Consider the following 252,821-nt stretch of genomic DNA (forward strand, 5'->3'; position numbering starts at 1 on the left):
ATGTTGGGCACCCAAGAAGGATCACGTAAGGAGGATAGAGGCCGCAGAAATGAGAATGCTTCGATGGACATGTGGTAGGACTCTGTGGGATATGACGACAAACTCTGCTATTAGGATGTCCTTAGGGGTGGTGTCTGTTTCCGAAAAATTGAGGGAGGGAAGACTACGGTGGTTTGGGCACGTCCTTAGGCGACTACCGTCGGATGCGGTCAGGAGGGTAGAGTCGATTACAGTCGACGATGCCAGAAGGAAAGGACGACCAAGGCGGGAAGTGGGATGACTGCTTGAGATCTGATTTGATGGATTTAGGCCTTACCGAAGACATGACCTATGATAGGAAATTATGGAGGCTTAAGACTAGGGTAGTCGAGTAGTGTGGGTCACATCTATAGGGTGTATCATCTTTGTCTTCTTTTAAAGGCATTTGTAGTAATTTCCATGACTTTTACTTTTTATACTTTTCTGTTATTGGTATTTATGAAAGATTAGAACTGGGCTTGATATCGTTGTCTTCTGTGTATCATTCTCGTCATGTTTCCTCTGTATAAATTTAGCCGGGTCTTATGTTTCTGTCTATATGCAGAGATTCTTTCGCAGGGATTATTTTGCAGGGATTACTCCCCATTACAGAAGCACATATGGTATTAATGACTGCATATGAATACTGTTTAGCTATGTATTTATGTAATTATTTATACATGCATTGCATTTTATCTATATTTTTAATTTTCTGACTGCCGGAGGTCTTTCACGGAAGCTATTCTCAACCTGGCGTTGGGGGCAGCCTACTACCCTACCTCCCCCCTTACCCCATACATATGGGAATTGGGTTTTGTTGTTGTTTGTCTCTCCCCCGTCACTTCTTTCCATCTCTTTTAAATTTGTTTTTCTAATATCATATTAACATCATATTTTCTTTTACTTAAATAAGCTTTTTATATTAAATATAATAAGAATACAAGACACGAACACATTATATGAAAAAGTAATTAAGATATCAGTATAAATTATAATTATGATCAAAACAATGAGAACATAAATTTCGTCAGTAAAATTATTTATTTCATAACTATTAAATTTAATTACTAATTAATCACCAAACATTAAAATAATAATTAAATCTAATTTAATTATCAATTATAATTTTAAGTAAATATGCACTAGTGTTTTTGTGATTTATCGATCATTAATGCATTCTTTGTTGCTTCATCCTGTATTATGTATTTTCTTGCTTTCTATATTGGTGTTGCTATCAGGTAGGATGAAAACGAACAAATAGACAGTGTTGCTTTGGTGTTGTATCCTCGACTATTCTCCCCAGAACACTTTTTGCAACAGTGAACAGGAAAATTTCGGCCATGATTGAACACTAGAGCAAAGAAACAAGAAAGACAATGAAGCGTTCAAAAATGGATTTCTTGTTCATCTCTTGAGTAATATAGCGAAGCTGCGCTTGTTGTTATGGATCTGTATTTGATAATTGAGTGTTTGTTAAAAATCGAAATTAGTATCTTTCTGGGACAAGAAAAATGTCAGAAACAGTATTATGGTACAAGCTTCTTGGAAGTCGGTTATGCACTTGGTTATAGTTTACTTGCTGTTATAAACAAATTTACGATAACCAAATTCAATTATCCAGGCTTATTAACTGCATTACAATACTTAACTTCTGCTTTAGGGGTCTGGGTTTTGGGCAAGTTTAGAGTTTTACATCATGGTCCTTCCGAATTCGATATATCATGCTGTGAAATGTCAAAACTAACAACTACTGATTAAAATAGAAACAAAACAGAATATAGCAAGCAGCGAAGATTGTAAAAAGAGCTCTAATGACGACAAATGTCATAAAACGATAAATGGTGAAAATTTTCGTCAACCGTTTCTATTTGGGAATCCACTGTTGTGTGACACCTCTAATGACCATAATTCATTCAAATACAGATTGCCGACATCCTCCAACTCTTGCTTTTGCTTTGGATGCTCAAGCAATCCATTTGCTATCCAAAGAAAGACGACTTCATCACTACGATGCGAAAAAAATACAAAACACCGTTGCAAATGAGATAGTAAATAATTGTAACTCAGCTTCAACACCGGCAAAATGTCATTTTCACCTTGCTCAACTGTACACAGTTCATTATTCCTTACAGTGACCCACTCAGATTCATCAGTTCCCAATGTTCTCACTGCCCATGGAACCCCTTTGCATTTTCTTACAATTTCCTCCCTGATTGTCATGAGATTGGATGTTGTCTCCCATCGCCATCATCAAAAGCCCATTTCTCAAACAAAGTCAAACAGTCTTCATGAGGGAGACCTTTCAATTCATAAGGGCAAATCGAACTCATTATGGATGCAAGCTTCAAAGCACGAGGTTTGCTTTCGGACAAGCCATCCATTGACCCCAGTAAATCTCTTAACTCAACCCATGCTGCTCGATTTTCATTCCACGTGTCGTCTAGAACCAGTAAAACTTCTTATTATTCAAAAGACTTCGCAAACAAAGTTGTAAGGCATTGATTGTTAAATCATTACAACATTCTCCCTTGTTTATAGATTGGATAATCAGCTTGAGCAATCTACGAAGATTAAATTCATCCGACACAGATCCACATCTTCAATGGAAAAAGTGTAGAAACACGAACATCATGTATACCAATTGAGCGAGCATAGTTTTTACTAACCTCCAAATCCAAGGATGAGAATCACAGGGATACCTCCATCTTCACTTGGTCTCCAAAAGATCAATAATATTCTCTTTATCCTCATCTCTACCAAGAACATCTGAAGACTTCACAAAAGAGTGAGTATCTCTGTGAAAAACATGTCGGTTATCGCTACACTGTCCTAGATTAAAGCTGTTCCACTCGGTGGCAAATTCGTCTAACCTAGGATTGATCTTTGATGTTGCGAGCCATTTTTAAAGAGAACAAAAGAGGGAAAGAGCAGGAGGATAAAAATCGTACTTGTCAGCTGAGTTTGGGATGATTGACAGCCTGTTTGCGGAGAGCTTCACATCTGAAATCATCAATAACATCTTCAGCATCGTAAAATATATCTCTAAGCTTCCAAATACAGAGGCCAGCTTCTCATTGTGGTGCTGTTATCGCTCGGCATCCAACAGCACAGCTTTAACGCTGTTCATGGTCCCTTCAGCTCTCTCAAATCGATTTTGACATTAAAGCCCAAATAAACTTGTTCAATAGAGAGATCGACTATTTTCCCCAGAACCTTCTATGCAATAGCGTTCTATGCAATAGCGAAAAGGAACATTTCCGCCATGATTGAACTCTAAGAGCTACGAAAGAAGAAAGTCAATGTAGCATTCACAAATGATTTTTTTTCGTGTTTTGAGCAATATATCGTACTTGCCTTTGTGTGAACAAGTATTTATACTTTTCTTGTGTTTTGCTGAAACCTTTGTTCTTTCTATACATAACTTCATGGGCTATAAGCAAGGAATTCGATTCTTCTTTTTGTAGTTTTTCTTACATAAATCTATGCGACAAGCAGCTTGATAGTGGGTTATATGTGTTGATGTCCGACCGCTAAGGGATGACAACATTTCCTCTATTTTCATTTTACCACAAATCTGACAAGTACATAGATATAACCCTCCAAAGACCATATTTGAAACAAAACAAAACAAAAAAATATTAAAATTTGAACATATCCATACTGGATTCGTACTATCCGAATCCGAATAACATAACTTCGGAATCTTTCATCTCTGTGCCTATAAAATCATTTTTCTTCACAGACCTGGCCAAATTCAAGAAGCAACATCCTTGGCTGCAATCAAAGCAGCTAGAAATGTATATATGCAGATTTCCTTTCCTTTCACGGACAAATTAACCCCGGTGGTTAACAGGCAACAGCGCATGCAGCCGGTTCTGCAGAAGCGACGATGTTCGCAGCTGCAGGTTTGACACCGGCAGCTATTTCCAGGCATTCCCATGTTAGTTTCCTCTTCTCGGCAGCCTCGTTTGATTGGGAGTTCTCTTCCTCCAACTTACACTCGCAAGCAAGCACGAGCTCTTCGTCCATCTCGACCAACATCTTTCTCGTGTTTTTTGTTAGGTTAAGCACTGTTTGGTTCCAATGATTCAGGGAATTCCGTTCAAGGACTGGAAAGATGAGAGGGAAAATCACCAGACGGTTATGCCTGATAAGATTAAGGATGCGCTCATTGCTCCATATCATGTGGGCTCGTTCAGCCACCTGAAATGCATATCCATGAGAATAGGAATATGACCTCCAAAGAACCTTTTAGGTACATGGAAAAAAAACCTTCAAAAAATTAAAACATGCTTGTATCGAACACTCATGACTCCCGAGTAACATGGTAAATCACCATTTAATTAATTTATCTAGCCATTAAACATTCTTTATCGAGTATGTAGGAGAATAATCAATAGGCTAATAGCAATGCTAACACCACCAAAATGAACCAGGTTTCAGCAAAATCGTACTAACATACAGTTTCCCCGTATGGAAATTTTGTCCCAAAACTAACTTGCTTTTTCCCTGAAGTGCCATGAACATACATGACAGGAAGTTCTCAATCAACGGAAAAACAAAACCGATAAAGATTATATTTGACGTAGGCGTCTATCAAAGTAATTTGAAGAGGACGATTACCTGGTAATGAAAGCTGTTTAAGCAGCACGCAATACGCCGGAACAGTGGAATCGCGATCTTTTGGAAGTCAGCCATGCCAGTCATCTCCAAAATCTCTTCTAATTCGCTTATAAACATCAATTCCTTTTGGCTATTCCTAACCGGCCAGTACTTTAACAGTCCTGTAATCACGGTATTAGCTAACTTCGGATCCTTATCTACAAACTGTACAATACAGTAAGTTAATTGCTGATGATAAGCACCCATATATTTCGGTTTGTGTAGAGGAATGAGGGCTCGACATAGAAACATCTTGTGCTCCTCCTTCAATGGTAAAGCAAATCCGCTGATAATACTTCCGAAAATCTCCAAGAGCTCAGCAATACCGTTATGCCTTTCGGTTTCACATACGAAAACGCTATGCCTTTCGGTTTCGCATACGAAACTATAGATGATATTGCTAACAGCTTTTCGTACAAATGGTCTGTGTACCGTGAATTTCCCATAAATCCCATGCAGAATTGTTTTCAAACAGTCTCTTTCTCGGGGATCCTCGGACTCAAATAGGTCAAGTAGTCTCAAAATAAAAGAATGATCTAAGTACTTCTTTGCCACCTTTGCATCAAGAGAACTACAACCGATAAACCGAAGAAGTAGATCATATACAAGTTGCAAATTGGACCAGCCAGGATCAAACATTGGCTCTTCATCGTCTGCTTCACCACTAGCGGTATTAGAGCGATATTTAGGTGGAAAAACTCTGAACAGGTTAAGGGCACACATTTTACACACTGCAGCAATTGCTGACTCGTTGAACTTTGCGGACCCCGAAGAAACGAAATCGACAAGCTCTATCAATGTTTGGCGTTTAAGATCTTGCTCGACGGCAGTTTTATCGGGATCACTGGAATTGCTAACCTCACAGCAGAGGTTCAATTTACTGATAAACAGGTACGGTTTCTGAGGATTTGAAACATCGTTGAAAGCCAGATTCGGCTCCACTGCCTCTGATCCAGCCACAATGCTAGCAGGAAAAACGACTGAGGACACCCGTTTAACAACACGTAGCCGACTTGATATTTTATTCCCGAAATTCATACATTGAACTCCATCGTCTGTGTTGGAGGTGCGTTCACTAGATTCAGTCCCAGCTGAATCTAAAGAGTTGGATCTTTGCGACTTCCGAGGGAGTTTTCTTAGAACTTGTTTGAGCATGATGCCAATAAAATTAACTTCCAGTAACACTAAGTTCCTGAATTGATAATATGAAGTTACAAACTGTAAACGAATTAAAGGGATGGCATTGATATGGTAGGGAAAGAAAAAAGATCAAGAACACCGATAATGAATGCATACAGTAATGGTAATTTAGCATGTAAATGGATTCACTTGCAATATTTTCAACCATGCTAAAATCTTAACATGCTTTGTTTCTGGTTAACAGATATATTCATGGGATCAAATTGAAAAAACCAACAATAATAATATTCAATGCAGCAAAAAACAAATTGGGGAAATCTCAAAAAATTGCCATGATTCTCAAAAGTGAAGAACAGCTGGTTTTGGGTATTTTCTTTAGCTTAATTTTCCATTGAAACTGCAGAAAACTTCAGAAAATATAAAGAAAATTCAGTAAAGAAAATACCCAAAACTAGCTGTTCTTCACAAATTAAGCTAAAGCCCTCACTTTGATACTATCAAGCATGAAAAGTAAATTCCCGGTAAACAAACAACGGCCTAGTAGCAGCAATATTGTGTTAAACTGCAAAAGAAAATATGGAAATTTGGTTTCATGATTGGAAAATCTCATGTAAACTCCAGATCTGATAAACAAAGTGAAGAAGAGAGTAAATCACCAAAGATCTAGCACCAAATCACAGTATTAAAACAAATGGAAAGAAACCCAGATCTCATTTAGCAAAAGAATAGCTACTTTTTTAACGAACAAAACTTTGAGCTATACCACAAGGAAGAAAGAACCGGGACAAAACATTTCGAACCAAAAAATAAGCCAATCATGCAATTAAGCCAAGATTAAAGGTGGAAACAAACCTGTGCTTGTTGGGCTGTAAAAAAGGTTTTCAAAGAAAGAAGCAGGTGAGAAAGAAATGGTCTCAAAAAGGTTTGGACTTTAAACAAAAGGAACAGCATTCAGATTTCTCATTAGTTTCAGGGTCAGGGAAGAAGTGGTATTGGTTCTCCATGAAAAATCGACAGTCTGAGCTCCTTGATTGAAGAGAATGATCAGTTTGTGGCATTGTCCCAGAAGGACATATGTTAAATTTCCATTTTTTTTTCTTTTTAAATTTTTTTCTTTAATAATTATCATTATTAATGATTAAGTTGGGGACCAGTTGTTTAGTATCACAATTATAGTCAGGTCTTTGAGTATTTGAACAAAATCATGTTCATGTAAAGAGAATCTTTAGCTCGCATTTTGTTCATATAAATGAATTTATCCTTCATTAATTTAAGCATTAAATTCATTCCCTCTTTATTTTCTAAATATTTTTATAATTTTTATTTTAAATTAGGTAAATCCTTATTTTAAATATTTCATTTTATTTAATCACAAGTGTACTAAAATTTAACAACAAATTAATACTATAATCACTTGAAAAAATCCTAATTATCATGATATGAAATCCTAAACGAGAGTATATATTTATATTTGAGATATTGTTACTGTATTTTTAATATTAATGAGTTTATCAATCCATTTTATTCATAATAAAATATAAATAAATAATATATCAAAAAATATAATATTTTTATAAAAAAATAATATTTTAAATTCGATTTAAAACAGAAGAAATACAAATACAATTATATGCGTATACATGGATTCGTTTGATCCATAATACAGTAACATAGTAGAGTACAGAAAGTAATAAAAGGGGAAAGAATGTCAAATCGACGATAAAAACGGGACCAATATGTCACAAACTTTTAAGTCAACGCAAGAAACGAATCCCCGACACGCAGGTGCCAAATGCTTGATGTCGGCACGTGTCCCATTTTGTATTCGTCAAATGAGTATCCTTTTCTTTCCTTTTTTTATTAAAGAAATCTTAAGTCCCGATTGGCGCCGGCGGCGGAAGCTTTCACCGTGTAATGTTTTGGGCTGAGGCCCAAGGACGATTTTTCTTACAAAGTTGCAATATTTTAAGCAACAAATAAATAAAGTGTTCTTTTTCCTATATTGTCTTGTGTTCGTACTTCTAATTTTTATAATTTTATAAATATTTTCATTTTATGAATATAATTATAAATAATGGATATTAAGATAAGTATAATTATAACTAAATTATTATAAAAGATAACTATTATCAACATTAACATAATAATAAAACATGACAATATCTTGATAATTGATTTTATCATAGTTTAAGAACGATATATTTGAATAATTACAAGAACCTATCAATTAAGAGAATCAATTAGAAAATCTAAAGCATAATAAAATAGAAAGATAACTAAATAACAATCAATTTACGAGACGACGATAAGTACAACTATGGAAAAAGATCAAGAAAGCCTATGGAAAAAGATCATTGTCACTAAATACAACTATGCTTCGGATGCGATTATGTCAAAAGGGGTTTAGTCCACGGTATTCGGCAGGGGTGTGGCACAATATAGTGAAACAAGCTACGATGGATGCTGAAGATTTTTTTTCGGAGGTGAGGTGCGTTATGGGGCTGGTCACAGAATTGACTTCTGGAATGATCATTGGACAGATTTACAGTTCTTAAAAGTAGCTTTTCCTAGAATTTATGGGATTGCAATGAAAAAATTTGGCTCTATTAGTGAGTTTCGGAGTTGGGCGAATGGAGAGTGGGTTTGGAATATTGAGTTGAGGCGTGGATTGTTTGAATGGGAAAATGTTATTTGGAATAATTTTTGTCAAGTTCTAGAAAGTGATGTTAGTTCAAATCCAGGTGATGATAGATTGAAGTGGATAGGTTCTCCCAATGGAATTTATTCTACTAAAGATTTCTGCATTAAATTAGCAACGGTAGGTAAGATTGAAGACCCAATCTGAAAAAAGGTTTGGAATAAGTATGTCCCTTCTAAAGTGGTTGCGTTTGTATGGAAAGTTGTATATCAAAGGCTGCCAGTTGCGACGGAATTGGTTAAGAGAGGCATCAATTGTAATGTCCAACTCTTGTGCTTGTTTTGCAAAAGTCACCCGGAAGATGTCAATCATGTGTTATGTCATTGTAATTTCGTATGGCAAGTATGGCAACGGTGGTGTTTTCTTTGGAAAGCCCGGTTTATTATACCTAAGAATATCAAAGACTTATTAACAATATGGGATTCTCATAAAATTAGAAGAAAAGCAAGGAATCTTTGACAGATTGGGTTTTTCGGTTTGATTTGGCAGATCTAATTGTGTAGAAACAAGTTAAGGTTCAGTAATGTGTCTTATAATGTGGATCAAATATATTCCAATGTTTTACTGCAGACAGGGCTTTGGGCTAATATATTATGGCCATCGCTAGTTCCAAATGTTGAAGACTTTGTTCGAAGTCCAGAATCTATCATCTTTATTGAACATTGAATTATTGTAAAGACCAAGGGGAGTGTATTTCAATGGAATTTTTTTTATTTGAGTCATGATCCAGGTAGGGGTGTGGGCAAACTCTTTATGGTAGACGTTGTGCCGGTTGATCAAGAGCTTGAGGGATGTACTCACTACATCATTCTGGGAGCGTGCTGATAGTAATTTTTTTGGAGTTTTGCATTAATTCAATGATGAGGTATAATTGTTCATTCAACCCGGACACTTGTGTTGATCTGATGCATTCCAGCGTTCTTCTGCATGAGTTAGATCATTATTACTGTCCATTCTTAATGAATTATTAGCAGTTGTTTTGATTGTTCTGGTTATTGCTTTTCTGTTATACTCCATTGCTAGTGTGCTTGGGGTTGTGGATTGATGAAGGATTGGGATACAGATTGGTGATATTTTATTATGTTGTGCAGTGTTATATGATGTGTTAGCAGGTTTGGCGAATCTGGTTTTGCTGTTGTGTTGATGCTTCCCATTGAAGATGTGCTTGTGTTAGTTCAGTTCTGCCTTCTCTTTTCTGGTTTTGTCGACTAGATGCTTGGTCTGGATTGGGGTTACAATGAGTTTGGGTTGTGGTTTTCGGTGTTTAGTAAAATGTAATAGCATTAACTGTTTGAGATTCTTTCCACCTCAAGATACACTCTTTTTCCTCTATTTAGGATTATGGAGGTTTTTTAATGAGGTCATTGAGGTGGTGTACTTTGTATCCTTTAATAATACAAAGTACCCTCTTTCAACAAAAAAAAACGAGACGACGATAAATCTCAACCTAAAAATGAAAAGAAAAATTTATAAAAACCAGACAACTTATTATAGGAATAAACAAAAACTAACTACAATAATATATAAAAACATTCATCATATTTTATAATGGACATTATATAAAAAATATGTAATATAAAATGTTAATCATTGGTTTTGAATCATTAACAAATCCCTATACGACTTTTTAATTGTAATCGTACCTTGTACAAAATTATTAAGTCATCAATGCTGATCTGTAACAGTTATTTAGGCTTTTACTTCTGCTATTAATCAAAGAAATCTTAAAATTCACATCACATGTATTCCAATAACACTTTCTTATAATACATTACAATAATAACACTTTATAAGAATAACTAAAGACGCTTCTCAGGCATTTGCTCTTTCCTATTTTCCTTGGACACTTCTTGATTCAATTAAGACCAAAGTAGAGAGATAAGAACTAACTACAGAGAAGCTTATATACATATATATTGGAACAACACGAGATATATTCTACATGGCAATGTGGATCACAGTAATGAGACCTACTGCAAATCCAGAAATGATTCAGAAACTTGGATTCCTATGGCACTTTCTGGTGGAATTCGAGCCTCATTACCAGAACTTTCGGAATTCTTAGGCCTCCACTGGGTCCTTCCTCTTACGACCTCAGACCCGTCTTCCAGACGGAGCAAGTGCCTGCACTCGACTTCACCAATATTCACCGAGTTCCCCGCACCATGGTCGGAGACGGCAGTTAGTGACTGCAGCACGCAGTCCCTCCCACACTCCCTCCTGTACTCCAATGTCATTGAGGATAGCTCGTGAGACTCCAAGATTGGCAATGGAGCACTCTGCAAACAGTATTAGTTTCCGACTTAAATCAGATTCGGAGCATCAAGTTACTAAATCGCGGTTTCTTTTTATATCATCCACTACATCGAAGCTATTGATTCCGAGGAAAACCATCCACTACGTCGATGAATGCAACTTAAACAAGTCTAATGGATGTGCATAAAATAACATTGTGCTTTTAGGTTGGAACATAAACGGGAAGGATGTGAGTCTACCTCAAGGATCCAGCCAATGTACTTGACATTATTGACATGCTGGTTCACATCCAAGTCACTCCATCTGGGCTGCAAATTAGAAATAAAGTTCGAATAAGAATGCAACAATGGAATAGAAATACCATAATTATTTACAAGCGGCCATAGATGCTGAAGAAGAGCGATAAAGCAGTGGGGGACTTACAGTTAAACCTTTACGAACGTATTCTGCGCTGCTGTCATCAAGTTTCACTAATTTCCGGCTATCCTCAGCAACAACAGGTTCAGAATTCATAAAAAAAGGTTCTATTTCCCCTCGAACCTCTTCTGGAATTTTCGATAACCTTCTAGTCACTTTATTCATCATCACCCAAATACTGCACATTACCACAATCAAAATAGAGGGAACCCAGATAAGTCACGCCTGAAACACCATTCAATAATGTACAAGCACATGGATGAAAAGAGCAATCACTCTATGTTACCCGGGAAACCAAAATATCAATCATCTATTGTGATGAACAAAGACCAGCCAACAAAGCCTTACCTTGAAGCTCTTGTTAAAATTTCACCAGTTTTACCATCGCGGATAACCCAATCCCTTCGCATGCAATTCTTTCCTGATGCACTGACCCAAGTATCTACTTGAACAACATCACCCCTGCAAGAAAAACACAAATAAGTCCAGTGTAAGAGTTAAACTTGACCATAGTAGTTCCCGTATCATCCAAGCAAGAAACACGTCTTAGTAACATCATACTGGGTACTGTATCCACATAACATCATGATGATACACACATATAATTCCCAACCACACAGGAAAGCACAAGTGGCTTATCATGAATTGTGGTTACAAGAGCAACCCAATAGCAAGAAAGTGCATCTTACCAAGTAGGATAACGATCAACCACAACTTGCATCCGAGTGACTACCCATATTAGATTCCTCTTGCACATCTCAGGGGTTGAACCAAAACCATCTCCTAGCATTCCAGCACTTCTAACATGATTAAGTGCTGTTTCCTGCCAAGAAAGAGATCTATTAGCTAAAGATCAGTCTTATCCAAACCCCAACACAAAAATCGATAAATATAAATTTTAATTCCTTAACACAAATTGTTTGAACATCATAGACAAATAACAATAACCCGAACCTGTAAATGATTCATTACTGTCTCTATGGATGCTGTACGATCAGCACCTATCTCATAAGATCTAATTGAGAAGTTCTGTCTGAAAACAAGACCATCCTGAACAATTCTTCCTATACCAAACGGATCAATGAGCATGTCAGGTCTCTTCGGCTTCCAATCAAGCATCGTCCATTGCTTCTCAGCAGCCAAGAAAACGGTTGTGATAGCAGCAAGAAGCATGCTCCAATCAGGTAACTGATTGATAAACGTCCTCGGAGGAGGGGAACTGACACCATCTTCATTCTTGAAAACTTCCACTGGAGGTGTAACAACCTTGGTTCCATTTATTTTTGGAGGGGCTTGTGCATTTGCCTTGACTTGCAAGCTTCCGGAAGAAGATGATTTCGTCGTGATACCTCCAAGATTAATGGATCCATTTCCATGCTGCTTCTTTTTCGAGCCGGAGGAGTCCGGCGATGAACTTACCGGAAAGAATGCGGACGTAGCAGCAGTGGCAACCATGTTTTATAAATTAAAAAGAAATATTATCTGCTAAAAAATCCCCTCGTTTGCTAAGTGCAAGCTTTTCAGAAAAGCATCTGGTGCATTCTCCAACTGTATCACATATTGTTATAATAATAAATAATCAGAACATTTCCAAAAGACGTGTTAAAAGATTCAGATAATCACAAAAGCATCAAATTATGGCTAAAATGCAGTTTACATATTCAATAATTCAACGCAACATCCCGATTTAGTTTTCTCCATAATCTAATCAACAAACATGTATTTTGAAACATCAAATAAGCTGTTCATTTCTACAAATAAACTATCGTCATGTTTAACCATCTAAACGACACGGTAATTTAACAGAGCAACTGTAAATAAGCCAGTAAAGAAAATAAAACAGAGAGGCAGATCTAAGCTGTAAAAATGTTTAAAAATAGAAGGATGGAGAAAAATAGCAAACAATTCATAAGCGCATAACAGCCTCCGTATCCGTTATAATACAGACCAGTGCATTCCTTTTCATAAGAACAAGGACGGGAAAAATATACGTCCCAAAAATAGATTGGTTGATCCGAGACTTTGCCACTCTGCCTTTTTAGGCCCGAGAGTCTGCCTTCCGACCCTTAAGAAGGTATCGTGAGCTCCTTGGAGAGGTCTGCTACAACCCGAGATCCCGGTGTCGTTCACCCGGCTGATTTAGTGGAAAGTCACGATGACCAAATTGAAGAACTTGGCGAATTGGAGGACCGAATTGGCGAAATTGGTAACTTAAAGCAAGTTTTCCAATTCGGTCCTCGTGGCTTGGAAGCGCTCTCGGTGTCGGATGGCAAAACACCGGGCTAAACGACACACAGAAACCCGGTAAAACAAAATCTTCCCCGTTGATGCCCCTACCATCACTCAAAAGTCAAAACATTTTTTTAAAAGCAACACCCAGAATCTTCCTTTCGTTTCTTGCCAACCAAAGTTCCAAACAGATCAACAACATTTCAACCAGCAAACACAGATCAAACCAAAACAAAAATAACAAAAAAAGATAACTAAAATCTTCACGTGCATACCTCGACGGAAAAAAACCAATCAATCGAGTGGAGGTTTTCTCGAGAAAAAAGGCAAAGACGAGAAAGAAAAGAAACTATTGTATGAGTTAGAATCTTCAAACTCTTGTCGATAGCTATAGTGCGTGCAGTCTAGCACCAATCTCTCTTTCTTCCTTCTTCGCTAATCCCTCTCCCCTTATTTCCTTCTCCTAGATTTTCAATTATTTTTTAGAAATTCCGTTTCAGAGTTACCGAAAGCAAACAGATATATTTGGAAATAAGAGTTTTTTTAAAAGAGAGAGAGAGAGAATATTCAAAGCCAGCTCCCAGCTGTTTAGTTCGTGGTGGGGAAAAGGCGTCCAACGACTTTATTTATAGCTTACACCCTGTCCTTCCCGCCTAATACATTTTCCCTCTCCTTTAACTTCCCAATTTTGTAACACTACTTTCTCTTATTTACCATCTTACCCTTACCCCTTCATTTATGTTTCTTTTAAAAAAATTATTAAGTGGATAGGTAATTACATTTTTAAAGTAAATATCATTATAATACTATTAAATTCTCAGTTTTCAATAAATAGTTTATAATCAGTATAATATAAAACACAATGGCATTTGAAGTGAAAACGAATAGAATAAATAACTTGGTGGGGAAGGTTTTATAAAATCAAGTAAGCAAGCTGAAGTCAAATATATATAACTTGCGGGCATAATTTCTTCTCATGTTGGAGAATAAATAAAATTTAAAATATATATTTTTGGGGTTTATTCACCATAGATTTCCAAACTAAATTTCATATTCTAAATTAATATTCAAAATTCAAAATGTTATAATTAAGTACTTAAATTACTGATATTGCATCATTCACGTCATCTCATCGTTCTAACCATTAAATTTAGACAATAAAAAGGTTTATTCAAACAGGACATGAAGCATACTCAAAAGACATCGATCAAATCTTTAACAAGTTCAAATACAGGATAACATTAATCTCATATGTTATAACAAAAGAAATAGTGTTCGTCCATTTTACTTTACATGTTTTTTATTATTAATAATCTAGGGTGAGTGCAAGATGACTCTCAATCATTTGACATTGAACGCTCGCACTTTTGGTCCTAATATTCATGGTGCTTGAACACGGGACATCAAAGAATAACAATAATTTATTTACCATCGATGTCATTTAATTAATGTGGTTTAAATACATATTATATTAGATTTAATTTGACATTTGATACTTAAATTAGAATTCAATATATGAAAAGACATGATAATATTTTTAGAACTCAAACAAAATATTTAAAATTTTGGTCATAATTTTAAGATATTTACTGAATTTTTTTTTCATGAGACGTTGGCCATTAGGAGGAAGTTAGGAAAGCAAATGCATAAACCAAAAATGGAAGTTTGTTTATCGTTCTCTCATTGCAATGGATTTGGCTTTTGTATGTCACATTTGACTTGGAAAAGTAATTTTAGAATAATATGTAAATTGGGAGAGGGGTAGTGCAACCGATGCGTCAAATCCCTCGGCGAATGGGGTTTGACTACTTGGGGTCAAATTCTTCGTCTGCGGTCTTTTTTTTTTTTATATAAACAGATATTGGCAATTTTATTTATTTTTATTAATCTTTATTTTGATTCGCCGAAACAGCCGATTTTGGAGGTTAAATTCGAAACCGGATTCCTCCTATGAAATAATTAAAGTATAGAAAGAAATGTGATTTGAAACTCACATGGGCTTTTCATTCGACCACCTCATTGGGTCATTAATATGCCATGCCTAGCTGCCAGCATTATTATTATTATTTCCCCAAACAGATGGTTACATGTGCGACTCAATGATTGATTAATCCTAACTTATTATTGTTACCAGGAATAATTATTTCATTCTAACTTATTTTATATTAAATAAGAATAGTTTTGATTTTGTTGCCCAAATAATGTAGGCATGAAAAAAATTTGGGAAATATAAGGATTGAAAATTAATTTAGATATAAGTAATTTGTTATAGTATGTTTGAAATTTGTCGTGTGAAAATGACGAATTTATAAAATATAATAAACATTTGAAATTGGTAATGACGAGTTATATTTTTGTCATCTTCTCTCTACGTAGTATTCAAATTATATTTAGAATTTATCATAAAAGAAATATTAACTTCGTTGGCTAAATAATTCATGCAGAACAAAATTTGGAGATGTAGATGTTAGAAAATTAATTTGGGATATATGTTATTTATTACAGTGTGTTTGAAATTCGGGCGTGAAAATGATGAGTTTAATAAAATATAATAATAGAACTCGTCACGCAGACACGAAGAGTTATATGCAATATTTGTCCAATCCACATGATGAGTTATATATTTTTTAATATATTTTATGAAACTTATCGTGCAGACATGATGAATTTCGGTCTAGATTATAAAATATTTTTTAACATTTATATTTTTCAGAAAAAATCACCTATAATATTCCTAAATTTTATTGAATAAAATTATAAATTTTATATTAAATAAAATATTAGTTGTGTATATAACAAGTAAAAACAAAGTGTGTCATGTATATAGTTATATAAGATATTAAATTTTAATTATATAGATTTGATCAATCTTCATACATAATTTTTTTTATCTAGAAAAATTCATCCATATTTTTGGACTGTATTTCCCTAACATGATTTGCATTTATTCTAATTTATCTCAGTTTAATTTATAAGCTTTAAGCCTTTTTTTCGCTTGTTTTTTCTTATTAATTTTATTGACTATTGACCATATCAATTTTAATATTGGTCGTCAATTATTAATACTTCTTATTTTTCTTTCATCGTATCTTTATTTTTTTTCTTTGTTTTTTTAGTTTTTAATAATTATATATTTTGACAAGTTTTTCGTTCTCTTTATCAATCGTTTAGCTGCTTAATTTTCTCAAAGTTATATTTGATATCAATTTGACTGATTAAGTAGGTATTTATTTGTATTAATGCTGATCTTCCTTGCTTTAGACCCTTATATTAAATTTGGATATGCGATTTGTGTTCGAAGATAGTTTTTCTAGCGATGCTCGACTTTGATTTGCGATGGTCGATGATCTTTCAATAGTTTAATCTATTGTTGTGATTTGTTTGTTGATGAAATCATATTTGTTCTTATCTATATTTTGTTCAAGTTTTTTGATGAACTTTTAACATTTTCCTTATATGATTTCATGTGACTAGTCTCTTATATTAATGGTTATAGAAAATGTCCTAATTATATGATTTATTTACGTTTATATCGTAAACATTCACTCTAATTTTGAATTTTTTTAATAAGATTAATTATTTATATTCTTATAAAAAAATATAGGCTTTTAATTTTACTTTTTAAATGACATAATTTCTTTAAATGACCTCTTAATATTTAGACACATTTTATTTGGTGATTTTAAATATGTTAGTGACGAGGACCAACTTATTAGCAAGAGGTTGTCAGGCTAGCCCTTTGTGTACTCTTTGTAGTAATAGAATGGAAACAATGAGACATTTATTTATTACAGTTGCGCATTTAAAAATATTTTTAAAGATATATATATATATATATATAATAGATATTTTTCGTATAGGGTAGATATAACTTTTTTTTTTAAATGGACACTAATAATTAATGAATAACAAATATATGTTCACATATAATAACGAATATTTTTAGCTAATATCAAATTTTAAAATAAAAATAACATTAATATTGACATCACTTTTTTAAAAAATTAGAACTCTTTGAAAAAATTGACACTCATAATTTTCTCATACCCTTTAAACAATATTTTTGTAAAAGACTTTTGAATTTCGATATCGTAATTATTTTATCTCTACTTTGCTCGTGATTCTAAGTACTATATTTGACAAAAGAGAAATATGTGAGAATATGATAAAAATTTAAGACAGACAGAGATATGTTTTATGGAGATTACCATGGTGTTATGACTAGTCTTTTGAATTACAGTAAATTTTTATTTATTTTCTGAATAAAGAATAACTTATCGATAATAATAACTCGGTATTTATAATTTCATGAGAATTCATTTGTCATTTAACATATATAATCTATTTTTCAGCACGAACAAAATAATTTTAGTGATTAAAGCGATAATTGTTATATTTAGAGGTCTCATATTCAAGCATTAGACACTGCAATGATATTTGAGCTTTTTTTTAATCAAACGATTATGAATCTTCAGAACATATATTATTTTGTAATTATCTTAAATAATTAAAAAATTACTAACAGGGGTTGATTCAAGTGATAAGCAGCTTAATATTACTTAATTAAGGTCTTGAGTTCGAGTCTTTGTATATGTAGAAAATCTCTCCTGGGAAACTCACCCACCAAAGCAGGTTTGCAACACGAATCGGTCTGAATTAGTCAAGACGAAGTTTTGGAACCGATGGCAACAAAAAATAATAATAAAATAAATAACATCTATTTTGTAAAGACGTTATAAATTTTTATTTTTTAATATATATATATTTTTTCATACAAAATAAAAAGAACTCAAATTTGCGATATGAAATTTGAGGCTTGCAATCGGGCCCATCGCTTTATAGGATAATATCTCAGGAGTTTGTTTTCTCGAAAGACATTAATAAAGTGTACAAAGGTTTGGTACCGATTACAGTTTTGTGAAAGAGAAAGATAACCATATTGAAAACTACTCATTTTGACGTTTATTGATTATGCATTTACACAGCATAGACTAATAAAATTTTGAAACAAAATAAGAAATACTTGTATACGACATATTTAGAATTTTACGAAGAAGTTTTTTTACTGATTGACACACCATCAAAAATAAATATAAAGGTAAATTACTGATAAAAAAAATTTTAAGTTTCTCAAATAAATTGGCAGCTACAAACCTCCTTTCTTATGTATCATCACTGTTAAATATTATTGTGATCATCGTCGCTTTTAAATAAAACACCCGTACTGAAAAACTTTATTCTTTATTGAATCAATTCATCACCAACCTATATAAAATAATCCTAATAATATATGCTTGTGAAAGTAAAGCAAGAAATGAATAATTTATGGGAATTAAATCACCATTGTGATTACTTCATATTATTGTACTACCTTTTATAAATAAAAGTATTGTAGCTTGTAATCGTTGGGATGGATCCACAACAGCCAACTATTCGCAAGCAACAAAGACAGCACCGGTTCATGCACCCTAAACAGAGTTTAGTTTGGTTAAAAAATCAAGCGAGTCTTATATATCAGTTGATAATATATCATATATGATATTGAATTCGATTTTACAAGACAATATCATTAAAGCCATATGTGTCATCCAATTATATAAATATGCAACATACACTTTCATGCCGGAAAATGAGGCACTTGGACTGGTAAATGTCGACTTTTATTTATTTTCCTTGAGCTTCAAAGTTCCGACATCTTCATATCATAAGCGAAAACAACAAAAGCGAACTTGATATGTGAAGGTGTGAACCTTAAACGTTCAACTCTTCCGTTCCAGGACCTAAAGCTTCAAAAACTGCCTCTGCTTCCTTTTGGTCAACTTGGTCCAAGCCTGGAGGGTTCCACTCGGATTCTGCAAACATACACGAGTCGCCACTATGAACCACAAAGGTGCAACGATGAATGTGCGCGCGCTATATACTCGGTACTTAATACAGTTGATTTTCGTAACCACAAAGGTGCAACGATAAATATCTCCTATATTAGAGAGAAAAGAAGCAAGAAGAGCGAACCTGATCCTTGTCAATCAAGATTGCACGGACACCTTCAGCAAAAGCATTCCGCAGAGAAGACCGTATGGCAACGCGGTATTCAGTCTTCATGACACCTTTTAGCTGGACAATCAAATGCAATGTAAATGCAGGTGTTATTGAGAAGTATTGTCGAGAAGAAATTTACTTAGTAAGGAAACAAGAGAGAAATGCATGAGGAAGGCAGTCGAATCGAACATCTCCAAACTCACCGTCGTAAATTCATTGTTCTGTTTACCATATCCGGATGCAACTCTAGAGAAATAATTGTGTTAAGCAAATAGAAAAGGGAGCGCCCTTCCCAAGACGCCCTGCAGAGCTTCATTTGTCCACTTGATCACTGCAGAATGAAATGATGTTTAACATATCTACATTGATAGTGTCAGTGTCATTCAACCACACCCACAAGAAAAGAAAAATAAGGGCTTCCTTTAGTGAACCTAGATTCCCAGATGGTACATAGTGTGTTCCAAGACCAACAAACAATGCATCTGAAGGCGTTGATATCCTTTTCCCAGTCATTCCAAGATAAGCACCTCAGAACTATGAAAATGTGAATGAAACAGATAAATACAACATAGAGAGCAGAAGAGAGCAATAGAATTAACTGGTATTTGTGCAAATAGGCACTGACCGTGTGCATATATAAATTTATCTTTATATAGCAACAGTATAGCAACAACAAAAAGTTCCTAAAGCAATTACAAGATTAGAAATAACCCTCCCACTTCAAAGCCAGTGCTTTTGGTTTAATTATTTGCATCCTATTACCAATCGTTTTTGCAACTCTTGGAGATTCGTTTAGAGTAAAAAAACATACCAACAGAACTCCTGGGTTTGTGCTGCTATATATGAAAAGCCAACGTCGGGAAATAATCCAATTCCATTTTCTGGCATTGCAAGAACAGTCCTCTGACCCAACTATGTACCAAAGTAAAATGTTAGATAAAGAAATTGAGAAAGATATTATAATTTAAAATGCCAGACAATATTTCTCTGCACAGCAAGGGGATCAGTTTGCACCTCAGTTATCACTCTGTAGCGACCATGGCCAGATAGGCCAATTCCAAAGCCCATTGTTATGCCATCCATGAATGATATATAAGGTTTCTTGTACTCTGAAATTTTGCATATTAGAGAATACTCTGCCGCGTAGACCTGAAAAATAATAACAATGTTATTAACTTCGAATGACTCGGCATATGCAAGACGCGGAGTGATGGAGCAGTAATGAGAACAACATAGCATAAACAGATGACTCCATACTAAGGAATGATATAAAAATAACATTATGCACATATGATGAATCATCCAAACTATAAGCTGGTCATGGCTGGCTAGAACAAAACAACATATAGCTTGCAACCGTGGATATAATAAAACCTAACATGAACAAATACAGCAAAGTTTGCAGGAAACGTGCAGATGAAAGGAAAGCAAAACCTTGGGAACAAGAGGTGTGTTTCTGTCCTTTTGGATTTCAGCAACAACGCCTTTAATATACATTCCTCCAATAACCGTGAATGGTTAGACCCAAAGAATTCACATAACACTTGAAATGTTAAAAATAGCCAACAAGGATATTTCTCCAAGTATCTTTGTCCAGCAAAAGAAGAATTAATATTTCTCCAAGTACCTGCACAAAAGGCACGCGGTGAGCTGCCCTCAACCAGCACAAATTTGACCTTAGGATCCAATTCCCATTCTTCAAGAATTTGTTTGTACTTGATATCCATATCTGTATTTATCAAAATATACACATCTTATCAACAAAACAGAGCCACAAACTACTGATTCGTATCTAGAATGCAAGACAATGTCACAAAAAAATCACACTAACAAATTTGTCCATTAGTTCTTAAAAAGGGCTAAATCTTGCGGATATCAAAAAGATTCTTCTTTTACCAGGATATCTTGTAGATCACTTACAAGCTTCCTTTTTTTTTTTTTTGAGTAATCTAGGGTAAGTAAACAATACATGTTCAAAGATAACTCTAATCTATTTTACATTGAATTACACACCTGGCATTCATAGTGCTCAAACCCAGGACCTCAAGGAATAACAACAATTCCTTTACCGCCGAGTTCGTTTAGTTCATGCCACTTACAAGCTTCCTTCAATATATACTCATATCAAAACCATATGTTCTCTTCATCCGCTTACTTTCCTTATTTTTACCCTGACTAATTTTGACAGCTTTAACCCTACATAAATTTCATCTTTACAAATCAAGGACAATTTTCGTAATTTCAAAATCGAGCTCATAAATCAGTCTTCCTCGCACAATAATAGCTGAGACATAAGTTATTCAATTCGAACTCACTTTCATATCAAGCAATTTAACTCATACAATAATGAAAAAATAGAGGAAAATTTAAACGGATATGAAGGAGAAAAAACGGAAGAACCTAAATTCATGGTGTTAAGTGCTTTGGGACGATCGAGGGTAATGATTGCGACGCCGTTGGGATAAACAGTTCCCTTAACAAACTCTTCAGCTTCAGCCATGGTGGATAGCTTTCGAATTCGATCACTGCAAGCAAAGAACCGGCGGGAACGACGAGCTGCGGGATAGCCACCGATAAAGCAGGGTTGTTTGGTAACAAGAATAGTGTAATCTTTAATTGACGATACGGTGGCAGAGTGTAACACTGAAAGGACGAATACTTTTCCAAGCTGAACTGTATCTGTTAGCGTCCGGCTCGGCAATTGGGTTGGTTGATAATTATTTATCCACTTTTCTTGTGTAATTGGGCCGGGCCGGCTCTGGTTTAGGTTGAAACCCTCTTGATGTATTGAAGTAAAGTTGGGTTCGAAGATTGACCATTTGTGCTGCACAACATAATTTGTTCAAAGAGCATCTAAAAGCCGGTTCATAGTATCTTTCCTTCCATGAACATTTATTTATTCGTTTTCGTTGTCTAGATATAAAACATAACCAGATTCTAGGCATTCAGCAGTACTAAGTACTCGGGAGGAATGTAATGAATAAAACCATTCTAGTTTTGATCTGATGAGATCCCATCAAACTCACACTAAAGAATAATAAAACAAATATACATTCATGCTTGTCAGCCTTGATTCAGACCGTCTCGTTGTGTTAAAAGACGAATGCCTGCTTCGATATCTTCTAAGGTTATGTTACGCAGTTCGTACAGTAGAAATCGAGCCTAAGATCAAGGTTCTCCCTGTCATTAACTAGCACAGGGACGACTAAACTGCAAGAACTATGCAACTTGAATACATAGAATAAACTTGATATGATCTTGGCGAGGTCTTCTGAGTTGGAGTTGCAAAAATGGAAATATTTCGTAACTCTTCTGCAGAACCCTTCATTAGAAGCGATCACACGCTTCATCGGTTCGCTATACCTGGCAAATATGACTAAAATTTTTCCACTGTCCATTACGGACTTGATCTCTTCCAAAGCCTCCAAACATAGTCTTTATTGTCTGATTTTTGCATCGGTATTAACCGATATGCTTCATCGACGAAAAGGGTTCCTCCCTTTGCTTCTTGGATCTGCATGAACAGTCATAGATCAAGGAGAGGCACGAGGAAACACCTTTCTCCTCGATTTTAACCCGGTGTGTCCTCGATGACGAAATCAGTCCTTTGCACTTTTGTTACCTTGTCGGTAGGTAGAATTCCAACATATGAAGTAATTTCCCAAGAATCGAGCTACCATGGTCTTACCTGTGGAACATAATATTGTCATTCATACTAACCAAGATCAAAACAAGTATAAACCAACATGTTTTCGGTAATCTAGATCACCAAAAGACAAGTAATCCATTTCAAGACATAATACGATCCAATAGCTTTTCCGGTTCCGGGATTGCCAAGGAATGCCATATGAGGAGTCTCTAGCACCGACTTTCAATCCAAGCACCCAGCTTCTTCATCCAAGAGCATCCCCTTTGCCCATTTCCAAAATTACTTTGAGCTCATGCAAGCCCACAATATTTAGCAGTTCATCCATCTTAGCCTTTGTTTCACCACATGCATCAAGTTCATTTTTTATGGATAAATTACATTATTCATCACTCAACTATCTTCTCCTTCTTATTTTGGTCATTGAAGTTAAATTTTTTAAAATTTAATTACTTAACTTTCAAATTACTCCTAGTTTAAACACTCTAGCTTTCAAATTTAGTTTTAATTATATATTAATTAAATAATAATAAATAATGTCATGTCACAAATTATTAATAAAATAAATTAGAGTGAATAAAACAAGAGCAATTTGAAAGTGTTAATTGAAATTTTTTAAACTTTAGTGACCAAAATAGGATGAAGATAAATAAAGATGAATAATGAATTTACCAATAAAATGCCACGTACAATAGTTCATTTAAGTTTTTAAATATCAAAATAAAACTTAAACTAAACATTAAGTATGATTTTAAAATAAAATAAAGTTTAGGTACCAAAATAAAACAACAGTAATAATTTAAGTACTAAATATGTAGTTTACCCATATTATAATTATATATGTATAGATTTTATTCAGATATATATTTTGGTATACAATTTAATTAGATACTGTAATGCATAAATGTACTGTTTCGTTACTGTATTCGTAGAAAACAATGAACTAAAATTCCTGAAAATTATTTAGTTTAATTAACAATATACTTAACAGTTGACTGATCGGGAACAACGAAACCACCATCAGATGGAGTTGGTTATTTTAAACTCTGAAGGAGCTGTGAAAAAGTTTACGAAACCAGCAAGGTACGTGGATACAACTTACAAGACTTTCTGCTGAGGATTGCAACGACATGTAGCATTCGGGCTGATTTATGAAGATGCTATTTTAAATTCAATCATTTGATGAGTCTACAAGCACAAATAATTGAAGAAAAAAAAAACAGATACATTCATAATTAGGTCTACAATTATGGGTCACAGTCACAGGTGAAAAACATTTTATGAAGCATTGTGCTAGGCTTTGAAAACATTTTCAATTAAGATTAAAATAATACATGGTAATCTAACTAGATAAGCATCAAGCTAGATTCAGTTTAGTCAACCACATCAAATATAGTTATTATCAAAATATGCATCGATTATTAATTTACAAGTATATCAAAATTATATTTAATTACAATTTGAATATAATTAAAAGCATACTGATAGTTTAAAAAAGAAATTAACAAAATGAAAAAGCATTAGTGAACGGAAAAGAGGTCATCAGATAGGAGCGAAAGACTAAAACAGTTTCATAATCACGGAGATTATCAGCTGAACTATGCATTTTTCAATCATCGCTTGACCTCTCCATTCGAAAAATTATGATGACAGCAAATAATCATTTTAAATTAAAAAATGAGAAAAACCTCAGAAGGAAGGCAGTAGAGGTATATGTAATCACTAGTTGTCATAAATTACAATAATACCAATTTCTTCATCACCGGCAACTACCGAAAACTTTAAACATTTTTACGAAAAAAGAAAATAAATCAAAATTGAATCAATCGGCCTCATAGAGAAGATTAGACGTTTCAACACGAAATTTTCAGACATATGCTTGTCATTGAAAATATTTAATCATCGGCCGATCTTGAACCAAAATCAATAGCTAAAACTATTCAAAACATGAATAAAATTGAAATAAAAAAGAGGGGGCTCGGAATATGGGTGGTGATATATCAGGATGGTCGGCAAAGGCTATTGAAACAGCCATTTACGACGAACGAGACCTTTCTGATAGAATCGTCACCGCCCCCATGATCATTTGCTTTGAAAAAAATTGGATAAAATATTAGAAAACAAAAGCGGCGACTAAAGTTTGTAGAGAACAGACGAGAGGAAAACATAAACCCTAGAAGAAGAATAACGCAGCTCAGATCTATAAGTATAGAGGCGAAGCCTATACCGTTGTTGTTTATGAGCGACCAAAGAGTACTTTATATAGAGACTTGAATCAATCGAGCTAGGGTTTTGCAGGAATTGCGAAACAGAATGCTACTTTAAATGGACCTGAAGTCATTTTGTGTTTCAATGGGCCTGAACCAGGAAAGAAAAGACAGGGTAAGTAAATCAAATTTTTTCTTAGATACCTCTAAACATCTAGAGTAGTATAAGAAAATATAATCATTTAAACAATTACATTTCTTGTAATTATGATAAATTATAATTAATTTTATATGAAACTCATTGAACGATTCAGTGATAAAAAGAGGTATTGTTTTTTAGAGGTCTCGGATTCAAATAATTGTGTGTGCATGATATATGTACATTATCAATAATTAAAAAAGAATTTGAAAAGATACTAGCTTAAAATCGTTCCATTTTTAAAAAAAATAATTTTATATGTTGGTTGGTAAAAGTATAATTGTACATAAAATAAAAATTAAGAAGGAAAAAAAACTGAATTACAAGGCTGATGAATCATTCAAGTCAACTATAAAAGTATTAAATTCGATTAATTTGCTAAGCCAAGTTATTTGTACTCAATTTGATAATATGATTGAACCAAATTCAAGTCTTTCTCTTTAACCGAACGGAGTAATTTACAAACACAAATGTATTGTTTAAGAACCCTAGTTGGAATTTTGTAATAACGGTGTTGTTCTAACAGTTGGAAGAAGAACAGACTACAACATCAAACACCAACCAGGCATCTGGCTAGTATTTTCGACCAAACTTCATTTGAAGAGCAAATGTTTTACATTCTACGTGAACATGCAACGTTACATGTGCCACCAGAATCAGGCACACAACTAACAAATCTAAAATCTGATCCTGTATTACCAACACGTCCATTGTGCGGGTTCTCCGATGATTTGAATCCGAGATCAGAGAAAATAAAACCCTACAACTGCTACGTTAAACTTAGCTTCTGTCGGATCTACTTCTTTCAAGAGGCAAACGTGTGTCGAGTGTTGACAGGATCTGGGGCATGGACATCCCTCCCGACACGACGATTTCTGCAATGGAAGAATATGAATGAGACGTAAGCCTAAACTGTACAGAACACCACCAGTGAAGACTTTATTTTTAAAAAAAAAGTACTCGTCGTGTCCAACACATCTAAACATGAGTGGTGACGTAACCGTGCAAATAGATATCCATATCGGATATTCACACCCGAGCTCAGTAACATAGATTACCACTTCACAACAAGAGAAACCATCCTCAGGTGAAGTGGCAATTTCAAATCCCTCCCCCGTTTAATTATTTGCATATGTAAGTAATAACAAAAGAAGCTGATCTCTCACCGATTCCTTCACGGACTGATAGATTCGGTCTGAAAACATCCTCAGTATTGATAAGGAATATATCACCAATGTAAAGATGATTCGTAGGAACATAGACACAACATAGCTTTTCTTCACCGGAGTAGCTCTGCATTTCAAAATCAGAAGAATAAAAACAGCACTCTCGATATAATAGAGTCTGCTATGAAAGTGAAACAGTAGTCGAGATACCAAATTCCAGTGCTAACTATTTATAGAAAAGAAAAGTAGATAATTAGAAGCAATATATTTGATGCGGTATGCAAATCCTGTTGAGTTTCAGTTGGGACGATATGAAATTGAATGTACTCAATAAGGTTGGGATAAAAACAGAGAATCAGTAGCTACATGTCGGGGAAAAAACCCCCCCCTCAAATTTGGCGAGCTCGAGCTATCAAACGAACCAAACTCAAGTATCCTATTTTTTAATTTGTAATTAAGTATTGAAAAATCTCAATTTGAACTCAAGCTTGAGCACAGGTAGTCAAGTTTGAAACATGGAATACTTTTTTGATGCATGGGAATTGAGCTCTTCGTTTACCATGTAAATGAGCTTAACAAGCCTAATCAAGCAAACTAATGTATATTGAATCGAGATCAATCATTAAAGTATAACTCAATCAAGCTAAGCTTGTAACAAGTTGAGTTTGACTCAGCTAGATTACACCCTAGTGTGCATTCATTTCCTACAAGAATTTCATGGGAGAAAGAATCAAACGACTGGGCAACAAGCAAGCAGTACCAAAAGTTTGGTCCGGAAAAAAGGTCATGTGGAACATGCATGCCAGTAAATAACAAAAACATGGGAAGCCAAAGTGATAGTGTTGCAACAAAAGCTTGATTTGCCCACCTGCAGAGTAACAGATGAAGTGATGAACCCAAACGCGTATTCACCAACACGTGGATGCCTTATGATGGCTACTTCCTTGAAGGCCTGTGTGTTCTGATCTGAAACATAATAAATATGAAGGTCATAAAAAGTGATGTAGCAATATAGTGTCATCACATGAACCAATTTCAATAACAGGATCAGCTAAGTTAATTTATTTCATGTGGAAGAAGATAAAAACCTGGAGATATGGCGGAACTAATTTGCTTGGAAGCATTGTAGATATGTCGAACAAATGGCATCCGCTTGATAAACCACTCACCAAGGTTCAGGACAGATGCTCCCAACCAAGATGACATGAACACCCCAATCAAGAAGATGAATGTTAAAGAAGTTATAAATCCAAGACCTATCAGGGAAGCAGACATCAATAAACCTGTTAGTTAACCAGATGGGATATACTCAGGAAGGAGAACTTTTAGTAACAATGGACAGATATTAAGATACATCCGTTAAACTGGTAAATCATTTGCAAGGGCCTTCAGGAAAAACCATTCTAGCTTTTTTGCCATACATATCGTGTTCAGCAAGATAACCTTTAAAGATAGTAGATGCCTAAAAGTGAAATCTCAAACAAGCACTTTGTCCTACACTAAAATCCCTTGAACAAAGATAAGTATTTATTTGTTTCCATACCATGAAAATATGGTTCTATGGAAATTTCATGTGAACAATAACATAATAATTAAGCTAGTGCCAGCACAAGAAAAGTTTATGCAAAGAGCCAAAGATGATTGACAATAAAAATGATTCCTCCCGTCCAGAATATCATCCAGGCTCTCACAATAAACACTGCTATTGGCTACAATCTCTAAAAGTTGCAGACACTACAATCCTCATCATTCATAAACCTTCAAGAAAGAGAGAAAAATGTTTACAAATTCATAGATCAAGGCGGGAGGGGGAATAAAAGCTTTGAAACAATGAAAGAAATTCACATGTTTAGATGGAAAGAGTAAAGAGGTTTTTAGCTACTTACTAATGAGATGCTTACCGAATATATCAATTCCAAGTTGAACATAAATTGGAGAGAAAAAGCCATCCACAAAGTGAATAAACCACCATGTTATGTAGACTGTGACAGCTATAGGAAACAGAATGACGCTGCAAAAAACTAAGAATCAACAACTGCTATAACAGCAACGCAAATGACTATCAAAACTCTATAAGATATGATGCTATAAATATGTATATCCACTACCGGAACCATAAATTTGAAATTTCAAGTTAAACTAATAAAATGTCAAAAAGTCATGATGGAAAGAATCCCATTTTGTAAGATCATATATAAGTAGCAGTCACAAACCAAGCAACTTCGGTAGTTAGAGAAATGTTATTATTCCTTGAAGTCCCGGGTCCGAGCACCAGGAATGCAAGGGGTGTGAGCAGAGTTATCTTTGAATAGATACTACCTTATATTTACCCTAGATTAATCAAATATATAGCAGAGGAATTTCAAGACAGCCAGCAATTTTAGAAGATAAATAGCATATGGTATTAATAGGCTAATAGCTCCCAATTTTCTTCATCAAAATTAAAATCCTAATTTATCCTTTAACAAAGAAATTTAAATATTTGGATCCCATATATGTAAGGAAAAACTGTTTTGCTTATGAGAATTCATTTTGTTGGCAACGGTAATTATTTAGCTAACAACTCTTATCTGAAACTCTGATTTTACTTAGCTATTCATGATACAACCAATTAATGATAATTTAGGAATAATCTTAAGCATGTTAAAATGACGTGATATGTCTCAACTATAGCCTGCCGCGAACCATGGAGATGTTTAGGTTTGATGTATTAGTGAAAGTATTTTCAACCATGATCAATGGTACAAGACAAGAAGCTAAATTGGAACATATCAATTTTTCCACAAGGAAATATCGTACAGGTTATAGTTACACAAATATCCACGAAGAGACCATAAATGTAGAGTATAGAGATGAAAGAATGGCACTTACCATCCTGTCACGAACTTCTTAGAAGCCCAACTCCTAAAAACTTTGTAAAAGGTCTGCATAAAACAAGGCTCGTCAAGCATATTTAAAAGCAATGCACGCACGTCATTACAGTGAGTTGATAGACAAGAACAAGCATATAGTTCCTATATAGGCAACAAACTGAAAACATTTAGGAGCCATGACTATTTTCTTCAGGACTTCACCCAATCCATCAATTCAGAAATATAATGTCATCAAGTCCCATAAGCAGAAGGGTTACTTCAAAACTATTCAAGTGCATTAGCAGAAGGGGTTCAATCATTTAATGCATCTATACAAGTTACCGAACACTCAATGTTATGGGCTTTAACATGCTTTCCACATCATTTTAAGCTTGAAAAAACAAACCAGATACATATGGTCCTATGGAAACCTGCAAGAGGAAAGGCGATCACTATCGCAAATGCAGGACCAATCTCTGTCAAGCATCAGTTGAGGTTTACCCCTCAAATGGTCTCATATTTTGATAACAATTTTCCAAAAAGAATATGAAATGAAGTATCCTTTCCTTAATTTTAACAGCTCCAGTAAATTATGCTCGACCCTCAAACCAAAAATTATGTCAAACATAAATAAATGGTTCAGTTTCCATAACTCTTCCAGAATCAATATTTCTCAATTAAAACCCGATCTGAAATATCCAACTACTCTACGTTAGCAACAAATTTATCCAAACAAAACCTCGTTAAGCTCCATTAGTTTAAAAAATTGTGATTGCAATCTTAAAATTAGCATCATGAACAGCTCAAGACCAAGTCAAACGAATTAAATAAGAGTTGAAGGAGTAATTTTAAAAACAAAAGGAAATGAAAACGAAAGAGACCTCTTGACCGGCTTGACGCGGGGAAGAGGAAGAAGACGGTTTAGAGGAATCATCATGGACGGAATCGGCGACCGGGATTAGAAGCTCAATATCTCTACTTGCCATTAGGATCGTCGATTTTTCATCTTCCATTACCACACACACACACACACACACAAAAACTGCCACTAATCCCTTTCTCAAAGATCAAAAAATCCCTTAGCTCGCTTTCAATCTTTCTTCTCTCAAAGTCACTTTTTTATAGGAAAAATAAAGAAAACGAGATTTACGAGCAGTTTAATCTCAGCATTTAACTTCTTTAAGATGGTGGAGAAACACTGGAGATGACTCCTTGAAATTTGCTCCCTTGGTTTTGGCTGCTTATTGCATTTCTTATTAAATTATTTTATTTTTTACATTTTAATTTTAAAGTTATTTATAAGGGCGAGTGTTAGTCTGTTTCAACGGCTTTTTAATTGTGCAACCTATCAGAATTAGTTGGTTCGGTTTGATATTGGGTTTAAATTAATTAGTTTTAAGAATGGAATTATTCTATTAGTTCGATAGGTTGCCAATTTATTTTAAATTTGATAATCGAGTAGATAGATTGGTTTGATCGTTTTTTGTACATTTATTTGTTTTAATCAAATTTTAAATTAATCGTTTAATTATTTTCATATTTTTTTATTATTACTATTGATACGTATTTAAATATTTAAAATAATATAATATTGAATTAATGTACGATCTGTATTACCAACTTATAGCCGTGCTCTCGGTCAATTGAACCGTCGTCTAGGAGGTCAAATTTGAATCAAAGACCAAGTCAAATTATAGTTGTAGGCGTGTGGGGGATTTTTCGAGGAAACCGTGGTGTTTTTTAGTGTTAATCGGAGGACGGATTGATCAAAGCCTAACATTTATTATTTTAAGGAATTTAAAGCTGATTAAAGTATATATATATATATGGGAAAATTTCTGGGTTGGTTTGAATCTGGCAGAATAATTGTAAGAGGTGTAATTATTATATAGGACGAACTACAGGGTCATTCAAGTATGGGTAAAATTATATATATTTTTTAATAATTTATGCTAAATATATGGGATTTTTTTAATGAATGTTGAACTCTTAATTTAAGAGAGATGTAAATTTAAAACTTTTAATCACTTGATTGATAAGTTGTTAAAAAATTTAAAAATGAAATAATTATTAACATTATTGTTTTTAAATAAATTAATAATTCAACCGTTAAAAATCGTAATAACAATTAAAGAATTTTGATGTGACTTGTTTGAGTTGACATTATTTGATCACTTTAGTATCCGGTGAAATTCTTGAAAAATTACCAGTGATTATTATATTTATCGATCTAACACTGATCAGATTATATTTTTAAATTTAACACTAGTAAGATTATATTTTTAGATTTAACACTAGTAGCAGTAAAGCGCACCCTCTGCCCCGCGCTATATGTTGATTTGGCGTCATGTAGGGTATAGCGCATCCCCTGCCCTGCGCTATACGCTGACATGGGTTACACGTGAGTATAGCGCAGCCCCTGATCCGCGCTATACGCCACATAGGGGTATAGCGCGGATCAAGGGCCGCACTATACCTGGTTATCTGAGACGTGAGGTATAGCTTGGTACAGGGGGCACGCTATACCTTTAATTACCACCCGTCCATACCCCAATCCTCCCTATAAATACCCCCATCCTCAATCACTTTCATCACACCAAATTCTCTCAATTTATCTCAAATACTCTCTCTGTTTAAGGTATATTTTATAATATTTTTAATATTATATATTTAATTTATTTAAGTATTTTACTTTATTTAATATTTTACTAATATAATTCTTTTGCAGATATATAATGGAAGGCAATCTATTTCGCTTTGATGGAAATCATATATCTCGACATTTTGCTGATACAATAACATTTTAACGTTTTCATTTAATTTAAATTATTAGTAATAATTATTTATTTATTTAATGCATGATTATTAGATTAAGAATTAATTTTTGTAATTATTTATTTTTAGGAGAAGGACCGTGTATTATATCCTTTTATTGGGAATCTTAAGTTAGTGATACCTAGATGTGTCTTGTCGTATTTAGTAGAGGCTAGATTTGGTTACATAGGTAGATATCAGGGTCATTGTAAGATAGAACCAGACCTTATTTCTGCCTTAGTAGAGCGGTGGAGGCCGGATACCCATACATTTCATCTTCCGTACGGAGAGTGCACGATCACGCTTGAGGATGTTTTTATGCACCTGGGGCTTCCGGTGGATGGAGATGTGATATCAGGGATAGCTTCCGGTTCTTGGACTACTTTGTGTCGGGATAATCTAGGACGTGTCCCGGAAAGTTTTATCGGAGGTAGGATACCGTTAAATTGGTTAGATGCCAATTTTCGGGAGTTGAGCGCAGACGCCTCTGAGGATGAGGTTAAGATGTATGCACGGGCATGCATATTGCAGTTGATAGGAGGGTTGCTGATGCCGAACAAATCGCGCAACCTAGTTTACTGCATGTGGTTGCAACATCTTAGCGACTTTCGTCTCGCCGGATCATTCAGTTGGGGCTCGACAGTTTTGGCTTTGTTGTACAGGGAGATGTGTAAAGCCACTGACTACAGGCGTAATGCTATCGGCGGATGTCTCCTACTGCTGTAGTCTTGGGCATGGTATCGATTGCCCTTTTTATGTCCCGTTGTGAAGAACTCATTCGTATTTACACTACTTTTGAGGTAATTATAAAACTGATTTTGTATATTAATAATTTTATACAACGTATAATAAATTTTTTTCCTTGAATATGTGGTCTAATGATAGGAAAAATCATCAGGAGCTACCTGATGATTTAGAAAAAATTAGGGTGCTAATGATCAGAAGGTTGGCACACAGGTATGAATTTTAATGTTTAAAAATCGATTTTAGATTATAGTTATATAATTATATTATTATTTTGATAAAAATTATATATTATTTGTTTTAGTTTGAGTGGGTGTCATATTCTACTGATGATGTGAGGGCGGTGATCCCACCTGAGTTGAGGGGTCTATAAGATGTTTGGATGGCGATGGTCCTTCTGATCTGTTATGCGACCGTCGAGTGGCACTCCACTGATCGCGTGCTCCGGCAGTTTGGTTGTTTTCAACCAATTCCGGAAGTACCTCGCAATATGGACGAGTTGCATAGCTTAGATAGACGCGGCAAGACAGATACAGATTGGCTGGTGAGGCATCATGAGTGGGTCGTGTTGTGGGAGGATCGACATCAACGCCTTCCACGTAGAGAGCCCATTTTTACTAACTTCTTGATGTATGTTGAGGATTATTATGAGTGGTTCAACAGTAACGGGAAACCGTTTCTACTTCTCGAGGATGCATGAGGGCAGACCTTTCCACGACGTCGATGGAGACATTCACCGACACAACACCATCGTCCCCCGACTCGTAGACGGAGATCAGCTGCTTCCGGTTCATCCTCAGCTGCACCAGCAGGACCTTCACAGCAGCCACCGCAGCCATTTATAATGCTGCAGCCATATATGATGTCGCCATCGCCTTTCCATTACCAAATACCGACGCCTTCACCTGGTTTTATGACCCCGCCGCCGCCATCGTCATAGATGACCCCTCCTGGAGGCTATTATGGGTCTATGTTTGCAGATCTGACTTGGGGTTCATATACTAGATATTTGCGGGTTCAGCCTCATCACTCATGGCCGCAGCACATACACCTCTTGTACAGTTTTCACACTCAGCGATGTCTGGGTTTTTTCAGTTTTCGCAAGCCGATGGGATAGTCAGTCATACACCTCCAGGGTCCTTATTCTATGGAGGTGATTCATCGTCATCAGCTCCTCATCAACCTAATGTACCTGCTCAGGACGACGACGACGATGACGACGACGACGATGATGACAGCGAGAGTCAGAACCAGTGATACGAATAAATCTTCCTCGAGATCGACAGCCACCGCCCTGCGGAACACATTCGCGTCGCAGACATCGATAGATTTTTTTATTATATTTATATTTACTTTATTTTGTTTAATTGTAATTTTTTATTATTTCTCATTTAATACTTACTTTATTTTGTTAAATTTGTTAGACTTTTTTTAACATATTTTAGTTAATTTTGTTTATTACCATTTAATATCAGTTATTATAATTTGGTTATCATTTACCATTTAATTCTTATTGTAATTTTGTTGTATTTAGATACCAAATTGTTATTAGTTTGATAAAATTTAATGATTGTGTTCATTTTTTTAATCTTCATCAGCGATTATCGAATGACATTAACTTGAAGTAAATGCAAATTAAAATACAAGAATTATTATTTGATAAACAAATACATCATTTCCTCATCATTTGTTACTTGATGACAATAGAAGTGGACATGTTTTTCTAGTGTATCCTGGGTTTCTACAATGGTCACATCTTATGTCTTGTCTAGATCTTTCTCGAATATCCATATCACAATGAATTCGATTGGATTTTGGATGACCACGCTCCCTCAATAAACTCGAATTTGGTATAATCGGAAGCCAATCTTGAACCTCATCAGGGTCTTTGTCATTACCTATGGGGGGAAACTCAAATTCGTATACCTTAAAAACTTCAGATAGTAGGTATGCGGGATCCACAAAATGGTTGTAGTCTTGACGTGTATGCGAGCAAGCTGCTATCACATGAGAGCATGGATACTTCAGAGCTTGAAAAACCCACAGTTGTACGTTCTGTCCCTTAGATTTACTCTTAACGACACAGCTTCAATCCCTTGAAGAGGTTGCGGTAACTCTGTGACACGAAACATTTCATGCCTTCTAGAGAAGCTTGTTACAGACATTTCATTTGATGCATCAATTTTTTTCTGTAGATCTGCAACTAATCTAGGGTAATAGACATGACCGCCTTGCATCCAGGTTTGAGCTTGTCCCCCGAGCTTCGCAAAAAACACCCCAAACGAAAATATGTAGTTTTTACCAAAGCCATTACAGGTAAGTGACATGCACCCTTTAAGGTTGAATTGATTGCCTCGGCCAAGTTGGTCGTCATGTGTCCATATTGATATCCACCATCATATGCGTTCGTCCACATTTCTTTATCGATGAGGCTGATGTAATCGTATCCTTCCTCGTCCTTCACCCGTAAATCTTGAAGCATTGATTCAAACGTTCGAGGAAGTAGTTCGTAACCTGATCAAAAAATGTATAACTTACTAACTTGCTTTCTTTGCAAAAATAAAACGATTGAAAGAAAACAAACTACATCAGTTTCATACCCAAGCGCACAATTAATTGACGCTCATCATTCTTCTTGTACCTTCCATGATAGTTCGCAGCAATGTGTCAGAGACAATACCTATGTTGGACAAAGGGTGGTTGCCACATTGGACCCAAAGACTCCATTGCTGCTTTGATCCCAGCTTCGCGATATGAAATGACACAGATGTTTTCCCTCGTGATAACATGTGCACGTAAATTTCGAAGGAAAAAAACCCAAGAATATGTATCTTCTCCTTCGACAAGAGAAAAAACAACTGGAAGAATGTTGCGATTGCCATCTTGAACAACTGCCAATAATAAAACTTGCTTGTATTTTCCATATAAGAAAGTCTCGTCGATCTGGACCACATGCTTGCAATATTTGGCAGCATTAATGCACTGTGGGTAACTCTAAAAAAACCTGGTATAATTGGCTTCGATCGCGAAGAACTCGATCATTATGTTATGCATAGGAGCTTTCAAAGTCCACAATTATCCCAGGATTCAACGTCCGCACCAGCCTAAACCAACCTGGAAGTTCGTTGTAAGATGCATCCCATTCACCATGAAGTTTGACAATGGCATTTTATTTTGCCAACCAAGCTTTTTTATAGGAGACAGTGTACCCATACTGCGATTGTATAGCTGAAATCAACACAGCAACAACTATATGAGAGCTTGCTTTTACCATGGGCATGATGGCTTGGCATATCATTTCAGAGTCCAAGTTGGGATGATCTTGGTTGACCCCTCCAACACAACATGTGTGAGGACCGTTGTATACTGTTAGTTCCCATATGTTGTTTTCCCTCTTCATTTTCGATACGTGAACAATCCAATTGCATCCGTTTTCGCGTCGGGCACAATAGTATACATATTTTTCGATCGTCGATCGATTGACTATGGACTGAACATAATTACGGATATTGTAATTTTTTATAGCCATCACCGTTTCTTCTTTGCTTGAAAACTCCATGCCTAAATATAACTCACCATTATTTATTGATGAGTAATATCCATGGTCACCGAGATGAGGCATATCCGCAAATTCTGGCCCGTACATTGCACTATAATCAGCTTCATACATGTGTGCATGAGGGTCAGTTTGTGCCACATTTCCTGGAACTTCATCTTCATCGGAGTTGAATTATGGTGATTCTGGGTGAATGAATAGTCCAGTCTCAGCACTATCCGCACTAGGCTCACGAAGCGGTTCTTCTGGTAAAGATGATGGTTCCTCCATGCTCTCCACATTTAGGTCAAAGAACCTACTACTTGCACGCTTTTCCCTTGAACTGTAAGGCATATCGACATTGACATCGAAAAAGCTCGTAGTCGAATGCCTCCCCCTGGAGCTTGAAGCCATCGTGTCAAATAAAAACTACACAGATGGTTGCATCGATGGCATCTCCATATGGTCAAAGAAATTTGCAGATGAATGCATTCCCCTTGAACTGGATGCGGTGTTGCCATACGGATTATTTGTGGACCTACCTTGGTACATATAATAAGGAGTTGCAGATGAATGTCTCCCCATTATGGAATTAAAATCATTACACATTACTGTAGTCGGGCTATCAACTTGATCAACTTGTTCAGCCAACCCATAGTGGGAGCTTAATGATTGACCCCGAACAGCACGCAATTGAACAAAATGTGCATACATATCAATAGCGGCGTCTAAATAATTACTTTGAGCTTCAACCATCATTTGAACATCATCATTGTTCGAAAGTTCGAACGCTGTATAAGTTAATGGCAACAATGATGTTGGAAATCTGTACTGCAATGACGACATTCTTCTACTACTTCCAACATGAATCTTCCTCGAAATCTTCGTTATCAGCTCCTCAAGAGTTATGTTTCTCTTGAATGATATTTTAACACGCTCATTTGATACAAAAACAACGCCGGTTTCATCTTCTCGAATTTCACCATCATAATAAACAATAGCTGAAAGTTGCGTCATTCTTTGAGTTTAAAAGTGCGGCAATATTATATTTGCAAAAAAAAATAACAAAACAAACCTGATTAAATAAATTATATATGAACGAAAATATAACACAATAATTTTTTACACATCAACGTAAATAATTTAAATAATATAATTTTATATTATTACATGCACTGTAAAACTATTTTGACGTATGCTCATGCTTTTTAAAAATTAATTGAAAATAATTAGTATAATATTTTTCAAATAATCATAATAAACAATAAGTATAATAAAAAAATTATAACGAAATTATAACGAAAAATCGCACGAACTTCTAAATCAAATATGAAAAATTACTAGAATTATTACCCGTTGATGGAATTGTTGTATTAATTTATAAGTTTAGAGGAGATATGTGAGGAGATGTGAGAAACTTAAGCGGGAAGGAAGGGTATTTATAACCATATAATGCGCGGTACCTGCACCGCGCTATATGTAATTATTCAGATAAAAGGTATAGCGCGGACCAGTGTCCGCGCTAAATATAATTCTTACCATGTATAGCGCTGAGCAGGGGCGGCGCTATACCGCTATACCCCTACGTGGCGTATAGCGCAGAACAGAGGGCGCGCTATACCCACGTGTAAGCCATGTCAGCGTATAGTGCGGTACAAGGGCACGCTATACCCCACATGGCATCAAATCAACATATAGTGCGAGGCAGGGAGCGCGCTTTACTGTTACGGGTGTTAGATCGGGAAATATAATCTGACCGGTGTTAGATCGGAAATATAATCAGACTGGTGTTAGATCGAGAAATATAATCTGACCGGTGTTAGATCAGGAAATATATCGGTCACCGGTGATTTTTCGGGAAAAACGCCGTAACGGTACAGTGTGCTATTTTTTAAAAAACTATTGAAATAAAAGTTGAGACGGTTTATTTCAGAAATTCAAAGTGCATTGTTACAGATCATTTGGCTTCATTTTAGCAAACATACACGAATTGCATAAACCTGGCTTGTTTAACAAAGACTTGAAGAATATGTCGATGGCTTTCCAAGAATTTCCCTCATTTGACTTCAAAGTTGTAGCCTCTGCAATTTGTATTTTTATATCGTGTATAATGTTATGTAATGATTGTGTTAATTAATATACAAAAATATGTTTTTTTATGGTATTAATATTTTAATTATTTTTTATATACTAAAATTGGGCGAGTGTTATTCTATATAATATTATCCGCCAAATTTAGTGTTTTTGTCTAAATGCAAACCCCTTGACTATTTTACAATTAGATTCCAAGTTCCCAACTAAGATATTGATAGATATTCCCTTTCGCCTGGCTATTTATATATGAAGGATAAACCCTATTTATCTGTGTTAAAAAACAGCTTTTGCTATTAGATTTTTAGTTGACAACAATCCAAAATTTCTCTTGAATAATTCCTTTTTAAGTACATATAATAATTATTAATCTATTGATTAAAATTTAGTACAAATCCTTATATTATATCAAAGTCTTTTAATTATAAAATATATATTTTTCTGTTCAAAATATTTTTTTATATTTTTAAAAATCAATACGTTAATTTTAAGAATAAATTATAAATTTCATAATTAAATTTCTATTTATTCTTATTTTTGTCTCTCCATCTTTACATTCTTAATGGTGTTATGATTGGATTTTAACAGACTTCATTGTCATGTCACATTTTCATTTACTATAACACTCAAGTGACTATAATAGAAACAAATCAAAATTTAAATCATAGTGATCAAAATACGAGTAAAAATTTGAAAGAAAAAATTCATTCAAATTTAAAATATTAAGATTATAATTAATTTTTTGACAAATTCTAAATCTAAACTTAATTATATTTCGAGGGGAGGAGACTTTAAGAAAAGAAAGAAGAGTGTTCCTTTGAGTCCAAAATTCATGAACTAACTAAATATAAAGAAATAAAAATGAATAGTTGGCCAATCAACTAAATATATTTATTCAATTTAAATAATTTTTAAGTCGCTGAGAATTCTGAAATTGAATTTTATAATTAGTAAGCATATGTTCAAACAAAACAAGCAGACTAGGTGGAGAGACAAATTCTATATTCAATCAAAATTCAAAATCTTCTCCACCATGTTACCACTTCTGAATTTATTTAAATTTATAAACCTGCATTTTAATATAATATCATGCCTTAGAAAACCTGCATCGTCAATTTGCAACATGCAAAGTAGAAAATGTGGTCAGCTAAGAGCAGCCTCAAACTACCCCCCACATTCGCCTATAAAAATTAAAATCTGTAATGCTTCTTCCATATGAAAACGCCTGTAGGAAAGCAATAAAATTCTGGGAAATTTGTGGGATACGATGAATCGATTAACGTTAATCACTTTAGTTCTTTTCTCCCTGTTTTTCCTCGTCCATGCACAATCTATCTCTAATCACCACGATGATGCAAGTTCCAGAGATGCTGTCTCTAATTTCCAACCAAGCCTCGCCATTGTCATCGGCATTCTCTGTGGCATGTTCGCATTAACTCTTTCCCTGGTTGCCTGTACCAGATTCTGCCGCCTACGTGGAACCACCGTACATGGTAGCGATCATCTCCCTACAAGTCTCCGTCGAACAAAATCTGGGTTCTCAGGTATTGACAAGAGAGTCATAGAATCACTTCCTTTCTTTAGATTCTCTTCGCTTAAAGGGTCAAAACAAGGGATTGAATGTTCGGTTTGCCTCTCGAGATTCGAAGATATCGAGGTTTTAAGATTGTTGCCTGAATGCAAACATGCTTTCCACGTTGAGTGTATCGATGAATGGCTCGAAAAACACTCGAGCTGCCCTCTTTGCCGGCGGAAGATCAACGCCAACGATCCCAAGACCTTAACGTACTCGAACAGCTTCCGGGACTTGAGGAATGGCTCGAATTCAAATATGGAGCCCAAAGAGGATCATCGTAGGTCATCAAGGTTCAGCATAGCAGCCAGTTTTCGAAAAATTTTAGAAACGGCGGCCGATACGACAGACAATGATCGCGACGATGACGACGATGGGAGGGTGTTTCATAAACTCAACGTCTTTTTTAAGAATCGGTGGAGCAATTTGAGTTCTTCAGACATTATCTTGTTGAACTCCGAGATGATTAGTGATATGTCGAGCGACATATTAGGCGAGTTTAAGGAAACAAAAGCGATTAAAAACAAGGAAGCTAACGGGGACTTCGAGATCAAAATCGAAACAGATTCAGCTCCTGTTGTTCCTTCAACATCGAGGGTTGTTAATCAAGGCGGCATTACTGTCTTAACGAGGTTTCGAGATGTTGTTACGAGAAATAGAACAAGTGAGTCGTCTTCATTGTCTGATAATTATACAAACGAGGAAACCATAAGGCAGCAATGGTTGGCGATTGCTAGAAGAACAATCCAATTGTTTTCCAGAAGATAAACAAGGTCTCAGAATTCTCAAATTCAGCCAATTTAATGCTGTTTCTGTTGGCAATTACGTTAATTTGCAGTAGTAATTATTGATTTATTTTTAAGACATTTATTGATTTAATGTGATAACACATCGAAACCACAATAACTGTCCTTTAAAATTTAGACACCGACACTGCAATTATTCATCCACCTAGCCCCTAGGTGTTTTGTTTTTCAAAACTTAGGTTGTACTTTGCCTTGATTTTCCAGGCTTCTCGCAGACAGTTGAGTTGAATTCAAGGCATAGATTTTTACTTTCGAATCTACTCGAGGAGTGATAATAATAAAAACTTTAATGATTGTATTACAAATTTTAAAAGTTTAGTAATCAAAATATCAGCATTTTAAAAGTTTAATAACCATTCATATAATGTATCCTAAAATATCAGCACCCTAAAACGCTCAGTAACCATTTATTAGTTACAAAAATTCTTGCTTTCCACTATTTATGTTTTTTTTCTTTTACCCTGAATCTAATATAAATCGTTCACTAAAAGCTTAATTTATATTTGAAATTTCATTTTAAAAAATATTTGATATTTTCCTTTTATTTTTTATCGATAACTACTCACATAATATGTGTCACGGACTAATATTTGATATTTTTTTAAAAATCATTCGTTATTTTTCACGTAATATGTGTCATGGGACTAATATATAATAGTTCTTTTAACTAATAATTAAAATATCAATTACTACATTTAATATCTTGTTATTATAAATAATTACTTTTTTAAAAGAATCCTAAGAAATACGTTGAAATATTTGTTTCTGGCTTGCTAAATTTGGTCCTTGGTTCTATCATAGGCTAATATTAGTTGAAGACGATGCCTTAAACCAAACTATAAACCAAATTTATAGGCCAACTCTTTTCTTATAAGATAATGTGTATAGTTTGGATGCCTTCATTACCTACCCTCCATTTCCTAAAACAATACTTTTTCAAAAAGGAGAAGAAAAACATCCCAACTCTCATTATATTATCACGTGTATTAATATTTTTGTTTTAATTCATTAAAATTTCGAATTTGAATTTCATTATATGTAAATATCACATGCCATTTTAATTCATATTTTATCTTGATTTAGTGTCATCATATAATTGTGTTTTATTTGACTCTTGTGACTGTTTATTATGTGTCATATGGGTCGTAACACTCCAAGTGATATCTTTATGGAGTGTCACATGATCTTTTTGTTGAAAATTGACACACCAAATTGCATCAAGTGTCAACATTATGGGTGACAATTTGGTGGCATTAATGAGGTGACAAAATTGGTCAAATTTGGCCATCAAATTGTTGAAAATTTTGGATGGTAAAACTATGCAATTAGTCATTGTAATTTAGGGTATTTACAAATTAGTCCTTAAACCTTCAACTATAAATACCCTAGCTCATTTAGTTTCAAAATCATCCTAAAGCATTCTAGCTTTCTTACAATACTAGAGAGAATTTAGAGAGTTTCTTGAGAGTTGTTTTCTCCTTTTTATCAAGAGAGAATTATCATTGTTTTCTCCTTGGTAGATCGAGAGAGGTTGTAATTCCTATTTTCTCATAGTGAAATTCTTCTACCGTTGCCCGTGTTTTTACCCTAAATTTTTTAGGGGTTTTCCACGTAAATTTTGTGTCTTTTTATCTTCATTTTTATTTTCTCAAATTATCAGTTGTGATTTTGCTCTATCCGATAGCCGTCTTTCGCAATAATTGGTATCAGAGCTAGATTAGAGTGTGTAATATCTGCTTATTGTCTTTGTGGTTGCCACCAAAAGGTGGATCCTCTAACATAAGAAAATAAGAAGTTATTACCCATTCTTTGAAGGTTCTAGAGAACTATTTACGATAGTGAAATAGTGAGAGCTATCCGTAGAAGAAGCTATGGCAACGAAATTTGATATTGAAAAATTCAATGGGAGAAATTTCTCATTGTGGAAATTGAAAATGAAGGCCATCCTAAGGAAAGACGGGTGTCTAGCGGCTATTAATGAAAGGCCGGTGGATTTCACTGATGACATCAAATGGAACGAGATGGACGGGAATGCTATGGCAAACTTTCATCTAGCATAGCAGATGAAATATTGTCAAGCATCGAGGAGAAGAAGACAGCTAAGGAGATATGGGATCATCTCATCAAATTGTACGAGGCCACATCGCTGCACAATAAAATTTTCCTTAAGAGGAAATTATACACTCTCGTATGCCAGAATCTACTTCAGTGACGGAGCACTTAAATACACTGAACACCTTATTTTCTCAGCTTACATCCTTAAGCTGTAAAATAGGAGAACAAGAATGTGCTGAACTTCTACTTCAAAGTCTACCGGATTCGTACGATCAACTCATCATCAACTTGACAAACAATAATGTCACCAGTCTAGTCTTCGATGACGTTACAGCTGCTGTTCTACAAGAAGAAAATCGGTGCAAAAACAAGGAAGACAGACAAGTAAATCTGCAACAAGCAGAAGCGTTGACAACGATGAGAGGGAGATCAACAGAACGTGGCCAAAGCAACAGTCATAAACATGGTAGATCGAAGTCGAGGAGCAAGAAGAATTTAAAGTGCTACCACTGTGGAAAGAAGGGTCACTTGAAGAAGGATTGTTGGAGTCTAAATAAAAACTCCAATCCACAAGGCAATACCGCAAACACTTCAGATGATGGAGATGCTCTATGCTGTGAAGCGTCAACCACCGTGGAAGGCAGAAAAAGATTTACAGATATATGACTCATTGATTCGGGAGCGACATATCACATGACTTCAAGAAGAGAATGTTCCATCAGGAGGATCTGTGTATAGTTGTAATGATCATGCCTTAGAGATCGTTGGTGTGGGAACCATCAAATTGAAGATGTATGATGGAACAATTAAAGTTGTTCGAGATGTGCGGCACGTGAAAGGTCTGAAGAAAAATTTATTATCCTACGGATTGTTGGATAATAATGCTAGCAAGATTGAAACACGGAAATGAATCATGAAGGTGTTCCTTGGAGCGCTTGTGGTGCTGAAAGGTGAAAAGATAGCTGCAAACTTGTACATGCTGAAGGGAGAGACACTGCTAGAAGCAGAAGCCTCTGTTGCCTCATGTAGTTCAGATTCTACAATGCTGTGGCATAAGAAACTTGGACACATGTCAGAACAAGGAATGAAAGTCCTTGTGGAGCAAAAGCTATTTTCAGGCTTAACAAAGGTATCACTTACTTTATGTGAGCATTGCATAACAAGTAAGCAGCATCGGTTGAAATTCAACACATCAAATTCTAGAGGCAAAAGTGTTCTAGAACTGGTTCACTCTGACGTATGGCAAGCACCAGTTACATCCCTAGGCGGAGCAAAATATTTTGTCTCATTTATTGATGACTACTCCAGGAGATGTTGGGTGTACCATATTAAGAAGAAGTTCGATGTGTTTTCAACTTTCAAAAACTTCAAAGCACGGGTGGAACTTGATTCTGGAAATAAAATCAAGTGTTTCAGAACAATAATGGAGGAGAATACACAAGCGAAGAATTTGATGACTTTTGCACGAAAGAAGGCATCAAAAGACAGTTCACAGTGGCGAACACTCCTCAACAAAATGGAGTGGTAGAGCGGATGAACAGAACCTTGTTAGAAAGAACAAGAGCAATGTTGAGGGACGCAAGCCTAGAAAAATCATTCTGGGCAGAAGTAGTCAATACCACCTGTTATTTGGTGAATCGAGCTCCATCAACTGCAATAGAGCTGAAGACACCAATGGAGATGTGGACTGGTAAACCAGTTGATTATTCAAACCTCCATGTATTTGGAAATATTGTGTATGTGATGTACAACGCCCAAGAAATTTCAAAGCTGGATCCAAAATCCAGGAAATGCAAATTCTTCTGAAAAAAGATAAACTACAAAGAAAAGAAGACGATGATAGCGCTGAAAAGTCAGAGACTACTCAGATACATGTGAAAAAAGAGTTTGAAGAAGGATATTCTTCTGAAGCAGAACCATCACATGATGAACAAGAACCAGAGAGTTCTGAAGCTCCAATAACTCGTCAATCAGATCGTGTGAGAAGACATCCCAATTGGCACTCAGATTATGTTATAGAAGGTAATATTGCATACTGCCTTTTAACAGAGGACGGTGAGCCATCAACATACCAGGAGGCAATAAACAGCTCAGATGCTTCACTGTGGATGATGGCGATGCAAGAAGAAATCGAAGCTCTTCATAAAAATAATACATGGGACCTTGTGCCACTACTACAAGGAAGGAAGCCAATTGGTAACAAATGGGTTTTCAAAATCAAGAGAAATGGTGACGATCAAGTGGAGAGGTATCGTGCAAGACTGGTGGTCAAATGATATGCTCAGAAAGAAGGTATTGATTTCAATGAAATTTTTTCTCCTGTGGTTCGACTAACAACAGTTCGAGTAGTCTTGGCAATGTGTGCTACATTGAATTTACATTTGTAACAGCTAGATGTTAAAACATCTTTTCTTCATGGAAATCTTGAAGAAGAGATTTATATGCTCCAGCCTGAAGGTTTTGAAGAAGACGAAAAGAAGAACTTGGTTTGCAGGTTGAACAAATCTCTGTACAGTCTAAAGCAGGCGCCGAGGTGTTGGTATAAGAGATTTGATTCCTTCATTATGTGCCTTGGATATAACAGACTTAATGCAGACCCTTGTGCTTATTTCAAGAGGTCTGGTGATAACGATTTTGTTATATTGTTGTTGTATGTGGATGACATGTTGGTTGCAGGACCCAACAAAGATCATATTGAAGAATTGAAGGCACAACTGGCTATGGAATTTGAAATGAAGGACTTGGGATCAGCAAACAAGATCTAGGGATGCAAATTCACCGAGACAGAAGTAATAGGAAGATTTGGCTTTCACAAAAGAATTACTTGAAGAAAATCTTGTCACGATTTAGCATGCAAGATTGTAAGCCAATTTCTACCCCTCTTCCTATTAACTTCAAATTATCCTCCAGTATGAGTCCTAGCAGTGAAGAAGAGAGGATGAAGATGTCTCGAGTACCGTATGCATCAGTAGTGGGAAGTTTAATGTTCGCTATGATATGCACAAGACCAGACATTGCACAAGCAGTGGGAGTGGTTAGTCGGTACATGGCGAATCCAGGCAAAGAGCATTGGAATATTGTAAAGAGGATGCTAAGATACATCAAAGGGACCTCAAATGTTGCATTATTTTACGGAGGATCAAACTTACTAATCAATGGGTATGTAGATTCTGACTATGCAGGGGATTTGGATAAAAGCAAATCTACTACAGGATATGTGTTCAAAGTTGCTGGTGGAGCTGTAAGCTGGGTTTCAAAATTGCAGTCAGTTGTGGCTACGTCCACAACAGAGGCAGAATATGTAGCAGCTACACAAGCCAGTAAAGAAGCAATTTGGTTGAAGATGCTATTGGAGGAGCTTGGGCACAATCAAGAGTATGTCTCTGTTTTGTGACAGTCAAAGCGCCTTGCATCTAGCAAGGAATCCAGCATTTCATTCAAGGACTAAGCACATACGAGTTCAGTACCATTTCATTCGTGAAAAGGTGGAAGAAGGAACGGTAGATATGCAGAAGATCCATACCAAAGACAACATAGCAGATTTCATGGCGAAGGCAATCAATGCTGATAAATTTACCTGGTGTCGATCCTCCTGTGGCCTGTCAGAAACGTAAGCAACATGAAAGGTACAAGGTAGAAAGAATGGTGTGAAGATATGATTGTTCCAATCAAATCTTCAAGTGGGAGATTGTTGAAAATTGGCACACCAAATTGCATCAATTGTCAACATTATGGGTGGCAATTTGGTGGCATTAATGGGGTGGCAAAATGGTCAAATTTGGCCACCAAATTGTTGAAAATTTTGGATGGTAAAACTATGCAATTAGTCATTATAATTTAGGGTATTTACAAATTAGTCCTTAAAGCTTCAACTATAAATACCCTAGCTCATTTAGCTTCAAAATCATCCCAAAGCATTCTAGCTTTCTTACAGTACTAGAGAGAATTTAGAGAGTTTCTTGAGAGTTGTTTTCTCATTTTTATCAAGAGAGAATTATCATTGTTTTCTCCTTGGTAGATCGAGAGAGGTTGTAATTCCTATTTTCTCATAGTGAAATTCTTCTACCGTTGCTCGTGGTTTTTACCCTAAATTTTTTAGGGGTTTTCCACGAAAATTTTGTGTCTCTTTTATCTTCATTTTTATTTTCTCAAATTATCAGTTACGATTTTGCTCTATCTGATAGCCGTCTTTCGCAACACTTTTGCAATGAAAAAAATATAATGAGATAATATTTTCGTTGAATTACTCTTGGAATGATCTGTTTCTTTTAAACGGTTCAATTGATTGCATAAAGATGGCCCATTCATTGATTGCAGAAGCACTTTTTTAGAAAAAAATGTAGGAACATTTGATTCATGATTGGCAGTTAACTAAATTACAATAAGATGCTTTGGAAATAAATGTTTTTTCTATTTTAATTAAGACGGTAGATCTTATAATTTTCATAATATTTTATATTAAATTATTTTTTATGGAATTGGATCAAATATATATTATAGAAGTTTATCAGATTAAAAATTGTGATAAAATCTATTTAAAAAATATTTATAAGATTAAAAATGGTATGTTTTTAAATTCTTATAATTAAGAAATATAATTTAAAAATAAGAAATAGTTATGAAGCTCTTTTGTTGTTGTTGTTGTTGTTATATGGCTTTATTTCTTATCTAATTGTTCAATCGTATGAACTTTATGCTTGATTTATTCTTCCTTTGAAGTGGATGATTTATCAGTTAAGCTTGTGGAAAAACTATTTTTTACATCGATTCTAATTTACCTGGTCCACTTTTGGCTTTCATTTCATAAACAATTAATGTTTTAACATGTTACACACTGTATATAGCTTAGCTACATTTATTGCTTTTCATGTATATTCCCATCTTTGTTACTCGGATTTTGACATGAAACACGGATACAGATATTTGCCTGGAAGGGGTATATTCCCTTCTATGTGAAAGAATTTGTTTTAAGAGGATGATCAGTATATTCCGCTTTAGAATGAACTTTTGCTTTAGATTATCATATTGTAAACCATTTTTATAAACATTCAACTGAAAAGAGGTGGTAATTTTAATAATTGATAACCTTAAAACATAATTCTCGACTGTCTTTGCAGGGTTGCCATAGATTCTAGTTTTCTAAATTCTTACTTTGGTAGAAAGCTCAACTAATAGCTTTCATTTCTTTTTTTGTGTTTAACTTTCCAGTGATGAGAAAGGGCTGTTTTATGCTCTTGATCTTGGTGGCACGAAGTTCCGTGTGCTACGTGTACACTTGGGTGGTAAAGAACACCATGTTGTTAAGCAGGTATTTGAGGAAGTTTCAATTCCTCCACATTTGATGACAGGATCTTCTGATGTGAGACCCTTCTCCATCTGACTTGGCAATATTTTATCCGGTCTATGATACTTCGTCTCTCTAAAACTCTCTATGATGTAATTGCAGGCATTGTTCGATTTTATTGCTTCAGCTCTTGCAAAGTTTGTTGCTACAGTGAATGAAGGTTTACATTTTCACCTGATAGACAGAGGGAGCCGGGGTTTGCTTACTCGTTTCCTGTTCGGCAGACATCAATATCGTCTGGGACTCTTATAAAATGGACAAAGGGCTTCTCAATAGATGATACAGTTAGTTCTAGTGACCTTGACTCCAATTCTTCAGCATTTTAGTAGTTTGTATATGAGGTTGCTAATTTTCTTTATCTTCTTTTGTCCACATTTCATGGAATTTGAACCTCGTCCTTGCCGTTATTATTGTAATTTTTTCTTTCGCAAGTCAAAGGCATGATGATCTTAATTTTCCACTTTTCCTCCTTAAAATCTTAATATTTTGTGCTACTAGTCAATGTTTGTGCAACTAAGATGTTCCATATTTGTACGGACAGATAAATTTATAGACATTTAACGTTTTAGTGAACAACCTGACCGAGGACAAGTTCTTCTCATAGATGGTCTGGAAGGCATACAAGTGATATTCAGAATTTTGTATTTCAATGACTTTTTTCTATATATTATCTCTTGGGGTGTGTATCGTATGATCTTAATGTTCCTCCTGGACGGTACTTGTAGGTTGGTCAGGATGTTGTTGGAGAATTGACCAAAGCCATAGAAAGGATTGGCCTCGATATGCGTGTGACAGCTTTGGTTAGCCTAATTTGCTTCCACCGTTGGCTGTGCTTTTCTGGTTCTTCATAGAGGGATGTGACTGGTTCTTTCGGATGATGGTTTTAGTTTATGTTCCAAATTCTCTTGTGGAATATGTAGGTAAATGATACGATTGGCACACTGGCTGGAGGAAGATACAACAACCCAGATGTTGTTGCTGCTGTGATATTGGGTACGGGCACAAATGCAGCTTATGTAGAGCGTGCCCATGCAATTCCCAAGTGGCACGGTCTTCTACCTAAATCAGGAGACATGGTAAGCGGTGTTAAGATATATGTTCACTTCTGTCAAAATCTGATACACACTTGAATCTTAATCAAGAACCTAACTATTACCTTGTGTTGAGTTCTGAAACCTTTTCTTCGTTTCTGCTGGTAATCAACATGGAGTGGGGTAACTTTCGGTCTTCACACCTTCCAGTAACGGAATACGACCAAACACTTGATGCTGAGTCTCTAAACCGTGGAGAACAGGTCACTTTTTTCAGCCCAAGTTTCTAGTTCCGACTTCTTATATTTTTATACGCTAGATGTGACTTTATTAACACTGTTTCCAGATCTTTGAAAAAATTGTTTCTGGTATGTATTTGGGAGAGATTGTACGTAGAGTTCTATGCAAGATGGACGAAGAAGCTGCATTTTTTGGTGATACTGCTCCAGAAAAACTAAAAATTCCATTCATACTAAGGTATGTCTTTATTACTTTAGCCGGTTAGAATTCACTAGGTGTGCAGTATGGTACTGTAATTTTTCCATGTGTTGTATTTTGCAATGGAACTTAGATTCGTGTAGCTTACAATCTCATCTTTTCTCAAATGTGAGCTTTGGTCGCAAACGCATCATTGGCTGACTGGTAAACCATCATGCTTGGAAGATAATAACAAGTTGAGCTGTAACCTGGCCCAATCTTATCCTGATCTAATCCAGTTTGGTTTATTGATTTGTGTGGTTACTGAATTTTAGGCAGCTTATATGTATTGGACCATGGTACTTGTTTAAGTGTGTTCAATTTGAATCCGTAATATAATCGTTTTGCAATTTTTAGTACAGCAATCTTTGACTTTTGGATGTGATGAGAACTGAGATTAGTTAACATTTATCTGTTGATTCCGCAGAACTCCACACATGTCTGCAATGCATCACGACGCATCTCCGGATCTGAAAATTGTCGCAGCAAAACTAAAGGATATCTTGGAGGTATAATACAGTAGATGTTTTACAAATATATAACGTTCTATAAATCATTTCGGTCGCTTTGCTTCTAGTTTCTTTGAAGGATAGAGGTTTTACATGAGATTTTATCATGTTAATTAACGGATTTAACAGATTTTTCTTGTGTTTTTGTTATCTTTACTTTGTTCTAATTTCAGATATCAAATACGTCCCTGAAAATGAGGAAAGTAATTGTTTAGCTATGCGACATTGTTGCTTCTCTTGGTGCCCGCCTCTCTGCTGCAGGCAGAAGTCAGTGGTATCCCTAGATGGTGGTTTGTATGAACACTACACTAAATTCCGGACCTGCATGGAGGACACCCTCGCGGAGTTGCTAGGTGAAAAGTCTCCAACAACATTGTCATCGAGCTTTCCAATGATGGCTCCGGTATTGGAGCAGCACTCCTGGCAGCCTCTCACTCGCAATACACCGAGGCCGATGAATCTTAAAGACGGACTAACAAAGTATATCAAAGAATCTAACTGTTGTGATTTTGTATATTTTCAGCTTTTGCAAACTAATTGCTATTTGCATCTACCGATCCTAAGTTATGCTCATTCGGAGTGTATAATCGGGTAATGGATCAAATGTAATGGGTGTCTGGTTGTAGCCGGAAGCTTAATGGCTCCAGCTTGTCACTCTACCCGATCCACTCACGGTGTTGGAGGATCAATATCGTTTTGTATAAGTACTGCCCCCCCCCAAGATAAGAAGGTAGTATGATAAGGGAACGCAAATTCCTCTTTCGAGTTTTTGAGCATCGAGAATAAGAAGTAACCTTACATTTAAATGGCCATTTTTTTTGTTGCGTTGGAGCTGAGTTTGGTGGGTGTTGAAATGGTAAACAAGATGTTACAATGCACAAATGTTTGAAAATCAAAATATATACAGACAGATGGACATTAATTTTTTTATATATAATATTAATTTCATTTTGAAGGACTTATATATACCAGTACCATCAAAATCAAAATATCTAATAATAATACTTATCCAAAATGTCAATTCGGCTTGTGAAGTTGAAAGCTATCAATATACCAAAAACGTTACCGATTTCACTGATTCAAAACGTAACATTTCATGCCATAAACATATCTTACAATGAAAACGTGGGAAATGGAAGCATTCTGCTGAGAAAATAAAGGAATATGACTTTACGGTTATATAAAGCAAAATATCCGAAATTACGTGGAAGTGGATGTTAATGTATAAAAGAAACTCCAAAATGATCGAACCTTTTCACAGATTGTCAAATTTGGCCCCCTCGAACCATTTATATTTAACATTGATTCTTTGATTGCTTTGCTTGTCTCAACCTTATCTCTAACAGTAGTCTTCGTTTTTGCCATTTCCATGGACGGCGGATCAGCAAAATACCATGTTGTCGTTTTTAGCAACCATATTTCTGTTCCTTTCGTTCTCCAATTCGATCTCGATGACGTTATGACAATGCCGGAAAAAGTTCTAACCAGGCATCAAACGATTGTTCGTTTGGTCTCTGACATGCCGGCGGCTGATCATGCGGCCGGTAGTTGCTCAATCTGCATGGAAAGTTTGTGGAAGTCCGAAGGAGCTCCATTGAGGCGAGTTGCGTGTGGCCATGTTTTCACAATGATTGTATTACCGATTGGCTCTTGAACGGCAATAGCGATTCGAAATTGCCGGCTAATGATACTTTTGAAGCATCTTCACTCAATATTTTGTTTGTTTGTTTGTTTTTGTTTTTATATATTGAGATTAATGCAATATGTTGAGAGTAAATTCAATAAAAGGGGCGGCACCACACAACGAGAATTCAAAAAGGGCCAAAGATTCAAAAAGTCAGGAAAGTCTGTTATTTTTCGGTGATTAATTGCACCGATTTCGATGGTTGTGTTTTGTTGATTTTTTGGAGATGGGTAAATTACACTTTAGTCATTGCTCTTTAGGGTATTTTCAAAGATTAGTCCTTAAGCTTCAACTATAAATACCTTATCTCATTTAGCTTCAAAATCATCCCAAAATCTCAAATCATTTCTTTCTCCTAATACTAGAGAGTTTTCTTGTGAGTAATGAGTGTTTTGTAAACACCTGTAAATTTTCTCTCTTAGTAAAAGATCTGCAGCAGTCCGGAGACGTAAGCAAATTGGCTGAACTCCGTTATCAATTTCGGGTATTATTTTTCCGCTTTTATTTCGCATTCTCACTAATCTGGTTATAGGGAAATTACTCATACTCGGTTTATTTCCCAACAACTGGTAATCAGAGCTTTTGGTTGTGAATTTTGTCAATTTTTTGCGAGGTTACTATTCATTCATTACTGTTCACGTGAATAGTGAAATTTTTCGGCGATACGAATTTGTCGACGGAGGTGTTCTAATACACGGTGGTTCGCAAGAATTATCGAAAACGATCCAAACGAATCCAGATTCGAGTGGGAGCGATGGCTGCAGACGAAGGGAAGGTGAAAATTGAAAAGTTTGATGGTGCGGACTTTGGCTTTTGGAAGATGCAGATTGAAGATATTTTGTACCAAAAAAAATCTATATCAACCCTCTCAGGAAAGCAACCAGAGGGCATGAAGAATGAAGATTGGGCCCTTATCGACAGACAAGCCCTCGGAGTCATCCGACTGACTTTGTCCCGAAATGTTGCTTTCAACATAGAAAAGGAAAAGACCACGGCGGGTCTTATGGTGGCTCTCTCCAATATGTATGAGAAGCCATCGGCCTCAAACAAAGTTCACTTGATGAAACGATTATTCAATTTGCGGATGGCAGAAGGGGCATCAGTGGCTCAACACCTAAATGAACTCAACACTATCACAACCCAATTGAGTTCCGTGGAAATTGAGTTTGATGATGAAGTTCAAGCTTTAATTCTCTTATCATCTCTACCAGACAGTTGGAATGCTACTGTTACATCAGTCAGCAGCTCGTCGGGAAACAACAAATTAAAATTAGACGATGTACGAGATCTGGTATTGAGTGAATAAATTCGACGGAGAGAATCAGGTGAAGCATCAACTTCCTCAGCCTTGCACACGGAGTCCAGAGGTAGAACTTCAAAAGAAATTCAAATCGTGAAAGATCGAAATCCAGACGAGGAAAATCAAGAATGGGAAAGAAAGATTTTACCTGTTATAATTGTGGCAAGAAGGGTCACTTTAAAAGGGATTGTCGAGCACTGAAGAAAGATACAGGCGAACAAGAATATGCCAACGTAACAGAGGAGACAGATGATGCCATGATTTTAAGCGTAAACAGTCCGATTGATGATGAAACCTTGAAGATCGTCGGAAAAGGAGACATCCGATTAAAGTTGCCAAACCAGACCACCTGGACGCTAAAAGGAGTGAGACATATTCCTGGCCTCAAAAGAAATTTGATTTCTGTAGGACAACTTGATGGAGAAGGATATAACACAACCTTTTCAGGCTGTGAATGGAAGATTACCAAAGGAGCACTCGTCATTGCTCGTGGTAAGAAGACTGGTACTCTCTATGTAACCTCAAATTTAGAGAATATCATTGCTGCAGCAGATGCTGATGGAAAATCAAACCTATGGCACCAAAGGCTTGGCCATATGAGCGAGAAAGGGATGAAGACACTTTTGTCAAAAGGGAAGCTGCCGGATCTAAAGAATGTAGATGTCGGACTATGCGAGGATTGCATCTTTGGCAAACAAAAGAAAGTCAGCTTTGCAAAGATTGTTAAGACACCCAAGGCTGAAAAGTTAGAGTTGGTTCATACTGATGTATGGGGACCATCTCCAGTTCCATCTCTTGCAGGCTCATTATATTATGTCACCTTCATCGATGATTCTACAAGGAAGGTATGGGTTTATTTTCTGAAGAAGAAATCAGAAGTCTTTGATACCTTCAGAAAATGGAAGGCCATGGTGGAAAATGAGACTGGTCTGAAAGTCAAGCGGTTGAGGTCTGACAATGGAGGAGAGTACATAAATCGTAGATTCAGAGATTTCTACGCAAACAATGGGATCAAGATGAAGACAACAGTTCCCATGACACCGCAGTAGAATGGCGTAGCAGAGCGCATGAACAGAACTCTGAATGAACGTGCCAGAAGCATGATGATACATGCCGGATTACCCAAATTTCTATGGGCTGAAGCTATCAACACTGCTGCTTACCTGATCAACCGTGGGCCCTTAGTTCCTTTGGATGGCAGAATACCAGAGGAAATTTGGAGCAAGAAAGAAATAAACCTTTCACACTTAAGAGTGTGTTGAACTATGTTTTGATATAACAATTTAAGGCAAAATGTTTTTGGACTTGAATTGAATTTGCAAAATGTTTTTGGATTTGAATTGAATTTATTCAAAGTTTTCAAAAGGTTTCAAAAATAATTCAAAGTCCATTAAATTCGGATTTGAGCAAAAATGCTAAAGGGTGTCAAAGTGCATCCATGCATCCCTACAGTGCATCCATGCATCCCTGCTGTGCATCAATGCATCTGCACTAATGCATCGATGCATCAGGCAATGCATCCATGCATCCAAACATCGAATGCAATTAGTGCATCGATGCATCCTTGCCATGCATCGATGCATCATGCCATGCATCCATGCATCCTGTCATGCATCCATGCATCAAGGCTGCAACGGCTAGCTTATTTGAATTTAATGAAGGGGTATCGATGCACCTTGATCATGCATCGATGCATCATGTTATGGGCAGCCTTTTTGAGTAGAAAAATCATCCCCAAACGACTCCAAAACATCCCCAACGGCTATATACAACATCAAACACATTACAAGCTATAAATACAAGCTGAGGACACTTGAAGAAGTAAGAGAACAACTATCCAAGCAATCAAACACAAGAGAAGAGTTTTTCATTCTTATTTCATCTTTCTCTTGTAAATATTTTGTTCTTGAGAGCTCAATCTTGTAAACACCTACCTTAGAGGGGTTTTCTTGTTTACTTATTTTATCCTTTTGTAAAGGGGAAAGGTTCTAGCTTAGCCCGTGTAAAAGCTAGGGAAAGGTTCTAGTTTAACCCGTGAAAAACTAGGGAGTTGTAAGGTTATCTCTTTGTCCTCAAAAGAAAGAACAAATTAGTGAATTTGTTGGAAAATCCTTAGTGAGGAGCTAAGGTAGTGGATGTAGACTTTGGTTGAGAAAGTCGAACCACTATAAATCATTGTGCAATTCTTTATCTTTCAATCTCCTTACTCCTTAAACAAAAACCGTTCCGACCCCTCTTTACAAATCGTTTCGATTATCGATTCGAGCGTCCGAAAATCCCAATAATTGGCATCAGAGCCTAACTCGTTAAAAAGGTTTAACCACCTTGAGACAGTCCTAGAAGACGCTCTACCAATTCCCGACACAACCGAGAAGATGGCTTCCACCTCCGGCTCGTTCCACATGGAAGACTCCCTACCAACGGACAAGCCTCCATACTTCAATGGAGTCAACTATAGTCATTGGAAGAAATTAATGAAGGTATTCATCCAATCCAATGATCTTGATGCATGGGAGATGATCGAGAACGGCTACTCTTCTCCAAAGAAGAAGGAGAAGAAGAAGAGTGACAAAGAACGGAAGAAAGCTCAACTTAAAGCCAAGGCCATGCACATGCTGTTTTGTGCATTTGGTCATGAAATCTATGAAGGGGTTTCTTCTTGTTCAAGTGCCAATGAGCTTTGGAATAAGCTTGAGGAAATCCATGGAAACAAGAAAGAAGAACCAACAAAGGTGGTGTCTCTAATGGCTTGTGAAGAGCCCGAGGTATCTTCTAACTCAAATGAATTTAATTCATATACGTTTGATGAGTTACAAGATGTTTTTAATAGGTTATATTCGGAGTTTGAGACCATGAACTCCAAATATAAGAAAATGATTTCAAAATTTAAAATCGAAAACGATTTTCTTTGAAAACAAAAATAGATTTTGAAAGCCAAAATGAAATTTGAAAAAGGATTTAGAGCTTTCAAAAATAAAAATTGAAAGTTTTGAAAAAGAAAAACTTGATTTAAAAGTTAAGCTTGAATGCTTAACAAAAGAAAAAGAAATCATTTTAAATAATTCATTTAGTTCAATAATGACAATATGCTCACATTGTCATTATCATGGTCATAAGGAACATACTTGTCCTTTGAAGAAAGGAAATCGTTTTAAAATTAGACAAGTATGGGTTCCGAAAGGAACAAGGGGCATTGAACCTAACGTCCAAGGATCCAAAGCAATTTGGATACCACAATCAAAATAAATGTCTCTTTTAGGTGTGGGAGCAATGGTGATGAAAGTGATGATATTCAAGATGCTCTAGCCACACATGAAAAAGGAATGGGTAACCTCTAAACTTAATGCTTTTAATTTTGGTTATTTGGTTGCTCATTTGATTTTAAGCATGCATGAGTTTTGGTTTTAAATGATTATGCATCATTGTTTTAATCTCATGTATGTTGAAAAGATTATTATGATGAACATTTTAAAGTTATATTAATTTTTGAGAATTTTTAGTTCATCATAATGAATTTTGGTCAAAATTGGTTTTAAATGCAAATGATATCTCTCTAACAATTGATATCAAATTTCAAAATACTTTGATTTTATAAATTTTAATTTTTGGCCTAAATTTGAATGTTTATGCATGTGGTATAAATGAAAATGATATCTCTCTAGCAATTGATATCAAAATTTTCAAAATGCATAACATTTTTGGAAAACTTTATGCAAATGCACTTAATTTTAACAATTGGTATTAATATCAAATTTTAATAATTGGTATTGCATAAAGTATTTTAGACTTGGATATATTGAATTTCATGTGCTCTAACATGTTTGTTATTCTTTGTAGAAATTCAATATTTTCTTTAAGTGTCATGAACTTAAAAGCGAAATTTTGTTTGGAATGCATTTATTGAGGGGGGGCTTTGATTTTTCAAATGATTTTTAAATGTCAAATTTACTACTTATTCTCCAAAGTTATTTTGAACTTCAAAGATTGAATTATTTTTTTATATAACAAAAAGGGGGAGAAGTTTGGTTTGAAAATTTTAATTCTAATGAAAAAATTGGAGCTTAACATTTTCATATATTTTCCAACAATTGGTAACAATTAATATCTTTTTCATTAAACAATTTATTAAGGGGGAGTTTTGCAAAAAACAATTTTTCAAATGTTTTGTTATATCAAAAAGGGAGAGATTGTTGAACTACGTTTTGATATAACAATTTAAGGGAAAATGTTTTTGGATTTGAATTGAATTTATTCAAAGTTTTCAAAAGGTTTCAAAAATAATTCAAATTCCATTAAATCGGATTTGAGCAAAAATGCTAAAGGGTGTCAAAGTGCATCCATGCATCCCTGCAGTGCATCCATGCATCTGCACTAATGCATCGATGCATCAAGCAATGCATCCATGCATCCAAACATCGAATGCAATTAGTGCATCGATGCATCATGCCATGCATCCATGCATCTTGTCATGCATCCATGTATCAAGGCTGCAACGGCTAGTTTATTTGAATTTAATGAAGGGGTATCGATGCGCCTTGATCATGCATCGATGCATCATGTTATGGGCAGCCTTTTTGAGTAGAAAAATCATCCCCAAACGAATCCAAAACATCCCCAAGCTATATACAACATCAAACACATTACAAGCTATAAATACAAGCTGAGGACACTTGAAGAAGTAAGAGAACAACTATCCAAGCAATCAAACACAAGGGAAGAGTTTTTCATTCTTATTTCATCTTTCTCTTGTAAATATTTTGTTCTTGAGAGCTCAATCTTGTAAACACCTACCTTAGAGAGGTTTTCTTGTTTACTTATTTTATCCTTTTGTAAAGGGGAAAGGTTTAGCTTAGCCCGTGTAAAAGCTAGGGAAAGGTTCTAGTTTAACCCGTGAAAAACTAGGGAGTTGTAAGGTTATCTCTTTGTCCTAAAAGAAAGAACAAATTAGTGAATTTGTTGGAAAATCCTTAGTGAGGAGCTAAGGTAGTGGATGTAGACTTTGGTTGAGAAAGTTGAACCACTATAAATCATTGTGCAATTCTTTATCTTTCAATCTCCTTACTCCTTAAACAAAAACCGTTCCGACCCCTCTTTGCAAATCATTTCGGTTGTCGATTCAAGCGTCCGAAAATCCCAACAATTGGCATCAGAGCCTAACTCGTTAAAAAGGTTTAACCACCTTGAGACGGTCCTAGAAGACGCTCTACCAATTCCCGGCACAACCGAGAAGATGGCTTCCACCTCCGGCTCGTTCCACATGGAAGAGTCCCTACCAACGGACAAGCCTCCATACTTCAATAGAGTCAACTATAGTCATTGGAAGAAATTAATGAAGGTATTCATCCAATCCAATGATCTTGATGCATGGGAGATAATCGAGAACGGCTACTCTTCTTCAAAGAAGAAGGAGAAGAAGAAGAGTGACAAAGAACGGAAGAAAGCTCAACTTAATGCCAAGGCCATGCACATGCTGTTTTGTGCATTTGGTCATGAAATCTATGAAGGGGTTTCTTCATGTTCAAGTGCCAAGGAGCTTTGGAATAAGCTTGAGGAAATCCATGGAAACAAGAAAGAAGAACCAACAAAGGTGGTGTCTCTAATGGCTTGTGAAGAGCCCGATGTATCTTCTAACTCAAATGAATTTAATTCATATACGTTTGATGAGTTACAAGATGCTTTTAATAGGTTATATTCGGAGTTTGAGACCATGAACTCCAAATATAAGAAAATGATTTCAAAATTTAAAATCGAAAACGATTTTCTTTTGAAAACAAAAATAGATTTTGAAAGCCAAAATAGAAATTTTGAAAAAGGATTTAGAGCTTTCAAAAATAAAAACTGAAAGTTTTGAAAAAGAAAATCTTGATTTAAAAGTTAAGCTTGAATGCTTAACAAAAGAAAAAGAAATTATTTTAAATAATTCATTTAGTTCAATAATGACAATATGCTCATATTGTCATTATCATGGTCATAAGGAACATACTTGTCATTTGAAGAAAGGAAATCGTTTTAAAATTAGACAAGTATGGGTTCCGAAAGGAACAAGGGGCATTGAACCTAACGTCCAAGGATCCAAAGCAATTTGGATACCACAATCAAAATAAATGTCTCTTTTAGGTGTGTGGGAGCAATGGTGATGAAAGTGATGATATTCAATATGCTCTAGCCACACATGAAAAAGGAATGGGTAACCTCTAAACTTAATGCTTTTAATTTTGGTTATTTGGTTGCTCATTTGATTTTAAGCATGCATGAGTTTTGGTTTTAAATGATTATGCATCATTGTTTTAATCTCATGTATGTTGAAAAGATTATTATGATGAACATTTTAAAGTTATATTAATTTTTGAGAATTTTTAGTTCATCATAATGAATTTTGGTCAAAATTGGTTTTAAATGCAAATGATATCTCTCTAACAATTGATATCAAATTTCAAAATACTTTGATTTTATAAATTTTAATTTTTGGCCTAAATTTGAATGTTTATGCATGTGGTATAAATGAAAATGATATCTCTCTAGCAATTGATATCAAAATTTTCAAAATGCATAACATTTTTGGAAAACTTTATGCAAATGCACTTAATTTTAACAATTGGTATTAATATCAAATTTTAATAATTGGTATTGCATAAAGTATTTTAGACTTGGATATATTGAATTTCATGTGCTCTAACATGTTTGTTATTCTTTGTAGAAATTCAATATTTTGTTTAAGCGTCATGAACATAAAAGCGAAATTTTGTTTGGAATACATTTATTGAGGGGGAGCTTTGATTTTTCAAATAATTTTTAAATGTCAAATTTACTACTTACTCTCTAAAGTTATTTTGAACTTCAAAGATTGAATTATTTTTTATATAACAAAAAGGGGAAGAAGTTTGGTTTGAAAATTTTAATTCTTAATGAAAAAAGGGGAGCTTAACATTTTCATATATTTTCCAACAATTGGAAACAATTAATATCTTTTTCATTAAACAATTTATTAAGGGGGAGTTTTGCAAAAAACAATTTTTCAAATGTTTTGTTATATCAAAAAGGGGGAGATTGTTGAACTATGTTTTGATATAACAATTTAAGGCAAAATGTTTTTGGACTTGAATTGAATTTGCAAAATGTTTTTGGATTTGAATTGAATTTATTCAAAGTTTTCAAAAGGTTTCAAAAATAATTCAAATTCCATTAAATCCGGATTTGAGCAAAAATGCTAAAGGGTGTCAAAGTGCATCCATGCATCCCTGCAGTGCATCCATGCATCTGCACTAATGCATTGATGCATCAGACAATGCATCCAAACATCGAATGCAATTAGTGCATCGATGCATCCTTGCCATGCATCGATGCATCATGCCATGCATCCTGTCATGCATCCATGCATCAAGGCTGCAACGGCTAGTTTATTTGAATTTAATGAAGGGGTATCGATGCACCTTGATCATGCATCGATGCATCATGTTATGGGCAGCCTTTTTGAGTAGAAAAATCATACCCAAACGACTCCAAAACATCCCCAATGGCTATATACAACATCAAACACATTACAAGCTATAAATACAAGCTGAGGACACTTGAAGAAGTAAGAGAACAACTATCCAAGCAATCAAACACAAGGGAAGAGTTTTTCATTCTTATTTCATCTTTCTCTTGTAAATATTTTGTTCTTGAGAGCTCAATCTTGTAAACACCTACCTTAGAGAGGTTTTCTTGTTTACTTATTTTATCCTTTTGTAAAGGGGAAAGGTTCTAGCTTAGCCCGTGTAAAAGCTAGGGAAAGGTTCTAGTTTAACCCGTGAAAAACTAGGGAGTTGTAAGGTTATCTCTTTGTCCTCAAAAGAAAGAACAAATTAGTGAATTTGTTGGAAAATCCTTAGTGAGAAGCTAAGGTAGTGGATGTAGACTTTGGTTGAGAAAGTCGAACCACTATAAATCATTGTGCAATTCTTTATCTTTCAATCTCCTTACTCCTTAAACAAAAACCGTTCCGACCCCTCTTTGCAAATCGTTTCGGTTGTCAATTCGAGCGTCCGAAAATCCCAACAATTGGCATCAGAGCCTAACTCGTTAAAAAGGTTTAACCACCTTGAGACGGTCCTAGAAGACGCTCTACCAATTCCCGACACAACCGAGAATATGGCTTCCACCTCCGGCTCGTTCCACATGGAAGACTCCCTACTAACGGACAAGCCTCCATACTTCAATGGAGTCAACTATAGTCATTGGAAGAAATTAATGAAGGTATTCATCCAATCCAATGATCTTGATGCATGGGAGATAATTGAGAACGGCTACTCTTCTCCAAAGAAGAAGAAGAAGAAGAAAAGTGACAAAGAACGGAAGAAAGCTCAAACTTAATGCCAAGGCCATGCACATGCTGTTTTGTGCATTTGGTCATGAAATCTATGAAGGGGTTTCTTCATGTTCAAGTGCCAAGGAGCTTTGGAATAAGCTTGAGGAAATCCATGGAAACAAGAAAGAAGAACCAACAAAGGTGGTGTCTCTAATGGCTTGTGAAGAGCCCGAGGTATCTTCTAACTCAAATGAATTTAATTCATATACGTTTGATGAGTTACAAGATGCTTTTAATAGGTTATATTCGGAGTTTGAGACCATGAACTCCAAATATAAGAAAATGATTTCAAAATTTAAAATCGAAAACGATTTTCTTTTGAAAACAAAAATAGATTTTGAAAGCCAAAATGAAATTTTGAAAAAGGATTTAGAGCTTTCAAAAATAAAAACTGAAAGTTTTGAAAAAGAAAATATTGATTTAAAAGTTAAGCTTGAATGCTTAACAAAAGAAAAAGAAATCATTTTAAATAATTCATTTAGTTCAATAATGACAATATGCTCACATTGTCATTATCATGGTCATAAGGAACATACTTGTCATTTGAAGAAAGGAAATCGTTTTAAAATTAGACAAGTATGGGTTCCGAAAGGAACAAGGGGCATTGAACCTAACGTCCAAGGATCCAAAGCAATTTGGATACCACAATCAAAATAAATGTCTCTTTTAGGTGTGTGGGAGCAATGGTGATGAAAGTGATGATATTCAAGATGCTCTAGCCACACATGAAAAAGAATGGGTAACCTCTAAACTTAATGCTTTTAATTTTGGTTATTTGGTTGCTCATTTGATTTTAAGCATGCATGAGTTTTGGTTTTAAATGATTATGCATCATTGTTTTAATCTCATGTATGTTGAAAAGATTATTATGATGAACATTTTAAAGTTATATTAATTTTTGAGAATTTTTAGTTCATCATAATGAATTTTGGTCAAAATTGGTTTTAAATGCAAATGATATCTCTCTAACAATTGATATCAAATTTCAAAATACTTTGATTTTATAAATTTTAATTTTTGGCCTAAATTTGAATGTTTATGCATGTGGTATAAATGAAAATGATATCTCTCTAGTAATTGATATCAAAATTTTCAAAATGCATAACATTTTTGGAAAACTTTATGCAAATGCACTTAATTTTAACAATTGGTATTAATATCAAATTTTAATAATTGGTATTGCATAAAGTATTTTAGACTTGGATATATTGAATTTCATGTACTCTAACATGTTTGTTATTCTTTGTAGAAATTCAATATTTTGTTTAAGTGTCATGAACTTAAAAGCGAAATTTTGTTTGGAATGCATTTATTGAGGGGGAGCTTTGATTTTTCAAATGATTTTTAAATTTCAAATTTACTACTTACTCTCCAAAGTTATTTTGAACTTCAAAGATTGAATTATTTTTTATATAACAAAAAGGGGGAGAAGTTTGGTTTGAAAATTTTAATTCTTAATGAAAAAAGGGGAGCTTAACATTTTCATATATTTTCCAACAATTGGTAACAATTAATATCTTTTTCATTAAACAATTTATTAAGGGGGAGTTTTGCAAAAAACAATTTTTCAAATGTTTTGTTATATCAAAAAGGGGGAGATTGTTGAACTATGTTTTGATATAACAATTTAAGGCAAAATGTTTTTGGACTTGAATTGAATTTGCAAAATGTTTTTGGATTTGAATTGAATTTATTCAAAGTTTTCAAAAGGTTTCAAAAATAATTCAAATTCCATTAAATTCGGATTTGAGCAAAAATGCTAAAGGGTGTCAAAGTGCATCCATGCATCTGCACTAATGCATCGATGCATCAGGCAATGCATCCATGCATCCAAACATCGAATGCAATTAGTGCATCGATGCATCCTTGCCATGCATCGATGCATGCCATGCATCCATGCATCCTGCCATGCATCCATGCATCAAGGCTGCAACGGCTAGTTTATTTGAATTTAATGAAGGGGTATCGATGCACCTTGATCATGATCGATGCATCATGTTATGGGCATCCTTTTTTAGTAGAAAAATCATCCAGAAACGACTCCAAAACATCCCCAACGGCTATATACAACATCAAACACATTCCAAGCTATAAATACAAGCTGAGGACACTTGAAGAAGTAAGAGAACAACTATCCAAGCAATCAAACATAAGAGAAGAGTTTTTCATTCTTATTTCATCTTTCTCTTGTAAATATTTTGTTCTTGAGAGCTCAATCTTGTAAACACCTACCTTAGAGAGGTTTTCTTGTTTACTTATTTTATCTTTTTGTAAAGGGGAAAGGTTCTAGCTTAGCCCATGTAAAAGCTAGGGAAAGGTTCTAGTTTAACCCGTGAAAAACTAGGGAGTTGTAAGGTTATCTCTTTTTCCTCAAAAGAAAGAACAAATTAGTGAATTTGTTGGAAAATCCTTAGTGAGGAGCTAAGGTAGTGGATGTAGACTTTGGTTGAGAAAGTCGAACCCTATAAATCGTTGTGCAATTCTTTATCTTTCAATCTCATTACTCCCTAAACAAAAACCGTTCTGACCCCTCTTTGTAAATCGTTTCGGTTGTCGATTCGAGCGACCGAAAATCCCAACAGAGTGTTTGGTTGTATTTCTTATGTACACATAGACTCTGCTAAAAGAAGTAAACTTGATGCTAAGTCCAACAAATGTGCCTTTGTTGGTTATGGCGATGATGAGTTCGGTTACCGTATTTGGGACTATGAAAATCGGAAGATCATCCGAAGCAGAGATGTCATTTTCAATGAGAATGTGATGTACAAATAGGTCAACTGTAGATCAAGCAGCTCCATACCAAAGCTGAAACAAAGGAATTTGTTGAGTTCGAGGAGATTTCTGGAAATGATGTTCAGATCAATCCTGAAACAGTTCAAGAAGAACCAGGCACACCAGAACTGAGACGCTCCTCCATAATTCCTAAACCAACCCAACGGTATTCTCCTTCTTTGCACTACTTATTGCTGACTGACAATGGTGAACCAAAGTCCTATGATGAAGCTATGCAAGTGGAGGATTCAGTCAAGTGGGAGTCTTCCATGAAAGATTAGATGGACTCGCTTATGACAAATCAGACATGGGAATTAGCTGAATTACCACCAGGTAAGAAAGCGCTCCATAACAAGTGGATCTACAGGATCAAAGAAGAGCACGATGGGAGCAAACGCAACAAAGCAAGATTGGTTGTCAAAGGTTTTCAGCAAAAGGAAGGTATTGACTACAATGAAATTTTCTCTCCAGTTGTAAAACTGTCTACAATCAGACTGGTGTTGAAAATTGTAGCTGCAGAAAATTTACATCTTGAGCAGTTAGATGTAAAGACAGCTTTCCTTCATGGTGATTTGGAGGAAGAAATCTATATGAGGCCAGAAGGCTTCATAAGAGCAGGCAAGAAAAACCTGGTATGTAGGTTGAAGAAGAGCTTGTATGGTTTAAAACAAGCTCCTAGACAGTGGTACAAGAAGTTCGATAGCTTCATGAGTAGCAGTGATTTTACCAGATGCCAAGCAGATCATTTTTGCTACATCAAGAGGTTCGACAACAACTTCATTATTTTATTGTTGTATGTTGATGACATGCTCATTGCAGGCTCAGACATGCAAGAGATTATAAACTTAAAGCAAAATTATCGAAGCAGTTTGCTATGAAGGATCTGGGTGCTGCAAAGCAGATTCTGGGATGAGGATCAAGAGACAAAGTCGGGGACTTTGATGTTATCATAGGCTGAGTACACAACAAAGTACTCTCCAGTTCAATGCAAGATGCTAAACCAGTAAGTACACCTTTAGGTGTTCATTTCAGATCTCCAAAGAACAGTCACCAAAGACGGAGGAAGAACTGCACACATGGTGAAGGTGTCGTACGCCTCAGTAATTGGAAGTCTGATGTATGTCATGGTTTGTACCAGACCAGATATTGCTCATGCAGTGGAGCTGTTAGGTACATAATATCCGGGCAAAGTACACTGGGAAGCAGTCAAATGGATCCTCAGATATCTGCGGGGTACTACAAACAAAGCACTTTGTTTCAAAAGGTGGAGATACGATACTGACAAGCTATGTAGATGCTGGACTTAGCCGGAAATATTGACATCAGAAGGAGCACTACAGGGTATCTATACTAATTGAATTTATTCAAAGTTTTCAAAAGGTTTTCAAAAATAATTCAAATTCCATAAAATTCGGATTTGAGCAAAAATGCTAAAGGGTGTCAAAATGCATCTATGCATCCCTTCAGTGCATCCATGCATCTGCACTAATGCATCGATGCATCAGGCAATGCATCCATGCATCCAAACATCGAATGCAATTAGTGCATCGAGCATCCTTGCCATGCATAGATGCAATCCTGCCATGCATCATGCATCCTGCCATGCATCCATGCATCAAGGCTGCAACGGCTAGTAACGGCTAGTTTATTGAATTTAATGAAGGGGTATCGATGCACCTTGATCATGAATCGATGCCATCATGTTTTGAGGCATCCAGAAACATTTAAACAACATTCCAAGCTATAAATACAAGCTGAGGACACTTGAAGAAGTAAGAGAACAACTATCCAAGCAATCAAACACAAGAGAAGAGTTTTTCATTCTTATTTCATCTTTCTCTTGTAAATATTTTGTTCTTGAGAGCTCAATCTTGTAAACACCTACCTTAGAGAGGTTTTCTTGTTTACTTATTTTATCTTTTTGTAAAGGGGAAAGGTTCTAGCTTAGCCCATGTAAAAGCTAGGGAAAGGTTCTAGTTTAACCCGTGAAAAACTAGGGAGTTGTAAGGTTATCTCTTTGTCCTCAAAAGAAAGAACAAATTAGTGAATTTGTTGGAAAATCCTTAGTGAGGAGCTAAGGTAGTGGATGTAGACTTTGGTTGAGAAAGTCGAACCACTATAAATCGTTGTGCAATTCTTTATCTTTCAATCTTCTTACTCCCTAAACAAAAACCGTTCTGACCCCTCTTTGTAAATCGTTTCGGTTGTCGATTCGAGCGTCCGAAAATCCCAACAGAGTGTTTGGTTGTATTTCTTATGTACACATAGACTCTGCTGAAAGAAGTAAACTTGATGCTAAGTCCAACAAATGTGCCTTTGTTGGTTATGGCGATGATGAGTTCGGTTACCGTATTTGGGACTATGAAAATCGGAAGATCATCCGAAGCAGAGATGTCATTTTCAATGAGAATGTGATGTACAAAGATAGGTCAACTGTAGAATCAAGCAGCTCCAATACCAAAGCTGAAACAAAGGAATTTGTTGAGTTCGAGGAGACACATAGACTCTGCTGAAAGAAGTAAACTTGATGCTAAGTCCAACAAATGTGCCTTTGTTGGTTATGGCGATGATGAGTTCGGTTACCGTATTTGGGACTATGAAAATCGGAAGATCATCCGAAACAAAGGAATTTGTTGAGTTCGAGGAGATTTCTGGAAATGATGTTCAGATCATCCTGAAACAGTTCAAGAAGAACCAGGACACCAGAACTGAGACGCTCCTCCATAATTCCTAAACCAACCCAACGGTATTCTCCTTCTTTGCACTACTTTTGTGACTACAATGGTGAACCAAGTCCTATGATGAAGCTATGCAAGTGGAGGATTCAGTCAAGTGGGAGTCTTCCATGAAAGATTAGATGGACTCGCTTATGTCAAATCAGACATGGGAATTAGCTGAATTACCACCAGGTAAAAAGCGCTCCATAACAAGTGGATCTACAGGATCAAAGAAGAGCACGATGGGAGCAAACGCAACAAAGCAAGATTGGTGTCAAAGGTTTTCAGCAAAGGAAGGTATTGACTACAATGAAATTTTCTCTCCAGTTGTAAAACTGTCTACAATCAGACTGGTTGAAAATTGTAGCTGCAGAAAATTTACATCTTGAGCAGTTAGATGTAAAGACAGCTTTCCTTCATGGTGATTTGGAGGAAGAAATCTATATGAGGCCGAAGGCTTCATAAGAGCAGGCAAGAAAAACTGGTATGTAGGTTGAAGAAGATCTTGTATGGTTTAAAACAAGCTCCTAGACAGTGGTACAAGAAGTTCGATAGCTTCATGAGTAGCAGTGATTTTACCAGATGCCAAGCAGATCATTTTTGCTACATCAAGAGGTTCGACAACAACTTCATTATTTTATTGTTGTATGTTGATGACATGCTCATTGCAGGCTCAGACATGCAAGAGATTATAAACTTAAAGCAAAAATTATCGAAGCAGTTTGCTATGAAGGATCTGGGTGCTGCAAAGCAGATTCTTGGGATGAGGATCAAGAGAGACAAAGTCGGGGACTTTGATGTTATCATAGGCTGAGTACACAACAAAGTACTCTCCAGGTTCAACATGCAAGATGCTAAACCAGTAAGTACACCTTTAGGTGTTCATTTCAGACTCTCCAAAGAACAGTCACCAAAGACGGAGGAAGAACGTGCACACATGGTGAAGTTGTCGTACGCCTCAGCAATTGGAAGTCCGATGTATGTCATGGTTTGTACCAGACCAGATATTGCTCATGCAGTGGGAGCTGTTAGCAGGTACATGAATAATCCGGGCAAAGTACACTTGGAAGCAGTCAAATGGATCCTCAGATATCTGCGGGGTACTACAAACAAAGCACTTTGTTTCAAAGGTGGAGATACGATACTGACAAGCTATGTAGATGCTGACTTAGCCGGAAATATTGACATCAGAAGGAGCACTACAGGGTATATCTATACTCTAGGAGGTACTACAGTGAGTTGGGTTTCTCAACTACAGAAGATAGTTGCTCTCTCCACAACTGAAGCAGAATATGTCGCTGTTACAGATGCCAGCAAGGAGATGGTTTGGCTCCAAAGTTTCTTGGAAGAGTTAGGCAAGAAACAAGAGAACAATGTCTTGTACTGCAATAGTCAAAGTGTTATACATCTAGCAAAGAATTCGTCTTTTCATTCCAGAACGAAGCACATACAATTGAGATATCATTTTATCCGGTCTCTTCTGGAAGATGGGATTTTGAAACTTGAAAAGATTAGTGGAGCTCAAAATCCAGCAGACATGTTAACAAAGACGGTGACTACGGACAAACTGAAGTTATGTTCAGCTTCAGTTGGCATGCTAGAGTAACAAGACCAGAAATGTTGTTGCATTGATCGAGGTGTGAAGAAAGATTAAAATCAGTCTTCAAGTGGGAGATTGTTGAGAGTAAAGTCAATAAAAGGGGCGTCACCACACAATGGGAATTCAACAAAGGGCCAAAGATTCAAAAAGTCAGGAAAGTCTGCTATTTTTCGGTGATTAATTGCACCGATTTCGGTGGCTGTGTTTTGTTGATTTTTTGGAGATGTGTAAATTACACTTTAACCATTGCTCTTTAGGGTATTTTCAAAGATTAGTCCTTAAGCTTCAACTATAAATACCCTAGCTCATTTAGCTTCAAAATCATCCCAAAATCTCAAATCATTTCTTTCTCCCAATACTAGAGAGTTTTCTTGTGAGTAGTGAGTGTTTTGTAAACACCTGTAAATTTTCTCTCTTAGTAAAAGATCCGCAGCAGTCCGGAGACGTAAGCAAATTGGCTGAACTCCGTTATCAATTTTTGGGTATTATTTTTTCGCTTTTATTTCGAATTCTCACTAATCTGGTTATAGGGAAATTACTCGTACTCGGTTTATTTCCTAACACAATATACTATTTATATCTTTTATGTTTTAAACTATTTGTATTTGATACACATGTTTAATTATATATACGAAAATGATCTAAGTCGATACGTGGTCTTTGATATATAAATTTTAATTATTTGATTTGATAATATATCAATCAATAGGTTAATATTTAGTTCAGACGACCGCTATTTTTTTTTTAAAAAATGATGAGTTTAGAATATATAAATAGTTATATGATCATTTTATAACTTTTAATAATTATATACTCAACAAAACAACGTGATCGACCATTTTATAACATTTTATAACTTTTAATGTGATAAGCCAGGAATTAACGGATGAAGTATTTGCTCAAAGCAAGAACCTCTTTCATTTGCCATTAAATGAGAAAATGGAACTTTTGAGGAACGAGAAACACAGAGGATACACTCCAGTGCTTGATGAGCTTCTTGACCCTGATAATCAAGTTCATGGTCAGCAAACCCTTTCTTCTTAGTGATTACATTATTTTGGAACTGTAATTTTTGCTTTACCTTTCATATTTGATCATTTCTGAAATGGTTTAACTGAAGTATTGAGCTTCTTCTTTTTTTCACTGCTGGAGCAGTAGGTGACTACAAAGAGGGGTATTACATAGGCGTGGAAGTACCCGAAGATGATCCCGACGCGGAGAAGCCGTTTTACGGGCCAAATGTTTGGCCTGAAGATGGTAAGCGATATCGGACTTTGTAGATTGCTTATCTTGCAAGATCTGGTTTAAAGAAATTTTCGTCAATGTTTTTGAAACCTTTGGCTTTGGTTAGGTGTTTTGCCTGGATGGAGGCAGACTATGGAAAAAATTCCATCATGAGACATTGTAAGTTACATAGCTAGTATGTGATAAAGTCGTGTGAAGAATATAGGCCAATGAGATTTTGTTTTTGTTCATCATGTGCAATTAGGGAGGTGGCTAAAGCTGTTGCAAGGATCATAGCGCTTGCACTCGGCTGCCTCGAGGTTGAATTTTTTAATAAGCCTGAGATGTTTGGGAAGCCTATTGCCACCTTACAGTTACTACACTACGAAGGTGGAGCAACGTGAAATGTCGTTACTTTCATTTCGGTGTCTATGCACTGTCCTTGTAACTATGGTCCAAACTGCATTTAGTTACGATGAGAGCAATTGATGAATGATGAGTTTTAAGGGACATTCCGTGTTCAGCATTTGCCGAAGAACTTTAGACTCGTTTTCAGTTCTTTGATTTGTTTCTTGTAACCATGTTTCTTCTCCTTCATGACTAATTACTTGGTTTTCGGATGTGCCCAGGTCCACTTTGCACCGAGTTTTGGGGAATGGTCAGGAGCGATACTCTGTAAGTCATCGTCTCTTTCCGTATCCAATCTTTGTCATCCAAGTTTTAAGACCCTTAGCTTCCATTTCGATGATTCATAATTAAAATAAATGTCCTACGATGCCTTCATGTCATTATATCGGTTGCTACTAACTCTCGTTACTCTATCATGTTGATTCGGTATTATATTTTTCTATCGTGTTGATTCAATCGTTGATATATGTCTTATATTGATGTGGTTCTTCATTCTTAAAATACCTGAATCCAATGTATATTTGAAAACATTGATGTAATAACCTCCTATACATATCCGTGTCGGGCACATAATAACTTTAGAAGAAAACGAAGGTTTAAGCCTGTTGTTTCTGATTACAGATTGCGTACTTTGTCGAACCAAGTCACAACTGTCTCGTCGAATGCCTGCCTACTTGCAAATCAGAAGACAATCCTCCAAAGTAAGTGTACAGGATTGAAGTCCATCTTTTAACTTTCTAGACTACTCTGAGTCTTGAACTTTCTTGTTTTGTCTAAAGTGCTCTAAGATTCCTTATCTTGTTTTGCCTGACGACCAACTCTAATTGATTAGAAATGTTGCATGTATTTCTTACCCAGGTTTCCATCGATTCGTTGCGCGACGTACCTGAGCCGACGATACAAGGACACTCATGCCGAGTTAAGTGTATACGACAACCATCAAACTTGAAGTCATCTCCGATTACTTTTAGGTAATATAGGCTCATTATCAATTTCATTCTGCTAATTTCAAACATCAGAATATCCATTTTACTCGAATGATAGATACATTGTGCTTATAAATGTTATTAAATACAAATGCCATCACTCAACTTTGAATATATTCCTGTTTTGGTTACTAAACCTTAAATCTTTTTAATTTAATCACTCAGCTTTGACATAGATTTAACAACGTTTTCTTTAAATTTGAAAAATATCCCTGAATTTTTCTTTCTAAATTTTAACTTAACTTTTCAGATGACCTTGAGTTTTCAATGCTGAAGCATTTTATTCTAAATTTTAATGTTGGGAAGGGGAAGGGGAAGAGGAGAAGATGAGTAATATATTTTAATTCCACTACAAATGATAACGATTGTAGATCAAAGTTGTTTTCTTGAGTTTTCAATTGAACTTTACGAGTTTTAATTAGAAAAATCTAAACTAATAGAGTGATGGGGGATAATAAGATAAGTTTGTTAATATCTGGAGTGATGAGAAGACATTAGAAATGACAGTGTCAAAATGGAACTTTAAAAAATTGAAAGCTGTTTAGGAAGAAGATGATGAAATGAAGGGAAAAAAAGACTTCAAACAAAATATATTGAAATGACAAAAATCAGAGCGCTTTCAACTAGAGTGAAAATGGTGTAATAAGCCAACACTAACTTTTATGTTGCCTCAAATGTAACGGTGAAACAAACGAAGAGTACGAAACAAGTACAAAGTAAGCGCTTACAACTATTGGGATACATGTATATCAGTAATTTTGTTAATCAAGTCTTGCGATTGTGAATCACCCACAAAAACTGAGATCATTTTCACAAGATACGCCCCATTAGATCTACCTGCACAAATAAATGGACATTGTTACTGTTTTATTCGGCACGAACCGAGAGCGCAAGCAGTACCAACTTCTGAAGATACGTATTTGTAAACCATGAAGATTTATAGGTTAGTCTTGTAATTCGTCTGGTACATGTAACTTCTCCATGGCAGCCTGTTTAAAAAGATAAAGATCAAAAGGTGGCATGGGTGTAAAGAGCAGTGTTTCATTTCTCCTTAGGACGTAGCAATACCAAAATGAAGAAAGGAAAGATCGAATGTATGTCGATACCTTGATCGTAGCAACATCAGTTGCGGATGGTTTTAAATCCAAAGCGATTCCGAAATGAAGCATGGCTTTTTCGTGCAAGTTACGCCGCTTGTAGATTTTACCCATCAAGGCAAACACACTGCTTTCACGAGGGGCACACTCTTTCAGTTCCTCGAGAACTTCAAGAGCATCATCAAATTTCTCCAAGCTCATTAGTATATTAGCCTTTTGATACATGGGAAACGGGTTTTTTCTGTCTGCCAAAATCGCACGATCCATTATCTTCAGGGCATCCTCACTTCTCTGAAAAATGATTGCAAGAAAAATTCAAAGAACTCCCCAAGACAATACTGTTCCAGTTAAGATACAATAAACAGTACAGAAAATAGCTTGACCTTTAAGGCATGGAGAGCGGTTCCAAGAAAAGACATTATAACAGAAGATCGTGGGTTTATGTGGAAAGCTGTTCTAAAGTGATGCTCAGAAAACTCAAACTTCTCTTGACGAAGAAAGATCATTCCTAGACCATACCAGGCATTATAATGCCTTGAATCGATCTGGAGGGCATGCTGGTAGCTCTTGATTCCATTCTCAAAATCCTCTAACGCAACATACCTTGCGAATGAAGATGTAATGGCGGAACTTTTAATGAATAATGAAGTTTATAAAGAAACAAGTGTATTATTAACAAGTTCAAAATTGAGGGAAATATATCCATGGGAACATACTCATGACCACAAAGGGTGTGGACGTATGCAAATCTTGTATTCAGTTGTACAGCTCGTTGGAAAAATTTCAAAGCAGTTTCGTGGTCTTTCTGCAAGCTGTAGCAGTTTCCCATGGCACACCTGCAAGTTAATTCAAATATTAAAAACGGAACAACGATAATGGAGATAATAGAACTCTCACAATGGCAGCTTTCTAAACCCTCGACAAAACTGAAATTAAACAAGCGGGTAGGTAGAAATTAACCCCATGAAAATAACAGCTTTGAGAAACCTTGGATAGTAAAATTTATAAATTATTCAAGAAAGAGAAGGAGATTGCACTACTCAACAAGAAGTTGGATAAATCTACCATGATTGAGGAGCCAAGCGGTCAGTTGATATCAGTTCACGAGCTAGGTAACTTAACTTCATATCTTCTTTTAAATGCTGCAAGAAAATAATGACAGCATGAGGAGAAAAACATTACAAGTTTGAATGAGAACTTCAAGCAAATAATATTTCAAGCAATGTGACTTGACTCTTCAGGGATCAAGGGAACTCACATATAGAACAGTGGAGTAAACATCCATTCCTTCTAAACTGTAAGGAGACACCCGAAGGGAAAGACTAAATACCCGATCAGCTTCTAAGTAATCAACCAATTCGAAATGTGCTTTTCCAACCTGCATCAAAATTTTTTGAAATATACTTCATAGTCAATGGGATGATAACTCAGCATTAATTATCTGACACTCACGTAACACACTGCGTGTGTCTTCCGAGCATGCTCAAGTCCTTCGGTTAAGGACAATCATATTAAGAAAAACAGTATTTTAAATCAACCTACATAAAATGTGTAAAATTACAACTGCTAAAATACTGAATGCATGCTTCTATGACCTCATCAATAAAAAGACTTTAAATCACAAGTCAATGCAGCTTGATCAATCTGGTATGAGATGATCTGACATCTAGAGAGGAAGAACGAGAATCTTGCAGCAGAAGCATTACCTGGGACAGGACCCAGCTTGTATTATAATGCCTAAGTGGAAGTGTTAGAAAGGTATCTAATGCATCCTGTAGACCGAAGAATTACCAAAAGCATTAAACATCATCCCAGATGTATGAATTCAACTTCTATTTCTTCAATATAACCAAATAATTACCTGACACCTGTGCAGACATGAAAATCTGTAGCCTTCACCGAGGGTTGTTAAAAGGCTTAAAACTTCTGAAGCAGCACTTACAAGTTTTGAGCAGCTAATAAAAACCCCGCCAACTGGAACAGTTGGCTCGTCTTGGTCAAGGGATCTAACATCAACAGAAGAAGACGAACTAGAAGTTGCTGACGCCGCATTTGCACGAAAATCATCAAATGTCTCATTCCTTATTCCTAAACAACAACAGAATTGAAGTTTCTTAAAAGTAGTTAAATGGAAGAAGGGTTTATGTTTCCATTCATCAGTAGAACGATTAGCATTTTTGTTCAGTTCAATCAAAAGAAAGTCACAATAAGTTCCCAGAATGAACACACGAAACAACTTAACTTCCTTTTCATCATGCCCATAAATCATAAATCAGCAAATTACATATTCAAATTGGAATTTATTAAAGAAATAAAAAATTGAAGTGGCAGAATTCGTAGAATTAGTGATGAATAAGGAGATTTATGACCTTCTTCAATATTTCCGTTCGCCCAAGATTGAGACTTTCGAACTGTCACAGTACGAAGAGCAATAGAACTCAACTTGGCTCCAAGGTATTTAGAAGAGTTAGTTCCATTTCCAGCTACTGCCGTGGTATTTGCATTTGTGTTGGTCCCAGCGTCTCCAGCCAATCTTGTACTTCTACGGGAACCAGAATCAAAGAATAGCCTCCCAGAAATCTAAATAAAAAATATTAACAAACTAGTTGAGGTGTAGTACAAGGAAGTTTCATATTGTATACCATGCAAGTACACGGATAATAAAAAAGCACTGGTTCTGCAAACTGGAAATTGGCATGTCAAACTATCAAAAGAGAACCAAAAACTGTTTGAATGGCTCCTTGTATCGATCTTTTATTGAAAAGATTATTGCATCGTACCCAAAAACCTCTGAAGAAAATCATGTTAAAGCCCCAACTAGCAAGATTCTGTTGATTACAAAAACAACAAACGACATGGCTAGTGAATGTGCTACATGACTGAAACTAAATGGGTGGTCCTCTTTCTGGTTAAAAAAATTTAAAGCAGGTATATCTATTTGATTAACTATTATTTTATATTAGAGGGTCAAGTGTGAAATAAATGGCATGCAAATTATGATTTCAGTATTTCACCAAAGCTATAAATTCCAAGGCGTTAAAAAGAAGTATTGAATTTACAAACAATTTTACCTTTCGTAATTTTCCTTCATCGACAAACTTTCTTCGAGGGGCTTGAAAGGCAGAGTTCACAACTGACTTGGGAGAACCATCAGTATTAACCGTGTTGTGATTGGAACCATTTGGCTGCATATTTCTACACAAAAGTGGCGGTACAACTCCTGAAAACTACAGAATACATAGAAATTCATGTTGGTTGCTCCTAAATAGACATGAAAAAATAAAACAAACCAAATAACCTCACAGCGTCCACCCAAGTTAACTAACTAATCAAAACATTTAACTCTGCATACTATGTGATTCAGTAAGTTGCATCTCACATCTTACCTGTGAAGCCACTGGTGAAGGAGTATTATAAAATGATATATTTGAAGGACCACTATTTTGGGGCTGAGACACGGATATAGTTGCTCCATGATGATTACCAGGAATATCTCTGAGGTTACTGCCTTGTATGTGTTTCAGTTGTCTAGGAATGACATCTTCGGAACCAAGTTTTTGGGAAGAAACCAAACTATAATCCTCACTAGCTGCATGCAAATTTGGGGAAGCTAACCCATGATGCAAGTACTGCTTTTGAATGCAAAGAGCAGCTGCTTCCCCAAAAACCACAGTTGCTTCTTCAGCAGCACCTAATATAACCATACAAAAAGCGAAGAGAAATACTGAGTAAATACAATATCAAGTCAATCAAAAACAAAAAACAGAGAGCCATTTAAGTGGTATATTATCTATAAATCCAGTGGAACTAGAAGACAAAAATTGAAGTTAACCAATGCTTGGTTTAAAAAAGCGCGCATCAGGCGCGCCTGATGCGTGATGCGACTGTTGCGATGGTCAAAGCGCATCGGGCAGCCTGATGCGGTAGGGGGTACATAATGCGGTCTGATGCGATCCGATGCGGTATAATGCGGGCCGATGCGTTTAATAAGATTTTTTTAGGCTTTTAGTTGGACTAGTTTATGTTTCTAACTTAATTGCTGGAATGGGCTTAAAAAGCCCATATTCAATTGACCTAAATCTCTAATAAAATGTCACCTGGTTGCTGCTTTCCTCCATCGAGCTTTCCCCCCTGCTATTGAAAGATCTGTCTGCTGAGTGCTGCCATTGAAGAAACTTGAAGGTAAGTCTCAATTTTTTTTTTACATTTATCCTCGATTTTACTGTTTCTTTTCATCCCTGCCACTCGCAATAGACTTGACAAGAGGCTGCTGCTATTTTTTTCATCCCTAAGTTCTTATGTGTACTAAAACAAGTTGTTTTTTGTTGCTTAAATGAATGAACTGTTTTTACGTCCTATAGATAAGTTCTTTTTGTTGCAATAGCTTTTAGAAACATAAACAAGTTGTTTTTTGTTGCTTAAATGAATGAACTGTTTTTACGTCCTATAGATAAGTTCTTTTTGTTGCAATAGCTTTTAGTTGCAATAGCTTTTAGTTGCAAAAGCTTTTAGCTTTTAGAAACATAAACAAGTTGTTTTTTTGTTGCTTAAATGAATGAACTGTTTTTACGTCGTATGATTTTACTAAAAAAACTAAATCAAGAAGCTTTAATGCCGCAATAGCTTTAAATTGATTTTACTGAAGGTTTAGCGAAGAACTGTTTCTTTTTGTTGCTGGGGTGTGTGATTGTTTTGCTACTTGCTACTTGTTTAAGCTTTTATATGTACTAAAACAAGTTGTTTTTTGTGATTTTTAGTATGGAACCAACTCCTAGTGCTACCTCAACGGGTTCAAATACAAACACAACCAACAAATTAACTGATCCAGCTAGGAAATATTCTACGCAAGAGCCTAGCAATAGAAACAATTTTCGTTGCCATTTTTGTTCTAAAGTAGTGAAGGGTGGTGTGTATCGAATGAAATGGCATTTCATTGGTGGTTTTCCGGATGTTACTAGTTGCCGAAACTGTCCAGAGCATGTAAAGGAAGAGGTGAGGTCTTTCATGCAACAAAAAAGGTCCTATGATGGAGTCTCAAAGAAGATTCGACTATAGTGACTATGATCTTGATGAAGATGATGATTATGTTGAAGTGCAAGGGGTAGTAGCAAAATGTCTCAAAGAAAAAAGCCAAGACAAAAAGGTCCTATAGATAAGTTCTTCGCTCCTAATCCCGAAGATGTTGTCAAAGGAGGAAAAGTTGGAAAAGGAGGGAAGCAACAAACTATCAATGTCACGGTTCAAAAAGAGTTGAGGGAAAAAGTTTGTAAATATATAGCACGGTGGTTCTATGATGGAGTCGACCCGTCAAGAAATGATAAAGGAAAAAGACCCGCTCTTGTTGATGAAGATGAGATGGAGGAAGACATTGGAGTGACATGATGATGAGGGAGATGGAGACGTGCTCGGGTTTGATGATGGGGATCTTGGAGACATTTAGTTTGTGACTAGAGAAAGTTTGGAGAACTCTGTGGGGGAAGGGAAGTGGGAGCTATTGTTGATTTGTCTTTTGGTTGTTTTGATTTTCCTACGCGTACTTGTCTATTATGTTATTTAACATTTATGAAGTATTATTAAACTACTTTTGGTATTAATTGATGTATTTTTTATATATAAGTATTTACAGGGTATAAAATTAGTTCAAAAGTTTTTTTTTTGTGAAAATTAGCGCATCGGGTTCGTGATGCTAGCGCATCACGCATCACGCATCGGCTCTCGGGACACTAAACGCATCAGAGCGCATCTCGCATTTTAAAACCAAGAACCAATGAAGTATATCAGTTCACCAATATTAACTAAAAAATTAAAGAAATCAAGGATCTGGTTGACAAAATAGCATAGCACAAAAAAGAATATAGAACCACAGAGTAGTTTTAGACACACCTAATATACACAACTCCTCGTATGCAGCCCAAAATAAAGGATCTATAGACAAAGCCAGCCTAAAATGATGAATGGCGCTTTTCTTTCTATCTGTGTACCTGAAAAAGGGATGTTTCTCAATTACAGAACATGAAGATCAAAACTGTTTGACAATTGAAATATAGTCCCACCACCCAAGTAGTTAACCGAAGGAAAAGTCAATGCATAGAGGATTGAATTCGTTCATTATAGGGGAAGATTGCCCACCTCCACCCAGCCAGTAATGATATTAAGTAGAATTATATAAAAGCAAAAAAGATGGATGGACGTCAACACAAAACCATAACCATCCCTTGCATTCTATCAAGCCATCTTTGGAGAATAGTTTCTCGACAATATCAATGCAAATTTCAGAAACCCAGAGTACATTGTCTGTCCCTAAATTTTGTATAATATCTCCCAGAGTTTAAGGTGAAATAACTCAGATACCTGCAAATAAGGCCAAGAAGATAATGACTAGGTGCACCATCTGGAATCTGCAAAAATGACAAGTAACTATCAAGATATTCCCATCACAAGGTTCATGTGAAAGTCACGGACAACTAATTTGTTCAATAGGACATCAGCAATACCTCTCCACCGGGCTCATTAGCAGAACATAAAGCCGTTTCAGCTTCATTAAGTAGATCCATCTGAAAGCATGACATCGCAAACAAGTAGCGGGACTGAGTTGTTTGCATTCCTTCATATAAAGAAAAACTTCACTAATGAGCAACAAGATAAGATATTATAATTGCGGGGGAGGCTATGACTTGATATATTAAAACACCTTCAAACAATTAAAACAAGACAATGCACATACCATTTAGAATATGATATGCCGAGTAAGCTTGATTGTTCTGCAAGTAGCAAGCAGCTAGCAACTGCAAATTCACCTACATTTAAAACAAAAGTCCATAATATAGTTTGCTATTTGCAGTAAAGAACCCCACAAGCAAATTACAAGAAAATCGAATTTAGAAATTTATCAAGTTCCAATAACAAAATCTACTCTCCAGAAAACTTAAAGAACGTTCGACGCCAATTTAAGGGTAACGTGATCCTTTTTGTAGTTTACAAATTACAATAGAAATTGAAATTTGTTAAACAACCATAATCAGAAACTAGAAGCTAATGACATGAATTTAACACAGAAACCAATATTTTGGGGGGGGGGGTTAAATAAAATTAAGAAATAAATTAACCACAAAAAAAATGATTGAACCAAGCATTGGCCACAGTGGATCTTGAAAAAACCAACGAACATTTTTTCAATTTCACTCATAAACGATTGAAGAACTTAAAATTTCTTACTAAAAAGACCAGAAAAGATTTTCTTTCACCAACCAAAACAGAACAAATTCGAAAATAAAAAAAAGAGTTAAAAAATGGTTTTCTTTTCTTTTCTTTTCGAGGGTGAACGGGTGAGTTACCTCGGAAGGGAACTCGGCGCAAAGACGTTCGCAGAGGAAGATGGCATTTTTTAACATGAAATGGCGGAGACTGTTTTGAACACAGTCTGTGAGTATCGCTTCCATGGCGCTCTTTCCCCTTATTGGTTCGATTGAGAAAATTAAAATAAAGCAGAAACAACCGGAAAATGTTGAAAGAGAAATATTTTCTTGGTTTCCTTTAGGTTTCAAAATAAGATTGGCACGTGCTTTCTACTCTTCAATTTTATTTTATTTTTCAAATTCGGTTCTCAGGGATATTGTTGTGGGTTGGGTTAGCAATTCGCTTATACCGTAAACCGCCAATAATTTTCTTTTTTTTTTTTCCTCTTTGTAAGTTATAACCTTCTACCGTGTACCAAAATGATAAAAAAAATAATTAATTATTTGATCTATTGATTGAAATCCAGATCGGATACTGAAGAGGCGAAGGCACCTCCCAACCCAGTTTGCTCCATTCACAAACATCAAGATTCGAACCACTGACCTAGTATCTCATCCTACTAGACTAATCGGTTGTTGGTAAAATGACAAAATTATTAATATTACATTCAGGATTAATTTTCCAAATTAAATTAAAGAGTTTATTGATAATCTATATAAATGATATTTAAGTTGAAGTTTTGAATTTAGTTTTAGATTTTATTATTTTTTTTAAATTAAATTTTAATAACCAATTGTAGAATTAATCGTTGGAAGATTACGTTAAAGAAAAAAGAATTTGTGCTTTAAAGAGTGAATGTATGCTTTCAAACTCATTTTCATGTGTCGAATCATAAGTACGTCGCAAATATTTTATACTTTCAACTAATCTTTTCTTCAAGTTCCCTCGTAGATGAATATTGAAACTTTTGCGCAAGTTAAAGGATTCAAGTTGAGGCCTGGCCAACCATTGAGAATGGCATGAACACCATTGTCCGTGGACTTATTCTCAAAGAGTTGATGCATGAGTGTTAAGTTTAAATTAGTTTAAGAGAGGGTAAAGATATGATATAGGGATAGAGTTAGAATTAAATATCTGAAGTAATTTATTTAATTTCAAAATAACATGTATTCAGTAAAGATTTAAATCTAAAAGTTGACTAGTAAAACTTAATTTGCTCAATAATTGAAGTAAGAAGGATCAACAATTAATTAGTCTAGTAGGATGAGATATTAGATTCTTTAAGTAAAGTCAAGAATTCGAATATTGGTATTTGCAAATGGAGCAAACTAAGTTGAGAATGTTGTCTTCACCTCTGTAATATCCGTCTAGATTAATCAATTAATAGATCGAATAATAATGATTATACCAATAAAAAATTAATAATAATAATTTAAAGCGTCATTTGACAAAAAAAATATATTAAAGGAGCAAGAGTCCCTCTCAAACACTACATAGTTCTGTCCATGTCCCCATGATTTTCAGATCATATTTTGGGATGAAACAATACAAAATTTCAAGGTCCTTTGAGAATAGAAATTTCAAAACTAATACGCTTAATATTTTATTTCAAATATTATGATAGATACGAATAAGAAACATTTAAAGATTAAATTTGTGACAAAATAAGGATCTTGAATCATGCTAAATATCAAGATTTATTGAAAAGACGTTTGAGATATTCTATGTAAAAATTTAAATTTGGGCAGAAGATTGATACATGCGTTGTCATCAATCGTATTATCCGTACAACTGTAAGAAGATGCTTAATAGGAGTTTTTCTTACGTGTGATTTGATATTTTAGTCTATTGTCATGCAGACATAAGACACTTATGACAAAATACACTTTTTTAAATGTGCTTTTATCTTACCTCAAAATATACTATTTAAAAAATAATCTAACATAATTGTTAAAATAAAAAATAATTTTTAAATAAATGATATTTAGATAAAAAAAAGTCAACCAGCGTTTTTTTTAAAGGAAAACAATACTCATTAATCAACCCAAGGTATTAAGCCTACGAGTGAAAAAAGTGTCCAATTATATAAATTTGTACATCGTTCACCTCTGAATAAATAATATTAGGACAAACTAAGTTAAAAAATAGTGAAAACAAGGATATACAAGCCTATTTGGCCAAAACATCTACTACAAATTTACAAGATCGTTAAATAAGAGAAACATGAAATCTAGGACAAATTTAGAAACGTTCTTTCGCTATTCAAAGATGACAAACCAAGATAGATAAATCTCCATCATCACGGAGTAGCTCGTTCACCAAAAGAGCACAATCGAATTCAAAATGTACATTCTCCCGTCCGCCATCAAAAGTCAATGATAAAGCAGCATTAAAAAAATGAATCTCAGCTAAGCCTGTATTACAAACACCGTGCATAGCCTGTGTTAAACCACTCAAAACTCTCCCTGGTCGTCGTGAGCCACAACTCCGACAACAATATAACTAGAACTCGATTAATGGAGCCGTCCAAATTGTTTTTTACCATATCGGGAATAGGAAGACACCAATAAAAAGAGGATACAGCAGGCACCAATTCATCCAAACTAAAAACACCACCAGCACCATAAATACGACATGCGTACGAGAAGCCTTCAAAAAATCTCTATGGATAAACTAAGCATTAACAACAAAAATGCAAGTAAGTTGTAATATGTTTTTATCAATAAACGAATTACGCCTATTCCACAGGCTCTAAAGAAGTGTAGTCAAACTAGCAAATTGTTGAATGAAAGGTAACCAACGTTATTTCCTAAGAGACGGGCAATTTCGTAGTTCACTCACCCCCTGTTACAAATAGTCAAATACAAAGCTTCTCTTTGCTCAGTCTGCTCGAAATCACTCACAAACAACGGCCAAATCCTCCGGTATTATTAATCTCTCTCTCTCTCTGTCACTTCGCATTGGACTTTTTTTATCCATTATACAGATTCCTGAACTTGTTAGGGCTTGCATTTTGTATTACATTCAGTTTTAACCTTCACTCTTGTCTCTTTGTTTAGAAGCTCATTTTACAAATAAAGGTATTAGTCTTCTCACTAAATGCTGGTGGTATGTTTAAATAACGTATCTTTATTTTTCCTTGAATGGAGGACATATATCTTTCTGGAGATATCTACTTGGACTTCATTACAATTTTATTTGCAACTGTTTGCTGCAGGTTGTTTTGGGAACATTACTAGCTGCTTTGGTACCAGTAGTTGGGTTTAATGCCGTGATGACATCAGAACATTTTGCATCATTTTTGGTAAGTTTTTTCCTTCATTGTTTCCCTGAGTAGTTGGCTAGTTTTGTTATTTTCTTGTGATTGCTGCAGTTCATTTGTCTTGCAATCTCAGGTTGTCATAGCCTTTCCATTTTAAGGTATAGGAAACTATCAAGAGTCATTTATTATTGCTATCATTCATGTCATTGACTGTTCCACTTCCACTTGAGGAGCTGTTGCTGTATGACGAACTATTGTGTTTAAAATGTCGATGATATACCTGATTCGTGGAAGTGTTTGTATGCTCTAGAACAAGAGATAAATAGAAGAAATATTTTAATGTTTGAAATCTTGATAACTTAAGCAGTATTCAGATTTCCGAAATGCTACATTCCCTTTTTGCAATTCTTGGTTCATATGATGCATTTCCTTGCTACTTAATCCAATTTTGTTTTCCCATCTGCAGGTTTTCATTATTGTCCATGTTGTGGCTTTTGTGTACTATATCAAGGGGGTTCTTTCCCCCAAAATGTTTGAAGTTGCTGTGACACTAGTTGTATCTGTTGGCCTGTAAGCTTCCCTTCCCTTCTGTTTCCGTAACTTTTTCATGAAAACATGAATTGATATACTAATAGCCACTAGGAACAAACTATAATGAATATTTTGTGATTTGAACTTTCTTATTAATCAATTCAGCATACAATGTTATTATATTCCATGTGGATTTGCTTCGTAAGTTTACAGATAACAAATACAACCAAGATGCAGGACTAAATGACATCACATTGTTTCTGTTCTCAGTGCTGTGTGTTGTGCTGTGATAGCTGTTCTTATAGCATTAGTTGCTTCCAGCCCAACAAAGGGATGGAGTGGACGAAGCTTAAGTCTGCTTGACCCGTAAGTACCTAATTAATTTTAGTATATTATATGTGACTCTTTTCTGCATTATACTGCAAATTAAGTCAAGTGGCTGGAATTCTAATCAATGATTGTGCAGTTTGATACATATTACAACTGAAAATATCTTGACATATTAGTTTGGCATCGATCTAGCTTTGAGGGCCTTTTTATACTCTGCAAATTCTTAAACCCTAATTCATAGATAAGTGCCAGAAAACTATTTGATCTGTTTTGTACTTAAGTGGGTTGCCATGCAAACAGCGTATTAGTTGTTTGAGATTAGAAGTTTAATTTCTTTCAGTTTTCTTACTGCATTCCGACAGAACTTATGCAAGCAAATATATACCGATCATTGCTAGTGTCAGTGAACATCAACTACCTACTTGGCCATCTTATTTCATGGACATTAATGTTTTGTCATTCTTGGTTCCAGCTGGTACCATTGTAAATCTATAGCTTTCACAAGTATTAGCTTTTACTAGTAATTTAGAAGTTCATGTAGTATAATCAATAACTTGTCTTTCCCTTGTTTGAAGGCCTGCTTTTTGCCTTTAACGGATGCAAGCTCATTTGTCATCCTCTATATTGCAACCTCTGTATATTTATCTGGAGTAATGGTAAGAGGAATGAACACATGCAATTTCAAGTCATTATTCTGCAAGTATTAGTTCCTTTTTTATAATAGTGTAGAATCACTTGTCTACTTATAAAGGTACGGTTAATGCTTTTGCTTGCTCCAGCTGCATGCATCACATCTGGAATTTCTCTCTCCGAAGCTTTTGATGTTTTAACCGGATCAATAAAGTTTCAGCTACCTGGAGTATCAAGTGATGCTGAAGTTGATGTAAGCATGTTCTATTTATCCATACTAAGACAAGCATTTGATGAAGTCATTTAGCTACATGACTAATTTATTTGCTGCTGCCTCTGATCTTTAAGGCAGGGGAAACTAGTTCTGATACTACTGTAGCACGGAATGATGTAGTAAAGACAGAGAAACCTGAGGAGACATCAAAGGATCGACCCTCGAAGAAGATCGAGAAGAAGGAAAGGGAGCATGTGGAGAAGCCTTCTGCTAAATGCAAAGTCAAAACCAAAGCTGAGAAGAAGAGGCCTCTTGCTTTACCTTTGGAGGCATCTGCGGTTTCACTTCTCTTACTCATCATGCTGGGCGCCTTCTATGTGGTACACTGATTTTCCCTCTAATTGCTTGTGTTTACCCGTTTTCTCATTATAGAAGTTTATGTGTCACAAATAGACGGTTAAGGCTATGATATGATGTTGATCACTAACTTTTCAGTGATTGTTCTGGTTGTAGAGAAGGATTTGTTTAGTTAACTTTTTCTCTTAACTTCTGGGTGGATATATGTTTCTATGAGCGGGGTTTAGATCCTTGCACTATGTATATAAGCTCACATTGGAAGGAAGGGATAAATTGTCAGAACTAATAAAGAGACTGTTTATGCTTTTAAGTTATCTCGCTAGGTTTTAAATGCTACTGCATTCATTAAGTTCAGATTTGGTAGTGGAATTAAATAGGTTGCCAAATGCCAATGGGAGAGTTGTAAGAAATAAGAAACTGCCAATGAATGATGCAAAAAGTAAAGGTTGCTCTGTTTGAAATATATACATATATTATTTTTGTCTCAGGGGAGTGAAAACTTAGTTACCAATTCTTTCTTCTTCTTTTTTATATGAAATTTCCTTGCATGCCGGTTTCTTGCTCATTTCTTTTTTGTTTTAATTGAAAAAAGCGTAAAACGCTGTTGCATTTTTCTTTGCAGTTTCATTGTGTTTGGGCTGCAGCAGAAGCTTACTCAGCCCCCTCAATAGTTTTAACATCTCCTTTACATGATGTTCTACGTGTTTTTGATGATTTTAGATAGGCTTATGCATGGTTGCGCCACAATACAGATGTTGATGATAAAGTAAGTTCTCTACTTGGTAGCTTTTCTGGATTTCAAACATATTTTGTTTACCAGTCTATTGCGCCAGAAGTTTTAAGGATATGTTTTTGTAGAATAAATATTAATTAATGGAAAAATAATATTTCAAGCTGCGTGATCAATGTTGATATTTTGAGCATGCCATGGGTTGTCTCTGATTCCCAATTGGTGATTTTTTTGCTGTTTTATGTGTCTTTCTTATTATTACTTGAACGGGCTTGTTTTCCATGTAGCAGCTCTCTGTTGTGTAAAACGGTCTGGTTTAACAGTGTAAGTCAAATTTATGGCAGGTTGCATCATGGTGGGACTATGGTTACCAAACCACTGCTATGGTTAATCGTACTGTTATCGTTGATAATAACATAGCAACTGTTGGTACTGCGATGTCTTCTCCTGAAAAGGCAGCTTGGGAAATATTCCACTCCTTGGATGTCAAATATGTTCTTGTCGTCTTTGGAGGTATAATTCCTTTTTTGTTTACAAGAAAATACGACGCCTTAATATATTATCTTTCTGACAATTTACTTCACTTATTAGGTCTCATTGGCTACCCCAGTGATGATATTAATAAGTTCCTGTGGATGGTTCGAATCGGAGGTGGTGTTTTCCCTCATATCAAGGAACCGGATTATCTGGTAAGTTCTTTGAGCTGAAAGTGATTAAAACATTCACCCTCATTCGATCTATTCGGTCTTTCTTCCTTTTTCAAAGGATTGACACTATAACCGAAAGTTGAACAATAAAGATCCTATTTTCTCCAGGAAAATATATATATATATATATATCCTTCTTATCAAGTATGGCGAAAAACTTCCGTCCTGATTTCTTTATTTCACTCATTGTCTACAGAGAGATGGTCAATATAGAATTGATTCCCAGGCCACTCCTACCGTGCTAAATTGTCTAATGTATAAACTCTCATATTACAGGTCTGTTGGTTTACGAGTTGAGTATTCATGTGTGGTTTTTTTTTTGGTCAGTTTTGTTTCGAGCAGAAGAACTTCATCCCTTAATTTACATATCTGCAGGTTTGTTGAAACTGATGGCAAAGCCTTTGATAGAGTTAGACAGACAGAGATCGGAAAGAAATATTTTTAACGAGGAGGTTAGATGATCCTAATTTTTTTCTCTTTTTATTTAAATAGCAACTGCAGGTCATGAAACGTTTCCAAAAATATATTTTTTTAAATAACTCCACCTCGATTAATGCAATTTTTTGAGCCTAAATTCAAAATTCTTGACATGGTCTTGAAATATTCGGACAAAAATGACATTATTTTGAGTCCAGGTAGCATAGCATGATGAATGAGAATGATTAATTTCGTTCTGTTCTAGTGTTTTCCTCATAAGGTTTCTTTTTTATTTTGTTCAATTTAGGTATTCACAACGCATCATTGGACGGTTCGGATATATAAACTGAAGCCTCCAAAGAACATTATTCGAGGAAAGACGAAGAAATCAAAATCGGTACATATAATCTATAGATTATCGCAATGATCTACGATTCCACACATACAAATTATAGATTCATTTGTGTGCCGAAAGATGTGGTCCGATGTTTACCTATACCTTGTTTTATGTTTTGGCAGAAAACTAGGTCAACGAGGAGTTCAAAAAGAAGTGGAACAAAGAAGAGTCCATGGCACTAGGAAACACAATATTTATAACAATGGAGGAAAATATCTGCAATTCTATTAGAATTGTTTGTTTGCCGAAGAAGACCTTTGAGGTTTTGCTTGGTAACAAGAATGAAAAGAGCAAAGGACCAGCAGTTGATTATTCTTACCCTTCTTCATCTTTCCTGCAAAGCAAACCTGACACCGAGTTTGACTATTCCGGCAAGCTTAGGTGATTTCTCTTCGAGAAATACAAACAATACAAGTCGAAACGATTTTGCAGGCTTTACTTGATCTTTGTAGTTTGTAGCGTACCATATCAACGCATCAGTTTTCAGGGAAAGAAAAGTACAAATCAAATCTTGCATTTGCTGGTTTAGACTGCAAGTGGTAGAGTTGTTTTTGGTTGCAATCGGGTTCAAGTCAAGTTCAGGTAGAGTACGAATACCATTTGTAATAGTTTAAAACTGGCTTATTTAGATAATTTGGATTTCAAATTGTCCAAAATAAAAGTTATAATGATCATTTTATTTTAAAAGATAACAAGTTGATCCTTCAATTATGTAAGATAATGTAAAATAACAAATATAGTTCTTAATCTTTACATAATGTTATAATTTGATCTTACTAAAAAATTGTCTTTAACGTTTAAATATTACCCCATGTTCATTTTCCCCCTAAAAATTTAACCCTCGGCGATGTTATAATATGAAACCTTGATATGATTTAAGAGCATAAAATGATAAACATGTAGCTTTGACTTGATATATTCTGACAGAAATTTCATCAAATACATGAGAAACTAAGAGGGGAAATTGTTATATCCGTAAGGACATATTCATGTCTGATACACACTTGAATTCAAGTAACATCAATGTTACAAACTTCATATAAGGGTTTAAAAGAAGGTAGAAAGAGAGAGATGACTAAAACAATTCTACATTCCAGAAGCAAATTATCTTGGGTAATTCACAGGAGGTTCCAAGCTACCTACCAAAATCCCAAGGTCGATGTCTTTGTCTTCGAACTTTTTGATGAAGGGGTGACCCTGCATTAACAAAAGAAGTGGCAATCAATATAATTCCTGACAAGTTGATACTGTGATGAACTTTGACATGTTTATGTTTCTTTTTCGCAACACAATAACAATGTTCTCTAACATTACCAAATCTATTAAAAGACTTGAATTAATGGGATATCAAAATTTTAATACACAAATCGCCACGTTAAACTTACCAAGAGGTCCAAAGATGATGATCTTTCTCTGGGGTCCTTCTTTATGCTAAAAAGGGGAAGGAAACGGTCAAAAATTAGAACGCTGTTTATATGGAAAATAGCAATGTAAAGAGAGAATGGGTATCTAAATGTATCGAGGAAAAGATTGAACATGAATTGGAGAAAAAATAATATAAAAGTATGAAGTAAACAAAGAAATGAAATTAATGTAGAAGCATTTTTCATCTTCAAGAACCAGAATAAGCTTGCACATGAATGTAAAATGAAGTCCAAATATGTTGTCTCCAAAGAAAATTGTAGTATATTACTGTATACACCACTTTTTAGACAACATAAAATGAGCCTCCGAGGATAAAAATATTGGATCAATATTGGATAAACATGGAAGAGGTTGCAAGCTATGGCAACAGAATTCCATGAAACGGGCATTTACTTGATAAATGAATTTGATGAGATGATATAATATGTAGTAAGCGTTTACGTATTTACCAGGCTGATACAAATGAACAGAACTCTGGAGAGAATTGATCTGATGGAGCAGTTGGTGGAGGCTTCTCCACAATGGCCTGCAAGAGCTCATAAAAGCTAGGCCAACTTTGCTGATCTTCAGATTGCGTATACGGGAAACGTCCAATAGCACATTCAAGCACTACCATCCCCAAACTCCATATGTCACTGCTATAGTCATAAGTGCTCCCACTGATTCTCTCAGGCTACAATTAGAAACAAGATGATTAAGATTAAAATTTTATATAAAATCTTAAAGAAAATAGACAAGTTCAAAGTGAATCACAAGATGAATGACAGATCAAAGTTTTATAGAGTAATTTAAACAGCGTGGGCACTTCACATACCGACATATAGTTGTAAGTTCCAACAAATGTATCTCTCTGGCCCATCGAGCTAGCTAGCATTGCACTGACACCAAAATCAGTGATCTTCACTTCCCCTTTATGGTTTACCAATAGATTGGATGGTTTTATGTCCCTGTGTATTACATGCCTTTCGTGATGCAAATACACAAGTCCCTGTAGAACCTGAAACACAAAAAGTATATGAGTAGAAAGAACTCACATGTTTGGCTGTTGCTATAAATCTGTTTAGGTCATTCATAGAATTTCAGTTCAAAAAAAGGAAGAATACCTGCTTACACACAACTGCAAGATATGGTTCAAGAATCGTGTTAACTTGTTTGATCACATCAGCCAGAGATCCACGGTCCATGTATTCTAGCACCAGGGATATGGCCCCATTGTGGTAGAAAGAATGGTAGCAAATGACAACATGTGAACATTGTGATGCTTGGTTTATTTTTAGTTCCTGCACAATTTGTTTGCGAATTTCCTCTTGTATGTTCATTTGGATGACCTGCAGTTAATAGCAATAAATTTCTAGGAATCTGTTTTCCTTCATTTATGACCACCGTGTTGCAAGCATTTCAAAGGAAAAATTACTACCACATAATATTTAGGTCAATATTCAAGCAGATATAGTGCAGAAATAGTGAAGATGTTACCGTTTAGTAAAAATCAAACACTCATGAAGAAATGGAACATGGCTTCTACTATATGTAGATCTTCAACAAAATAAGACTACGTTTATGGTATGTCAGTCTTGAACAATTACCTTCAAGGCAAACAATCTTCCTACCCATTTGTGCCGAACAAGTTGTACTACACCACCACTTCCCTTCCCGATAACTTTAATGGTCTCGAGGTCTTCCAATGAGAATTCAAAATCAAGCTCCTTTCCATCAGAAGGCTGCTCAAAGTAACCACAAAAAAAAAATATCTTGAACCCCCAGAAAGTTGATACCAAAGGCTATAGAATAAATAACTCTATGTGAACTTGAACATGCACTGCTGTATCATAAGTAGCTACCAACATGTTGGGAGATGGGGATAACATGGATTTTTGAAGAGCTAAAGAAGGGAAAATAATTTGAAGTGTTTTACTAATCAACTGAAGAAGCAGGAAGATCTTGAACAACTAATTTTGTCCAACAATCCAAAGCTTGATGATTATTTTCGATAACATTTCTTGCCAAATACAGCAGCGCACCCTTTCAAACGTAGGTGCATTTGCAACACAATACTAAAGTACTAATACAAGAAAAAAACAATTGAGTTACAGTTTCCCATATGGGCATACCAGAAGTGAATTCCAAGAACAAAGTAATAAGAATTAAGAACCCCCTAGATTATTTAAAGAAACTTACTCGATTTTCTTTCTCCTCGGAAATAAGACGCAACCCTTTCTGATTTAGAAGCAAATCCCCATCATGAAATGTCCCACTCGCCGTCCTGAACACATTACAGTAAAGGAAAATTCAAATTCAAAATATTTCCACCGACATTTACCGGCAGAGAAAATGAGACGGAAACCACGATCATCAAGCCATAACCTTTTATTCAAAGAATCGATTTCTAGTAAATTCAAAAGCGAAACTTTGATCCAAAATCGAAGCCGGCTTGAAATATGCTTAATAAGAAACGAACTTACAAAAAAGAAGAAATCGGGGTTTCTTGAGCTGGAACAGAGAGCTTCAGTTGCTTCAATGGCTTCTTGCTCTTCATTTTCTTTCTTTTTTCTGAAAGATTTTGTTTAACTGTTCAGTTAGGGTTTTTACAGAAATAAAGAAGATAGTGTTTTCTTCTTCCTTTTTATAATGTTTTATTGAGAAAGTGAGGATGGACTCGTTATAAATTCAAACGGGCAAGACCGCGTAAAATAGTTCAATCTTTTTACGTAGTTAAATCTTAATTCAAATTTTATTATAGGTAAAATAACTATTTCGTCCCTGCTATTTATTATTTTCTGTCAGATCGATCCCTAAAGAATAAAAAACTTATATTAAATTCAGTCAATAAAGTTGTCTAAATGTATCAAATACATAAATAAAGTTGTTTAAAGGTCACATTATACGTAACTCGAATTATCGGGTCTAGACTTTATTTTTTTTAATTCGAATTAGTTTGGTCTTGAAACTCCTCCCATCACAAGTTGTAGATTATTTCCATTAAGTTTGTAATTCAAGGTAAAATATTCTTTAGACGCTGGTTTTTAGCACATATCTGGTGAGATGACAGGTAAAAATGTGCTTTGTTTTAAAAGAAATGGCTAAAACCGGTGAGTTTGATCGCGAACAATTCCCGATCGAAAAGAGAAAACGCTACCTGCATAGCGATTTATGTAAGTACAGTACAAACCACCAAGAACACTTCATTTAACCACCCAAACCAAAGTCCAACATGAGCAGAAAATACATTGTAGTATCACCATTACAAACACCGAGCATTTTGTTTCGGAAATAGGCTCCCAGCGAATATAATACTATTATTCAACTGCATCCAACCATGACACCGGGAAGTGGAGGATACAAGTTTGTATAGAAATAAAGAAGAATTGAACAAATAAGGAACACCAGCACGGATCAAAGCCCCTGATCAATGAGATAATCACCAAGCCTTTCGACAACCATGTTGCACTGGCCGGGAGTCATTGGTTCATCGTAGATTCCGATAAGCAAAGCCATATTGGACTTTTTAATAGTTATACCTCCAGGTCCCTGAAATTAAAATGGTAAAAGGATCAGAATACAGCCATGACAATAAAACTACTCTACGAGACAATGGCTGCAAAGATATGCAGTAATGGCCTCCTCCCTTCTTTCCCGGCAGTGTCTTTGTCTGAACAAATACACTCCCTACGGATCTCAGTGAATGGAGGCATAAGACAACGGCTGCATGAAAAAAAAAACCAACAACAAAAGCCAAGTGCATGCAAAAATCAACAAGAGACACAGCATCAATGTACCCATTTTTAAGTAATTAATTGGGTATTAATATCATTTGATATGCTGAAGTGCTGCATAAGTTTGAAAATGATGTTTCAGGGTTCTTCAAATAAAATTGTTACGAATGTATGGAAAAATGGCAATAAAATCACAAAATAGGAACACTCAGATTTACGTCTAAAACCCAAAACGGAAACAATCATGGGCAGGGGAGGAAATTCACTAAATGTCAAAAATAACTGTGAACCTTTCGGGCGGATAAAAACGGAATTTGGGTCATAGAGCTAGAAATTGCACTTAGAACAAAATTTTAGAATATCAAATCTACTTTGAGTACTAATAATGTAAGATGGACAGGATAGAACTAAAAACAGATGAAGAATATCACCTTCTTCCCTCGAATAACGGCTCCCTGTTCACCTTGGATTACCATGTATTTTGTGCCACCAAGGTACAATCCAGTTGGAGCAAGTGATCCAGGTTCAGCAAAGTCATTCATGATTGCATTGATTTCTTCTTGCTTGAACTGAAATTAACAAAATAAAAATATAGAAGCAATATGCATTAAATTTTACTCTTAGAAGCCATCTAAAATGAACTTTAAACTCGAAAATCTAAATAAACAGGATTAGTAGTATTCCAAACATTTCACGCTCTAATAACTTCTATCATCATTGTTAAAATCATGGTCATTTCCAGAGATCCCTTAGCATCTAAAACTACGAAAAATAAGCAAAGCCAGATATCAATACAAATTCCCAATCCATAAAAGGATAAATCAGCCAATAACTCATGCAACATGAAGTAATAAATCATAGCAAAAAGATCCCAAGTTAGAACGCCAGATTTATAATCGGCAATGAGTGAATAAATATCGATGCTTTTGGAGCAAATCAGATCAGCAAATGGAATTCAAGCTTATAGCAAACAAATCAACTTATTCATGGCATCAACCTTTTGTTTTCAGATAACTATCCCCGCAACTGGCAAGGGGTTGACGAAAACCCAAAGAGTAGGAAAAGGGTGAAGAAATAAAAGGAGAAGAAAACCTGAGGGAAATTGGAGCTCTGGGCCCAAATGCTGCCGTCGTGGCCGACGATGGCAGCGGCAGAGAGATGGTTTCCTTCAATATCGCACATCAAGAGATCATCTACATATGATTGCCACGACATCTTCTTCTTCTTCTTCGTAAACTTCTCCGGATTTTTCTCTTTTTTGAGTTTTAAAGTTAAAGAAAAAGGCTCGAAAATGTTCGACTGTAAAGACGCGAAGCTGAGCTGTGGGAGTCTGGGAGAGACACGGAGATATAGCGCTGGAACTACGGGATCTGTCGGCCTTCTATTTTTAGTCAAATCCCTATACAATGTAAAAATTATATATATATAATCCTTATACTTCAATTTTTATTATATTTAGTTTATTCACCTTTCAAATTTTGAAATTATGAATTTTTTATATAAAAACTAGGATTTTGACTTAAATAATGACAGTGAAATCTATTTAATCAAACTTCATTATTAATCCAATAGATTGTATATTTAGTTACTGTTCTCCAAAGTGTTTTCGTATCTATTGATTTTATTTAAACACAAATTTTAATCTAAAATATAAATATTATCAGTTTTCAGGGTTAGATGCGAGAAGAATTTTGACAAGATTTGAAGTTTTAGTTTTTTTTCAAATAGTCTGATGTAATTATAAAGTAGTATGTGTTTAGAATATTTTTAATTAATTGTTAATATATACATCATGCAAGCACGACTACTAAAATCCAAAACATTTATGAACAAACGACATACTCTTTTTTATACTAGTTTATGCATTAGAATAATTTTCTAGTGTTGTTTCATTCTCATTCAAAAAATAATTCTCTTTTATTATAAAAATTTGAAAACTACCCGATAAATTCAAGTTTGAATCCTAAGTTTTATGTCCATCTAACAATCAGACCAATCCCATTAGGACACATATCATCACAATATATTAATACGTGTCACTAACGGAATTTATGATGAGGGACCAAATGATTATTCTACAATTTTCTGAATTTAAGTGACTAAAGTAAAACTATTTGATAGTTAGATGATAGTTTACCGTTTATTTTATATTTGTTATATTTGAACCGTATCCATTGGGCCGAATTGTGGTCAAAGGTGTCTTTGCTCCACAATGGACACCAAGTCCATAACGAGTTCAAACCACTTTGAATACTTAACAATCTTGCCACGTCATGGGACTCCACTATATATATTTTGGGATTCTGTTACTCTATTGGTTTCAAGGATTTGTCTTGATTAATTTAAATTTAAATCGACCTGTATTGTACATATAGTTTTGATGGGTGAATCCTTCAGCAATGATTTTCTGCATACACAAGGTCTCTAACTCGAGACATAGCTTAAACAAAATCAAACTGCTTCCACTTGAACTATCTCTATTTTTTATACTAATTTATCTATTTTATCGAGTTTAAAAATATTTATATAAGAATATATTATATTGAGATTAATTTTTATCTTAAAATCCAAATTAAGCTTATATTGAATCGAAAATTATTAAATGTCGAATCCAATTAAAATCGGATATAGTTTTTTGAAGTTTTAAATTAAATTTCAATTTTATGTATTGATCTATATCCATCCCTAGATATGATCTCTTACCCTCTCTAAATACTACAGTTCACCATTTCCTTTTCACTTATCAAGCTTTTTACTTAAGTGAGCATCTCAACCCACAAATTTCGGCGTCTCTTAACTCAAATTTTCTCGTATCGTACCTCTTGAGTAAAGTTAACCAATATACTATGTACATTAAACAATATAAAGATTCACAGCTATTTCAACTTCCAAAGTGCTTTTGGGGAACAAATCATGAAATTATTGTTTTATTTAAGGGCAAATCATGAAATTATGATGGATCAGAAGGGGACAATCTCCAAGTTGGGCACTAGATATTTATTACAGTGATATGCAATCCACTGTCTGGTTAATTTCTACAATTTAAAGATGACCCATCAGGCCATCTCCATCGTTTACATCATGCAATAATAAATATATTTTTCTTCTATATTGAATGCATGACAGATGAATGAGATTAATTATAATTTTCAGATTCATTGTAAAAGCTTATTGAAAAAAATATATATTTTTTGGATGAATTGGGACATAAACCTTAAAGTTATCAGGCCAGGCAGATTCTTGGACATTGCAGCCAGTTGTTGATTGTCGCAATCAGATGGGATTTGTTAAACACGGGAATTCTTTCAAACAGGTTGAGTGCAATGAGACGAGGGAAACTTTAACGTTTATTCGTCACGGGTTTGATAATAAAATGACCACCTCGTATGAGACTAATCTCGAAACTCGAACCTTGTATCAACACTGCCAATCATGGAAATAAAAGTAAATAAAAAATTGCAAAAGAAAAGGCCATAGAAGCTAGCTGCCATCCAATATGGAAATGGAAGTTATTGCATTGTTTTGCTTTACTCATTGATTCACATGGAATTCTCCATTTCTGTTTTCTTGTAATGATTATGGGCATTGTTTGTACAACACTTACACGCCCACCAGACAGAGAAAAGAAGCATTGCACGTTAACCCACTTACAGATGAATCGTGCGTGTGCAGTTGTACTGGTTGGCCCTTAAAGCTTGAAATCTGGTGAACAGGTTGCTGTGATCTATAGTGGAAATGCTTAAACGAGAAAAAGGTTAAACAGGGGCCCCATTTTCAATCATAAAATGATGATCAGATTTGGATATTCAATTCCACCAGGATTTGCTGTAAAATAAATTTGATCTCATGTGACAGCTGTTGTGACCCCGCCATATATTGTACTACTCGGGTTTGGGTTGAGATTAATCCGAAATGTATTATCTCCCTAAATATGCTTTATTACCATTTTATTTTACATACTTGACTTAGAAGTTAGATTATCATAATTAATATAAAAGTATAAATAGGAAGAAATTGAATTGGTACCAATTAGGGATTTAAGTAATAGTATGTTATCGTAATAGTGTTTGTTATATTTGTTATCACGATAAACTCAAAGCAACTAAAAACGTGACCTCGACTGCAATTTAAATCTTTGGTATCAATAATTTTTTATATTATTAAATCAAAATTTTAAAATATTTTAATATAGAAAAAATATATGAGGCTCGTGTACTTTTTCAGAAAAAACAATGTAATCCTTGAATTATTTTCACACTCGATATGGCCTTTAATCTTTTAAAAAATAAAAAAACTAACGTGGCTCTTTGACTAACGATTTATGTCGTTGATTGTTACGGTGCTAACATTGCATTTCATAATTTTAACATGGCGATTTACTATGCCGACATGGTAATCTACGATAGCTTGTGACGTGGCAAATGATATGACAAATGAGATAAATTGATTTTAATTGAGTTCGAAGGCTAAATTGTTTTTTAAAAAAATCAAGAGCTTATTTTATGTTTAGAAAAAGTTAAAATATTTTAAATTTTAAAAAATTAAATATAAATATGATTTCAATCTCAATTTTTTTTATTCTTACCTCGAATTTAACCTGATTTTATTTATATAAACATGAACTTGTTTATCCTGCACAAATTTTATTTTATGGTAATCATATTTTTTTATTTCTAAATTTTTTAAATTTTAAATTAAATAAATATTATAAAATCGTATGAAAATAAAATTAAAAAGTTATAAAATTAAAAATTAAAATTTAAATAACATGACACTATGTAATTAAAAAAATAAGTATACAATTAAAAAGAACATTTTAGTGAATATAACATGAAATAGAGAAGTACACTTCACCTAAACATGATATCAAAAAAATTAATAGGAAAATTGCTACCCTCCCAACTTTTATTAGATACAACTCTAAAAAGTGAAGGTAGATACAAACTTCATGTGTTTGAGGTTTTTTTGTTATCATTCCTAGTATTTATTTATTTTTTAGTTTTCAAGGAATAGCAATTTTACCTATACGAAATAAAAATAAAATAAAATTCACATTAGAATCCATATCTAAATTCAATGAATCACTTAACAATAACATTTTCAATCATTATGGTTAATATATATATTTTTAATTTTTTAGTAATTTAATTTTTAATTTTAGTATTTTTATATTTATATTTTAATATTTTATATTTTAGATATTTTTTTCATAAAAATCAATTAAATTCTTAAATTTCTAAAATAATCAATTTAGTTAATCTATCACGTCATCAACCACGCCACCAATCATCATTGACTGTCACATTAGTACAATAAAATATCACATCAGTATCATAACGACCACAGACAAAAATAATTTATCAAATGATCACATTAAATTCTTTTTTTAAATTTAAAGACTACATTAAATAAAAATAATTCAAAGCTCACGTTATTATTTTTAAGGGTAAAGTATAGTAATGGTCACTGAACATTTTTGAAGCTTGCATTTAGGTCCCCCAACTTTTAAAACTTGCAATACAGTCCCCCAACATTTATTCCGTTAGTAATATGGTCCCCAACTTAAACCACCGTTAGAAATTAGGGTAAATTATATAAAAGGTTATTGAACTTTTTAGACACTTGAATTTAGGTCCCCCAACTTTTAAAACTTGCAAAATAGTCCTCAATTTCATTCTAAACCCCAATTTCCAAAGTAATTCAATTTCATTCTAAACCCTAAATTCTAAAATAATTCAATTAAATTCAATTATGTCAGATTTATTATTATTTAATTTCATCTTATTTCATGTGATACGTATTTTTTATATAAATATAATAGTATAATTCTTATCTGTTGAAGAAATTTTTTAATTAAAAAAAGTAGTTAGGATATAGAAGAGGTTGAAAATAATTCGAATTTTAAATTTATAAAATGTTATTTTGACGTATAAATAAAAGTGTAAACTACTAGGTTGACAACTTAACTATCTAGCCCTTTTTACTTTTGTCATCGATCTTTTAAATTTATCAATCATACAACATAATTATTTAACTGTTTCAACTAAGGCACTAGTCGTTAGTAATTGATACAAATGATGAAGTGGCAGTTAAAAGGAATTGACATTATTATACATTCAGTCTTTATTATTTATATAATCAATTTGGTCCTAAATTAAATAGAATTTAATAAATTAATCATTTAATTAGGATATGACATGTGTTAGCACATGATCATGACATGTGTCATTGGTGACACATGTCACCACCTAATTATTTATATATGCTATCAATTTGGTCCTAAATTAAACAAAATTTAATAAATTAATCATTTAACCATGATCTGACATATGTTAACACATGATCATGATATATGTTATTGGTGACACATGTCACCACCTAATTAGAAGAAAATAAGTTACAAAGAAGTAAAATTTGGGTCTTGGGCAAACTCAAACCTGAGTCACGCAAATGAAAGATACAGGGTGGAGCCACTAAGCTAACACCATCGTTTGTATTAAGAGATATACAATAATACATATACTAATAGTATGACCAATGCCAGAAAAAAAAGAATATAATGGAAAATGGAAATAATGAGATTTGAACTTCGGCAAAAAATTTGAAAGCAATAAATGATGGGAACATATTATATTTTTTTACAATAAAAAATATTATATTTGATAAATTGTTTGATAGATTTAATATATTTTTTAAATATTAGTTGATATAATATTTTAAAAGAATAAATTTAAGATTTATATATTTTTAAACTAAATTTAATAATTATATTTTTCATATTTATAATTCATGATTATATATATAATCTTAAGTTGAGTATTTCTAATATAATTAATAATTTTAATTTCTCATTAAAAATAAAATATTCAAAAAATATAAATGATTCATACATTAATATATGAATATATTTTTTTATTTATACATCTAAATATAAATATACATTTATATAAATATATTTTTATTCGTATATTGAAATATTTTGATTAAAATATAAACATATTTTAAATACTAGTTTATACAAGAAAAATAAAATATATCAAAAATATAAATGATTCATACATTTAAATATAAATTGAATCATTTATATTTTCTATACATCTATATTTAATAAGAAAATAAAATTATTGGGGGACTGTTTTGCAAGTTTTAAAAGTTGGGGACCTAAATTCAAGTGTTTGAAAAGTTTAATGACCGTTTATATAATTTACCCTAATTTTCTAACAGTGATTTAAGTTGGGGGACTATATTGCAAACAGAATAAATGTTGGGGACTGTATTGCAAGTTTTAAAAGTTGGGGGACCTAAATGCAAGCTTCAGAAATATTCAGTGACCATTACTATACTTTACCCTATTTTTAAACACAATAGCCTCGTAAAACTTTTTGCTTTAATGTATTATTAATTTGGGTAAACTACACGGGATATTATTAAACTATGGTCGAAAATCAATATGACTACATAACTTTCAATTGAATCAATCAGACCACCAAACTATTTAATTGATTCAATCAAACCACCGACCATTAATTTTTAACATAGGTGGTGACGTGTCAGTTAAGCTTAATTGGTATAAGTATATATTCGGTCCTTAATATTTACATATTCTATCAATTTAGTCACTGTTTTAATTCAATTAAATAAATTTAACTATCAAATTAGAACGTGAAACGTGTCAATATATGATTGGAAGGTTTTTATTTATGAATTTTAAATTATTTAATTAAATATTTTTCTATCAATTAGGTGGTGACACGTGTTACCAACCAATGGAAGTTGAAATTAAAGGGACAAAGTTGCACTCCAAGGAATTTAAACCAAGGTCACATGGGGAGATAGAGTAGGCGCCCAAACAATTGGACCAAAGGTCTCCAATAGTTTAAAGTTACAACTATTTGTATTTGTCTTTTAAAGATTTGTTAAGGATAAAAAATTAAACAAATTATTTGTTTAAACAAATTATCATTTAAATTAATTGTAAACTATTTTTTGAATTTAAAATATTCAATTTTTATATAAATTAGAAATTTTTTTAAAAAAATCGTTAATTCAAAAATTGACCGAATTTTGTTCGGTTCAGTTAATAATTTTCAAATAAATTTTGGTTAATTTGGTTCGGTTAATAATTTTCAAATTAACCGAACCAAACTAACTGAATTTTTTCTTCGATTAATTCGGTTAATAATTTTTTTAAAAAATAGATTAATTCAGTTTGGTTAATAAATTTTAAATTAATTCAGTTTGGTTAATAATTTTCAAATAAATTTTGGTTCGATTAACCGAACAAAATTAACTGAATTTTTGTTTCAATTAATTTGGTTAATAATTTTCAAAAAAAATCGGTTAATTTGGTTCGGTTAATAATTTTCAAATTAATTTGGTTCGGTTAATGATTTTCAAATAAATTTTGGTTCGATTAACCGAACCAATTTTTTTCTTTAAACGTTAATCGAACCAAAATTTATTTGAAAATTATTAGTCATGAATAATTTATTTAATTTTTTAATATTTTATTTAAACAAATAATTTATTTAATTTTTTATCTTTAACAAACCTTTAAAAGAAAATTATATATTGTTGTAACTTTAAACTATTGGGACATTTGGCCCAAAGGTTTGGCGTCTGTTCTATCCCCTGCGTGACCCTAGTTTGAATCCTTTGGAGTGTAACTTGTCCCTTTAATTTTTACTTCCATTGGATGGTGGCAGAAAAATTATTTAATTAAATAATTTAAAATTCATAAATAAAACCTTCCAATCATATATTGACATGTGTCACGTTCTAATTTGATAGTTAAATTTATTTAATTAAATTAGAATAATGACTAAATTGATAGAATATGTAAATATTAAGGACCAAATATATAATTATGCCAATTAAACTTAACGGACACATCACCATATCTGTTAAAAATTAACGGTCGGTTGTTTGATTGAATCAATTAAATAGTTTGATGGTCTGATTGATTTAATTAAATAGTTTGGTGGTCTGATTGATTCAATTAAAAGTTTGGTGGTTACATTAATTTTTTACCATAGTTTAGTGGTCTCTCGTGTAGTTTACCCTACTAATTTTATACAATCATCAAAGTAAGCTAAGCTATGAATTCTCAAGTCAAACATTCACACATGGAAAGTTACTCGTACAACTCAACAATAAAAGCTCAAAACTTTATAAGAAAGCTTTCAACAACAAACGATCAACCAATCCCCACTCTGCCCTCTCTCATCAATACCAGCAGTAACATTTTGTACAACCTGACAAGCAAACTACCAATCACTGTAACCATTCTTGGTGTCATCAAGAAAAGAAAAAAAATGGGGTGGAGTTGGCTCCTGGTTTTTATCCTTTGGCAGATGATGACTCCATCAGAATCGGCGGCCATTGCTGTGGGTGGTGGTGTTGGCATTAATATTGGCGGTGGCGGCGGTGTTTGGGTTGGTGGAGGAATCAACAACAACCCGACTCCATCTGGCCCTTCAGCGTCAAAGCTCACCAGTGCTTACACTGCTCTCCAAGCTTGGAAATCTGCCATCACTGATGATCCATTGGGTGTTTTGAAGACTTGGGATGGCTTAGATGTGTGTTCTTATAAAGGGATTTTTTGCTCAGATCAACAAGGTGGAATGGATTCATCAAATGGACCGCCCGTGGTAGCCATAGATCTCAACCATGCAAATCTTCAAGGTACTCTAGTGAAGGAACTCTCAGTCTTTTCAGATATGTCAATCTTCCATCTCAACAGCAACAGGTTTTCAGGCACAATCCCCGATACTTTTAAAGACCTTTCATCACTTCAAGAGTTAGATCTCAGTGGCAACTATTTCTCTGGTCCTTTTCCTATGGTCACTTTAAATATGCCAAATCTTGTTTATTTGGACCTTAGGTTCAACACTTTCTCAGGATCAATCCCTGAAGGTCTTTTTAACAAGGGTCTTGATGCCATCTTCCTCAACAACAACCAGTTTGAAGGTGAACTTCCTTCAAACCTGGGGAACTCACCAGCCTCCGTGATAAACTTGGCTAACAACAAATTCAATGGGAACATACCATCTAGTTTTGGGTTCATGAGTTCTAAATTGAAGGAGATTTTGCTTTTGAATAACCAGTTAACAGGCTGCATCCCTCAAGATGTTGGGATGTTCTCAGAGATGCAAGTATTTGATGTGAGCCGTAACTCACTCATGGGTCATTTGCCTGACTCCATATCTTGCTTGGGTGACATTGAGGTTCTCAATTTGGCACACAATAAACTCTCTGGAGTGCTGCCTGACATAGTTTGTTCTCTAAGGAGTCTTATGAATTTGACCGTTGCCTACAATTTCTTCTCTGGGTTTGGCCAAGAATGTTCCAAGTCTTTCTTTAGGGATGTGGGTTTCGATTACTCCGTGAATTGCATTCCAGGGAGAGACATGCAGAGACCCCAACCTGAGTGCAGTTTTATCCCTGGAAGTGGGTTGAGTTGCCTGAGAATTCCTTCTCCACAGCCTCTGGTGTGTGGAGCATTGAGTGGGAACTTGAAGCCTAATCAAACCTCTTCATCATCATCACCATGATTGTATGTTGTTGGTGCCTGTCAATTCTCCCATTCATTAATAGCAATTCATTTGTTCATGGAATCAGTTGCATCTTTCTATTACTATATTGGTGTAGGAAGTAGGAACTAAATCGAACCGATGTCACGCATGCCAGAAAGGTCCTTGTCCAGGGTCCAAATCCCTTACTTAATGCGCCAATAATGTATGGTCCAACCAGATAGTGCACACCCTCCTGACAGGAAGTCCTTGTTAGTATTTAATTATAACTGGGTAAATCCATGTTGAAAGTTTGCCAGGTTTCGAACTTCGTTCCTTTGCTCAATTCATCTGGGTTTTTTAGTTCGAGCAAATCTAATGAGAAATTCTTATTCTCTGTAAGATACCCCAACCGGGTTCCGTGAAAGGAAATTGGCGTTGAAGCCTCATTGCTATCATGCTACGGGTTTCATTTGTATCAAATCACCCCTTCGCCGTGTTGGATTCAAGATTTTTCATATTTGCATGGCGATTCTTCTATATTACTCGAGAGCACAATTGTATCTTTTATACCTTAAGGTAGAGAATTCATCCCTGTATTCTTGACAAGGTCCTCCTAATTTTTATTTTTATTTTACGTCGAGGGACACGTCAATGCAGCAGCTAAATCGAATCCCGAAATAATTAGTACAAAACAAAACTTCAAATTTGTACATCAAAACTTTTACGGTCGAAATGTATGCTAGAGTAAAGAACAGTTATTGAATTTGCTTATTATCCAAAAAAAACCTTGAATTTCTTTAGGGAAATTGATAAACAAAAGAGAATAAAAAATAAAAATGCGGGGACATTTTCCCTAATCATGATCAAAATAATGGAATTCAGCATAAAAACATACCAGTATCCCATCTTCTGCAGAAGCTATTTCAATAATCGATTGTTTGCTGGGAATGAAACAATTTTATTGTTAAAAAATGGGCACATCTTCTTGTAAAATAACTCAAAGGTATTCAGATGCATTACACTATAAAACCGGTCGGATACTCATCAAGTTCGACCCCAGAAAGCAATTTCATTATTTTCACTTGAACTTGCGGCTAACTGAGTCGTAGCTAGGGACACTAATGACTGCAAAATACAAGGGGGGAAAAGCAACAAGTTAATATCTACTATGCATTGCGGTAAGAGAACTAATTCAGGGGTTTAGTTTCGAATAAACTCCGAACTACCATTTCCATATGATGCCATTGTGAGAGGAGACGATAGAAGCTTTTGGGCCACTGAAGAAATATCCTTCAGTGTAATTTTATCGATAACCTTCAAGAAATACTCCACGGGTTTCCTGATAAGTTCAAAACAATTTTATTACAGAGAAAACAAATTATCATAGTTTTCTCATTACATATATATACCATATAAAGAAAAGGCAAATATTAATAGGCCAAAAGCTATGGTTCTCCGGCTTGGGCATGAGTGATATATAAAAGTGCATGTCCAACAAGAGCATCTTCATTTATTTTAAGGGCCTTTGTAAACCATATAGTCCCATATATTAATATACATCAATCACGGGTATCAAACACAGATACTTTATGAAAAATAAAGGGTTGAAGTAACATCACTCATCACAGCGAAGGACAATGGCTAAGAACGAAATAAGTCATACCTCTCCCCATATGTCAAGACTTGTTTCCCAATATCTTCTGAAGCAACCATCTGCAGAAACGGATTGTAAGTAAACACTAAACAATGTTTGGCGCGGAAATATGAATCCTTGATCAGCATCATTAAATTCATCTACAATCAAGAAATTAAACAGAATAGTTTACATACTCTAGATTCCAAATTCATCAAAATTGCGGATTTGGTTGACTGTTTAGCACGGTCTAGCTGTATTTGGTCAACTGTAAAGAAAACAGGAAAAGCATTTCAGAAACAATCCACTGAATAAAAATTGCAGGAAAAATACTAGTTGCGGAGTTCAAGAGCAGCCAACCTTGTCCAGGTGTTGCGACAGCAATAAGCTCCTTAACAGCTACATCAACAGCAGTTGGTGCAAAATCATAACCCTGAATTCAAAAACATCAGCAACATCCTATGGAAAAGATATAATCAGCAGAACATGTCTATACAATTTGCAAATCTGGAATAAATTCAGTGAAAGGCCGAGAAAGGGGAAAAAGAAACAGTCAAGGGAAACTGTAAGTATCAAATATACAACAGTGGTTACACTAAGAGAACATTCAAATGCAAATTACAAGCACTGACAAAATAGAAGTCTAGCATGAAAAACAGCAATAAAAGACTTGGATGTGAGATTACCACCCAAACAGAACACTGTAACAATTAAATGTAGCCATAAGGAGAAAGCTCCAGCATGAAAAAGTTCAGCAGAATCATGACTAATTGTAAAAAGGCAAAACACTTGAGAAAAACTTGTTAGAACTTAAACCGATTCCATAAAAAATCCTTGGCTACATGACCCTCCCTTGGCAATCATGAGACCTTTACTATCCAAGAACTTTCCTAATTAAATTTGATTCCATCAAAATAAAAATGAACACCAAAACCACACTGTCCAATAATACAATCAAACCTGATCTAAAGACATAATTTTCCAATGATTTTGACCAAAGCTTGCGTCTTGAACATCTCTAATGCCAAAGAAGAGCAAGAAAAAGAAAATAAAAAAAGATAAGAGAACAGTAGATGTTGGGAACAAAACCTTTCCAACAGATAAAAAGCTCCAATAAATCAGTGAACATTGCGAAAACCAATAAAATAACGTTATAATGATGTCAACTTGAGCTTTTGCTATTGGAAAATATAAAGGGCACGGAAGATAGAGGAAAGAATAGAGAACTGTAATGGAATTAATAATGGAAGATTTAAGAGCAGGCTTACAGTGGTGGCTTGTATTCCAAATATACTGGTATGATTATAAATGCTGTTGAATGCTGAAAAAGACTGAACCTGTGGACACTCGCTCAAGACACAGACATCTGCTCATAACATAACCAAAATATTTTCATGCCAGCACAAACAAATTGACGACTAAAATAAAAGAAACCAAGTGTCTCATAGGAGGAAGGGAAAAAAACAAAAAAACTAAATTTTATCTATGGTACTCTATTAAAACCAAAAGATAACAGTGTGTGTCACTAAAGATAAACTTACATAGTCTTGAATACATTCCTTTCCCAGGGCCACCAGCTGAAAATGATCCACCCCCTCCCATCAGAATCTATAGAATAATTAGATCAATCATTTTACTATCTTGAGATTATGATAGCAAGTAGGGAGAACTAAAAAGATACAATGAAAAAATAATTGTGCAAGATAGGATAATCCCAGAAAGAAGTTAATAGACTATATTTAAAATTAAAAGGTGGAACAAGAACATTGAGAAGACAGATAAATTCAATGTTGAATACCTGAAGAACAGTCAAAATTATAGCTTCCTTCGCCTTGTGCCAACCACCAGGTAGTTCAAATGCAAGAGCAAAATGAGTTTGATCCTACAGTTGAAAACCATTAGCAACTCAAGACGGGAGACTAAAATGTCAATTTATGCAGTTATGATACATACCCCTAAATCAGCCTGACAGCGATAATCACCTCCAGTGTACACAGTTTTTGGCTCTTGGGGACGAGGAATATTGGAAAGGTCTGATAGAAGTGGTTCAGCAACGGATAACAGTTCCTCATGTTCAACACCAGATGCTGCCAGAACCATCCGGGGAGCAGTGAAGTTTTCCTAATATTTTCATCAGAAACCAAATTTTTCAGTGAGAAGGTCATACAAAGATCAGCTGCAATCTCAACTACAATGATACAATTAGCAGTGACAAGTGAAAGCATACTAAACAAAGTTTTCTTCATAACTATAATGATACAGTTAGCACTGAAAGCATAGTAAATAAATTCATTGACTCACCAGAACAAAATCCTCTAAAATTGTACTATCCAATGCATTTATTGCAGACTCAGGGGCTAAACGGGGATTTGCCAATGCACCAGAATAACCAGCCGAGTGAATGGCCTCCAAAAGCATGCCATGAGGATTCTTCGCAGCTTCAGCAATTTCCTCTTTCATTTTTTGAAGCTGCAGACCGTGAAATATTGAATTATCATCTCACAAGGGATTCAACCTAAAATAGTTAAGAACTATTTGGCCTAAAAACACCAAGCTTAAGACATCTACCTGTTCATTCACCTCCCAATCCAAGAAAGCTGGGTTTCTCACACAGTCAATAAGCAGCTCTACCATTCAGGAACATAAGTCTTCAAGCATCAAAGGTATATCCAATCTGCTCCCGAGAAACTGCAGCTTGCACATTGCCACCAATTGCCTCTACTTCCCGGACAATCCGCAAATGGCTACGGTTTGTTGTGCTTTTGAAGGCCATACGCTCAAGCAGGTGTGAGACCCCAAATGAGGCAGGTGACTCATAAATTGACCCACAGTCGACATATAATCCTATTGATGCAGCAGGATTCTGCTTGGCAACGATGAGCTATAAAATTAATCTTCTAAAAGAAAATACCTTATATAAGAAAATATTCTTCATAAGAAGCATCTCCATACATACCTCAGAGGTTTCTGAAGCAATTTTAAGGCCATTTGGGAGAGTTGTAATCTTAGTTTTACCAGGTTCAACAAAGTCAGGCAATGAAGATGGTAGTGCAACACCTGTAGAGGAAATCTAGTGGTGGTATGGACTTGGACTGACCCCCGGTGAACCAATTACGGAGGCCACCTGAGGAGGAGGATGTTGTAGCAGCAGCAATTGAACTTGAAAACCTTGCAGGTACTCCGCGGCATGTGCGACCCTACATTCACATTTTCAATAAAAACATATCACATTTCCAGGAATAAGATTGTCGATATTTGAAAATATTACTGGATAAATCACAGCTTAAGTGTCATTTTTCTAAGAAGGCACGTGAAACAGCTTAACATCAATGTCAATGCCCAATTAAAAAATAGGTACCCGAGATAAATACAATGAATAAAGAAATGAGAGAAACAAGCCAGCACCAGTAGTTGATAAAAAGAAAAGATCAATTGACTATAACGAAAATGATCGCAGAAAGCATAAGCGAACGAATTAGCCTTGTTATATTCGAGATTGAAGACCGATTGTTATAGTGAGATCGAGTCATTGGAAATCATAGATCAGGGTTTGAGGATTCACGGGACTGACCTTGAGAGCCCGGAGGCGAGAGGCCGCGGTTCGGTACATTGTGAATCGGCGATCTCAAAGAAGCCCTAGAGATTAGAATGTACGGACGTTGTGAGGCTAGTTTGGTTTGGATGCCTTTTGGATGGGAGAAACTCGTTTGAGTCGTTGATGGTTTTAACTTTTCTTTTTGTCTCTGCTTCAGGAAGGGTTGATTGGCCGATTAGGTATCCCACACGTGAACAAATAAATAGCTTGCAATCTGAACCGTCTAAATATTATGTGTATGTTTTTAATTCGGATTTTATTTCATCTTAAGTTTCGCCATATATGGCCTAATTTAAATATATTTAAATTAACTATCAATTATAATTCATAGTGGATAGTTCTTGTGGTAGTTATTCTGATATATATCATTTGCATATACAATTGTGATTAGAATTATTTTTTTCGGTGAACAGTGAAAAACCAAAGCTACGTTCTTAAGTTAGACATCTTCATGCAAGAGGGAAAGAATTTCATCAGCAGAAAACGGGAGAAAAACGAGTTTCAACTTCTTCAAATCATGTGTTATTTGATAAGATGTCAGTAACCCTGTTACCAGCTCGATTAACATGTTGAAATCAAACTTCCACAATCAACGAAGCAACCCATATATTGCGATAATATGATAAGCGATCCATGACCAATGACATATCTAGAAAACTTTTTAAAGGTGGATATATATATATATATATATATATATATATAATATAAATTTTTTGTATATAAATAATTAATTACGATAAAATTTCAAGATAAACACATATATATTAATAGAAAAAATCAAGTTTTAAAAGAAAATTCAAATTTCAGGATGGGCATACATGACTTTGAACAATCGCTGAGCATTCAAACTATTCACTTCGACTATAGTTATCTCTCAAGTGCAGAGTAGACCAACATACCTCGTCACAATTCAACCCCAAAATTTTTTGAATAAATTTATGGAGACTAGAATCAGAAGAGTTAATTCTGCTAGAGTTTTTTCTACTTTTTCTGCTAATTGCCATTGTTGTGCCAATTATGATCTCATGATGGGGTTGTTTATGGATTTTGTGGAACAAGTATTGGTCTTTTTCTGTTTTGAAGTAGTGATCAAGCTCTTTCTATTGTGGGAAATGTTGTTGGCACAGGACAATGATTACTGCTGTCTATGAAAGCAATAGTTGCCTGGTCAGAAAAGGGCTTTGGGATCACTTGAAGAATCTGAGGGTGAGGTTGGCTCTCCTCTTTGTTGATTGGGGGAGATTTAATGTTATTGCAGAGTTGATGAAGTTCTGATTTTGATGCAATGGGTTTACATAATACTTCTTCTGATATGGAGGATTTTCAGGGTTGTTTAGAGGATTTGGAACTTATGGATCATCATTTCCTTGGACCTCTTTTTTACTTGGTCTAGGCATGAGGGCTTTTTTTTTTGGCTCGAAAGCTTGATATAATTATGAGGTATGAAATAATGCACTAGCAATTGACTAGTTTAATGCATTTGCAGGGAGGATATAAGGGATTTTATGTTAAAATACAGTTAGATCTCAAGGTTGTTCAAGTTCACACAAAAAAATCATTTAATTTTAATTAAATGAACAAGAACACTCATAATATGAAATATTTGAACTTGTATTAAATTTAAAAATATTTAATGAACTCAAATCAATCGCAAATTAAAACACAAATGATAAACAAAAACTATTGTTCAAAAAGCAATTAACACGTCTAATAACACTTGCAGGAGATACAGGGATTTTATGCTAAAATACGATGTATCTCAATCCTAAGGTTGTCAATGATATTCACAAATGTGGTGGAACAGTCCTTGGGACATCACGAGGAGGCATGATACATCAAAGATTGTTGACAGCATTCAGGATCGTGGAATTAATCAGGTATGTGAAAGAAGAAAATTATTGTGATATTTGTGATTATTGACCTTAGTTTAAGGTGAAGTGCAATTAGTTATTACTATATATTCAAGAAGGTCAACCGGTTGACATTTGATCATATGTGTAATTCAGGTTTACATTATTGGAGGAGATATGTGAAAAGAAAGAAAATTATTGTGATATTTGTGATTATTGACCTTAGTTTAAGGTGAAGTGCAATTAGTTATTACTATATATTCAAGAAGGTCAACCTGGTTGACATTTGATCATATGTGGTAATTCAGGTTTACATTATTGGAGGAGATGGAACTCAGAGAGGTGCAGCTCTTATATTTGAGGTGATTTCTTTCATCTTATTCAAATTAAGGGTTGTTTGTTTACTTCAGAATGATTAAGCGTCGAATAATTTAAATGATGAATGATTCAGAGGCTCTGTAGAATTAGCTCTGAATGTGACATTTGTTTGATAATGGCTCTGAATCATTCAGAATGTACTTATGTGCTGAATCATTCAACACTGTATTGCTGAATCAGTCAGCACTGTATTGCTGAATCAGTCAGCACTGAATCATTCAGAAGTGCGAAACAAACGCGCTGAATGCTAAACGTTCAGCATTCAAACCTAAATGATTCCATTAAGAGGCAAACAACAGCCCCTAAGTTTGAGTATTGTATCAAGAAATATCTTTTATAGAATATAGAACATTGATTTGCTACGAGAATCAGTGCTTATTAATAAAACAATGTTTTAAACTTTACAGGAAATTAGAAGGCGTGGTCTTAAAGTTTCAGTCGCCGGAATCCCTAAAACCATTGACAATGACATTCCGGTAATCCTATGGCTTGGACTTTGGAGACATTGTTTTAACCACAAGCCTCTCACGCATTACAACCTGGTTTACTTGGTTGCCAAACAATGTTGAAACTTTGTTTCATTTTTCGCACATTACAGGTTATTGACAGTCTTTGGCTTCGACACTGCTGTGAGGAGGCTCAATATGCCATTAATGCTGCTCATGTTGAAGCCGAAAGTTTTGAAAACTGTATCGGTCTTGTGAAGGTGATGGGCCGCTACAGTGGTAGTTACCATCTCTGTTGTCCTAAAATCTATGTTATTCATATTCAGGTATGAGCGTTAGATATAGGTACGTGTCTTACACGAGTATGTTCCATTTTTTATTCTTTTTTTGTATATTTATACGATCCTTAAAAGGTTACATCGCAATACCTATGTCTGAAAATGTGAAACCCCAAATCCCCAATACCTATGTCTGAAACTGTGATGCATTTAAGTGCAACTTATGGACAGGTTTATTGCAATGTATGCAACTCTAGCGAGCCGAGACGTGGATTGTTGCTTGATCCCAGTCCCCATTTATCTTGAAGGACCTGGAGGGCTTTTTGAATACATCGATAAACGACTTAAAAGAATGGCCATAAGGTTTTTATGATTGCAGAAGGTGCAGGCCAGGAGCTACTTTCCGAAAGCATTCAACTATGGCTATCACAGAGGATTACTGGATTCAACTTGGGAACTAGTATCAACATATTAACATTTAAGAATTTTAGTAATGTGGAAGTGCATTCATTGGCTTTTTCCTGTTTTTTTTTCAGGATTACTTCTCAAAACAAAGGAAGATGCCCATAAACCTCAAATATAGGTTAGTAGAATAAATAGTGGAGATGCTTTTAGATTTCGTTTTGCCATAAAAAAGGAACAGTAATGGGTGGTTTTGGTATAATTCTTTTTCAGAACATAAATTTATTGTGGCAGATCCTACTTATATGATTCGTGCTGTTCCAAGCAATGCATCTGACAATGTTTACTGTACTCTTCTCGCTCAAAGTGCTGTCCATGGAGCGATGGCGGGATACACCGGCTTCACAAGCGGTCTTGTCGACGGCAGGCACACATACATCCCATTCAACGTGAGTTCATCCTAACTTTGCTGTTCCAGTTTCTTTTTTAGTAGATACAATCCAAACACGGAACAGAACAATGTTTTTATAAAACTCCTTTTAAATATAAACAAAAACAAAAACAAAATATTATTAATTATTAACAGTTAATTATTAAGAAATAGTTTTTTACGTTTTCTCTTATTTATTAATGATGGTTATTACGTTTTAGAATAAAGTATCGTATTGTAGTTTTTAAATTAATTATAAATAGACAAATAATGCATGATATATTCAAAACGACATTATTCATATTGATAAAATTGAGATGTTGTACGGCATAAGAGAAAAATGTGCTTTTTCAATCTTAACATACTATAGTATATATATTCTTTTAAACTTGCAACTTTCTACTATATATGGTTACAATTATAAGGAATATATATCAGATTCAATGATTAAACAAATATTAAGTGAATAATTATAGTGTAACAACTAATATACATTAAAAAATTTCTACTATATAGCGTTGAGAAATAATTCTTCTTATTCTTTTTTTTTCCTTTTTGATTAATTGAAAAATATTCTTTAACAAGCACAACTTAAAAATTTTCAACGCTTCTATATAAAACGAAATTTGTAACTTATTAATTTGACAAATTATATATTTTCATAAATTTTAATTTGAATATTTTTAACTTTGGTATTTAGTTATACACTTTGATAAATATTAAAAATTATAATATTAGATACACATTCTAATAATTTTTTTATTAGATACACATTCTAATAAAAAAATATCTTATTTGACCTATCAATTATAGTTAAAATTTCATTTTTGATATTTTTCAATACTATTAAGTAATAATTACAAAAGAAATAAAAAATTTATAAAAGATATATGAAACAATTTTTTAAATTAAAAATTATAATATTTTGAATTTTTTCATTCATCAAATTATTTTATTACTATTATTAATCGTGATTGTACTTGTAAAATTAAAAAATTATAATTTTCAAGATCTAAAAAATTGGATTATCGAACAACGTAATTTTTATTAGACGGTGTGATTCAAACACCTGATTTTTTTAAAGAAGTTTAAACACAATTTTAAAAAATACATTCTAAAATAGTATCACATTAATAAGAAAATTACTTCTAAACTTAAAAAAATAATCAAAATAATCCTTAAATTTTAATAATATATAAAATAATTTATGATGATAAAATCCAATATTTATAATATGATACTAAAAAATATTTACTTTTTATATCCATTTTGTTTTCAATTCAATGAACATGATAAAACTATTTATAATTAAAGGGCCAATGAAATTTTTCTATTAATTTAGAATGTCACATCACATTTTTTATTATAGACAATGGTGTTGTGCCCATTTTTCAAAATTATAGTATTATAACTTTTAAAAGTTTGATATCTAAAAAGATCATTTGATATAATTTAATGTCTAGAATTTTATCTTATAAAGTTTGTGGTGGATAGCAATGCTTGACATTCATTCTAAAATTTTCCGTGTTTATAATCGTTTTGCGGATTCTTATACACCGTTGGATCGTTTTGTCACCGACCTTGATTCTTTTTTTCTCGGACGTGTATTACAAAGTCGAATCATGCTTTATTTAGATAATAGCATTTTAAAATGAATAGTTTTAAATATTTTAATAATGTCTGGATTTTGAAAGCTATTTTTTTATTATTCTAAATAGTTACATTCTAAAAAACAATTATTAAATGAATCAAACGATTTTGATGATCTCGAATTTAAATATGATTTCTACAGAGATATTAAATTATTTATTATCAAATGATTTGTGATATTTCCAAAAATTATCCGTTATAATTATCCCAAATTAATAACAAAATAACATTATTAAATATTTTAACATTTAACTTTTTAGAATCCATATTTATTTTAAATATTAAGATTTTAAAAGTCTACAAAACAATGACCGTTAATGTTTGTGATTAACTTATGGATTCAATCATGAAACAACCCGAATCGAGCTTATTAAAGCAAAGTAGGTAGAAGACAGGATTTGGCATTTTGTATTTTATTGGATAACTACGAGGTTGTACAATTTTTTTCATTATCTAAATTTAAATTCAATTTTACGGATTCCAATTCGTACATAAATTTAAATTCAATTTTACGGATTCCAATTCGTACATAACTTATGGCCAAATCTATTGTTTGAACTCAAAATGAATTGAATGACAATTCCCTTATTATAGCCAATAGGCCGAATATCAAAGTTGAACGCGCGCGCACGCACACATCTTAAATAGACACAAGAAGAAGAAACAATACTATTATATCACCGTTAAGGGCTTGTCCCCTCTCCCCGTGGCTACCCTTGTAGTTGTATCAAGGCGTTGGTTTTTCTGGGTAAAGGTCCCTGCTCTGGGCCTTACTGTCCTTGGTGCTTTCTTGGAATAAAATTCCCTCCTCGCCCCACGGACACAATGTATACATGTTATTTTTAGTGAAAAAACAATCGAACTAAAACCCGATTGGCTATAGCATACGAGCCTACAGTACCCTAGTTAGTGATGAAGCAGAAACGAAAACCCATAATAAGCAAATAATTAAAGCTAAATAATACCAAAATCACAATCTTTAGCTAACAAATTGATGTTTAACTCGATCCCGTGAACATAAATAAGTAGCATAAAACGTTGCCAAAAAAGAATGAAAATAGACTTAATCCCTTGAAGCTTCAAACGGGGCTTCTTGCCTTCTTCAGCTGCATAGCTCTTACTTCTCAGATGAGTTAGGTCCCCTCTTTTTGCCAAATCCTACCACTGCAAAACCCAGAAATTAAGACAAATTACTCGTCAATATCAATACATACACAAACGAATCCCGATTCTAAAAGAAATGACAAATACCAACAGAAATCAACCACAAGCAAAAACTGAGCTTCCTTTTAGCCACAGAAAGAACTTCAATAAAATCATATTCCTACCATCTAATCCAATTTGAGTATATAAATATGTATAACACCACAAAGAAAATGTAATGAAATGAGAGAAAGAAAGAATAATGACCTGCGGTGACGAAACGGCGGTTGTATTGCATCCGCTTGTAAGCTCGGCCACGGGGCTTCTTCTTCTTGTCTTGCTTCGCCACTTTAGGAGTTTGGCCTCTCACCTTACCCGCACGAGCTAGGGATCCGTGAACCTTACCTGAAATAATCAATGTGATCCCAAAATAATCAGTGGGAAACAGCAGTAGGGGTAAAAACCAAGCAATAACAGAAAGAAGGCTAAGTAAGGTAGCTTCGGAGATTTGCCCATGGCGGAATCGTCAAAAGATTGCCCTCGTTGCTGAACTGCTAGTTTTTTATCCCAGCGAATAAAAGAGACTAGGGTTAGTGTTTTGGTGACCGTATATAATGTTTGATCAATTTGGGCCGGGTTAAGACCCAAAGTTCCAATGCTTTATTTGAAAAAATTTAAAGTTTTATATTATTATAACTTTGAAATTTCCAAATATTTTACCTTTTTTTCCCTCGCAATAGTACACACTTTTTTTTTTCATAATAGAAACTTGTTTAATTATAACATTACATATGTGATAAATGTTACGTTTTAACTTAATGAAAAACTTTAATGCTTAGAAACTTGGAAAATCTCGGATTTAAACTTAATAAATACTATGGTGTATAATTAATTCTAACTTTATATTAGTTTAAAATTTAATATTTATTTAATACATTCTGATTATTAGTTTAATATTTAAATACATTAAATTATTATTCCATCTATAATTACTATGATTTATCAATTGTAATTGTTCTTATTACATTTACACTTTAACTTGTAACACTTAAAAATACATATGTAACAAATTAATTTCTGAGACTGTTATATCATCAGAACTTAAAATAGACCAAAAAATTAAATTTAAGGATAGGAGTATATCAAAAGAAGTTTAGAGAATAAGTTCCAAGGACAAAACTTGCTTTGTCTCTAATGCAGAACTTCCATTATTTAAGGCCTTCGACCTGGCATCCGTTAAGACCTTCAAAAATTGAGAACATGTTGCCACAGAGAAACCACTCTACCTGTTAGACAATCTGCGCATGTCTTAATTCCAAGTTATTGATAAATCTAGCTACTTTCTCAAATCTACACGCACCCAACAATATTTGTAATAATCGACGGAAAATTCCAATCGTACCATGTCTTAATTCAATTGTTGAAATATAAATTGCACTGAGCATAGAAGTCTAAACAACGATAAACCAAATATCCGATGAAAACAATGTCTCACAATTTAAAATCGAAAACTAAACAAAACTATGAAACTTGGATGTGAAATTGTTGATGAACAAAATGCATTTTTTTTAATTTGAGATCAAGGATCACTCATTGTCATCGATGACCTTGGTCCCAAACTTTTGAGTCCTTCAGCTGGGATTTCAGCAACCGTTACGAGAGTGTAAAGCTCTTCTTTTGCATCTTCGTCGTCATTTCTCTTTCGAGCAATGCGGACCCTAATCCTTCGGGACACTCCGGATCCCTCTGCTCCAGATGTGCTTGTTTAGTTTGACATCAACTCTTACGTCCTTTGTCCCCATGGCTTTTTCTGCAAACCTCCTCATCTCCTTTATCGCTGGGAGCTTTCTTCTTGAACGTTCTGTTTCCAAGATTACCAAGTGGATTATTAAAACATATATCACTCAGCTATACTTGCTACCTACACTGATTGGATTAGGAAAATATTAAATCCTACTTGGTCAGTTTATCACTGTTAATTCGAGATAAAATTCATGCATATGATTGGGCTTGAAGTCAAGCATAAGAATAAAAATTCTAGTCTATTGGATAAATGAGCTTAACCAAACACTATGTGAGCTTGAGCAATTTTTATCTCAAATTAACACTCAACCTATATTAAGTCTACTTCCAAACAAAGTGATACTCTGTTGAATAAATAACTTCTTATGCCGTCGAACTTAAAAGCACATGTAGATAAGACTAATTCATGAATCTATAGCTTTTAACAGATGAAAAATACCATGAATCTAAACCTTAAAACCCCCACTTCTTATTCCCATGAAAGAACATTACTAGACGGTTAAATTCATTATCATAAAACAAGATAAATACGCAAAAGAACAAGGTCTATTTAACAAAAGGAACTGAAACAAATCATCAAAAATTGAAGGGAAACAAGTAATAAACCAAGCAAAAGTCTAATTTAGAACCAAAACAACAATGATCCAAAAAGAAAATAACAGAATACTAGGAATAGAAACGAGGAGCAATCAATGCAAGAAGTGAAAAATCTGTAGAAATAAGTGAACGAATTAAAATTACCAGCCATGGAGACGCTTGTGAAGGTTGATAGTGTATTCCTGGTCACTACCTTCCTTCCTTCCCCTTGTTTTCTCAACCATTTTAATGCACAAAAGCAACGCAGATAACTACAACGGAGAAGACGAGAGGCAACAAAAGGAGGACGGAAGCTTTCCAAAATATATTGATCCCTGAATCTAGGGTTTTCGGAGTTCGGCTGCTGGGTTTTGGGTTTAAAATCTAACCCAAACCATCTCCTTAAGCCCAAATCTCTTCTTTTACACGGACGTAGATTTAGAAGCCTTTTTACAACCCACGGTATTGTATATATTTATTTGTTTAATATAAAAAATTATTTTATTATTATTATATAAATATATTTTATTAGTTATATAAAATCATAACAATTTTTTGATTGCCTTATTCCATGTCAAGGTTTAAATGGATGGAGTAAATACGATAGATAATCGTGATGATGACTGGTACAAAGTTGTCATTAAATTGAGTAAGAGAAAATATCACACTTTGAAATAATGAAGAATATTAATCTCACATTATAAATAAAAAGGAAAGTCATAAAGTTTACAAACGGTGACACTGCATATCTTAATGTATATATATATTTGAATAGTTTGAGGTGCTTAAAGCTATGTTTTTATATCTTGCAGATACAATTATTCAAATTTAAAATCTAACTTTCGTCATAGTATCTACTACCGTCTCAATTGGTCATTTCCAAGAAAAACAACTTTCCCAGATTCTTATACTTTCTTCATACAATTCTTGAAATCTTCATGGTATTTTACGTCAATTATACCTTTAAGGAAAAAGAAGAAGATATTCATAATCGAACAAATTACTTAATGTAAAATATATATATAAAAATATGAATGAGAGAATGAATCGACTTTTTTCCTCAACGCATTCGTCGTGGATCTTGCAACAAGCTTCCAGATCGTCGCACGGTTTTTCTCCAAGATAGTCGGACCACCCTACACCGCAATATTTCCCGTATCGGATCCCAATCGCTGCATTAATTCAGTAATCAGTCACCAAAAACAAAACAAAATCAATTGAAGTGATTGGAGATAAGAAAATGGAGATTACCATTACAATTTTCATCTACTTAGGATCTGCTACATTTTATTTTTGTAATTTAAGAAAAAAATATTGTCACGACTATTATTTTTTTAGGAGTATAAATAATAAAAAATTGGGATTGATAATTGAAATTATTCTCAAATAAATTGGGAAAAGATAGAGATGGATTTTTGAGGATAATATTATACCTGGGAATCATTATTGGTAACAGACACGGCGGAGACTGAGAAGAGGACGGCGACGGGAAATGTTTTGCCGAAACGCACTGCATTGGGAAGCATTCTATCGCCGATTGCTCGTCCCATATAATTAGCCTTTTCTTCTTCTTTCCTCGGATTGCCCATTGTGTTGCTCGTTTTCGTAAAAATAGTTACTTTTAAGTGAGCGTTTCGAAATTACTTCAACAACCATCCTAAACAATTGGGAGCTCCGTTCGTTCGCGCCTATATAATATTGGGTAAAGTGCACCACCGGTCATTGAATTATAATCAACTATCTTTTTTACTTCAAATTTTTTGTTACATGATCATTCAATTTTTTAAATAAACTATATATAATTATTAGACTTATTAAATTATTATAAAATAGTCATTATAATGTTATAGTAAGAATAAAATTTTAATAAATTTAATAATCATTTTGTAACAATAAGATAAATTTCAATGAATATTTATAAAAGATAAAAAAAATTAATGATAATTTCATTATTTTAAAAATGTAATGACTAAAATAATCATTTTAACATAATTAAGAAATTTGTTATTTTCTAACAAATTCTAAATTTAATCTTAATCTTACTTAGGGGAGGAGAAAGGAAGAACTTTAATAAAGGAAGGGGAATACTCTTAATGGTTCTAAAACTCTCGACTTAAGTGGATATGAGGAAACAAAGATAAGCAACTTGGCCAACTAATCAAATGTACTTCATAAAAAAAAATATGATGTCCAATTTACTATTTATGCATCCAAATTACGATTACAAAAACAATGTAATAAGATATAATTAATGATATTTCAAAATATAAAATAAATTCAATCATATTTTAAAGTCTGTACAAATTTAATAATTTATATTATATTAATACAACTTTTATATTCATACTACCATGTTGCATTTTGACAACTTTTATATTAATACCATGTTGGTCCACCAAAGGTTAACGTGAAAGGTGTAGTTAACGCAGAACAAGTTTATAATGAAATTCTTGATTGTTTTTCAAAGACTTGCAAAGGGTCAGGGATCAGAGGTCAAAATCGCGGTGTCGGTATGTGTTTTGACACTAGTGATGCTGCATTTTAACTCGTGTTTTGGTGGTTCGATTCTTGTTGGGATTTTCGTATTGATATGTGGGATTCTTTTTGCAGCGCCATCGCTTTACGGGATCTTTCCTTATGCGGGGTTGAAGTTTTACTTCTATGAGGAGATGAAACGCCATGTCCCAGATGATCAGAAGAAAAATATAATGGTGAATTTAGTGTGTGGATCTGTAGCTGGGTTGTTGGGAAACTTTCACATATCCTCTTGATGTTGCGAGGAGGCAAATGCAGGTATTAAACTCTTTTGAATCGAAATTCATAATGAGAAATTATCAAGCCTGTAATTTTAATGTAGTGATAATAACGAGTATTGTTGGTCTTTAGGTCCAGAGGCTTGGCGTCCAACAGTCCTGAGTTGAAAGGAACAATGGAAACACTTACAATGATTGCAAAAAATCAAGGGTGGAAGCACTTATTTTCAGGGGCTGAGCATCAACTACCTCAAGGTAGGAAAATTACATTTCCCATCTATGTTCTCGGACTTATGTGTTGGATACGAGTATATGTCCGACACGGATATGTTCATTTTTACTGAGTTTTGTGTATTTGACGAGTTCTTGACGGTCGTATTCTCATACCCATAATCAGAAACATGAATGTTAGATATGAATAATTCAAGAAAAATGATGAGTTAGAATAAGTTAATTTTCGGTTTACGAGCTTTTTATTGATAATTCTGTGTCTTCTACAGGTTGTACCATCCGTGGCAATTGGTTTTACAGTTATGACATGATGAAATCAAGCCTGAGAGTTCCATCCCATGATGAGGCTGTGATAGAAGTGGTAAACAAATAAAAGAAATACCCAAACATCTTCTCTTCACACACGATGATGAATAATTTCGATCATCATTGTTTCTTGTATTGTCCAGCAAGGACATTTGCTTCACCTTTATAATTCTTATGTTATAACTGACCATATCAGGCTATCTAACCTGTACAATTCAATTCATTTACGCTGGAAATTAGGGCTTCTATAGGTTCCATTCCCACCAGATAAATTTTGCAAGAGGTGGAGCTTGCATATGGGGTAATAAAGATTTCAAGATTAGATTTATTAACAGTGTACATAATTTGTGGGTATCAATTCAATAAAGGATATTACTGCTGCTCTCTATCTTCTATTCAGAAACCAATATCAGCGCCCTGTGCTTGTCTCAGTTTACTGAAGCAAATGTTCATGTATGGATTTATGTAAACTAGTTTGTCTGGGTTCAACATGCATTCATGATTCATTTATGACTATGTACAATAGTACTGAGGACCTAGGTTTTGATGGACTGAAATATATATTTTTATATCAGAGCCCTGTTCATGTCTCAGTTTATTGAAGCAAACGCCATGTATATATGTATGCATGCATGTATGCATACTAGTCGCCATGGGTTCAACAATTGTATTAATTGAGACATTAGAAGCAAAAACTTGTTTGATGAGAACAAATATTTCAATGACAAAAGGTTGCTACTGAATTTAGATTTCATTGAATGGATGTTTAGATGTTAACAATAAATACAAAATCGATTCAAGGGTTTACTACAGTTTTACCAGTAATCACCACAAGAGCATTTACCATCCTTGTAATGATGAAATCGTTTGTTGTCCCTCACAATCAACTCTCTTCCAACAATCTTTGACATGATTTTGATTGCATTGTGGCAGTCTCCACAAATTCTCGATTCTTAATGATCCTAAGAGGTGTCCTTGCCGGATTACTAATAAGACCATAGGCAATCGCCAATCGCTCACTATGGTACTGCAAGGCCTGTTCCTTTGCCTCTTCATCGATTTCATGAAGCACATACCTTGTATCAGGCACATACCCGGCTTCCCTCATCTGCCCATTCAAGCCTTTGAACTTCTCGTTTGCTTCTCCTTTGAAGGGGTTCATACACCTATATTCAGTCACCCTATTCTTCTCCTCAATCATGTTAATCATAGAAAGTTTTTCTTCTGTGCTCTGAGTTTCTCACTGCTTATGGAAGGCAACAACTCCTCAACATGATCTTCAAGGTCGATATCTCCATGATTTCGCGCAAAACCCCTAATTGCCTGCCAAATCTCTGTTGTCGGCTCAATCAGAATGTTCTCAATAAACTTCACAGCCTCATTCAAATACCCAGCTCTCCCGAAAACATCGATAATCCCAATATAATGTTCAATCCCCAGGGCAACCTTATATTCATTCTTCATCAATTCAAAGTACTTTACTCCCTCCTCGGTATTGCCTACACTAGCACAGGCTGATAAAACAGCCAGAAAAGTCTCGTTGTCGGGCTGGAAACCACTTTCTCATTTCTTCAAACAACAGTCCATCACCTCCACTTCCATTCACCGCATACCCATTTATCATCAGCTTCCAAGAGGCCAAATTCCGCTCTCGCATTTTATTGAACACCCTGCATGTCGCATCCTAATTTAGGGGCTAAATTTTAATAAATATAAGTATAGAATTAAAGTTGTATCAAGGGAGAAATTTAGGATTAAATTGTAAATCATGAAGCTGACATACCATTTTAGGAAGTTGCAGAAAATTCAAGGATTTGAACCCCAATTTACTCATTTTATTACCCAGTGAAAATTTTAACCCGAGCAATATGAATTTCCCCAATTCAAAAACCCTAAATTCTCAACCCCATCGACCCCTTTTTGTCACCTTGATTCTCTATCATCTGGCCACCATTCGTCGCTCCGACACCACCAATAGATTGTCGAACAGTGAACAAAACATGACTTCTATCCCGTCGTGAATCGACACCATTCGCTGTAAACTCAACGGGAAGCTTCGTCGTTTTAAACCTGACTGTCGCTTGTTTTCCGTCGATTTCGGTCAATTAACCTGGCCGTTCACTCACAGTCACCTTGTGCTCAAAACCGACTGAAATCATCGCACCGTTGTTGCTTCATCATCGTCACTCGCTCGTCGACCATCGTTGGAGAAGTTCGTACGTTTTAAAATTCTGTAATCTGTTATATTTCGTTGAAAAATAACACATGCACGAGAATCTCGAGGTCTCGGTCTAATAATCTGGAAATTTTCGTGCCGCACGCGTCGCCCCTACTCATGGCATCGTCTGCCAGCCTAGGGACCGGTCTGGACCGAGCTGCTTGGGTGAGCCGTTGACCGTTAATTAGGCATTGACTGTTGACCGCCGTTGATCGGTCGTTGACTTTTTTCGGGTACACATATTCCGATGTTTTTAGAACATCATGAGTCCGTTTTGTAAAATTCGAACCCATTAAGCTATTTTTCACTGATTAAGTACCCAATTCGATCCGTTTTTCGCAATTAAGCTCCTTTTCTGATGAAATTTATGTTGTTGTGTATCTGAGAAATTATTGGACATTGAATTAAAGATCGAGGGCGATCAAATGGAGTTTAAATATTCGATCGATGGGGTACAAAAATCGAGGAATACTTTACTATCTTTTTGCATGCTTTATGGACATGTTGATAATTGATAAATGCATAGATGTATAAGATTGGTCTATTATGCATGTTTGATTATGGATGGACTCGAACCGATTACGGTTTAAGTGATAAATTGGTTAAGACTATTAAATTAAATAAAGGAATTAGAAGACTGGTAAGAAATGATTTTTAGTAAAGTGATTAATATGAAGAGCAAATGACCTCAGATTTTTTAAATTCTAATTATTTTCGTTAAAAGGTTAATACCATAATCATCTGATTATAAAATTATGAAATTACCCCTATGGGGTAAAAATGGTCTGGACTAACCCTCATAGTAAAGGTACCCTGAGAATTCATATTTTAATCCGATAAATTGCTGATTCACCTGTTAAATTTGATATGTTCGGAAAGTCACTGATAATTAGATTATTACATCTGAGAAGGTACAATTCCTAGAATTATCGTTTATCAGCAATACCTAAAGGCTAAATCACGAGAGTATTATTTATGTTTGCATTGTTCATATAAATTTTTAAATGGAAAGACCTGACTGAAGGAAAGAACTGAAATACCCTTAAACTGCAAAATGACCAAAATACCCTGAAGAGTAATAATCCAAAATATCTCTAAGCCCCGGAATGACTAAATTATATGACCTAGTTGAACTGAATGAAAGAATTGTATGTATTAAATTTCAGAAACGACTGAATTACTCTGGAAACTCCGAAGTAACTGAGATAGACTTGACTATTAAATGACCTAAGTACCTCGATGACCTTGAATTAAGTGAATAACTTGGATAAGTCTTGAGTCACTGATGATATATGTTGTATGTTCGTCTCCCTAAGATTCATTCCACGATGATTCTGAAGATGATCAATTTGACAAGAGTTGTCGGCATTAAAGAGTGAATACTCTTGAAGTGCAACGATTTGACTGGTTGACATGTATCATTGATGGGACTTGTACAGTTCGGGATAACTCGATATTCCGATAGATCGACAAAAATCATAAATGCCTCTGATTTTCGGGATAATGGAATCACTCATGTCATATATGAAAACACAGTAACTCAGATGCAAAGGATTCTAAATACCTTTCTGAGTTCATAATGCTTCCGAAAAATGTCTGAATACTATATGATTCTATTAAATCACATTTTGAATAATTGATGATCCAGTCAGTTAATGAACTCTTTTGATAGTGATACTAATTTACAACATTATATTGGTATACTGAAGATCCGTATTTTCCTACCCGATAAGATTATCTTATACCACCGAATAATATATGGAAATCTAGTGTGTTCCCTCATATGAATGTTTTCTCTTATTTTTGTTCTGATCTCTACTCTGATTTCTGATATCTCTGGTTACTGACTGAAAATGTTTTATTTGGGGTACTCTAGGATATAGTATGAAGACTCATGCAGGTTCAGTCGCTGCTGGTAATTCCTTGTATATGTTCAACACCGACTGGTAATTCCTATCTCTGGCAGGTTCAATCGCTGTTGGTAATTCCTTGTATAGGTTCAACACAGACTGTTAATTCCTTATGGACCTAAGGCGACCATTGGATAGGCCCTGAGAATCTTTCTTGGGTAGGCTCTTAGGCCCCAAGGTGCTCCCTTAGATTATGCAGTTCTAGGGAACTGCATATGGCGTTCGGTTGGAGGGATTACTATGGTTTTTGAAAATACGTTTTAAACTGCTACTGTTTTAAAAAGATTTATACATTTTACTAGATATGTGGGAACACTAAACACACTATTCTGGTCTCCTGAACCCAGTCATCCGAAACATTTTCTCTGAACTAATAGCTTACTGTCTTTTACTATCTGAGATATCGGTGGGACCTTAGCTCAACATAAAAGTCTGTAGATGTCTGAACTAATAAGGAAACATATGCTTATATGTTATATGTATCTTCTTCAGCATCATCTAGTAGTTCTGCATTACTAAACTTCCCAAAGTTCACTCTCTTTTACTCACCATTTTTCAGTGCAATTATCGACTTCAGTAAGGAGTTCTTCCGGCGTTGCTTGCGGAGTATGGTGCATGTGATTAGGGGGCATGTAGCTTGTATTTTGTTTTATATCCGAGTCTGGAATCTGTTTTATTTTTTAATAATGTTAAATTTTACTGTTATGTATATAAATTGTTTTATGATTTTACATGTTTTAACAAAAAAAAAAAAAAAATCTGAGATTTTTATGGTGGGTCGCTCCAGTGACCTTAATATGACATTCCGGATCGGATCACCGCATCGGTATGAGGGTTACACTGCGAGCATCTCTCATAATAAGCATTTCCCGTAAGCTCCTATCAATTTATTGTTCAATTCGATATCACCCGCAAACCTCGATCTTCTCAAGAAGTCATCAACTCTTTTGGATAATTCAAGCGAACCCATATCCGCACAAGCATCCAGTAAAGCCCCGAAATCATTATAATCCGCCGAAACGCCTTGACCCATATAATCTAAAGATTCCTTAACCTTCTTTGCATAACTTCATCAAATTCACGGGAATACTTTGAAATGTCGGATTTTCAGGAGGCGGGTGGTTTCGTTTCGATTTTCAGTGCTGAATTTACGAGGGTTGGGCCGTTTGGTTGTTTGGCGGGGAGTAGTGACACCATGGCGGCGATAAGTCCTGGACGAGCCGTTGCTTCTGGTGTTATCGTAAGCAGCGTAGGTGGATTGAGGGCCGAGTTTGATTGGATTTTGAGAAAAACAAAACTTTATTTTGCTGTTGAGAGCGAAAGAGTGCTTGGTAGCGATTGAAGACTTCAAGTGGGACGAGAAGCTAATGGAATTTCCCGTGTTTGAAGGGACACCAATGACGCCATTATTGTTTTCCTTGCTGAGGAGTTTCGGATGTTGTATAAATTTATGATATTTTATCAAACAGTATTCCACCTAAACGACAGCGTTTATCCCAAGTTTATTCATCGTGCAAATTTATCAATGAAATTCATAAATTCAGTAAACATATTTAAAATAACAATTGATTGATTAACTCGATTAATATCGTTGTCGGTAATTACATTGAAAGTGAGATCAATATAATTAAACGCTCAATATAATTAAACATAGGGCTAAGTAAATGAATAACAGACTGCAATTTTAACAGCTTAAACACCATAGCATGCGAAAACAGAACAGCTTCAAAGTACTAATAACAAACAAAACTAAATCTAATTATTCAAATGATGTAATCTGACCACTGAGAGATGAATGAAGTGTTATCCATGGATTCTCCAGGGCATTCTTCATGCCTCAACGGTTTCTCCTTCCCTCCGACAAGTCTTGCAGGGTTGCCTACAGCCGTGGTCTGTGGTGGCACATCGTCAGCACCACTGACCCTGCTCCAATCTTTGCTCCCTCCAATCTTCACATTTCCTAGTATGGTAGCACCGGCCCGATCAAAACTCCGGCACCAATCTTCGGATGCCTATCTCCTCAGGCCTTCCCAGTGCATGAGAGGGTAACATGATGCAAAACTGACACTTTGTTGCCGACAACCGCGGTTTCTCCTATCACCACACCGGTGGCATGATCGAACAAAATCCCATTCCCGATCTTCGCCGCGGGATGTATATCAACAGCGAAAAGATCAGAGATTCGAGAGTGTAATGCCAATGCTAGTGGCCTGCGTGAGTGAGTCCACAGCTTGTGTGCTATTCTGACGAATAAAATTCAATGCTTTATACAAATTCCATTCACAACATTCTATTAAAAATAAGAAAAATCAGTTTTACTGTTCAAGTCAATCGGGAATATTTCGATCTAAATTAAACGTGTAATAATTTTAATGGCCGACAAAGAAAACTTAAAACTGGAAACAAATAACCGAATGAAGTTCAAAATTCTTTTCATGAAATTCGAATTTAATAGGAGGAAATTAAGAAAATGGATTCACCTGGCACGCCAAGAATCCTTTATAATTGAGTAGGCAATGAGAGAACGAAATGCAAGCGGGATCCCTAACGCGAGCCGCACGGAGATCGGCGACGGCGGCGTCTCGAAGCGAAGGATCGGAGGAGAAAGTGTTGAGAAAAAGGTCGTACAAATGTGTAGATAGGAGCGTGGAGGAGCAGAGCTTGTTGCCGAGATGGAAGGAGAACGAGCGCTCCAGAGAAGAGTGAGAGAGGATAGTCGAGTAGAGGTAGCTGGCCAAAGCCAGATCCAACTCGGCGTTGCGGCGTGCCTCGGCTTTTATCTGAGCCACACCCACGCCTCGTCTTCTTCCATGGGAGTTCCGTCGCTTGAGAAATCAACGGACAAGAGATCGGGGAAGAGTACTGGAGTTCTCCGGCCGGCAATTTTGGCGGTGAAGAACGAAGGACGGAGATGTTACAGTGATGATAGGGTCATAACAGCCCAACGCATTTGGAAGTCGCTCGCTCTATGTATTGCCTCTTTTTCCTTCTTTTGGAGTTACTGGACCGGCAAGTAGATGATTCAGTTCAATCGGGTTTGGATATGATTGTTTTTAAGAATAATTAAAATAAAGAATTTTGCCAACATTCTATGTTTATTATACTTATTTGACCAAAAAAATCCAAAATTAAATAATATTTATCAATAATATTTTATGTGAATTAATTATAAAATAATATTCTGACGGAGGAAATTAAGTGGAGTAGAGGTAAGATCTATGGCATTCACCTATACTTTGTTTTACTTAGCTGCTACAATGGTGGCTGAGTTGGTGAAGGGTCATTTTCTATTTAGCTGCATTTGGAGTTTCAGTGACCATATATATATTTAAAAAAAAACATTTTAAAAATATGCGAACTTTTCAAAATCTTAAGTTCTATACTTTTGTTGTTGACTAAATCTTATTTCAGTAAATAAGAGACATAGGTCTAAGTTTATTTAAATGCATAATATACTCATTTATGAATAAAGAGTGATCTAAATAATTTAAACATCTTGTATAAAAAATAAATGGATGAGATCAAACAAATAAACCGAGCAAAGGAAGTGAAGGGGCGAACATGAAAAAGACTGAAATGAATTACATTACAAAATGGAAGCTATTTACAAAAAAGTCATCTGTTTAGTGTGATGACCCTGAACAGGGTAACATCATACATATAGTGCTGTTCATCTGTCCGGGGCTGGCCTTTTCTTCTCTTTTCTTTCCTTTTACAACAGGCTTTGGTTTGTCAGAAATTGGCATTGTAAATGGGCAAAAGCATATGAAGGGGTTTGCACTAGAAAAGAACCTGTTTTGTTCACTCATATAACTTCCGTTTGCACATCTAACCACTCGTCCTCCATAGTACAAGAACCCCATCAAGAGAATGCTGAAATTGCATTTCTTTGTTTTCTGGTTCCTTTCTTTTTTATATATATATTACTATCATGAGTCGCGAGAGCTTTGGACCAGCAAAGTAAAACGCTTAGCACTGTCCGAGCGGAAACTATTTGAGCGGTGAATGTTACCTTGCTTACCAAGGTCTGAGCGGAGGCTATCTCCTTTAAACCTATCTGAGAGGACAAATCATATAACCTCAAAACACTTGTTCCAACAAGAATTTAGGGAAAGTTTAAAAGAATTACAACCCTATTTCAGTTCTATCTTATCGAAAGTTAAATATCAAAAGGCAAATTACCTCGCTTTGACTATCAGGGGGGAACCACCGCAAGAGCACGCCAAGATGAACAACAGCTGGAATGAGCTTGAAAAGCAATGGTGTAGTCACCTGCACGTTTATATTATAAGACGTTTTGAATCTCGGTAGAAAAACAATTCAGCGCCATTTTAACAACGAAAGAACTTTGTGAAATAATGACTAATGTGAAAGCAAGGCAATAACAGTTGACATACCAACTGAGAGCTGTTGTGCCTAAAAGTAGCAGGTAAAGTTTACCCTGCAGCAATGACAAAAAAGTAGGCAATATTACCAGGAAGGACCCATAGAACAAGGAAAATAAAATAAAAGAACTGGGCTAGTTGTTTCGAGAAAAAAATTGTATAGTCTAAATAACAGTACTTAACATCAATTAGATGATGAATAAAGTAATGTCATACAAACCTCAACTAGATGAAGATTAGAAGCACGACTGAGAAGAACAAAAGCAAATTCCCCAATTTGGGCCAAAGACATTCCAACCTACACATTAAGTTGAAATAACTAAGAAAACTTTACAAGATGAATATAAATACCTAAGTAGAAGGCTCACAGCTCGTACAAGAAGTGAAGTTTTGTTGCTGTATCTAAATCCTTTGACAACTGCAGCAATACCATTGTTTTAATAACAATCACCAATATTACAGCTGCTAGCAATATGTCGATGTGATTCCAAAGGAAATGTACATGAATCAACATCCCAATACTGGCAAGGAAAAAAAGCAGCAAAGAAATTGCGAATGGGCTCCACCTGCATGCAAGATATAGAGAATCAAGGCGAATCTTGCAAGTCAGAGGTATTAACAAGGTACGGCATTGTGATGATGCAGTTTCTTAGTTCACAGTACAATCAACAAAACTGAATGAGAAAGTTCTTAAATTCGTAATTTGGTAGTCATATTGGCAATAATGTTCTCAAACATGCATCACAAAACCAAATTAGAGCAAGGGAAAATAAGTTCAGGTAAACAGAAATATCAACTAAATTATTTGAAGGCACACCAAGATGTATAGAATAGTGCCTCAGTCCTGATAGACACAAGTTTGCTAACTGCACTAGTGTGCTAGTATCGTGAATTACCTTTCCACAGGAACCATTCATCTTACACCATCAGCTATTGCTTTAGCTGATTCAATCACATTAAGACTGATAACTTGCTCTTTAAAGCGATTGCAATGTTAACTGTGCATAGAGATGGTCAATGAGCTATCACTAAAGTTAACTGAGTAGGAATTAACATATTTTTAGATCACAAACAAACAGCAAAGCGATTGAAAACACTTTATGTGACCATTACAAGAAAAGCATTACAAAGTAACAGCATTGGAAGTTCAGGAAGGGTACAAAGAACTAGAAGTCTTACTTGTTCAAGTGTATGCTGGCCCAATCAGTGGTTGATATCATCACTCGCAGCAAACGAGCCCAGTTCAAGACTTAGACCCATTTATCACTACACTGGAATGCAAAAGTAGTTATACACACACACACACGTTCACAGTAAGTAGAGTGCTAAGTGTGAAAAGAAAACACGATCTTATTGGTTGGAAAACGAAGTTGTAAGAATGTGCAAGCACAAAAAAGTACAGCAACTAATGCAACAAAATGAGACAGATCTGGACAGGTTAATTATAATGCACGAAAAGGAAATGAACAACCCAAGCAACAAGCAAGAAAAACGCCACGGATGCCAACTGATAGAGCTCATTAGTCTGTGAAAAGATACGGTTAATAAATGTCTACATATATTAAAAATTGAACCAAATATATATTACCCGTGATAAGCTAATCATAAGCCTAAGAAACCATGGCAAACAAGTCTGAAAAATACACTCAAACGGCCAGAAATGTAATTAAAATCACCAACCTGAAAATTGAGAGAAAAGTAAACCTACAAAAATGGATGACCTTTTCCACAATTACATCAAGAGAGCAGATCCTACAGATTTTTTTTGCCCACTTATGATTTGGTCATGGATAATACTCCTTGAAGAATGCCAGTAAAGTCCGCAAAACCCACGGTAGTCCTGCAAAAACACCATGCTTACTAAGATTCTATGCTCCAGTCGAGGTAAATACTTTCAACTGATGTGGTGACCAAGAAATAAATACCTGGAGGATAAGAGTACCAATTGTCACCTGACCATGAAGTGCACTTAAACTATTCCTTTCCATTAAAAATTTCAAAACCTGAATCATAAACAAACCAGTGATCACAAGTGTGAAAAAAAAAACTAGATATGGAACACAAATATTTGCAAACAATATGGGAAATATCAGCCGCAGCTTCTAAGTTAAATGTTGTTCGAAAGACCGACACCTCCATTTTTTGTTCACATGCTACTGATATGATGTATAACAACCATGAAGACAAAAACTAGTGACACCAATAACTCAAAAGCCAAAGCCAACTCCACAGGGGTATACATTTTCTTTTGCATACAGGGCTAGGTGAATACAGAACCTGTGGTGTCCGTGTTCCTGACACCCACTAAATTTAATTAGCATGCACATATTCAAACATTTATGAGGAACACCGGGAAGTAGAAAATTTAGCCTTCAGATGCATTTTCAAATGAGATAGACTGACAGAGAACACTATCATGCAGCATGCAGCATGCAGCATGCAACATGCAACAGTAGAATGAAAGCAAAACTTAAAACTGAAAGAAGAGATATAAAAGATAAAGAGTTATGCCCATTAATTGTCAATTTACGCATAAGAAATAACAAATGGATGATGCTCACTTATGCCAGATATTTTAGAAGTCCAGTACGTGAATGATAAATCACAATATGGGAAATATATCAGCCGCAGCTTCTAAGTTAAATGTTGTTCGAAAGACCGACACCTCCATTTTTTGTTCACATGCTACTGATATGAGTGTATAACAACCATGAAGACAAAAACTAGTGACACCAATAACTCAAAAGCCAAAGCCAACTCCACAGGGGTATACATTTTCTTTTGCATACAGGGCTAGGTGAATACAGAACCTGTGGTGTCCGTGTTCCTGACACCCACTAAATTTAATTAGCATGCAACATATTCAAACATTTATGAGGAACACCGGGGAAGTAGAAAATTTAGCCTTCAGATTGCATTTTCAAATGAGATAGACTGACAGAGAACACTATCATGCAGCATGCAGCATGCAGCATGCAACATGCAACAGTAGAATGAAAAGCAAAACTTAAAACTGAAAGAGAAGAGATATAAAAAGATAAAGAGTTATGCCCATTAATTGTCAATTTACGCATAAGAAATATTCAGCAGCTGAATAGCCTCTCGAGAATATATTTAAAAAAGCTCAGTTTTGTTGGGTAAATATAAAACTCAAGTAAAAAGACTCGGAATGAAAGAAAGCAAAGGTTGATAAAGACTTTATATACCATACTTACAAAATACTTCAAAAATGATAGACATACCGTGACTGTTATACCACGCAAACACATGAATAGAAAAATTTGGAGAAGGCCTCCAAGGATAGCAACTGCTCGAACAACACGGAGCTGCAAGAAGCGTTACAAGGTTAATATTATTGAATATAGGAATGAACATAATAGGGAAGGAAAAGCCAATGAGAAAATTGTTGTTGAAAACTCCAAGCCTAAAGCAAAAAGAAGAAAGATTACACCGAATTGAGCCACTGTTTCAACCTGAATCATGTGCAAACAAGAACATTTGTCTTGATATCTAGCCCACCAATAAATAAAACTAGAGATATTAGAACAATGACTTTACTGAAGCTAAAGATAAACTCCCAGAACATTGAAGCAAAAGCAACATACTTGCACCATTTCACCAACAAAGCTAAAACCACCAGGCCCAATAATAGATCCTGCAAGTAGATATCCAGCAATAACCTGAAAATTCAAAATGCAAGGGTGAGACTCTCCTTCAGGGGTAGCCAATCACTGTGAATCAAAAACAAGTCTTACAAAGATTTTAATAAGAAATCGTGAATGAATCTAACAAGCCTCACCAAATTGAAAAAGGGTGAAAACATAAGAATAAAGAATATAAAAAGTACAGCAACAGTACCGGTTGTCCAGCACAAGCAAAAGCAATGCCACCACATGTTGCAGAGACAATGACAACTACCAAATCTGATATTAATCTGCACAAGGCAATCTTTGAAACAATAAGACTTGCTTGCATAATAATTGTAACAGTATCAAAACTAAATACAAAATATATATAACAAAAGTGCAACCTTAAGTCTATTTGTAGAACAGGATACTTTGACTTTGGGTTGGAAATTATAAAGACATTATCCTGAGGAGAGAAATCTTAACATGATCAATAAACAATATACTTCAAATATAACTACAAAAAAGTCCAATTGCTTGAAGCAGCATGACTGTAATTCAATATAAACACCGAGGCACATTATTAATTGACAAAGTTTCCTGAGACTTTATTTGAATGTACATTTCGATCTATCAGTGTTGGTGCATCATCTGCTCGATTTTCATTATCCAAATAGAAAACATCATGGAGATGATGACATAAGGCTCAGAAAAAAAAAACAAGTTGTCCATTAATGTGGGTTAATAAAGCGAAATGCCTACAATTAATCCTATACTGATAACTACTCTTATGATTTTTTTTACTGAAGAAGTAATACTTACTTCTCTTCCTTGGTCTCATTTTTCTTGGACTTAACTCTAGCAACAGTTTCCAAGACAGCCTAACAAAAACAAACCAATTATGTTACCACCACCCAAGAGAAAAAGAACTTCTTTAATACTTGATAGATGATATCAAAAACAGATAAGTAATATATAGTTCAATTCGATAAACAAAACAAATTTCCGTTTGCCATTACCAGAAAATAAAACCCTCATCTTTATTGCAAGAGTAACATGGTTATGAGTTCTGATCTCAAAGGTTTTTCCACTGAAAAACAGAACAATGTTTTCTTTTCCATGTTAATATCCTCTAAACAGTCAAACGAGTATTGCAATTTAAAACCAGCCAACTGACTTAAAGTTTTCTTTCAATTCCAAAGTGGATGATGAACACCATGCAATGCAACAACAAAAAATTCTTCAGTGCTTTGGATGAGCAAATAATCACTTTCAAAACTAAAGGGTAACTGCAAATGAACAACAAAATTGAACAATTCTACTGCCCTACTACCAACCTGCTTCCCCGCAACACTATTGTTGAAACTTCCAGGATCAGTGGCTGCAAAGGAGAAACATTAGTAAGAATTTCCAATAATATGGAACTAAAGAAAGTAGAGGAATCCAATGAAGCTGCGTGATCTTTTATCATATGACTTAAAACCAAAAAATATGAATCTTATTTTCTCTGCATCATTTTACGGCAAACTCACAAGTTCTTTATGAAATCCTTGCAAATTCCAAATAAAATATTGCGAGCTACTTCTCCAAACATACATATATTGCGGAAAACAAAATAAATATTAAATTAAACAATGCACTTGCAAATACAAAATTAAGCGAAATTGCAGCTGATCTGCAGGCTTAAGAACCTCGGCTCAAACACCATTGATATAAAAACAAATGCAGATGCAAAGAAGATACGTTGAGTGTCAGCTCAGATCTAGAACGGACCTTCATTTTGGTCGGTGTCATTAAACTCCTTCTCAAGTGCGCGATCGATCATGTCGGCGAAACTATCCTCTTTGGATCTCGGATCCGACACATTGGACTGTGCAGCGGTGACATTGATATCCGCCGCCGTTAGGGATTCGGTGGCGAAACAGAATATCAAGAAGAAATCGCAAATGAAGAAGAGAGCCGCGAGTCTCCTCTCATGCGGAGGTCTTACTGAGAGCGACAAAAAGGAAAATCTAGACAGAGAAAAAGGAAAAGGAGAACATAATAGCAGAAGCGTCAGTTAGCAAAGCAAATAATGAGGGTGTTGGATTTGCGCCTTTTTGTGTTTTCTTCTTCCAATTCTCTTTCTAGTGCAGAACGAGAGGGGAACAAGTTTGTTTAGTTAGCTTGGAAATGGAGGTTGAGTGAAAATTACAAAAAGGTCCTTCAACTTAAGATATATACTACATGAATCAGATGCTGATCCTACTACAACGATCCAAACGATGCCGCGTGTTAGGAACGCTGTATTTTGAAGATTTGTCGTTAACCATATCCATAAAATTTGAACCCATAAAGGTAATTGCACTAACGAAGTGGTTGCACTGTGATTTCACGCACCCGGAAGAAAAGCTGGGATTTATTGCGAACCTGGAATATTTTTTGAACAGCCACAAATTCAAACCATACAATAGAATCATAAAATTAATAATATATAATTTTTTTAGAATATTTTAAATTAATTATAAAATAATATTTGTTCATAATTTTTTTAGTTATTCATAATGTGTATATCCTGTAGATGTAGTTGTTTGATTTCGAAACAACATTCTTCTGAAATCGTTTGATGAGTTCATAAATGTTAAGAAGTTAAGACTGTTATTTTTGTTTTTCATTGTAATTAATTATTAGTTAGTTAGATTAGAAATGTATATATTTGTAATATTTCATTCAATATACATGAGGTATTATGCAGTATACATTTACGTTTTAACATGGATCAGTCTCCATACTATCTTTGCTTGGGTTACCTGCTTGGCCCATATCTCGCTAAGCTTTTTGTGGCCATTCTCTTGCAGCAGCTTCAGGTTCTGGTTTTTCTCCCCAAATTGACTTCTCTTAGGGATTCATGGCTCTTTCGATTGATTCGAACCACCCTATCTTTCTGCATCCCTCGGATACGTCGGGCGTTCAGCTAGTCTCGCAATAGTTCACCGGTGTCGAGAACTATAGTTTATAGAGTCGGTCCATGTGCATCGCCCTCCTGGCCAAGAACAAGCTCGATTTTGTAGATGGAAGCTGTCGAAGGGACGCCTTTGACGGTCTCCTGCAATCTCAATGGGAGCGTTGCAATGCTCTCGTTCTCTCATGGATTCTGAACTCGGTAAGTCAGGATCTTTCCGCTGGAATAGTCTTTGTTTCAAATGTTGAAGCCGTTTGGAAGCACCTTAAGGAGCGATTCGATAAAATTGATGGCTCTAGGGTTTTTTTTCTCCATCGCTCGATTGTAACTCTCGTTCAGGGCGATTATTCTGTTTCTGTCTATTTCACTCGTCTCAAACTTTTGTGGGACGAATACACTGCGCTGGTTTCTTTCTCCATTTGTGACTACGACGCTACCCAGCAGAACTCGGTTCATGTGGCTCAACAACGCTTGTTTCAATTTCTGACGGGCCTCAATGAAATCTATTCTGCCATCCATAGTCAAATTCTCATCATGAAGCCCCTTCCCACTGTCAATCAGACCTACTCCATGATCATTTAGGAGGAGTTGCATCGAGCTCAACTGTCTGTCTCGCCCATTGAAACCTCTGTGATGTTCACAACTGCTTTCAAAGGAAATGACAGAAGACATTTTAATAGAACGTGTGACTACTGTAAAATTAAGGGCCACAGCCGCGACCGATGTTACAGACTTATTGGGTTTCCACTGGATTTTAAATTCAACAGGAAGAAGGCTCTCAGGCTGCCACGACAGTTAACTGTGCTGCTGTTGATGGAGAAACTGAGAATGGCTTGCTGGTTTCTTCTACTGTTTCAACAGTACCCTCTTTCACCTCTGAATTGTATCATCAAATCTTGAATTTACTAAGCAAAAGTTCGCCCTTAGATTCAAATGCGAATTTTGCAGGTACTGTTGCTTGTAATTTACATGCTTCTAGTAATTCCTGTGTTCGTTGGATAATTGACACTGGTGCAACTGATCACATTTTATCTGTTTTCAAGGGCTTGCAATTTCATGTTTATGTTCTACTCATCGTTTGTTCATCTACCTAATGGTCATACTGAAATTGTACTCATATAAGATCGCATAGGTTAATTCTGAAATTGTTCTCTCCAATGTCTTGTTGTTCCAAGCTTTTCATAATTTGATTTCTGTTCTCGGCTTGCTAAGATCATGCCAGCATTATTTCCTTTCATCCTGACATTTGTATCTTGCAGGATCTTTGCATGGCTGATCAAGGGATCGGTAGAAGGTTTAATGGCCTTTACATTTTTAGTCTAAATGAGCTCTGGTTGAATTCTGATTCTTTGACTAGTACCGGGGATATTTCTTCTGCTCATTCTGTACATGATATTTCTGTTCATAAAAAACTATATTTGGCATGCTAGGTTAGGCATGCTTTGACTCTACTATGAAAAAAACTAGTATTTGATGAAAATTTTGTTCATACTTGCAATGTTTGTCCTTTAGAAAAACAAACTAGGTTGACATTTCCTCTTAGTTCTACTAGATCCTCAGCATTTTTTTAACTAATTCATATAGATTTATGGGGTCCTTATAGAATATCTACTCATAGTGGTCATAGGTATTTCTTGATTGTGGTTGATGATTGCACAGAATGACTTGGGTTTATCTCTTGAGGGTTAAAACTGATGATGTTGTTTTCTAAACAGTTTCTTTCATTTACTCTACTCATTTTCTTCGTCACTAAATTATTAGAAGTGACAATGGTACAAAAAAATGTAATTCTCATTGTTCTCCATTTTTTCTTCTTGCCATTTTGCACCAAAGTTTCTGTGTTCAGACTCCACAGCAAAATGGAGTTGTAGAAAGAAAACATAGACATCTCTTAAAGGTAGCTAGGGCTTTACGTTTTCAGTCAAAAGTACCTATTAAATTATGGGGTGAATATGTCTTAACCGCTTATTTCATTATAAACAAACTCCATTCTTGTTTTACAATGGAAAGTCCTTAGAACTTCTTATCACAAGCCCTGACATGTCTATTCTGAAAGTTTTTTGGTTTGAGCTATACTACTGTTCCTAAACCAGTTGACAAATTTGCCCCTAGAGCCTTTCCTTCTGTTCCATGGGTTATCAAACACTCAAAAAGGTTATCTCTTATTTGATCTTACTTCTAAGAAGTTCTTTGTCAATAGAGATGTTATTTTTCATGAACAAGTGTTTCCTTTTCACTTTCCTGTTCAAAACAGATTCCTTTTTTCCTTCTACACCTTTTGTTTCCTGATTCTGAGTTTTTAGACCTTTCTTTTGGGCAGCAACATGTTCCTATTATACCACATGTTCTCTTTCTAGTGCTATACTTGGTCTCATCACAACAGTGGAAGCTCCTGTGGCTCCAGTAGCTCCAGTCTTGGTCAGAAAAACTACTAGGGTTCCTAAGCACCTCAATGGTTAACTGAGTTTATTTGCAATTTTTCCACTTCCACCTATCCCATTTTAGATTTCATTTCTTATACTCAAATTCCTTGTGGTAAACAATCCTTTGTTTCTTTTATTTTGAATTTTGTTGAACCTAAGTCATATCATGAGGTCATTCAATGTCCTGAATGGGTACAGGCCATGAATGATGAAATTCTTGCTCTTGAAACAAATAAAACCTGGTCAGTTGTTTCTTTACCTTCTGGAAAAATTCCTACTGTTCGTTTTTCTTGACATTGCTTCTGTTTTTTTTATTGGCCTCTGCTCCAGCTGGATGTATATATGCTTTTTTACAAGGTGATTTGTTTGAGGAAGAATATAGAGCTTCCTCCTGGTTTTTACAATCAGGGGAGAATATGGTGTGTAGACTGCAAAAATCCCTTTATGGCTTGAAACAATCTTCTAGGCAATGGAATTTAAAGCTGACTGAGGCTCTTTTAGGAGCTGGTTATGAACAGAGTAAATTTGATTATTCTTTGTTCACAATGAGAAATGATAAGAAGATTATAGTTTTTTGATTTATGTTGATGACTTGTTGATTACTAGCAATGATAGTTGTCTAATTAATGACTTGAAGAGTCTTTTGAGCAAAAGTTTAAGATGAAAGATGGGTGAGTTGAAATATTTTTGGGGCTTGAAGTTATGAGATCAAAAGAAGGAATCTTAGTTAACCAGCGCAAATATGCTCTTGAATTGATTGAGGAAACATGAATGAGTGGTTCAAAACCTGCAAGAACTCCTCTTGAGCAAAATGTTAAGCTCACTACAGCAGAGTATGATGAGCTGTGTAAAAAGGGAGTAATGAAAATGATGAGTTGTTGGTTGATAAGAGTGTCTTTCAAATGCTCATTGGAAGACTTATTTACCTCACATATACCAGTCCTGATATAACCTTTGTTGTGCATTACTTGAGCCAATTTATGCAACAACCTAAGGAGTCTCATTTACATTCTTGAGGATAGTGAGGTATATTAAAAAGAATCCTGGCCAAGGGATTTTGATGGACTCAAAAAGTAGCTGTGAACTTAAAGCATACTGTGACTCAGATTGGGTTACATGTCCTATTTCAAGAAAGTCTATTTCTAGCTTTTGCATTAAGCTTGGAAGTTCGTTGATTTCGTGAAATCTAAGAAGCAGAATGTTATAGCAAGATCATCTGCTGAAGCATAATACAGAAGCATGGCAGTTACAACAGCAGAATTGACATGGTTAAATGGTTTAGCCAATGAACTTAGACTAGAAAGAAAATATCCAGTCAGATTGTATTGTGATATAAGGCTGCCCTTCAGATTGCTACAAATCCAATATATCATGAGCGCACGAAGCACATAGAAATGATTGTCACTTTGTAAGGGAGAAAATACAAGAAGGGATCATCAAGACGGAGTTTGTGCCTTCTTCAGAACAATTAGCAGACATTTTCACTAAAGCTTTGGGAATACAACAACATGAATATCTTGTATCCAAGTTGGGGGTAAAAGATATCTTCTACCACCAACTTGAGGGGAGTGTTAAGAAGTTAAGACTGTTATTTCTGTTTTTCAGTTGTAACTAATTATTAGTTAGTTAGATTAGAAATGTATATATATTTGTAATATTTTTATTCAATAATACATGAGGTATTATGCAGTATACCGTTTACGTTTTTAACAAAAATAAATAATTAAATAAAAATAAATACATTTAAAATTAAAATAATAGTATATATAACATGACATTAATAATTAATTTTATTATAATTGAAGTAAGACTACCAACAATTAATAATCTAATAAGATAGAAAGTTAATCCTTAAAATAATATTTAAAATTTGAATTACATCATTACAAATAAACAAATTAGATTTATTCTTATATCCATCAACAAGAGAAATATTCTTATATGCACTTGAAGGTGAAAGATACATGAAATCTATAGCACCATTTGAATGTATGTGGGGATGATTTAATGGATAAAAGCGTGAGATAAGAAATTTTAAGGTAAGATAATTTTAGTGCAATGAAACAAGTGCAAGGTCATTAACATTCATATTTGAACTTGGGGCCACCATGGCCGTGTACAATTTTAGTGCCAAAGAAGAGCCTAATATATCTTTAATCGAAATAGGCATTTTGAGTAGAGAATAAAAGCAAATGCTTGCAGCAACTACGATAAACAAAGAACTCCCCGGGGTCAGCATCAATTGGGTAAATAATAAACATACATGCGGTTGTTTTACATAACAAAGATAATCATACATGTGGTGAAAGGTCTCATTTTCCATCACGGAATCGTGCAAATTTTAGTGGTCAACATGTCCCTCAAAATGACCCAATAGCTCCCCTCGAAAAGACATGTACGAGCCTACATTTCTTTTTTATCTCCAAACATTAATGACACAGATTTGATATAGTTGGGTATATATATGTGTGTAATCTGTTTTGGTTGAAAATAGTGTAAAATTGATATAGTTGGGTATAATTTGATGGAATATGGAAATTGATAAAAATGGAAACCCTGAAATAAAGTACTAAATACGTTATGAACATTGTATTTCGTGCAACAGATCGTACATCTTAATTCATATAAATCGAACAATATCAACCGAAGCATTTAAGAGAGAACGTTAGGATAAAGAGTAGTGGCGGAGACCGCGTTCTTTAACGGCACCGGCTTGATTCTTCCACAAAGCGTGCCGAAGCCGATGCCAGCGGTAGAGTTGCTTCTTCTTCGTCTTCTAAGAACAAATCATCCGTACTTCTCAACAAGCCATGTCCTAAAACAGCAGCCGTTCCAACCGAAAGGCCGACGATGATATTATTTGTCACGCCCGTTAACATAGGCGATGGTGATCCCCAACAGGCCCGTCATCACGATACGATCATCGATGATGAACCCTTCAATTGATACCGGGTCGTCTCGTAGGAAATAAAGGAACAGCCATGCAGCCATCATGATGATAAAGACTATGAGCGATACGGGTTGCCAAAGCAAGGTGATGAAGAGAAGAAACAATACGACAATCACGTAATTCACATGGAAATGCGCTGCATTGGTTCGAAATCTTTGTATGGCCTCGTTTAGATTTGTGGGGAGCTTTATGGATTCGGTCTTCACCATCTCCTTCCATTCTCTTCGGATGCCGAGGCCAAATCGAATCTGCTCTCTTGCTTGGGAAATGAAGTTCGACGATGGCGGCAACTCGGCCGGAATAGTTCCATATCTTGTCATTATGTAATAATAATTAGGTTCGCAAGAGAGAAAAAATTCGAGTTTATGCGATAGAGATAGGGGAGAGACGAACCTGAATTATATGTTTGCTAAATTTAGTGGGAATTATGATAAAATGTAACTAAATATAGCTTCTAGGTTGGTTTCGTTATTTCATTTTTGATGGAGATGTGAGTTGGTTGGATATTTATCATTTTCGTAATATTCGAATTTATATGTATAATAAACATAAGAAAGGTTTTATGTCTTTGCTCTAAATCCACTTCAGATACTAACGAAAATTAAATTACAAAATTAAATATTAATTTGCTTGTTAAAGATCTTATTATCGGATATTTATTCTAATCATTTTTTTCTCTTATATATTATTTATCTACTAATTTCTTTTGTATCTTTTATCGATAGTGGTGACGTTAATCCTAAACTCGTTATCAATGGATTCTTTTGTAGATTAGAGATTTATATGTATACCTGAATTTATTTATTTTTCAAAATGTTAAACAATCTGCTTCAAAACAAAGAATCCCAAATTCAAGCATGTACTTATAAAAGATCAGTTGAGCGACATCAAAGTGTTATTAAAGAAGCAATATTGGTCTGATAAACGCATGAAAATCAGACACCAATCTTTCTTAGCAAAACTTTGTAAATGGTTCAATAATTATCGAAATCAGACATAAGTATGAACGAAAAGCTACGTAAATCCCGGCCATAGCAATTACAATAAGTTATACCAGGAACAATGATGCCACTCCTCCAGTGATTAGCTCCTTGACGACACATCGGTTTCGCTTCGTACAAGTTGCTTCGTAGCTGTATGTGTTTGGGAAGAAATTTATTATAAAATTTCCCAAATTCATAAAGCAAAATTGCAGATTTCTCATAAACACAAATCAAGTTAAAACAAGTTCGAAAATTGAAAAGTAACTTAGCATTGCGATAGTTTAATGAAAGGAGGCATCAAAGTTCTAGCTATGAGATGAAGGATTCAATGCATGTGAAGAAATTCAATATTTTCTAAAGCAAAACCAAACGCAAGTAGATTTGAAGGTACAAGAAAACTCTTAGTTAAAGATGCACCCATCGTACAAAATCAGAAAAATGAAGTGCTGAAATTAGCAAATTCAACTAAACATAAACAATTTAACTCGTGCAGAAACTAGATCACTCCCTTCTTAAAATCTGCTTCATGTCTTATGCCATGAAATTAATATGAGTATTCGGTCCAGTAGAGCACGAAGAAAATTCAAGTTAGTCAGTCTAGTTTACGAGTATCATTTCATCATTTAAACTTTATTTGAATTATTTTCAAGTCATGCCAAATCAAATATACAAATATTGTTGAGAATATGAAGGGGTTAAAGGGAATTGATAGAAAATGGATTTGAAAAGAATTGCATTAAAAGAATCAAGTTGAATAAATCAAAAAGATGAGCGATTAAATTCTAAAAAACAGAAAAATTGTTGTTGAGAGAGGAATTGAAATTATATAGGCATTCTAATGCAGTTTAGTAGCATGTGATTCCAATTGAATTTTGCTCACAACTAGAGTTAAGAAATAAAATTTCAAAATTCAAAACACGAAAATCGAGTCAGAAAAAAAAATATTAAAACAAATAACATTTTGGAACGCAGAAATGACTCTAGTATGGTACACAACACAAGCACAAAGTGGAACCGTCAACTTCAAATTCGCACTGGTATTCAGCACTGAACCAAATTGGCTAATAAAAGAATTTCTTTCCAAATCTATAGAAGGTACGTTTTAAATAAAGTATCAAGTTTGCACTATGCTATTTTTTTCCCAATTGTATAACCAATCAACAACAACTACAAATTTCACAATTGCCTACGAAAACGAATCGAATAAGAACGGTAAGAAAATAGAAAATTTAATGGAAGAGATATTTACATGAAGAAGGAAGCGGTGACAACAAGACCAATGGAGAGCATTACGACGGCTAGGGTTGGGTACCATTCAATTGGCACAGGACTACTAATTGCTTTTGCAGCAGAAGCCTGAAACAAAATCATTCAATCAAATTTATAGAAACGTAATATAAAATAACCCTAGATATGCTCTGAACTCAATTGAGATTGATTTACCATCGATCTTTGCCTCTTCGCTTCGGATTATGAAATGATGATCGAAGAGAGTGGAAGATAACGAACGAGTATCAGTGAGAAAATATTTAGTTTTATACGAGACTCGGAAAATCCCACTGTATTCGCTAGTATAATGTAACGTGGGATTCGCTGCAGCATGGCGTACGATAATATTTGTGTTCTCTGGCCTGGGCCATTTTTGGGATTTTCTGAGGCTTAGGCCCAGAGAAGGTTTAGTCTAGGCGTCAATAGCTTATTAGTGTCGGGCTTTCTCAACCTTTCAGACATCAAAATATGATTGTAGAATCTAAATTTTATATCGATAATAAATTAAATATTACTTTTTTAAATATGTGTGGATAATTTATTTATCTTAATAAATAAATTCAAATATGTTATTATGATAATATCAGTGATTTCCAAGGCAACTAACATAGTTAAATCTTTCATGGTAAATTGAATAATCTGTCTAGTTGGACAGTCATTGTTTTTTTTTCATTCAAAAAATGTAGATATAGAATCATGAGTGGTTGGCTACTATATCTGGGTAATTTCGTCATAGAAATCTAGTAAATTGTTCACTTCGATTGATCATCTCATTAAGAATCGTTGCATTATGGTCTGTATCCGAATCCTACCTAATAATCTTTGAATCCAATATATTTTCACGATATGAAAAGAAAAAGATAAATGTTATAAGAAATATGCATACCTTTTAAATTTTATATAAATAAATTATTATCATATGAATTTATATAAATATAAGATATTTTATATATATTTTTCGTATAATCATCGATATTCGATCCATTGAAATCGATCCCCTAACCTTCTAGTGTCTCCTATTTTATATATTCTAATAACATGATAAAATATTCGAAAACAATGAAGGTACTTTGATCTAGTTGGTACACTATAGCTTTCTTTTGCTTGGCTACTTCTCATGATTTCCAGATATCATTTCGAAAAATGATTTGTTTTCTTTTTTTGAAAAAAACAAAGCTGATTGATGTAATGTGGGGTTAACAATCTCTTCATCACTTCATGTAATAAGGTGTGACTAAAATTTGAAATCCGATTCTTCTAAACTTTTTGTTTTATTATTATACTTTTTGACCGACCATAAGATTACTTTTAAAGTAATTATACTAGTGGTCATTTTTGTTTATTCTTTTGTTATTTTGATCCTTCAATTTTTAGAAGTTATATTTTAACTATTTACATCATTGGTTCATAATAAAATAACACTTGAACATTAATTCTAAAAATCTATTGAAATTCAGTCAAAATATCAATTTAACCTTTTTTAAACTAAAAATCCTTATTTTAATTAAACTTCTTTCTCTTTATAAAAAAACAAAAATTTGAAAGACTATCGTTTGTTGTCACCGTTTGTTAAATCATCGTCTAATAATTATTTCTTACCACATTTTATAACTTATTGTCAATATAAACATACTTTACATTCATATTTCAAATAAATAATTTTAGATATGTTGTGTAAAAACAGAAAGCATACACATGACTCACATTTTCAACATTAAATCTTTCTTCATCGTGGAATTTGATTACATTTCTTCCTGTCCCATCCGTGGCAACTTGCAATCACATTGAAGAATCTTTCGAAATTGATTTCATTTGAATTTTTCCACACATATATGCCTCAGCTATATGTCAAGAATTAAGGGCTCATCCTCATCCATATTATCCCATAAAGGGAATATGATGCTTTATTTGTAGCATTATTATTATTATTTATTTGTCATGCAACATGTGGTAAAATATAATTTACTTGTTGGAAAAAGAATAGTATTGGGAATACGTTTTTAGGACAGTCCTTGTAATGAGAATATTTGTTGGGTCATACCCTAACATATATATTTTCCCTGCGAATCAGATTAGATTTGTTTTTTGTATGAGGCCAAAAATGACAGCACTGTCAGAGATTGCAATATTCCCTGTTGGATACAAGGTTCATGAGTGAAACAGTATAAATTATTCTGATATATATATATATATATATATATATATTCCCGTCCTATAATTTGTCTCTTGCGGACTATACACATAGTTTTAGGATATATATTTGACTAAGGAAAATAACAAAATTATCTCTAAAATGTAATTGATAATTTTGATAGATTCATTTTGATAAATATAAAAGAGTGAGACATACAAAGGTAACAAAGAAAATATAAATGTTATTGTTTGTTAATTTTTTCTAATAAGAGATTTTGAATGAAACAATTTTAAAAACTGAAAGAGACATATTTAGTGAGACGAAATAAGTAATTTATATATATCGATTGATAGATAGATAATTCACTTCTTCTAATTTAGTGTGATTTAGAAAAGAATTACGTTTGATGGAGATAATACTGAACTTGATGATCATGGAGAAAAAAAGAAAAGATTTCAAGAAAGAATAAGATTGAGAAAAAATCCTTAGCTTTGTTCATAGATACTCCGAAAAAATTTCCTACCGATTATATATGGAGAAACGTCTCAACAATTATGGGGTTGTGATGAAACAATGACTTGGCAATGGTCACAAAAGAACAAGAAGCAAGTACATTGTCACGCAAACACTCAGGAAAGAAACTAAAAATCTGAATAAATCTGCAACTCATCAGGTTCACAGATTCTGCTTGAAAATAAAGCACCCATCTATGGAGTACGGTAGCATGATTGAGTGAGGTAATAAAGGGACGATGCTCAGAGTATCCAAATCTTTTGGTACCAACTTGGACTGGGACCCAAATTCTGAAGAACAACTTCGTTGCTTTGTTACTGAACTAAATCATCGTTCAAAGATCCGATATTTCAGATACGTACTGCGAAACCAAGATTGATTCTTTGCAGAGCACTACCAAATTTTACCACAGAATGCCAGATCACATGTAACAATTTAGTATATATTTATATCCAAAATAAATTCAATTCGGAAGTTAAAAACAAATTCACCTAACCTCTAAAATTGACAACTAATATTGTAGGATGTATCTTCTGGAACTCTGTCTGTAAGACACCATCTTAGACAGAGCCAAAGCACCAAGCAAGTTGCAGTTGTAAGTGGGACCGTTTGGTCAAAACTTTTTTCTTTTTCTTTTACCTTCGGTGCCCAGCCACGAGCATGACAGCAAAGCTTTCCGACCTAATCCTCGTTGTTTCAACTCCTCCTGTTGCTTGATGGTATTTATATTCAATACATATACATATTGATTAGTCTTAGGTAATTATAAAACAATATATTCAAAATATTCTCAATCATTTGATGATTTACACTCAAACATCCACGTATATACAGAGTAAAACTAAGAATGATATCCTATGTGAATTTTTCCGTAGTGATGATTACAGTTGGATCACCTACGTAAATATATATATAGATTGAAAAATACGTATGCTTGTTAGCTTTAATCAGTAGAAAGACTTTCAGCTCTCATCCTATACTGCTCACGATGGTGAAGGAATATATGTAACTTTAGCCACAATTGAGCTCTGACAAAGAGCAATTTATGCTGCGTAATTAATAAACCACATAGTATTTAAGAAAGTGCTTTGTTGTTTGTACCTTTTTCCATGCACGTATGGGTCAGAAATGATTGCTGCATGTGACCCATCACACCAGTCACCGGACATAGATTTTGGCAGTGTAAAAGGGTGGATTTCGGATTTGTTCAATGGATACAATCACAGTTTTCAAAAACTAGTAATAGAAAATAAAATTGAATTAAATTTAATAAAATTATGTAAATTAAAATTAGATTTATTGGTGATCAATGGGTGAAGTAGTAATCAAAGCGTTTCGATGAATTAATCAACTAGTTGTATTTAAATATAATTAAACTTAATATTTTCATCATTAATTTCGAAGAGGAGAGTAACAAGACTTGGATCTAATTTTGTATTTTTTTTTAAGACCACGTGAAGAATCAGCTTCAATCCCCAAAAAGATATAAAGTATCTCACAATATTCCCCCGATCCCTATGATGTCCCTGCCCATGTTTTTCTGCACGGGGAGACGGGTCTGTGTGTTGTTTCGGTATCACTGACTAAGAAAAAGCTCATTCTCTCGCTACCTATGTACAGTGTTCACGGTGAAGCGTGTAGTGACATTTTCTGAACATTCATTGTGGTGGCCATTTTCCACGACACATCTAAAAAGAACAATATCCAATCTCTGTTTTGTGTCATTTTTACAATGTTTTCACATTGTCACTGCTTAATCATATATTTGTATTGAATTTTCCACATACATGTTTTGAAAAAATAACACTTTTTATTTTCCACATTTATATTGTTTTAACATATTATTTATCTTATTTTTTTCATACTCATACATGATTTTTTTATTAGTATGAGATGATTACAAAATAGTATATGTTCGAAAGACTCTCAACCATTTAACAATGAATACTCGAACATCCAAACATCTCTACATATATTGTACTCGAACTTGAAACCTCTAAAATAACAATTATCCCTTAATAATTGAAGTCATCTGATTCGTATTAATTATTATTTAGAACTTTCAAGTTATATGTGGGGACATGATTACCCACTTTTCCATTTTCTTAATCACGGTCTTCTGTTAGGTATAAAAACCTATCACAGCTTTGACATGTGGGAATGGGCATGCCTAGTTGTTTTCAACAGTTTATTAATGTTTTATATCAGTTTAAAACAAACCAACAACTACTCCAGAGGACATTGATATTTCTTGCATTTGAATTGTCACTTTTTATATAAGACAATTGCATGTTGCAGATGAGTGTTAACATTACATAGTATAAATAGAAGCCATATATATGTATGAATGTTGTTGGAGGGTCTTGTGTCTGACAGGTCTTGGTACCCATCAGATCTTTAGGTCAAAGATTTTCTTTTGAATATTTATGTTTTTAGTCCAAACACTTTAATTCCAACCGTATCTAGGACCTAAATTATATCATTATGGTATCAACACGGTTTTGCTGCTTGCATTATTATTTTTAATATTCTTATTTGATTAATTGAATCAAATATTAAATGTTTCATGATTAAATGTCAGTTTTTTTCTTTGAAAGTGCATAAAACCACAAACTTTCGAAAAAATAATTAAACTTCTGTATTTATTTATCTGATTGAATCCTTAAATAAATAAATAAAACTAAATCAATGAAGCCTTTAAATCAATAAATTGTATTAATTAGATCTTAATAATTTTTTGAGATATTGTTGTCACGTTGCACATTGTAGATTTACTATATGGAATTGGTAGATTTTTAAAGAAAATTTTAAAGAAATTTATTAAAATTTTAAAGTAATTATAATAAATTATTAAAACATAATAAACTTCTGAAAATATCACTTGACAACACTTTAATATTACATTTGCACTAACTGATTAAAAAATTATTAATTAAACGACTAACCTTGATTAAAAGAATGAATTGATGAAATTTTAAAACATAAGATCTTAATCAAATGTATATTTTTTAAACTTAGTTGAATTTATTCAAAGGTATAAAGACTTTATGTACCCTTAAATCTATTTTTTAAGATATCATGAAATCCTTAAATATTATAATTTTATTATTCCAAGATACCATATAAGAGGAAGTTTTTTTTTAACTATTAATATGTGATAAGTACAAGACAATATTTATTCAATGATATGTAAACGCTTACACTCCTGACATTTATGGTTCTCAAACTCAAAATGCATGTCAATAAATAACAACAATTCTTTTACCATTGAGATCGCTTATTTTGTACCCACACGAAAGGAAGAAAGTTATATTTTTTTTAAAAAAAGTTAGTATAACATAAAAGCGATAATCCTAGTTAATTACAAGTATATTTGACCTAAATTTTATTTGATAATTCAAATTTAACTAACCTTAATTTTATTATATCATCTTATATTTTAAACTAACCTTTTATTATGATGATTAATAATAAATATTATATATATATTATGTACAAAAAATTAACCATTTTAATGATATTATTATTATTATATTAAGAAGATAGAGTCAATTTCTTGTGTTTGATTTCCCATTATATATCCTTCCTTGTGCATGGCATGATATTTGTTCTCTAGTTATATTTTATTGTTATCATGCATGTGGGTCGCCTTTTCATATTCCCTTACAATTATTGATTTATGGTGATTTTTTCTTTTCCCCAACAAAAAAAATAATTTTGTACCTTATCAAGGTATCAATAAACCAGCGTACTAAAATTGAAATTATTTGTAATTATTTTTAAAGATATTCGATGAGGTATATAGGCTCTATAATTAAACTTAATTAATCTGTTTCTCCAAGACTTTTGCAAGTTCAAAAGAAAATCAATTAACTCGATATGTTTTGAATAATTAATTTATTTGAATTTATTAAAAATGATAAATTTATTGTTAATTAATTAATTTTTAATATAAGGGATCATTTTGCCCATGTAATAAACATAAAATATTTTTTCTATTTTTAGTTGCATCAATTTATCATCGAATTCAGTAATTTACATTAATTTTGTCATTCGAACGATGTTGATTGTCACAATATTGACATAAAAATTAATGGTGTTAACATGGTGATATATTGTGTTGACGTAAGACGTCTATCGATAAATATTGTCGTCGTAGATAAATTTAATTAATTTGAAATTTATTCCTGTGATATAATATTTTGATTTTAGTTAATTCTATATATATTTGAAACTTAAAAAATAGTTTTAAAAATCTATTTAAAACAACACCTTTCCTAATACGACCTCATTTTCCTCTTTAGCAGCCCTCATATTGTTCACATCACATGCAAGATTACATGTATGTATTATGTATATCCATATTTATATATATATATATATAAACAACTCAAACCAGAAAAGGAGCTAAGAACTAGCTTCTCTCTCCATCTTTCTTCAACCCTTTTGCTTACACTTTTTCTTCGTTAATTTTCAGTCTTTTTTATTCACTAAAAGGGAAACCAAAAATGGTAACGAGTTTTCAAATTCCAGCATATTTCACAGCTATATTCATTATAACCCGTTTGATGTCCATGATCAAGATATCATCAAAGCCGTTTGATGTCCATCACAAGGACATCAAAGCGCTCGACATCGGAGACAAACTCTCCGTCGAACCTTCCGCCATCGGAGCAGCCTCTCTGGATTTTGGCCACATTGTAAAAGCAGTTCCCCTAGCGGTTCTTCACCCTTCAACGCCACAAGACATTGCTGCACTCATAAAACTCGGCTACTATAGTTCAGTTCCTTTGGGCATAGCAGCCAAAGGGCACGGTCATTCGCTCAGGGGTCAGGCAATGGCGAATAACGGCGTCGTGGTCGACATGAAATCGATGAAGAAAAATCGGAACGGAACCGGAATACGAGTCTCGTCCGATGGGCTATACGCTGATGTCGGCGGCGAACAGCTTTGGATCGATGTGTTGAATAAAACATTGGAACATGGACTTACACCCGTTTCTTGGACCGATTATTTGTACTTAACCGTCGGTGGAACGCTCTCCAATGCTGGGATTAGTGGACAAACCTTTCGATATGGTCCTCAGATCAGTAATGTTCTTGAAATGGATGTTATAACAGGTATATACTATTATTGTTCGAAACCCAAATCTTATTTATTTTTATTTTTATTCACAACATTGCATGGTTCGCTCTGTTGAAGAAAACCCTGAACAGACAATTAAGCTAGCTGGTGTCTGGTGGTTAATCACTTGTGCATTTAATTTTGAAATGGCGGTCCATTCCATGCCAACCTGTTAAATATTTTCTAGGGTCCACACAGTTAGGAAGCCATTGGACACAAGTTCAAACGGTGATGATCATCATTATCGATCCCAACCCAAACCCAGATATTTCAATGTTTTCCAGTCTGTTTTTATTATTAATAATACAAAATGTACACAAATATTTCATGAAAAGCTGTATGTTGCATGCATGCAGTTAGACTTACGAGCTACGTTTATATATATCTCAAATTCAGGAAAAGCTGATTTTATGACTTGCTCGCCAAAGAAGAATTCAGAGCTCTTTTATGCTGTTCTTGGTGGTTTAGGCCAGTTCGGAATAATAACAAGAGCTCGAATTCCACTCCAACCGGCACCGATACGGGTATATATTATTTAAAATTCGATTATCGTCCCCACACGATCCATGGCTATTCATAATAGTACATGATGATGTCTTCATCTTTGTGTTCATAGGTTAAGTGGGTACGAGTATTATACAGTGATTTCTCCGCATTTACCAGAGATCAAGAGCTTTTAATCTCGAGAAATGGACGAGAAGATAAAAATGCATTAGATTATTTAGAAGGTTCACTGCTTATGGATCAAGGCTCTCCGGATAACTGGCGATCTTCGTTTTTCCCACACTCGGATCACCCCAAAATAATCTCATTGATAACCAAGCATCGAATCATATATTGTCTCGAAGTTGTTAAGCATTACGACGACCAAACGAAAAACACAGTCGACAAGGTAAAAAACAAAAACAAAATTAATGATCAAATTTGAGGACATGTTACATGATATTGATTTGCCAGTGTGTGTGTGTTTTTATTGCAGGAGATGAAAATGATTTTGCAAGGCTTGAGTTACATGCCTGGATTCATGTTTCAGAAAGATGTTGGCTATGGAGAATTCTTGAATCGAGTTCGTGCTGGGGAACTGAAGCTTGAGTCACAGGGATTATGGGAAGTTCCACATCCATGGTTGAACCTTTTTATACCCAAATCCCAGATATCAGATTTCAACAACGGTGTTTTCAGAGGCATTGTCCTCGAACGAAACATTACTACAGGACCTGTTCTTGTTTATCCCATGAACAGACAAAAGTAAGTGCTGTTTTCTTTTTCGATTTAAATAAGTTCTACGTCAAATTTGAACCGACATTTAACATTCGATTATCTTTAATCATGTATGTATTTATATGCCTTAAAATAATGTAATGTTTTTCATATTGTTGATTAACGGCAGATGGGATGATAGGATGTCAGCTGTTACACCAGATGAAGAAATTTTCTACGCGGTGGGCTTTTTGCATTCAAGTGGATTCAATGATTGGAAGCTTTTGAAGATCAAAACATGGAAATAATGAAGTTTTGTAAGAAAGCTGGTGTTATGGTTAAGCAATATCTTCCTCATTACAGTACTAAGGATGAATGGGTTCATCATTTTGGCTCAAAATGGAAGAGTTTCCAACAGAGGAAACACCAGTTTGATCCAAGAATGTTGTTGTCACCGGGACAAAGAATTTTCAATAATAATTAATATTTTTGTTATTTTAGGGATATTAATTAGGAGAAGATTAATTGATACTAGAATTTGTAGTCCTTTCAAGGTTTTTTAGAGAGAAAAATAAGAGTTTAAGCATATAATTCGTTTTCTTTTAAGATCTTTTGATATCTGATAATCACATAAAGTCCAAAACTATATTCAAAATCAAATAACGTGAAATAAACTTTGTTTTCTTTCTTTCACAAAATCTAGACTAATTATTAATGTTTAAAAAAGGTAAAATATATTGTAAAATGATCAGGAAACTTTAAATCTTATAAAATAATCAGTAAACTTTCCAAACGGTTATAAAATGATTATTAATAATTATCGAACTATTATAAGTTGATCATTAAATTTACCAAACAATTAAAATGATCCTTAATTTTTTGAATTTATTACTATTTTATTATATATATGGATATTTTATAACAATTTAATAAATTTAATGATTATTTTATAATATTTAAAAGTTTACCGACTAGGTAAATCATTTTTGACAGAATACATTGACATCTGGTATGCTATACCCTAAAAAAGGACATGCAATTCCCATGCATTCATGTAAACTAATAAGAGAATCCTATTATTAGAGGCCTATTTATTCTTAAAATAACCAACCACCCTTATTAATTATTTGGGTTGGATTTATGTTGATCTAATGTCCCTTTTAGTATTAATAATATTCCCTAACTTTTTCTAATCAAGTTCTTCTTAGAAAGTAAACCACTCACAACCTCTAATCATATTGATGTTATTGGACTATTGCATTTATATATTAACTAATCGGATCTAATCGAAGATTGCCAACTACCTAAATTTGGAATGATTAGGTGGGCCGGCATTATATAATATAAGTGTAACTACACTTAAAACACAATACAATTCGTATAATTATAATTAAACTCAATCACTCTAACATATAATAAAATTGATAATTTGAATATATTTTAATAATATATAATAATAATATTTTTTAATAGTTTAAGGTGATTATAGGCCCGTTTATAAGATTTTAATAGTATGGTCTGAAAATAGACATTAGGCTTATGATAATAAGTATAAAAAAATTTGAATTATAAGAACAATCAAAACTAAATAAATTTGCTTGCAAATTTTTTTGTATTACGTTTAATAAACCATATAATAAATACATCAAATTTTAAACAAAAAATTAAGAAATTTTATTAAACACTCAACTACTTGCACAAAATAAGCATGATCTTGTTTAGGAGGGAACATGTTAGATTTTAACCTTCTCCATCTTGTCAAAAAATAATAAAAGAATTATTAAGTAGAAAGTGAAAAAAAAATACCATATCAACATCGGTGTTAATTTTTTTAATGGTGGGTAAAAAAATGTAACTTTAAGTATGATTTGACAAAAATAATAATAATTTGATGACCAAAACAAAAATAAAATAATAGGTGAGTGACTAAATAGATAATTAATCATTTTTTAATTATATGCGAATTTATAATTTTGGCCCTAGATAAGAGGGGACCATGTATATGTACAAAACTTTCTTGACCAATTATAATGCACATACCCAGTAGACATAGCTATTCAAATCCAAAACTTTTAGGAAGAACAATATTTTATTGTACTACTGAAGTCACTTGATAAATTTTATATAGATTAATATTTAAATTAACATAATATTGGCTTGTGCAGATCTTATCCAATCCTCACATGAATGGAAGAATTTTATGCTTAAAAAATGGCAAGAAAGAATCAGAATTCAGTTCATACCACACTAAGAAGGAAAAAGAAAAAGAAAAAAAATGGTATCAAATGCTTAAAGAATTTAACATCTCTTATATTTATGTAAGGACCACAAGAATAATAATATAACAAATTTAAGGGTATGGATGATTGGTGTGCATGGTAGGCAAGCCATGTGGAACTAAGAAAATACCTGTGGAGACTATAGTTACCCAAAAACATTAAAATTTTAGGTTGAGATAATGGTAAAATTATTCATTATCTCCTCAGAAAATATATAATTCATTTTTATCTTCCACATTTTTTGAACTTTTTAAATGAATCCGAAAAATAATATAAATTCCACCAGCTTAGAAAAGATAATATTGCCTTTAATTTCAAGGCACGTCAATTATCACGACCCCTTTATCATGGCAGCTATGATTGGAAAATTATCGATTTGGCTTTTAGAAATTCATTTAACTTTTTTACTCTTTTTCAAGACATCTAATATTAATTTAAAAGTTCGTAGATGATACATTGTAATAAGATTTTTAATTTTTTTAAACAAAATTACATAATTTTCCATATATTTATTTTTATTATTAAAGAAAATTTTAGTATATCTTAAAGAAATAATATGTTGATTATTTAATTTTCAATGTGCTCATATGCAAAACAACTACCCAAAGCTTAATTAAATTAGTTCATACGTTGACTGCTTAATTTTCAATGTGTTCATAAGCAAAAACAACTACCCAAAACTTAATTAAATTAGTTCATACGTTGGCTAAATTTTCAATGTGTTCATATGCAAAAACGACCCACAGCTTAATTAAATTAGTTCATATGTTGATTATTGAATTTTCAACGTGTTCAGAATTGACAATTTGATCAAAGATAAAATTTCTTAATTAAATTAGTCTAAGATGGGAAAACGAGAAACAAAATTCTTACCTCAATTATATATATATATATATGGACTCGTACCATATCGAATGTGGCTGTAGATACATGACAATAGAGGGAAAACTTTAGGAGATTTCAATGAAGGTCATGTATTTTTCAATCTATTGCATCCATGAAACCATACCACACATGCATAATACAAATACGACTTCTAATGGGTTGAATGTTGAACTGTGAACCGAAGAACCTTCAAATCTTTCCATCATCATGCCACCGGAAAATTTAATCAGCTAACAGGTCCAATACGAGAAAGCATTCCCACAAAAGACTGAACCTGCAAGGGAAACAAGGGACATTCCGTTTCGGGTCATAGGGTACTTAAGCTTCAATGGCTGTAACGGCTTCTTCATCAGTAATATCCTTTGAAATTATTTCTTCTGATGTATTCCCATCAGAAATATCAGTATGTTTTTCCTTTTTGTTCTCAGTTTCGAGTAGCTTTTCTCTAAGTTTTGCCGCAAGTTCTTCCCGCTCAATTTCGTTTTCAGCCAAAAACTTTTTGAAGGCTTCCTTGCCATGGAATTTCCGCTCATTGTAAGTGTAGAATGCGACGGCTTTTGTAACAAATTTGTGTTTCGTCGCCAGATCTATGATCTCCCCTTCTCGAGATATTCCCTTCCCAAACTCAAGCTCAAATTCAGCATTCTTAAATGGAGGGGCAAGCTTGTTCTTCACAATCTTCACAGCAACTTGACTTCCAACAATCTGAATATCACAGAAATATCAACAAACACAATGATACATGGAAATACGGGAAAATTCATTCAACCATAAAGAAGAGAATTATGTAGATTCGAATCCTTTTTTAATTTCCCATCTTCGACATGAGTCTTTCGTGAAAGGACTCAATTGATTAAAGAATTAAGTCCTTCCAAATTATTAGGTTAAGCCAGACATCAGAGAGTTTACATGAATTGTATGATCAGAGACTTTCTTAAATCACTACATCCGGATCCAACTATCAAACTTAAGAGGAAAGAAAGGATATAACTTGATACCTCTTCTCCTTTCTTGACAAACCCGGTTCTCCGAATATTTAGACGCACAGAAGCATAGAACTTCAAGGCATTACCACCACAGGTAACTTCAGTTGGCCCACCAAACCCAAAGGTTGAAAGTTTTGACCTTACCTGATAACTATAAATAGTTAATGTACTATAATAAACAAAAAATCATTCCTCGTTTCGTATTCTGAACCTTAAATCTCGTGAGAACTCTGCCTGGACCTCCATTAGGAGGAACAGTTCAGCTGGGAAATACTGAATCAATTTAATGGCCACCTAATTAATAGCTTAATAAAAGCCTTAAAATTGGGACAAAAAGTTTAATGAAGGGAAAAAAATTTAAATGTCGATGAACATTGTGTGAATATTAACAAATTAAAGCTTTATAAAACTCATGAGTGTCATTATCAGGATATAGAACTTATACCTGGTTTATAAAAATCAATATGGTTTGGGATAATGATAGAGAATGACTCAATTTACGAAGAGCCTGGCTCATCAATCTGGCTTGCATTGCCATATGAGCATCACCCATCTCGCCATCAAGCTCGCCTTTAGGCACTAGGGCAGCTACCTGGTGTGGGAATAAAGCCATTTTCAGGATTCCATTCCAAATAAGTGTAACAAGTCGCAGTATCACACAGAGAAAACTACAGAACTTCAACGATGAATATCCAATTTATTCGGTACATTCAAAAATATCCTCCTTCAAATCAGTATCATAGCATACACTACCTAACTAAGCAGCCAAAAGAAAAATGTGGACAAAGAGAATAAAGCAGATTTCATAAACACAACACAAGCATATTCTACCAACTACCAGCAGTGTTTATCAGGAAACACTCCATGGAAAAGAAATGAATCCAAAAACACCTTACACTGTCAACAACAACAACATCAACAGAGCCACTCCGTATAAGGGTGTCTACAAGACTGAGAGCTTGTTCTCCACAATCTGGTTGCGAAAGAAGCAAATTCTCGGTGTTTACCCCAATTGTCTCAGCTAGAGCTGGATCAAGAGCGTGCTCAGCATCAACAAAAACACAATAACCTGCATTTTATAATATTATAAAAAATGTAAGCATCCAACACGATGATAACAGAAATAACTGACAGAATAGAAGATAGTCACGACAAAATCTCCTCCACCCTCCAAATGTGATCACCCTATAAATAGATTTAAGAATATCATATTCTGCATGTAGTTCTCATTGGAATTAACATGAAAGTCTAGCCTATCAAAGTCTTCTACTATGAGTTCTAAAAATGTAACGTAAGAAATTTGTTTTCTAGTAGCATGGCAGGATGAAGTTACAAATGCAAAGATACTCTCCTCTGCCGCGACAGAATAATGGATGTCCTGATGAATGAAAGTTCGTCATAACAAATCATAAATAAGACAATACTAAGTTAAACTACATTAGGTGACCTCCTTGTTTCTGTGCTTCAGCAATTACATGTAGTGCAAGTGTTGTTTTCCCTGAAGCCTCAGGTCCATATATCTCCACTACACGGCCCTGTAACAGTCCAATAAAGAGGTGTTTAAGGAACTACTAAATATAGTGAGCAGCTACTGCTTAGTAGCAAGAAGGTAAAGAAGAAGCAAGAATTGCAGAGTACCTTTGGCAGGCCACCAATTCCAAGTGCAACATCCAAAGCAAAAGAACCAGTGGAAACTACTGGAACATTCCTAGGGGACTCAGAACGACCAAGCCACATGATAGATCCTTTTCCAAAAGAACTAGTAATCTGATCCAGCGCTTGTTTTAGAGCTAAATCTTTCTTGGACATATTCTCCTCACCGGAATCACTTCCATCCGACTTGGATTTCTTCCTAGCTTCAAGCAGGGGGACAATAAAGTAAGAACTTTATCTACTTTCCAACTAAAATTAAGCCAGCTCAAACAAAATAAATAAAGAGCAACATCATTTAGATGACACATTTTTCTTTACACAAAGGATCCTAATTCGAAGCACTATTTGAGTTCTTTCAATCAAAAATCATCACAGCTCCCCAACATTAATTAAGTTTGATAAAAGAAAATGCCATGAAAAGAGCACTCTTCTACAATCACACGCAGGAACTTACCATATTCAAAAATATTATTTTGGGTACCAGCATTCTAATAAAAAGCTTGAAATGGAAGCAATACCTTTAGAAGAAAAGTTACATAGATGTGAAGAAGACCCTAATACCTCTCCTCTACATACCTGCAAAAAGATATATATTCAAACTTCCATTCTTTCTCTTATAGTAACGGTGAAAGATGATCACATGCTTTCAAAGTGACAAAAACAACGCAGGTGCGAAGTTATCAAAGAAAATAAACAAAAGGGTAAGCGTTAAAACCTGTGGGACTAAGAGAAAACGTCTCAGATGAGAAATGTTTCGAAGAAATCTCGCCATATCAAGCAAGCGAGTGGGTTTGTTTGAAACTACAAAATCAGCAAAACGAGGGGGGAAGGGTGAAATGAAGAACAAATTAGTTGAGCTTAAATGCTATTCCATGTATTAAAAAGTGGAGGGTTTATTTATTTATTTATTCAGTTGGTTTCTAAAGAGAATAAGAGAAATATAGCAGAGAGACGGACACTCTGCTCTGTGACCTGTGGAAGTTTTAGGGTTTTTTGGTCGAATTTGTTTCCCTCTCTTTTTGGCATTTCTTCAGTGTGGTTAAAATGCCCGACTACCGGGAGACTTGCTGGTTCGTTGGGCCGTCAAATTCAACTTAAAAGGCTTAACTTTAAAGTCTGGTTAGCCTTTTGGGCTACCATGCTACCGGACGCGCTACTGCTACGCTCATCATATTCCAATTCCATGCGGATCAAGTGCCCTTGTTTTGTCTTATTTTCATTTTTTAATAGTATAAAATAATTATAATATGATATTAGTTTATAATTTTTTAGATACTATAATTCGAATTCAAAATTTTTAAAAATATCAATATTTATTTTTACGAATAAAACAACTTGATAGATTTTGTTTTGTTTTGTTTTTTATTTCAACTTTCTATGAGAATACCTAATAATATCAATATCAACTATAAGTATATTGGAATAATATACAATAAAACCTTTATAAATTAATAATGTCGGGATCACATAGTTTTATTAATTTAAAGAAAAATTAATTAATTGATAAATTAATAATTTATTAATTTAAAGATATCTTTTTGATTCAACGAACCTATATTATTATTCTTGAATAAAACATATACATTGTATTGACCAATTGAATAATGTTCATGTATAATATGACTAATTAAATATAATGAATACCCCTAAAAACAAAGTTTATTGTAATACGCAGTACTAGTTAAAACTTAATGCAAATTTATGTATAGTAAGGAAATCAACCATTATATAAACAACGACAAAAATTCCTAATTAGTCAATCCAAATCAAAACCATCCAACAATGGCTTCACATCTAAAAGATGTCCAAAAATTAATCATGATATATCAAATACGTAAAGTACTATGTGAGTATAAGAGAGATCACCCTACATGCACTCAGAAAGATTTGCAGCAATGGATTTGATGAAAATTTTCATTTGAAAGTTAGTCAAAGTACAATATGAAACACACTTGAGCGATCATCTATGTACCTTTCGACTAACTCAAAAAAAATGAGGGGATACTAAGCAACACAAACCTGCAAAATATCTAGAGATGAAGGTTCTTCATGAGTGATTTCTCCAAAACTAAAAACGTGTAAAATGTTGGAAAATGAGTGAATTTCATTGATGAATTTAATATTTAAATTAAATTCATGTACCTTTTGAATATTACAAATTAAAAGATAATTTTAATTTGAATATTAGTAGGATAATTATTCTTTGAATATGTCAAATTAAAAGGTATTTGTTACCTATTTAAGTTTGAATAGTAAAAGTAGTTTATATCTTTTGAATATTTCAAATTAAAAGATATGATTATCTGTTTAAGTTTGAATAGTAAAACAAGTTTATATCTTTTGAATATTTCAAATTAAAATATATAATTATCTGTTTAAATTTGAATATCGAAGATATTTAGTTTGAGTAAATTTCTCTTAAAAATCCTTATAAATACTGAGTTAACCTGCTAAGTTAAACACAATTTTCAGAACAAATTTTCTATATCTCATAATTCAAGATCTTTTACTTTCTTGAAAAAAATATTTTCTCTCCTTAGTTTTCTGGTGATAGTAAAAAGCAATGATAGTTCGTAATCTCTATTGTAGTGCTACTGTAGCTGATAATCTAGTTGTTGTATATTGGGAGGTAGACGACCAACGATCTCAAGCACCAATAAGTGACTGAAAATTTGTTTTAAGGAAACTGTATAGCGACAGACCTCAACTATTTCCGATCAAAAGATCAATAAAGAAAAGAGTATTTTTCTTTCAAGTTATTTTTATTTATTTATTAAGAAGTTTAATATGGTTTGTTTTATCTTTTAAGGTGTAATTATGGTATCGGATTGTTATAATTCTTACAATCCTATGACAAGTAAACTCGTTATTTATCATTAATTTTTATAATGATATTTGATATTATTTTCACTATTTTATTCTCTATATTATTTTCGGATTTAACAATATTCTCCAACAATCTTAAGACATATTATATTCTTATTTTTCCAATATGATATAAATTATTTTTAGTTTAATCCTTGTTGTACGCAAGGGAAGTGCTAGAAATTCGACATAACAAATATTGAGCCAAAATCAAGAGGAATTTTCGAAAACGATAAGTTTCCTGCAATTATGAATTATGAATTCTAAAATATTTTGTGTAAAGATTTTGTGTTTAATTTTTTTATGTGGAACATGGTTCAACTAATTTATGTGTAGGAATTCAAATAATTAAATTTTAAAATATTTGCAAGGTCTTTGTGGTTGCGCATTTTGTGGGTACACGTTTAGTTTTGATGATTCAAGTTTTTTATTGATAATGATGAAGTCAATCAGGTAGGCAAAATTTTAATATTTAGTATAATCTGAAGCGATTCGAAACTCTTTTTTCTACCCTTTTTTAATCTGAAACGATTCGGATGTCGTGGTGAAAATGTGATAATAAATAAATTTGTTTCAAAATTTATCCTACCATTTTAACGGGTTTGCAAAAATCTTAGAGTGGACAAATCTGTTCAACAGAAATTATCGTGAAAATAACGTTGGTTACTGATTTTGTTTCATAACGTTGATTATGTATGATAACAAAATTGAAAATAAACGAGAATTATTTTTCTGTTTATTAGAATCTTTGATTTCATGTTGGAAATCAATTGAGGTTTTAATTATGTTGTCTAACAAAATTATTTGATTACTATTTATAATAGAAACCATTTGAAATTAACAAGTTTGTTACTCATTTAGTTTGTAGCTAAATTTTGTTGGGATAATAAACCATAATTTACTTTCAATTTATTGTTGGAATTGTTATTAATTCTAATTTTGTGTGTTAAACGAAATCATGATTGTCGGTGATCATGAGCCACAATAAAAAACTTGTAAAATTCTATGGATAAAATTTTAAGATATGATAACATAAGATGTTATTTTATTTGGTAAATTAGGCCAAATATCATATGATCCTTCTATTATTAGAAATGATAAGGTAAACATTGTTTCCATATTCATAGGTGTTAAAGCTTGAGAGCACTCTAACTTTCTACACTAGGAATACATATTGAATGTATTATCATATACACATCGTAAAGTGTATAGTATCCATAAGATGAATAAAATAATTATGGATGACTTTAGACCATAAATACGAAATAAAAGATGCTGACATTAATGAAGTTTTAGTGGTCAAGTTCTTAAAATTAGTAATAATGGTAATGATAGCAAAAGTATTGATATGTGTATTTGCTAAGAGAGCAAAAGCGAATTTATAAAAAAAAAATTATTTTCTATAAATATGAAGTTGAAAACCAACTTAAAAGATTTAGATGGTAAAAAGTGATGGCATAATGCAAACAAATACTCCTAACGTTTGACAATATATTCAATTTTGCCCATATTGTTTTTTGGAACATTTGACCCCCACGTTTCATTTTGGGTCAAAAATCACCCTCTTTGGATGAAAATCGTTAGTCAACTAACGATCAACGCCTGAAGCTGACTCAGCAAGAACATGTAGAGGGAGATGCTGACGTGGCATGTCCATATCATAATAGATGATGACGTGACATATCCATGTAGACTAAATACTGACATGGCATGTTCACGTGTGATGTCACACCAGCCATTTTTTAAAATTAATTAATAATAAATAATTAGTTTTTACTAAATTAATAGCAACCAATCAAATGTTGCCACATGGATATTTTATTAAATTAAGAAATAAGGGATTAAATCTACATAAAATTTTTCAACCCATGAGATTTGAACCTAGGTCTAAATGATGAAAGTCTTAACGCCTAATCACCAGACCAAGTCCCTTGGTTATTATTAAATGACTAATAACATTATTTAAAGTATATTGTTGTCATCAAAACCACCACTAACACAATCATTTTTTAAATTATAGTTAGATTTAAATTGTTAGAATTATTCAAGTCAATTTAAATTCATATTTAAAATTTAAATTAATTTTAAAATTATAAACTTTTAAAAAATAAAAAATAAAATGATTTAATCTTTTAACAAAAAGATTATTTAATTTCAAAGAACATTGGTTAAAAAATCTTATCTTAGCTGATGGAATAGTTGTCAATCCCGGCTCTATTTTACCAGATTCTTTATTGAATTCCCTTTTGTTCACTCTCAAGGAGTTAGATATTAGTGTTCCTCTGGACATAAGCAAATTGGATAATCCTGGTGGTGGAGAGAACCATATCATGCAAAAGTGGTTTGCCGGAGCTAGGCTTTATTTTGAAAAGTTGTTTTTGTCGGAGTCATCATTACTAAGACTCAAGTTCCTGAACCTGGAGAAGGATCCTGCTTGTTTCTCTCTATAGGATGGTCAACCTATTGATGCGAGCCTAAAGAAATGGACTGCTGGAGCATCACAACTCAGTTTGTCTTTGGAAGCAACTGCTAGCTTAAGTGGAGTTCAAAGTTCTCTTGGCGGGTCTTCAGGCTTGTGGAGGTGCGTTGAGCTGAAAGAAGCTTTTGTTGAGTTAGCTATGGCATATGATGATGGGAACCCATTAATAGTTGTGCATCCACCAGGTGGTGTTGTCAGAATAGGGGTTGCTTGTGACCAATATACGTCCAATACATCAGTTGAACAGTTGTTTTTCATTTTAGATCTCTATGGGTATATTGGTAGAGTTGGTGAAAATATAGCAGTGGTTGGAAAGAACAAAAGTCCACAGAGAAATCAGGATAATATTTTGGGGGCGGAAGACTGATGGAAAAAGTTCCTAGTGATACTGCCGTCAGTTTATTTTTTTTAAAGATTAAATCATTTTATTTTTATTTTTTTAAGTTTATAAATTTAAAATTAATTAAAATTTTAAATATGAATTTAAATTGACTCAAATAATTCTAACAATTTAAATCTAACTATAATTTAAAAAAAGTCCTTGTGTTAGTGGTGACTTTGATGGCAACAACATACTTTAAATAATGTTATTAGTCATTTAATAACAACACTTGACTTGTGGTTAGGCGTTAAAGGCTTTCATCCCTTAGACTCAAGTTCATATTTCATGGGTTACAAAATTTTATGGAGGTTTAATCCCTCCTTTTAATTTAATAAAAATTGCATGTGCCATGTGGCAACATCTAATTGGTTGCTATTAATTTCGTAAAAAATATTTATTTATTATTATTATTTTTTAAAAATTGTTGATTTGGCGTCACACGTGGATATGCCACATCAACATTTAGTTTACGTGGATCTGCCACGTCATCATCTACTATGATATGGACATGACACGTCAGTAACTCCCTCTATATGTTCTTATTGAGTTAGCTTCAGGCGTTGACCGTCAGTTGACTAACGGTTTTCATCCAACGAGGGTGCTTTTTCGCCCAAAATGAAACGTGGGGCTCAAAAGTTCAAAAAAAAAAAACAATAGGGGCAAAATTGCATATATTTTCAAACGTTAGGGGTATTTGTTTGCATTATGTCAAAAGTGATTGTGCATAAACATGATATTATCATGAAGTGACATCACTATACTCTCCTAAAATAAATGGAGAATTAAAGCGAAAGAATTGAACCTTAAAGGAAACAATGAATGCAAAGCTAGAAAGTTATGGGTTGTCACAGAACATGTGAGAGAAAGGAGAAGTTGTTTTGTCAACTAATTACCTTTAAAATAAGGTTCCTATAAAAGAGAACAAAGTATAAGACACCATACGAGTTATGAAAAGGTCGAAAACCTGTTTTATACAAACACTTGAAAATATGAGGTTGTCTTGAGAAGGTAATGACTCTATAACCAAAACAAATGAAAATGGTCCTAGACGATGGATTATATTTTCTTTGATAGTCCTATTATCTTATAAGGATAAAATGATGTTAGTTGGATATTGATATTTAAGATATCATTGGAACAAGTGAACATGTTTCACACTAGGAAGGGAAGTGTCATGGAAATCTTCAAGAAAACATTTATAATCAGATATATAATATAGTCTAAGTTTGTAGCTCTAGATTATTCTAGAAAATAAGCTAAATGGATTTAAAATTTCTTGGAGGTTATTTTTGAATGACTAAAACATGTGCCCACAATATGCATATACTTTGATTAGCATATAATTTCAAGTATAATGGTAAGTCGAGACATATGTGTCATCGACGTAATACCATAGACAACTGAACTCAAATGGAGTTATCTCTGTTGATTTTGTAAGATCAAATGATAACAATTGTGGATCCACTGACCAAATGTTAAATCAAGATCAAGTTGATAAAATATCTAAAAGAATGTGACTAAATCCCATGAAATTTAAAGACTTTATGTAAAGGAGAACCATACCTTGTTAACTGTAGATCCTAAGATCTAGGTTCAAAAGGACAACCTAATTGCATAAACAGTGTACGATCACTGTTGGAGTTTTTTTATCCTAAGTCTATTCCTATGATATAAACAATTATCAAAGTAGTATAGGCTAAGCAAAACTTTTAATGACCATTGTGTGCTTTGGTGAGCCGAGTAACATAAGTCACCTATGTGAGAGTGAAGTGAAACCGCTTTAAGAAGACTATTGAGCATGGTTCTTTCAAACTCTTATAGAACCAGGTTGTAACACCCCCAACTCGTATCCAACCCGGATACGAGTCAGAGATATTACATTGACTTTTAAAACACAGCTCATTACAAATAATAGTAAAATACTTGAACTTATATTACGAAAAATACAATAATATACATATGGTAATATAAGTTTACCAAAATATTCAGAGCATACACAACTTAACTCTTTAATTACATGCCAACATCCATTTTCATAACAAAATGACCTACTGATTAAGTTGCTTCTGATTTGATAGTTGCAGGAGTAATGTTATCCAGTTGCTTAATCTCGATCGTCTACTTTATCGAATCCTACATGTGAAACACTCACACGCTAAGTCATCGACTTAGTGAGACAATAATAATAATATCAATAAATATAAAGTAATTGCCAAAATGAGATGGGTTGTAATAATAAGATGTATGTAAACAATGCAATAACCAAAACCATGTTTCTTACACATATACTTATCAAATTCACATTCATAAGTTTGCCTTAGTAAGTTCATTAGCCCATGGTACCATACAGAGAACCTAATGTATGTGAGTATTGTGAGGTTGTGCACTATGTTGTCACCACAGCTCATATAATTGCACCTAAGTGCCACGTAGAATTGCACCGGAGTGCCGCGTAGAATTGCACCGTAGTGCCATATAATAATGTCCATAAGGACCACATATCATTCCTTAAGAATCATATACATATGCCAAGGATCAAGTATGTGTCTCACCAGACCTCACACATGTTCCAAAGAATACATATATGTCCCGAAGGACCACGTATCATTCCTTAAGAATCATATACATATACCAAGGATCAAGTATGTGTCTCACCAGACCTCGCACATGTTTCAAATAATACATATATGTCCCGAAGGACCACATAGACCCTTTACCCTTGGCATGCCAACTATACCTATAGTTCTCATTTACATAACATGGGCTTTCACAATTTATCTAATTTATAGCACGTAGACATATTATTTCCATACCTTTATCATATAACTCACATAACTTTTTCTTTCATATTCATGTCCCATAATGCATATGGTATGGATTCATGTCATATATAATCATATGAACTACGATCATGTATTAAAATATTGAATCTAGACTTATCACAAGTCTAAAACTGAATAAAATACATATTCATGATATGCATATGTACTCACCTAGATTTCTTTGTCTTTCACTCGATTGATCCTACTTGTCGATGGTTCCGGAACTCGATTAGGCTCAATATCTACATAAGCAAAATTTTCAAGATGATTATCAGATGCCTAAGTCTTGAAATTAACCTCTACCAATTTAAGGGATTGATAGTTTAGTCTCTCTTCTTTATTTTCTTTTTTTTATGGGGGAATCGGTTCCCCCCTGGGGGTATCGATTCCCCTCTAGCATTCTGGAAATTCATATTCGTTTGAGTGGGGGTCGATTCCCCTTGAATGGGTACCGATTCCCCTAGCCCAGAAATCCCATTTTTAGCTCGAAAATCACCTTATTTCAGCTCAAACTTCCTATTTCACTCCATTTAATATTCCTAACTTTAATACACATAATTAAACTTATTTCTACTCCATAATCACTTCTTTAACTCCAAATCTAGTTATTCCTATGTAATTGCAAAAATTATACTAGTTTTGCAACATGTTCAAATTCCTATTCTAACACTTCCTATCCCTTAATTAACTTGATGACAAGTCAAATCTCACTTCCAATTCTTATTATGAACTCTAATCTAAAATTTCACTTTTCTACTTCCTTTCTTTAATTCTTCATATACTTCTCATCTTGAGGTTTTAAAACAATTTAAACTTCCTTTAAGCTTAACTATTGCCTAATGGTCATGAATCAACCATAAATTCATCAAGAAATTCACTAACAAGAGAATCTTACCTTAGCTTGGTTCTTACGTATGAAGAAGAAGAAAGAAGAAGAGGACTCTGGAAGCTTGTTTTTAATTTCCTATACTTCCACGTGGTTAATATAATACTAACCCCAAATAATTATATTACTATAAAAAAAGACCATTTTGTTCTTCTAATCTTCCTTCTTTATAATTTAATCCTACACAAAATAACTCAAATAAATCATTGAACTTTTCCATCATTCTACTTTAAATCACCAAATGTTAAAACTTTACAAATTAATCACTAACCCGGCATGGAGGATGTTACACAGGTGATGTCCATGGCTTTAAGGACATACCCATGAGAACTAAATTATTGTCAGAGAGGTAGTTGTGTGAAGTATGTCACCGTTTACACAAACGACAGAACAGTTGAAAGACATCACGTCTATTGGTTAGCCAATAAAGTAAACATATTGTCACAAGGAAAGATTTAAAGGAGAACACCTACCTATCCTATGTAACTATCAATCGTAGAGGCTATCACTACACCAACTCAAAATATTTTTGATAAAATCATTAATTTCATTCATATGGAGATTGTTGAAAAATAAGTGAATTTTATTGATGAATTTAATATTTAAATTAAATTCATGTACCTTTTGAATATTACGAATTAAAAGATAATTTTAATTTAAATATTAGTATGATAATTATTCTTTGAATATGTCAAATTAAAAGGTATTTGGTACCAATTTAATTTTTAAATAGTAAAATGATTTTATATCTTTTGAATATTTCAAATTAAAAGATATAATTATGTTTAAGTTTGATTAGTAAAACGAGTTTATATCTTTTGAATATTTAAAATTAAAAGATATCATCATATGTTTAAATTTGAATAATGAAAAATATTTAGTTTGAGTAAATCTCTTTTGAAAATCCCCTATAGATAATGAGTTAACCTGCTAGGTTAAACACAATTTTCAGAACAAGTTTTCTATATCTCATAATTCAAGATCTTTTACTTTCTTGAAAAATATTTTCTTTCCTTAGTTTTCCGGTGATAGTCGAAGGCAATGATAGTTTGTGATTCTACTGTTGTGCTACTGTAGCTGATTATTTAGTTGTTGTATCCTGGGAGATAAACGACCAACGATCTCGAGCACCAATGAGTGGCCGAAAATTTATCTTAAGGAAACTGTGTAGCGACAGACCTTAACTATTTACGATCAAAAGATCAATCAAGAAAAGAGTATTTATCTTTCAAGTTATTTTATTTATTTATTAAGAAGTTTAATCTGGTTTGTTTTATCTTCTCAGGTGTGATTATGGTCTCAAATTGTTATAGTTCTTACAATCCTAAGACAAGTAAACTCATTCTTATCATTCATTTTTATAATGACATTTGATATTATTTATTACAATTTTATTCTCTATATTATTATCAGATTTAACGATATTCTCCAACATAAACATGTGTAGAGAGTTAATTTTAGAGAAGATAAGAAAGACGACAAAACTTCTATACCCTCAACAACCTCATAAGTTGTACCAATTTTCTCCAGTTTAGTTTGAGAAGTTCAAGTTAAGATATGGTATCAAGTCATTTCATCGCTTTGGAGAGATTAGTTCTATTGACATAAAGGACATGGTGAACAACTTGGTGACTATGAGGAAAAAATAACAATATTATATGAAGGATGTTTTTAATATGGATGAAACTAGTTTGTTTTACATGTTACAAGCTAATCATTTTCTTGCAACAAAACAACTTGAAGAAAGAAAACAAAGTAAAAAATGTTTACAATTGTTATTTGTTGCAAAAAAGGATGACTCTAGAAAAATTCCTTTATGGGTTATTGGAAAGTACTCAAAGCCATATTGCTTAAAAAATGTCAACATGAACAACTTAAACTGTCAATATCGTTCCAACACAAGAGCATTGATTACTAGTGTGTTTTTTGATGAATATGTTTGTTGGTTAGACTAGAAAATGTATGGTAGAAGAATTTTGTTGGCGGTAGATAATTAAGTAGCCTATCCCAAGATATTGAAGGACTACATAATGTTGAATTGTATTTTTTGTCACCCAACTTGAAATAAAAAATCCAACCATGTTATGCAGCGGTAATAAGAACTTTCAAGATGCACTACCGCATGAGATTTTACCGTAAGATATTAAGGGCTATGAGTTTGGAGAATCTTATCAAAAAAGATTAATGTTTTAGATGTCATCAATCTTGCAGTCTTCACTTGCATGATAAATGTTCAACAAGAGACAATAACAAATTATTTTCGACATTGTAAAAATCATTAGTACACTCAATAAATTTAAGTGAAGGAAATATTGAACAAAGACATTTATAAACTTGATACGATGATTAATGGTCTTAGATACCACAACAAAATGGATGTCAATCAGCTATAGAATTACCCAGGTGAAAATGATACATATTCAGAGATCCAAAGTTTATAAGAAATTATAGGTAGTGTTATTGGAAATTCTATTGAGGATGAAATTGAAAATGATACAATGACTGAAAATAATACATGTTCATAGGATCAAAGTTTAAAATTCTATTAACAACAACTTTTCACAATTTTTTGTTGTAGTATGAAAACATGACACCGAAACTTTTGGATGCAGTAAAGAAAGTTGGAGAAGAAATATAACTATATTTAAATTTTAAGAAGAAATATACAACAATATAATCATATTTTACTAAGTTATCCTAGTTATATTTGTGTTTTATAGAATTATTAATTTATAATAGTGAAAAGACATATGTAATGATCTTCTGAAAAAATTATTATATTATTAATTTATCAAAATTATTAATTTAGACATTAGACACAAGTCGTGACCGAGATTAGTTTAAATAAATTATTAATTTATCGAATATTAATTTATAGATATTCTACTGTAATTATATATTTTAAATATTATTTAGTGTTAAAATTTAAAGTTTAAGAATAAAATAAATATTTAAACAATGGATCAATCAGTAATACAAAAGGAAAAAGGTCAAAAAAAAATCCTCAAAATTAGCGAGGAGACACTGATGTGAATCAGACATTTCTATTGTCGCTTCGATGACTAAAATGCATTCCACGGAGCCCAGCGAAATTCCCTGTCAAATATCAAACAACCCTTTTGGAGATGGAAAATAATGCTAATTATCTGTTTCCAGCGACTCACAGAAACAGAATTTTGATTTCTTAGCCAACTCCTCCCCCGTTTTGTTCATTTCGATTACCTAACCCTGGTTTTTCTGTTAATTATAGTATTTTGTGTTTGGCTCAAAACAAAGACGGAAAGTTAGATCTTTTATATTCTTCTTCTTTTGTTGAATTTTTAAAATTCTTTTACGTGATCGAAACTTTCTAAGCGTATGATTGGGTGTTTACTGTTTAGTGTCTCCATATATTTTCCTCCTTTTTCATTTTTAAATTTTGGGGGAGTTTTCTGAATTAAGGTTTCAAGTTATAGTTAGGGCTTGAAATTGATGGAGCCTCGTGTCGGTAATAAGTTCCGACTTGGTCGTAAGATCGGTAGCGGCTCTTTTGGAGAGATCTATTTGGGTTTGTTGCATAATAATTTTCCCCTATTTTTGGGTATGATTTTGAATATAGGTTGATATATATATTTTATTCGCAGGTACGAATATTCAAACAAATGAAGAGGTTGCCATTAAGCTTGTGAGTAGCCTTTGCAAATTCACCTTATTTTTTTATTTGTTTAGTTTATTGCATATTATCGTTCTATAAAACAGCAATGCAGTTGATATTCTGGCTAGATTTTAATTCGAGTTAATGTTCATTAGATTTCCTGCTTTAACGTGATCCTTTATAACTTAGTGACGCACTTTGTTCATAGGTTATATTGAAGCAATAAACTGTAGAAATATGTAATTGAGTTATGGAGGAGGTTAAAATGTACCCTGATGGATAAGATTGTAATGTACTGGGAAAGTATGATAGCAATGCGGATGTTTGGAGCCCTTAACACATTGGTTATGTTCTTGGTTTTTTTTACTTCACTTGGTGTTGTTTTTGTTATAGTTTTTGGTTTTCATTAAATTAATGATGATCATAGTTTGTGGACTCCTCTCTTAACAAAAAAGAGAGAAAACAGAGAAGAAAACTGTTAATTACGGTTTAACTTGGTAGGATCATCATATATTTCTCCAAGGAGGATTGAATTTGTTTGTAAGTGTAAATTTCTTATCTCCTAATTGTTGGCTGGCATCATAGTAGACGAGAAGAAGATGCTTTGGGTGGTTGTCTCCTGAGATAAATAAGGTTAAAAGGGGTGACTCACTTTACAGCTTTGATTACCAATTTACCATTGTATAATGTGATTCTCATTGTTCTCCCCAGATTTGTTTAGAATACTTTTAATTAATCAGTGATACTTAATAAGTTTTTTCCCCCAGTGTTCTCTTTCAATCTGACTGACATAATTAATAGTTTTATTTTCTGCTTGAATCATTGTTTTGATTTTATTAGTTAAAGTTTTGACATTCTGTAAAACAAAGCTTGCTTATTTTAAATTTAATAATAATTTTCTCCTTTGTTGTAGTTCTTTTAATCCATATTAACTTCTTTATGTTACATAAGAAAGTTGATGACCTTTTTCTTTAATGATCAGGAGAACGTGAAAACAAAGCATCCTCAGTTGTTATATGAATCGAAGCTATACAGGATCCTGCAGGGAGGAAGTAATGATACTTAAGTTTCTTTTTTCTTCGTAGAACATAAAGCTCTTGTTTCAAACTGTCTGTTTTTTAAATTTCATATCACTTATCCTTTTTCTTGGCAGCCGGGATTCCAAATATAAGATGGTTTGGAGTAGAGGGAGACTATAATGTTATGGTTATGGATTTGCTTGGACCTAGTCTTGAAGATCTATTTAATTTCTGCAGTAGGAAACTCTCATTGAAGTCAGTTCTCATGCTTGCTGATCAAATGGTAGCCTTTTAGAATTTCATACATTGGTAACTTTAGTTCCTCTTCCTTTGTTGTCTTTTTGCTTGATGCTATATTGCTTTCTTTCAGATCAATCGTGTTGAATTTGTTCACTCAAAATCATTTCTACATCGGGATATTAAGCCAGACAATTTTATCATGGGCCTGGGAAGGCGTGCGAATCAGGTTCTGCATTCTGCTGAAAATATTATTATGTTATGCATGTTCTTTTTCTTTCTCCATTTTGCATGTTGTAGGAGAATGTAATGTAACATTGCTTTCACCTTCACATAGGTCTATATGATTGACTTTGGTCTAGCTAAGAAATATAGAGACAGTTCACATCAACACATTTCTTACAGGTGAGAGAAATTTGCATGATGTAATATATAGTTTAAAAACCTTTGTTTATCTTCTCATTGATTGATACTAATTCCAATAGTCTAATCCTAGCTGTCATATGGTTTGTTGTATTACTTGTGGTGGCAATGATGATGCATTGAACTTCTTTGCCTTGCATGCATTTCTATTTTTAAATATTCCTTTTACTGATTTATTTGTTGATAGAGTGATAGTTTGTGGTGCATGACTGAAGCCTTTTTTATATTTTACTTGCTCATGACCATTTCAGGGAAAATAAGAATCTGACTGGAACTGCAAGATATGCAGCATGAACACACACTTGGGCATCGGTATGTGTGGTCAATTTTAGGTGTCTTTTTCTTGATGTACGAGTCTTTTAGTCTTCTCAGTTTCTATTCTCTGTCCTATACCATGTAGAGCAAAGCCGTAGGGATGATTTGGAATCTCTTGGATATGTGCTTATGTACTTCCTAAGAGGAAGGTGAATTCTTGCTACCTATGTTACTTTCCTTTTCTTTTCTTTTTTTCATATCTCCACATTAGTTTTCAGTGTTTGTGTCTCTTCTCTTTTAACAGTCTTCCTTGGCAAGGTCTGAAAGCTGGAACAAAGAAACAGAAGTACGAGAAAATTAGTGAGAAGAAGGTTTCTACTTCAATTGAGGTAAGGATGTGTTTGAATCTTGCAATTGCGTTAGGTTTCTGTAAAGGAAAGAGGTATTAGAAAGAGGTACATGTGGCTAGGAGCTTCTGATTTTACGTTTAAAAATATATGATTGAATACTAATGTGTTGTTTCAGGCCTTGTGTCGAGGTTATCCAACAGAATTTGCATCATACTTCCATTACTGTCGTTCATTAAGATTTGATGACAAGCCAGACTACTCTTATCTCAAAAAGAATCTTTCGTGACCTCTTTATTCGTGAAGGTCGACATTAACAATCCTTACTGTCAACTTGTATTATTTCCATAGTTCACAGTAATGTCACATCTTCTCATTGTTCTTGTTGATACTTCTCAAAATAGGTTTCCAGTTTGATTATGTCTTTGATTGGACCATTTTGAAGTATCAGCAATCACAGCTGACCACTCCTCCAGCACGAGCCATTGTAAGTTCTTAATAGGGTGTTCTGCTACTGTTTTTTGTTAATAGTATGAATGTATCTTTTGTAATGCTCGTCTCTGGTAGGGCCCCAGTGCTGGACCAAGTTCTCCCTTGCCCCCTGCCATTGCCAGTGCTGACAGACAAACAGGTAATTGGTGTTCCTTTCATACATTTGAGTCTTTTTTATTAGCATTATTATTGAAATTTTGAATTTTTTATCACTCAAGTGTTTGTTTCTAACACCCACACGGACATGTAAGCACACCCTTATCCTTTTCTTTAAAAATTTTCTTTGATATTTAATAATGAAATGAACTCTCGCAGCTGGGGAGAACGCTCGGGCAACTGGTTTGTCATCCATGAATTCCTCTAGGCGGAAAACATCAGGACCCTTGAATTCTGGAAGTTACTCAAAGCAGAAAAATCCGGTTGGAAATTATCCTGCAGTTACTAAAGACACTATGGTATTTTTATTTTATGATTATGCACATGTATCGAGTACAGTCTAGAATTCCAGTTATCGTCTTACTTCCTTTTCAATGAGGATGTATCCACGCGTGCGCGCACATACTCCTATGAAGTAGTCCTGTTTACGTTTGATAGTTCCAATGTATATCACGTTTGATTCTTATCTTTTATTTGCTGATTTGAATTTTACCTGCATCAAGTGTATGGGGCAGCCAGGTGGATCCTCTTCAAGGCACGCTGCAGCTTCTGGCAGTCGCGAAGCTTTTGGGGGTAGCGAGGCCGACCCCCAACATTCTAGCCACGGAGACCCCAAGCGGTCATCATCTGGGAGAAATGCCTCTCATGCCAAGAACTATGAAGCTGCCCTCAAGGGTATGGAGGGCTTGCAATTCGAAAGTGATGAGAGAATTCATTATTAACTGCTCAGCTATATGAACTGTTTTAAACTCGGAAATGGGGTGTGTATCGCTGGTAGGAGTTTGAGTTTTCAAGGAATTATGTGACTTGGATCTCCTGAATTTGGACCTGGTAGCTAAAATGCCGGTGACTAAAAGCCTGTGAAGAAGGGTAGAATGAGTGGAATAGTTTATCTTCTTAACAATTTTAACTCACTGTTTTTTTCTTCTTTTTTTGGTTTTCATTTTCATCTTTTTATGATTATGCTTTTATCAGTCATCTGGGACTTCTTCTCGTCTTTTGGAACTTTATGGCATTGTAAATTGGTTATTGTATTCATGTCGCCTTGTTCATACCTTGTTTTTAATAAATAGTGGGCATAGCTTTCACTTTGGCCTCTGGAGTCTTCTATACGTTCTCTTCCACTATACAAGCTTTTTTTACCGTCACATAAAGTTAAGGGAATCTCACTGTCTGAGTTTTGCATAAAGGAAGACTTTACAAAGGTCCAGCTATACATTTAGAACTATCCTTCGAGTCCGTTTTATTATCTACCTTAAGCTCTGTCTCTTTCCCTCTCCCTCTCCCAATAATATTCTCTCTTAGATTCAAACATGTGATCTCTTTGAAACTGTGAATTTGGAATTTCTCTTTAGGACTGGAGAGTGAAAATGGGTTATTTCCTCTGTTTTATCACTGTATCCAAAATTTTAGACTCAAATAATATTTTTAAGCTAATTTTGAGCAAATACACGTGATAAGTTGATGTTTAATATAGGCATGGCCAGAAATTAATTTGGTTGACTTAATATTTCAATTGTATTTTTTATGTTTTCATGCATTTATAGAATTTTTAAGTGAAATAAAATAAAATAAATTTCATACTTAAAAATTAAACATAAAATTAATAAATCGATATGCAGATAATAATTACTATACTCTATAATATTTATCAAATAAATTTTAATAAACATATTTTTATATAAAATATTCTCTTTCAATTCCAATGCGGTAAAATCTAGTTTAAATTATCTTTATTATTTGTTCTTTTGGGGTGTTATATTCATATGCTTTTGAGCTAGCATCAAAATAATTGTTGTTTGGATAGCAAGAAAATACACTGCTATTTACAATGTTACCATTCCACTTAAGAACGGAACTAGGATCAAATATTAGGAGAGACAAATTATCTAAGTTAAAAACAATATTAGGAAAGACAAGTTACTTAGGTTAATAAAAAAAGGAGTAATTATATATTTAGTTTAAAAAATAGAAGGGATAAAAATCTAATTTTATTGAAGTTTAAATTGATAAGTACCTAAAATATTATTATATCAAAAATTTCGGGAATAACCTCATCCCACCAAGACGAATGTGGAGTTCCGCTGTTTCGGCATATTCTATGCCGCTCTATTGAAGAAAACCCCTAAAGCTTCTCCCTTTACCTAATTAAAACAGATAAATAATGTGCCCTCACAGATCTTCCTATATCCGAGGGCCCGGTCTAGCTGCCAACCAACTCTTTTATCCGAAGTCAAGCAGGAACCTTATAAATGGACCACCTGTGATATGGGTTCGGAAGAAACTTGTACTGAGGTTTACAATCAGTTGAAGAACAATTATGTCGAGGAAGATGAGAATTTGTTTAGGTCCAATTATTCCAAGGAGTTTCTTAGGTGGGCTTTACGCCCTCCCGGTTATTACAAGAGCTGGCACATCGGTGGACGGGCTAAGGCTTCGAAGAAGCTTGTTGCTTTCATTACTGGTATCCTTTCGAGGATAAGGGTGCGTGATGAATTGCTAAGATGGCCGAGATCAATTTCTTGTGCGGCTTTTCTAGGCTCGGGGCTCCGACTACGATGATCCGAGCCCAAACTATTACACTCTACAAGTTGCTTGATTCTCTTGTCACCCCTGGATTCAGAAAGATGGAGCTTCGTGATGTCTTGGCTGTTACTCAGAAACTACTTGAGTCAGTTTGTTGTTTTCTCCGGATTTTGATGAGAATGATGTGCAGCACTGGCTTCTTCCTACTGATGGTGTTGTTGACAGTTACTTGGTAGAGAGCCCAGAGACGCACGACATAACTGACTTCTGCAGTTTCTACACACTTCCATCGTCGATTCTCGGAACCAAAACTATTCCATCTTGAAAGCTGCCTACTCTTACTATAATGTTTTGACAAAGACGATCCACTGCTTCAGTTGATGAACGACGCACTAATCATTGCTAAGCAGAAGGATTTTGACGTATTCAATGCACTGGATGTCATGCACAATGAGTCTTTCCTCAAAGAATTGAAATTCGGACCAGGTGACGGACAACTCCACTACTACCTGTACAATTTTCGTATACGAAATGCTTTGAGACCAACAGAGCTCGGTCTTCTACTCCTATAGGTACATATGTTTCAGCTTTATCCCTTCAGTTCTTTTTCCAGATAGGGTGGTTTCTCTGCTACAATTTGCAGCCATTTTTGTGTTACTGAGATTTTAATTGCTTAGGCAGGAAAAAAAAGAACAACATTAATATTACTGTTGACAATGCATATTATACTGTGGACCCCAATAATAATAAGATTTTGGTTGGGTTATGATACGGCTTATTATCTCAGTTTTTCATTGTTTAGAACGTAACACAAATATTCCATGTTGTAAGGTATCATTATGCAAATACAGATATACATTGGGATATTGCTTCATTTATTTCAAATGAATGTAACTTGTCAATAACCTTACTTCTGTTATGGTACGATTCTAAGCTTGGACATTAAGTTAAAGCTTGCCTAGGTTTTGAGACCGCTCTAAGCTCACACGTGCAAGCTGTGATATATGTAAGCAAGTTGTCATACAAGGATGATAATGGACGGTGCAAATTCGGATATTCCTACGAATATTTTAGTTACTATTTGTAATGTATTTAAATCATATGTAAATTATTCAAAATTCCATTCTCTGAATTTGTTTTACTTTGCCAGATGACATATTCAACTACTTATTATTCGAATTCGTTTTTCTTGAGCTAAAAGGGATTAAAAAATTATTAGTAGAAAAACAATGGAGTTATTTATATAAAAAAGTACACTTAATTGAATATTTATATATCAAAGTGCATCTAATTGAATCTATATATTGATACAAATAAGAAATAAGATTAAACTACTTTAATGTTATAGTGGACAAATTACTTTAATAAAGTGCATAAAAAATTACTTCATGATTTAAGGTAGTTATAACTATAACTTGTAAGATTTTGTAAGAAATCTATCGTTAGAGATAAAATCAGAATATAAACTAAAGAGGGTTAAATAATTACCATAAAAAAATAGGATCTCTTATTGACTATCATGATGTCTGGTATCCCTGTATTTCAAGCTACATCACTGTCATATACAAGCAGTAGGATGAGATCATAAAATTCTTATGCACTCAAATATACCTTTCTAAAATTACTATGAAATCTTGATAAATTTCTCTAATTATTTTACAAACATTTTAGATCATAAAATAATTTTTGATATATATTATTCAAATATTTTTTCATTACATTATTTAAATAATTCTATCAATAAATGACTTTTAATGTGTTCATAAAGTATTTTCTATACTCAATAGTCAATTCGTCATGATTTTCTCTATTTTACAAAATAGGTTTGGCGGGACAAGAAGCAAACTATATTTAAGGTTTCTCCGAGTTACTTATAAAATCGTTAAAAGAAAAAAAATCCACGTCAAAAGGAAAAGTCAAGTCACAATCAATGTGCCACTCTCCCGCGTTCACATTCACGCGCTTCCTTAGCGCCACCCGTCTCGGTAACCGCGTAGAGCCGTCGATACGTATATAAACAAAACGATCTCGCCCCCCGTTCCCACCCATTTTCAACTCACTTTTGCTTTCACATTTCGTCAATCAAGCCATTCAATCAAAAATCTCATCATACTCTTTGTTTATATGGAAACCCAATCTTTCACATTCCTTTCTCCACAACCTCTCTCTCATTACAACGCCTTGGATTTCTCTTGGTTTTCGGATATGGAAATGGGGTTCAATGGGAACAGTAAGAAATTGAGTAGGAGAGACACTGATGAATCCTTAGTCAATGGAGAAGACTTGAAGAACGACGGGTTTAAAGATATACTTTCCTCGCTTTTGTTGCTCGACGAGGGAGCACCAAAGCAAGAGCAACATCAATGGCTCACAGGGTTTGAACCTACCTTCGAAGCTGATTACAAAGAAAAAGTTGAAGAAATCGATGCTACTTATCATTGTTCTAAAATGGAAGACTCGAGTAGTTCGAGAAAAAACAAACGCTCTCGTAAATCGGGTTCAGTTGCCGCTAGCTCATCGACGGTTTCAGTCGGTTCAGACAATGCGGGTTTGCCGGAATCGAGCGGCGGTTCGGGGCATCAACGGCGGTTATGGGTGAAATCCCGATCTAAAGACTGGTGGGAGAGGTGCAATCACCCGGATTTTTCCGACGAGGAGTTCAAACGCGTGTTTCGGATGAGTAAATCCACGTTTGATTTGATTTGCGAGGAGTTGGAAACGGCGGTGATGAAAAAGAACACGATGCTCCGTGAAGCGATCCCAGTCCGTCAACGCGTCGCGGTTTGTATCTGGAGGTTGGCCACCGGTGAGCCGCTTAGGATGGTATCGAAACGCTTCGGATTAGGGATTTCAACTTGCCATAAGCTGATTTTAGAGGTTTGCAGCGCTATTAAAACAGTACTGATGCCTAAATACCTCCAATGGCCCGACGAAAATAAAATGAAGCAAATCAAAGATGAATTCGAGTCCATCACCGGGATCCCAAACGTCGGCGGTTCAATGTACACGACTCACATCCCAATCATCGCACCAAAAACCAGCGTCGCCTCATATTTCAACAAGAAACACACGGAGAGGAACCAAAAAACATCGTATTCAATCACCCTTCAAGGCGTCGTCGATCAAAACGGCGTATTCACCGACGCTTGCATCGGCTGGCCAGGATCCATGACCGACGATCAAGTTCTGGAGAAATCGGCGTTTCACCAAAGAGCCACCATGGGGCAGTTGAAGGACGTTTGGGTGGTGGGGGGCAAAGGGTATCCACTGATGGACTGGGTTTTAGTTCCCTACACTCACCAGAATCTCACTTGGGGCCAACACGCATTCAATGAGAAGATTTGGGAGATAGAAAAAGTGGGAAAGGAAGCGTTTGCAAGACTGAAAGGGCGGTGGGGTTGTTTGCAGAAAAGGATCGAGGTTAAGCTTCAAGAATTGCCGGTTGTTCTTGGAGCTTGTTGCGTTTTACACAATATTTGCGAGCTGAGGAATGAGGAAATTGAGCCTGGGCTTAAATTCGAGGTTTTTGATGATGAGGTGATCCCTGAGAACAATTTGAGATCCATGGCTTCTGATCAAGCTAGGGACCGCATTGCTCATAATTTGCTGCACCATGGCCTTGGTGGTGCCACTGGCTTTTACTAATTTTCGTTTTTGGGCCAGAAATAGTATTATTGATTTAGATTTTTGTAGTCATTCTTTTTGGCTATTGCAATAAAGGTCCTTTAGTAGATTTAGTTTATATATATGGCATGCGTTTTCTGTTTATAATTGTGCTCAAAAGTGGACATTAGAATGTTTCTTTAAGAAAATATTTGAAGATAATTTAGACCTATATTGTATCTGTGGCTGAATTGTTGGATTGAATTCTAGATTTAACGAAAATAACTTCAGATAAAAGATACAAAAGAAGCCGACTTATTTCAAAAGTGTCTTTTTCAAGTGCCGGTTACAATCGAACAAATTAGAGGTAAGCAGAGAAATGATAACCGAGATAATCAACTTCAAAAAAAATATTAAATTATCACATATTTAAAATCTTTTCTACAAACAATTAAGTCATTGACCTCGACACTTGTGGGTTTTAGTAAGAATTGTGTCCATTACTTAGGTTTGACTAAAAATGGATCAAAACTAGTCTCCCTTTCATATTATCTCTTCATTTTCTTTAAAATTATTACAGATTCACAATTCGAAAACTACATGTTAGGGCTGTCATAAAACAACCATCCACTGTTCGTCCTTGAACTGCAACATACAACACAAACTATCCATGGTTTTTATAGCCAACTATTCATGCACAGCTATTCGGACTGGTGCTGGTGGATCTCTGAAGATCCATTCTCCTCCATCTCGTTTCAGATTGAATCGGAGTGTTGATCTTGTTGGTTTTGTGATGCCGGTGGCGCCTGCCCCTCCGATTTCTTTTTCTCCTTAACAATCACTTGTCTTGGCATCACTTCTAACAAAAAGCTTCCTCCATTCCATACAGATGCAGAAACCTTGAGTATTTGGAAAATCACATGGAATTCATACGAAAGAAAGATCGGGACTGTGAGTGCCATGGTTGCGACTGTAAAAACCGCTTGCAGTAAAATGTACATGAACAAACGGTTTTGATCCCCGAGCAAACCACTTAAACGCCACCATATGTTGTTTGCTTTCTGAGCTTTTTTAGAAAGTTCCCTATAAAATGAAGAAATCATCTGGATGAAGCTACATTCCAAAGCCAGGCAGCTTAAACATATATAAAAATATTTACAAGGGACTGATGTTGTGAATCAAGGTAATTTAGAGAGCAAACCTGTAAGAAGTCATGACTTCGGGATCTCTAAGCAGCCTCTGACGACGTAGAACATTGACAATGAGGAAATAAAGAACTTGCCAAAGGGTGTAAGCAGCTAAGGGAACCACGAACAACCAAGTCCATAGGTAAGATTTGTCTTCTACATATGGCCATGAAAATCTGTGAGATGTACCTTCAGGATGCATGGCTTCAAAGGTTGCAGGATTCCACCATCGAATAGTGAAAAACACGATTCCTGAAAGCAGAACATTACCACATTAGTCATCCAGCACATTCAGACGTATTAGAAAGAAATATAAACTAGCCCGGTCTTTCTAAAGAGCCTTAACCATCAACTTCCAATGGTGCTCTTGAGCAACACCTACCCGCAATACACCAAATTCCCCGAATATACTACTCACACTGTCACATATCCACCTAAGTTACAAAGTGTCAACAATTTTCACGGCTTGAGAGGGATTTATAGGCCACCGGCAAGGAATTACAAGACAGGTGGGCCTATAATTTCACGGTCTACATGAAACTAAGCCTGTGGAATGTCTTTCAACCACCATACACAAGCAAAATACGAATTAATAAAAGCTGATATGTTCTTTACTCCTCGTTAAACAACTTACTACCAAAATTTTACTGGCAGAGCATGCCCTACAAATGGAAAAATTCAGGTTACTTAACATCTCATCTTTCTTAAACATCTTTTCAGGGTTGCATATTGAAGCCATAGAGGCAACCCCTTTATTTTGAAACAGAAGATCAACTTTATACATAAAAATAGGAGCATTTCATTGAGATCAGCAAGAAACCATATTAGAAGGAAATTTTAAGGTGTTTTTATAAGCAATTTATAGTGCAATAAACAATTGCTAATGGTATCTTCGATAAACGATGTTGAGGGTACGCATTCAGAAATTGCTCTGTAAAGAGAACAAGTGAAAATAAGGATTGCAAATATACCCGGTAAGAGATGTATAAGGACACTAATAATTTTGTCCACAGAACTAAAAACCAAGCTACAACGCCAAACAATGAGCGCCCATGCAAGCGGACCCTAAAGTAGCAATCAGAAAGATTGAAGAAGTTAAAACCGATTCATTCACCAATGGAGATGTATGTAGGAAATCAAGTACCCCAATTTTTTACCTCAGCAAATGAGAAACAAATCATAAACAACTTTTCGTTCTTCGGATAAAGAAGAAGGTCGACCAAGAAGATTGTGTTGGCGTAATAGCAGAAATCCTAGCATACACAGAAATGCGTCATCTTGATGCTATCTTTCAAAAAAAAAAAAAATCTTGAAAACAAGTCCAAATTGAGCTCAGATATGACTTACCAGAAGATAATAATGCCATTTCTTAAAGCGGTAGTAAATCCATCGAAGAGGAACAAAGGTGACATAGAACACACAATATACATATGGAATATCTTGTGGTCCTGAATCAGAATTTCAAATTAAAAAAACAGAGCAAAATTCAGTAATGGAATCAAGAGCTAACAGTTTAAGTGATCAGTTTCATGAATTCAAGGCTGAGTTAACTCACTTGCTCCCAATAGAAAGCAAAGCCCTCCAAACCCGAGAACCCCCAAAAGATGTGTCACCTAAAACATCAAAATCCCATGAAAGAAAAACAAATAAAAAATCGAAAATTATAACTTCAGATCCATATAATAAACATAAAACCCAGGAATTAAATACATAGAACAAACATGAATGTAAAGGGGAAAAAGTTGAAATTGATACCTTGTTGATAAAGCGTTCGTTTTCTTCAGCTTGTTTGGCGATCTTAACAGCTTGTTTCGACAGCATCTCCTTCGTTTGAACCGCTTGTTTAGACAACATCTCCTTTGTTTTCGCTACTTTCTGCAACCCCAAATCATAAAATTACAAAAAAGAAAAACAGATGATAGAACATAAACTTCGATTCATAATGGCTCAGAAAAACCATTGGGTTGCCAAAAATTATACCTTGGCTCGATCTTTGAACCTCCGGTGCACCGTCCCAGATGAATCCCCATTTGAATTCAAGTCCTCCAAGAATTCATCGCTGCTCGACATTTCTCTTCCCTTTTTGGTCACTGTAATAGAAATCAAATCAAAGAAACGAAGAAGAAAGACATAGGGAAAAGGTGGTGACTTGCATCGTGAATATATAGATTTTACTGAACACTAACAGTACTCTAGTTTTCAATATTACTAATTTAGTAATTAAGATGATACTAAAACCATTTCATCACTCGATCTTTTTCTTGGAAATTTTAATAAACATTTAAGCGCATTGGTTAAGTTAATATTAGAAAAATACAATTAAAATTGTTGAAAATAGATTTTAATGTTTATTTAAAATAATATGTTAATTGATATTATTTAAGATATAAGACTTAAAATTCTATATTTTAAAATTTAAGATTAAAATTAATATACAAGATAAATTTTATATCAAATTACATTTAGTGTTTATATCTTGTATATTAAGCCAAAGCTTCAGTCATGGATACCGTACCTACTCTAATAAATACTTAATTAATTTTCAGATTACCTTTTAAATTTCAGAAGAAGAATCCTAATTACGTGGGAAAGTAATTTGCTCAATGGTGACGTGGAGCTGTTTCCCCTTTAGAACCGAGGGCGTATACGGGTACAGGTGGCATGAAATCATTGGATGAATGACAAATATGGAGCCACCTGTCAATTGGGAGAAAGTTCTGGGGAGCATAAACTCTTCAGCCGTCGGTTTCTGTATTAGCCTTATCTTCCCAAATAATAAGTGGCCACGTGGAAACAGTGGCGGATGCAAGGTTGTTCGATTTATATTAATTGTTCATTAGTGACTATCTTCAATTTGTGCTATTTGATATGAAATTTATATAATTAATATATATATATATATTCTTTTAAAAGTATTTATAGATCCAATACTGTGTATAAATGAAATTCTTTCCTTGCTTTTGACTGTGACGGGTTCATTTAAAAACTTGAGGGTTAAGATTTTATCCTTTTTGTTTTTTAGGCAAATACGAAGTTCACAGTTTCTAATCTTGCAATTGAAAAGGCCTCTTCATGAATATCAATATAGGTACCAGTAGGTTCGGTCAGGTCCAATTTTTAAAATCTTCACCAAGTATAATTAGGGTGTTAACTAAGTTTAGTCTTAGTCGCACGTGTAGTTTGAACTTAATTTAATTAAAATTAATTTAATTTGAATCTGAGTGTGATTTAAAATTTTAACAAGTCGAGTAGTACAATGTCTAATTTAATTCAATAAGCTCTTGAATAATTTGCTGATTTTTTTATATATTTGTTAAGATATTATTTACCTTATTTTTAGGATCTATTATATATTGTTAAACTTATTTTTCTTCAAGAATGGTTGTAATGTGTAGTTTGATATATTTGTAGTTTGTTATTTTGGTTATAATATGTTACTTTAAAATACTTGTGGATTGTTACTTTTGGAAACTTTGGAATCGTTTCACATACTACTTTTGTCACTTTTTTATTAATTTATGTTTATATAAGTTTTAGGGCAAACTACACTAGATATCACCGAACTTTAGGCGTTGTATTGTTTATAACACTGAAATTTTAATTTTGTCAATTATAGAATTGAATTTTTATTTTCGTTTCAATTATATTATTGGATCGTTAAATCGTTAACAATCAGATCAAACTAAAGTCATTTTGGTGAGGTGTCTACATCGACAGTTTTTAGCCACGTCATCGTGTCGTTAGTGATTTAACGGTTCAGTTGAATAATTGAAACTAGAATCAAAGTTTGATATTATAATTGGCAAAACTTTAAGTACATGGTATAAACGATACAATGCCTAAAGTTTGATGGTATTTGATGTAGCTTATCCCAAGTTTTATATAGTATTGACTAAATTTTACATATATTTTAAAAAACAAACAAAACTTTAGTGAGCTTACTAAGCAATGAGTATAATCGGACAACGAGATTTTTTCGACGAGCATGAATCTAATAAAATTTTGTTGAATTTATCGAGTTTGAGTCGAGTCGAACACGAATGTAATAATTTTTAACTCTAATCAAATATTGTTTAACTTATGATCGACTCGATCGATAAACACCTTATACATAACAATGAAATGGAATGAACATAGATATGATCAAATTTATCATTACTTTATGGGAGTCGAAAGTACAAATAATATTTAAATTATTCCTTTTATCTAAATAAATATTTAAGCTTTTATTCATAACTATTTTAAGGATTTAAACTTTTTGTCAAGAAATAGTTAAATTATATAAAGACAAGGAGAGAAAAAATTATAAAAAAAATAATTGAAACTACATCTGTATTTTATGATGGTTATCAAATCATAAAACAATCAAATCATTTAATTAAAAGTTTATTTAAAAGGTGATGATTTCTTTAAAAATATTTTAGCCCTTGATTACAATATCACTTTTTTTTTGTCCACAAATTCTGATAACTAAGGAGTGTTCAAAATTTTTAAGGATGAAAGAGGGATGTATCATGAAACATTTGAGGATATGGCAGTTGAGCTGAATTTTTTTCTCAAGAGTTTTATTGGTTCTGTTGATCCAAGGGTGAAGGGTTGTTCTGTTGGCTGGTTAAAATCTGTTCTGAATTATTCTTTACCTGTTGGGGCTGAGGATCTCCTTGCTGGTGTGATTACAGATGCTGAAATCAAGAATGCATTATTCATGCAGGGGAAAAACAAAAGCCCTGAACCTGATGGCTACACTTTCTGGTTCTTCAAGGTTGCTTGGGGGATAGTTAGCAATGATTTTATTGGGGATGTAAGGTACTTCTTTCAAACATCCTCCCTTCTATAGTGCCTAAATCCTTAATGCATGTATGGCCAAGGAATTTAGGCCCATTTCTTGTTGGTCTGTGATTTATAAGACAATCACTAGAATATTGGTCACTAGGTTAGCTTTGTTCTTTCCTGGTATGATATCTCCTAACCAATCAGCATTTGTCAAGGGTAGAAACATAGCTGACAATACCTTACTTGCCCAAGAAGTAGTTAGGGGGTACTCTAGGAAGAATCTATCTCCTAGATGCACAATTAAGATTGACTTGCAGAAGGCTTTTGACTCAATTTGCTGGGATTTTTTTATGAATGTTATTCAGGCTTTGGGGCAGTCTGAGGTGTTTTGTGGATGGATAAGAGCTTGTATTACTACACCTAGATATTTTATTTCTTTGAATGGTAGTTTGGTGGGGTATTTTAAGGGGGTTAGGCAGAGTGATCCTCTATCCCCTTATCTTTTTGTGATTGTGATGAATGTTCTATCTTCATTGCTGGATGTTGCTGCCAAGAATGGTGTTTTCAGATTCCATCCCCAAAAGAATCCCCCTCACACACCTTTATTTTGCTGATGACCTCCTTTTGTTATGTCATGGGTCACTTGATTATGTGATGGGGGTTGTTAGTATTTTGGACAAGTTTTATGAGCTTTGGGCTTACGATTGAATGCCATGAAGACAGAGTTTTTTGCTTGTGGGATGCCAGTGGATAAAGTTGTGCTGATTCAGGGAGCTACTGGTTTTAGGATCGGCCAACTCTCCTGTTAGGTACCTAGGGGTGCCCTTGGTTACGCGCAAACTCACAAGCAAGGACTGCTCGGTTCTGCTTGTGAAAATTAAAGACACAATTGGTAAGTGGTCCACAGGAAACTTCGCTATGGGGGTAGGCTTCAGCTTGTGAAGTCTGTCATGTTCAGCTTGTTTGGTTATTGGAGTAGGCAACTTATATTGCCTAATGGTGTCATAAGGGATGTTGAAAAACTTTGTATGAGGTTCTTTTGGAGGGGCAGTGACTCCTCTGCAAGGGGTGCTAGAGTGAGCTGGAATCAAGCGTGCTAACCAAAATCTAAGGGTGGACTGGGCTTAAGGAAACTAGCTGACTGGAGCAAAGCTTACTGTTTAATGCTTATTAAGAGCATCCTTGCTGGGGAAGGGTCACTGTGGATTGCTTGGATTAAGGTTTATTGTTTTAAGACAGTTGACTATTGGACTGTTGTTAGTAAATCACACTTCAGCTGGATTCTTAGCAAGTTGATTAAGCTAAGGGAAGAGGCTAGAAATCTATTATGTCATATGGCTAGCTTATCTCATATCAAGGGGTAGGTGGATATGGGATAGCATCCGTAACAGAAGAGAAAAGGTAGCATGGCATAGACTCATTTGGTTTCCTGCTCATGTTCCTAAGTTCTCTCTTGTAGCTTGGATGATTCTGCTTGACAGGCTGCCTACTAAAGACAGATTAGTCAGGTTTGGAATTGCGATTGACAACAATGTGTGTGTGGGGGGTTGGCTAAGTTCTCTCTTGTAGCTTGGATGATTCTGCTTGACAGGCTGCCTACTAAAGACAGATTAGTCAGGTTTGGAATTGCGATTGACAACAATGTGTGTGTGTTGTGTGGGGTTGGTAAGGAATCTCAATCATCTATAATCATCTATTCCTTGAGTGCCCCTTTGCGATTGAGATATGACGTGTTGTTATGCAGGCTTGTGAACTGCAACATCAGATGTTGGGATGTTGGGATGATGAGGTTCGCTGGATGGTTCTGCACTCTAAAGGAAAATTCCTCTTAGTTCATATCCTTAAACTTGCTTGGACTGGGGTTTTTTTACTCTATCTGGGAGGAACGTAATCACATGAGTTTTATAGGAGTGATGCGTTCTGCTGATTCAATTGTAAATAATATAAGGGAGGTGGTTAGAACTAAGCTATATAGGGGCTGTATTAATAGGGTTGATGCTGTAAATAGACGGTTGTGCCTAAATTGGGGGTTGATTTAATTGTTTGTAAATGTTTATTGTAGCAGATATACTGCTCTCTTTTGGATGAATAAATTTTACTTATCCAAAAAAAAATTAAAGTAATTGTACGAAATATAATTATTATCTTCGTAATTATGAGAATGTAATTATAATTTTTTAAAACATGCTAAACTAATAAAATGTAATTATTTTTTATTTTCTTATATCATATTTGGTACAATTTATAATTATATAATTGTGTAAATTTAAAATAATATTAATTATAAAACCAATGATGAATTATCTATGGAGAAAATCGCCTCAGTGACCAAAAATGCCTTATAATATACGATTTTAACCAACTTTTTTTTGATTTGCCAAAATGACCAACAAAATCGCAACGCGATATCAAAACCGCAACGCGATTTAGAAAAGCGCAACGTTGAAAAGAAGATCGCAACGCGATCTTCCAAGAATCGCAATGCGATTCATAAAATCGCAACGCGATCTTCCAAGAATCGCAACGCGATTCAGAAATCGCAACGCGATTCGAAAATCGCAACGCGATTTTAGAAAATCGCAACGCGATCTTCCAAGAATCGCAACGCGATTAAGAAAATCGCAACGCGATTCCAAGAATCGCAACGCGATTCAGAAAATCGCAACGCGATTCCAAGAATCGCAACGCGATCTTCCAAGAATCGCAACGCGATTAAGAAAATCGCAACGCGATCTTCCAAGAATCGCAACGCGATTAAGAAAATCGCAACGCGATTCAGTAATTCGCAACGCGATCTTCCAAGAATCGCAACGCGATTCAGAAAATGAGTAAATTCTTTCAAAAGTTGTTGCATTTGTTTCTTCTTAAGAATTTTCTCTAAAAAGATAGTATCCGCGACGCGATCTTCCAAGAATCGCAACGCGATTCAGAAAATGAGTAAATTCTTTCAAAAGTTGTTGCATTTGTTTCTTCTTAAGAATTTTCTCTAAAAAGATAGTATCCGCGCGGACGTGTCGAAGACACGTATTACTATTACCACGACCACGACCACGACCACGACCACGACCACGACCACGACCACGACCACGACCACGACCACGACCACGACCCGACCCGAGACGAGACGGCGGCGGCGGCGGCGGCGCGCGAGAGTCCCCCTTGTTCTCTTTCACTCAACAAGGAAATGGGAAATCCAAGCCTTAAATACACTTCCCAATAGTGTTTCCAATACTATGTGGGATTGAGCATTACAACACTTCAAAGAAAATATAGCAATTTTTGTAGCATGTTTCCCGCTTAATCCATATTTAAAAATATTAAAACATTTATCATATTAAAAACTATATGTATAAGTTTGAATTGAAATGTAGATATCTACAACTCTTTTAATTCTCTTGATAAAATGTTTTAATATTTTTAGATATGGATTAAGTGGGAAAATACTACAAAAATTGCTATATTTTCTTTGAAGTGTTGAGTAATGCTCAATCCCACATAGTATTGGAAACACTATTGGGAAGTGTATTTAAGGCTTGGATTTCCCATTTACTTGTTGAGTGAAAGAGAACAAGGGGGACTCTCGCGCGCCGCCGCCGTCTCGTCTCGGGTCGGGTCGGGTCGTGGTCGTGGTCGTGGTCGTGGTCGTGGTCGTGGTCGTGGTCGTGGTAATACGTGTCTTCGACACGTCCGCGCGGATACTATCTTTTTGGAGAAAATTCTTAAGAAAGAAACAAATGCAACAACTTTTGAAAGAATTTACTCATTTTCTTAATCGCGTTGCGATTCTTGGAATCGCGTTGCGATTTTCTTAATCGCGTTGCGATTCTTGGAAGATCGCGTTGCGATTTTCTTAATCGCGTTGCGATTCTTGGAAGATCGTGTTGCGATCTTCTTTTCAACGTTGCGCTTTTCTAAATCGCGTTGCGGTTTTGATATCGCGTTGCGATTTTGTTGGTCATTTTGGCAAATCAAAAAAAAGTTGGTTAAAATCGTATATTATAAGGCATTTTTGGTCACTGAGGCGATTTTCTCTTATCTATGTAATTACACAATTCTCACATCTACCCTAAGAATTGAAGAATTACATTCAATTCAGCCAGGCTTTAAAAATCTTATTACATATTAACTTTTCAAATACTCTTTAAAAACAATTTTAGATTTGATCATAAACAAATAACATTTTTTAGATATATTGCAAAACTAATTTGTATATTAAACATAGAACTTGATTATTATATATAAAGTAATTGTACGAAATATAATTATTATCTTCGTAATTATGAGAATGTAATTATAATTTTTTAAAACATGCTAAACTAATAAAATGTAATTATTTTTTATTTTCTTATATCATATTTGGTACAATTTATAATTATATAATTGTGTAAATTTAAGATAATATTAATTATAAAACCAATGATGAATTATCTATGTAATTACACAATTCTCACATCTACCCTAAGAATTGAAGAATTACATTCAATTCAGCCAGGCTTTAAAAATCTTATTACATATTAACTTTTCAAATACTCTTTAAAAACAATTTTAGATTTGATCATAAACAAATAACATTTTTTAGATATATTGCAAAACTAATTTGTATATTAAACATAGAACTTGATTATTATATATAATAAAATGATTTTAAAGCTACCTCTTAAAGAATATATTATAAGTTTTGTTTTTCTTCTCTTGGAGGGTCTAATGCTTTGGTGTTTCTCACGTGCAACTCAAAAGAGGGAAAGGAAAGGAAATAAAATTCCCAAAAGAATCTTAAAATAATTTTTAATAGGTAATTTGGGAATAAAAGCTACCAAATTGTCATAGATTAATATATTATTTATAATGTACATATACATATATTCACTTTGTAAATACTGCCAAAATTTATTATATATTTATAAAGGAGACATATTTTTATAATTTATTATAATAATTCAAATAAAAATAATATAAACAAATTATTTATGTCCATATCCAGAGTACTGCAACTTTATATAAATAACTGTAAATTAAAAATTCGTTTTATATATCTTGGTAAATCATCGGTTCACTTATACGTATTTTACATGTTAATATTTTTCTATCGCTATTTAATTCCAATTTTCACGAATATGTGTTTTGTTTTAATTTAATATATTTATCAATAATTTAACTTTAAAGTTAAATTATTTACTTGAAAATGCATCATTTTATCTCACTATAAATATAAATAACTAATATTAATATTACATTTTAAATTTTATTTATTTATTAAATGCATGATTTTATTTTTATAAAAATAATAGATAAATAATTTTATAATATTTATTTAATTTATAAAAGTGACATTTTAGTTAAATTATCAATTGGATATGATATATAATTCCTTTTTTAGAGTGGGTTGCTTCATTATGTTACATTACTCCGTACAATGCAAGCAAAGTATTTCTTCTTTGATGATAATTTTTTATAAATGACGAATTATTAACAACGTTAACATTTAAGAATAATTTTAAATACTATTGTTTAAAATATTATATTTTTTAAATAATTGTCTTAAATTTATATTTTCCTATTTTTAACATTAATTGTCTCATTAGCCTTTGACATTATACATAATGTATTAATGATTCAATTTTAAATACTTTAAATATATAATTTAATCCGTCTAATATTATGTCTTTTCGTAGTTTGATTTGAAATGTTGGTTTGAGTGAAAAGCAGCGGCAATTGAGGGACCAAAGTGGACAGCGAACCGCTAGAGACGAGCCCGGTTCATCAGTCTCAGTCGCCATAGCTTAGCTTATTGTAAGATTTCGATATCTCCGCCTTTGTCTTCAGCTCCCATGCTAATTGCTTTTTTTGGCTAGATTTTTATAAATGTTTTTGTTGAATCGGAACCTTGCCTTTTCTTTTCCCTGAAAATTTTGACGGGCAAACGCCGAAGCGAGACTAAATATTGACTGCTTAGGAAATTTTGGTCTCTGGAAAGCTCTAATTGTACTTTAATTTCTGGGTTTCTTATTTGATTCATTTACAGTTTTGTATTTTTACTTAGGTTTCGATTTTTTTAACGAATTTCATTGTTTTTTTACTATTGATTAATCTGATTATTATTAATTTAATTTTATGTATGGAAAAGATGATGTTGTCGAGAGTTGAAGCTAGGAAGAAGAATGGAGGGAGTTCGAGTAATGGGAAATTGAAACTATTAACAAATCTTTGTATTTGGACAAGAATCGTCCAAGCAATTCATTTTCTGCTTTTAATTCTCGGTCCAAACCGGCCCGGAAAACCAACTTGCCTGAACCGAGCTCGAAGCCTAAGAATAGCAGCGAGGACCCTTTGCGTAAAGAGAGGAAATCTGTTTGGAATTGGAATCCATTGAAAGCTTTTTCGAATGCTGGAAACAGGAGGTTTGCTTGTTGTTTCTCACTTGAAGTGCACTCCATTGTAAGTTTGCCAGTAAATTTTAATGATCTTAGTCTATGTGTGCATTGGAAAAGGCGGGATGGGGATCTTATGACTCATCCTTCTAAAGTTTTTAATGGAACTGCTGAATTCGAAGAGCAGTTGACACTTACTTGCTCCGTATATGGCGTTCGAAGTGGCCTTTCAGTCGAGTATGAGGCAAAGCATTGCCTGCTTTATGCATCTGTGGTGGGTTACCAGACCTTGATTTAGGGAAGCATCGAGTTGACCTTGCACGGTTACTTCCACTTACATTGGAAGAATTGGAGGAAGAGAAGAGCTCTGGGAAATGGACAACATGTTATAAGTTGTCGGGGAAGGCCAAAGGTGCTATTATGAATGTTAGTTTTGGTTATATGGTTGTCAGAGATAATACTGTCCCACTCGGAGATAATCAGCATGGTGACGAGTTCTCACAAATGAAGTAGAATAATCTAATTATGGGAAAAGAAGTTACAAAATTTGTTCATGGTGATCGGAAGGGCACTATGAGCTGTATTGGGAGTCTTCCCAGTTCAGTTAACACCAGATCTTTTGGCTCATCTCCTGTAGCGGAGGAGATAAAAGATCTTCATGAACTTTTGCATTTGCCAAAGTCAGAGCTCGATGTTACTAATACATTAGATCAGAACTTTGATGAACAAAAGTTAGATGCTTCTGCATCTTCCAAGCCTGATTCCGATGTGATAACAGAACATTCTGAGCTCATCAGAGCTCCGGCTTCCCTTGCATCTGAATCTGGTAAGGACTATGTTGAAGAAGAAAATGAAGATTATGACTTCTCCGTCGTGGAGAAAGGGATGGAGTTATCTTCAGAAGAACAGGCTAGTTCTGAGGAAGTTACCATGGTGGCTACTTTATCAACCGTACAAAGCCCTCAAGTTGTTGAAGTTAATCTTGGCGTGGGAGCAAATTTCGAGGAATGTTCTCAGTTTCATCCCTCTAATGATGATAGTGGTACTAATCGAGGAGACGAGCTTGTGGTGCAATATTGTGATCCCAAAGAGGATGAGCAATGCTCAAAAGAATCACTGATGAGACAATTGGACTTAGCTTTAGACAGCATTACAAATTTGGAGGCAGCACTTGTCTCTTCTCAGGGCCCTAAAGATTCCGAAGACAACATGGAGAATAAAGCTAATTATAAAACAATTAGGAAGGTGAAGTCAGTTAGCTTGGATGAAGCTGATGAATCTGTTGCAAGTGAGTTCTTGAATATGCTTGGTATTGATGATAGTCCACTCGGCTTGAGTTTTGAGAGTGAGCCTGAATCACCAAGGGAGCGTTTACTAAGGGAGTTTGAGAAAGATACCTAGCCAATGGTTGCTCGTTATTTGATTTTGACATGGTTGACGGGGGGGAACTAGAATCAGGCTTTGACGCCTCTACTCCATCTGCTTGGGGGAGCTTGATTGATGATTTTGATTTATCACCAGTTATACAAGATGCTGAGAAAGAGCATCAGATGGAAGATAATGGGAGGAATAAAACGAGGGCTAAAGTATTGGAAGACTTGGAAACCGAAGCATTAATGCGTGAGTGGGGATTGAACGAGAAGGCTTTTCAGTATTCTCCATCTGGGTCTTTTAGTGGGTTTGGGAGTCCAGTTAATTTGCCTCCTGAAGATCCACTCGAAATGCCTCCTCTTGGAGATGGTTTAAGTCCTTTTCTTCAGACAAAGGATGGAGGATTTTTGCGGTCAATGAATCCCTCACTTTCCAGGATGCTAAAAGTGGTGGGAGCCTGATCATGCAGGTGTCTAGTCCAGTTGTGGTACCTGCAGAAATGGGTTCTGGTATAATGGATATACTTCAGGGACTCGCTTCCGTTGGAATTGAGAAGCTCTCTATGCAGGCAAATAAATTGATGCCTTTGGAGGATATTACCGGTAAAACTATGGAACAACTTGCATGGGAAGCTGCCCCTGCTCTGGAGGGACTGGAGAGGTTTGTGACTCATTTTTCTTTGATTTCCCAGTTTATATTTCTTTCTTAAACATTGTTTGTGAAATCATACTGATATTATAGTTATTGCTTCTCTTTGCAGGCAGATGAATCTTGACTTTGATGTTGGGGAACATATGTCCAACGGGCAAAAGAAAGTTAAAAGATCACCTCGACCCAGCTCTAGTAAACTTAATTCAACCTCTGTCAATGAGATTGGGTCAGATTATGTATCCCTTGAAGATCTTGCTCCATTGGCGATGGATAAGATTGAAGCTCTCTCAATGGAAGGTTTGAGAATTCAATCGGGAATGTCAGATGGAAGGCACCTTCAAACATCAGTGCGCAGTCTATTGGGGCAATTTCAGCACTTCAAGGTAAGGGTTTTGGTATTAATGGATCCCTTGGTTTGGAGGGAACTGCTGGGTTGCAATTGTTGGATATAAAAGACACTGGGGATAATGTTGATGGATTAATGGGTCTGTCACTAACTCTTGATGAATGGATGAGACTTGATTCCGGGGATATTGATGATGAAGATCAAATCAGTGAGCGAACTTCTAAAATCCTTGCTGCTCATCATGCTACATCATTGGACTCGATTCACAGAGTGTCAAAGGGAGAGAAAAAACGGGGTAAAAAGTGTGGTTTGTTAGGGAATAACTTCACGGTGGCATTGATGGTGCAACTTCACGATCCGATGAGAAACTATGAGCCAGTCGGTGCACCAATGCTTGCTCTTATTCAAGCGGAGAGAGTGTTTGTCCCACCAAAACAAAAGATATATAGTACCGTTTCAGCTGTGAGGAACGATGATCAAGAGGATGAAGACTCGGTGTCTGCTGTGAAAGAGGTCAACATCGAGGAGATGAAAGAAAAAGCTGCAGCTTCCCAAGAGGAAGGGATTCCTCAATTCAGAATCACCGATGTCCATGTTGCAGGTTTGAAAACTGAGCCTGGCAAGAAGAAACTTTGGGGTAGCACAACCCAACAACAGTCCGGTTCTCAATGGTTGCTTGCGAACGGAATGGGAAAGAGCAATAAACATCCATTATTGAAGTCTAAGCCCGCTTTCAAATCTTCAACCCCCTCAACAACCAAGGTTCAGCCAGGTGACACTTTGTGGAGCATCTCGTCTCGTGTTCATGGTAACGGAGCTAAATGGAAAGAATTGGCAGCCCTTAATCCGCATATTCGAAATCCAAACGTTATATTACCCAATGAAACTATCAGATTGCGATGAGTCGAGCATGGATTGGAATCTGCTTGAAAATATCAAGTGTTTCTAAATAAAGATGACTAGACTGGTGAATTTTGCTTATAGAGGATTTCTTATATATATATTTTGAATGAGTTCGTTCATGCAGGCAAAACTAGATTTTTTTTTCAAGGTCTTTTCAGTTTATATATTTTTGTGATTAAGAATTTATGGTGTAATTTATCTCATGCACTGCAAATTAACTTGTGTCATGTGGATTGATAATAGGCAGGGTTTCTCTATTTAGTGCCTTTATTCAGTTCTCCTATGGTACTCGAGCTCGGATGACACTGCGGTATATGAGTACATTCGCGTTTTTGTTAGTTTTTGTAGTGTTAAAAAAGAATGAAATGTTAGAATATATTGCAGTTCTCTTATACCAATGGCTCTAGGGATAAGAAAAGAAGAGTGTGGAAAGTGTTAGAGTTGAATATTCAATCAAAATGGAGTGAAACCAAACCGAATTAGTCGAGTATATGGGTATCAATTTATTATTTAAGTTTTATTTAATTTTTTAATTGAGTTTTCATGAAATTCTAGTAGAGTAAAATTTAATATATTTGTTTAAGTTTATGTTTCTGTTCAAATTCAAATGTAATTATTTGTGATAGACAATGATTGATTTTAATTTAGGCGACTTTCTCTAACCATATACAATATATATTATATAATTTAAAGTTATACATGTATAAAAAATAATTGAGGAACATATGGTTCAAATTTAATCATAATAAACTAAAAAAAAAACAGAAATAGAATCAAATTATTTAATTAATAATAAAAATATCATTTTGATTATTAGTTTTTTAGTTGCTTAAACTTTACAAATTTAAAATCGATTTAAACTTAAAGTCTAAATAAAAAAATTCAAATTAAATGAGTCCATTTAAAAAAATCAAATTTTACTCACCCTAACAAAAAGTTAAAAACCAGACCCTTGAAAACAAAAACAAGAAAAAAGGAAAAGGAAAAAACAATACACATTCTACGCTACAATAGGCAACAAGAAGGAAACGATTAACCCATAAGATGCAACTTAATTAGAACAATCTCTACTTATCCGATAAAGAGCTTTCCTAAACGGGAAATGTTAAAATCCGAATCTGAAATAAAATAGCATACGAGTTCAGCACCAGAAAACTAGTAATACTAATATATCCAGCTGAAATTCCCAAAGCATATTAAAACCTGGTAGAATCCGTCAAGGTCTCGTTCTCTTGTTGTTGCAAGTGGGACACTTATACTGCTCACATAATATCGCAACAAATCCAAAACTCATCCTCAGCATAGTTCTCCTCACATGCACCACACAGTGTATCCCCGTGCTCCTCTTCCTCATCCTTTGCTCTCTGTAAAAGAGGATATAAATGTGTACAACATCACATAATGAAACACTAAATTAAATGGAAGAATTCCACACAAAATTGACACTGATATAACAAAGCAATGGAGCTCAAGAGATCCCAATAACATAGGTTTAAAATTATTGGAAGCACACATTGGTATTGTACATAGTCAATAGTATTGACCAATATCCTTGTAATTAAGCCATCAGAAAACTTTAGTCATCAATGTCCCACTTACGGATTTCGCGTTTAACTTGGATTTATTGCTGCTATGATTAGAAACTGATGACTTCTCCTTTGTCTGCCTCTTGGCAATTCCGGTGACGATTTCACATACTGTAGGGAGATCATTTATTAAACCGAAGAGAAGTCTCCTGCATCAAAGATTGCATATGTTTGCAAACACATCCCTCAACCACCATTAAATACATGAGAGTATCTAGCAAATTAATACGGTTGACAAAATCGACAACATTCTCCCTAAAGGACAAATTCCATTCAAACTTGTTTCGAGTTTCTTTACATCGTAAATATAATATGCCGTAAATTTCACTTTATTTCTATACATCGGTTCCTAAGCTTTATATCCAGCATTAACTCACATGTCCTTGACCATTCATATGAAAAAACTGATCAAATTGAACCCAAGGTTTAAAACAAAAACAAAAGCACATGCTTAGATGCAGTGAAACGTCTATGGCTACATGAAATTTTTGTGATGTATGATGTATCCATTTTGTAGTATACTCTTTTTACCACCAAAGGTTATGGTTACAATAAAGTTGATTAAACATGCTCCACTAAGCATTATTAAGATTTTTCCATGCATATTGCTCAACCGGGAAAAATTGCAGCATCAATGCATCATGCAGAAGGTAAGGGAAAAAAGGTATACCTGTCAGTTTTATCAAAACCAAACCTAGCACCAAAATAGTGAGCCACTGAAACTAACCATGCATCGCTGTGAACTGCAACAAGTACCAACCAGTCCGTTACTTGCATCCCATCTCTAGCGAAGTTAATACCCAATGCAGGCTCCGGAAGCTCTGGAGGCACTTCCTCAACAGGTGAAGTGTTCATTAGGAAATCCATACAAGCAAAGATTCTCCATCTATGCAAAAACACAATGTAGGTCTAACGAAATTCCAAGTAGACATAATAGAGAAACATAGGAAAATCATATCCATTTAAAGTTTGATAAATTACAAACAGCATAATATTGAACACCGAACAAACCATCGACAATGGACAAAACTAATCATCAAGGCACTACAAAAGGCTCCAGACAGCCAAACAATTTGAATATTCACACTGAATATGCTTTAGACACGGTAAGACTTATGGCTCAAATGTTGAAGAAAAGTAAAAAAAGGGGGGGGGGAGCACTGCCTAATTATAAGTCAACAAAATGGGATTTATTTTTTCAGAAATTGAGGCACCGGTTTGGGTTTTCAACAATTGGGGCACCGAATTCAGTGTCCCAATTTTTTTATTGAAATAGAAATAGGATTAACTACAAGATTAATCCCTAAATTTCAACTATAAATACCCTAACCCATTTAGCTTCAAAATCATCTCAAATCATTTATTTCTCCGAATACTAGAGAGTTTTCTTGTGATTTGTGAGTGTTTTGTAAACACCTGTAAATTTTCTCTTAGTAAAAGATCTGCAGCAGTCCGAAGACGTAGGCAAAATTGGTTGAATTCCGTTATCAATTTCGGATATTATTTTTCGGCTTTTATTTCGCATTCTCATTAATCTGGTTATAAGGAAATTACTTGTATTCGGTTAACATCAAATACAAGTTTCAATAAAAAACATAAATGGGAGTTGTGGAAATTTCCAATCAAATCTGAGCTTCGATCACATCATTTAAACTTAAACAATCATAAATAAAATTATTCAAAGACAAACTTGACTGCAAGAAGAAACAATTAGCGAAAAGCCTCTCATTTTTCGACGAGTGATCTGTTTTGCTTCAATAACTAAGCAAAATACTTTGAAATTTAAACGCAGTAAAATTCAGGGATACTACAATAGGCATAAATAGGCAACGAAAGACATTAAATCAAGTTACTACTTATCAATCAATCATTACGTCCAAAAATCATAATGTAGAACAACATAAATTTTGAATGTCAAGAAGTCACTAACCTGGATCGCACTGTTAAAAAAATTCTGTAACATCTGCAACAAAAAAAACTATAAGAAATATGTTGACACTATTTTTTTCGTCCTAAATATTATTATTATTATTATTGCATTTTATTTTGCAGCCCAATTACAATAAATCTCGGAGCCCAGAAAATCAAGCCCAAACCGGGCCCAACTACAAACGATCATCAGACTCAAATCCAGAACCCGACAGTAGCCCAAGACCCGGATCCAGACCCGTGTCCAGCAAAGACCCCACCCGTGACCATCAAGCAACCACCGAAACCATCATCATCAACCTGCTAATCACTGAAAATCAAACCAAAGTCAAGAAAGTACCTAACCCCAAAAATCACGGGATGATTTCACCGAAACCTGTTATTATCTCACCAAATGCAAAGAAAATATGCAAGAAGAGGACAAGGGGTTTCGGTGGAAAAAAGAAATAAAACGGGATTAGCAGATTCAACACAAAGGGGGGAGGAGCAAGCAAAAAAAAAAACGAAAAGAAACAAGGGAGCATTCATCAAGAAAAAAACAGAGAGATTTGTAAAAGGGTCTTCCCTATCTAGATTTTTTGTTTGGACCAAAGTAATCAATGTAAGGGTTCTACCCATTTTCGAAAAGAAAACAACAAAGAAATACTCATTTTTCAAAAGGTTTTGTTTCATTTTTTATATTCAAATTTTATTGCATGCAAATTTACTTGAGTAAATAGAATTGAAATAGAGAGATAAGGAAGCGTTTACCTTAGAGAGGAGTCTCGTCGAATTAGGTTGCAGTTCATTGGGGGTTTCTAAAAAAAAGAAGAGGGTAACAACTTATTTTTCTCCCATATTCGAAATAAACAGAATAAAGGAGAGGGTCGATTGAGTTTACCTTTGGGTCGGGTATTCCCATTAGATCTCGGTCGGAGTCATAGATGAATACTGTGGAGGGAAGCTTATAAGTCAGAGCTTCTTTCTAGGGCTTTCATGATTGATCAAAGATTGTTGGGTTCTTTAGGGTTTTGATTTAGAGTGGAAGGAAAGATGTGGCGTAAGTTTAGGGGTATACCGATTTAGTGGTGACCAGAGTTCAAACCGAGCCGAAGTTTCGAGGGATTTGGGTTTCAGTTTATTAGCTTTTAGGGGAGGAATTGAAGTTTACTTTGGACATTTAAATCTCCGATGGCCATCGAAATGGAAGCAGCGCCGTTGTTCTGGGGTCTTTTGGGAATGAGCAGTGCTGCATGAGAGTAAAAGGAAGATGGGTAGCTGAGGAAGGAGAGAAACTGCACAAGGGAAGCTTTTAGAAGAAAAGATGGGAAATTGAAAGAGAATTAGGATAAAAATATTACATAAAATAGAATATATCTTAAAGTGCTAAAACAACAGCATCTCGATGGATGCCATATTTTAGGAAAAAGGGAAATTTTTAGTAAGCTCCTTTAGGTTCTTGAATTGTTGTATTTTAGTTCCTGAAATGGATATTTCCGAGCCTTTTAATTTTGTCTTCGTAGTTTATACGTGTTTATTTTAGTATTTGTTAGGTTATTTAAATTTACAGTTTTTTTTTACATTTGATATGCAATCTTTTATTATTTTATTTTAATCCTTTGTATTTTCTTTGGTAATGTTACGTTTGCAAGGTCTGAAGTTTGAATTTTTTTTGTTGCTATCTTGTTATTTACTTTATTCATGATATGATCATTGAATTCGTTCTATTTATGTTTTAGTCAATGTTTAAGTTTTTTTTACACGCATGTATGTAAATATAGTTTAGGTTTGTTTTGAGGGCTTGCTAACCGTATGTTTGAATCTTTATGATACTTGTGTGTGTAATTTGTTATTTTAAGTATGTTGTTCATACGCATAGGTTTAGGTGTAATTTATTTGTTATATGCATGTTAGCCTCGTATGCATAATCTGACCTAATTACATAATTATATTAAAGGTAATATTCGATTATTTTAAAATTATCAAAAGAAACTTTCTAATATGTGAATATTTAATCTATTTTAATATATAGCATTAAGTATTAATACTAGAACTTACATTTTAGATTTTAGCTCATAGGTTTCTTAATTTTTATAATTTGAAAATTTAAGTTAGAAAAAACCTTAATTTATTTTTATTTTAATTAGGACAAATAAAATTTTGTTTGATTACATTGTTTTTACAAATCTAAGACATTGTTTATTTATTAAGGAATTAATAGTATATCTCTCGCGATTGTGCTAAGGGGATGACTACTAGTAATTCATTAAATAAGTCGACATCATTTTCAAAATCACATCATGTTTTTAAAAATGAGGCAATATTCGATTATTAGGCACAATAGTTGATCTCCCGCATTTACGCTCGGGGCGAATGCTATCGGTCTCGATAAACGAATACCCTTTTCAACTTTGCATCCTTAATGATTTTTAAATTAAATAAAGATCGAACTCTAAATTTCTGATTTTAAATATAGGGTAATCAATTAGGTACAAATTTTTGGGCGTTTGTGGGGTGTTAACTGACTCCCGAACCTAATTTCTGATTTTTCGCATACATCCAAACTCGATATTTTAATAAAAACAAAATGTTTTATTAAAATCATTCGATTTTTATGGTGTTCCAATCATACCTTAAATGATTGGTGGCGACTCCTCATATTTCAAAAATATTTTCAAAGAAAAAACTGAGTTCTTTCTCCATTCGGGCAAAAAAACGGTTATGAGAAAATAAAAATAGAAAATAATAACCCTAAAACCTCAAAAGAAAAGAAGAAAAAGAAGAGACAGGTGGTTAAGGCTCTGATGATGCCGGCACGACGGCCTTTGTAATCGTCAAAGACATCCTCAACTGTTCTGACGTTTTGCAGAGTTCCTCCTTCCATTATCCAAACACTCCCGAGTCCAGTGAGGTTAACGGAGAGAACAAAAGGAGAGAGCGATAATAAAATTCGAAAAATCTAAAATTCAGAAACAACCCAAATACATTGGAGAAGGAGTACTGTCAAATAATATATATTAGCGTAGTATTAGCAGTTGGATGAAAAACAAACACTTCAGTTTTATTTAACTCTATTTGTTTTTAATAATAACTGTTTATATATAATAAGGTCGGATTTTGTGGGTTTTATTTTAATTTTGTCTGACATGGATGAAAATGACGTAGTCCACGTTGCATGAAATGTTTGGTTGAAATTTTGCCACGTTTGGGTATTTATTGGGATTATTTGTAGTAATACTTATTGCGGATTTGAAACCCGCATTCAAACTTAAATTTTAATTAATTAAAGTTTAGGAAAGGTTAGGGTTGCAAGATGGCGAAGGATGGAGGGAACAGTTTTTTGGGTCGTCAAAATTGAAAGATTCATTCTATTTTATTTTATTTCTATGTTCGGTAATGTTTCATCTGTTTTAAATTTGAGAGTAAAAATATAATTTTTATTTGATTTGAATTGATATGAATATTTTTTTTATTTGATAAGATATAAGATAATTGAAAAAATATATTTAAAGATACTTTGTGATAAATATTTTTATAGATAAGGGGAGGAGGGGTATCATATTGATTGTTTAGGTCAAATTCGATATTTATATTCTAAATCTAATTATTTTTTTCTATTTTGATGTTTTCATTCATAAAATTTTACCTTAAATTTGACTTTAAAAAAAAAAGTAAACTTATAAAATCATGTTAGAACCCGTTGAATTCAAATATTTTAACTATCTAAAAAGTAACAAGATTAACTCTAAATTTGAACATCAAAACTAAATTTAAATTAAATTAAATCTTATTTTTTAAAATTTGAGATTGGCTCACTAACTAATTTTATTCAATTAAATTTGCTTATTAAAAAAATGAGATCATGTAGGTTCGATTTCGAATTTAAGATGTTTAAATAGGGAAAAAACAAGATATAAATTGTTGGTCAAAATGGTAGCAACTAGTTTCTTCCAGATGAACTGAATTGAACCTTTCATATCAATCCCTATGTCATTAACGTAGTAGATATTGTTAAAAGAGAATGAGATTTCAAGATGCCACAACAGTTTCCATAAACAAATGCTGAAACAAGAAAGAGCAACCGTCCCATACAACAACTGAGAAGCAAATAGTTCAAACATATCATCACCAACCATACATCTGCATTCTTTTTCTTCGTCTTAAAAGTTCTTTTATGTCATACAAATGGAACCGGCAGAATTGGTATGGTATTTCATGCCTTCGTCAAAGTCAGTCATCCCGTATACTAAAATGGAATCTGTGTTCTTTCTCGTTTTTGTGCTTTTAACCAGCTTATGTTTTGTGTGCCAGTAAAAGAAAAAAAAAATCAATGATCAACGACAACAGCGGCGTGTATGTTTAAAGAGAGCTTCTACCAGCTGCAGCTTCAAAATAAAAGGGACAAAGTTTGAGTTCCAGGCTGTGAGCCAAATAATAAAATCTCAAAAGGCTACACGCAATCCTGCCAATCACCTCCTCAGGGAATCTGAAAACAACATTTGGCACCAATCAATAAGAGAAAAACGATAGCGAGGGATGGGAATGGGGACACAAACAGGGAAAGTAACGATAGAAGTTCCGGCTACTTTGGAAATAAGAGAAAGAAAGGGCAATGAGAGAGATAACAGTAAAAATGAAGCAAGTTTTATAGGTGCATTATTCCCTGGCATAAGAATGGCTATACTTGTTTGCCTTTTTGAATCAATGTTTATGATTGTCCACCCAGATGGACTTTGAAATAGGCTGGATGATAATTTTGGGGTAATTTTAAGACAGCGTAGGTTTGTATCTAATTTCTAAACCTCCACATGTACAAAGTAAAAGAAAAAAAACATTTAAAGATTGGAGCAGAACAGTTCTGGTTGAATATAGTATTAAACACTATAGCCCTAGTCTCATGGCATTAAAATATGCTTACAAAATAATATATTCTTCCATGACTAGGTCATAATTTCAAGAGATGGGGGGAATCATAATCCAGAGGTCAAAATAAAATCTTATCAATATCATCTAGCGCTAGTTATATTGTGAAAAAGCTGAATTACCTCGTCCGTTTTTCGGCACATGTTTTTCAAAGAACTGCTGAATTGTTCTCCAGTAATGGTCACCACCAGCTAACCAAGTGTCCATGTGCATGCCAGTAGGGAATTCTACAAAAAGGCATTGCCTGTTATGAGCTGCTGCTTTAGCATACAGCATTCGCATATGGGATGGCGGAACCATCTCGTCTTGCAATCCAGAAAGAAAAAGGATAGGCTGCTTGACCTGCAGATGTCATGTTCAAAATAGCAAGATGCATCAACTAATGAGGTGACCAAGAGCCAAATACACACAAGGTAGAACAAGCATCATCTTCCTGTCTTCCTAGTTACAGATACAATAGAAAAACTCAAATAGGTCGAAAATGCCAACCATATGTATTAGTTATCTTGTACCTAACCTAAACAAATTCACTCATTTCCTTAATGATTCACTCAAATAAGATACTAATAGATATCAGGAGTTCATCATATTTATGCTACTAATATAGCCTAAAGATTCAGAAAGTGAAGTTCAATTTCCAACCAACATGTAACTACCTGGCCAATGATCTCAATGGTACTCCAGGGAGAGCGGACAAGACAATTTAGAACTTTGGGACCTTTGGTATCAGGACCTCCAATAAACCACTTCAGGAAAGGCAATAAAACTCTAGCCATGTCCAGAATTGATGTGAAAGTGTTTTCTAGTATCAATGCAGCAACCTGAAATTTAAAGGCAAACCAAAATGGCATACTTAAATTGTTTGTAGAAATCCCTTCTACAATCAAAGATGAACCTTATAGAGTGACATGATCATACTAGTGGAAGAAACCCACGCATAAAACAAATAAACAATAGTAATCAACTTGGGGATATAACAGTCCAAAAAGATGAAAGTTAAAGGCTAACTTAGTTGAATAACAATGATACCTTAAAGTGATTAAATCTCCGTAACGCAACTATATTTCCCAGAAAAGGTGTACTCATTCAATGTGTTGTTGCTCAAGTGCACGTTTTCAGTTCTCCCATAATCCTTCAAACTAACTTAAAACTATATCAAATTTCTCAAGCACATGCACGTTGATTCAACATCTCCAGTTAGACGACAAGGTTAGCAAGTATATGCGCCTTATGCAATTAAATTCTTGCCAGAATATTGATACAATCATGCCATGTCATGTCATTTTATGTTAAAACAGACAAAATTGAAGTCTAACCAGCTATTGTCGAACACTATATCAAATTTCTCAAGCACATGCACGTTGATTCAACATCTCCAGTTAGACGACAAGGTTAGCAAGTATATGCGCCTTATGCAATTAAATTCTTGCCAGAATATTGATACAATCATGCCATGTCATGTCATTTTATGTTAAAACAGACAAAATTGAAGTCTAACCAGGCTATTGTCGAACATGCATAACATGTTAAACCATTATGTTGATCTCCTATTCAGTATGAGTTTGAACCACTGTATTACACAATACATTTCTGATTCTATATCTCTTTAGCCTCAGAAGAAAGAACAGTAAACGAAATAATCACAGGAGGGATACCTTATCAGGATTGTTTTTGGTGAGTACAGATCCAACAGCACCCCCCAGTGATCTTCCAAAGACTACTATTCTATCTGAGTCAATATCAGTCCGCTGGGAGAGATGATCCAGTGCAGCCTAAATTAAAAAAAATGAAAGTAGAAAGAAAGAAATAGTTAGAGTAGCTACTTTTTAAGGTTGTAGCCTTATGAATCTAGACTGACAGAGTCACAACCTGAGCATCGTTAATAATTCCATGCTGAGAAGGATAACCATCACTTGCTCCATAACTGTTTGAGCAATCAGATGTTAGACTTCATTCAGTAGATAAGTTGTATGCTAGGAGTATTCAAGGCCATGATGCCAACAACGTAAGAAAGCTAAAACAGAGAAGCATCATATTAGATATTTAGGACACACACCCTCGATATGAAAGCATGAAGACATTGCACTGTAACCTCTGTAGCATTATGCGAACCATTTCTAGACGGTGAGCAATATCTACAGATCAATGGTCAAGGTGGCCCAAGGACCTTGGGTTTTGTAAAGAGAAAAATATTTTGCAAATTTGGACCCACCAAAATGTGAAATAAAATTTATAATGCAAAATAGATAAATAAATAAAGTAGATGAAAAGGATACTTCCAGCGTTCTCTTGAAAAAACAGGATGGTTGGGCCTGCAAAATCAACAGTGCTACTTTCTAAGCAATTAAATGGTGTTGCAATCTTAATAGCAGTGCAACAAGATGACACGATGTATTGCAAGACAACATCTTAGAATATGCTTAAGCTATGCCTAACTTAAATAATTTCTCAGTATTTAGTGATTTTCATTTTCTCCCAAGAGCTTAATGTTTTTTCCAACTTTCAAAGACGTGTAATAGCCAAATCCAGAGCCTAGAGCGAAAGAAAAAGAAACAGATACGGTGAGCATTTTAAAGTGAAAGATACAAGTTGTGCATAATTCATAGTCAAAACCATCACACTAAATCCATCTAACAGATCACATGTCTCCCAAAAGTTTTCACCCAACTTTAAATGAAATTCATATGCTTAACCTCAACAATTATTTCAGTTCTCATTTAGTTCAAATAAACTTTTAGCATTTAGCATTTGTTTCAATCATTCTATCTTCAAAGTTCAAAAGGAGCAGCAACAATGATAAACGCAAACCATACAACCATTCAAACAAACAACAATTAAAATTCTTCCCCAAAAAATGAAAAATCTCAACCTAAAGGCAGCATTCAATCAAACAAAGCCTTAAACCAGTAAAATAAACCATTAGCTCCGAAAACCAAATCCTAATCCCCTTAAAAATAACTAAAACCAGAAGAACTACTATAATTCAGTTTAAAAACATAACAAACAAAACAAGATAAAACGCTAAAAAAAGGCGGATCAGGAGTGAGCTTTACTAAAAACCATATTAAACTCTTCATGTGCAAGCCAAGCAGCTTCAAATCTAAATGGACGTTTTTCTTTATCCATAGGAATCTCCATTTCCGTGTTTACCAGTAACGGATTATGGTCAGAGTAAACTCTCGTAAGGGTAACAACTCTGAGATTTGGAAAGAAATCAATCATATCAACATTATACAACATTCTATCGAGTCTTTCCTGAAGGATAACTCTCCCTTGAATATGTCTAGTCCAGGTAAATTTACTACCAACGTAACCCGCGTCCATCAAATTACATCTATTCCAGTTATCTTGGAATTTTAATATTTGATCCATACAGTCCATTTTGCTGCCCACACGCTCATCCAACGTGGCAAAATCATTAAAATCACCCACAATCATCCAAGGCTGAACAATATTCCTAGTATAAGTGTAGATATCCTCCCAAAATTCCTCTTTCTTAGTCGAGTGAGGTTGAACATAGGCAGCTGATAACAACCATCTCTTACCATTTTCTTTTATGTTACAGTGAATAACCTGGTCAGTATGTTGTTGAACTGTGACCTCATGAAAATTAGTATTCCAAAGAATAATTAATCCACCCCGAAGACCCTGAGCAGGGACCTCAAAGTGAGCATCGAATTTCAATTTCTTCTGAAGCGAAGAACCAGTACCTGCCTTAGCTTTCATTTCTAGGAGGCAAATAATAGTTGGGTTTTCATCCCGAATCAATTCTCTACAATTTCTAATAAAATCATTGTTTCCTACCCCTCGACAGTACCAATAAATCAACTTCATTAAGGTAGATTCTTGTTTGTTTGTGCCTCTATGGCCATCATCTCGTTATTCCTTATTGTTTCTTCCTGGCCAGCTGGTTCGGCTTCCATATCCAGAACATCTTGTTGAATGATATCATCTCCAACATCCATTAAGATCTTATCTTGTTTTCCCAACATTTTTTCCACTTCCATAATTGAATCTGAAACATTACTTTGGTTACTCTCCTTTCTCTGATTTTTCTCTTGGGTTTTATCCTGTTCATCTCTTTTGGCATTCAGCATAGGGGCTTGAGATTTATCATATCTTGTCCTGGATTTCCCTTCTCCTGAGCTCCCTGCCGAATTGTTGTCTTTATTCCTATTGTTACTTTCTTTTTGTCTGTTAGATTTCTTATCCTTTGTAGATATTCCAGTCTCACTAATATTTTCCTTAACTCCTTAAGATCGATTTTTATCTTCCTTTCCATTATTGGTTCCTTCCTCATCCATACTGTTTAAACTTTCGAACTTTTGTTTTGTCGTACTTCTTGGTTTCTGCTTCTTTGATTCTTCGGGTTGATTCTAGGTCCACGCTGTTTCCTTTGAACCAACATCCAAGGTCCGTACTTGTCCTGGCTAACCTCTTTCTCTTCCTGTTGAATTTTCTCATTTTCTTCCCCTTCTTGCAATTCTTGTTGGTCTTGATTCTTAGTATCTCTGTTAACTTCCTTATTCCTGGGATTTTCCTTCTGATTTGCCAGACAATCCATGGCTCTATGACCCACAAGGCCACACTTGAAATAGATAGAATGAAGTCCCTCATATTCAATGTTATAACTCTATTACCTATACGTACTTTAGACAATAAAGGGGTATTAAGGTCGATTTCAACACATACTCTTGCAAAGCGTCCTCTTATTGACCAAGTTGTGTGATAATAAATTTTCAAGGGTTTTCCCACAAGTCTTCCTAAATTACACATAACACTTTCCTCAAAATATTCAATTGGGAGACTAGGGATATGGATCCAGACTGCCGTTGAGGGGATGCTTGCATTAGTTGCCACGAAATTGGGACGTCATCTTTGCACCATGATGTAATGATCCATTATTTTCCAAGGGTCTTCCATAAGAACCTTTGCTCTATCTACCATGTTTTGGAATTTAATTGCATAAAACTCATAACCAAGATCGATACACTCGAATTCACCCTCTAATTTCCACAGGTTTGTCACTCTGTTGATAAGGGTTTTGTACGCCATAGTTTTGCCCAGAATCTTGATAATGAGCGCCTTTCTCCAAAGTTTTCTCAGCTTTTCTTTTAAATCTTAAGGGATCTTGATTGTCGGAATATCATCCCCTTCGCAATCTTCATCATCATCATAATCAACGTCTTCGACTTCAGTCGAAACATGACAATTACCCGACAGAAAAGAGGAGTTTATTGCAGTATCCATCCATGATTTTCTTGGAGTCCCTTCTTCAGAAACTCTATCACCTTCTGTTGTTCAACTTCTTTTGAACTTCCGTTCCACTTTTCCTCCCCCTTCCACCGCCTGGGTCACCCCGGTGACCGGCGAAGACTCTTCATGCATAGGACCAAAACGGCGTTCTCGAAATATTAGGATTCTTTAGAAGTTGTTCGTCTCCTTCTTTATTATCATTCTCCGATCTCCGGACATTCGACATATGGTTTTAGATCAGTTACGCTAAAAGACTCTTTAATAATAACGGTAGATACATGCCATTCTCGAAATTGATTAAGCATCTTTTTAAAAAATGAATATTGATAAATTACGAATAGAATAATAAAAAGTAATCAAAATATAATATATCTAAAATTTTATATAATATTGATATAATAATTGTTCAATATAAAAAATATATTTTAATTTAAATTCAAAGTGGTAAAAATTCATATCATTCTAAATCTGAGTTTATTTAAATTTTTTAAAATTAAATTAATTTAATTTTAAAAATTAATAATTTATACTATAAGTTATTGAAATTCTATTAGTGAAATTTAAAGTATTAAATCTAAAATTCTACATTAAAAATCACATGATTTGGAAATACTTTGTATCTCTTAAATGTGATTTAGTGTTTTCTGTAAATATAGACTATAAAGTTAAGTGTGGGTTGCCATAGAGATGAGTTTTGTTGTGCCTGCCTTTTGAGCTGTCCAATTATTTTCTCATTTATGATTAATAATTGTGCCAGGGTTTTATTCTATTTTCCTTTTAAAAATGTAAAATATTGTAGTAATTACATAAAAGGAAATGCTAACAATAATTAGATTGATAGTTAGTAAAAAAATTATTCTATTAATTAATAATTGATTTATTTTATGGCAAAAACAAGTTGAAACTTGTAATATTTGTATTTCCATAGAACAAGAATTAACTTGGAACTCTCAAAACAAGTGCGTGCTGCCACGGGGGTCCAAAATGCAACGAATATATTCACATTATTTATTTATTCATTTTTGTTTAGCCTTTGGTAACCTGTATTGAAGTTATAATATTTTATTTTTTATATAATAAGGTATAAAACATATACTATTTATTTAGTGTCGTGATATCGGTTCAAGAACTAAAACTATAATATACTTAAAAACGATTTTATATATGAATATTCAATTATGTAATGTAATTATTAGATTAAATAAAAATAATAAGAATAAATTGCTCTAGGGTTTTCCTAGTTTTTTTTGTCATTTGACATGTTCTCTAGGGTTCTTCTTAGTTTCTACAGGTGTAATCCGTGATTTGTTTGTTTTATTCTAGGTTTTTTAGTGTGGTTTTCGTAGTTTCGGTGATGGGTGACATAGAACAAGTGACGGTTGGTTTGTGCCTTGATGATGATGAGGAGGAGGCGTTGTCGTGTAACACCCCAACCCGTACCCGACCTGAATACGAGTTCGAGATATCACATTGACTTTTTAAACCTTTACTTTTACAAAATAGCATATCATTTGGACTTATATTAAAAAAATACAATCATATATTGTTGAATTATGTTGGCTAAAACCAATTTGAAAAAAAATACGTTTTCATGAACAGTACCGTGAACAGTTCTGTGAACTGTACCGAATACTAAAATTTTTCAGAATGCTGGAGGGGAACTGATACCCTGCTACAGTACCTCGGTAAAACATGTATAAAACTCATAAAATTTAAAACGTTCATCATTATACATTTACCATTTACATATATACGTTTAAAACATTTCAAAACTCAATTAGAGCATATCCAATACAAATCTTTTTTATTACATGCCAACTAAATTCTATTTAACAAAATACATGTAATTCGATCTACATTTCTGATCTGATCTTCGGTAAGGAGAACTGACATGTCTTGTTCCTCTTTACTTCTATTTTCGCTTTCCAAACCTACGTGTGAAATAATCACGCTAAGTCGATGACTTAGTGAGGCATATAAAACATATTATATTACTTTATTCATATAAATGTATAAATAATTAATACTATCATATCATATAAAAGCATATCTCCCATTGTATAACCAATGCACACATATACATATATCATTAACATACTTATCAGTACTCATATTACTATCACTAATTCCTTATTATCATGTAACCATATACTGAACCTTTTTATACTCACCATCGGGCATCCATGTCATTTCACAACAGAGCACACATAGTATCATATCAAGTTATTTATTATCTTTAAAGTATATGTATTAGCCCATGTAAACTTTTTAGAACTTAAGGTATGTGAGTACATTGAGGTTGTGCACCACTATGTTGTCATCACAGCTCGTATAAATGTCCCGAAGAACCAGTCCATAGATTCTGAAGAACCTAGGTAATCCGTGTATATGTCCCGAAGAACATAGGTAAACAATTAATATGTCCCAAAGAACATAGGTAAACCCTCGACCCTTGGCATGCCAATTATACCCCTAGCTCTCATATCACATAACATGGGCATTATCGTTTATAACATTTCACATTACTTATTTATATCCTTTCTCTTATAACACATATCTATTCTTTTCAGTCACATATCACATGTACGTGTAATCATTGATCTTATAATCACATGCTTCTTCTCTTCTGTCACATACCACATGTATGTGTAAACATATATATAATATCATATAACATGTATCACAAATGTATGTATTCACATAGATCATTTCATATGGCTTTTATCATTTCTCATTTGTTCATGTAACCTTGCATGTCATATCAAGTAACATATATCATATGTTTGCATTTTCACGTAAGGATGTAAATCATGTAACATATAATAACATACATCCATTTCTATGTATTAATGCAGACATAGTAATCACATAATATTTTAGAAGTTACTTCTTACCATAGTAACTCCATCACTGGCTCATCGTAAGTCAATGTTCGTTCAATAACATAGGTACAAATTAATTTGCACTCACCTTAGTCTTGCTTTGATTCGATCCTAATTCTTTGATTGTTCCGAAACTTGTTCACGTTCAATGTCTACATAACCATACATTTTAAAGTAATTATCAGATATATACACCTTGTGTCGCAACCGTCTTTCAGTTCGGCCCCGGAATTGGGCTTCGACTTAGAAAAATATGGATTGGATTCGCCACCGATCATTTATTTAAAAATAAATGGGTTGATCGGATACCCTATTTTCTTACCTGATCTGTGTCTTACCAGAAATATGTCGGGCTCGGGAGTCGGTTACGGTCAAGGAAGGATTAGCACCCTTGAACCGTCGGTAACTACGTAATTTCCAGTTGTCTTAATTAAGAAAAATAACAATTTAAATTAAAAGGTAAAGTTTCGATCCTAATTACTTACCCTTGATTGATTTGAAAATATCCTTTAAAAAAATCGAGAAATGTGTTAGATAAACAAGGTAAAGAAAAAAATAATATACAAGGGAAAAATAAAAAATAAAATAAAGAAGTAAGATAAAAAATAGTAAAGTAATAATTATATAGTAATATTTGAAAAAAGGAAAAAAAAAATATATAATATATATATATATATATTATATATATATATCAAGTATTAATAAAATAAATAAGCTATATATATACACCAAATACTTAAAAATAGAAAAGCTACCTTTTATTTTCCTTTTCGAATCCTTTACAATAGTTTTGCCTTGTATCTTCCCGTGCTTTCCTCTATGTTTTGTGTAAATCGTGTGTTACAATGGTGAGTTACAATGGCTATTTATAGTACTTATGGATCCTATCTTTAGGAATTTAAATCTTAGTAGAACTCTATCATATTTTTAGGAGTTTGAATCCTAGCAAAATTTTATCCTATTTTTAGGAGTTTGAATCCTAGTAGGACAAAAATATGTGTTGACAGCTGCCCCTCTTTGCCCATAGTCGTGTAACGGGGATAGGGCAAAGATTGAAAGACACACTTTTCGTTCAGTGGAGTTGAAAATTAACCCTGATGTTTCAATAACTCCCTGTCGAATTGAGTTACGGATGACTCCTCCATCATGAAGTCGAGTTCATCTTGAAATGATATGAAATTGAAGCCGTAGTTCGGAATTTGAATCAGCATGTGGCTTCCCGTTACCCTTCGGTCTTCTTCTCAGTTTAAAGACCTTGGATCGGAATCGAACTCAGAAATCTTCATTGACAGATAGCTTTTTCTTGACTTAAGCTATGTTGTTTGAAAATGGTTGCTTGTCACTAAGGCACGGCTAACCCAGGTCATCTTCTCGACTTGAAAACCTCGACTATAACCGGAAAATAGTGCGATTGATGTGTCATCGAGCTGAATGGAGTCGAACTCGATAATTTTGATGACATATAATCCTTCTTTGAGTTGGATATCCTTCGTCGTGAAGTTGAAATCCAAGTAAGTAGCATTGTTCCGAGTCCAATATCCTCCGTCGTGAAGTTGAAATTGGCTCTGGAACCGGAAATTATTTGTTGACAACCAGGTCCCTTCGTTGTGAAGTTGAACTTGTGTTGTCTCGAGTCCAATATCCTTCGCTGTGAAGTTGAAATTGACTCTGAATGAAATTTTGTTGACAAGCAGCGGTCCATTCGTCGTGGAGTTGACTTGCGTTGTCTGGAGTCCAATATCCTTCGTTGTGAAGTTGAAATTGGCTCTGAGATACATAGGTAAACAATTAATATGTCCGAAGAACATAGGTAAACCCTCGACCCTTGGCATGCCAATTATACCCCTAGCTCTCATATCACATAACATGGGCATTATCGTTTATAACATTTCACATTACTTATTTATATCATTTCTCTTATAACACATATCTATTCTTTTCAGTCACATATCACATGTACGTGTAATCATTGATCTTATAATCACATGTTTCTTCTCTTCTGTCACATACCACATATATGTGTAAACATATATAATATATAACATGTATCACAAATGTATATTCACATAGATCATTTCATGGCTTTTATCATTTCATTTGTTCATGTAACCTTGCATGTCATATCAAGTAACATATATCATATGTTGCATTTTCACGTAAGGATGTAAATCATGTAACATATAATAACATACATCCATTTCTATGTATTAATGCAGACGTAGTAATCACATAATATTTTAGAAGTTACTTTTTACCATAGTAACTCCATCACTGGCTCATCGTAAGTCAATGTTCGTTCAATAACATAGGTACAAATTAATTTGCACTCACCTTAGTCTTTCTTTGATTCGATCCTAATTCTTTGATTGTTCCGAAACTTGTTCACATTCAATGTCTACATAACCATACATTTTAAAGTAATTATCAGATATATACACCTTGTGTCGCAACCGTCTTTCAGTTCAGCCCCGGAATTAGGCTTCGACTTAGAAAAATGTGGATTGGAGTCGCCACCGATCATTTATTTAAAAATAAATGGGTTGATCGGATACCCTATTTCTTACCTGATCTGTGTCTTACCAGAAATATGTCGGGCTCGGGAGTCGGTTACGGTCAAGGAAGGATTAGCACCCTTGAACCGCCCTTTCGGTACTACGTAATTTCCAGTTGTCTTAATTAAGAAAAATAACAAGTTAAATTAAAAGGTAAAGTTTCGATCCTAATTACTTACCCTTGATGATTTGAAAATATCTTTAAAAAATCGAGAAATGTGTTAGATAAACAAGGTAAAGAAACAAATAAGATACAAGGGAAAAATAAAATAAATAAAATAAATAAGTAAGATAAAAAAATAGTAAAGTAATAATTATATATAGTAATATTTGAAAAAAGGAAAAAATATAAAAATATAAATATATATATATATATATATATATCAAAGTATTAATAAAATAATAAGCTATATACACCAAATACTTAAAAATAGAAAAGCTACATTTTATTCCTTTTCGAATCTTTACAAGTTTTGCCTTTGTATCTTCCGTGCTTTCCTCTATGTTTTGTGTGTAAATGTGTGTGTTACAATGGTGAGTACAATGGCTATTATAGGCTTGTGGATCCTATCTTTAGGAATTTAAATCTTAGAGAACTTATATTTTTAGGAGTTTGAATCCTAGCAAAATTTTATCCTATTTTTAGGAGTTTGAATCCTAGTAGGACGAAAATGTGGGTTGACAGCTGCCCCTCTTTGCCCATAGTCGTGTAACGGGGATAGGGCAAAGATTGAAAGACACACTTTTCGTTCAGTGGAGTTGAAAATTAACCTTGATGTTTCAATAACTCCCTGTCGAATTGAGTTACGGATGACTCCTCCATCATGAAGTCGAGTTCATCTTGAAAGATATGAAATTGAAGCCGTAGTTCGGAATTTGAATCAGCACGTGGCTTCCCGTTACCCTTCGGTCTTCTTCTCGGTTTAAAGACCTTGGGATCAGAATCGAACTCAGAAATCTTCATTGACAGATAGCTTTTTCTGGATAAGCTATGTTGTTTGAAAATGGTTGATTGTCACTAAGGCACGGCTAACCCAGGCCATCTTCTCGACTTGAAAACCTCGACTACAACCAGAAAATAGTGCGATTGATGTGTCATCGAGCTGAATGGAGTCGAACTCGATAATTTTGATGGAAGATAATCCTTCTTTGAGTTGGATATCCTTTGTCGTTAAGTGAAATCCAAGTAAGCATTGTTCTGAGTCCAATATCCTCCGTCGTGAAGTTGAAATTGGCTCTGGAACGGGAAATGTTTGTGACAACCAGCCGTCCCTTCGTTGTGAAGTTGAACTGTGTGTTCTCGAGTCAATATCCTTCGCTGTGAAGTTGAAATTGACTCTGAATGAAATTTTGTTGACAAGCAGCGGTCCCTTCGTCGTGGAGTTGAACTTGCGTTCTGGAGTCCAATATCCTTCGTTGTGAAGTTGAAATTGGCTCTGAGATTGGGAAGTTGTTGACAAGCAGCTGTCCCTTCATCGTGAAGTTGAACTTGCGTTGTCTGGAGTCCAATATCCTTCGTTGTGAAGTTGAAATTGGCTCTGAGATTGGGAAGTGTTGTTGACAAGCAGCGGTCCCTTCGTCGTGAAGTGAACTTGCGTTGTCTGAAGTCCAATCCCTTCGTTGTGAAGTTGAAATTGGCTGAAATTGAGAAGTTGTTGTTGACAAGCAGCGGTCCCTTCGTCGTGAAGTTGAACTTGCGTTGTTGGAGTAATATCCTCATTGTGAAGTTAAAATTGGCTCTGAAATTGAGAAGTTGTTTGTTGACAACCAGCCGTCCTTTCGTTGTGAAGTTGAACTTGTGTTGTCTCGAGTGTCACGATATCCTCCGTCATGGAGTTGAAATCGCGGATGTTTGGCTTCGAGCTAGACATCTTCGTCGTGAAGTTGAAATCTATTCTCGAGCAAATTGTGTCGTTTCAAGAGAAACTGTCTCAAGGGAGACAAAATTGTTTGAAGGAAAACAATTCAAAGATTTCGTTAAATTGTTTTCAAAGTTTATGTTTGGAGAGAAACTGTCTCAAGGGAGACAAAATTCGTTTCAATGGAAACTATCTCAAGCGAGATAAAATTCATTTCAAGGGAAATGTTTTCAATGTTTAGTTTCAAGAGAAACTGTCTCAGGGAGACAAAATTTTCTGTTTCGAGGGAAACTATCTCAAGAGAGAGAAAAAATCATTTCAAGGGAAATGTTTTCAATGTTTATGTTTCAAGAGAAACTGTCTCAAGGGAGACAAAATTTTCTGTTTCGAGGGAAACTATCAGGAGAGGAAAAATTAATTTCAAGGGAAATGTTTCAAGAGAAACTGTCTCAAGGGAGACGAAAATTTTCTGTTTCGAGGGAAACTATCTCAAGCAAGATAAAATCTTCTTAAAAAAATAGCTTGAGTGAAATGAAATGCCTTCTTTCGAGTGAAAACGGTCTCAAGCGAGACAAATCTTGTTTTAAGAAAAACAATCTTGAGTGAAATAAATCTTCTTTCAAGAAAAACAGTCTCAAGTGAGACAAAGTATGTTTTAAGAAAAACAAATTTGAGTGAGATAATCATCTGCATTAAATGAGACTATCTTGGAGATGAATGTCGATCTTTCAATCTGTCGTGTTGGCTTTTAATCTCATCTTCTCCTGAAAGATCTGTAAAATGTATATGGATGTAACTATCCTGATGATGTATGCTTGATGTATGCCCAAATGAAATTTATTGTTGTTGAATTTGCCCTCAAGGGAGGAAAAATCAAGGTTTTTATTGCTCATGAGATGAATTCAAAGATGCAAATTTCATGCGTCATGTATGTACGTGTTGATGTATGTTGAGATGTGAGGGGATGGCTGCGTGTGCAGTCTTCAGACTTAATTTGTCTTCATTTCCACCAGGGGTTCTTGCAGACCTCAAGACAATTTTTCCTTCCCTTATCAAATTTTGCCCCAAAGATGGTTTCTTTTGCCTCTATTTCGATCTTGAGCTTCGGAGCGATATTTGTTGAATTCCAAGATATGCTTCCAGAGATTTATCTTGTTTGAAAATGCTTTTCTTCTTTCGAATTTTCAAAATTTTGAAAAATATCAAAATGAACTTTTGAAAAAGTTACCTCTTTCTAGGTTTCACAATTGAAGCAAATCATAAAACATGAGTTCATTGGATATCAAAAGAATCAAACACTCTTCTTGATAGCTGCAAATCTTGACAAATATCAAGATCAAAAAGTTGATCTAGGTGGGTTTGTTATTGAAGCAAATCATAAAACATGAGTTCATTGGATATCAAAAGAATCAAACACTCTTTTAATCTTTGATAGCTGTAAATCTTTGACAAATATCAAGATCGAAAAGTTGATCTAGAGGTGGGTTTGTTTCATCAATTTGGTTATCGTGAAGATCATGGCATGCCCCTCTTTCTTGATTTGGTATTTTGATCAGAGACGAACAAAATGACACAACTAGCATAATTAATGACTAGACCTTTCAGAACACTTCTGTTTCAGTTCTCTGAAATCTTCCATTTGTTCAAGTTTCGTAAGCTCTTCTAACAAAGGTAGTGCAGAAATATCGGTCTAAAAAATGAAATTCTTGAGTGCTCGTGTGAATTTGACTATAACAGGTGTTTCTCAACTCCCTTAGTCTATTATTACCGAAAATTTCTTTTTAGATGAATTTGATTTATTTTGCCATTGTCTGGCTAGCTGAATCCATAAAGTCGGGGCGTTCAACCAATTGATTTAGAGGGACAACTTATAATCATTTTTATCAGGTTTAACTGAAGGGTTCATCTCATCACAAAGTCTTTGACCTGACAAAAGCAGTGGAGCAAACATCGAATTGCCAAGTGTCCGAGCAATGTCATGATTTGAATGTAATCTATTCATAAAGCCAGGGCTTTCGAGTTTCCTCTATAACCAATTGCCTTAGTGGAATAGCTCAGCTTTAAAGGGACAAATCACTGAAGGGTTCGTCTCATCACAAAGTCTTTGGCCTGACAAAAGCAGTGGAGCAAACACCGAATTTCCAAGTGTCCGAGCAGTGTCATAGTTTGAACATAATCTATTCATAAAGCCAGGGCTTTCGAGTTTCCTCTATAACCAATTGCCTTAGTGGAATAGCTCAGCTTTAGAGGGACAAATCTGAAGGTTCATCTCATCACAAAGTCTTTGGCCTGACAAAAGCAGTGGAGCAAACACCGAATTGCCAAGTGTCCGAGAAGTGTCATAGTTTGAACATAATCTATTCATAAAGCCAGGGCTTTCGAGTTTCCTCTAACCAATTGCCTTAGTGGAATAGCTCAGCTTTACGGATTTAATTTCTTAAGATTGTCAAGAAGAACCTGTTATAGTCTAGGTGTTTTTGAAAGTCAATGGATCTCATTTAGTTCAATTTCCAAACAACTGACCTAAACTAGATTTGCTTACTCGACTATTCCATCTGTGAAGATCATTATCATCCTGAACATCATAAACAAGGGTATAAACCAATTAGTTTTGCAATCTCATGTGCTAGTTGCCCTATTCTGTTCGCTCTTAATACGTGTCTGAATACCAAACCTTGGGGGACTCTTCATGAGAAGAGAAAACTTAGCTCGGTAAGAGAAAAATATGTAGTGATGTATCTTTTAAATTAGGACCAAGGGGTCTTTGTTTTGCAGGGTTCAATCTTGTCATTTGTCAAAGATTTACAACCTCAATTATTAAAGTTTTTAATTGAGGTGATATTCAAGGAATTCAAGATTAAAATTTGCTCATCTCCTAAGAAGGAAGCATTTTATTTAAAATGTTTAAACGTCAAGTGACTTAAAATGTTCATGCATAAGAAGTACGAAAGAAAAACAAGTTCAAACAAGATGATATACTTGATAATGCAACAAAATTCCTAATGGATGCCCCATATGACTCTCGATCAGAATGCCCCATTACATATTGAAAGTGAATGCCCCTGAATCGATCAGATCTTGGACCTTACGTTTCAATGCCCCACAATTCTCAGTGGTGTGCCCTGAGCTCCCAATATGATAGCTGCATACGACGTTAATATCATGACCTTCAGGATATGGGGCCTCTCTAGGTTTGGATTGAACTAGAGTCATAAGATTTTTCTCAACTAGCGTTGGGAGTAACTCCTCATATGTCATTGGGATTGGACTGGTGTAAATCTTTTCTTTCCTTGGTCCTCTATGAGTTTGTTTAGAAGTACTAGACGGTACAACTGTAACAGTTTTTGGACTTGAGACCGTAACACCTTTGTTGGCGTTGTAGGTACTGACATTGTTGATATCTCCCTCAATTTTTCCTCGTTTTATAGCTAGCTCGATCATCTCACCAGCCATAACTAGATCTGAGAAAGTTCCCGATGTAATTGCCACCAGGTGCCCGAAGTAAAGGTGCCTTCAGGGTCTGTAAAAACATCTTTTTAGTTTCATTTTCATCCAAGGGTAGATGAACTTGGACAGACAAATCCTCCAACGCTGTGCGTATTGTCGAAAACTTTCATTGTGTTTTTTCTCCAGGCTTTGTAGCATAACCCGGTCTAGTCTCATATCGTTGATATGCTTGTATTGTTCCAAGAAAGACTTGGCTAAGTCTTTCCATGTCTTGATATGAGTTTGGCTGAGCTGGTTGTATCACCGGATAGCTGAACCGGACATGCTCTCCTGGAAGCAGTGGATCAGGAGTTGGTCATTCCCTACATATCCTGTCATCTTCCGACAGAACATAGTGATATGGGCTGAAGGGCAGCTGTTCCCGTCGAACTTCTCAAACTCAGGAACTTTAAACTTTGGTGGAAGTACCAAATCTGGAACCAGGCTCAGCTCCATTGCATCCACTCCATAATAATCATGGTCCCCTTAGACCATCTTCATTTGATCTTCTAACATCTTGATCTTCTTTTCCATCTTCTTTTCCTTATCCTCCTTGTCAAAATCCGGGACATGATAGTCTTCCGGATGAGTGTTGGTCGCGGAAGCTTGTATATTTGCACTAGATATAGCTTTCCCCTTGATAGCATATGAGTCCTCTTGTAGTGTTGGTATGATCTCGGGTGAGATAACCACCTGTGGGGCTGGTGATATGATTACCCCTCCGGAGGAACCTCCCTCTATTACACTAGCTTGCTGTAATCCAGATAACATGGCCACAATTTGATCGACCAATGACTCATGGTTCTTCTTGATGACTCCAGGGTGCTTTGACTATTTTGAGCCAACCTGTCTTCCAATTCTTTTTGCAGTCTCGTCATGTTCTCCTCGAGTTTTTCCATTCTGGCCTCCATTTGTCTCTTCTTTGCTCGGGTATTATGCGGATGATGCGTATTTAATGTCTGTAGTGGTAGACTTGATGTTTTCTCTTTCGCTTTCTGAGACATGTTTTTTTGTTAATACGAATGTAAAAACATGGAAAATATAGAAATAAACATGAGATATAGAATGCAAAATATGCAATGCATGATGTATGCAGCTCAGAGGCACTGATCCAGAAAAAGTGTTCATTATTATAAATAATCTTTATTCAGACAAAAATATCTTATCTCATAAGAGACATAAAAACAATCAAAGGTACATTCGGATTAAATCCTCTAAACCCCGAATAACTTCTAGTAGATTGACAAGTCTTCTTCCTTCATCCGTTACTGGTTGAATACCTTGTCGAACCACTACGGCTTCCCTTGCCAGGCCATGAAGATGACGGGCTACCTTCTGTACTTGATCTAGGAAGTCTCGGATGGCTGCGTCTCTGGCCTTCACCCTTTGTTGTGCTTGCTCACAACGGAAACGCCATTGTAGACCTCCATCAAAGGGCACTATCTGAAGCTCGACTGCTTGCTTTTTAAATCCATCTATGATAGCTTCTAACTCACCTATTGTTTTTCCATCTCTCTCATGTTGTTTCTCCAAATCAGTCATCTGGATTCTCAGCGTTGGTTTTGATGTTGACTGTCTACTAAGCGCCTCTGAGCAATCTTCATTTTCCTTCCAGGCTCTCTCATCAGGCCCCTCAACTTTCTTTTCAGGCTGTGAGCTTCATCTTTCTAGTACTCGGAGGTTTTCAACTTGGAGTTATCTTGACAGCATCTCGATACCCCTTTTTAAGTTCGAGCTCGAAACAGACTCTTTTCTGTTCCTTTTCCGATTTGTCTGCTTTATCTTTCTGAGAATCGGCATCCAGCTTCCACTGATAGCGCTCACCTCAAGTTCTTTTATCCTCTGCCTCAGCGCTGAGTCCGATCAATTACTCATTTCTCGTCTACTCCCGCGACTCTGGCCAGTGTACTCATGAAAGGCTGACTTTTGATGTGCTTAACGTAGACTCGCCCTAGTTTGATGTTTTCACAGTGTAGCAGTGTGGTGTATTCTTTGATAGTAGGCACCATGTCCTCCCAGTTAAAAGTAAAACAACTGTATCCCGGGTTCCAGAATTGGATCATGGCTCTAATCAAGGGCTCATCAATCCTAACGTAAAGTAAAAGTGCAATGTCACCGTACCGTTGGCTGAACTTCTGTTTCCGATCATTCTTCCAACTGTCCCAGATATCTTGAAGCTCCTGCACATTGTTCTGTTTTAGGCTGATAGATGCGTAGTTAACCAGCTCTGACACATAGCTTTATTGAAGGTTGTCTCTATTTTCTTTCTGAGTCTTCTCGGACCATAGTCGTACCTCGGGGTTCTTAGTCTCTTGTATTACAACACCTTTGTCCATTAATGCAGATTATTTATGGTTAACGAACACGTTTTTTTGGTGGATCAGCACCTCTTTTGAATGATGCAGATGATGGAAATAAAATAAAAGAGAGGAAAAAAAATGAAAAGAGTTAGTAAGGTAAAGATAATAATCAAAGCAATCATGAAAATAAAAGTCCTACCCCACATGATATCTACCTCACATGCTTATTATTCCTACCGGACATGATCTCTATCCCGCAAGTTGATTTTGAACAAGTCCTAACCGCATAAATTTCTAGTTCACATGTTTTGAACAGAAAGTAAAGCAAAAATAATTTCGGCATCCTAGGTTTAAAACGAGGTTTTAGGGTAGGCCCTAACTCCTTGTAGTCTCCGGGTTTATGTTCTAAAAAAAGGTACTAGAGTTCTCCTTGCCGGTTCCCCCTTGGGCTTACCAGACCCTTAGTCCTAAACCCATCACAGGCTTCTGTGGACTAAATTAAACTCGAGAGGAAACATTCCCTTATGCCCATACGGAGAATAAATTCACACGAAGGCATAAGGTATATGAATCCCGAAGGTTACTTGCTAGGCCCATACGATGAATAAATTCACACGAAGCGTCGCTTTCACCCCCACTTAAAACGGGTTTGGAGCTCGGGTATAGAGCCTTTGGATGAAAAATCTTTAAGGACTGAAATCATCAAAAAACGGTCAGTACAACTATTTACTTGAAAATATAATCGAAAGTAAGTAATAAGGATCGAAATATTACCTTAAAATTTAAACTTACCATTTTCATTAAAAAGATAACTGGAAATTACCTTAGCCTGACTCACTTACATGTGTCCCCAGCGGAGTCGCCAAGTTGTCACAACCGTCTTTCAGTTGGGCCCCGAAATTGGGCTTCGACTTAGAAAAATGTGGATTGGAATCGCCACCGATCATTTATTTAAAAATAAATGGGTTGATCGGATACCCTATTTCTTACCTGATCTGCGTCTTACCAGAAATATGTCGGGCTCGGGAGACGGTTACGGTCAAGGAAGGATTAACACCCTTGAACCGCCCTTTCGATACTACGTAATTTCCAGTTGTCTTAATTAAGAAAAATAACAAGTTAAATTAAAAGGTAAAGTTTCGATCCTAATTACTTACCCTTGATTGATTTGAAAATATCCTTTAAAAAAAATCGAGAAATGTGTTAGATAAACAAGGTAAAGAAAACAAAGATACAAGGGAAAATAAATAAATAAAATAAGTAAGTAAGATAAAAAAATAGTAAAGTAATAATTATATAGTAATATTTGAAAAAAAAAAAAAAATATAAATATATTATATATATATCAAAGTATTAATAAAATAAATAAGCTATATATATACACCAAATACTTAAAAATAGAAAAGCTACCTTTTATTTCCTTTTCGAATCCTTTACAATAGTTTTGCCTTTGTATCTTCCCGTGCTTTCCTCTATGTTTTGTGTGTAAATCGTGTGTTACAATGGTGAGTTACAATGGCTATTTATAGTGCTTGTGGATCCTATCTTTAGGAATTTAAATCTTAGTAGAACTCTATCCTATTTTAGGAGTTTGAATCCTAGCAAAATTTTATCCTATTTTTAGGAGTTTGAATCCTAGTAGGACGAAAATGTGTGTTGACACCTTGTAATTTGATACTAATAGCCTAAACGAATTTAATAGACCCATATTTACTTTTTCCTTTAGAGGGTATCAGTACCTCCTCATTGGGTATCAGTACCCCTATTGAAATTTGTAAATTTTTCCCATAAATAACTGTTCATGCACGAAAATTCACTATTTCCAACTTCAATTCTTCATATTTCATTCCCTTTCATACTCTTAACTCAAATATACATATTTAAACTAATTTCTACATTTATCACATCTTAAACCTCAAAATTTTCTCCTCTTTATGAACTTCAAGAATCATACCCAATTTTTAACATGTTTCAAATCCAATTCTAACACTTAATACTTCTTAATTAAGCTAATGACAAGTCAAATTTAACTTCAAATTCAACTTATCAACTCTATTTCAAGATTTCACTCAAAAACTCCAAATCTTTAATCTTCCATAACTCCTTTATCTTTTGATTTTAAGATAACTTAAGCTTTCCTTAAGCTTAGTTATCTAATGATCAAAACTCAAACCTTAAATCAATAAATAATCAAGAAAATAGAAAACTCTCTTTACCTAGCCTCCACGGGGAGGAGGAAGAAGAAGGGAGAAGAAAAAGAAATTTTTTTAGATAACTCTCTTTCCCCCACGTGAATCATTCATATAAAGGGGGGAAATATCTTTCTTGTTAAATGACCATTTTGCCCTTTAATTCCTTTGATAATTACTAAAAACTTTTAGGAAATATCTCTACATAAATCATTGAACTATTCAATTATTCTACTTTTATCCCCGAATTCTGAAATTTTACAATTTAGTCACTAACCCGTAGTTTGGGATGTTACATGTCGTTAGTCCAAACAAAATAGGAGAATTCAATTTATTTTGATAATTATTTAGTAGGCTCATTCCTTACTTCTGGAATGGTAAATTTCCAGGCGATGCGCTTGACTTCAGCAAATGTCTGGCACTCGATTGGTGGGATTTCAATTTTTGATATGGGGGATGATTGTTTCTTGATACGATTATATCATACGGTGGACCTTGAGAGGATTCTTACTGATGTACCGTGCTACTTTAATTCTCATCTCTTAATGTTGCATCATCTTGTTACTGGGGATGATCTGATGGATGTCCCATTGAATTTCGTGAATTTTTTGTTCAAATTTCGGACCTTCCAGTGGATTTTATGTTGAAACCAATTGCACAGTAGTTAGGAAACTTTATTGGCAAATTTGTTGAATACGATGACAAGGTTGTTTCGTGTGGATATAAGGGTCGTATTAGGGTGCATGTGCAAGTGGAAATGCGCAACCCTCTCAAGAGGAAAAAAGTTGTTGTTACTAGATGGGAAATATGTTTATGTCATCTTTCAATATGGAAAATTGAGTTTATTTTGTTTCCTATGTGGGCGTTTGGGTCATGGTGAAAGATTTTGTCCTCAATGAGTTCTTAAGGAGCAATATCAACTCACTCCGATGTGGAACTTATCACTACGGGCACTATCTAAATTTTGAGCTAATCTGCAAAGTATGTGGTTGCGGGATGATGATCAGGGTTCTGGAGAGATAAAACTATCACTAAGAGAATGTGCTAGTGGCATGCGGACTGGGGTTGGTCAGTTGGTTGGTTATTGTGGGCTTTCTGGTGCTACTAGGGGTTGGATTCGGATGAGCTCGAATTTGGCTGGTTCCTCTGTTGGGAAAGAGAATGTCAGAGATAGGGGTTTCGATGTGGATGACAGTGTTTGTCCATGGAACACGGGCCAGGTGAAAAAGATAATAGTGGACTTGTTTATGGTATATCGACAAGCCTGAATGATCAGGCTGGCCGGTCATAATGAAAATCTTGAGTTGTAATGTCTGAGGTCTTGGGCAGCCTCGAGCAGTTCGCCGCCTTCAACATATGCTGAAGGATATCATGCCAACTATAGTTTTCTTCATGGAAACTAAGTTGCAGAGTTCGCATATGATTAAAATTCGTCGGTCTTGTGGTTTTTTGTTTGGTTTTGAAGTTGATGCTAGAGGTAGTAGTTGTGGTCTTTGCTTAGCCTGGAAGAATACTTATGATGTTACTGTGCGGTCATTTTCTAATAACCATATTGATGTGTTGTTCAATCCTGATTCGAAAGGTTTATGCTGGAGATGTACTTATTTCTATGGGGGCTCTGAAGAGCAACATCGGCGTGAATCATGGGAATTGTTGTGCCAATTAAATGATAGTCAAGATGTTCCATGGCTGGTTATCGAGCACTTTAATGAGATTTTGTACTCACATGAAAAAGAATGTGGTTTGATTTGAAATGAGAGGCAAATAAAATATTTCAGGAGTATGTTAGATGATTATAATTTGGCTGAACTGGGTTATATGGGATCATCTTTCACGTGGGAAAGAGATCGTCAGGCGGATAATAATATCTGCGAACGCTTAGACATAGGTGTAGCCAATTTATCTTGGGAGTCTCTTTTTCCCAATTTTATATTGACCCATTTAGTTAGCTCATTATCGGATCATTACCCACTGTTAATGAACACTGTTGAGCCTAAAGTGAGGAAAATTTTAGCTTTTCAAATTTGAAGCCTCGTGGCTCCTAGAGGAAACTTGTAAGCCGGAAGTTCAACGTTTATAGAGAAGTGCCAATGGTTCCGTTGTTGACAAGCTGGCTACTTTTCGTGGTGGTTTGGATGCTTGGTTCAGTTGTATTTGCAAAGAAAATAAGTTATCGGAGTTCATGCTAAAAAGAGACTAGATAAATTACTCGAGAAGCAACCCACTGATGTGCTGGGGGACATTGTAGACACTAAGATGCTTTGAAGCGGATAAATCAATCTTTATGGGAACAACATGAAAGAGTGAACTAGTTGAAAATTGGGGACAACAATACAACTTTTTTCATCGTTTTGCATTATTTAGGGAATGCCATCGTAGAATCCAATATTTACGGGATGATAATGGTGAGCAAAGATATGCTGAAGTTGCTTTAGAGTCACTTGCTCGTGACTATTTTTAGTCTCTATTTGCTTTCCAATTCGATGGAGTGGATGAAAGAATTCTTGAAGGCATAAGACTATGTATAACAACAACGTTGAATGCTGATTTGTTGCGTGACTTTTTAATTGAGGAGGTATGGTTTAGGGCCCATTGTTAGCGTTTCTGGCATTATTGTCGGAAGTGAAGTAGTAGATTTTTGCATTAATCTATTTTAGGGTTAATCATATATTATTATGGTGAACCATACCCATATTGTTTTACTTACGAAGGTTTGTGATCCCGCTCATATTACTCAATTTTGGTCTATTAGTTTGTGTAACATCCTTTGCAAGATTGTGTCAAAAATGTTGGTGCTCCGGATATAAAATACTCTTCAGTTGTGTATTGATGAGGCGTAAAGCGCCTTTGTTCCTGATAGTCTCATAACCGACAATGTAACAACATATGAATTGCTATACTCATTTACTCATAAACGAGAAGAAAATGTTGGTTTTTTCGCGTTGAAACTGGATATGAGTAAGGCCTATGATCAGGTCGAGTGTCAATTTTTATAGGTTATTATGTAAAGGATGGGTTTTTCTTTAGAATGGATCGAAATATTACGTTGTTGTGTCTGTTCAACTTCATTTTCAGTCGTGATAAATGGTTTCCCCGGTGAAAAATTTGTCCCTCAACGTGGCTTATATCAAGGCGATCCATTGAGTCCCTATTTATTCTTGATCTGTAGTGAGAGACTCTCATATCTTTTGCGCTAATCTTGTTGCACGAGAATATTTAAAGGAGTTAAAATTAATCATTATGTCCCGACTATAACGCATCTATTGTTTGTCGATGATAGCCTGATGTTTGGGGAAACTAATGCCCTTGTTGTTTCGGATTTTAAATCGGTTTTGGATATATGTGGCAAAAGTTCTAGCCATGAAATTGATTTTGAGAAGTTTGGATTAATTTTCAGTTCTAATGTTGCTCATGATAACATAAGTGATGTTCGGAGGATATTAAATGTTTCTAATTCATCAAATCCGGAAAGATATCTTGAGTGTAACATCCTCAATACCGGGTTAGTGACCAAATTGTAAAATTTTAGAATTGGTGATTAAAGTAGAATAGTTGAATAGTTCAATGATTTATTTCAAATATTTCCTGAAGTTGTTAGTAATTATCAAAGAATTAAAGGGCAAAATGGTCATTTGACAAGAAATATTTTTTCTCCCCTTTATATGAATGATTCACGTGGGGTGGGGGGAGAGTTATCTACAAACTCTTCTCCCTTCTTCTTCTTCCTCCTCCCGTATCTCCAAGCTCAAAGGTAAGTTTTCTTAATTGATTTTGTTGATTTAAGGTTTGGGTTTTGATCATTAGATGATAACTAAGCTTAAGGAAAACTTAAGTTATCTTAAAATCAAAAGATAAATGAGTTAGGGAATATTAAAGATTTTGAGTTATTGAATGAAATATTGGAATAGAGTTTATAATTAGAAGTGAAAGTCAAATTTGACTTGTCATAAGTGGAATTAATAGATATGAAGTGATAAAATTGAAATTAGAACATATTGAAAATTTGGGTATGATTCTTGATTCTATATGGAGAAAGGAATTGTGAGGTTAAAGATGGTTTATGGATAAAGTTGGTTTATGTAATGGTAGTTTGGTTTAATAACATGATATGGGTTTAAAATAGAAGAATTGAGTGAAAAGTTGATGATTTTAGGTTTGAATAGTGAATTTTTGTGCATAACAATGATTTCTAGGCAAAATTGTAGATTTCGGTAAGGGTATCGATACCCTAGGGGGAGGTATCGATACCCCTAAGGAAAAATGGAATTTTGGTTCATTAAACTATCTTAAAGTTATTAACATCAAGTTATAAGGTTTAGGCTTTGATAATTGTTTTGAAAATATATTTATGTAGATACAGAGCCTAAACGAGTTCCAGAACAATCAAAGAATTAGGATCGAATCAAAGTAAGGCTAAGGTGAGTGCATCTTATTTTATAGAGTTATATGGAAATTGGACTTGTGACAAGTCTATTTCCGATAGTTATAGTGCATGAAGTCTTGATTATAAGTAGGTGATGACATGAAATGTATGTATGTTTGATTATAGAGTGGATATGTTTTTGTGTGCTATGTGGCTTATGTGAACATATGGTTATGAGATAAAATAGGTAATCAGGAGAATATGATGAAAATGAATTCATGAGAAACGATGGCAACTAGATAAACATGTGTAAAGGCTATATAAATAATAGAGTTATATGATTTAAGGAGAATTGAAGAAAATTAAATAAGATATGTGATATGAGATTATGTGACAATAAGTTATATGATGTGAATAATATAATAAGAAGCTAGGTGATAAGAATATATGGGTTTATGTGATATGAAAGTGTATATGTGAAATGACATGATATGTGATAAAAAACCCGTCTATATGTATGTGATATGAATGTGATATACTTGATGTATGAGAATAAGAGATGATAATGATTTACATGCCATATGAACACAAGAGAAGTGTTATAAGCTAAGTGACATATGATTATGAAATCATATGAAAAGTGAAATGTACATGTGAATATGTGAAGTGATATGAATATAATGCCTATGTATATAATATGAGAGCTAGGGGTATAATTGGCATGCCAAGAGTCGGGTTACCTATGTCTTTCGAGACGTATAGACAGTTACATATGTTCTAAGGAATATATGGACAGTTTACCTAGGTTCTTCGGGACATAGGACAGTTGTCGAGGTTCTTTATGACCTCTGGATAGGTTCTTTGGGACATTTATACGAGTTGTGGGTGACAACATAGTGGTGCACAACCTCAATGTACTCACATACCTTAAGTTCTTTAGGTGTACATGGACTAATAAAGAGATAACAATGAATACAATGAATGTTATGCATGCTTTTAGTTATATAAACTGATTACATGAATTATATGATGTAATGTGTATTTCTTTATGAAATGATATATGATGTGTATAAATGATAAGTATATGATTATACGATAAAAGCATGTTAATGATAATGGAATGAGTAAGGGGTATATGTGCATGTATGCATTCTGTATAAGAAATGTTCTATGATTTTATTATATGTTATATGCCTCACTAAGTCAACGACTTAACGTGTGATTATTTTACACGTAGGTTTCGAGAAGAGGAAGATTAATAAAGTTATGCAAGAAATGTCAGTTTCTCCTTTCCAAAGATCAGATCAGAAAAGAATTGAATAGATCGTATTTGTAATATTGATTGAGGTTGGCATGCAAATAAAGATTTGAATCTGATATATTCTAATCGGTTTTGTAAAATCATATGATTGAGTTTTGTAAGTTTTAAACGTATATATGGTAAATGTATACTGATGAAAGCTTAGTATTTTATGAGTTTATACATGTTTTCCGAAGTTACTATAACAGGGTATCGATACCCCTGAAGTAATCTGGAAAAAATTTTAACATTCGGTATTGTTCATTATGTTCATGGTATTGTTCATTACTGTTCACGGTACTGTTCATACCATATTTTACTGTTCATAAAACGTATATTTCTTAAATTGGTTATAACAAACATAATTCAACAATATTATCATATTTTCTTAATACAAGTTCAAATGTTTTGCTATCTTACAAGAATATGGTTTCAAAAAGTCAATGTGACATATCACTCGTATTCGGGTCGGATACAGGTTGGGGTGTTACATTGGGCTACCCGCTCTGGTGGGGATAAAAGCATGGTGCCTTGCGGATATGTGTGAGAAATTGTTATCTCGGATCCAGTCTTAGAGCGTTAAATTGTTGTCTCATGGAGGTAGGAGGTGTTTTGAAGTCTATTCTTCAAGCCATTCTAGTTTACACAATGAATTGTTTTTGTTACCTAGTAGTTTGTGTGATAAATTGAAAAGTGTGATGGCAAAATTATGGTGGCAGAAGTCAATTAATAAAGGTGGAATTCATTGGTGTTTGGGAGGCTTTATGCTCGTTGAAATAATGGTGGTCTTGGCTTCTGAAATATGAGGAAGTTTAATATAACTCTTCTTGCTAAACAGGGTTGGAGGCTTATTGTGTATCTTGATTCATTGGTCAATCGTTTGTTAAGGGCAAAATATTTTTAAGGATATAATTTTTTAAATGCTCACTTGGGTAAATCCTTCGTATGCTTGAAGAAGTATTTGGTGTGCCTGAGACCTTTTGGAGAAATGATTGAGATAGGGTTATATCTGGTGTATCTATCTCGACGTGGAATGAGTTTTGGCTCCCTTATGAGTCCCCACTCTGGTTCAATCAAACCATGTAGATTCGGTTAATTGGGTCTCTAACCTCATCTTAGAGGAGCCGATAGAGTGGAATGAACCCCTTATTAATTCAATTTTTATGGAAACTGAAGCTCGGATCATTTTGCACATTCCTCTCTTGAAGTTTAAACAGGATGATTTTCGGGTCTGAAGTGGTGAACGATCAGGTATTTTCAGTGTGAGAAGCGACTATAGAATGTTACCAATTATTGAGGTCCCCAGCTACAAAGGATTTATATAAGCATATTTGGGATGGTCAATGTCAACAGAAAATCAAACTGCAAAATTGGAAGATTACTCATAATTTTGTACCAATGAAACATGTTCTCTTTGCTCGACGTCTCCTTCAAGATCCCATATTGTCCCATTATCCAGGATATGTAGAATCGATTGTGGCATGTGGTGAGAGACTGTCGCTTAGCTAGTCTCCTTGGCCTATGCTCAGTTTTAGTTGGTTGCTGAAGGTTAAATAATTAGATTTCAATGATTGGTTACATTGGTTATTTACTAATAATCATTCTGCTAAGTATGCTATGATTCTAGATGTTACATGGGCCTTATGTTTCTTCAGGAATAAACTCATACACGATAAGAAGAACAAGACAATGGAATAATCTTTTACCTTTGTTAAATCTCAGTTTTCGGACTTGGTGGAGACTACTCTCCAGCCCTATGCTTTGGTTAGGTCCCAACTGGTGCGTTGGTCTCCTTCTGATCGGGGATTTGTCAAAGTGAACGTTGACGCTCGATTTATACATACAGAAAAACTTTCTAGGTCAGGGGTTCTAATTCAAAATGGTCAAGGACTAATTATGGGTGCATGCTGAAGAAAAGCAGAACGGATTACATCGGTGTTTACTGCAGAAGCGATGGCCGTAGAAGGAGACGCAAGAACAATGATCCAAAAACTAAATGAGGAAACGATTGACTTCTCTGAAATCGGGGCTTTCATTTGGGATGCTCGGTCCCATGCAAAGGCTTTTCGCTCTTGTTCTTTTAGGTTCACTCCAAGGGATGGTAATAAGGCGACTCAGCTCCTTGCCTCGGAGTCCTCAGTGGGATTTTTTGATTTCTTTTGGGTCGAGGACGCTCCTCTTTCGGTGGTTCTTCAATTGGCTATGGACAAAAGGTGGTTGGATCCCCCGTAGCTAGTTTCTGTTCAGTGTTAGAGTTGTCCAGTCTTTGGTTCTATCTACTGGTTTGATCTACCTGCAATCTACTCCATTTTTTTCATCTGTCTTGTTGCACGGGAAGTGATTGGCCGATGTTTCTTCTTATTTATTGTTGTTTTTTAGCTTCATTATTCCTTGCTGTTTTTTAGGACAGTTAATGCACTTTAACTGGCTGTTCCATTTCCAAGACGTTATGTTTTCGTTGTTATCCTATTTAATTAATAAACCCGATGGTCCTTTTAATAAAAAAAAAACGAGTTTATATATATCTAGAAGCAATCATTATAATATAATTTAAATAAAATGGTACAATAAATCCCAGACCTGATTAGTAAATAACACTTCATAACAAGTAAGAACCACAAGTGAAGATCATTGAAATAAAATTCCAAGCCAAACTCTTTTGAACAACGTTGTTATTCTAGTATTGTGAAATCATCAACGCATAAAACATGGAAAAGATTACATTTTTAACACAACATGCATGAAAGATAAAGCCAAGGATGAGTTGCCGGTCTCCGTTGCCCCTTTTCAGAGGACAACTGAAGTACCGTGTCTTGTTCCATCGCACATACTGCCCACACCAGGAGGTACGTCGGAGAACCTATGTTCCGGCAGATGGCATCAACGCAAAACATGGAAAAGATTACATTTTTAACACAACATGCATGAAAGATAAAGCCAAGGATGAGTTGCCGGTCTCGTTGCCCCTTTTCAGAGGAAACTGAAGTACCGTGTCTTGTTCCATCGCACATACTGCCCACCACAGGAGGTACGTCGGAGAACCTATGTTCCGGCAGATGGAAATTGCCATTATGGTGGGAAGCACTTGAGATGTCTGAGCAGCTTGTACTTGAACCTTTGTATTCCGCCTTGAGTTCTGTTCTACTATTCTTTCCATTCGTGCAGTTAACATCAGACTGTTGGAGCTTCTTTTTGCTGAGAAAACGTCCGCCCGATCCCCTAACCCTATTCAGTGCATGAAGATGTCGAGATTCATGAAGGTATGGCTGCATTTAGTTCGAACTATACAAGATCAGCGGCTATACAGTCCATGAGAAACACAGTAACGTCACCAAGACAGTCATATAAGCAAATAAACAATAACTTGCTATACATGTTATCAACATAAATAGGTACATAATACTATTGCTGATGCACACATATCCCTTTGGTTGCAGACATTGCATAAGTAGGTAATGTTATGCCACGAATGTAGCACTGGGAATTCAGGCAGATGTCAAACAGAAATCAATATACCTTTCGATCTTTAATGAGTTTGTTTTGTGCCTCGAGCTTTGCACGATATTGCCTCCTCCGAGAATACCATATTGCTTTGGATTGACATAAATGGGTTCATCTTCTGCAAGTTCGAGAGGCAGCGGAATTCGAGCTGGAGCACTTCCTCCCAAGTGGGCCTGAATCCGATCAAATTTTAATCAAGGTTACAGTTCCCAAGAAAGAAGGTTACATCATAATACAGTAAACAAGGTGAAACCTTGATCGATCATAGAGGGTACGGCCTAAAGTACATTAACTATCCACCACCTGAATCAAAGGCTTTGATTGTAGAACCGGACCATGGGATTCGACTTTCGAACCTATTTTAGTTATGTGATTGTAGTCCAGGATTGATTCTAAACTACATTGGTTGTAAGGGCGAGCCTAAAGTCAGTCCGAGAAGGTTGTGGGTCAATCCATGGACCAAAACCTTTAGAATCGACCCTGGGTGATAGACAGTTATAGACTTATAGTCTCGGGATCCCCTAACCCGAACCATGCTCACTCCTATCTTTCATGAATAAAGTGTGGTTACTTACGAAAGCCTGTGGCCCGTATGGAGTAAATATCCCACCTATGTAAGTATCAGCATATACATATGCATTTTGAGCGTAAGCCTGAAACAGGACGAGAAATATAGTTTAGATTGAAGACAATAATAACTTAGTCATTACTGCTAAACATACCATTGAATGGTTATAACTTGGAAGAGAAGGGTTGAGTAAAGTGCTCGGATTATTAACCAAGAAAACTGGCTTCACTTGACCCTCAGTGTCTTTCCCACAACTTCCATCCTGACCTGATGCACGATAACACGATTAAGATATCAGACAAATATCGTTAACCTGTTAAGCTCGACAACACAAGCTTCACTCTTCAGTAAATAATGTAGCAATCCACTTCAGCTCGTTCAAAAGCTAAAGCAAAGCACATCAATGCATCAAGAGTGATGGGAGAAATAAATTTAACAAATGACATCAACAACATTTGTAACAAACAAAACACGATATGAGATTCCTAAAAAAGCACACTTCCAGAAGAACTGATACCGGATTGTGAAGGATTGCATTGAGATTTGGTTGCTCCTATGACACCGACTTCACAAGGAGCTTTATCGATTGCTTGAACCGATCTCGATTCCTGGTCAGGTAATTGAAGATCTAAATGCTTCACATGATGATAAAGTTGGGACTGTGTTTCCACTTTCAAGCTTATATTCTGGGGCAAAGACTCTGCAATTCGCTGTTCGTTCGAACTCCAACACGGTGGGGAAACAGATAAATGGGATAGGGAACCAACAGAACTCTCATCAAAAGTTTCTCCGGCAAGTTTTGGACCCGAATCGCCATCTAATTCATCAATAGTCTTGTTGTAAAAACACAGATGATCCTTATCAACAAACAAATTCTTCTCTTCTCAAGATTAACTCCTACAAGGGAAGGGGGGGAAAGGATATAGTGAGCAGTGAATGCTTAAGTTCTAATTAAAAGTATAATGTAAGCAACAAAATTTTTAATCATCAAACTGAACAATTGAACTTAAGGTCAAGACATCCGAGCTAATGTGGAAAGCAAAAGAACTAGTAAGATTCTAGAGTAGACTGATGCTCCGAGCAATCCAAGTCGTCCGAAAGATAACATGTTTCGAAATCGAATGTAAAATGCATAAGGAGATTTTGATAAACTGACTCTAACCTTGTCATACAGCATGAACCAAAATCACAAGCTAGATTTTCAAAATTTGACTACTTAATTAACATTTGATTGAAACACATACAAGAACAACAACGACAAAAGATGGTTGATAGAATGTTCCCTCCGTTTGCAACCGTATTTTCCAAAATCGTCAAAATTAAGCGGCGAAAACCGATGATCCCGTACATATTATAAGATCAATCGAGCAATTCAAAAATATATAACTAAACATAATCATCATCTATAAGAGAAAATAGTTCCCATCACTGCAGATAAAAGGATATACAGTCTAAATCTAAAGTTTATACTGCATATCCACCAAAGAACCAGAAAAGGGTTGATGATAATTTCCCATGAATCTAATGATATCTAGGACAAAACCCTAGGGCCTAGACATCATTGGAGAGGGGAGCAAAGTTACATTTCAAATATATAAAAACCAGTAACCATAGCAGATTTGAGAGCTGCAGAGGGACAAATTACAGACGAAACATATATCAAAAAGAAAAAGAAAAAAAACAGTGTTGTATTGATCAGTAATATGAAGAAGGGAAGTTGTACGGACAAGTCACGAATGTACGGACAAGATAATGGTTGAAGGATATGAAACTCCCCACAACAACAACTGAAATTAAAGAACTTGTTTCGATCAAAAAAGAAAGAAATAACTTATATCTTGATAAAGTAAAGAAAAATATAATGCGCCAAAAAAAACCAAAACTGTAAAAAAAAATTGAAAAAGACGAGAGCATGAACATAAACATCGGTGGCAAACCACTATACCAAGAACAACAACTTCATCATCATCACCACCATCACCAACAATACATTTCAATGGAAAAAAAATAAACAATAAAGTAAAAACAAAACCCAATTATAAGTGCATAGATATAAAAAAAGAAAGGAAAAAGGAAAAGAATCAAAAAAAGAGAGGAGATGAAAGGAGGGAAAGACATCAAAATAATAAAGGAAAAGTAGTATAGAGGGTTAAATGAAACATATAGGATAAGGTTGTATCAAATTAAACAAAAAGATAGTGAGTGAAAATTAACCTATGGGATCTGATGAAGCATTGAAGAAGAAGCAAAGAATTGTTCTTTTGTTGGGAAGAACTTAGGCATGTCTCCTCTCTTGAAGCTCTCCCACCATTTCTCTCTCTTTAAAGACCTTTTTTTTAATACTAACCCATTTTTAATTTTTATTTTACCATACCTCCTTAAATTCTGTCCATTGGTCTTCAAAGTTTAAAATATTTTATTTAAATCCTTATTATCAACTTAGATATTAAATGTCAACTTAAGTTTTATGTGTAAAATATTTAAAGTTGATGGATTACATTATATATACATAAATAATATTAATAGACAATTAAAATCTAATATCGAAAAGATTTAGTAAGATTTTTCTACAAATTGTATTCAAATTATCTATATAATAAGTATTATCGAAGGGGCTGTTTGTTTACTTCAGAATGATTAAGCGTTGAATGATTCAAATGTTGAATGATTCAGAGACTCTGTATGAATTAGCTCTGAATGTGACATGTTGTTTGATAATGGCTCTGAATCATTTAGAATGTTCTGTGCTGAATCATTCAACAATGTTTTGCTCAATCAGTCAACACTGAATCATTCAGAGGTGAGAAACAAAAACGCTGAATACTGAACGATTCAACATTTAGCTCTGAATGGTTCCATTCAGACCCAAACAAACAGCTCTGAAGTTAAACTTTGATTCACGTATTTTAATTATATTTTATGTGAATTTTAAATTGTCATTTAATATTTAAAATAATGACTATATTAATAAAATAATTTAGTTGATATTTAATGATACTTTATGGATTAGATTAAAAAAATTTAAAGCTGATAACAATTTATAATCCATGGACTAGTTTGAGAATATCTCATATAATTAATCTTATTTGATCATATAATTATTAATGTGTTTTTATTTTGTTCACTATATTATTTTAGTCATAAATAAAATAGTTTTATAAAAAAATTATAATATATATGATTTTTAATGATCAGAATAATGATACGGTAATAATGGATGACTAAATAGAAATTTATCCGTAAAAAATCTCCAATATCTAGCCATCGGCAACATTTTATTTCCCTTTTTAGTTATCATGTTCATTAATTATCCGTGTCCATGTCTTGTGGGGACCACGCTTATCCCTCCTTTGTTTTGTAGCTTTATTTTATTACAGCCCGCCGCCCTTCACTGTGTATATTTGAAGTCCACGTGCTAAGACGGATCTGTTGTTTCTGATTGGTTAGTGTAATTCACGCCCCAGATATGGGCCAGAAAGCTGATAATGGACATTGTAAACCGAATAATAAAAAACACATAATAATGTTGAATCCTCAAAGCCCCAAGTTCTGTTCTTTATATGAAGCCCATCAATTTGCTCCACTAGGCCTTTTCATACAACCCAAAGCTGAAAGATGAAAGCAATCATTTAACGTGCTTCTATCATGTTATATATAAAAAATAAGGTATAACAAAGACAATACGATTTTAATATAGAGATCTAAAGGACGGGGAGAAAAATAAAAATAAAATCTTCCATTGAATACATGCTTCATCTTCTAAAAAAATATATATATAGTAACTATTAATAATTTTCATATCTCTATTCGAACCTATACGTGATATTAATGAAAGCGTGAAGATTGGGAGAAGAAAGCTCACAAATGATTCTGAATGCATCGACAAACTGTCGCAAAGAATATCTAATTATACAAGATTGTCGACCTTTCTTGATCAATAAATGAGTCATGGTGAATACAACATAAAATGTCAATAACGATAGAAAAATCATACCATAAAAACAGAGAAAACAAACACTCTTAGAATATGCGATAAGAAAAAAATCAAAATAAAAAGAATATGTACTTAAATTTAAATAAAAATAAACAAAAATAAGAAAATAAGAAGAAACACAAAGGTGATAACACTAGACCACCATTTAAGACAGCATATGCTATGATCCTATTTTGAAAAATTATATTCATACAGAATGTTTGCGGATCCATGGTGGTATACTCCCATTAATTGTGCACAAAATTATTACTCTTTATGTTTATAATTTGTAAATGTCGAATCTCACTTAATGTAAACTTTTGAATTTTTTTGGTTGATTGTTTAGATATTTTTTAATTATTGATTTAAATTTTAAATTATAATTTTAATAAAATATCACCGTACTTTTTTCAAGGGTGAGTGAAAAAAATTTCAAGATTATATTTGTAGGTATGCTTCAGTGAACATTCTTCTGGATCCCTCACGCTTGGTCACTTGGTAGACCATTATTAGCCAATCATGAATGTGCTCACCCAAAATTTCAGCCTCAATGGGCATTGGACCAATAAGATAACCTCATCCATCAACTCCAACTTGAAAATCTGCCGCGTAGGACAAAGATAGAGTAGAAAGTGCCACGTGGTACCTGAAAATCTCCATTCTCCACCTCTCATTCTTCTCGATCCCACGCGTCTTCTCAGAAACACACATTTGCAAAGCAACCCATCTTTTATTTCGTACTAAAAAAGAAGGAAAAATTGTGTTTTTTTAATTCAAAGGGTGAAGTGAGCAGCAAAAGAAAAGATCAATGGCTTCCACTTCAGCTGTTTCGATGGCTCTACCCTTAACTCGAGCTAGCCAAAACAGGGCGGCGCCAAGCCACTTCCGGTGAAGCCATCGAGGGTAATGAACACTGTTACAAGACCCAATGGAAGGCTCCAAGTCAAGGCATCTTCCTCGCTCATGGAAAAGGCAGTTACTGGGTTTACAGCGGCTGCGATGACCACGTCGATGGTGATACCTGAGGTGGCCCAAGCGGCTGATGGAGTCACCCCATCTCAAAAGAACTTCTTGCTCAGCATAGCGGCTGGTGTTGTGTTTCTTGTCGCCATTATTGGTGCTGTAATCGGTGTGTCCAACTTCGACCCTGTCAAGCGGGGCTGAGCTGAAATGAATCTCTGGATGCTGTACATCCTTTTTATGTTATCTGTTTAATGTGTTCCACTAATAAACTTCTGATATTTGATTGAGACCCACTGAATTCTGAAATTTCTATAGTTCATCTCAAATTCAATTCAATAATTCTCAAGAATAACCAGAATTATAGCCACTGTACAACCACGTAAGGTCTCTCTACAAATATTTGATCTAAAAAACACTAGGAATCTGAATCATTAAAAGCAATTATGTGAACCGATAATGCCGAAGAAATGTAAACCAACTACGTTAAACCAGAGCTACTGCTCCTAAATCATTACTTTGCCTTCAGAATTGTTTTTTATTTGGGAATTTCTTTGTAGCCATATCTAGAAGGTACCTGCTTTCTGCAGTGTAGTTCACATTGTCAACCTTCACTACAGTGATTTTAACCCTCTGATCGTCACCATAGAGTTCCTCTTTGATTTTAAGCCCGAACAGGTATTGGTGAAAGAGCCTGCTGCGAATAATTTCATCAAATCAGGTATCATTCTGCAAATCGTATTTCAACAAATACATTTCCTTTGCCAAGCATCCCAAGATATCTTCGCCGGATTCCTGGAAAGTAGTTACCCAAGTCAGTCCTGTATGCTCTTGAATCAGGACCTGGAGAAGACCTGTAATCACATTCCTCAAATTCTTGGTTGCAACGGTCACAAAGCCATCTTTTATTACCAGATTGCGTCACTTTCTTACTGCACTGTCTATCTCCAATCATCAAAGGGCAGACTGTATAACAGAAATTATCTGTTTTAATGAAAACTACAGTTGCCTTGGCTGTGACTCAATCTGGCTTATCAGATCTCCCGAGACCTTCATTCTTGATCTGAGCCAAGGTTTACGTACCTCATTTTTGGATCCTCCAAGCATATTTCTTTAGAGATAGAGATAGAAGCGGTATTTCTTCCCCCAGTTTCAAACCAGTTTCTCAGGCCCTGAGCCTCTGGACCATCTGGTTCTATAAAGAGCTGTGTGGAAGAGATAGTGCCAATGGACTTTCCATTGAAATCATTGACCTTTCCAGCTTTAACTGCTAAAACAGGGGAAAACCCAGAATCAACCATCTCTTGCAGCTTTTGACCTTCCTTGTTGCAGAAATCACCCCAAAGAGTTACCTCAACACTCTTTCCAGATGCATCCTTCAAATTCAGAATTCGTCTTTGAGTTTCCATACCATTCTTCCTCAAAATAGGAACTGAAGGGTTTACAGATATCACAATACCGATAACATCAAGTATAGAATTGTTTTCAGAACTCTCAGTTTCACTGATAGGCCTGAAGGAGAACTGTTGTCTCGGAATAGAGAATTCTTCATCAGGGCAAGGCTCCACGGTTGAATTTAACTCCAAGATATCTCCCACTCGTTCTTCAAATGGTTGAAATTCTTTTGTGCAGGTTTCAAGCTACCCTTTGAATCAAGTAAACTTTACCGACTTCAATAACATTGTAGAAGCGGTCAACAACAGTGTTGAAGCAAGTCACGCGTATTTCTCCTCCGTCGGAGTCAAGGAGGTCAAAGGAAAAGACCTTCCCATCTCCCCTAGCATTGTTGTAGCGACGAAGATCCCCTTTTGCAGTCACTCGAGCCTTGATAGCCCAGCGTCCCTGATAAGGATTTAGATCGCAATGGGAATAATGCGTGCTGGTACCTCATTCTTCATTATTGAGCCCTGCATTTTGTAATTTGGGGGCGGCTGATATGCAGGTTGAATAGTCAGCCAGAAACTTTGGGCATTATTAACAGGGGCTTGAGCGCTATATATATATTGGTGGACCTCACAGAAGGCTCCAAGTTGTTATTAGGGATCGACTTGTTAGTTTCCGGTTCAGAACCTGTAATAACTTTTGGATTCCCGATAATTTCATACTCCGGAATTAAGTCTCCATATTGAGCACAACAATAATCCTACACAGAGAGAACAAATTGATATATCAAACACTTCTTAAATGAACATTTTTCCAACTCCAAATCAAAGAGCTGAGGATCGAGAGCAACAAACTTCTGCTAAGGTGTAGTCATTATAAGGCGTGGAAGGAAATAAACTGATCATTGTCCAAAACACCCAAAACATATAAAACGTTAATTAACTTCCTCCTTACTTTAACCAATACTGTGAATTTGAATAATCTTCTCCGTAATAGTCCTTTTAATTTGTTATTATCAGGGGAAAAAGCTTAACAATAGTTTATCCACTTAAAAGTTCCTTCAACTTCAAACACAAAGAATCAATTACAATTAAGAATTTGAAATTCTCTAATCATCAACCAAACATAAATAAATATCCAAGGCGTAACTTCGAATTTGTTTCTGAAGGTTCTCATAGTGAAATTTCAGAGCAATCGTATATCAAGATTCAAAGCATTCGGCTAACTCGGCAATTTGATAAGCTAATAAAAGATTAGAAAGATAAGAAATCCGCACCTCCGATTTTGAACAGTGCTACAAATGTAGCCTATCAACTGGATGATAGATCCTTTCTTGACTCGTCCGCTCCTGACTTTTTCATTGAGCTGAGTGGCGAGCATTGCGTGTTGAGTGGACTCGGAATCGGATAACAAAAATCGGTACCTCTCCTGAGAGTTCCCAATCAGCTTAATGTCCACCACCTGAACCAACCGCCTGGAGTTGACATCGCCATTGTTGATCATGGAAATCGCGTTGTGCGTGAGATTGACAGGCATCTTCGTCACTAAAATAGCTAGATCTACGTCCGTTTATACAAAAGAACCCTAACCACGTTGAAATAAAGCAAAACAAAAGAGCCTATAAAATATGAAGGAATTTTGAATGTTTTAATGGATATTAAAGAATACTGAGAAGAGAAGAGTGAGATTTTGAAATGAGAAAAGGGGGGGGGGATTCTTTAGTTTTTCCCTTCTTAGCGAGAGAAAATTTGGATTTGATTTTTTGAAACGAGAAATGGCACCAAAATTTCTATTTAGGAAACATTTACAGTTATTTCCCCCGTACTGGTGGCGCCTTGCCGCCTTCGGGATGATTCATTTGAATGAACTCGATGGTTCAGGGCTTTAAGACGGTTTTCATTCTAAACGCAGCGTTGTGGCTTTCCTTCTTTTACAGTATCAAAAAGTTTATAAAAGGGTCGAAGGGTGACTTTGGGCTCTTCGCTATGCTCAAATTTGATATTTGGTTCCTATACTTTAATTTTATATAATTTAATAATTTATTTTTATAATATCATTAGTTACCCTAAAAGTTTAATATTAGTATCAACAAATGTTGAACGTATTGACAAGGCACCGTACATTATCAAAGAGATGATGTATATTCGAATCTTAAAGATAACATTATTAAAAAAATAATTTTGAACTCCAAATATAAATCGTTAAATAAAAACGAATAATATCATAAATAATATTTTACTTAGAAAACCAACATTTTAATATCAATATTTTAATCTAAACATTTTAAGTTGTGCAGTGATATTATTAAAAATCAGAATCATATCAAGTTAAAATATAAAAATTAAATAATGAATTTCCTATAAAATTCATCAACTATAATTTAACCCAAGAATAAAAGTGATTATAATTGGATTCCTTTGAAAATGACTATCCATTACAAATTCTTGTCTCTTATAATTATGTTTAAATATATGCCAAATAACCTTTTACTATTACTTTAGTTTTTCATTTTACTTAAAGTTTATATTTGAAATTAATATTTGAATATAAATATAAAAAATATGTATTCATATTGTATACCTATCTATATCCAACTCACTATAATATTCTATGGCCTGTTCATACGAAAGCAAACTATAAAGTTTACGTTAACAAGTGGATGATTTATTAGATGGAGAGGAGCATATAAGAATGAGGTTGAATGGAAGAGAAACACGTCATTTGAAAAATAAAATGCCCAAAAAGAAAGTGATTTCTAGAAATCAATGATGCATTCATGTGAGTCCTTCTAAGCTTTATACCAAGATTAAGAAATTAATGCTGCCATCTAATGTAGGTCCATTGCTTCATCAACAAAGGCGTCTACTCAATCACACAAAATTGCTTAATTTGACTTCAACAAACTCATTAACACACATTTGATTACACAAAGAGACTAAAAGGTTTAAAAGAAAAACAACTCTATTATAAGAGAAGGGTTAAAGGGAAAAGAAGTTCACTTTTAACTCCAAAACAGCACCTTGTCCACTATAATGATTAATTAGGGATAGTTATTTGACCCAATTTTAATAAGTTTTGATTTGATCTGATTCAATAGAGTTAGTGTTTATAAAAAAAAATACGTTTAGGATTTGTGTTTGAGTCTAATTTTATAAAGGATGAAGTCAAATTAGGTTGAGTTTGGGTTTATAATGAAAAATACTTGATCGATATGGGATAACAATATATTTTTCTTCTATATCTTCAAGTATAATTGCTAAAATACCCCTATATATATATATCAATTAGTTATATATTTTACCGAATAAAAATAAAATTTTATATATATTTGTTTCAGGTCGGATTAGATTGGATGCATATTTTTACTTCAAAATTCATATTAGATTTCAGGTTGGATGAGACCTCCCTAAACTCGAGTCAAATCAAATTCAAATAAAGGAAGTATGCTTCTTAAATCGACTCAGGCTAGCCAAAATCGTATGTGACCCGACCTTTGGCCATCCATGCATGTAATGTTAAAACTGGGTTATACCATATATGTATATATGGATATGGAAGGCTATTTACACATGCCCATTGCCCATCATTGGTTCCAAATTATTCTTTTAAGTATAATAAAGGATGCTCAACTATGCTTAAAATTTAAGGATCAAAATGATGATTTGAGTGTTGTTTAGTCATCTCTAGTGTACTTTTACCCTGTTTTAAGCAATCAAAAGCTTATTATCTCATACTGAGATTCTGTTGCTGTGGTGTTGTGTGATTGGGAACCAAAAGATTATCCACAGCTGCTTTTAGTTTCTCCAAAAGCAAGTGAAGAGTGGTTTCTCAACAAAGGAGGAGTTTCAACAATGAAGACGTACTAGATCCCAGTGAAACAACAACCAAAGATTGACATTTATAACATTGAAAAAGTGTTTCAACACATGATTCTTCTCAATTAGATTCAAATCATACAGGGGAGTTACAATGCAATACAAGAAAATTTTTGCAGAATCATATCATCAGAGCAAAGCTGTGCAAGTTCATTGCCACAAAAGAAGGAAAAAAATAATTGCTTTGAACCAAAAAAACCCATATTTTTTCAAGCAGGCCTGTTTCGTTTGAGACCGGTTTTGCCATCCGATTTCACAGCGCCACTCGAATCGCCTTCGGACGATGCATCCATGGATTTGGTGAAAGAACTCGAAAGATCACCATAGAGATCAACCACTCTTCTTATGTTGTTGTTGAGCTCCCTAATTAAACCAACGTTTCTGGTCAGGTTGTCAGGCATCTTGGACTCATGGTTCTGGTTTATCTCATTGATCAACAGCCTATTCTGGTCCAATATATTCTGGACCTGCACAAAACTCTTTTGAAATGTCTGCACCACCTTGCTATCTATTTGACCACCACCTCCATTGCCGTGCCCTGAGAATGTATCACTGTCACCCTCCATTTTTAAATCAAAACCACCCCTGAAACCAGAAGAAGAAAAAAAGAACATAACAAAAGATGAGATAAATGTGATGCATAGTTATTTAAAGCTAAATCCAAGAGAAAAGACATGAGGCATTGGAATTGGAATTGTTTAAAAGGAAATCTGGGGAAGAAGAGACAAAGGTCTGCAGAAGGAATCATGGCCTCCTACATGGGTTCTACTTTTCACAAAAGGGGAATCATCAGTTTAACAAAACATGAAAATAATCCGTTTTTATTTAAATATTATTTTGATTGTTATTATTATTATTATATATTTATGATGAGATGTGAAGAAAAAGCAGATCCTATTTCCATAAAAGGGAACCTTTCTTTAATGTACTAAAAATAATAATATACCCACCTCAAGCACTGAGTTCCAAAGAAGGATCTCATTTCTCAAACACCAACAAAAATTAAAATCAGAAATATCAGTAAAAATCAAACTAAAGACGGAGAAAAAATTGCTTCAAATTCTGGGGGAAAAATTACCCAGATTGAAAACCCAGAAAAATACACTGTTTAAGCGAAGACAGAGTGATAGATAAAGAGAGATTGCATGCTATTTTTACATAATAAGATTATAATTGTTACAGTTAACTTTAACTTAGAAATCGCTCTCATTAATAAAAACACTTATTTATGTACTTACCTTGAAAATTTGAAGCATTATATTCTAGGAAAGACGCACACAAATTGAAAGGAGGAAGGCGAGGGATTATCGAGGAACGAAGGGAAAGATCGCCGATTAAATCAAATCTCTCAGGAACCAAACAAAGCAAATTTCTGAACTTATGAGAGAGAATTTTCAGAGAGAAATAACGGAAAGAGAGAGAAATTTGCAGATTTGACGCTCAGAGTTCGGACATATCTCTGTCTAAATATTTTAGTTTCATTAATTTTGATTATTAGTATGAATAAAAAATTATCAGAGAATATGATTATTGAAAATATTATTTTTTATGTTTGATTGATTTAGTATGAATGTAAGATTACCGTATTTGGTTAAATTGATAAAAAATTATTGGAATATATATTTTATCAAAAAAAATTTATTATATATTTATTTTTTTTATCAAGTTGAATTCTACTATAATATTAAAAAAAATTAAATTCATAAAATTTATATAATTTTTTTATAAAATTGAAAAGATAAATAGGTTTAATAAAAGGGTAAAATTTTATTTTAACCCCTGAACTTTATATAAAAGTTTAATTATAGATTTTTTTTGTAAATATAAAATAGTTTGTTGAAAACATTTTTGATATTTTGATATAACAAATTAAGTTAAATGAATTTTAAGATTTCACAAATTCGATTCAATTAACCGAATATCAAATTATTACTCTAAGTTTTTCAAGATCAATTTTAATCCTTACTAAATGTGTAAAATTGTGATTTGTACTTAAACTATTTTTGAAACAATTTTCACAAAGTATTTTGAACCAAAAACAAGCCTTAAATCAATTATTCAAAGGCATGCGCCGATGCATCAGTCCATGCATCGATGCATCGATGAATTAATTGAACATCGAATGCATTCCATGCACCGATGCACTCTCCATGCATCGATGCACTCTGAATATTTTCAAAACATCGAATGCATTTGATGCATCGATGCACAAGCCATGCATCGATGCACCAGGCTATTTTTCAAACATCGAATGCATTTCATGCATCGATGCACACTTGGTGCACCGATGCATCAAGTGTTCCAACTGTCAAAATATTTGAATTTTACACGAATGCACCGATGCATACTTGATCATGCATCGATGCATGAGACGCTCCACCTAGAAAAATTAATTGTTTTCACACTTAAACGGCTCTATTATCCCCACTAATTATTACCAACGTTCAGAATTGATTCAAGGGGTATTTAAACAAGTTCTGAAGCCCTTGATCAACAAGAAATCATAGAGAAACAAGAGAGAAAGCATCAAACACCAAGTTTGTGCAAATCAAGCCAATTTTCCTTTCAATATTCATTTTGCTTTCAAGAACACCATTTGTGCTCATTTGTAATTATCTTTGAGTGTTCTTTTCTTGTTCTAGAGTTGTGCAAACATCTTACCTTGTGAGGTTTTCTTGTAAGTTAGCAAATTTGTAATCTTCTCTTTGGGAAAAAGAGTGTTCTCAAGAGTTGGGGTATACTCTTGAGGGATTTTGTAAGGTTATCTTTTTGGCCTCAAAAGAAAGAACAAATGAGTGAATTTGTTGGAAAATCCTTAGTGTGGATAGCTAAGGTAGTGGACGTAGACTTTGTTTGAGAAAGTCGAACCACTGTAGATCGCTGTGCAATTACTTTCAATTTTTCTGCAAAAGCTTCCACGAAATTTTTAATTGCCAATTCACCCCCCTCTTGACCGATTCCGTCGATCGATTAACTCAACATAGTTTAAGTATAAATTTGTAATTTAACCTTCATAGAATTTTTATTATTCAACGCAGGTAATTTTGAAAAAAAAATTAAGTACATTTTAGTCTAAAACGCCGGTAATCCAACAATACCTAAGGGAAGTGGTAATCACATTACCGGTAATATACCTCAAAAAGTTAACTATCGGTAATAAAAGATTACCTGGAATAAGATTACCGGCCAACCAAACGGGAGAATGAGAATTGCATTACCCCGATAATCCTTTATGCCGTGAACCAAACGACCCCTAAGGATTTTTTCCATTTTAATTTTACCAAAATACAATTACATTTATAAATACAAAATTATAATTATAAATAATATAATTATCACAATACTAGATTGAATATTAAAATATATTTTTATATAGATTAAAATAAAATTGAATAAATTTAATATATAATAGATTTAAACTAAAATAAAAAAAATGAATCAAAATATATAAATATAACAAAATATTATGAATGAAAATATTACAAATATGAAAATATTTCGAGATATATATGTAAATGTAATAACATATTTATATAAAATGCTTTACATATATTGATTATATAATACGATACATAAACATAACTAAATTTATCTAAAACCCGTAAATAAATTCTTTTTAAATTGATTTATATAAATAATTAGAAACAGTTATGTAATATCATTTTAGTTTCTATACGAATAATATATGAATTATTTTGATGTATAAGCATATTTTGTTGGTATTAAATGAGTTGATTTTCGTGCGGATTCATTACTGGCCACGTGGCATATGAACAATGATGAGGTTGAAATCTAGGATGAAGGGCCCCACTACCCAAAGATATCTTAAACAAACTTTACAAATATTCATATTTGTTTGGTGGATTGAGATTTCGACGTTGATTAATTTTGGTGTTATTATTCGTATTTGTGAAGTAACACTTTGAATGTCATTTTCACCTTTTTATTACTATTACCCCTTAATTCATATGAGTTCGGTAATTAGTTTTTTACGTCATTATTTGATCGACAAGTTTCGGAATAATTTAATTTTAAAAACGAGATGAATAAAAATATATAAATATAAAATAAATTGACCAATCCAATAACTTATCTAAAAAAATATTAAGAAGTTTCGTAATAATTTATTTATGATGTTTTTTAATAATGTTTTTGAGTCTAATGAATACAATGTATAAATATAAAAGAAAATATCAATTCAACAACTTATCTAGCTTTTATCTAAAAAGATAGTATATTACGGTTAAACTAAAAATGGCAAAACTTTCGGGCATAATCGAACATAGAATATTTTTTTATCAGTACAAAATGATTATAGGATTGTATTTGTTTAAAAGAATTTCAAACAAATGATAATAAATATTCAAACTCGAGACCTTTAATGATGATAACCCTCTTGCTTAGTTTGTGCAACGTAGACTATATATATGCGTTACCAAAACTTAGATCGCACCAATATAAAACATAATTACATAAGCAGGGGTTTAAATATTTAATAAATAAATAAATATTATAGGCTCGTTTAAGTCCATTTAGTTTATTCTGATCCTTTCTACATATTCTACAAACCGAAGTGCAACTAATTAGGTTCAGAAGAACATGATGCTAAGAAAACATGGGTTAAACCCAACAGGCCAACACCATCTTCTTTTGTTTCTTAATCCAGTCATACAAGCAAGCATACATTTGATCATCTTAAACTCTCTCTGCATCACTCCAAAGCGGACAATCAATATCCTAGTTTCTTCCGGCTTGTACAGCTTGCACTGTTGCAATTAGTTGACCCGTGACATGAGCGTACTGGAAAGCCGTGTGTTGTAATGTATAGTGGTTTGCAAGTCCGTAATCTGAGAAGCTCGGTTCTATATGCATGAAATGACCCGGCAATGATCTTTTGGAGACAGCTTCTTGCCAAATATCAACAAACTCATTCATTATTTGCTTGAATTTCTCTAGTGAAGAAATCGGAAGATACTCCACCTGCAAAGGAACAAACAACTTTACTCGGAGCAAACTACAGTTGCTCAATAAGTTAAAGAACCAGGGTCATTCCCCTGCCGAACAGCTTAAAACATCTAACTAGGTAGTTAGGAATTTCAGAGAATAACCCCGGACAATTTAACCTCGAGACAGAGACAATAGGGCACCCAGTTCTGAACTGACTTAGATCAAAAGGAGTAAAAGACGAAAAACTAGGATCAAATGTCGAAGCAAAACACCTCCGGCTCCGGTTAACAGATTGCTATGAAACACCAAACCATAAACACTTGATATTACAAAAAGAACGAACTCGCAAACGTGCATTAATTTGCTCATTCCAATCCACAAATATCATAACCATCTCTATCCACTAGAAATTAGAATCTATTTTAGTGAAAAATCAACAATCGGCTTGTTTTCCAATCTCTGTGGCACTGCTCTAAGAGGGGGGGGGGGGGGAACAACTTTACCCATCACTAAAATCAAAATGATAAACAAAACTCACATAAATGAAAAGCTTTTAATCTACATTAGCATTCCGAGAGTGTTTTAAAGTATCCAACAAGTTATATAACACAATACCTACACTACTATTCCTCTAGTGACAGGTTGCTGTGAAATGCAAAATCATAAACACTTTTGACATTCAACAATTTGCACACGTGGTCGGATTAACAAATACCGAAACCCTATCTATCCACAAGAAATCAATACACGTTACAGTGAAGAAATCAAACATCAGCTTGTTTCCCAATGGTCTAAGAGAACAAATAACAACTTTATCCATCATTTAATCAAAATGATATGTAAAACCTGCTTGTAGCGAAAAATTAATCTACATTAGCATTCCAGTTGATGTTCTAAAGTATAAAACAAATAATACAGTACCTCCATTACTATTCCTCTCGAAATTTTCAGAATGCGAGGGCACAACTTTCCTACTCTATATTGAAAGTCGCCTAGTTGGTATTGAAACCCCTACGAGAGAACAATGATATCAGAAAACAACCCCATTGCTGCAAATCACAAATGATCCATAAAAGGAATGGAACAGAAAAGAGAAGTGAAGTGAAATTAAATACCTCGAAATTAAGGGCGACCCTGGATTTATAAGACTGCAATTTCTCCATTATTAACTGAATAGAAGAATCAGCTTCAAGCACAATCTTATTAACTCGAAGTATAAAATAGTACTTGTTTGGTTGTTCTGGAAGTGAGATCCCAATGAATTCACGCGGGAATTAGGCGGCTAATGCCTGAGCTGAAGAAAACGTAGTTCAAAGTCGATAAATCCAATTCGGAAACAAAGGGGGGGGGGGTGGAACGAAAGGAAAGAGAGTGCTACCTGACCTCGTAGCATTGGTTTGTAAAAAGTGACAGTAGCTTTCCAATGACCTTCTTTGACGCCATTCATGCTCTCGACGCATTGTGATACTTCGTTTAGAATTTGGCTGTTCAGTCAATCCTGCATTTGGCTGCCAATTGAAAACCCTAGGACAAAAGAAAAAGGAGCGAAAAATGAATTGAAAGGTAACAATTGTGGAAATCAATGAGGAGAGTTTCAAGTTTAGGCAAAGCTTTGTCGGACTATTTACCATTTAAGAGGCATCGTCTTTGGCTTCTTCGGGTCGCGATTGTAGCACCGACTAGTCGCCAGAAAATGTGACAGTGACGACCGAACCGAATTACTATTCTAAATTTTTTTAACCATTAATAGAACTAAATTATTTTTAAAAAATATTAATTAAACTGAATAAATTTTTATTAATTCGATTAATTAAAAAAATTAAATTTTTTTAATTTATATAAAAAATAAATATTTTTAATTCAAAAAACAATTTATAATTAATTTAAATAATATATAATTATAAAATAAAAATTTTATATGAATTTTTTTAATTAATTAATATTGATTTAGGTTTAAAAGTTATTAGATCTTAAATTATTAATTAGGTTTTAAATGGTTTTGACTAAGTTCATATGTTATATATAACATATTTAATATTTAAAATTTAATTTCGGTTAATTTAGTTAATTAACCGATTTTGAACCGAATTAACCGTTAATCAAATTTTAAAAAATTTATTAACTGTTCTCCGCTCGAACTAATTCGGTGGCCGACCGAATTAATCGAACTAATTCAATTCGGTTGATTAATTCGGTTAAAATCGAAAAATGAATACCCCTACTAGAGACTTTACATCTGCTAACAGATTGAAAATGTTTTAAATAAAAAATTATAAGTTTTTATTGATCGAGTAAACAATACAAATAGTTCTGATTATAGTACGATATTTTATTAAGTTTACCAATTATTAAAAGTTATTAAATTATCTTTTTGATTATATAATCATTTTATTGAATTTTTCGATTATTAGAATTTATAATATGGTTAATTGATTATTTATATGTTTTAAACTCGTCTTAATAAGTTGACGATCATTTGAAATGAATATTAGGTTGTTGATTGAGATATGATAAAATTTGATCACAACCATTTGAACTATATTATTTTATCATATCTTAACCAACAAGTTAACGTTCAACTCATGGACGGACTTTCGTGAGGTCCAACTTGACCCGTCAATTATTTTTTAAGTATTACCTAATACTAAAAAATAATTAAAGAAAAATTTACTAAGTCCCTCAAATTAAAAAAATATATATATCTATGGAATTAGAAAATACTTTGACCCCGCTTTAAAAACTTCTTAGTTTCGCCCATGATTCAACTCAAATGATTATAACTTTTTAAACGAAAAATGACAAGTTTAGAACATATAAATAATTGATTTTGATTATATTATAATTTTTAATAGTAGAAGAACTCAACAAATTAATGTCATATAGTCGAACGATTCAAAAAACCAAAGTCTTATACTAGGGGAACTATTTGTGTACTTTATCATTACCAATTTTAGTTTGCATACTCCATCTAGTTTAGAGTAAACTACATTAAATAGTCACTTATATTTGAATAATTTTTTTATTAATGTTTTAAAAATAATGATTTAATCATTATTATTTTCGATTTATAATAAATCAATCATTTCTTGTGAACATTGTTATTAGAGTAATAGAATATTAATGTGGTGTGTTAAACCGATTGACATAATACTGTGCAATTAAACCAAAACAAGTTGAAGCAACAATTCCTTTTCCTTTTACGTCGAGAATTGCCTTTGTTTCTCT

The 252,821-nt window shown here is 34.4% G+C and overlaps 16 protein-coding genes, 3 long non-coding RNA genes, 3 other non-coding genes and 21 pseudogenes across 28 annotated transcripts; 15 read left to right on the top strand and 28 right to left on the bottom strand.

Moving 5' to 3' along the window:
• Positions 1 to 3,833: 3,833 nt before the first annotated feature.
• LOC120117611 (serine/threonine protein phosphatase 2A 57 kDa regulatory subunit B' kappa isoform-like) lies at positions 3,834 to 6,909 on the bottom strand. 3 transcript variants are annotated; one of them, XM_039137862.1, is made up of 4 exons: positions 6,673 to 6,908; positions 5,045 to 5,898; positions 4,642 to 5,014; positions 3,834 to 4,221 (listed from the first exon to the last, which is right to left on the bottom strand). In XM_039137862.1, exons 1-4 carry the CDS (start codon positions 6,769 to 6,771, stop codon positions 3,865 to 3,867), a joined length of 1,683 nt encoding a protein of 560 aa, XP_038993793.1. In that variant the 5' UTR covers positions 6,772 to 6,908; the 3' UTR covers positions 3,834 to 3,864. The 3 variants fall into 3 exon arrangements, with proteins under 3 accessions (XP_038993793.1, XP_038993792.1, XP_038993794.1); XM_039137861.1 differs by having other exon boundaries at positions 4,642 to 5,898; positions 6,673 to 6,909; XM_039137863.1 differs by having other exon boundaries at positions 4,642 to 5,872; positions 6,673 to 6,761.
• A 3,331-nt stretch (positions 6,910 to 10,240) lies between these two features.
• LOC120117613 (palmitoyl-acyl carrier protein thioesterase, chloroplastic-like) lies at positions 10,241 to 13,950 on the bottom strand. 2 transcript variants are annotated; one of them, XM_039137865.1, is made up of 7 exons: positions 13,696 to 13,950; positions 12,146 to 12,693; positions 11,881 to 12,014; positions 11,540 to 11,653; positions 11,198 to 11,369; positions 11,014 to 11,082; positions 10,241 to 10,797 (listed from the first exon to the last, which is right to left on the bottom strand). In XM_039137865.1, exons 2-7 carry the CDS (start codon positions 12,644 to 12,646, stop codon positions 10,489 to 10,491), a joined length of 1,299 nt encoding a protein of 432 aa, XP_038993796.1. In that variant the 5' UTR covers positions 12,647 to 12,693; positions 13,696 to 13,950; the 3' UTR covers positions 10,241 to 10,488. The 2 variants fall into 2 exon arrangements, with proteins under 2 accessions (XP_038993796.1, XP_038993795.1); XM_039137864.1 differs by having other exon boundaries at positions 12,146 to 12,739.
• Positions 13,951 to 18,961: 5,011 nt separating this feature from the next.
• LOC120117619 lies at positions 18,962 to 22,089 on the bottom strand (annotated as a pseudogene).
• Positions 22,090 to 22,522: 433 nt separating this feature from the next.
• Positions 22,523 to 23,469, bottom strand: LOC120117786 (annotated as a pseudogene).
• A 1,170-nt stretch (positions 23,470 to 24,639) lies between these two features.
• LOC120117882 lies at positions 24,640 to 24,734 on the bottom strand. Its single transcript, XR_005515694.1, has one exon. It is a non-coding gene; the product is annotated as a small nucleolar RNA snR60/Z15/Z230/Z193/J17 (small nucleolar RNA).
• A 56-nt stretch (positions 24,735 to 24,790) lies between these two features.
• On the bottom strand, positions 24,791 to 24,873 carry LOC120117885. The gene has a single exon (XR_005515697.1). It is a non-coding gene; the product is annotated as a small nucleolar RNA U83 (small nucleolar RNA).
• A 206-nt stretch (positions 24,874 to 25,079) lies between these two features.
• On the bottom strand, positions 25,080 to 25,181 carry LOC120117884. The gene has a single exon (XR_005515696.1). It is a non-coding gene; the product is annotated as a small nucleolar RNA Z43 (small nucleolar RNA).
• An 873-nt stretch (positions 25,182 to 26,054) lies between these two features.
• On the bottom strand, positions 26,055 to 30,770 carry LOC120117618 (protein CONTINUOUS VASCULAR RING 1-like). Its single transcript, XM_039137869.1, has 7 exons — positions 30,411 to 30,770; positions 29,549 to 29,601; positions 28,579 to 28,688; positions 27,766 to 27,933; positions 27,546 to 27,643; positions 26,678 to 26,804; positions 26,055 to 26,386 (listed from the first exon to the last, which is right to left on the bottom strand). Exons 1-7 carry the CDS (start codon positions 30,540 to 30,542, stop codon positions 26,292 to 26,294), a joined length of 783 nt encoding a protein of 260 aa, XP_038993800.1. The 5' UTR covers positions 30,543 to 30,770; the 3' UTR covers positions 26,055 to 26,291.
• On the top strand, positions 26,304 to 47,149 carry LOC120117620. Its single transcript, XR_005515685.1, has 3 exons — positions 26,304 to 26,425; positions 42,814 to 42,818; positions 47,138 to 47,149. It is a non-coding gene; the product is annotated as an uncharacterized LOC120117620 (long non-coding RNA).
• On the top strand, positions 39,704 to 41,298 carry LOC120117617 (E3 ubiquitin-protein ligase ATL42-like). The gene has a single exon (XM_039137868.1). The coding sequence runs from the start codon at positions 39,981 to 39,983 to the stop codon at positions 41,052 to 41,054; it is 1,074 nt and encodes a 357-aa protein (XP_038993799.1). The 5' UTR covers positions 39,704 to 39,980; the 3' UTR covers positions 41,055 to 41,298.
• Positions 47,150 to 48,347: 1,198 nt separating the features above from the next.
• Positions 48,348 to 51,320, top strand: LOC120117788 (annotated as a pseudogene).
• An 18,463-nt stretch (positions 51,321 to 69,783) lies between these two features.
• Positions 69,784 to 71,601, top strand: LOC120117789 (annotated as a pseudogene).
• Positions 71,602 to 72,178: 577 nt separating this feature from the next.
• Positions 72,179 to 80,133, bottom strand: LOC120117847 (cell division cycle protein 27 homolog B-like). 2 transcript variants are annotated; one of them, XM_039138042.1, is made up of 16 exons: positions 79,978 to 80,133; positions 79,368 to 79,440; positions 79,138 to 79,247; positions 78,995 to 79,041; positions 78,527 to 78,624; positions 76,030 to 76,334; positions 75,715 to 75,870; positions 75,013 to 75,223; positions 74,505 to 74,731; positions 74,350 to 74,415; positions 73,902 to 74,021; positions 73,709 to 73,785; positions 73,360 to 73,479; positions 73,027 to 73,246; positions 72,653 to 72,934; positions 72,179 to 72,535 (listed from the first exon to the last, which is right to left on the bottom strand). In XM_039138042.1, exons 1-16 carry the CDS (start codon positions 80,080 to 80,082, stop codon positions 72,491 to 72,493), a joined length of 2,262 nt encoding a protein of 753 aa, XP_038993973.1. In that variant the 5' UTR covers positions 80,083 to 80,133; the 3' UTR covers positions 72,179 to 72,490. The 2 variants fall into 2 exon arrangements, with proteins under 2 accessions (XP_038993973.1, XP_038993974.1); XM_039138043.1 differs by lacking the exons at positions 78,995 to 79,041; positions 79,978 to 80,133 and having other exon boundaries at positions 79,368 to 79,383.
• LOC120117848 lies at positions 76,784 to 77,661 on the top strand. Its single transcript, XR_005515689.1, has 2 exons — positions 76,784 to 76,825; positions 77,401 to 77,661. It is a non-coding gene; the product is annotated as an uncharacterized LOC120117848 (long non-coding RNA).
• A 2,380-nt stretch (positions 80,134 to 82,513) lies between the features above and the next one.
• Positions 82,514 to 87,085, top strand: LOC120117790 (annotated as a pseudogene).
• A 1,335-nt stretch (positions 87,086 to 88,420) lies between these two features.
• LOC120117872 (mitogen-activated protein kinase kinase 6) lies at positions 88,421 to 91,556 on the bottom strand. The gene is made up of 8 exons (XM_039138055.1): positions 91,342 to 91,556; positions 91,058 to 91,142; positions 90,466 to 90,600; positions 89,983 to 90,207; positions 89,694 to 89,876; positions 89,329 to 89,552; positions 88,840 to 88,885; positions 88,421 to 88,651 (listed from the first exon to the last, which is right to left on the bottom strand). The coding sequence occupies exons 1-8, from the start codon at positions 91,413 to 91,415 to the stop codon at positions 88,559 to 88,561; spliced, it is 1,065 nt and encodes a 354-aa protein (XP_038993986.1). The 5' UTR covers positions 91,416 to 91,556; the 3' UTR covers positions 88,421 to 88,558.
• A 705-nt stretch (positions 91,557 to 92,261) lies between these two features.
• Positions 92,262 to 93,941, bottom strand: LOC120117622 (profilin-1-like). Its single transcript, XM_039137870.1, has 3 exons — positions 93,685 to 93,941; positions 93,024 to 93,161; positions 92,262 to 92,407 (listed from the first exon to the last, which is right to left on the bottom strand). The coding sequence occupies exons 1-3, from the start codon at positions 93,805 to 93,807 to the stop codon at positions 92,273 to 92,275; spliced, it is 396 nt and encodes a 131-aa protein (XP_038993801.1). The 5' UTR covers positions 93,808 to 93,941; the 3' UTR covers positions 92,262 to 92,272.
• Positions 93,942 to 101,796: 7,855 nt separating this feature from the next.
• Positions 101,797 to 103,669, top strand: LOC120117623 (leucine-rich repeat extensin-like protein 4). The gene has a single exon (XM_039137871.1). It carries the CDS (start codon positions 101,907 to 101,909, stop codon positions 103,143 to 103,145), a length of 1,239 nt encoding a protein of 412 aa, XP_038993802.1. The 5' UTR covers positions 101,797 to 101,906; the 3' UTR covers positions 103,146 to 103,669.
• A 262-nt stretch (positions 103,670 to 103,931) lies between these two features.
• Positions 103,932 to 108,472, bottom strand: LOC120117624 (annotated as a pseudogene).
• An 800-nt stretch (positions 108,473 to 109,272) lies between these two features.
• LOC120117791 lies at positions 109,273 to 112,170 on the top strand (annotated as a pseudogene).
• A 2,422-nt stretch (positions 112,171 to 114,592) lies between these two features.
• Positions 114,593 to 134,760, bottom strand: LOC120117794 (annotated as a pseudogene).
• Positions 114,706 to 115,476, bottom strand: LOC120117627 (40S ribosomal protein S30). Its single transcript, XM_039137873.1, has 3 exons — positions 115,424 to 115,476; positions 115,179 to 115,316; positions 114,706 to 114,932 (listed from the first exon to the last, which is right to left on the bottom strand). The coding sequence occupies exons 1-3, from the start codon at positions 115,425 to 115,427 to the stop codon at positions 114,886 to 114,888; spliced, it is 189 nt and encodes a 62-aa protein (XP_038993804.1). The 5' UTR covers positions 115,428 to 115,476; the 3' UTR covers positions 114,706 to 114,885.
• Positions 116,334 to 117,721, bottom strand: LOC120117626 (annotated as a pseudogene).
• Positions 119,732 to 120,647, top strand: LOC120117792 (mitochondrial carrier protein CoAc2-like). The gene is made up of 3 exons (XM_039138007.1): positions 119,732 to 120,030; positions 120,177 to 120,298; positions 120,544 to 120,647. Exons 1-3 carry the CDS (start codon positions 119,732 to 119,734, stop codon positions 120,645 to 120,647), a joined length of 525 nt encoding a protein of 174 aa, XP_038993938.1.
• Positions 121,345 to 126,115, bottom strand: LOC120117628 (annotated as a pseudogene).
• Positions 126,356 to 127,621, bottom strand: LOC120117793 (annotated as a pseudogene).
• A 6,019-nt stretch (positions 134,761 to 140,779) lies between the features above and the next one.
• On the bottom strand, positions 140,780 to 141,375 carry LOC120117625 (annotated as a pseudogene).
• Positions 141,376 to 142,064: 689 nt separating this feature from the next.
• Positions 142,065 to 143,542, bottom strand: LOC120117877. The gene is made up of 3 exons (XR_005515692.1): positions 143,460 to 143,542; positions 143,266 to 143,372; positions 142,065 to 142,166 (listed from the first exon to the last, which is right to left on the bottom strand). It is a non-coding gene; the product is annotated as an uncharacterized LOC120117877 (long non-coding RNA).
• Positions 143,543 to 150,358: 6,816 nt separating this feature from the next.
• LOC120117629 lies at positions 150,359 to 152,865 on the top strand (annotated as a pseudogene).
• Positions 152,866 to 155,658: 2,793 nt separating this feature from the next.
• On the bottom strand, positions 155,659 to 158,947 carry LOC120117630 (DNA repair protein recA homolog 3, mitochondrial-like). Of its 2 annotated transcripts, none has more exons than XM_039137874.1 (8): positions 158,776 to 158,947; positions 158,579 to 158,636; positions 158,046 to 158,263; positions 157,855 to 157,942; positions 157,304 to 157,476; positions 156,853 to 156,999; positions 156,420 to 156,551; positions 155,659 to 156,126 (listed from the first exon to the last, which is right to left on the bottom strand). In XM_039137874.1, the coding sequence occupies exons 1-8, from the start codon at positions 158,830 to 158,832 to the stop codon at positions 155,740 to 155,742; spliced, it is 1,260 nt and encodes a 419-aa protein (XP_038993805.1). In that variant the 5' UTR covers positions 158,833 to 158,947; the 3' UTR covers positions 155,659 to 155,739. The 2 variants fall into 2 exon arrangements, with proteins under 2 accessions (XP_038993805.1, XP_038993806.1); XM_039137875.1 differs by having other exon boundaries at positions 158,046 to 158,259; positions 158,776 to 158,825.
• Positions 158,948 to 170,750: 11,803 nt separating this feature from the next.
• LOC120117633 lies at positions 170,751 to 175,153 on the top strand (annotated as a pseudogene).
• Positions 174,898 to 177,155, top strand: LOC120117795 (annotated as a pseudogene).
• A 1,489-nt stretch (positions 177,156 to 178,644) lies between these two features.
• LOC120117631 (protein ANTAGONIST OF LIKE HETEROCHROMATIN PROTEIN 1-like) lies at positions 178,645 to 180,320 on the top strand. Its single transcript, XM_039137876.1, has one exon. It carries the CDS (start codon positions 178,708 to 178,710, stop codon positions 180,226 to 180,228), a length of 1,521 nt encoding a protein of 506 aa, XP_038993807.1. The 5' UTR covers positions 178,645 to 178,707; the 3' UTR covers positions 180,229 to 180,320.
• A 534-nt stretch (positions 180,321 to 180,854) lies between these two features.
• Positions 180,855 to 183,538, bottom strand: LOC120117634 (glycerophosphocholine acyltransferase 1-like). The gene is made up of 8 exons (XM_039137877.1): positions 183,354 to 183,538; positions 183,129 to 183,248; positions 182,929 to 182,986; positions 182,721 to 182,821; positions 182,531 to 182,626; positions 182,345 to 182,438; positions 181,388 to 181,625; positions 180,855 to 181,269 (listed from the first exon to the last, which is right to left on the bottom strand). The coding sequence occupies exons 1-8, from the start codon at positions 183,441 to 183,443 to the stop codon at positions 180,942 to 180,944; spliced, it is 1,125 nt and encodes a 374-aa protein (XP_038993808.1). The 5' UTR covers positions 183,444 to 183,538; the 3' UTR covers positions 180,855 to 180,941.
• An 8,607-nt stretch (positions 183,539 to 192,145) lies between these two features.
• On the top strand, positions 192,146 to 195,861 carry LOC120117635 (annotated as a pseudogene).
• A 946-nt stretch (positions 195,862 to 196,807) lies between these two features.
• LOC120117862 lies at positions 196,808 to 198,682 on the bottom strand (annotated as a pseudogene).
• A 4,598-nt stretch (positions 198,683 to 203,280) lies between these two features.
• On the bottom strand, positions 203,281 to 207,194 carry LOC120117636 (alpha/beta hydrolase domain-containing protein WAV2-like). Its single transcript, XM_039137879.1, has 7 exons — positions 206,479 to 207,194; positions 206,259 to 206,337; positions 206,072 to 206,126; positions 205,858 to 205,974; positions 204,859 to 205,023; positions 204,325 to 204,544; positions 203,281 to 203,765 (listed from the first exon to the last, which is right to left on the bottom strand). Exons 2-7 carry the CDS (start codon positions 206,315 to 206,317, stop codon positions 203,749 to 203,751), a joined length of 633 nt encoding a protein of 210 aa, XP_038993810.1. The 5' UTR covers positions 206,318 to 206,337; positions 206,479 to 207,194; the 3' UTR covers positions 203,281 to 203,748.
• An 841-nt stretch (positions 207,195 to 208,035) lies between these two features.
• Positions 208,036 to 208,766, bottom strand: LOC120117796 (probable elastin-binding protein EbpS). The gene is made up of 2 exons (XM_039138008.1): positions 208,542 to 208,766; positions 208,036 to 208,413 (listed from the first exon to the last, which is right to left on the bottom strand). The coding sequence occupies exons 1-2, from the start codon at positions 208,764 to 208,766 to the stop codon at positions 208,036 to 208,038; spliced, it is 603 nt and encodes a 200-aa protein (XP_038993939.1).
• A 24,349-nt stretch (positions 208,767 to 233,115) lies between these two features.
• Positions 233,116 to 236,778, bottom strand: LOC120117797 (annotated as a pseudogene).
• A 2,369-nt stretch (positions 236,779 to 239,147) lies between these two features.
• LOC120117637 lies at positions 239,148 to 239,675 on the top strand (annotated as a pseudogene).
• A 116-nt stretch (positions 239,676 to 239,791) lies between these two features.
• Positions 239,792 to 242,310, bottom strand: LOC120117540 (annotated as a pseudogene).
• A 2,426-nt stretch (positions 242,311 to 244,736) lies between these two features.
• Positions 244,737 to 246,091, bottom strand: LOC120117640 (protein ELF4-LIKE 4-like). Of its 2 annotated transcripts, none has more exons than XM_039137884.1 (2): positions 245,888 to 246,091; positions 244,737 to 245,234 (listed from the first exon to the last, which is right to left on the bottom strand). In XM_039137884.1, exon 2 carries the CDS (start codon positions 245,213 to 245,215, stop codon positions 244,859 to 244,861), a length of 357 nt encoding a protein of 118 aa, XP_038993815.1. In that variant the 5' UTR covers positions 245,216 to 245,234; positions 245,888 to 246,091; the 3' UTR covers positions 244,737 to 244,858. The 2 variants fall into 2 exon arrangements, with proteins under 2 accessions (XP_038993815.1, XP_038993814.1); XM_039137883.1 differs by lacking the exon at positions 245,888 to 246,091 and adding an exon at positions 245,728 to 245,843.
• Positions 246,092 to 249,277: 3,186 nt separating this feature from the next.
• LOC120117642 lies at positions 249,278 to 251,238 on the bottom strand (annotated as a pseudogene).
• Between the last annotated feature and the right edge of the window lie 1,583 nt (positions 251,239 to 252,821).

The sequence above is a fragment of the Hibiscus syriacus genome, unplaced genomic scaffold, assembly GCF_006381635.1.
Source record: "Hibiscus syriacus cultivar Baekdansim isolate YM2019G1 unplaced genomic scaffold, ASM638163v2 tig00110321_pilon, whole genome shotgun sequence".
NCBI lineage: Eukaryota > Viridiplantae > Streptophyta > Magnoliopsida > Malvales > Malvaceae > Hibiscus > Hibiscus syriacus.

Coding starts and splice junctions, on each gene's coding strand:
- LOC120117611 (XM_039137861.1), bottom strand. CDS start 6,771: ATGCTGTTCCTTTTGTTTAAAGTCCAAACCTTTTTGAGACCATTTCTT. Junction 5,899..6,672: donor TTACAGCCCAACAAGCACAG/GTTTGTTTCCAC, acceptor ATTCGTTTACAG/TTTGTAACTTCATATTATCA. Junction 4,222..4,641: donor TAAACAGCTTTCATTACCAG/GTAATCGTCCTC, acceptor TATGCATTTCAG/GTGGCTGAACGAGCCCACAT.
- LOC120117613 (XM_039137865.1), bottom strand. CDS start 12,646: ATGGTTGCCACTGCTGCTACGTCCGCATTCTTTCCGGTAAGTTCATCG. Junction 12,015..12,145: donor CAGTAATGAATCATTTACAG/GTTCGGGTTATT, acceptor CTTTCTTGGCAG/GAAACAGCACTTAATCATGT. Junction 11,083..11,197: donor ACGTTCGTAAAGGTTTAACT/GTAAGTCCCCCA, acceptor TCTAATTTGCAG/CCCAGATGGAGTGACTTGGA.
- LOC120117618 (XM_039137869.1), bottom strand. CDS start 30,542: ATGGAAGATGAAAAATCGACGATCCTAATGGCAAGTAGAGATATTGAG. Junction 27,644..27,765: donor TAGTTCCGCCATATCTCCAG/GTTTTTATCTTC, acceptor ATTATGTTTCAG/ATCAGAACACACAGGCCTTC. Junction 26,805..27,545: donor CTTCATCTGTTACTCTGCAG/GTGGGCAAATCA, acceptor TTTGAAATGCAG/AGCTACTCCGGTGAAGAAAA.
- LOC120117617 (XM_039137868.1), top strand. CDS start 39,981: ATGAATCGATTAACGTTAATCACTTTAGTTCTTTTCTCCCTGTTTTTC.
- LOC120117847 (XM_039138042.1), bottom strand. CDS start 80,082: ATGGAAGCGATACTCACAGACTGTGTTCAAAACAGTCTCCGCCATTTC. Junction 76,335..78,526: donor CGAGGAGTTGTGTATATTAG/GTGTGTCTAAAA, acceptor TGGTTATATTAG/GTGCTGCTGAAGAAGCAACT. Junction 75,871..76,029: donor CTTCACCAGTGGCTTCACAG/GTAAGATGTGAG, acceptor TGTATTCTGTAG/TTTTCAGGAGTTGTACCGCC.
- LOC120117872 (XM_039138055.1), bottom strand. CDS start 91,415: ATGAAGAGCAAGAAGCCATTGAAGCAACTGAAGCTCTCTGTTCCAGCT. Junction 90,601..91,057: donor CCGAGGAGAAAGAAAATCGA/GTAAGTTTCTTT, acceptor TACTTTGAGCAG/CCTTCTGATGGAAAGGAGCT. Junction 88,652..88,839: donor CATCATCTTTGGACCTCTTG/GTAAGTTTAACG, acceptor TTGTTAATGCAG/GGTCACCCCTTCATCAAAAA.
- LOC120117622 (XM_039137870.1), bottom strand. CDS start 93,807: ATGTCGTGGCAATCATATGTAGATGATCTCTTGATGTGCGATATTGAA. Junction 93,162..93,684: donor AGAGCTCCAATTTCCCTCAG/GTTTTCTTCTCC, acceptor TGTTAATTTCAG/TTCAAGCAAGAAGAAATCAA. Junction 92,408..93,023: donor CCGTTATTCGAGGGAAGAAG/GTGATATTCTTC, acceptor TTTTAATTTCAG/GGACCTGGAGGTATAACTAT.
- LOC120117623 (XM_039137871.1), top strand. CDS start 101,907: ATGGGGTGGAGTTGGCTCCTGGTTTTTATCCTTTGGCAGATGATGACT.
- LOC120117627 (XM_039137873.1), bottom strand. Junction 114,933..115,178: donor CCGCCGTTTCGTCACCGCAG/GTCATTATTCTT, acceptor TGGGTTTTGCAG/TGGTAGGATTTGGCAAAAAG.
- LOC120117792 (XM_039138007.1), top strand. CDS start 119,732: ATGAAATTCTTGATTGTTTTTCAAAGACTTGCAAAGGGTCAGGGATCA. Junction 120,031..120,176: donor GTGTGTGGATCTGTAGCTGG/GTTGTTGGGAAA, acceptor GTTGGTCTTTAG/GTCCAGAGGCTTGGCGTCCA. Junction 120,299..120,543: donor TGAGCATCAACTACCTCAAG/GTAGGAAAATTA, acceptor TGTCTTCTACAG/GTTGTACCATCCGTGGCAAT.
- LOC120117630 (XM_039137874.1), bottom strand. CDS start 158,832: ATGGCGAGATTTCTTCGAAACATTTCTCATCTGAGACGTTTTCTCTTA. Junction 157,000..157,303: donor ATGTTGTTGTTGTTGACAGT/GTAAGGTGTTTT, acceptor TTCCCACACCAG/GTAGCTGCCCTAGTGCCTAA. Junction 156,127..156,419: donor TTGTCAAGAAAGGAGAAGAG/GTATCAAGTTAT, acceptor TGTGATATTCAG/ATTGTTGGAAGTCAAGTTGC.
- LOC120117631 (XM_039137876.1), top strand. CDS start 178,708: ATGGAAACCCAATCTTTCACATTCCTTTCTCCACAACCTCTCTCTCAT.
- LOC120117634 (XM_039137877.1), bottom strand. CDS start 183,443: ATGTCGAGCAGCGATGAATTCTTGGAGGACTTGAATTCAAATGGGGAT. Junction 182,627..182,720: donor AATGGCATTATTATCTTCTG/GTAAGTCATATC, acceptor TGTGTATGCTAG/GATTTCTGCTATTACGCCAA. Junction 182,439..182,530: donor TTTGTTTCTCATTTGCTGAG/GTAAAAAATTGG, acceptor TTGCTACTTTAG/GGTCCGCTTGCATGGGCGCT.
- LOC120117636 (XM_039137879.1), bottom strand. CDS start 206,317: ATGGTTCGCATAATGCTACAGAGGTTACAGTGCAATGTCTTCATGCTT. Junction 205,024..205,857: donor CCAAAAACAATCCTGATAAG/GTATCCCTCCTG, acceptor TTTAAATTTCAG/GTTGCTGCATTGATACTAGA. Junction 204,545..204,858: donor CCATTGAGATCATTGGCCAG/GTAGTTACATGT, acceptor TGACATCTGCAG/GTCAAGCAGCCTATCCTTTT.
- LOC120117796 (XM_039138008.1), bottom strand. CDS start 208,766: ATGGATTGTCTGGCAAATCAGAAGGAAAATCCCAGGAATAAGGAAGTT. Junction 208,414..208,541: donor AAAGAAGCAGAAACCAAGAA/GTACGACAAAAC, acceptor ATATCTACAAAG/GATAAGAAATCTAACAGACA.
- LOC120117640 (XM_039137884.1), bottom strand. CDS start 245,215: ATGGAGGGTGACAGTGATACATTCTCAGGGCACGGCAATGGAGGTGGT.